At 34.3% G+C, this 265,000-nt stretch overlaps 25 protein-coding genes, 1 long non-coding RNA gene and 2 pseudogenes across 39 annotated transcripts; 14 read left to right on the top strand and 14 right to left on the bottom strand.

The window, feature by feature from the left end:
- Positions 1–25,418: 25,418 nt before the first annotated feature.
- Positions 25,419–28,690, bottom strand: Wsck (tyrosine-protein kinase Wsck). The gene is made up of 9 exons (XM_088048365.1): positions 28,350–28,690; positions 28,108–28,303; positions 27,920–28,062; positions 27,346–27,639; positions 27,072–27,298; positions 26,662–27,021; positions 26,132–26,614; positions 25,873–26,086; positions 25,419–25,822 (listed from the first exon to the last, which is right to left on the bottom strand). Exons 2-9 carry the CDS (start codon positions 28,269–28,271, stop codon positions 25,536–25,538), a joined length of 2,172 nt encoding a protein of 723 aa, XP_087904491.1. The 5' UTR covers positions 28,272–28,303; positions 28,350–28,690; the 3' UTR covers positions 25,419–25,535.
- Positions 28,691–28,907: 217 nt separating this feature from the next.
- Xpac (DNA repair protein complementing XP-A cells homolog Xpac) lies at positions 28,908–29,970 on the top strand. Of its 2 annotated transcripts, none has more exons than XM_088048367.1 (4): positions 28,908–29,121; positions 29,173–29,278; positions 29,325–29,452; positions 29,499–29,970. In XM_088048367.1, exons 1-4 carry the CDS (start codon positions 29,006–29,008, stop codon positions 29,935–29,937), a joined length of 789 nt encoding a protein of 262 aa, XP_087904493.1. In that variant the 5' UTR covers positions 28,908–29,005; the 3' UTR covers positions 29,938–29,970. The 2 variants fall into 2 exon arrangements, with proteins under 2 accessions (XP_087904493.1, XP_087904492.1); XM_088048366.1 differs by having other exon boundaries at positions 29,170–29,278.
- Positions 29,971–30,061: 91 nt separating this feature from the next.
- Positions 30,062–57,700, bottom strand: Hmgcr (HMG coenzyme A reductase). Of its 5 annotated transcripts, none has more exons than XM_088048361.1 (13): positions 57,561–57,700; positions 57,431–57,514; positions 41,441–41,622; positions 38,089–38,203; positions 37,194–37,281; positions 36,957–37,147; positions 36,801–36,907; positions 36,585–36,727; positions 36,260–36,370; positions 35,606–36,206; positions 35,313–35,554; positions 30,806–31,090; positions 30,062–30,757 (listed from the first exon to the last, which is right to left on the bottom strand). In XM_088048361.1, the coding sequence occupies exons 3-13, from the start codon at positions 41,606–41,608 to the stop codon at positions 30,169–30,171; spliced, it is 2,640 nt and encodes an 879-aa protein (XP_087904487.1). In that variant the 5' UTR covers positions 41,609–41,622; positions 57,431–57,514; positions 57,561–57,700; the 3' UTR covers positions 30,062–30,168. The 5 variants fall into 5 exon arrangements, with proteins under 5 accessions (XP_087904487.1, XP_087904490.1, XP_087904488.1 ...); XM_088048364.1 differs by lacking the exons at positions 57,431–57,514; positions 57,561–57,700 and adding an exon at positions 48,410–48,523 and having other exon boundaries at positions 35,606–35,946; positions 35,995–36,206; XM_088048362.1 differs by lacking the exon at positions 57,431–57,514.
- Positions 57,701–69,720: 12,020 nt separating this feature from the next.
- Positions 69,721–73,388, top strand: LOC148167387 (facilitated trehalose transporter Tret1-like). Of its 2 annotated transcripts, XM_088048013.1 has the most exons (4): positions 69,721–69,926; positions 71,110–71,382; positions 71,839–71,952; positions 72,012–73,388. In XM_088048013.1, exons 1-4 carry the CDS (start codon positions 69,819–69,821, stop codon positions 73,275–73,277), a joined length of 1,761 nt encoding a protein of 586 aa, XP_087904139.1. In that variant the 5' UTR covers positions 69,721–69,818; the 3' UTR covers positions 73,278–73,388. The 2 variants fall into 2 exon arrangements, with proteins under 2 accessions (XP_087904139.1, XP_087904140.1); XM_088048014.1 differs by lacking the exons at positions 69,721–69,926; positions 71,110–71,382 and adding an exon at positions 71,617–71,787.
- A 2,150-nt stretch (positions 73,389–75,538) lies between these two features.
- Positions 75,539–77,403, bottom strand: LOC148167386 (proton-coupled zinc antiporter SLC30A2-like). Its single transcript, XM_088047579.1, has 7 exons — positions 77,316–77,403; positions 77,085–77,266; positions 76,842–76,952; positions 76,284–76,584; positions 76,078–76,237; positions 75,787–76,027; positions 75,539–75,739 (listed from the first exon to the last, which is right to left on the bottom strand). The coding sequence occupies exons 1-7, from the start codon at positions 77,348–77,350 to the stop codon at positions 75,597–75,599; spliced, it is 1,173 nt and encodes a 390-aa protein (XP_087903705.1). The 5' UTR covers positions 77,351–77,403; the 3' UTR covers positions 75,539–75,596.
- A 789-nt stretch (positions 77,404–78,192) lies between these two features.
- LOC148167385 (uncharacterized) lies at positions 78,193–79,320 on the top strand. Its single transcript, XM_088046905.1, has 3 exons — positions 78,193–78,258; positions 78,310–78,525; positions 78,572–79,320. Exons 1-3 carry the CDS (start codon positions 78,193–78,195, stop codon positions 79,187–79,189), a joined length of 900 nt encoding a protein of 299 aa, XP_087903031.1. The 3' UTR covers positions 79,190–79,320.
- Positions 79,321–79,707: 387 nt separating this feature from the next.
- NKAIN (Sodium/potassium-transporting ATPase subunit beta-1-interacting protein) lies at positions 79,708–83,470 on the top strand. The gene is made up of 6 exons (XM_088048224.1): positions 79,708–79,932; positions 79,985–80,122; positions 80,174–80,257; positions 80,793–80,960; positions 81,009–81,069; positions 82,281–83,470. The coding sequence occupies exons 1-6, from the start codon at positions 79,879–79,881 to the stop codon at positions 82,997–82,999; spliced, it is 1,224 nt and encodes a 407-aa protein (XP_087904350.1). The 5' UTR covers positions 79,708–79,878; the 3' UTR covers positions 83,000–83,470.
- Positions 83,471–83,964: 494 nt separating this feature from the next.
- Positions 83,965–86,785, top strand: GLS (glutaminase). 2 transcript variants are annotated; one of them, XM_088048222.1, is made up of 13 exons: positions 83,965–84,162; positions 84,216–84,259; positions 84,320–84,361; positions 84,439–84,523; positions 84,569–84,687; positions 84,773–84,902; positions 84,998–85,241; positions 85,300–85,421; positions 85,499–85,657; positions 85,706–85,882; positions 85,985–86,116; positions 86,164–86,318; positions 86,370–86,785. In XM_088048222.1, exons 1-13 carry the CDS (start codon positions 84,052–84,054, stop codon positions 86,650–86,652), a joined length of 1,803 nt encoding a protein of 600 aa, XP_087904348.1. In that variant the 5' UTR covers positions 83,965–84,051; the 3' UTR covers positions 86,653–86,785. The 2 variants fall into 2 exon arrangements, with proteins under 2 accessions (XP_087904348.1, XP_087904349.1); XM_088048223.1 differs by lacking the exon at positions 84,320–84,361.
- A 1,016-nt stretch (positions 86,786–87,801) lies between these two features.
- Positions 87,802–92,442, top strand: LOC148167382 (uncharacterized). The gene is made up of 10 exons (XM_088048221.1): positions 87,802–88,478; positions 88,529–88,630; positions 88,679–88,780; positions 88,829–90,904; positions 90,954–91,046; positions 91,401–91,466; positions 91,549–91,832; positions 91,887–92,015; positions 92,064–92,201; positions 92,248–92,442. Exons 1-10 carry the CDS (start codon positions 88,383–88,385, stop codon positions 92,318–92,320), a joined length of 3,159 nt encoding a protein of 1,052 aa, XP_087904347.1. The 5' UTR covers positions 87,802–88,382; the 3' UTR covers positions 92,321–92,442.
- A 4,685-nt stretch (positions 92,443–97,127) lies between these two features.
- Dscam3 (Down syndrome cell adhesion molecule 3) lies at positions 97,128–167,455 on the top strand. Of its 2 annotated transcripts, XM_088046881.1 has the most exons (28): positions 97,128–97,188; positions 110,737–110,807; positions 126,080–126,251; positions 131,175–131,317; positions 148,837–148,995; positions 150,079–150,228; positions 150,832–150,952; positions 151,154–151,364; positions 151,415–151,655; positions 153,050–153,203; positions 153,308–153,459; positions 153,512–153,930; positions 153,980–154,115; positions 154,388–154,507; positions 154,642–154,818; positions 154,980–155,124; positions 157,275–157,619; positions 157,669–158,261; positions 158,322–158,483; positions 162,238–162,726; positions 164,244–164,432; positions 164,479–164,952; positions 165,468–165,761; positions 165,810–166,010; positions 166,340–166,477; positions 166,529–166,649; positions 167,067–167,225; positions 167,274–167,455. In XM_088046881.1, the coding sequence occupies exons 2-28, from the start codon at positions 110,768–110,770 to the stop codon at positions 167,323–167,325; spliced, it is 5,757 nt and encodes a 1,918-aa protein (XP_087903007.1). In that variant the 5' UTR covers positions 97,128–97,188; positions 110,737–110,767; the 3' UTR covers positions 167,326–167,455. The 2 variants fall into 2 exon arrangements, with proteins under 2 accessions (XP_087903007.1, XP_087903008.1); XM_088046882.1 differs by lacking the exon at positions 167,274–167,455 and having other exon boundaries at positions 166,529–166,658; positions 167,067–167,157.
- A 3,657-nt stretch (positions 167,456–171,112) lies between these two features.
- On the top strand, positions 171,113–192,261 carry Cda5 (Chitin deacetylase-like 5). 5 transcript variants are annotated; one of them, XM_088048339.1, is made up of 16 exons: positions 171,113–171,366; positions 184,801–185,210; positions 185,259–185,420; positions 185,469–185,533; positions 186,890–187,044; positions 187,098–187,309; positions 187,363–187,409; positions 187,458–187,589; positions 188,002–189,144; positions 189,509–189,607; positions 189,761–189,954; positions 190,019–190,244; positions 190,807–190,936; positions 190,981–191,288; positions 191,335–191,533; positions 191,582–192,261. In XM_088048339.1, the coding sequence occupies exons 1-16, from the start codon at positions 171,321–171,323 to the stop codon at positions 191,738–191,740; spliced, it is 3,687 nt and encodes a 1,228-aa protein (XP_087904465.1). In that variant the 5' UTR covers positions 171,113–171,320; the 3' UTR covers positions 191,741–192,261. The 5 variants fall into 5 exon arrangements, with proteins under 5 accessions (XP_087904465.1, XP_087904466.1, XP_087904464.1 ...); XM_088048340.1 differs by lacking the exon at positions 190,019–190,244 and adding an exon at positions 190,374–190,599 and having other exon boundaries at positions 171,114–171,366; positions 188,005–189,144; XM_088048338.1 differs by lacking the exon at positions 190,019–190,244 and adding an exon at positions 190,374–190,599 and having other exon boundaries at positions 171,114–171,366.
- Positions 192,262–193,647: 1,386 nt separating this feature from the next.
- On the bottom strand, positions 193,648–194,728 carry LOC148167379 (uncharacterized). Its single transcript, XM_088048343.1, has 3 exons — positions 194,376–194,728; positions 194,171–194,305; positions 193,648–194,121 (listed from the first exon to the last, which is right to left on the bottom strand). Exons 1-3 carry the CDS (start codon positions 194,440–194,442, stop codon positions 193,847–193,849), a joined length of 477 nt encoding a protein of 158 aa, XP_087904469.1. The 5' UTR covers positions 194,443–194,728; the 3' UTR covers positions 193,648–193,846.
- Positions 194,729–195,001: 273 nt separating this feature from the next.
- LOC148167378 (uncharacterized) lies at positions 195,002–198,794 on the bottom strand. Its single transcript, XM_088047915.1, has 8 exons — positions 198,495–198,794; positions 198,137–198,447; positions 197,938–198,088; positions 197,721–197,880; positions 196,930–197,673; positions 195,754–196,412; positions 195,529–195,705; positions 195,002–195,479 (listed from the first exon to the last, which is right to left on the bottom strand). Exons 1-8 carry the CDS (start codon positions 198,590–198,592, stop codon positions 195,380–195,382), a joined length of 2,400 nt encoding a protein of 799 aa, XP_087904041.1. The 5' UTR covers positions 198,593–198,794; the 3' UTR covers positions 195,002–195,379.
- On the top strand, positions 198,791–199,350 carry LOC148167377 (uncharacterized). Its single transcript, XR_015770890.1, has 2 exons — positions 198,791–199,029; positions 199,083–199,350. It is a non-coding gene; the product is annotated as an uncharacterized LOC148167377 (long non-coding RNA).
- Positions 199,351–199,385: 35 nt separating this feature from the next.
- LOC148167376 (uncharacterized) lies at positions 199,386–202,982 on the bottom strand. Its single transcript, XM_088047919.1, has 6 exons — positions 202,467–202,982; positions 202,254–202,417; positions 201,022–201,136; positions 200,580–200,729; positions 200,415–200,527; positions 199,386–200,366 (listed from the first exon to the last, which is right to left on the bottom strand). The coding sequence occupies exons 1-6, from the start codon at positions 202,849–202,851 to the stop codon at positions 200,142–200,144; spliced, it is 1,152 nt and encodes a 383-aa protein (XP_087904045.1). The 5' UTR covers positions 202,852–202,982; the 3' UTR covers positions 199,386–200,141.
- Positions 202,983–203,063: 81 nt separating this feature from the next.
- alphaSnap (Alpha-soluble NSF attachment protein) lies at positions 203,064–205,853 on the top strand. The gene is made up of 3 exons (XM_088047921.1): positions 203,064–203,426; positions 203,501–203,697; positions 204,120–205,853. Exons 1-3 carry the CDS (start codon positions 203,338–203,340, stop codon positions 204,707–204,709), a joined length of 876 nt encoding a protein of 291 aa, XP_087904047.1. The 5' UTR covers positions 203,064–203,337; the 3' UTR covers positions 204,710–205,853.
- Positions 205,845–207,752, bottom strand: Alg10 (alpha-1,2-glucosyltransferase Alg10). Its single transcript, XM_088047917.1, has 4 exons — positions 207,419–207,752; positions 207,211–207,372; positions 206,858–207,017; positions 205,845–206,809 (listed from the first exon to the last, which is right to left on the bottom strand). The coding sequence occupies exons 1-4, from the start codon at positions 207,584–207,586 to the stop codon at positions 205,935–205,937; spliced, it is 1,365 nt and encodes a 454-aa protein (XP_087904043.1). The 5' UTR covers positions 207,587–207,752; the 3' UTR covers positions 205,845–205,934.
- A 46-nt stretch (positions 207,753–207,798) lies between these two features.
- On the top strand, positions 207,799–210,159 carry LOC148167373 (uncharacterized). Its single transcript, XM_088047916.1, has 6 exons — positions 207,799–208,321; positions 208,366–208,823; positions 208,929–209,092; positions 209,257–209,449; positions 209,501–209,645; positions 209,693–210,159. The coding sequence occupies exons 1-6, from the start codon at positions 208,211–208,213 to the stop codon at positions 210,065–210,067; spliced, it is 1,446 nt and encodes a 481-aa protein (XP_087904042.1). The 5' UTR covers positions 207,799–208,210; the 3' UTR covers positions 210,068–210,159.
- LOC148167372 (serine protease inhibitor 77Ba-like) lies at positions 210,039–212,784 on the bottom strand. The gene is made up of 8 exons (XM_088047918.1): positions 212,543–212,784; positions 212,405–212,490; positions 212,165–212,359; positions 211,061–211,274; positions 210,796–211,013; positions 210,541–210,747; positions 210,355–210,493; positions 210,039–210,309 (listed from the first exon to the last, which is right to left on the bottom strand). The coding sequence occupies exons 1-8, from the start codon at positions 212,556–212,558 to the stop codon at positions 210,173–210,175; spliced, it is 1,212 nt and encodes a 403-aa protein (XP_087904044.1). The 5' UTR covers positions 212,559–212,784; the 3' UTR covers positions 210,039–210,172.
- Positions 212,785–213,018: 234 nt separating this feature from the next.
- LOC148167371 (protein brown-like) lies at positions 213,019–216,176 on the bottom strand. The gene is made up of 11 exons (XM_088046904.1): positions 216,159–216,176; positions 216,013–216,115; positions 215,924–215,972; positions 215,701–215,881; positions 215,512–215,652; positions 215,229–215,467; positions 215,030–215,176; positions 214,874–214,982; positions 214,471–214,828; positions 214,217–214,423; positions 213,019–214,047 (listed from the first exon to the last, which is right to left on the bottom strand). The coding sequence occupies exons 1-11, from the start codon at positions 216,174–216,176 to the stop codon at positions 213,863–213,865; spliced, it is 1,737 nt and encodes a 578-aa protein (XP_087903030.1). The 3' UTR covers positions 213,019–213,862.
- Positions 216,177–216,323: 147 nt separating this feature from the next.
- Rab32 (RAS oncogene family member Rab32) lies at positions 216,324–218,702 on the bottom strand. The gene is made up of 5 exons (XM_088048030.1): positions 217,668–218,702; positions 217,121–217,334; positions 216,893–217,074; positions 216,701–216,844; positions 216,324–216,656 (listed from the first exon to the last, which is right to left on the bottom strand). Exons 1-5 carry the CDS (start codon positions 218,100–218,102, stop codon positions 216,549–216,551), a joined length of 1,083 nt encoding a protein of 360 aa, XP_087904156.1. The 5' UTR covers positions 218,103–218,702; the 3' UTR covers positions 216,324–216,548.
- A 1,890-nt stretch (positions 218,703–220,592) lies between these two features.
- On the bottom strand, positions 220,593–225,004 carry ACOX1 (acyl-CoA oxidase 1). The gene is made up of 10 exons (XM_088047459.1): positions 224,805–225,004; positions 224,449–224,608; positions 222,693–222,861; positions 222,525–222,648; positions 222,231–222,475; positions 222,024–222,184; positions 221,812–221,974; positions 221,434–221,765; positions 221,135–221,387; positions 220,593–221,088 (listed from the first exon to the last, which is right to left on the bottom strand). The coding sequence occupies exons 1-10, from the start codon at positions 224,929–224,931 to the stop codon at positions 220,828–220,830; spliced, it is 1,995 nt and encodes a 664-aa protein (XP_087903585.1). The 5' UTR covers positions 224,932–225,004; the 3' UTR covers positions 220,593–220,827.
- Positions 225,005–225,416: 412 nt separating this feature from the next.
- Positions 225,417–227,821, bottom strand: PIG-Z (phosphatidylinositol glycan anchor biosynthesis class Z). Its single transcript, XM_088047460.1, has 3 exons — positions 227,611–227,821; positions 226,625–227,564; positions 225,417–226,577 (listed from the first exon to the last, which is right to left on the bottom strand). The coding sequence occupies exons 1-3, from the start codon at positions 227,735–227,737 to the stop codon at positions 225,722–225,724; spliced, it is 1,923 nt and encodes a 640-aa protein (XP_087903586.1). The 5' UTR covers positions 227,738–227,821; the 3' UTR covers positions 225,417–225,721.
- A 4,566-nt stretch (positions 227,822–232,387) lies between these two features.
- On the top strand, positions 232,388–252,908 carry dysf (neuronal PAS domain protein dysfusion). Of its 2 annotated transcripts, none has more exons than XM_088047452.1 (8): positions 232,388–232,619; positions 238,705–238,886; positions 241,209–241,270; positions 246,850–246,954; positions 247,705–247,899; positions 248,915–249,099; positions 250,648–250,754; positions 250,810–252,908. In XM_088047452.1, exons 1-8 carry the CDS (start codon positions 232,609–232,611, stop codon positions 251,745–251,747), a joined length of 1,785 nt encoding a protein of 594 aa, XP_087903578.1. In that variant the 5' UTR covers positions 232,388–232,608; the 3' UTR covers positions 251,748–252,908. The 2 variants fall into 2 exon arrangements, with proteins under 2 accessions (XP_087903578.1, XP_087903579.1); XM_088047453.1 differs by having other exon boundaries at positions 246,850–246,939; positions 250,810–252,906.
- On the top strand, positions 249,138–249,726 carry LOC148167367 (uncharacterized; annotated as a pseudogene).
- Positions 252,909–252,937: 29 nt separating the features above from the next.
- On the bottom strand, positions 252,938–254,768 carry Vps16B (Vacuolar protein sorting 16B). Its single transcript, XM_088047455.1, has 9 exons — positions 254,593–254,768; positions 254,448–254,547; positions 254,229–254,401; positions 254,044–254,180; positions 253,973–253,997; positions 253,725–253,869; positions 253,463–253,677; positions 253,132–253,416; positions 252,938–253,087 (listed from the first exon to the last, which is right to left on the bottom strand). Exons 1-9 carry the CDS (start codon positions 254,662–254,664, stop codon positions 253,067–253,069), a joined length of 1,173 nt encoding a protein of 390 aa, XP_087903581.1. The 5' UTR covers positions 254,665–254,768; the 3' UTR covers positions 252,938–253,066.
- Positions 254,769–255,851: 1,083 nt separating this feature from the next.
- Positions 255,852–257,614, bottom strand: LOC148167364 (uncharacterized; annotated as a pseudogene).
- Positions 257,615–259,696: 2,082 nt separating this feature from the next.
- LOC148167363 (uncharacterized) lies at positions 259,697–264,610 on the top strand. The gene is made up of 16 exons (XM_088047851.1): positions 259,697–259,775; positions 259,826–259,869; positions 260,252–260,424; positions 260,471–261,199; positions 261,245–261,347; positions 261,393–261,526; positions 261,570–261,857; positions 261,903–262,071; positions 262,120–262,238; positions 262,284–263,154; positions 263,200–263,546; positions 263,591–263,719; positions 263,767–263,891; positions 263,938–264,287; positions 264,334–264,447; positions 264,495–264,610. The coding sequence occupies exons 1-16, from the start codon at positions 259,723–259,725 to the stop codon at positions 264,560–264,562; spliced, it is 3,816 nt and encodes a 1,271-aa protein (XP_087903977.1). The 5' UTR covers positions 259,697–259,722; the 3' UTR covers positions 264,563–264,610.
- Positions 264,611–265,000: the final 390 nt, after the last annotated feature.

Raw genomic sequence — 265,000 nt, 5'->3', positions numbered from 1 at the left:
ACATACCGTTGAAATTTCGAGCAGAAAATCAAAATTTTACATTTTTTTATTTCAATTTTTTTAATAAGAGTAATAATAATAATAATTCTTTAGAGCACAATCCGCCATTAAAATTTAATTTGAAGGTTCGACAAAGCAGAAAAAAAAATAAAATTCAAGTTCCCATATTATTTCCCTTGTTCAGCAATCCGCGGAACACCCAGTACAAATAGTACTTAAGGGTCCCGCACCGTAAAGCGCAGTAGACCGCTTGGCAATGCAAAACGAAAATCCAAATTGCGGTCACATCCTATGAGTTGGAATGGTGAACGAAATGTGAATAAATTGCTGAGACACTTTTGTTTTAGGGTACGAAGCCGGTTTTTGAAAAAAGTTGTTATTTTTTTTTTATAAAAAATAAAACGTTTAAATTCTAAAATCCATTTTCAGAAGAAGTTATAAGCCGTACCGTTTTAAAAAAGTGCCGAGGTGGTAGCAACTTTTATTTTACATTATGGTACGAAGCCGTTTTTTCTTAAAAGTCGCAACTTTTTTAGTTATTATGAAAAAAGTCCATAACAAAATAGGGCAATTTTTGCGAAGGTAGGCAACTCAACATTCTTCTGGATGCATGATTTACGATATGCAGTTAAGTACTTAATACTCTCCATGGGGTGTCTGTCCCTCTATACCTGCAGTGAAGAGACCCAAATTTTAACCCTGTCATAAAAAAATCGGTGTTCCCAAATACAATTCCTATTTCATGGGTTTCGAGCGAACAAGTTAACTTTACTATTTCAATTAAATTATTGTATAATTCGGTTCGTAATATAAAAATGAATAAAATTGATAATACAGATATTAATCTTTTTTATGTGTCGAATTTATGCCAGTTTTTACACCACATGTTTTTTAATTTTTTTTAAAATAAAATTTTTATTCTCATTTTTACACAATTTCTGTAGTTTACTAATGTTTTGAATGTGGTATTGACAACTTTTACATATATAGATAGCCTTGTAGTTTGGGCAAATTTAAAATATAAATGCATTATAAAAAATGGTCCTATGTTAGTCGACACATTATTATCACATTGAGTCGTTCAGCAAGAACCACGAGAAGGTCTAGAACCACATCTTGCCGGGAAAGGAATGGAAATCGGTAAAATTGTTAGTAGAGAAAAACAGTCAGTAAAGAAAATGTAAATCAATTGTCAGAAACCGCTTAGATTCTATTCTGTTTAACACGCACAATAAAAAAGCAAATGAGTGGGTTACAAATCTTTTTTTAAAATTGTTCGAACTGGTTTATTTCTACACCAACGAGAATCAATTATTTCCGGAAGCATTGCTTGCATGTAAAATTTTTCTAGTATGGGTGCCATATTGTTATTCCAAAATTCAATGTCCCTTTCAATTAAACAATACTCTAAATCTACGTCTGTATATATAACAAAATAGCACCATTTTCTTTGCGTTATATGAAGTTGCCCCTGCACTTGGTACATGTAGTCATGATTACGTTTTAATACAATCATATCATCTTCATTAATAGTACAGTAACTAATTATCTTTTCCCTAATCGCTTCTTTGATATTTTTGTCGCGAGCCGCATAAGCACATTTAATTTCTATTGTTGTATCCGCACTGATTAATCCGTCTGGAGAAGCTCCCAAGAATTTTTGATTGATGTCAATAAATAACCCGCACGACTCTACTTTTAATCCCGTAATACTTTCAAATTTAATTTTAGCCCGTTCTTCGTTATCGATTCCAAATTGCATTGACTTTGGCAGTGTTTTTAATGACGCTCTATCGATACAAACAATATTTTTAACCGTATTCGCAGTATTGGTTAAATCTCTCATTTTGCAAATCTTGCCAAAGTTACTTGCGGTTAATCGGATGGCTCTCTCTTTATTCCACTCATTGCTTTTCCGCTGGCTCCGAGTATTTTTTTCAATAGTAACTGGATCTGATTGTGATAACTTTAACAAAAACCCGTCTTTTACTTTCCGAAACTCATCTGGTGACATATCATCTATGTGAACACTTATACTATTGTTTTTACCGTAGTCAGAGTCTGCGCTGTCGCGTCTATTTTTTTTAGTAAACTTTTTCATTTTAGTTTTATTCATAAGTCTTTTTTGTGCAAAGATGTGTGTATATGTACCAACTTTATGTTCTCCCGACATTGTTTCTAGCAACTGATACAAAAATGTCCCTTTACTATTATAACTTATTGCAGCGGCAAAACACCTACTTTGGTAAGACCCCCGTGAAGAAAAATTAATCCGCTTCCCACCCACAAATTTATTAACAATGGCGTTATAACATTCGACAGCATTATTATCCACGTCAAAAAGCAAACTTGAAGATAAATTGGCAACTCGATTTACAACTTGTTGAAATGGTTCATACAATGGACTATTTTTGAAAAACGAAAATGAAATATCATTTGTCTGACCACTTTTCTGACAAAAATAACCGGCACAGTGTTCGTGATTACCAAATATATGTCGCGGTCCGTTTAAAATATCTTTTCTAAGATTTTCAATTTTTTCATCTAATTGACAATTTTCATTTTTACGAAATTTGATTGCACTTACAATGGCTACTCTGAACTTTAAAAGATTATTTCTTAGAAAATTTCTAAGCGTTACATCTGTTTTGGGAGTTTTTGATATCTCTCTGATTTTGGTACAATAATTGCGAAGTATGTGATTTCGACAATCGATTTTTTCTATGAAATAATGCGGACCATATGGTTTTGCAGCTCGAATTTTTTTTAGAACACTACTATCCCCATCCCCTATAATTCGTTTATACCGTAAATTATGCACTTGCTCTGACTTTTTAAACCCTTCTAAAATTAATGCCGCTTCCATTGACGTACTTGACTGTTCCCAATTTTTAAAACAGTTATGTGCCGGGACTACTTTATCTTTCTTTTTGTAAATATTACAAAAACTACAATATTTATTTTTAACTCCTACAAAAAGAACTTTTTTGGTTCTTGCACCTATGATGCAGCCTACACCGGACAATGCGTTATAGTTTGATTTATATGACCGCTTGCTCCATGCGCCATCCACAATGACTGTTACGAAAGGTACTCCATCACTATCAACTTCCCCTGCTCTAATAGCTAATTCGTATTCTTCTTTTCCGGCCTCAATAGTTTGATCATCGCAAAGATTTCGAATGTGTTCAAAAACTCTACTCTCCGCACGGCCGTATGTTCCTTGAGACATCTGAGGGATATCTAAGGCCGAACAAAATTCTGACAATTGATTATAACCCCCACCTGTAGAGATAACACCACAAACAGCCGCATCATTAATTTTACAAATTCTATCATCAGGTTCGGTGCTAAAATGTCCCACAACCCCACACATCGTACATTTATAAAAAAACGTGCTTTGTAAACCGTAACGCTTTTCACTATTAATTTCAATATTATCAAAAGTGCAATCAAAAATGTTATGCTTTATAGATTTCAGAGTTGAGAAAAAATGACCAATATCAACAATTCTACGACCATCGGGAATAAACGTTTCGGCGTTATTTTTATGCAAAGTTGAATTTTCTTCAATTAGGAAAACTTCATCTGAATAATCACTTTCACTAACATTAAAGTTACCGTTATCTGAGCTATTAATTGATTTCTGATCTGTCGGTTCAGACTTTGAACACTGTCTTCTTTTCTTTAAAATTGATTTAACAAGTTGTTTTTTACTTTTACGTTTGGCGAACACGCTAAGATTGTTTTTTGATGTATGTCCCATTTTAGGTAAATTAAAAACGGAAAAGCTATTTTCTACTAATTAATCAGACCTATATCTACTACAGTCCAGTTTAATACCCAATTATGTTATTAAACTAATTATTATTGGTTCTAATAACCAAAATTATAAATACTTAGCTGTTGATGATAAGCAGTTGAAAAATCACAAAGCCAGGAAAGCACTATGTGACGCACTCAACTATAGTGATTAGTTTAGACCTCTTAGCTCATTTATATTCTTCCCTACCCCAATTTTTGTTTTTGGTCATTTTAGTCCAACATCTGGCATCAATATTTAATGTGAAAAATACTTGCAAACTAAAAGTTTGGGCCTAAGATAATAAAATGCAAATTATTTATTACCAAAACGTGCAGTTTTAAATTATTTTAATTTATTACAAGTAGGTGAATTGGGAACATTTCTGACCAAACTGACGGTTTATAAGAAAAGTAAGAAACCGACCGCCTCGCCCAAGAGATGTTTTACATAAAAAGAATCAACATTGAAAATATGTCATGTATCTACATATTTAACAATTTTTTATTTCAAAAGAAATACCGGGTCTTCAAAATGCTGAATACAATTTTTAGCACTTTGTCTCCAAGCGTTTTCGGAATAAAAAAAAACTTTCCTATTTTATTTACAATTTATTGTTTGGATGATAATAATGTTATTCCGCAAATAAAACTGAATCGCAAATTTTGGGACTTACAACTTTGCTCGGACGGCCATTCATTTTTTTATCTTGTTTGTTTTAAATTTTATTAAAAAAATGTTATTGTGCTCAAAATTATTAGGTGGCTAGCCTTGTACTTTTATTATCATATCGTAATACATTGGGCCTTTTTGATATTAAATAATTCGTAACTATTTTTTAAGAACAATTTCGAACTTAAATGTACACGGCGAGATGAAATGCGTTTGTTGACCAAAAGCAAGTCGGCTTGGTTTATTACTCTCAAGAAGTAGAAAATGTGTAAATTTTAACAGAGGATTTGCACCCTTATTGATGATTGACAGCTGTCAGGTCGACTGCAAGTTGGGTTGCATAGTTACGAAAACTGAAATTTTGCTTTACGGTGTTCCACCCTTAAATACAGAGCGCTTGGATGTCAATCTTTAGCAGAATGTCGTCTTAACATTCAGAATAAAAAAATGCAAATTTAATGTTTATTCGGTGAGCACGTTGTAGACCATAGAGTTATCAAAGGCACGAGAGAAGAAGCCGCTGATTAGAGAACGGTTTTGGTGAACACGAACAGCAAGTGGATTCACACACCCCTCGGACTTCACCATAGATAACATGCATATTGTGTGCCATTTGAGCCACAGGAAAATCGCGATAACCCGTCACGAATAGCAGACAATAATGCTCGGTCTCGGTCGAAAGACGGCAATTAGCAAGAATCTATTAATGTATAGTTATGAAAATCCTTAGTTCTAAAACAAGTAATTTTATAAAATTGGAGATTTGGAGATAATGAATTTATATACTACAATAATGTACGCCTAATGCGCACCTTGAATAATCGAACTCATCCATTGTGTAAAGTTGATTCCACAATCGGACTTGTTGATGTTCCTAAAATTATTAAAATAAATAATGCTATTGTTTCTAAAAGCTACCAAATGGACTATCTTTGGAAGACACACTTGTTCTAAGACGTATTCGACAAAAAACGCAGTGGAATCCATTATGAAGAAGTTACCCAGAGAAAGATAAAAATATTTTAAAGAAATAGAAAAATAACCATGTAATGTCAAAACTGAGGATTTTTGTGCCACTATTTCACGTATTTGTGACATAAAAGACATTGTGTAAAATAACGTGCTGCATAAAAAAAATAAGAAACTTACGAAAACTCCCTAAAAATTGTGAACAAAATTTTTAAATGAACAATGTGCCATCATTTATTTGAAACAATGCAACAACAACACAACCCTATGACTCTAAGTACAAGAAAGGCTAGGTCTGAACTTCCAGGTAGATTTGGGTTATAATTTTTTTTACTTCCAAAGGCTATATAATGACTGTTTATGTAGTCTTACATATATATTAAAAGAAATTTGCATTTTCAACATTACCTTGTGATTTGTACACGGCATCCGCAATACCCAAGATTTATAACTCGAGATCTACTATTTCCGCACTTTAAAAAAAATTAACGAAACCACACATTACTTCGTTTAACTCATACAAAATGGTCCCCTCTTTTAGTTTTCTCGATTTTCAAGCCGATTTGTCGTTTTTGACAGAATAAAATTTTAAACTGTAACTCGAGATCTACTATTTCCGAACCTTAAAATGTTCAAGTAATACCGTTTACTAAAACCATTTAGTCGTACAAAATGGTCCCATCTTTTAGTTTCCTCAATTTTGAACGCAATTTTGCTTTTTGAGCAAAAATTAATTTCGGCTTTAAAACTTGAACAAATGTAAAAAACCGCCAAAAATTGTATATTTATACATAATTAGAAAGAGAAACCTTTATCAAAAGTTGTGACAGATGTAGATTTTAAATAATGTAGCATTTTTATTTTTTTTTGAATTTTATTTGGTGGCGCCGTGCCGCGACGATTAGTCCGTGGGCGCAAGGACGAACTCGAAAATGTCGATTGATGGCCAGTATGCTTTGAAAATCCGAATGTCGGGCTTCAAGACACTGACATTGTCAGTGTCACAGCTTTAAGGACGTTTGTTAAGCGTGCTAATAATACATTGAGGTTTTTGATAACACTTGTAATGTGAAAAGATGGAAATTATTGTTTTTGTGTAGGGACATATTGTAGAAACACCTTTCGAACAGTAAACATTTTGGCGCGAATTTTGAATTTTTAAAATTGATGTCTGTAATCATAATTTGTTACTTTTCTATACGTATAATATTAGGCACAATATATTGTAGAGTTTATCGATAAATTGTTGAAAATGGACACAAAGAATGCTTAAAGTTAATAGGTGACTGGAAGTTAAACAAATACGAATGGTAACTTTTACTAAAAAAATTTGAACTGCATGTTGCTGTTTTTAAGAAGGCGAAAAAATACAGAAATGCATTACCAATAAGAATAATAATTCCAATTTTGCAAATTCTAAATTTTTGTCAAAATCTTAACAGTGTTCAAGTATTTATAGTTCTTGTCTTACAAACATTCTAGTTTGGCAAATTACAGCACAAGAATCAAGAATTTTCAATTTGCCATACCTCATTCAGTTATCAATTTTGGAAATCTAGACATTATCCGCAGTCGATTTTTAATTTTTGTTCTAGTTACGGCTGCACGGGAAAGATTGGTTCTGAACTTTCGTTTAGGTTTGGATAATTATTTCTTACATCAATTTTGTGTACCTTTGCTTAGTAAAGTACCAATAACATCTATAAATCGATATCAGAATTTTTTCTTTACCTTAAATATGGTGGTATAAATGCGCAAAATTTATAACTCGAGATCTAGTATTTCCAGTCCTTAAATTATATAAATAATACTCCCTGACGCTTCATATTCAACATAGAAAATGGTCCTCTTCAATATTTTTGTTGATTTTACAACGGATTAATTTTTTTTGTAAAGTGAGATTTTGGGTATAACTCGAGATCACCTATAAGCAAACTCTAAAACTAAAATATAAACACACATTTATAAAGACAAATCATTTACAAAATGGTCTCCAAAATGCTTTTCTAAAAATTAAGCTCAATTAGCTTTTTTTGAGCACTTTTCGTCGTGCCGTGGGCCAAGCGTTAATCACGTACATCGCGTATCGTGCGACTAATCCAATATGCATGAACGCGCGCTATCGTACGCAACTAGTAACAACGAACTCTTCAAATATTTCATATAAATAAATGGATCCTGCTTTAAAATAAGATTTGTAATAACTTTTCACACCATAATTTAACCGACGCAATCGACTATATAACAAACATTATTTGTTAATTGCAATAGAATAATTAGATAGGCAATAATAACAGCATGCAAGGTAATGCTGTAATTTGTAACAACGTTTTATTCATTGATAGATAAAATACGTTCAGCAAACACAAAAGTGCTTTATAATTTTATGCTTAAAATATGCATTTCAGTGACATATGGCAAATGAAGTTTCGAAAGATTTCAGAGCAAATCGTTTTTTATTTCTACTATTTAACGACTAAAGAAAAATTCTGAAATATTTTTATAAAAACAGTAAAATCTAAAATCCTATAAAGATATTCAAGTATATGTTATAAATATATTATATTTGTTACTAAAAGTAGACTGTTTTACCTGTGAATTACGAGAATTACGAGAATTACGAATAATATTTATGTATTAGCAAACAATTTATTGTGAAAATATAATTGTTTTTTATTTATTTGTTAACATGAAAAAAATAGCAAAGTTGTCTTTCTTACCTGACATTTAATATTGATCATCAGCAAAACGGGAAACTTTAAGCGCCTTTTCATGATTGAATCCCATTATAACCAGACACAATAAATACGTTAAAATGATTCGAAAGAGAGAACAATATAATACCGGATTCTCAGAATGAATATTTTCCAAAATAATCGTATACTGGATGTGTTTTTTTTTGTTAGATTTCACGCAGTTCACCATTTTGCTCGTTATATCGGAGTTAGGCTTTAAAAAAAAGAGTTAAAGTATAACTCTCGCCATTTTTTAGTTCCCTATATCCGGGTTCCATTGTATAACGAAATATCATTTTCTCCTTCTCTTTCAGTGGTATGTATACAACAAAATAACAATTTCCAGAATAAACGACCACGAGTTTAATTACAAAATTTTAAAACTTTTGTTTGCAAAAATATGATCAGCTATTTTTATGTAGAAAATTGTCTTTATCAATAGAGCAAAGGAATTTATCTTCAAAACATCCAGAGAATGCCTTATTTAAAGGTTAAAATTTAAATCACGAATTTACATTGAAAATTGAAAAAAAATTCTTTAGAAAGCCATGTATTGTTTCCAAAGTAATCATTCTTGTTGAATGTGTCTAATAATTTGTCTCTTGCTGATTTTTCGAGAATTTTGAATCGTCTTTGCTTCGTTGTATTGTAGAATTTTCTTATTTGGTTACATTGTTTCGTTTATTGTTGAGTTTCATTTATTTGTTGTTATTATGTCGAATTGGATGTGTTCTCTTTGTTATTCTTTAAAAAAGCCAATTATTAGGAAATATAGAGTTCGGGATGGAAAGTTGCTCAACCAAGTACAAGGTAAGAAAAATTCAAAATATTTCTTTTTTAGTTCACCCATTCAAAAACTGACGTTTTGTTATTTCTTTTAGACTTCCTTTTAAATTCTGGTCTGAATATCACCATTAGTTTAGGTGATCGAATTTGCCCTTCTTGCCACTTGAAAATTATAAAATCAAAATCTGTTAAACATTTAAAAGTAAAGTCAAGAGAAGAGGCATTTTTTGTGAACAGCTCCGCACTTTTACCGGACTGCTCAGCGTCTAGTACGTCAAGTACAAGTGTAGAAGCTACAGATCGTGCTTCAAACATAGACGAGCCTGGAACAAGTGGAGAAGGATCTATTCCAATATCCAACAAGTTGGCATTAGATAGTCCCGCTTTCATTTTACCTGGCAATGATCAAGAATTTTCGAAGGAAGTAAAAATTCCTATTCCGTGCACTATTGCTACAGGTAATAACGCAATTACGAAACGCTTCTTTGATTGACCCTTCTGTTGTAGAATCCTGTTGTTTCATTTGCTTTAACGACATTAGAACCCGTGTGCCTCGACAAGCAATTGAACAAGTTTGGTTCCAAAAAAAAATTATTATTCCATCTGGAAATCGTTGCTGTCCTGAACACTTGAAAGGCAAGCGCTTTATAAAAAGTGTACTTGACAGTATAACGGCACATAAAAATTTTTCTATTATGACTCCTGACCATATTGCTAAATGGATAAACTCACTGTCAACAAAATCATCTAGGCCAAACAAAGGGCAACTTGACTTTGAAAGTCTTGAAGAAAGCAAATATGAATTGTTAACAGGCTTTAGCAAGAACAATTTTGAATCGGTTTTGAAGATATGTGCACCAAAATTGAAAAAAAGCGTGAATCGCAGTCCTTCTAATGCCCTAGGCCTATTTCTCATGAAACTTCGTTTGGACATTTCAAACGAAATATTGCAGTTTTTGTTCGATTTCCAGAGTTACGATTCTGTAAGTTAATTTAAACATATTCTTAAACTAACAATTACCTAAAAGCTAAAACTTACAAAACACATGAACTTTAACATAAAGAAGGTATGCTAAAATTTTCTATTGTTTTATAGGTATGTGACACGATCAAAACGGTTAAAAATATTTTAATAGAACGTTTTGTGCCGTTGCATCTAGGAAGCCAACATATGACTCGAGAAGAATTAATTAACGATTATTCTGTTGTGGAATATAACAAACTATTACAAAATTTTAAAGGTGGACCAATTTTAATATTAGACGGAACGTATTTATACGTCGAAAAGCCGTCCGACTTTAATACTCAGTGGGTTCTGTGGTCAGGCCAAAAAAAACGTCATTTGGTAAAACCCATGATGTTAGTTACAACAACAGGGTATATTTTCGATGTTGCTGGGCCTTTTGGAGCAAATGGTTACAATAATGATGCTAACATATTAAAATACATGGCATCAGGTAACTTAAAAGTATCTCCTCAACTTTTGTTTCAAAATGTTCTTAGGTGAATCTGACCTACTGAAATTAATGGGCAATGAAGGGGCATTTATAGTCGATCGTGGATTTCGGGACGTCGTAGCCTACATTGAAAATAAAAAAATTCAAATATTTATGCCCAATTTATTGGCAAAGGGCCAAAAACAATTCACCACCAACGAGGCCAATGCTTCCAGAATGGTGACGTTTATAAGATATTTGGTGGAGTCAGCAAACGGGCGTGTCAAGAAAAAATTTAAATTCTTTCGAAACGTTATATCTAACAATCATTTGCCGAATTTAATGGATTTTTTCAAAATTGGATGCGCGCTAATTAATGCCTTTTGCCCCCTACTAATAACTGAATCTGAGCGTCTGAAAGACAAAATTGATCTAGCCGTGCACAGGTAGTTTAAACACTATAGATATAAAATAACAACAATATTCTCCACTACACAGATTTGATTGTCCCAATAATTTGCAACAAATGGTTGAATCAGAGCGTCTGGATACCAGATCAACACCCTGGACAAATTCGGACAGAAATACATTAAAATTTCCAGCAATGACAGACGATGACATCAAAATTTTAACTTTGGGGAAGTTTCAAGGGGAAATGGCAGTGCAATATACATGTCACCATCTTCTCGTAGATCCGTTGTTTTGTGTTAAATTACATAAAACCAAACCAATAATTCAAGCACGCATTCAGTCTAAATACGTGAAATCGAAAAAACATCAATGCTTCTTGGAATTTGACCCGAGTAAACAAGGACATAAGGCAATTATTGGCAAGTACTGTTTATTTCTTTTTTTTTATTCTGTACACAAGTGTCTCAGAACTCGCGCCCCAGAGAGCAAGAAAGGGTGCCAATAGTAATACAGATAATAGATAATACATAATATATAATACATAATTTCAAAACAAAAATTGACTAAGTTTAATAGTATTCGAGAACGGATAAAAAATTAACAACCAATCCCGAAAGCTTATTTGAGAAGTGGAGTAAATGGCCATCCCAATTTCCTAGGTAACGAGAGTGTAATGTTCATCTGACCAATGGATGGTAGTATGTGTCCATAGCTACCGATTTTCAAATTCTGTTCAGCTTCGGAATTGACTACTGTTTTTTCGTCTTGTTTTGAGTTAAAAAATTTTAGTTTCAAAATTTTGTTTCAGCATTGCTGCCTCCATAAGCCTTTTCTCTCTGGAGCGCAAGTTCTGAGACACTTGTATTAATTTATTGAATTGAATGTATGCTAAAACTTTTTGTTTTAGGTTATTTTTGTAAATGTAATTCAGGGGCTCGTACGGTCGGTTGCTGTTCGCATGTTGCGACATTAGTGTGGTTTTTTGGTCGTGGGAGAAATTCGCCAGAAATTATTCCTAAAAAGCGTCATTTTATTAAATACATTATTAATGCACGTGAACTCGATACATCTAGTTCGGAATCCGAAAATGATGTACCTACTTAAGAACCAAGTGATCAACTTTTTTAATTATTTGAAACATTCAATAATAATTAATTTTTCAGAATTTTTTTGTAAGGACGCTATCACATATGCTTTCAAATTCGCTTCCCTAAAGACCTCCCTAATAGACTTGCGAGAAATCTCTGCAAGTTGACTCCCTGGAACTCGCGGAAGTTCTCGCGCGAGCGATTTTTTCTCCAGTGTATACAAGCATTTTGGATCTTGCTCAAGTGCTTGCAAGTCTTTTAAATATGTAAGGGGTCAGTGAGAAGTTGCAAAAGCCAGAACTCACCAGTTCTGGCAAGAGAAACTTGTGGTATTTATTGCAAACAGTGTAAACACATAAGCAAGGACTCCCGCGAGAAGTGTCGCAAGTTATCTCCAATCTATTCCAGGCTTAAGGTTTTTAAAATGACTCTTACCTAACCACTTTTTAGCACTAGTTGTGCAGAACAATAATCGCTCTAACATTCTGAGCTAAATAGTGCCACATTTCTATTTTGCTGTGCTTTTTTCTAAATTATTTTGGCTTTTGGCACACGGGTGTGAGGAACAAAAGCGCTAAGTTATGTTAGAAGATGTGTGTTTCATACTACTTCTTCTATTGAGACATAGTCATTGTCAGAAGTAGATATGTTGTAACGTAGAAAATGACTTGTCAATCATTTTCCACGCATTCACTATTTTTCGAGCAGCACACAGAAAAAGGGACATTTTCGTCGACTTTGGCGCTGTGCGTTTTGATCAGAAAGCGGTTTAGACTATCTATAATATAAGCTTCACCTTTCTATCTACTACGAGTACAAGTTTGCATAGATAGGCGACTTCTACAGTGGCGCACCGTTCTCTCACTCATTCTGACTGTGAAAGACCATTGTCGATAATTAATTAAATTACGCAGGAACGTCGGTGGGTGGAGTTACAAAAATTCAACTTCGTGTAGAGTTCAGTTTAACCTGCCAGACACTATACCAACTCACCAAAACTAAACATCTTGAATAATACTTGGTCAAATTATAAATAAAAGTTTCTTTTTAGTTTCAAACTTAAACCACATATTTCTATTAATAAATAGCAAAATATTAATGTCGTTAAACATTCAATTTGAATTAATATTTACTTTCTATAATTCTCGAACTTTAACGTTCAAATATTCAAAATTACTAAAAATTGCAATTCTAACAAGATAGCATTTATCTTTCGAATAATCTGATCCATCCAATAGGTTTAATTATTTAACAATCTTTTAGAAGCATAAATCTATTCCCATCTGTCACCATTTTTTTTTTCATTTTTTGTAGTTGAACATTTTAGTGAGAAAATAAGCAACTCCATGGATAATAAATAATTTAACACAAAAAGGGAAAAGTCCCAAAAATTGTGCCTTGTATGAAATCATAAAATGTTTAAATAATTTTGTTGTTTTTGTTCACCTACGTAGCAATGGACTGTGCAATCTTTTCTGGCCAGGACATGACTTTAACATAGATATGTGTATATTATGAGTTCAGTATCTTTGTCTTCACATAAAATTGTAGGTATTCCGGCAATCACTCAAAAAAGTGAGACCACAACCATAAATTAAAACTCATTTCGTGTTCAGAGTAGGATTCAGTTTAATGCTTCTCGTAACCCAATGAGGGTTTAACCCTGGACTCTACTGCAATGTTATAATTGCAAAAATAGTTTGTTGTGCGCGCGCTTGCATTAGAAGCATTGAATCATATTTTAGCAATTTTAAAATGGCGTAATTATGACACTGATTATTGTCCTCAAGCCACATTAAAATAAAGATTATAAAACTAAATTCAGTTATAATGATAATAATAATTAGGTGTTATATCTAAACATCTTCAAATCACTATTGTATAATTTAAAAAAAAACGATCAAAAAACTCTTAAAACTGAAATTAGTTAGAATATTCTTTTAATTGATGTAGCTATTCAATTTATGGGCAAAATGTTGACCATTCCTGTTAAAAAGTGTGATTTTTCACTTTTAGTTGAGCAGATAAGCCAGCGCGAAATCCAAAAGAGGCTCTGAAACAATGTCATATTTTTAACTTCTCTTATTCCTAAACCATGCATTTTGGAGTAGGTCCATCGCGGACTTTTTTGTAGAGAATTTTATAATCCATAAGAATGTCTTAGATATTTTGCGGTGTTTATGGCCATTTTTGCTACGCAATTAAAATAAACACATCATGTAAAATTTTAAGTCTCTAGTTAAAAACATGTTTTTTAAAAAGATTTTATCACTTTTCTTTTAATTTAAACTTACAAGTATTTACAAAAGTCATTAATTTTGGTGTTTTTATAATATACAACCAATTTATTAAAACATTTCTTTAATTTAAACTGTGATTTCGAGCGCGTGAAACGTAGCTAATGCCACAATGTAATTCTACTAATAATAGTAATAATAATTTTGTTTGGCCCAAAAATCGCCGAAGTTCAGACCCATCCTTTGAAATATTAAGTGCACAGTTCAGCAATGTTGACTGTTTTTCTTATTTTGTTTTGGTTCTACCGCAAAAATAAAGATTTTTCAGGGTGGAGCGCGACATTCTGGATACCTGTATGTACACGTACTCGCAGTTTTTTTTCTAATATTTTGCATTGGAATACATAGATGACATCTATAATCGGAATTTTTGGCTAATCTGACTGGAGGCTAGCAACTTTGGTGTCTGATTATCCGTAGATTACTGAATAATATTTTATTAGCTGGTAGCAAAAATAAGAAAGCATGTTTCGATTTTTGTTAGAAATGTAGTTTGCATGTTTGAGTTGCGGTAAACAAATATCTATGTTATTAAAAATGTTTCTGCCACATCAATTTCAGTGAAATTTAAACGGTGCATCTAATGGAGAAACTTATAATAATATTTTAGCTAAATTAAGAAGATTATTTGACTCCGGAAGCCGTTACTAGTAAAATCTGTTAAAAACTCAAATTGCATTAAAACTTTTTCCATAAAAAAGAGGTATAACTATACATCTCCCACCTGGCCATTACGAATTGAAGGAAAACGTTCGATAATCATCGTCAACGCAACTCTTAACGCTGTTTCGCCGGGTTCATTTAATACATTATTTCTATTGTAGAGAGTAGTTTCGCACACACAAAGTACACAGCCACTGGCAGCTTAATCACATTAAAATTTTATTCTTGTAGGTAAACGTAGATTTTAGTGGCAGTACGCCTTTATTAACATAGAAGAGAAATGTAGGAAATAAAAAAATCAAGAGACGAAGTTTGTTAAGTTCAAAATTTCAAACAGTCATGCGCCCATTTACTTAATTATGCAAATCACATCACAACCCTAAATAAGCGAATTACCTTAGAGGAACAATGATTAGTATTGGATCTGCCCATCATAAAGTTTGTGCATAAGTTTGTACAAAATGAGTCCCCAGACGTTTTAGCCGGAAATGAAGCAGCAGTCACTAGACATCTGTCGTTCCCTTTTGATTCGACATGAACACAGGGTTGACTCAAATTCTATACTCTCGGAACTAGTGTATTAGTTTACAACAAAGTGTCCGCAAACAAATAGAAAAACCCACAAAACATGAATTATAATTTCCACCCTTCATGTAAAACTTCGGAAACTTTCCAATATCCCTCCGTTTCCACATTTACAATAAAATGAGATTTAAATCAAAAAATGACACGTAGGGTGATGGAGAGCGGTCCATACCGCACTGTTTAAAAAAAATTCAGCTTGGTAAGTTATCATGAGTTGAGATTAGCATTCTCGACTTCATTGAAATGCAGTGAACGAAAGGCGCCAAGACGTCCCATGGGTGCGTCCTGATGATCTGTCAACATGCGTCATGTCTCATCTAACGTTCCACACCGCACTGTCAAGTCTTATTTCACAGTTGCTGCTACGTTCAAAACCTTATCACCATATTTCTCTGTCTCCTTCTTTATTTGGCGAGACAATGGACGATACCTTCGGTCGAAGTAATTCGAGAACGTTTTGTGCTTTTGTAATAGTGCCAGATTTAATTTACCTCACATGGAGACGGCGGCATTTTATAAAAGAAAGTTGTAAAGACGACTAATGCCATCCAGCTTATAGCAAAAAATGTGCATATGTGCGGTTGTAAATATCTTTTATACATTTCTTTTTATTAAATGCGATTGCTAATATCCATTGATTTTCAAGCTTGCTAACATAGAAATTTACGGTCTTTCTCGACTTCGTAAATTTCATATTTTTAAGGCATCAAAAGCGTTAATTTTTCGTTTTTGACCTCTGTCCTAAAATACTTACTTATTGATTATAAACCGAAGCGAATTTACCGCGTTTTAGTGTTAAAAATAATTCTTGAAAACTTTGTAATGTAATACAAAATATTTAGCTAAATCAAGCATCGAGCGCGCCGAAAATCCCACTCCAAAGCAAAAAGAAACTTAAAAGTTTAAAGTCCAAAAATGGTGGATGCGCCAAACAACACTAAATATTTAATTGGGCTCAATTAAATTAAACTTAAATATTTTAAACGGAAATTTAAACAAATTCTGAAAACATCCTTGTCCTGTGTTGTAAACAACTTAGCTAGTTTGAACAAAAAATAGTTTGACCAAGAGCTGCCAGATCGATGATTATTTTTTTATCAATCGTAAAGCAAAATCGGCCGTATGTTCAAAAATTCCATCCACGCCTACTAAATACCCCAATAAGAAAACTTTCGTAAGTTTCGGTTTTATTTTACTCTAGAGTTCGTCTGCTAGCGGCTAAATGAGAGCTATCTTCCTCTCTGCACGGTCATCTCGTGGCCAGTTTATAAATCAGGCCAACATTCAGAAAGTTGTCTTAACGAACCTTTGCAAGTAGCGACGATCAAAAGTCAATAGCCAATTTATTTTCACATTCAAAACTCGATTACTTCTTTTGTAGGATCCATATACTCGACTACAGTAATAATTAAGACAAAACATTGAAAAAGGAATCAGTTTAGAAAAATTGATTTGATGGAGTCGTATTGGGATGTAAAATTTTAATTTATTTAAAAAGCGACTCAAACTTTCGACATCAAAGGATCTTGAAATTAAGCACGGAGGTGGAATATTGAACTTATGGAAAACCAAATAAATGTAACTATCTCTAAAACTGTTCTGTGATTAGCGTGCTATTTTTATACTTTTCAGAATTAAATTAAGCGCACTTGTTACTTTTACAGTTTGCGTCTTGTAGTGCTTGGAAAGTTTTTCTTGAAAAGTCTCCGTTTTGTCGAAGAACCCAAATAAAATTTATTGTAGACTTTTTCTATTTTCTATCTAGAGGGCTGCATTTTCCACTTCAGAGTTCTTCCCTGCCGATTATTATTCTACTTCAGATTTGAATTTAACCACCGTACACGAATTTCTACATTGAAATGATTTACCAGAGATTTTCCAGTGCTTCGACAGAGGTTATTTCACTCTACGACGTGAAGTTATCAATGTAAGAGTGAAAAATTTAACTATGTATTTCCATCTTTCTTAAAAGCACTCTAGTTGAAAAATAACCTTAAGAATGTATTTTACTTTACGATATTTTTAATAACCGTGAGACTTTTATTTAGAAAGCAATTAATCCGATGTTAAGAGCTGAAAGCACCGTCTCGACTTCTATTGCGCTTTAAACTTTCCATAAACAGAGGTTTACGTTTTACTATTTGTTGCGTCTGAATCTCGTCGATAGAGTTTTATGGAGATATTCAAAATACTCGTAGATAAATCGATAGTGGTTTAAATAAAATATAATTAGTTTAAAAATATATTTTGGTGGATTGAGCCAACCTGAAGTTTTTCTCTCTTGACATATGAAATCGAACGTCAGCCCCCAAAGCAAGAACTGATTTAGAAAAGTCAAAGTTCGGAATGAGTGAGGCACATCTGTGACCACGCGTGTTCCTTTAGTTCCGAGGGCCAGAAACGGAACATTGTTTGACACGTCTACATCATTTGTTTACTTTTGTTTATGTTAGTACTGTTGATATGATACAATATCGAAGATATTTTCATATCTTTGTAAATAGGATATGTTTTCTTGTTTTAAAAGTCTATTTCGATTTCAATATGGATCCCATATTGTCATTCAAAAAGAATAAAGCCGTATTATAGAAACAAGAAGCAACATCGCCGACCCAAATAAGAAAACAAACAGAGAGAAGGGTCTTCATTTCTTAACATGAGCCGAAATTTATGAGAAAGCACAGTGGCATGCATTTCAAGTAGTATACTATGGGTACACAAAGATTTTTAGTAATTAAGTCGACCTCGGTCGAAAATAATTTTACTAAAATGACAGGGAATTTTGCGAAATTAAACACTGGATGTTTGCTTGTTTTCGTAATTATGGTAATGCGAAGGTATAAAAGAGTTTGTAAATGGTAAGATGAAAGGTCGACGTGATAAGGTCCTCCTCAGGTTAAAAAGGTGTTTATGAAAAGTGCGATAATCTCAAAATTTAATATATTTTCCCAAGCAAGTGGAAAAAATTGGGACATGCTTCCGAATATTTTAAAAATAATTAAATTGGATATTATCCTTTATTTAGTCGCAACATAAATTCGTTTAATCGAATGTTATTTGAGATAATACAGAAGTGTGTTAAAAAGGCAAATATAAACTCGAGCGACCGATATAAATTTAAAAGGAAATAACGTCGTAATGACTGATTCGATTTAGCTGAAACCGTGGATGAAATTAATGTTAAAAGGAAAAAAATATGTTTATTCATTTAATGGCATTATAAAGTTTTGAGATGAAAATATGCTCCGCGTTATGTTTCTTGTCAGAAGATTAAGGATAATATGATTTAGCAATTTTTTTTCCTCCACGCTGAGTCCAAAAGTATTGCATTCTACGGGAATTAATTAAAAAAGTTTAAATTTCTTACATAAATCTCGATGTAATTTATTGTTCTTTATTTACCTGAACTTTAGTTTATTCATCTCTTTCTAGAAACCCACTGATACTTCGTCAAACAATTACTTTATCAGTATAAAGTTAACAATTTTCATTTTACTGGAATTTCGCTTCATTCAAAAGTTAGGGATTTCATTGACATTCCTAAAGAAATCCGGAAAAACAAATATTCCTAAACATTCACAAACATTTTAATTGCTAAACTTGCTTTCTCCTCGAAATTATTGCTCATCCAAACCTCACCCCGACCACTGACAGCGAACGCGGTCATCTTTACTCGACAGAACATAAAGAACGACTTTCTTTAACTTTGTACTGAAATGTTTTGCATCCGACGACTTCAAATCAACACCGTTCCATTAATTACCATTTCACACAAAGCGACGCCAATTTGTCGAATCTCCAACTAGACAAAAAAATAAACAACACAACAACTTAATTACGAATATTTGATAATTAATACGAAATTACAACACTTTGTTACTCTTGACAGAATTTATTTAGAGTTATTTATATAAAAGCAGAAGAAATTAAATTTCAGTAAGGATATTACACATTTTCACATTTACGATCGAAGGATGTTTCCTGCGGAGCTGCGATTATACGATTTCCGTCGTTTTTAAACATGTACTTTGTAAGAATAAATTATAACTGTTCCTGTCAAAATGTTATTTATAAAAAACACTTTCAAACCGCACTGTTATGTTGTAATCTCCACAATTATGTGTAATTTAGTGTAGGTTGTAATTACTGCTAATTCTAATAGTGTATAATTATTTCATGAACACAGGGAACTCCTTTTTTTCTGTGAGCAAAAACAAATTCATTCGTTTTCCGTGCCCCAATTCCATACAATTTGACACTAGTTCAAAAGATAATTATTATTTGTAAGACAATGGAACTTAGCTGATTCTATAATACTTGGAATATATTTTACACAACGGTGGCAGTTAATTACGCGCAATGATAGATTTACCGAGCTCCGTTTCTCTAAAGTTTCAGAAGTTATTTGAAACTAAAGATTATGAAATTACGTTTTTTTTTAATTTACTTTCGAGAGCACACAATTATTTATGTTTAGATAAACGTATTTTAATTACAAATACCTACGTCTTGGTTAATCGTAGGATTTTTTTTCTGTGGGTATACATATGCTCTTGCAATGTAAATTACAACCTCGTTTGTAATTAAAATATTCTGCTTGGACGCTTCTTTGCAGATTCAAAACACGACTGACTCCTTCTGATGTCAAGCTTGCACTTGGTAGTTATTAAATACACAGGACGATGGGTAATATGAAAGAGAATGATTCACTGTCTTGCGACTTACTCACTTTACAACCCTCCCGAAATTTTAAAAGAAAATCCAGTTTCGCTTTAAATACTTGAGGTGAAACAGTGTCTTGTGGGGGTTTTAATACGTCTTAATAAACTAGGGTGCGCACACAGAAGGGTAGGTTCTCTTTGTGGTAATAACTAATTACTTTGAGGGATAGTGAGAACAATTTGAATTTACCACTCAACATTTGAGTATCGATATCCCCACGAGCTACAACTCTATTAATGTCTCCTCAGAGAATCTAAACTTTTTTCAAAGAAAAACCAGAAATGTTCAAAATTTTATAGTTGATTTTGTTATTTAGGTAGTTTTAATGTTAATTTAGAGGTATTATTGCCTTTGCCACTATACATAATTTTAAAATACAAAAAAAAAGTAGAAATCTTTATTTGAAAGCGGAACCAAAAATAACCATTTTCTATTGAATCTTGTAACTCTAATAGTTTTATTGTTACGGCATTCACATTTAGCACTTTTACTGTTTTTAACACTCTGATTAACGTTGCTAAATCATAAAATTTTAGAACAAAAAAAACAATTTGAAAAAAAATATATTTCAAGGCGAATCAAAATTGTGATTCTATTGAATCTCGTAACTTCGATAGTTCTAAACTTACAACATTCAAATTTTAAGTTTTTATTATCTCTTAATAACTGTGACAAATCACAGAATTTTAGAACAAGAAAAAACATTTTAAAAATTTTTAATTCAAATAAGAACCAGAAATATCCATGCTTCTATAAGGTTCTTTTATCGTTTTTACATCTCGTAACTTTGGTAACTTTAACGTTACATCATTCAAATTTTGAGGTTTAACTGTCTCTTACACTCTAATTAGCTGTAAGAAAGAAAAATACTGAAAATTTTTATTTAAGAACGAACTATAAAGATCCAAAATTTCATATTAAATCTCACAACTGTGGAAATTTCAATGTTACAAAACGCGAATTTGGAGGTTTTACTGTTTCTAACACTCTGATGATTGAATTTTAGAACACGAAAGACTAATTTAAAAAAAAAATTACCTCGTGGTAGTTCTAATCTTAGAACATTTAAATTTGTCACGTTTATTAACTCTTTAACTGTTGTAAACGTATAAGTACGATTTGCCATTTTTTTAGAAAATTCTAATTATAAGAATTTGAAATTTCGAGGACAAAAGTAAGCGGATAAGACAAATCGAATAAATAGATTTACATTTACAACTTGCTTATTTTAGAACACCCTATATTTTATTGCATTTTTGAATTTTATATGCAAACTGAAGATCGCTTTCTATATACAGTGCTATACCTAAATTGTATCATTTCTGAAATACCTGGATTTTTCACAAAAAAAAAAATAAATTTGCATTACAAAAAAAACATTTCCACTAACATTTTTGAGAATTTTTTATTTCTAGTAGACCACCAAATATAGAATATATAGACGATCCACATAAAATTGACTTGTCATCTTTCCAAAGCATCTTTAAAAAAATTTGAAACAAAAGAGTAAAATCATTTCTTTTTCGCTTATTTTTGTTTCTAAAATTTCAAATTCTCATCTTTTGTAGTTTATGAGAAAAATGTCAAAACGTATATATATACGTTTTCAACAATTAAAAGGTTAACAATGATAAATTACAAAATTATAGGAAATTTTAAGAATTAATGTTTTATATAGACAAACTAGAACGGCCAAAATGTTGATTACTTTTAGCTTGAAGGTGAGAAGTGAAACTGAAGAAAATTTTAGAGTTTTTAGGGTGGTTAATAACTTTCACTGGTTAAATTTTAATCGCAATTTTGAAGCGCTTAGTTTCATAAATATCAATTACTGACTTGTGTATGAAAAAATATTACTCTAATTTGAATGACGGATTATTTGCTTTATATCTGACTTTCTCAACCCTTTTTTCACCGACCGAATTTTGCCACGTTCATTAAAATTATTAATGATGTACTACACACTTTTACACACACTCTTTTACGTCATTGCCTGACAAATTCGGGCTCAAAAGATAAGCCGACAACTGCAACTGGGGCAAAACGCGTTAAAATAATTTTTTTAACTATTGATTTCTTACTGAATAGAGTAGCGGAAGAGTGTTTTATTTTTGTTAATTAATTAAGCGTTTGAAAAAGGCGAAGACGAGGAATAATTAAGAAAGTGCAAATTATAAATAATGGTTGTTGCGGTTTGTTGATAAACATATTTGAGAGCCATTAGAGGTTGTGAAATGAAAAAGGTATAGATATAACAATAGCGGTAATCAGGAGGAACTCATTATATCATGCGTCCGGTCTGGATAAACAGTGTGGAGGAAGCATTTTCACCCACCGTCATCGGACATTAGATATCTCCATTAATATAAATTAGTGAATATACGTCAGCTTAGCTTCAGACATTTACCGACCATCCCTTCATCAACTTTTTACCTTATTGCTTTGTTTTCACCTTTAACCTAATTTAGGTTTGATGTCGAATGTGGTTAAGCAAACGTATTGCGTTAAATATGCATGCTAGGATGAGATTAATGGCTGACCTGGTTCATTTCCCAATACGCTTTTTACTTGAAATAAATCGTCAGACACATTTCAAACTATCATAGTCAACAAATAAAAACTCTCAAACCTAATTGCTCCTAAAAGTGATGAAGTATTTTATAAACTCTCTTAAAGAGCCGATTTTTGAATTGAGCTAATGATGAAGACTTAAAGAAACTGAAATTCGCCTTTAGGCAATTTGTGAAGTTTTCACCGAAGTATACCGGACTTTCAGAAGTAATAAAACCGTTATATCCTTTAAATACTTTTTAGGTTTATAACATAAAATATTTTTTAATCACTTCATCTTAATTATAGCATCTCCTTAGTAATTATCTTGTAATAATACTAATTATCTGTCACAAATCGTGGAATTTATCTGAGGAGTTAGAACACCGGCTCGTTTACTTAATCAAACCCTTACTCACTGTAAACTTTTAAATTTAAAGACACGTTTAATTTGGCAATGAGAATTATAAGTCTCCGAAACTATCGTCGATTCGCTTAGATTTATTGTGATGAAATCCTGAACAAAATTGAACTCCTCGCTCCTTTTTTCCTATCATTAGTTTCGTTCTTTCGCTCACTCCAAGGTAGACAACGCGCCTGCCTAATGTCCACAAATTCAATTAACAATTAATAAATAAAACTCGCGAATTTAAAAAGAAAAAAACACTTTAAAATAAAGCATGCATATTTAATAATTAAAAAACACATTACATAACTCAACCGTTTGTTAATGACAATTAATGTAAACACAGGCTTCAAAGCTAATTTGTTGAACAATTCCACGTCGACAAAGGTTGCAAAAGATATTTTGCCACTTTGAGGGTTTATCACATAATTGGGTGAGAAATACACCACAAAACAACGCTGTTAGCAATTTCCCAAATAAAATTCTGTTGACTTAATTGTACCATTGGAATCAGAAAACTCATACAAAACATAACGAATTGTGTCCGCTTTGTTTCAATACAACCGAAAAATGATCATTCAAAATTCAAATACGAAAAACTAAAACAAATTATCAATGACACCAGATCAATGTAAATACTGAATTTATTCGCATGGTCAGTCTTTTATTAAAAATACAAAATATCACATCACGCATCATCATTTGGCAACGACTCCGAGTTGTCAGTGTCTGAATCGTCCTGCTGTCGAGTATTATTAGGAACTGGAGGATTTTGTGCGACCTCACGATTGCTGCAACCAACAGCTGGTCCTCGTCGTCTTTCTAAAAGACTTTCAGTGTCAGTCACCGGAGTGCTTCCTCCTGAAGCTCGTGGAAGAAGTTCCAAATCCTCGCTGAGTTCAACATCGACTTCATCTATTGTTCTATCAAAGAAATCAAGCACTTCTTCTGTTTGCATCGACGCATCTTGCGAAACCGCCGTTGATGCTCCTTCAGCGGGTTGTCTTATCCCCAAGGCTTCTTCAAGTAACGCTTCTTCACGCGCAAGTTGCATATTGGCCACGAAAACTCCCAATTCATCACGTGCTCTTAATAACGCAGCTTGTGGCTCTAGCGATGCTAATGTTTGGCACCCAATAGTCCGCTGGTAAATATACCGTTGAGTTGCTACACTCTCTTTAGACACAGACGCAGAAGTGGAAGGCACAGGCTGAGTTGCATGTTTCTCCAACATATTCGCTGCACTTTGTAAGACCATCTCGGTGGGTGATACTGTAGAGTCTACCCGTTCTGGAACGATATTCTGCAGAGATGTTGGTCTTCCACGTTCACTTTCTTCCACTCTGCGAAGAACATTTTGCATGATCCCTTCAGCTTCTTGGAGAACCTCTACGTTTCTAGTGTTATGTTCAATCATTGCAAGCAACAGTTCTCTTTGTAATTGTTGAGTAACTCGCTGAAGAACGTACGTGGAGCTCGGATACAAAATTCCTCGTTCCAGGAAAAAATGAGGGGATGAGAATTCGACGGATTCTTGATCTTCATGCTCAGACGACGGATGTATTTCTCTGATTCGAGCGAAATAAACGTAAGTGCTTACAGCCCCTAAGCTGACCACCACGAAGCCCTGAACCACCCCTAAAAAATATTTTGGCGTCACTTTTAAATTAGTTTGGGGAGAAACTAGCAGCGCGATCTGGCGGCGGGTAAAACTACCCGACAGAAATCTGCAGTTTGATCATTTTATCTTCCCGAAATTTACTTTTAATTGCGCTCATCTGAAAGGGAATTCCAGTTTTTTATAAACAAACCCTTTTTAAGTGCTTTTATGATCTTAAATTGATAAAACAATATGTTTGTGTATTAAATAGGATTAATTTTGATTATTCGAGCAACAAAATTTTATAAACTATTACTCACGCCTGGTCAAGATGTGACGAATAAGAAAATCCCATAAGGGCATCGTGTTCTTCTATACGATTGATTAATTAGGAATTTTTAAAATAAAACTGTTCGTTGTTACGAAGAAACAAAACAAGATGTTATTTTTCAAATCTTTCAGTCAGCGTTATCTCTACACTTTTTGTAGAGACAAAAACTGCAGTACTACATTACCGCCACAAGAAATAGATTTGTGAACTAAATCGATAAAATAAACGTAAAAAAATTTTTTCTTACAATTAATTGAAATGTAGATTTTAATTTTGCATTTCAAAGTGGAAAGCGTGCACTTGCGAAAATATCCAGGAAACTGATTTTACAGCATCCTTTAAGAGCCCAGTTTCAAACCAAGTCATTTTGGTGTGTAAAAAAAATTTATTCATATATAAAAATACACGGTATTTTCAAAATATAATACACTGTAAATTACATAAAATGGAATGCATTTTTACAATAAGTATGCAAAAGCAAATTAGAGTACTGGTCTCACAGCGATTTCCATGTCTGGATAAAATTGCTCATACTGGAAGTTCGAGAATAAGTTAAAACTTAAACAGGGAATTAAAGTATTTTCTTTGAGAGAGTGTAGAGATTCAAGTAGAGTAGTGAAATTTGGTCTTTCGTCCATATCAATTTGCCAACAATCGAGCATGATTTGATACAGTTCGTCGCTAATGTATTGGAGCTGAGGTAATCGCAATCCTTTTATAATCCTCTCTGGTATCTCGTTATTTGAGAAATTACCATAAGGAGTTCCTCCTGAAATAATTTTTTTTTTGAAAAGTTTTCAAACTAGGTAGATAATTTACCAAGAACGCAGATCTCCCAAAGAAGACAAGCAAAGGACCAAACATCACTCTTGGAATTATGAGCTTGTCCTTTGAAAACTTCCATAGCTGTCCAACGAGTATAATCAGGAAACTTGTTATGACTATAATACTGAGCCAAGCCGTATCCACTGATTTTAGGTACAAAGCCGTTAGAAATCATGATATTTCGAGCACACAATTGCGCGTGAATGATCTAGAAGAACCATTAAAAACCAATTAAACAAAAATTTAATTCTACCTTGTTAGCTTCCAAATGAGTCATTCCTTTAGCTACACCAACCGCAATATCTAAAGCTTGAGTCTCAGTCATGTTACTAAATCTACCGGGTAAAGAGTCCCGACTTCCTAATAATAAGTCTTTGAGATTCATAGAAACGTATTCCAAAGCTACCACAACCATCTGAGAAGTCTCACAAGTTCCAATTAAGGCAACCACGTTTTCATGCTTTCCTGTTTTAATCAAAACATCTAAATCTCGAAGCATATTTTTCTTATCCTCCGGAGATAACTTTTTATCTTGAATTGTATAAGCTGCGACGGGTAAAAGAGTATCATTTTCATAAATAGAGCCACTGTTGACTCTTCCGAATCGTCCAACTCCAAGTAAGTTGGTCGGTTCAATTTTAAGCTTATTATACGGTATCGTTCTAACTTTCTGCTTCAAGTCTCTGTAATGATTTACTTTCGGATGCTCCTCTTCATGGATGTATCCGTTATTTTCCTGTATTAAAAGAGTGAAGACTGGTAACGTCACCAAGAAGAACTTACCACTTCAATCATTGGTCCTTGCAGAGTGAGCTCTTGATTTTCGGAGAGACGGTGTCTCCTATTAGTGACACGACTTTTCAAAATAATAAAACCAATTATTCCGGCAATTAACATGAAACTTAATAAACCGATTGCGATTGATAAACCGATGATAAGGGCGGGGGAATCACCATTAACTTCTTCTACTTGTTCATGGGTGTCTTCTGTGCTCTCTAAACTACTGAAGGCTCTTTTGGTTTGTCCATTTAGTCTACTAACAATTCCTGACATTATACTATAAGACACATCTGATTGCAAAGGCGCGTTGTAATATCCGTTATAGCTTCTCCCGTCTCCAACAATGAAGTTTTTATTGATAGCCTGAAATTAGTTATTTGAGTATTAATTAATAGACTGAGCAGAAGAAATACATCTGGTTTTATCTCCGCAGCAATGTAGTAGTTTATACCCTCTCTCTTCGCATCAGCGTACGATTTTAGCGACTCTTCCTGGAAAATCTGTTTGCTATCTGTATTAACCACGACGACTAAATAAGCGCTGATAGGACCATTACTGTTTGAAGTTTCCATGATTTTAATCTCGAGCTTGTCTTTGTATCGCTTAACGATTTTCGGTTGCTCAGGATTATTCTCAGGTTCTAAAAACCACAAAATTAGTACCAATTCGATCAATTTAGAATCGTACCTCCAACTTGTGTTTCTATAATCTTGGAGAAGATAGCTCCAGGTCCATCTGGAGACACCGCACACAATGTTATGTTGTATTTGGTGGCAGGTAAAAGAACGATTTTTGTGCGGAAAGTATCATTTGGGTAAGTCCACTCTAAATTACTAGGAATATAATTCGCGTAGGTGTGATTAACGATGGCTTTTATTAAATAACCGGTGAGTTCTGTGTACGATTTCGGCTGCTCCCAGGATATATCGGCGCTACTGTAGGAGATTTTCGAGAGCTGCACGTTTTCCGGGGGGCCAGGAACTGAAATTTATACATTTTGCTGGAAATTTTGTTAGACAAAAAGGCAGTTTCCTAACCTTGTCAGATTATAATAAAAAAGACCACACGCAATATAAAAAAAAAACATTAAAAGTTTTAATGTGTTTCAATTATACTTTACAACCGTTTTTGTTTATTTATGTTTGTAATTATGTGTTAGTTTTTATATTGTACGTGTGGAACGTTCTGTTCTGTTTTTCATAACAATTTTTTAAATAGTGTAAAACTTTTTAAACTGAATACTTAAAAATCAGCTCAATACCTAAATTTCCTGTGGAATACACGTCTGTGAGATTGGACTTGAAATCGCAGTGTGGACAAAACTCATCACAAAGCATCGTCCCATTAACTTCCTCCCCCAAATAATTCCCACAGTTGCAAAAATTGGTATTAAACATAGAATACCTAAAATAACATTAAAATTGATTTTCAACAACTATAGGACTTTACCTGTAGTGTTTTGAGAAGCATTCTTCCACACATTGTCCAACAGTTGCATACTGGGTTGCAAGGTATGTTTGAGCAGAATACCTCATTTTATAACACCCTAAAAACCGGTCATCTACCCCCAAAACTACCGTTAAAAGTAAAATAAACACTCCAACTCGTATCATTCTGTACGTTTGCTTGCTCTTTCTACGTTTGACTGAAACAATTGATAAAGAAAGTGACTAGCAATTCATCATGTTTACCTGTTTGTTATAAATATCTTCAATCAGCATATTATACGTCTTTGTTGAGCGATATGTTGCGATGTATTCTGATATGTTTGGTCGATGAAATGCAACATACCTGTCACCAATGTAAGGTTACAAACAAGAAATGCTAATGAACACACCCCAGTGACTAATCTTTCGTTTTAGAAATGAATCACTGAAGTGCTCACACAAGTTTAGATTATTTATATTTGACTATTCGGTTGGAACATTATTGCTGGACTATTTATACACTTTTATTTACATTACTACTTAAATTGAAAATACTTTTATTGGATTGAAATGGCAAACACGTCAAGATTGTTAGCTGTCAAATTGACGTCAAAACAAAGCAGTTCAAAAATGCTGCCAACCGAAAAAATAACTCCCTAAGAAACCGACGGAGAGATAACGCCAAGTTCCAATCTCTAGCGACTATTCGCGGGTTCTTAGCCACCGGGCTTTAATTCTGAGTAACAAAAAATTACTGTGATGTTATTATAGTACAATTCTTGGTACAATTAGCACTTTAAGCTTCACCCAAAAACACTTCTTTGAAAGTGGCGCCACTGATCTGTTTTCAAATTTCTGTCAATGTCAATGTCAAACGTCAAACTTAACCTACAAATAAACCAAACATAAACATCTCCAAAATGTCTGAAACCGGAGAAGAATTACCAAAAAGCGTCCAAAACAGAATCGAACGCAATCGTCAGAAAGCTCTAACAATCCGACAAAGCAAACTGGTGTCGCATCCTTATGCCAAAAGGTTCGTGCTAGAATTTACTTTTGCCGATTTTTTTTCTTGTTTTTTTAGCAGTACGGTCATCAACATCGATAAAAGCACGATAAAAATCGGTGCGACCAAGTACAAAGACACCGGAGGTGGGTTTTTGCTGGAAGAAGACCCAGAGGAAGATCAACTGGTAATTTCTTCTTTATTGGTAACAATAATTTCAGTCTTTTGTTTAGGAGACAGTCGCCGCAGCGGCGCCTCCAGTTTTAGAAACAGACCGGCTAAACTGTGTGAAATGTGAAAGACCAATAGGTGCTTCTTGGTTGTTTGATAATTTCGATTACAACTGTTGTGATAGTTGCAAGTAAGAAAATACTGGTGTCTCTTTCACCTCTGATTATTCTTTGTAGAGATCCTGATGATGAACATAAGCTCATTACAAAAACTGAAGCTCTAAATAAGTATTTGTTGAAAGACTATGATCTAGATAAGCGTGAGCCTGCTTTAAAATTCATTACTAGAAAAAATCCACATAATGTGCGATGGGGGGAAATGAAACTCTATTTAGAGCTTCAGGTGAAGAAGCGAGCACTTGAAGTGTGGGAAACTGAGGAGAAGATAGAAGAGGAACGAGAACGTCGTGAGGAAAAGAGAGTTGTTGCTAAATCAAAGAAGTATAACAAGCAATTAAAGGAGTTGAGAATGAATATGAGAAGTAGTTTGTATGATAGAACTTCTGCAGCCGCGCATGTTCATGAATTTGGTCCAGAAACTTACGATGAAGAAGAAGATAATTACACGCGTAAATGTTTGAGTTGTTCTTATGAAGAAACTTTTGAAAAGATGTAATTTTTTTTTAATAAAAGTTTTTATTTACAATAATTACATAGATTTTAAAATAACATTCTACAAAGTTATATAAAAACCATCATTGATGCCAAATCAAACAATCACACATCAAATAAATACGCTCTGACAACCTGAGACTTTTATTCTGACATGTGGCAACATGAACGCTTTTACACAACATTAAATAACTAAATAAGTACAAAAAATATATACTCTTATTACTACATCACTTTAATATTTATCCTTACACGGGGGGGTGAGGTACCTCTGACTAAGTTCTTCAGGTATTGTAGTAGAGGACCTATTGTGTCTAAGATGACTTTTGACTAAATGGCCAGCTGTGAGTGCCGCCATGAGAGATAGTTCTCCAGCTAGAACTGTCCCACAGACCACTCTAGCAAGCTGACTTGCATTCTCCCCTGGGCAGTCTGGATTTGGTCCCTTTACCCCTAACATTTCTAAACACGAAGATTGGGCTGGAAGAACAGTTCCTCCACCAACAGTTCCTATTTCTATAGACGGCATCGTGCACGATATATACAAATCTTCCCCGTCTTCACCCCAACCCTCCATCAAAGTCATACAATTACTACTACCAATATTCTGCGCCGGGTCTTGTCCTGTTGCTATGAAAATCGCCGTCACAATGTTAGCAGCATGGGCGTTGAAACCACCTATACTACCAGCGACAGCAGAACCGATCATATTTTTAGAGTTATTCACATCAACGAGAGCCGGGGTGCTTGTTTTTAATACTTTTGTCACGATTTCTTTTGGAAGAATAGCCTCACACACTACGGATTTCCCTCGACCTTCGATCCTAGAAAAACCACAATAATTTGCAATAGAAAAGTTAAGAGAAGAGTACCAATTAACAGCCGCTGGTTTTTTGTCTGTACAGAAATTACCACTGAGACTTAGGATTTCCATATCTGGAAATTGCTTTTGCACATACTTCAAAGACATTTCTGTTCCTTTTGATAACATGTTCATTCCCATGGCGTCTCCAGTTTGTGCTTCGAAACGGACGAATAAGTGACGACCAGCGATTTTTATAAGAAGTTTGGACAGTCTCGCGAAACGACTACTGGCGTCGAAGTGTTGCTTCATGGCTTCGAAGTTCTGCGCGCATTTCATCCAACACATAGCTTCACTATAACACAAAAAGGATTTGTTATTTAAAGATAATTGAAGATTTTATTAAAAAAAATCAATTGTTATGTAATTCAGATTTTAAACACGAATGAAGGAGGCATAATGATTCCTACATATTCTCATTGTCGGCTTAACAACGACATTAATAAAACTAATGAAAAAATTGACAATGCGTTCTTCTGGAAGCGGAAATTACGTGTCTTAGTCTTAGGAGTCCTATTGTGACGCCGGCGTCCTTTGACTATTTATTTTCTTCTATTTCATAATTATCGGCACCTTTAATTAATTCCCAATTTAGTGTTAATAATTATAATCATATCCTATTAGTAATTTATTAGATTAGATTTTTACAAAAACCAAAGAGAGACACGTGTGCAGTAATTGTACACAGAAAAAATTAACGGCTATTGAAATAAAAACAAAAACTTTACACACTTTATAATATATTTACTCGCCATTTAATAATACCATTTATACTTTTTATAATAAATGCAAAGTTTTTTATAGCAATAAACTCTAAACAAGCTACGCACAATATTTTTATGCATTTATTTAGAAAAATGAGTCAAGAATAATAAAATTCCACTCGGCGTCGTATTCATTATTTGTGAATAATTCCAAATCACGTCTTAATTAGACTCAAACTCGTTTGAAAGGTGATCCTATGAAAGAAAGCGGATATTTTTAGGTAGTCTGCATTCTGTTATTGAGCACTTGATCAATCATATCCTCGGATCAAATTCATCTAAGTTCAATGCATACATAATTAATAAATCTTGAAAAATATACATCACGTAAAATATCACATGACAGCCCTTCACAGCTTCGCTTTTAATTAATTTATAAACTGACAGATGATGAGCTCAAGATTACGCAAAAATATGAACTTAGCACAGTCAGGTACAGTTGTAATCCAATTTGTAGATGTGAATTTATAGTGACGACGTTGATGATAAATAAACTTATATAAGAGACTTATGCTGTAAGCCTCCAGTTGCAGTTGCACTGATTAGCAGAGAGGAATAGATTGAATATTAAACACGTAAACATGGAAATATTCATTAGTGAAAGAGGTAATATGAAAATTTGCAAATTATAAATAACATTATTGGTTGTAACACTATTACTACTAGTAAGGCCCCTTTAGCACACTTTGTTTTTTTTTAATCATTTTGCCCTGTTTTTAAAGGTCTATTTAAAATCTGATATTTTAAGGACTCTGTCCTGTTTTATAAGGTAGAAAGCATGCTATACAAACTCATATAAATGGATCTGTTCAGCACAACAATTCAAATTTAATGATTCTAGAAATCAACCCATTGAAAAAAAAAATCGAGTGAAGTCCTCATGAGCGAAGCAAATAATTTAATTTTTTTTTTTGTCATTTATTACAATAAGAAATCATTAATTACCGTTTAAGTGAATTTTTTCTAGATATTTCTCTCTGGGAAAAATAATTGAAATTACTGACAAATTCCGCTTCACGAAAATTTATTTTTTTTTATTTATAATATATTATATAATATAAATAATTTATAATATATTATATAATATAATAAATTATATAATATAATAATATATTTCTTTTTTATAGCTTTATGTAAATGCAATAACTGTCTATAAAATTTATAAATCAACTTATACAGAGTGTCTCAAAATTAGCAAATTCTTCAAGAAATTGTTTTAGATTATTATTATCCACAATTATCTACACCATAAATAACAATTTTTACTCTGCATTTGAAGAAAATGCAGTTCAAAGAGTGTTCATTCAGATCGATGTATCTTTGTGGGAAAGTCCCGAATCTTTTTTTTTTCATATTTTAACTACTGAAGTGAGTCTCTACAACGCTATGAATTCGGAGTTCGCGAATTTTGAGACACTCTGTATTCTTCAATTCTTTCTGATATTTTTAATCTCTTGGAAGAGCTAACGAAGATAATTCCGATGCACTAAATAATAATTTACTAATAGATAATCCGATTTCAACTTTATAAAAATATATGTAACTTTTTCTGTATACATACAAGCATTTTTTAAATACTCAACTGTCTTCCTGATTAATCTTTGGATTTATGACAAGAGAGTTATTCTAGAAAATTTTGATACAATGCCGTTTGGATAATAATTAGATAAAAAAATAAAATAATGAGGAAGTACCTAATTCGTATGCTAGGTGAAACAGCTAAGTCTATGCAGGTTAATATCCCTTTTATTAGTCGTATTAAAAAATATTTCGGTTCTGTAAATATGAAAGACAACATAATCATAAATTTGAAAAATAAAGATGTTCCCTACAATATGGTTTTGTAGATAAAATTGAATAATAGGAACATTTTGATTTTATGAAATATCAGTCCAAGGGTCTTAAAAAATTCTACATAGGTAGCTGCAACTGACAATACAGTCTTGTAGCGTATTTCGCCACTATCAGCACATGCGCAATGTCTGCGTTTTCCATCGTTCTCGATCTGTGAAGAGAACGATGGCACCTGTTTTTATATTTTTGCCTCTATTTTTGCTGTTTTTTTATGCTGATAATGGCCTTACCGGAGAAATCATTCTCCACAGTAAATCGCACATTTCTGTAAGTAGGTGTATTGAAACAAAGCAGTGCATCGAATTAATACAGTAGACCCTCAACATTCGCCGATTCGAAATTTGCTAATTTAACATTCACGACCCCCCTGAAACGATATATGTATAAAATCCTGGAACGGAAATGCTTCTAAGAACTAACAAAGAATCCAAACTTTACTTCTTCGACACTATAAAAATTAAATAAAACATTACAATTATTTTCATTAAAATCTTATTACTACGGTCATGTCATACGGTTATGTGTTTTCGGAACAATTCGATAAATTGTTAGCCAAAGTGCGCTTTTTTTTTCTGATGATATTATTTTGTACTGTTTTTTTTCAGCTCGTACTCTGGTCACTGGGAGTAATCGTGAATTTATAATTAATATGCTTATGTATTTTTTTTACTATATAACATTAAATTGTAATTAATACTTGTGTAATTTTTTTTATATACCATTAAAAACTGAATTTGGACATACAGTACAACCTTGATTATCCGTGCTTCTTGGGACCGGAGCCTGCACACATAATCGTGTTGTTAAATAAAGATACGTTTTAAGGCAAGAGAATTATTAAAAACATTTTTTTAATTCAAAATATAAAAAAATGTAACAAAATTTGTCAACATCTTAGTAAAACAATTTTTAATATTGAAAGAAATTGAAACAATAAACTCTTATCAGACATATTACATAAAAGTAACTATTTTGTAGTACAAAAATCTAGTACTTTTATTTAATTCTTTTTTGGGCCAAAAATTTTTTAGTTTCCATAATTATGAAGGTTTTAATTGCAAAAGAATTTATTTCAAACATTTTTGTTAATGTTTGCAAACACTACTATTCAAAGACAAAGACCTTTAAAAACAGGGCAAATGATTAAAAAAAAACAAAGTATGCTGAAGGGGAGTTACTAGTAGTAATAACACTAGTTTGCAAGGTTTTATATCCCACTATAAAAAGAGTTGAATCTAGAAGAGTTTTTTAAGGCGAATTCAAAACTGAAAACAGAAAAAAATTATAACGTCTGGTTTTCTGCTTACACAGGATGTCTCTTAATTGACTACAAGTTCATATCTCCGTTCATTTTTGGTGAAAAATTTTGAATTCTGGTACGATCATAGAAGGCCATATGGTGCATCTTTTAAGACCACTACGCTTACTGTAAGTTGCAAATTCAGCCTACTCCGATTTTTTGAATAGAGGGATTTTTCAATATTTTGCTTCGCGTCAAAGTTGGTTATAATCAAATGTGAAGTTTTTACTAACTACTTTTATCGCATCTTGCCCACAAATGAATGCTTTCCTACGCATAAACAAAAAAATCCTGTGAAAAATCCAGACGTGATAAAATTATGCTCAATGGATTTTTGAGATCACAGTGGAATAACCAGAAAATTAAAAAAAAAATTTAAATTTGTAAACTAGTGTAATCGATCGAGCAACGGAAATAAACAGAGTTAATATTTCATTTTTTAAGTGTGGTAATTATTTAAAGTTGGCAATAAATTGGTTTTAGTTAGTCGTAGTTTATTATGCCTGTATTTTCGAAGTCGTGTTAAAATAAACAGCTCTCGATAAAATAGTGTTATTTCAGTAATAATTTGTAAAGTTAAGATAGAGAAATATTCAAACCTGGCTTTGGTGATGGAGGGAAATCGTACAACTGGTCCTCTGGTCATTCCGTCCCCGACAACCCTGCTAGTGATTCCGCATCCCATGAGTGCGCGACAGCCTCTGTTGGTGCTGGCGACTAAGCACCCTTCGGTGGTAGCCATAGGCACATAAATATGTCGTCCATCTAAATTTAAAGGTCCGGCGAAACCGACAGGAACAGGCATATAGCCGATAACATTTTCACAACACGCTCCCATTACCTAATAGATATATAGTACAATAATGTGTGAATTAAAATGCAGAGAACATACTTTGCCGTAATCGTAGTTCCTATATGGTAGATCGGTGAGAGCATCGGCAAGTTTCCCTTCGATCGCCAAAATTTTCCTTCTAATTCCCACTCCTCGTTCGGGATCATCGACAGCCTTCTCGATCTGATAGGGTGGGATGTGTTTGTTTTGAACCAGCAAAATAACTTCATCATCGCTCAAAGCTGAACCGCCCAAATTCGAATCGTTGTATATTTTCAAACATTCTTCGATGCTTCTGCACGGTCTCACGGATGTGTCCTTGTTTTCTGTTAACGATTTTTCAGAGGCTGACTCGAAACGTGCAATATCTGTCTGAACTTCTTTGTCTTCAAATGCTGTGTCTACAACATTCAGTGAGAAGGGTACTTTGACGTGCGGGTATGGCGTACCTTCGTTGCTGTCGTTACTTAAAAAGAATTGTGTTTTTATTAAGGGCATTTTAAATGGCTTCTGCTTTATTTTCGGTTCCGTTTGTTGTGTGCTGATATGCGCTCGTAGTTGCTCCGCTAAATCCTCTTTGTTTTCGAAAAAGACAAACTTTACCACTAACGCCAAAAGGAGGATCAAAATAACTATGTGGTCTGCGCTAACAGTAACCCATCTGGAAGGTGCGTGTTAAAGCTCTCGGAATTTGTAGGCCTAACCGTTACTTACTTCATAATATATTCATGTAAGGTTGTGTCCTCTGTACGATTTAGAGTCATATGTTGCTCGACGACTAGAGGTCTAATATTCTCCACGTCATCCTCTTTAAAAGGCCACCGACTGAAATTGTAACCACAGTGAATGAGAAACTTGTTAAGACCACCGCTTCATTCAAACTGACTGCGAAAAATATTTCTACTACTTATTGTTGTTTAAAATTCTTTTAACAATAAGATAAAAATAACCCAAAAAAAGGTTAAACATCCTGCTAAATATTCAAATGCTTTTAAAAAAGAACCACATTCATTCATATTCCTCCTAAATTTGCATTTACCTGCGAGCATGCACAAGCATCAGCCCTGCCGACATTATAAGTTTAACCCTTTGTAACACAGGGTTGGACTTATGGTCTTCCTCCTTCAAAGCTCGAGCGATCAACGATTGCTTCTTACCATAAATATTCGTTGTACGCGACAACTGAAAGCATGCAAGTTGAGTAGGGTCAAGAATACGCACGCGCATCTGACTTAAGTAAAAGTAGATTAATTACCTCTAATATTAATGATAAGCAGGCCGGATAAAATGTCATGAAAACAATATAATTAACTAAAACTGAAAGGCATGCGAAATACGAAAGCATTTCAAGGCGATGAACACCTGAAACAAGACCTTCATTACCTACGATCATTTCCCATTTCATTCTTACCGGACAACGTCCCAACACCAATGACTAGAGTTTCCACAATCGTATCTAAAGTAATTGTAGGTCCCAACACAGCCATCCCTCGAGCGATGTTGCTTTTAACTTCTTCCTGATTAGAAGCGCTTAAAGCAGACTGAGCTAACATTGCCGCTTTCGATAAATCGATTAGTAGAAGAAAGAAAAACAGTGCATCTCTGCAAAATATTTTTTAAAATTAACTTACCACTCCCCTTTACTTACTTCAAATCTGACACATCGATCCGCAACAGATTCAATACCGTTGAAGTAAAAACAAAACTCGAAAAAACTGTGAATAATCCTGCAATACCTAAAAACAAATTTATTTAAAACACCACAAGAACCGCTGAGGATAATGTCAATCATGTTTTTCACTAAGCTTTGTGCTTCCATTGAAAAATTTATTACAGATAAACGTATCGATAATATGTTATACCTGTCAATTTAATGTGTAAATGCAATTAAAAGTTTTTTAAATGACAAGCAGCAAAATCCCCTAATGGGATTAAACAATTCAATAATGAGATTAATGCTTTCATAAAATTTCCTGAATTATCAGTATTTTTTATAACGTAACAAATACATCGTTTTTGCATTGGCAATCTTATCGGACCCCGACATGTGACGATTTATTAAACTGATGCTCACTTTCAATTATCTACTTTGAAAAAAAACTTTTATTTACTTAATTACACAGTAAAAATTAACATAAAGTGAGTTGTACAATTATCGATTAAATAATTAAATCGTTTTTCTATGAGTATTAAAAAATAGTGTGAACTCAGCAATCCACCACGTCGACTTTATGTTGTCTCAAAACCAAAAATTTTACACTATAAATCAGAATCGTATTTCTACTCATTCTTCATCGTAACGTTTTGACGGTCACATTTATTCAAATTTTCGTGTTTTTTTTCAACAGAGGGAGACGAACAATACTTTCTCCGTGTCTCTCAACATTCTTCAACCTTGAATCATTTTCACTTCACTTTCGCCGGTATTTATTCTAATGTCATGCTTTAATAAACAGAAGGTGATACCGTTTTGCCGTTGCAATATTAAAGAGGTTGGTTGAAATAATTTGAATAATTGTAACTCGTTTCGTAATGTAACATACCTAAAATATATTTCGATCCTAATTTTTCCAAATTACAAAATTGGTAATAACAGTAGAGAACTGCCAAACAGCGAATTAGTGTCATCACAATCACGTCGGCAGCATTATATTCAGCCTACAAAAGACAAAATGAACCTACAAACTGTATTGTTACAATAAACTGATAAAATAAATGTGAATGCAGCGAGATTACCACGGAACTTCTATCAGTTATTATTTTTATTATAAACTGTCAGTTGAGGGTTTGCACAAAGGCTCTGGCTAAAACAAGCATTCAAATTTTATCATTATATTTGTACAGGGTCAAATTAATTTTAGAATCGTGTAAACGCGAATACAGCGTTCAACTAATCCCAATATGTTTGTGCTCACAGGATATTCATTAACTAAAATAACTAAAAACTAAAAGCTGAGGGATTTACACAAATAAATCAGAGGAAGCTCCAACAAAAACAAGCTCTCTGGACGTTCAATTGCTACTTTCTTCAGAAGAAACTAAAGTGCTCTTATCTGAAAGATCTTCACCAAGAAAAACCAACGTGGGGTCAGTCAACTGAAGAAGAAAAGAGCTTTTGTTTAATTGTGCTTTCTACAAGTGTTTGAGAATAAAAAAAACGAAAAATTTCGCACTCTTGAAGCAGCTGCAATTAAGTAGGTTTATCGAAAATGAAAATTCTGAATGCAAATCAAGATTTAATTGCTTGATGACAATAAATAGTTAATTTGATGAATAAAACTGCAGAAAGTTCTTTTTTCTGCGACAATCTTTTGTGTGTTCACTTTCGCGCTGCGCCTTCTTATATATATTTGCTTTGATTGACAGGGAACAGTAGTTACGAATTCAACTGCGCTACAACGTTGAAGTAATAGCATTTACGATCCAGAACAGCGCCATTAAGTAGATTTACATTAATTAATTTCACTCCACTATTATTATTTTATAGAGTCATAAATCACAATTGAATCAAGCTTACATCAAAAATGAAAAATGTTTGTTTTCATCAAACGCAAAATATGATAAACATCTCCTATTGAAGCAAGACATGCATTAAATCTTTTGAATAGAACGATTAGTAGCGTTTACTTAAACAACAACGTCGTTAGTTTTAAGTGTAGAAACTGATTATCCCAATCTAGATTGTGTAGCGCTGTGCGATAAAGCAATATTTTTGTTGATTTAAGTGTGTCAACATAATCCGACTAAATCAACAAATAAACAATATTTAATCTGTTGATAAACTAACAGTAGCACTTACCTCCCAAAATCTGTGTTTCTAAAACAAAAATTATGCCAAGTTCGGTCTTTTTAGCGTCTCGAATTTGATACACCCGTGCGAAAACACGCAATACGCTTCTAATTAAATCACACATAGTAAATATCGCAATCTTCAGTCTTCAGTTGATTAAAACAATCTCAGTTGAATTTGTTTGAAATTTAATGTTATTGTAACTCAAAAAAGATATAATAGAGAGTTACTTCATCAATGTTATAAAAATGTTAATTCGAGCTTTCCCTTTCGACTAGTTATGCAGATGTCGATGTTATAAAATATTTAGCACAGTACTCTCCACCGGAGATAGTAACGTAAAATGTTGAGACGTAAATAGAAGTTGATCGTCGTTTGTTGACATTGGCAGTGAAAGTAAGTTTACAACATAAAAGAAAATAATTCTAGAAAAAGACGTGATCAATTCGACGGGTTTAACTTTACACACCCACAGAACTTGATCTCTTGGCTAAAAAACTAACACATCTTTTAAACTAATCCTATACAACCAGTTAAATAACTTAAATCCTTAGAAAGGGAGTGACGGAGTTTACGACAACGTTAAGGATAATAAGTGTCGTTGGGGATGATCGGTACCCGAATTAGCTGTCAATCCATCAGTAGGTTTATTAAATTTTATTCAAGGAAATTATTCTCGGGGCTCGATGGGAATTTTTCAAAACATCACTGACACTCCATTTAACATACGAGGATATTTAAGTTCAAACCGCAATATTACAATAAATTTTGAGAATGTTATAGAAATAGTTGCCGGCATTCCGTAGTAAAACAATGTAAATTAATTTGTAATACTTTCAAGTGTCAGATTAACAATATTCATTTGCAGAAGAGGAACATGCATGCACAAGTCGTGTAAAACCATTACATAATATAACCTTGCCAGCAACATAACCCACAAATAAGAAGATTGGAAAAAGCATCGTTGACATAATTATAGTATTTCATACGAAATGATTAAGTTTTCTAGTAACAAGGTCATATTGCAAAAACTATTTCGAAAGCACAACTTGTTTAATATTTTGATTTTGGTAACTAGACCAGACCTACTGACAATGAACGTTCAGCTTTCAAGGATTTCATCTCGCGAATTCTCTTCGCAAATTTTGAAAGAATTTAACCGTCCGCCGCGACTTTCTGGATTTCAATAATTAAATTTTTCTGTATGTTGATGTATTTAAGTTTTCCATTAAACTTTCCAGGAGGCGGAAAAACCCGTGACAGCACAAAAAACTTTTAGTTTCATATAAAATTGAAATTCAAGAAAAAACTTTTCAACAAAGTCATGGATCAATTTATTATAATTGCCCAACAAATAACACCTGTCGCAAATTGGATCAATAATCGTGATAAATGGCAGCGTTTCAAAACTAAAGACTTATTAATTCTGAAACATGTTACGAGCGACGAGAGTCTTGTAAAATTTTATTTTTCGTTGTGTTTTCAACGGTAATTGACATTTTACCGACAAACTACGGACGAAGAGTGGACGCCGCACTGCAGCAGATCTTTGGAAAGGTTGGTTCTGTTATAACTTATAACGTAACGCACAATAAAATCCCAAGCTTTTCCAACGACAATAATACAAATTGATTATTAAAATGGAGAGACAAGGTAATACCATTCAGTCTCCTATAATCCAATTAATGCAGGGACACTATTTTTGTAGTTGAGTAGCTGTGATTTTAGGTCACTTGCCGTTGAAATAATAAATAAAATCACAAATTAACGCAGTCGTAAAATACCTTTTGATCCGCAAATGAAAGTGTGCAGATTTTAAGAGTTCAAAGAATTGTTTAAAGAAATAACGAAGAGTTAAGTATTGTAATAAACTCTCATTAAAATGCGAAGTTAATTAGAGATGTGGCAACAAGACATGATAAATTGTACACGTTTATAAATAAATTTGTCCATGAATAAAATAAAATTGTACCCTGTCTATTAGAATGCTTATTTTGAGCAGGTCTTTTGCAAGAAGCCATCAAGCATATGGTAATTTTTGGAGCATCTGTTTGATTTTTATGGTTATGAGGTGTGTGTAAAAATATCGAATGTTTCGGGGTTACCTCATGTAGGCACTCTGCACAGTGTCGAAGGGGTGGTTTGGGGGGTGGTGCCGGATGTTGCTGATCCACCGTCAACATGCACGCTGCAAGGGTAAGTGTGGCGACAATAACTTCCCAGGGATGCGTCGCACAGAACTCCCCATGTGCGCGAAATAAGCGTGTCGTCATCGTTTAACAGTCTCCTGAAAAAGCAAAATTTTAAAATAATAAAAATATAGAAGAAGAAGCAAAAAGCTTTTAAGTTTGCTTATAAATCCCAGCGGAACGCAAATTCCATCTAAAATGCTCGCGAGCGATTACTTTATCTCACGATCGAGCATCAAAACTGCCACCGGAAACAAATATGGAATCACGAATTCCGCTTTTCGTATTGAATTTTTATTGTTTTTGGATGCATTCCACTGTATTGAACTGAAAGTTGGTGGAGACATTCCATGAGATTAAAAATAATATGCGAGTTTTAAATAAGCATAAAAAGAAGGCAGCAGACACAACATGAAGTAAAAATTAAAGTGTGAGACGAATCCGAGCGCTGTTAAGCTGAAGAAGGACCTTGACAGACACATTCAAATGTTGCAAGATTTGTGCAACACGAAATTGACAGTGAAAAAAGTCTGAATTGTGATGTAGGTAATGAGCACAAATTATGAAACAAACGAGGTAAATGTCAAATTGCCGAAATCTAGTCAAAGGTTTGACATTGAGACGGTTTCTCTATCGATTAAACCATTTGTAGCAGCAACACGGTTTTTTAAAATGAAATTAATCTGGTAATTTGATTGATAACGGAGGGTTGAATTGTTGTTGAATTGACTCGGTAATTAATGAACGTCAATAGATTACAACAACAAAATATGTTCATAAATTAATTGATCTTTAGAGAAGTAGATTCCATTAGCTGATGTCAAAATCAATAGCTACAAATTGGCGCAGAGCCTTCTATACAGTCAACTCCATACGTGACACAATTTTACCTAAAAATACGCGACGAAGAGAATTATGTTTTTTTAATGAAGCCGCGACTCTTCATCATCAGATAAATCGAATGTCACTCTCACGACTGTATAAAATTCAAACTTCGGATCAGAAGAATCTCACCAAAATCACTAATTACCATACCGCTTTGTGCAACTCAACCAAGAAGAACAAATTACTGACAGCTCCACAAATGAAACCAAGTGCGCGAAATTACTCACGAATGACATGCCACTAACGTTTCAATAGTTTTCAGCTCCAAAATCCACAATTGGTGAAACTGCTCCCGGCACAACCCGCTCATGCATCTTATCAACTTATCACTCTTTATAATAACAAAATAACTGTTGATGGTCACACTTTCATGTCGCGACATTGGAATCTTCTCATGCATAACCAATATATAATAACTTATAATAATCTTAGTTTCATTATCAAAATCAATGGCTGAAAGATTCGCGTCATGCTGCAAGAATTCGGTCAACAACCTGCGACAAAAATCGACGATTCTTAGCTTTGCTGTTGTGCAACCCGCATTTTATATAAATAAAATAACGTTACGATCCCAACTTTGAAGAAAAATTGCACAGCTCACCCCTGTTAACAAAAGTTTATTTTTAAATTGAGATACTGATAACTTTGTATTGAAATTTTTACTCTCCGAAGCGAGTCTGTGAAATAACCAGAAAATCAATAAAAAATTTACTGTCATTTAGTCATTTCTCATTTCAAGAAAAGCCAAGTATTTATTTACTGTAGGATCGTAAAATTGTAATGACTCTCAACTTGGTATTGAAAGGATTTGAGAATTATCTAAATTTGGTGAAATCTAATGCCATGTTTGGCGATGGGACAAAGTTACTGAACTTGAACTGTCGTAGAGAAAAGAAAGTCGGTAGATAATTCCTCAGATAACGAACGTTTGAGAGCCCGGTCAGTTTTGAAGTGGTTTGAATGTGGCCACTATGGTGGTGATTTTTACCATTACAGATTTCGAAATGAAATCCCAACGTATCTGGGCTTCGACCTTGAAGACAAACGAAAATGCATGCATAATGCAATAGCGTAATTCTGACGAAAATGGTAGATGCCAACATTCACCTTAAGAAATTTCGCAACAAAATCGAAAACAACGAAAGCAGGTATTTTAATAGCGATATTAAATCAATAAATGTGTTGGCAATGTCAATGTCATTATAGAAATCGTGCTTTTTGCTCCTCGAAATGTAATCTAGGAAAAAGGCTTTCTGTGAAATTTCATTGACGCACGTTGGCGATCCTTTCAAGAATTTTAAGGATCTCTCGTCGGACGTCGAACAAGGTTTCGCTTTTGTAATATTTGTCGAATGAATTACGTCTAATAACACTCGAAAAGCTGAAAACAAACGTCTCAGTTGCATAATTTTTCAATGTCTTTGTTATTATGTTGACAAAGTGAGCATCCTGCGGAGTCCTGATGTGTGCACGACCCAAACTTATAGCGCAATAGTGGAATATCAGTCAAGGTTGCCTACTTTCTCTCAGCGGCCAGTGCCCCGACTAACATTTTTAATCACGAATTAAACTGATATGATAATAAAGCATCAGCTATATATCAAATCTCGAATATTTCGTCTAACCGCCGATTAAGCGAAATGGAAAACGTGTTAAAAGTGAAGCGCGACCATTAACTGAAAGTGAAAAATCCACAACGGATCGCAGCGTAAATAAAAATAACTTTCGAATGCCGATGATTAAGAACAATAACACTAAAAAATATCACCGAGCGCTGAAACACTGTTCCGTTGAAAGGGAAATTGAAAACTTTCTTCAGTTTTCCATCGCCGAAAATTAAAAACGGCAAAGGTCACTACTTTCTGCTTCTCTACACCGTTAAATTATTTGTTACATTACAGGATTATATAAAGACTACATTTTTACAATTAACACGAGCTTTATGTAACTTCTACTTGTTACAGTGTAATTTATGTAAAGCCACATCGTATAATTTGCCCACTAGAGACCAACTTTTCGAATCTTGTATATCTTTTCCGGGATTACAAAGATTACAATTTATGAATTATTTTAACATTGGAACACAAACTTCCTTTGTTTGTCTTGTGCAAACACCTGTAGGTATGATAATGACATTCAAGTACAAATTTCGAGAGGATACTAATTTTTGAAACATAAAGGACACTTCCTAATTTACCAAGACACAAAGGTAAAGTTTATTTTGCCCACCTACATCATCTACTGGTTGAGGTCAATCATTTATCGTGACACAGCAAATTTACATAAATTAGACCATTTTTTGGAAATAATCACACTTTCAAACGAAATCAAATATTTATTAGACCTATTGGCCCCTGATTTACAATTTAACAACGAAATTTTGCAAACATTCTGAAAGTAGCTGTTGAAACTCGCAATTTTGAAATTTGAAACCGCAAGTAATATAGCCACAATTGTAGAACCTAGAAAAATGTGCACAAATTTGCAATAAACAGCTTCAGAAGCGGTTTCAGTTCAATTAGTCGCGTTTGGGTTCTTAAAACAACATATTTGTATATGTGGTACGTACGATAAGACGAAAATCGGGCACAGTGGGCTCGTCCATTACCACAAGATTACTGATAAGATTACTGAGACCTCGACCTTGCCCAAAAACAAACTGTCGCAGCAGAAGATTCCTCCAAAGACTACAAGAAGATATTTTCTGTAAAAACTTTGACAAGAAACTTACGCAAGAAAGAACTGTTGCCAAGCGAACCTACAAGGTAAACCAAGAAGAATGACAAAAATTTTGCAAGAGATAATCGCTGGAATCATGAACTTCGAAAAATCTTATCGAAGTGGGAGTAACAGGAAAATATGAATATTAATATGCATTTTCAGCCACAATTATCTCTCTGTCATTATTACATTTATGAGCGGTTAACCTCACCTTATCTCGCTGCGTTTTTTACGCGTGTGCAAGGAAACGCAAATGATAGGTAAAACTACAAACTTGATTACTTCAGGAAATTGATAGAACATCGGTCGTGCAAATTTCAATACCATCAGCGTTTCTTGGAAAAAGTGAATGTCCATGACAGGTAATGTCAGTTATGATTTGTTAATACTAAATCAAAATGCAGATTTTGTCGGCAGTCTTCTGAAGATTTTTTTTCAATAACGTCCACCTTGAAGTAACCACAATGTGTGTTCATTATTTCAGAAGTTTTCCAATGTTTTAGTGATCAGTTTCGTTGATTAAGCGTCTGAGGGATTATTTAGCCACGAAATTAATCGACGCGCCCACTTGGTCCATTCAAGAGTAGAAATTACACAATTATTGGAAATAACGTGAAAATGGATTGGTGATAGCTAATAAATAACAATATTGCATTTTGGGGTCAAAGACCAATTTAATAACGCAACTCGTTCGTAACAGTACGGCAAGGTTATATTAAAATTTATCGTTTCTACACCAGAAAGTTGTAAACGTTTAATTACATAGAGGAATTTGAACAATTTTTAAACTTAACGCGAACTCAGCTTCCACTTAATTAGTCTGCATAAATGTCTGGAGGAAATCTTAATATAACTTGCGAAAAATTCGCAAGAATCTTTAGTCTTAAGTCAGGTCAAGACCTAAACGCATGCGTAAATCGATGTTCCGAATAAACAGTTCTACTGTACAATAAATTCAAAGTTTACATTCCGATGCAGCAGCGACAAATAGGATGTAACTGTAATAATGGCTTACGTTTGCCGGAATTTCGATGCATTGCGAAAGTGTTTCACTTAATTTCATGTTGAACGATGAATCAATTTCTGAACAGTTCCTGGAACGCAAACGACGAGGAAAAAATAGAACAGTTCCCACTGGAACCTATTTTTGTGTAGAAAAACAGATTCATGGAAACTATGATGAAAAATAAATTCTCCTTCAGGAACATCAACAAATAAACACACTCAGATAAACAAATAGAGACTGATTTTTTTCAAAAACTACGAACTTGAGTAATGGACTTAATGGATACATAATCCTAGTGGAAAAGCCCTAATGGCAAGCAAACAATTTAAATTCAATTAATGGCCTGTTCTAAGTTGATAATATACAAGCAAATGGGCTTTGCATTTTTTCTTGGACGATACGCACGTGCTCTTCTTGAATGCACAAGAACACGATTTATACACATAAAAATGCAACTTACACGGTCAACATCGTAATGTTTGTTTATTTCTGTCAAATGAGTTTGTTTACAATTAACACTAAATTAGAACCTTGCATACTGAAATTGATTTAAAAAACTTAACAAGACTGCTGCAATCTTCCAAATAGTGTCTCAATAAATAATTAAATTTTTATCAACTTTTCAGAATTTAGAGCGTTGTCACGAACTGAAAATATTTTACTGATATTAATTAATAAACGTCGTCCATTCCAAATACGCCGCCGCTAATTACAAATTAAAAATGTGATTCAAAAGTATTAAAAAATCCAGTAAAGCCCGCAAAAATGCAACCGATCAATTAAATATTCTATTTAATAGAGATAAGAATCATGAAAAATGTTTTTAATTTAAGGAATCGGTCTTCTCCGAAAGTTATAAATTATAAATTTAAAATTGAAATCTGGAAAAATCTCACCACCAATGTAAATCTTGGCAAATTGTGTTAAAAAAACAAATGCTTGAATTTCACACTTAGCATACATAAATAAAGAAATTATAAATTTTGGGCTGGACGTGATCTATTCTTACATCGGGAAAAGTAAATATTTTTGAAATGTTACATAACAAGTCGCGAAAATTTAATCCCACCTACAGTTTGTTTATTTATAATGTTTATCACACTTAAACTGGCGATCAAAGGCCCTTGTAAGGCTACACCGCTTCCTGCAATCCGATCTAAAAGCTTCAAATTTAATGAACACGATCAAACCGGCTGAAACGTAAAAACCAAACTAAACCAAAGTACATGAACTAATTAAGTTTTTTTGTTGATAATCATGTAATTAATTGTTAAATACACACTAATAAGTAGGTTTATTAATTATAAAAAACGAAAACGAGCGCTCTGGAAACAATTTCAATTTTACACAAGTCGAACCGGCAGAGTGTAAAATGATCAAAAGTGAAAATGGCTCTTTACATGCGATTAAAGTTCAAATTAGTTGCAGCGACCTAGAAAAATTATTACTAACAATAACAAATTTAATAATTGAATTGTGAAAGCAAAGAGAAGGTCCACACTTTTTGAAAATTTCTGGAAAATGCATTTTGTCACGGTGTGATTCGCACGATCTATAAAATGAGTACTTAGAATCCATTGGGAATTCCCTAAAAATCATAATAAATTTCTCTTACGGGATGATGTCACATTTGCTTAGCTATAAATTTTCCGGCGACACAAATCGAACGGATTTGCTAAGAAGACCCATTGTTCTGTTGTATTATCTTTTATGAAGTCGAACTGAAAGGGTTACTGCGTTAAAACGGTGGCCAAAACTCGACGTCAAAGCTGAGGTTGTTAAGAAATAATAAAGTAAATCCAATTAACTTCCGTCATTTTTATCGCCGCTTGAACGGGATGCAAAATTCTTATCGGAAAAATTCGTCCCAATTTTCATTACAAGTTACGTTTGATCTTCCACTCCTTTGTTTTACAGATTTCAATTTTATCTCGGATTGGCAAGTAGTTTTAAATTGATTTTCGTTTTTAGGGGTGAAAAATTGTTAACGACCCGGGTTCAGTTTTCGTTAACAAAGTTCGGATCGAAAAATTTATGCGGTTTGCTTTTAGAATGAATTGTAGATATGCATAGACACGTGCAGTTGAGATGAGCTCCCATTTCACGTCTCCACACTATTAAATAAAAAAAATACGCGAAATTGCGGGTCAACAAACTCGCTTTTACCAAATTATCAATCGGAGAAAAAAAAGTAGGGAAATTTCTTATTAAAAATTCCATTAAATGGAAATTAAAATGCACCGGCAACAATAAAAATTTACGAAGAAACTTACGAATTTACGAAGCACTTATTTCCAAGAGAGCACGAGTTTTCACCGATGGTGAGAGTGACGGCACTAGCACATCCGAGAAGTTGAGGACTGACTGATATCCAAGTTCTCTCTTTCACAAAGCATGGCTTTGGTAAAGGACCTCGTTTAGTTGTTCGGCTTTATTCGGAAATGCAAGTTTCAGGATGAACACAGTCCTTCAGGACACGTGTATCGCATGTATCAAAATTAAAATGAAATTAATGTTCGCTCCTATCCACGGATGTAATTGTCGCGTCTTCGGATCAACACTGTACAATATTCGCGGTCCAACAAAGATGACAGAGCTTTGTCATCACAAAAAAGTAAGATAATACTAGCGGTATATTAAATGTTACTTCTGCAGCAAATCGTGGGGGAGATAAAAAACCGCTAAAACCATCAAAATTATATCAAACCATCTCACAAAAATTAAGAAAAACACATCTCTCAAAAATCGTCGTGTTAGCCAATCATTTACATTAAAATTAAAGAAAAATCATTATAAGATACGCAAATAATATAATAATTTATTTAAAATCGGCCAATATTTATTAATAGTACGATCATCTCCGGAACTCCGGCGGATAGAAAGATGCGGTTTTCTCGTACCCGAATTCGAAAATTCAATTTTTTCAAAAAAATTATGTACGTAAATCTAATTCGGTCGATATCTCGCTTATTTGCGAAGCAAACTTAAGTTATTGGTACTCATTTTACGCAGAATTTCACGGCGAATTCAAAACATATGCTATTCTTTATCGTCTACGTCTAGAAATAACAGAATTAGAAGCGAATTCAATTTCAGATAGTAAATTTTTAGTTCCGAAATGTTTCTAACGCTCCAAAACTAAGACAGATACAAATATGCGGTCTTGGACATAATTTTTCTAGCGCCTTTGTTATTTAAAATCCGCTCTCAAATATCCAAAATTTAATGGTCGATAGTTTTGAAAAGAAATCCGACTTAAACTATGAAAATTTTGATTATTTTTTTTTGCCGCCACTCGTTAGTTTTTTAACCTACCCACGTAATAAGACGGCTTTAGACATCGATTTTCTCGCATTTTTTTGCTAAGAATCCGGTCTTACATATTCAAAATTCAATTTTACTTCTAAATTATAAATATAGTTGTATCATTCGAAAAAAGACAATTTGCACCAATAATACAACAATTTGTTTGCTATTCCAACAAGATTCAAACGTGAAACGTGGCGAAGCTGTTTCGCCATCGTTAACGGGCTTAATGCAACTTGTGTTTTTTTCATGAGACTTTTATTTGGTACAAATTTATAATTTATGTACCCCTCGGTATAAGACTTTAACGGGATTAAACCAAATTATCGATAATATCGACGAAATTCATAGATAATCTCGTTTTTAGAAAATAAAACATTTAAGTTTGGTTCATCCAATCAAAAACAGGTCATTCCGCATTAACAAACTTTCTTAATTCAAGAACATTTATGAAAAGTGAGTGAGACTTCCCTAATTTAAAGCAAACGTACGTACGTAAAAATTAATTGCGCATATTTAATGAGCTGCTCGTTTAATTAGCTTGTATTAATTACAGCTAAAAATTGTTGAGAAATTTCTTTCTAGTTCAAAGTCAAGTTCATGCTAAAATAGCATTAACCTAAAACAAGCTAATGCAACACACGTATGTTACTAATGACAATGACGCAGTATTACAAAAAAATAATGACCAATTAGAAAAACTAAGGTTTGTTAAAACAATTAAAATTTAATTACCATCAAAGGTGCGATTAATCGTATTTTACTGTAATGAGAACGATTCGTTTGAATTGAAATGAAAATACGGGCGATTTATATTGGAATCGATGCTCCTTTAAATAAATTCGAGGGTGTTCTGGTTGTATTCCTGTGCCTATCCTCTCGAACAATGAGGATAATTTATGAAATACGCTCCTTTTTACTGGTTTTAGCATGATTGTATGAAATTAAATAGGCAGCATTAAAATCATTTTTAGGATTTTCAATGAAGTTTCCACGCATGTTTTGAAGACGTTTTTCTTTGGTTTAATGTGTCTGTCGTTATTTTCAGCCATGACGTCAAACACTTTTTCAGTTGATGCAAATTTCAAATTCTGACCATTCTCAACAAACATTTTCCACCAATGGTTAACAAAGAGCCAATTGACCGTGTATGTTTAACATCTTAGTATTGAGCTTTTTTTAGAAAATTCTCAAGGACATTTAATTTCCGCACTTCACAAAAGTTGACGGAATTAGCAACAACCACACAATACCACAAAGTTACATCATAAATATTAAATTTAGTATTGTGGTGTTAACAGTGAACGGAAATCTTCTTCGTTAAGTTTGATCAATGATCACTCTGAACAGTCAATTTGGTTTAGAGAGGAGAATGAGAACGTGATAGTTAACTGTTGCAAAATGCAATTTGCAGAGTAATGTTTCATACATAATAATTGTCAAAACGAGGCCAAAATTTGCAAGCAAAAAGAACAAATCGAGACAACACGAAATATCCGCTTTTCACATTAAAAGATTTTCCAAAGCATTCGGAATTAGTTCGAGATTTTTATTTTAATGAACAATATGTAGCCACAACACCACTTCGTCGACCCAATTTAAAAGCTGTAAAACTGGTATAAAAAAGAGAATAAGAATAAAAATAAACCATAGATAAAATCGAAAGGTGAAGTCGTAATTTACTTATTTTTGTTCTTGTTTACTTAGATATTTCGAACAATAATGTAACATGTATTTGTACCTGTTTTTTGAGTTCAAAGATCTGGCAAAATTAAGTGGAATCTATTCACGACCTGCTTATTTTTATCGTTGGAAACTAAGCGAGTCAAGCAACGAAGCCTTATAAGTTTCCTTTATAGTCAGGTAAAAGTGATATGAGGGAACAAACATAAAATATAATGTTCTATAGCAAGAAACCTTTAAAATTCCACGAATAGTTTTGAATTTGAAAATTACCGACACGTTGAATTCTTCATTGTCTCAACATTTGTTTATTTTAAGCGAAGAGTAAATTTAATGGTTGGGAATTATTTCATAGCAGCGTCCACAACTGTTGGAAAGATTTGGCATAAATCTTGTCAATAAATTCCCCTTTTACGATGTTATTATTTACTATATAAGTTTTAAGTACCGTCGAGAGCTTTCAAGTGTTTGAACTTAATTTTACTAGATGTCTATGAGCAAGTTTAAAAATAAACTAGGAGCTTCTGTTTTATGTGAATGGTCGCTGCTAATAATAAATATAATTATGCTGAATTAAAGAGAATTAAACCATGTTGAAACAATTGATTCGAAAGTGACGAAAACCATATCTCTACAGAATACTGATTCGTGAACGTATTTGGTTTGAAACGTCAAACCTGTAATGAACAGGATATTACCATTAGTTTTAGGAACTTGAGATAATTTTGGAGTAAATAAATATTTAGACTCGGCAAGTAGATTGTAAAGGTTTCAAAGAGAACTCGCAAACCTTGCAACACAATAATTAAACTCATCGTGACTACAGAACTAGTCAAAATTTCATCATAATTACGAAATGTCGCTAATTATTTTATTGTAACCTTTACCGTTGCTGGACTATTTATTACAAAATTTGTCAAGGTGAACAGAAAAAACACAAAAAGTGCAATGATTTTGAATATTGAACTGTCATTAGACCGATCCCTTGACATATAAAGACCCACAATCACTACAATAACTCCTAAGCGCGCTAATTACAGTGTCACAATGACTCTTAAATAATAACAGTTATTAGCGGCGAAGTGCCCCAAAATCTCGCTCTAACTAAACCAAAAAGTGACGAAAACGTGACTGCAAACTTGCCTGGTAATGGATATTTTTTCAAATAGCTAACACGTCGCTTGTTGAGGTGCAATTCCCGAAAACGGCTGTGCTTCGTCAGTTGTATGATAAGAAGATATACTGAGAACTTCCGGCTTGTGATCCAATATGGCTAAAATCATTAACACCCTCCTGCTGTGTTGACTTGGAAATAACGGGTGTTTTGTCAGGCCTTTTCAAAAGTGTAACAGTAGATTTTGTGAGTAATTTGTTTCGCAGCTTGGAATTGGAATACTAAGAAGTAAAACGGACTTTACATACCTCTTGGTGTAAAAACTCCCAGAAGACGTTCTGTTCTGGAGAAAACTAGAAAACTAAGTGCGCCTGGTCGGCGTGAAATAAGTCAACATAAATTTCCATAATGCAACAATAAAAATAATAAAGTATTATCGGGTATTTAGCAAGGTTTTTTGGTCAATTATTTTAAAACTTGAAGGGTTCTGGAGAAAATTAGAAAACTAAGTTCACTAGGTCGGCGTGAAATTCATCAACATAAATTTTCATAATACAACAATAATAATTATAATAATAACAAAGTGTCGACGGGTATTTAGCAAGGTTTTTTGGTCAATAATTTTAAAATTCAAAGGGTAATTACTAGGAAGTACGAAGCTCATTTTTAAATACGTATGTAAAAATAAACAATATTAATACACTATATAAATATTTCTAAAAATTAAATGATGCAAACAAACAACATAAATAATTAAGGTATTCAATTATTGTTATCATGAAGCGATATTTATTCGTTGATCGAAACCAAACCCCAAAGGTTAAAATTTGAAGATAAGAAAAGGGCATGGATTGATGTCTAGGGTTGCGACCTCTCATAATTTCATTCTTAATAGCGAATCGTCGTTTTGGTGAAGTATTTTAATGGAGTGAATAAATACTAAAAGCATCCTCTGGAGGTATTTTAACCCTGTTTGCAAGCTTTCAGCCTTCAGCGTAATGTATAAAGTTAATTGAGTACACTTGAACTATTTCACAACAAAATCAGCGAAACAGTAAGAAAAGAAAAAACCGAAATATAAATGATTGAAAAATATATCTCTGCGGAAGTCAGTCTATCGGATAATTTTGATATCTCGACTCACCCCTAACTGAAGTTATATAAATTATGTCATGGAGGGTCGGTTCTGCTTTATTTCCGTCGGAAACAAGTGGCGATAATGTTAAATGCTACTGATTCAACTTATTATCTTAAAATATGTGTGTAGATAACATAATTATGTAGATTCTGGATTTTCGTTGAAACGTCTTTAAAGAAGAGCCTTAATGAGGATTTCATTCGGACTAATTTACATTCTTTGTAAATTGTAATTAAAGAACCCTAATTTTCTGCGCCCACGGACTTTATTAATAAAATCGGCTTTATTTGCGTAAATGTTTATTTTTGCATACACTTAACCGTGTTTTTATTCATCACTCACCGGTAGAAAAGTGTCATAGCTCTGACTAATTATTCTATGAATGAAATTATTCGGAGGAATTACGTTATTAAAATAATTTAAAATTCTCGTCTCGTGCTTTGCGGCTAAGATTAAAAATGGAATGACGAAGCTTTCAAGACGAGTTTTCAAATTGTTGGCTTTGTGGACATCTGGTAACAGTTATATTAAGACATTTTTCTTGTCAGAACAAATTCTTCCTGCGGAAATAGAAAATCGATTTTGTATCAATGTCACTTAAACATAAAATATTATTTTATCATGGGAAAATTATATTTCGCGACTCGCCACTACACGAAATTTTATCAATAATTAATAATGAAACGGAAACTGCTTCTGGGCTCCCACAAAAACTCGACCCACTTTAATTATTATTCCAACATGTTGGGTAAAAAGTGTTAAAAATCACATTCATTTTCTCGCGCCGACGTCTAATAAATCTTACTTTTAATAACACTTGTATCCAGATAAAAAATTCATAGACACATGAAATCATTTTTCTCTATTCATTCAACAAACGTTGAATTACTACGAATAATGATTTATTCATATAGTGTAAGCCTTGAATGGCTATGCGTTTATTCAATAAAATATTAAACTAACAACAGATAATAATAGACAAATAAGTAATGACTTCCACACATTGATATCATCACTTCAGAAGTTACTGAATCGAAAAGTGCACGAAGTGTAACGGTGTCCCACAAAGCTCAACTTTTGTCCCTTTCCTCCTTTGTAAATAAATATAAAAAACCATTGTACTTATAATTGTAATTTCCGCGTATTGTGATTAAATAAAATGCAATCCTAGAAATTTGGGACACCGGAATTACTCATCGGAACCCAAAACTATCAACACTAAAATATTACTCCACATTGCTTACATTCACGGTAATATTCCTATTACATTGCATATGCTCTTTTTGTTGTTACGTTGCCGAACCAGGAATTGTAATGTTTTTATGTAATGAAGTTACCTACATTCGCTGTAGGAACACATAATAAATTAGACGAAAATCTAATTAGGTATTCTAAAGTCTAGAGTTTGCTCCATTTATTAAATGTTAATGTAATTGTTCATTATTTTATTTATAGCAAATGACGACAGTGAAAAAAACGCGAAAAGAGCAAAAAAAGGTGTATAATTACTAATTAGAAACCGAACAAGAACTTTCGGTGAGGTCAAAATGTAAATATTTGCGCTAGGAGTCAAATCCTCAACTTTCTTTCAGTCTTTAATGGCGTTGATGGTGGTCAAAATATTTGAAGAAACTCTCATTACATTGCGTAACAAAATTTTACACAAGTTATATTTATCCGATTTTTTTTTGTAAATATAGTTGCAATTTTATTTTATTGCCAATTTTTATTTATTATTTTTTGCCTTTTTTCTTTTTATTATCAAATGAGAAACTTCAAACCAAAATCACAGTTAGTGAAATAATCGCAAAGTTCTCCAGATACTGGGAATAATTTAATGTTTTACTTGTTTAATTGCTTCGATAAAGCCAATGATGGCATGTCAAAAAGTACTTTAGGCTCTAACAATAAATATGTCAAAAATTACCTTTTTTCTGTTGTTACACAGTATTATCTGTACAACTTGGTAATTAAACAGTGAAGACTGTAATTAGTACTACGTATTTCCTACGAAAAAACAATTTTGCGCGTCGAGTCTATGTTCCAAAAAACGAAAATTGTTTTGAGCGATTGTAAGCAATTCCGGTCTTTATTAGAGACAATCTACAAATTAATGCGGTCAGTGAAACAAACATTCATATATTGGGAAATAAAGACTAAATCAAGAATTATTGAAAGGCAAACGAATTTTTGAACCAACATATGGACATGCTCAATTTCCCTTGGTAATCGTCATCAGTTTCGTGATTAGAAGATGCAGCTCAGATAAAATGAATGAGTAATAGTGTCACAGGTCAGGATGCAAAAAACCCAGCGTAATTCCTCTCACGAAATGCTTCGAAATCTTATGTTAGAAAATATCTAAATGGGTGTGATATTCTTGACATTGAACTTGTAACAATGCAGCTATCATTTTTTGATCAATAACCTGTCATTCAATTCAATCAAAATGACAAGTCGCTATCCGTAATGACACCCTTAAAAATAAAATATTAGCATAAAACAAGAGAACTCTGTTCGTTCGAATTTGTGTCAGTACGTCCAAGATCTTCTCGATAAATTCATTTAGATTCTGGTTTCCGGGTTTTATGTTTATAACCAGTTACGCATAAGGTATTTAATAACCACGTTATTTAACAATTTTAGATGGAGATATAACGCGACATATAAACGTAAGATACGGTATTAGAAATGTCGAGCCGCCAAATCTAGGGAGCAAGATATAACAATTACATAAAACTATGCGGAATCGGGGATTTCATAATAGGCCCATCCTTAAATTCGTGCTCATTATATAAAACGCACGTGTCACTTGTTAGGAAACTGAATCCGATATTTTCCGGAATGAAAATTACTCCGAGACGTCTCGATTAAAAATTTCAGATCGATTTTTATATTCTTCGCTTGTACGACACGAGTCGTGGGCTCTTACGATTTCACTTTTAATTTCATTTTCTACATGTAAAAGCAATTCTTCGGTTAGCGACAATTAGAATCGATTACTTGTTCTTTTCGGCGCCAATTCCGTTTTTTCTCCTATTCGAAAAGGACACTAAATCGCTTTAAAACCTTTAATCCGGCTACAGCTATTTTCTGAAGATAAATCTTTTAAGTAGGTCATGAAAGTGATATAACGTAATTAAAAGAAATCTTTCCTCTTACGTTTTTGGTTCAAGTTTATAATTATCATGACACGTAATGCACTAACAGATCCAAAAATTCCACACTCTTTATGACACACATTCACTCTGATCAAAACACGGAAAACAATTCATTAATTTGTTTATATTCTTATACTTGATGACTATCTGGACAAAACGATCGTGCAACTGGAGAAATTTCATGGTTACTTTCTTCAGAATGCTCCGGTAAATTTTAGCCTGCAGCACAAACTCGAAAATTCCTAGAAGTTCACTGGATTTTCAAAACAAATATTTTTTTTAGTTGAATGAAATTCCTTTCACTACATGACATCACCAGAAAAGACGAAAAAGTGAGTAATTCGCGCCTGGAAAGTGCGCAAACTGTTTTTACAAGATTCCGGGGTAAATAGATACAAACAATGCGTCATCTTTGCACTGGAAATGTCCCCGGAAGCTAGGAAAAAAGCTTATGTTTGACTCCTTCATTTGAATACAATGGAAAATATTTTGGAAACTGAAAGTTAATCGGTGAAATTGCCCACGTAATCGTTATACTTCATACAACAAAGTGTCTCATTCGGCAGACAGGATTCGCCACCGGCTTCCTTTTTAGGTCTAGGTATGTAGACTGCAATTAATATTACATAAGTTCACGTCTTTTGGGTCACTATATCCACAAAATTATGTAATCTCCATAAAGAAAGTGAGACAAAATTCATATTTCGCAATGTATTCGATTTTTCAGATCTGTACCCGGTGAATTTGAAAGCAGGAAGCCTACTTTCTTTGCACATGGAGGTTTATTTTATTTTTTTCCACTTAACATTTAACCGGTACATTATGGATATTTAAAAACCCTCCTACGAATTCAAGAGAAAATAAACGAAAACTTCTAGGAACATAACCTCACATGTCAGACTTAAGTGACGTCAAGAGCACGTGGAGGCCATTTTTAAGTCACCGACTTAAGTCAATGGGTTGACAATATGACTCACTAAAATAATTGCATAAGTTTTGTAAACAAACCAGAAGTAACTTACCAGGTAGGTTTTATTCGTCCTTTAAAAATAAAAGTCAAAAAAATTAAAAGATAACACACTTTACATGTTGAGTGATAATCAGAAAAATCACAATTTTCACAGAGAACTAATATTAAATTAATTGTGGAAAATAAGTCAGTTTAACACATTTCTCAAAATTTATTGATTTATCGATGGAGCAAAAAATAAACTTTGAACTACGAGAAAGTAAGAAATGAGTAAATTGAGCGGAACTTCGAAGTGATTTTAGCTAAACCTGCCATCTAGTGGGTAACTCTAAAACCAAGCACAGAATATTTTATATTTTATAACTATTCAAAAACGTGCCAATAGAGAGCGATAGTAACAATAAAAAGAAATTATATTTTTATTTAAATAAAATTCATAAAAAAATTTCACGGATAAATAAAATTTTTATTCGGTTTTACCAATGACTTTAACAGTTTATATTAGTTTATTTTACACAGCAATCAAAAATTTTTTAAGTTTCAATTATGTTTAATAACACATTACTAATTTCATCGACATAAAAACAATTTTTCTAAATTTCAATAATTTTATCAAAAATTCTTTACTTAATGTTATCACAAAATTCGTACTTGGCTCTACTAGTTACCGCTCGTTAAAAATTAATTACTAAAAAGATTATTTCGTAATTAGATTAACAAAAGCTCTTAAATGCATCCACCTTTAGTCTGATAGTTTATACAAAATTAAATAAAAGACGCTTAAATCTTGACATAGTTTTATTTTCTGTTTTAATTGATTTTCAATAGTTTGAGTTCCTTGACCGCAGGCGTATCTAATAGAGTTGATAAACAAAAACAGAAATTATGAACAATTATTAATTTATTACTATAAAATATAAAAAAGTGTAGGTTCTTTAGTACCGTCAATTAATCAGCTGAGTGAATAATATAATTTATATCAGCTTGATTAATATTTCACACTAAAACTTTTTTCAAAAAATTGTAGAAAATGTCCTTTTTGTAAAATTTAAAGTATAGTTCATATATTAAAACACCGAGTTTCATAAGGCAAATTTTAAGGCACGAACCCAAGTGTATAAAACGAGCGACGAAGCCGCGAGTTTTATAATAGTTGAGTGCCGTAATGGCCTTATGAACGAGGTTTTTATAGTATTTTTCCTAATTTGTTCTTGTAACTGAGCTATTTTCTCTATTTCCTCATTCGTTTTCAGTGCTATAATATCCCATTTCGATTCCCAATGCTATATAATAGCTTTGTTTCCATAGCAACTTGGGAATCTTTAAAATACAAATTAGGAAAAAAACATTATTTGCATTTGATGAAATTAACATTAGAGAATTTCAGAATTTTTGGAGGTTTATAATCGTCAGTTTATAGATCGCAAACTTCTCTTTTCGATTGATATAAAACACAAATATATTGCACGTTTCGTGCCAAAAAAAAATCGCCAAAATGTCCACAAAATGTTTTTCAACTAGAAATTCGTACAGTTTATTTTTTGAAGTATTATAATTTCTATAGAGCTTCTAGGAATTGCACCTGCATTTTATCACATACTTTAATTGTAATTAAAATAAATTTAACCCGATCATTGTTCTTATTTATGTTTTTCATGAACAACCTTTGGCAATGTGTGTGGCAACTTATTTACTTATTAGTCCTACAGTATACTTGACCACGTGTAAACAAAGTGACCATCATCGTCAATGCAGTTCTTTTGACTTATAAATTCCAGTTATAAATTAGTTTATACTAGATTCAAACGGAATTTGATAAGAAACTGTTGTTAAGCAAATAATTAATGGGTGATGGTCGAAAAAAATAGATTTGGAATTGGCTTTCGGTTTATTAAAATTGCAATCATTGTAAGAATGCTTTTTCAGGTGTTTTGGAGTCGTGACTAATTTAAACTAATTTTGATGAGTGGACTGGGAACGGTAATTGCGCCATGTATTTATTTTTACGGTACTTTTTTATAATTCGATAAGCGAAATATATAGTTCACATATTTCTTATTACAATTTTGTTTACCACGGTTCGACTAGATGTCAATTTCTATCAACAGATATAAAAAATGTATTTTAAAAATATCATGGAAGAAATTAGCTTTTTTAGCCCACATTTTTCACAAAGCTTGCTAAATTGTATCGACACTGGAAACTTAATTTCCACTTAACAGTCTATCAATACGTGATTGATGTGCCTGCAGATAAATAGCAATAGCATTACCATGATAAATATTAAACAGTGGAAAATCTACAGTAAATCAAACATTTAATATCTCGTTTAAAATCAAATGTAGTAATCTTGTAACTCGGAGAAGTCTTGAGCGCACCGATAAAATGTTTGCCATAAACATACTTTTATTACAGTCATAATAGTTGTGTGAAAATGTTAGATAATGATCACCTTGCCAGAGGTCAACGTCTAAATGATCCAGATGGGTGTCCCTGCCCATGAAAATTCGCACTAAAGTCAGTGATTCTCAGAACGTGAACTTGTTTCTCCTCCCGTCATAATAAATAACAGTTTTCACCAAGAATAATAATCAGTCAATGTTAATTACATCCACCAAAAACATAAGGAAATGATCGATTAAAAATATAATATAATCAGGAAATCTCATTTACGCTGACATTGAGATTTGAGAAATTGGTAGCATAGTCAAGGTTGATTTGTGCAAAGTAAAATTCCAGATTTTTTTGTGATTTTGATTCAATTTTCTGGATAATTCCTGTGAAGCTGACTGAGTACAACTTTGATTATCTTCATTTTTTACACATAATCATCATAATTTAGGATTTAATTAAACCGCGAATGACTTGAAGCAATTATATTTTCTCTAATCACTGTACTTACGTCTCATACCACTAATTAATTTTTTTTGCAAACAGGATATTGTAATTACCAGCATTGTGGTTTTATAAATCGTCCCGTGGCTGATATTAGAAAAATTTCCACAAATCTAATCGATCATAAAACGAATTCATCTTTATTGCAAATCAATGATATCATATTTGAGAGCACACTCATCTAGAGCTTTCATGAGCTTTCTTAGTTTACTACAGGTCAGATTTTTAAAACGATTACTGATTATTATCAATAATTACCATACTAGTTATCGTCAATTTTATAATTATTTTAATTAATGTTACATAGTTGTTTGTGCTCGTGTACAAATCTGAGCAAAGCGTAGTTTGCAGTTCATTGATTTTTCAAAAAGATTCGGCCTTCTAAAAGCAATTGGAACGCTTTTTTGATAAATAAAACGAGCTGCCTACACGTGCAAAGTTTTCAATTCAAGTTCGAGTGCACATAACTGTATCAGGTGAATCAACAATTCTTTGGCTCATTTCCCAATAAAAATTTTGGCACGAGACTGATGTTGAAATTTTCTTCACGGCGGGCTATTTTATTACAATACTAATTATGCAAGATTTGTGGGAACGAAAATGATAGCAGTGGGTAATCTCATCTTCGATAAACAAGAAACTACTTTCATGTGATCGTTTTTTGTATATTCATTCATAGTTTTGGTTTTGAAATTGTCGTAATTAAGCGTCCTTTAGAGGTCAAAGCATCATTTTCACGTGCATCAATAATTGCCGCATTTTTGTTTCATTAGAATGATAATCGTGCTCGTTAGATAAAATTTTATTATCCAATTTTATGCAAATACCTACAATAACTTAACACCTATAAAACAACTTTATTTACTGTCATTCCGTTAATCAGTAATATTTGAGTAATTAAAATTGAAGGTTTTTAATAATTTATAGCTTGGTGCTCTGCAGAAATGAAAGTCAAGCTTTTTTTTCCTGGTATCCCATAGTAAAATGTACCCTTGACTTTACCCCTGAAACGAGCAAATTTTGCACTTGAAGAGTAATTAATTATATAGGGAATAGGTCAATAAATTGTTCATCACATGACGCTTGACACTGAGATTTCACAAGCACACATCTAGTTTATCTAGTCGTTAAAACCCTATAATAACCCTCAGTTTTAAATATCAATGTTTCGATATAAAAAATATCAGCATGTGACTCAAACTGCCTTGTTTTCAAACTGCCAGCCATTGAAAAATCAAGTGTTGTTATTTGTATTACCGAATCTCATTTATGGGGATGAGTCAGTAATGAAATTATGTTTTTTTAAATAAAAATAAATTAAAATTCATGAAAAATAGTATTCAGACTTTTTAATTTCTAAAGTAAGTGAATATTTATGGTAATTTTTAAAAATATGGATAAACAAAAAAAGTTATGGTAACTGTTAGTTTTGTGGTCAAAATTTCAATTTTGTTTTAATTTAACACCGAATATTTATTAATTTGTCTACTTTTGTAACATTTTGTATGAAATCCCTTTCCGATATCTCTGTTAAATTGTTTTTGTTTTTACATCCAACACATTAGCAATTAGAACAAGCAAACTTTTTTGATATCATTGAGGTCAAAGCCATAAGAAATAGTAAACGAGATTACAATAACATAAAAATTTAGACTCTTCTTATTTCAATAAATTTTTGTCTTTTGTTCTTGATGAAGATAGGAGAGCTATAAAAATTAAGGAAGCTCCGTAACGACCTAATTTAATAAAGAAAACAAACAGCCATAAGTTGTTTTGTTATTCCAGCTGCAATCTTTTTGTTTCGAACTCAAATTCAAAACCATGAAGAAAGGTCACGATAATGTTTGAACTCAACAAAATTTGGTAACAAAATTTCTAAAATTCAATCTGGTCACAGTTCAGATTGTGCAATAATAAAATAGTTTGTTCCTAGTCTGTTTGACCTTAATTTTGATAGAAAAGTAGAAATTAGCAAAAATTGATGAGGCCCTCGAGTCGCAAAATTTCGTGAACCTTGTCCATGATTGAGTTTTCAACTTCCGAGTTCCGCATCACGGATTGACTAAATGATACTGAATCATCATGACGGGGGTCAAGGAAAGTCCAAATTTCATAATAAATGGAATATCAATGATATCAAGTGGAGCGGACACAGACAGAAAGGTGCTATTGCTATCGGAAAGCAAACACGCGGAAAAAAGATATAAGGTTAAACCAACAACGAGATTTGGAAAAAATGCAAATTTGCATTTATGCAACTTCTAATTAAAATGATTTCTCCAATGACTAACTTACGTCAGGAATGTTTTAGAATTTTTCTAAATCAGAGCGCTGATAAGAGTTCCCACAAAGCTTCAATGAGTTGTAAAAACTTATTCATTGTTATTAACTTTAACTTATTCAAGTTAAAAATGCTAAACGCCAGACTATAATATCAAAAAACAAATATACGAGAATTAGTCCGGAATTAATCGCGTGGAATTTTATGAAATGTCCGGAATAAAACAAAACTTTATCTAAAATGCATTATCATCTTGATAATGACGCCGCATTAATTACGAATCTAGAGAGAAATGCTTATCGTCACTTATATGATACGGCAATTTTAGAAATGCCCATTTTAACTTGGGGTTTTATGTTAACATTTCCTAATTTTGGAAGATTCCTATTTACGTTTTTTTCCGGAACTGTAGTTATTAAACTTTCCAGGCTCTTTTCCCGTGTATTCGCATAATTAACAACAATAATAGAACGAAATATCAAAGATAGATTTTGTCTCATTGTGGTTGTCTTTCAGAAAGTTTTATTGAGATCGTCAATTAAAAATATGATGTATCATTTTTAGAAGATGCATTTTAATGATCCGTTTTTTTTTATGTGGTTATAAATTATACATCTCTGTGGTTAGAACAACTTTAATGAGTGTTTACTATCCAAGTATACGTAACTTTTATCACAAGCGTACCTGTAATTGAGAAGTGTATTATTAAGCCAGTAATTTGCGCTGATAAACATTTTTAAAATAACAATGAATACATGCATGACACGCCGGTTTTTCTGTTTTATTAAATTTTTAATTAATACTTGAAAGTTATGAGTATATAAAAACAACGAAGCTTTTCGGATTTATGTGAAGCTTTTCAGTACTTTTACCGAGGCCAAAATAATATTTAATAAACATATTCTAAATACAATTTATTCATTGTTGTAAAAACATAACACCTTTTATGTCATAGCTGTGTAAATACACAAATCTTTTCATAAATCCTGGAGAGAGATAGCAGTTTCTTGGCACTGAGCCTAATCGAGGGACTAAAAATGGATTAGGTGCACTGTCGCGATAATTTAGCTATAATTAATCTATATCAGCAGATAGGAAAAATTACACGCCGGAGCGTTTAAATCACAGTGATAACTCTAATCCTACGATATTGACACGTGCAATTATCGTAACTTTCGTGCAACATAAAATATTTCGGGCTTTCTACTTTTGTAGAAATATGAATGGTACTTCTAGAAAAATCTGCTAACCACATTATTACGCATTGCGAAATTTATAAACTGGAAGCGTCAACGTCCGCTGACTAAAGTCAGGTCAGCAAAACTGGGATTTTAGGACAGGGAATAGGCAGAAATTCGTTAGTAAAATAAAAACGTTTTTATTGGAACTGTGTTAATCAGCATGGCGCGCATTATCGTCTCGAGTTTAAGGATTTAATTTGTGGGAGCTGTCGAAATTTGCTCATCTTTTCACAACTAAAAATAATCAAGTCGAAAAGTGTAAAATATGAACAAATTTGTGTATCATGGCGCCCAATTATGAGACGTAATTACATCTGCAAACGTTTGTGAATTTAACCAGTTTGTCATGTGTTTATGACATAAAACCTTTTAACACTAAAGTAACAAAAACTGGATTCTATTTTAGTGAAAATACGAGGCATCAACGGTTTTGTGCGAAATCTAAACCACTTCATAGCAGTGGTTATACCACGGACCACTTTCCTCTACCTTCTAATTTATGTTTCCTTAATGAAATTTGCATATTTCCATAAAACTGAAAAGTACACATACTGGAGCGAGATTTGAAGGCTTTAAGACTCTATTACACAACTGATAGGATTCACTAATAAACGACGCTAATTGAAATATTTTGTAAACTGTCTACTTTTTTTAACGGATTTTCATTCCTTCGACTGAGACAAAAATTTGCATTGTAGAACTGGTATTATAAATAATCTTACGTAAATTAAACATTAATTTGTAATTGAGAGTACGTAATTTGGAATGGAAACTTTTAAGGTCGTCTGCTATTCTGCAATATTGAAGGTAATATTTGACAAAATGCACTTATTCCGACAATTCAAACTTTTTCCGGACTCCTAACAGAAATTTGTTTGGCATAATTACGTGCAATTTTATCATAGCGTGATTAAAAATAATTTGAAGCATGACTCTGCCCCTTAAAGTTCATAATCACAAATAAAAACATTTCAAGGAGTATTTTTCCAGTAAGGTTATTCAAACAAAGAACGTGCAACACGTACAAAACACGATAGAAAAAGACAAAAATGATACGTAATTACAATGTGAGAATGGAAATGTTTCTTTCAGTTTAATCCTTTTATTAATGATGGCGCCTGAATACCCGCCACTGACTTCATACTTTCACCATCGCAAAATTAGGTGGCTAGAAATTAAACTTCAAATTATTTAAAATTAGAAAATTATTCCACAGTACTGTTACATTCATGTTTTGTGAGGGCAAAAAGATAATTGATAATAAGCTTAATAGTTTATACGGAGCGCACGTTTGAAGAACAAGAAACTAATTCCAATTTTCTTGCTCTTCAAACCAACATGCAATTACAGAATTGAAATAAGTATACACAAAATTGATCATATAAAACAATAGATAGTTAACAGTATGCACCGAATTTTTTAAATCTCACTGGAGAATGTTAATAAAAAAAGATTATTTGTTAGCAGTGAACTGTTAATATTATTGTCAAAATGTTTATTCACTTGTTCGTAGGTAAATAAACTGACAAAGATGATAAAATGATTTATAAGCAAGTGTTTGGTCAAAAACAACTGATAAGCCAAACTGAATATTAAAAATATTCAAACTTTTGCAGAGATCAATAAATTTTAGTAACACAGGTTTAAAAACAATTATTATTGTGGTTTTGACTAATTGTAACTTCAGTATTTTCCCAAATTGATAAGTGGGTCCTTAAAGTATTTTTTTCTATTTTTGATCTGAATTTCGTGCTCTCTTTTTGTGCCACGGGAAACCCATCTCTATTTTTTGCTTGTAATTATAAAAATTGCCTTGGACTAGACATTTTGTAATGGACCTAGTTTAGATTTAATCGTTTTAAAATGCAGTTTCAGCAAAGTTTTGCAAGGATTAGTTGTATAAACATTTTTAAATAGTTTTATTAAAGTATGAAAATTAATTGTTAATTTTACTTCAATACGAAGTTTACTACAACTCGTAAAATGAGCAATAGGTTGTTTGTTGTAACAAACAACGAAAAGCTAGGAAAGTGGTAAGGAAATTTACAGTACATAGTTAAAAACACGATAAACACTGGCTGATATGGTTGTACGGCGGTCCTTGGAAAAACACTACAAAAATTCTAGATAAAAAAGTGAATTTAAAATACGCACAAAAAAGGCGAAAGGAAGAAGTAAAAATAGAAAATTCAATCAAACACGCCTTTGCATTAGTGAATAATTTAAAATGACGCAACAAGCAACAGAAAACAATCATTTTAAATCATAAGGACTACTAAAACAGTTCAGGCCATTGCAATTCAAGATAGTAGAGCCATAAAAACTCAACTGAATTTAACCTGTCTGTCTAAAAATATCAACGTAGATCAACTAAAACAAACTAAAACTGCAAATAGTTAAAAATAGATTAGAGATTTCGAGTTTAACAGACGCGGATCCCACAAGGAACTATATTGGAACCACAGTTGTTTTATTTTAAAATTACGTAGAGAGGCTCGTCAGTGACGTCAAGTTCTTGATTACCAACACATTATGATTATCTATCTTATCGTTGACATTCTGTATTGTATTGTTTATGGTATTGTTTGCTAATCATATCCTGCTTTTTGCTGATGAAATACTAATGCAATCAAAAAAACAAAAACGCAATGTATTGTAATATTATCAGTCCAAGGTCGCGAAATTTTAGAGGTCACTAGAAGGAGATGGTTACAAATATTACAATTTTAGAAAAAACTGCCATTCGCCTTTTTTAATTAAACACTTTTGATAAATTCAGTCCAAAGTCCTAAAATTTTGTTGTTGCATTGCAAGGTTTCAGCGGGCTCGACTCTGACGTCAGAACACACCCATTTTATTAACGTATAGCAACAAATGGGCTGAAGTAGCGTTGCTGAACGAAGGCGGGAGAAACAATTTTGCAATTATATAATATGCAAAACATGATAAAAAATTATAGATTTAATTTGTAGTCTAAGGCCATTATGGACGAAAGCGCTAAGTCATTTTAAATAAATATGTACTCAAAAAAAACTGTACATTTCCTGTTTTGATCAAAGGTTGAAACAAAAACATTATATTTTTAGTTTGAAAGTATCATTCTTGACATTTGAAGTTTGTTTTTTTATGATAAAAATAGATGATTTCTGGTGAAGTACAAAGTGGAAAAAGGCAATGTTTCAATTAATTAATTAATTAATTAATTAATTAATTAATTACGAGTGTAAGAAATTTAAAAGAAACTTCAATAAATATGGCTACAGGTGTTCAAATGTCAATAAGCGTTAAGCAACTAAAAATAAGTTTGTTAAAATATTTATAATGTTTAAATTATGACTATGAGGTGACTTAAGTTCAAAATTGCACGACCGTGAATCTCCAAATGTTAAAACCAAGCTATTAATTAATTGGATTTTTTTTTCAGATTTGGACATCGCATGCCACTGGTGGAACTGCACAACAAGGTCTAATAAAAGATATTTAAAAATGTGGTCGTTTTTTATTTAAAATTTTCTAAAAATCTTAAAGCAAACAGTTTATTTGCTCAGTTTTTGAAATGACGCAGGTTGCAAAATACGTAATACATACTTCCTTCTATAAAGATAAACAAATAACTTTAATGTAATAAAACTGAATAAAATGTATTTTAAAATTATACATTATATACAACAAAACAAGCTTTTAATCTGAAAAATAGAGATTTTTCAGGTACTTGATATCAGTCCGTATTATTTAACAATGGAAGTTCGTCTGTTATTTTATTGCTTTTAGTTGTATTTCCAACACACCACTGATAACGTTGATATCAGCCTAAGTACGACAAAAGCATGCTAATGCATAAACATTTTCTATTTTACCTTTTAGAATTTTTTTACCCAGTTTTATAATTTCAGACAGTTATGAGAGTTTTTATAAAACCCCATTTTAGTAATTTTTCTGATCCTGCTTAGCAATTTAATGTGAGATTAGATTATTAACTGAGCCCATCCACAAAAATTTATAAAGCAAAGGGCGAAACTGTGATGAATCGTATTAGTTTTAAAGTTAGCGATGATTGCGTAAAATTGCGTAAAAGATGATTGTTTTACTGCGAAATATCTTGATGTTCCGGATGCGGCAAAGTGTGTATTCGGTTTTTAAACATTCGCAAGTTCATAGAAATGTGTAATAAACTTTTACTAGCTCTAGTTGTCATGATTATGAGCGTTTAAAGACGGACATGGAAATTTTGCTGTCCGTCAACATGTACGCAGAATACTGTTTAAAAAATTAGATGGTTTCGCTGAGTGCTTGAAATGACAGAAATGAGATATTTTTCAAATTGCAAACTGAGGTACTAAAATGTTGTATTTTGCCATAAAAGCTTAATTATTCATATGTGTGTTTTACGGTGGTACTAAGTGGTTCAACCGGTTGCTAAGGGTACTACGCCAGTTATTTTCTTATGCAATGTTCATCGTTGTTACACTAGAATCCCCACAGAAAAAAAGGGACGCCACTAGGTAAAGGGAGCGGTTGAACGAACCGTCAAACGCACTTGTGCAGAAATAAAATATACCAAAACCAGCTCTTTCACAATATAAAGCAACTTAGGTCAAGTAAATCGGAGGTGTGTCGTGACGTAGTGTTTGGAACGTTACATTTCCAATTTGCAACAATTATCTCAAGTTACTGTGTAATAAGACAGGGTTAAGGTGCAAAGGGTTTTGTCGTCCGTAAATTATTATTTGACGTAAACTATCAATAAAGAGGCAATTGGCTTAAATACCGAGTAATTGTCAAAGTCACGAGGCAAACGTTCTAAACACGTCTACGTGACGTCCTCGGAGGCTCGACCACCAGGCGACTTCGTATTGGTCGGCCAGACACACCTCCTTGAATTCCACGACGTGACGTATATCGACCCATTGCATCAGAAAACGACCGAAAAAAAATGAAAAAAACTGATTTCATAACTACAGAATAACCGACTCATCCAGGAAAAATGACACGCGAAAATAACAACTTTTGTAAAAAAGTGTGACATTTCCAGAAGGTCGTTCGGTTTTTTTAATAACCGCATTCTAGAGGGTTGGGTGCGAAAAAATAGCAATGAAACGAGTTATCAATGCAGTGAGATAAGACGACAAAGCATCTTCTGAGTTCAACTCCCAGTAGATGTTAAAAATTTCCACGAGATTATTAATGCAAATGTTTCAATCGACAGTCGATTAAGCTTAAAATCGAGGTATCGATCAAGTGCAGCAGTGGAAAATTCCACGACGACTACTAACTAGACTTATGCCTGTATTTGTAGCAACAATAAAAACAGGTTGATTTGCAAAACAAATAAGGCTTTCAAACAACCGTAAAATTCGCATTGAGGTCCAAGAATGACATTTCACTTCTTGGTCTCACCCAAACAAAAATTCTTTGAGAATTCCTTCCAAGACGATGCGTGGACCAAGTCACGTGTGCCCACGGCCCTACATTTACTCACTCTTCCAATTATAGAAATTAATTAACAATAAAATGAATCGTGCAACCAAAGCCAGTATTAATTACTAAAATAATTACCACGGATAAAAGCATATTAAATTGCACATCAGCGCTTTATTACTCGACAATTTTTTATGAGCGTATTTATTTCATTGGAAAAGAAAAGAAACATTTCTTCTAGATTCATAATTTTAAACAAAATAGTTCAATAATGAAAAAGTTAGGCACTCTCTATCCATCCTTGTCTGCCCCCACTTCCAGGTAATTCTCTCTGTGTATATATATAATGTATTGGACACGATGCACCAAGCTTTAAGCGTGTTTTACTCGAATACAAAAGAATCTCAAAATATCTCGAACAATTAAAAGTATCTTTAAATTTTAATGTTTTAATTTCTCAAAATACTGTGTGACAATGCCACGTGACGATATCGATTCCAGTGATTTTTACTCCAGAATTATGGATAGCCAAGACACCTTATCACAGTCTCCGGACTTCTGGAAGAGAATGAAATTAAAATGGGTAAGTCACGATCCCTCCTCGCCAATTTAAATATTTTTTGCCGCCGTCATCTAGCGGTCACTCTGTACAATAATAATTAAAGTGCATAAAAAGCTGTCAGACAACATTATGATGAATTAAACCATAATTTGATTTTTTATGTATTTTCCCATAGATTCTCTATAAAACTGCGATGTAAAACAATCGAAAGCTTAAAAAAATTGTTAAGTAGAGCGGGTTCGGTCCGGTGTTCTGGAATATTCTTCGGTCGGTTCAAATTCGCGCGGTCTATCCGAAAATAGATTTAACTGTATTTCCGTTGATTCGGAGATTTATTACTTTTTGCCATTTGCGAAAATAAAGTAATTATAACAATAAATCCAATAAATCAATTATTGCTACAATAGACGATTAATAACATCCTTCAGACTGAATTTTAAAACCGCCCATACGCTTTTGTTTAAATTTCGGTAAGTTAATTAGATGGAAATACTGTTTTCAACAACAATTCGCTGAATAAAAAATGCAACAATCAACAAACGTGTTACACCATAACTGTTAATATTTCTCAACCATTGCATCGGTGTTAAAACTGAAAAAAATAAACAGCGCCTTGTACGTCAATTATTGTAAGTGAGACCAAACAAGCTGTTTAATCCATTGATTAAAATGTTATGTTCCATTCGTTTAAAGTAATCACCGGAATTTACGACGTCGCGATGATAGATGACCAGTAATACAATGTAACTTGAACAGGTAGTTCCGGACTTTTGAAGGACATAATTTCGCTCTCCAGTATTTGCGTTTGATTAGGCAACCTGTACTGCGTTGTCTTAGAAATTAAATTCCGGATCATTCCAGATGAAATATCAAAGGACTTTTCTCCAGCTTTGTCGTAATTTTAGCCATGAACAATGATTGACGTCGTTGAGGACCAGGACCGGTACTGCACCAAATTATGTGTTTTTCAAACATAAAAAAAAACTCTTCCTAATTTTTAATTGCTATGAATCACACACTCTCACTTTTAAAAACTGGTTCCGATTTACTTATAATGTTGTTCTTGAAGTTTTTTTTTCAATAATTAGAATTTAAACTTGAGTCGGTTCTGCTGCTCACATTCTCTGGAAGTGAGTAGTGACCATGGGTCAGAGGTTACATCTTATCAAAAAATATGAAAAATTTTATATATTTGTCTTGACAGAACGGTGGTCGTCAGTTGCTTCCAACTGCCGACAGTCCAACAATTTCTGCTTGCACCACATCGACGAATCTCTCAAGTTTGGAATTCCAATCAAGTACAACGATCAACAAATTCATCGCAGGAATTAAAGAAGAAAATCTTAGAAGACAATTTCCTGAAATCGAGCCATTACAACGACAAACCAAAATCGATATGAGTATCAACAGCCAGCAAATTTTAGAAGAGGAGATGAAAATAGGAAAAGCTTCCAATCGTAGCGGACTTTTCAACCAAGTGAGTTCAGTGAAATTTTTTTTTCAACAGAAAAGTGCGCGTCCTAGCCTGTTGAAATTAAGATAATTTGGAAAAGGTGTTGTTTGGAAAACACATCCGTGACGTCTTTGCCGTAATTATTGCTCGAACCTAATAAATTAAATTGATAATGGATCAAAACAAATCATGCCACGCACAACAAAACCTCTATTTTTAATGTTGTAACGGAGGGGGTTATTGGGTTCTTATAAATATAAAGACTGTCGATAACACATCACTAAGTGACTTTGATCAGTTGCAACGAGTTTATTTACTGCATGATCTGTTTATCAGTCGGTCGATATGAAAGTTTTAAATCGTGCCGATACTCATGTCGCGTTCAGCATCCCAGAATCTGAACCAAAAGCCAAATGCACCTTTTCACAAGTCTGTAACTTGTAAAAACCAAACAATCAACTAACGCCGGCGCTTTTTCAGGTAATTACCGCAATTGCTGTGTCTTTGGTGTCTATGGTCATCGGCTATGTCTCAGGATACACCTCCCCTGCAGAGCTTTCCTTGAAAAAGGACTTGCAAATTTCTAATTTCCATGTAAGTGTTTTTTTTATCTAACTGTTATTCAGTAGCTAATAGTTTTTTTCCCTTTACAGTTCTCTTGGATTTCTGGTTCCATGCCCTTAGCCGCGGTGTTCGGTGGTTTGATGGGTGGCCCATTGATCGAAAAATTGGGCCGAAAATGGACTATCCTCGTTACCGACATTTTGCTTTGTGTGGGTTGGAGTCTCAACTACTGGGCTACAAGTTACCACTTCTTGTACATCAGTAGAACAGTTTCTGGTTGCGCTGTGGGCATCGCATCTTTGGCTCTCCCTGTATATTTGGGCGAAACAATCCAACCTGAAGTTCGCGGTACCTTGGGACTTTTACCAACCGCTTTTGGCAACGTCGGAATTCTGTTATCATTCCTGATGGGTTTCTTTATGCAATGGCAGGGAATTGCAGGAGTTGGTGTTCTGCTGACTCTTCCCTTTTTACTGCTTATCTGGATTATTCCGGAAACCCCTCGCTGGTTCGTCTCTAAAGGAAAAATCGAAGAATCTCGTCAAGCTCTTGTATGGTTACGTGGAAACAACCCCAATGACGCTTTCGATAAAGAATTTGAAGATCTATTGAAGACACAAAAGGTTTCGGACGAGAAATCTGAGACTATCCGTGACTTATTTACTCGCTCGAACATGAAGTCTTTAAGCATCGTACTTGGTTTGATGTTCTTCCAACAGATGAGTGGAATCAACGCGATTATTTTCTACACCACTCAAATCTTCGAAGATACGGGTTCTGATATCCCATCGGCCATCCAGACCATCATCGTCGGCGCTGTCAATTTCGCATCAACCTTCGTCGCAACAATCCTCATCGACAGATTAGGAAGAAAAATTCTATTATACATTTCAAGCGTGGCGATGATCATCACTTTAGCAGCTTTAGGAGTTTATTTCTACGTCCTGAATGAAACTTCTGTCGATGTTTCGACTTACGGCTGGATTCCATTAGCTAGTTTTGTTGTTTACGTACTTGGATTTTCGTTTGGATTTGGTCCCATTCCATGGTTGATGATGGGTGAAATTCTTCCAGCCAAAATTCGAGGACCTGCTGGGTCCGTATCTACAGGGTTTAACTGGAGTTGCACCTTTGTAGTAACCACAGCATTCCATTTAATCAAAGACATTATTGGAGCACATGGAGTGTTCTGGTTGTTCTGTGCCATTTGTGTCGCCGGATTAGTATTCACGATTCTTGTCGTGCCCGAAACCAAAGGACAAAGTTTAGAAGATATCGAGAGGAAACTTGCAGGTGTTAAAGTGAGACGAATGAGTTCCGTAGCGAACATGAAACCTCTACCCTCTGGAGTATAAAAATAGTGATCTGATTGACTTTATAAGTCACGTACAATAAGTAGATCTGATGTAAATAGTCTAATTTATTATTTAGTATTTTTGTATATTAATAAATTATTTTTATTTTTACGCCTTCTTTAGTTGACGTCAAAAACAGATTACGCAAATCTACAAATAAGTTTAAACTGGAAAAAATCTTGCAAAATTACAAAACTGCTGTCCAATCATTCAAGAAGCCGAACTTCTAAGAAAACATACCTTTTTAAACATTTATGCGATAATATGAACTGCGTCTGTCAAACACATGATTTCTACATTTTTGTCGTATTAGTTATCCGTTTTAAGAAATTATTGACGTCAGTGCGATGTTAAGAAATAAATTATCGTACCGAATGTCTTACATCTGCTTTTTATTAATTATTTCGACGATAAGAAACAACTTGTAATCAGTGCTCAAACACGCCGTTTATATCAATTAACCAATAATAACCCGGACATAATCCAATATCTTCATATAAAATTGACACTGTATTACGTTGATTGACCCGTGTGGCCATGGGACAACAACTAAATTAATGTTTACAACTGTTACATCAGCTTTTTGATAATTGAAAGGTAGAATAGTCTGCAGCTTGAAAAGAAACGAGAAAGTTTTTAAAAAATTCGCAAAAATTTCTGCGGTACCAAGGTTCAGTTACTTTTGCCCAGACCTTGGGAACTAGTAATTCTGGCAGACATGGTGTCTCTTGCAATACGATAATTTTAATGTTTTTGATAATCAACTAATAAAATAATGTTATAGTTACAGTCACGGTTAATTACAAATGTTTGGAAACATTTCCGCGATGATCAAAATTCTGCAGTGCCAAAAATATCTCTATCAGATATGTTTATTTGAATGTTAATTAAAAGTTTGATATTTAAAGAATTAATTATTTAAATCACAGCCAATGGCAATTAAATTCAAATAATGCTAGCATTTTTTTAATAACTGCTATTATTGCTATATAAATTTAAAAATTAAAAATAACAGAGGTCGATAAAAAAATTTTTTTTCTGGGTTTCTATTTAGTGCATACATTTTGATGTTAGGCATCGAAAAACACCAAAATACTTATCCACTTAGCTTTTAAAGTTTGGTTTTATCTGTTTTACGTCGATAAATAAAGTAAGTTTTAAAGATTTTAATTGATTTTACGAGCACGAACAGCAATTAATTTTCCATCTACTTGCCACCCTGAACCGAAGATATCGCAAACGCACGTGGCACCGTTACCATTTTTTTCAGCGACGTTCGTGCAAGAAAGTTGATCATGGATTTTCAGTTGGAGTAATGAGAAGGGTAAATTGAGTCATACCGAATCTAACACATGACGTCGCGTTTTTCTGTGCAAACCTGTACTGGTTGCAACGCTTCTAATTTGTACGTAAAATATTGATGACGTACGTGAAAATATTGCTTAGTTTTGGATTCTGTGTAAAATTCTGCGTAAAATGAGCTCCGAGATTTTAAGATTGCTCCGTAAATAAACGAAATATCGAGATTTATACTTATAGGAACAAAAGCTCTCTAGCCAAAATTTAAAAGCTTCTAATTATTTATTGACGTATAAAAAAATATCGTGCAGTTTTAGTTTCTGCGTAAAATTCTGCGTAAAATGAGTACAAATACTTTAAAATTGCTCAGTAGATATGCGAAATATCGAGATTTATATCTATAGGAAAAAAGCTCACTATAAGAAATTTTAAACATTTCTTATTTGATTATTTATTGACGTCCGTAAAAAATTTTGCTCAGTTTTGGATTTTGCGTGAAATTCTGCGTAAAATGAAGACCAATACTTTAAAATTGCTCCGGTAATAAACGAAATGTCGAGGTTTATTCCTCACAGCACTATAGGCAACTTTAAACGCTTCTCATTCGGTAATTGTAATTTTTCTTAAAAATCGGAAAAATTTCTCTGGTTTCTATAAAAGTAAACTTTAATCAATAAAATATTTCTCCCTTTATTAGTAACGTAGAAGAAATCAAAATTCGACACTCAGGAGTTAGACCCAAAAATCGTGTCCACTGGTGTAATAGATTATGAAATAAATTTAATTAAAACTTAAAACGTGATGGGATTTCTGGCCATTTCAACTTCCCTCTAATTTGTTTTTAAGACTTTATGGTAATTATTCACTTAAAATAATACTCAGAAACGAGTAGCAATTATTTATGGAAACAAGTAAAGAAAATGACGTTTTGATTATTTGGGACAGTTAAAATAATTAAAAAATACAAATTAAATAATAATTAATAACAAAATACTTTATGAATTAACAAAACACATCAAACTAAGCCGGATTTTTGCATTGTTGACAGTCCTCCATAGCGTCTTGAAACTCCTCGATCTGCAAAGTCATCTCGAAGAAATTGTATTTGTCATGTATGTTTTTGGTAGCAACCATCAAAATGTTCTGTGGATTAACGCCACGGTCTGAAATAAGAGTTAGTTTTTGAATTTTTTAGTGTATGAGGTATTACTTATGGCCACATGGGCTGACATGGCAATTTTGTCTAAACTGAGAGCCCAGACTCTTAAATTGTGGACTCGTTCAACACCGTCAATGTTCAATAGAGTTGTCATTACTTCATTAAAGTCGATTCCTTTAGGAGATCCTTCCATTAATACAGTTAGTGTGTCTCTAATTATAGCAAATGTTGTAAACATTACTAATACTGAAAAGATGAAGGTGCAGATGGGATCGATTATCACCCAGTCTTCCTAAAAGAAATCAAACGTAACACTAAATTATTTCGTTTTTTTCAATTTACTTTGAAATAGATAACGACGGCAGCGACAAAAACACCAAAACTTTGCAAAAAGTCTCCAATTACGTGAATAAAAGCAGCTCTCACGTTGATGTTATCATGAGAATGCGAGCTGCCTCCTCCTCCATGCGTGTGACCATGTTGGTGGAGAGTCAGTCCCATGCTACAAGAGTTAAATTAGTCGTTGACAAACGACCAAACTTACTTACATTAAATTTACTATAACTCCAATACCAGACGTTATCAACATGACTACTGAGTCAATTTCAAAAGACTTGTGGATCACTCTTAAAACAGCCATGTAGACCAAAATACCCGTGACCACCCAAATGAGAAGAACTGATGTCAAAGCACCGATGACTTCCGCGCGGTACCACCCAAAATGCATTTTTTTGGTGGATGGACGAGTTGCCATCCAGAGGGAAAATAAGGAAATCATAAAGCTAGCAAAATCAGTTAGGAGGTGAGCGGCGTCGGATGCTATCGCCAAGCTGTTGGACATATAACCACCTAGGAAAAAGAAAGAAATTTAATCGTTTTCACAGTGTCATCTGCTAGACATAAATTTTTATTGGATAAAAGTTCACAGTAAAAACTAACAGTGGTGTTTGATTTGTGAGTTAAGATAACGAGATTATCTTCAAATATCTACCTCAGTGGTGCTGATTGATTGATTGTTATTTTAAAAATTATTTGGAAATATCGTAGAATTAGCCACAGAAAGCTTTTACTCTATTTGGCACCAACTAAATATAATCGGATCTTACCTACAACCTCTGCGATCATGAAAGCGACACATAACGTGCTGGCTATAATTAATTTCCTTTTAGCTTTTCGGTCAATTTCCTTAGACTGCTCTCGATGACAATGTTTATTAACTGAAAAATATCTTTCGTCAAAACAATTTCTTCATATATAAAAAATATGTCACTAATAGATAAGTTGCCGGTAAAAATGTCTCCGCAATTCTGATAACTACGGATGACTCAAGATTTGATTGGGACGCTTACCCAATGCTGTGGCATCTTGATTTTCTTCAGTTGGCGTGTTCACGAAATCTTGTTCAATATCAATTACTTCACCCTGCATAACTTTGCAACAACCAGCGCTTGGTTTGCCATGAACACAATAAATTACTTTTCTAGAAATGTTATCTCTTGAATTAGTGCTGCCATAGTTGCTCCCGGCATTTCTGATAATACAAAATTCAATTTAAAATAAATTGATAACGCACTACTTACAAAAAAATTGATTTGTTTTCGTTTTTGTCTTGCATTTTGTTGGTTGTGAGAAGATTGCAGCCGAGTAAACTGTTCTGATTTTTCTTTCACATTACTTGTTTTGTATCGACTGGGTTCTATACATCTTTGTAGACAGAACTTTGTAATCTATTTAAGTTTAATGAGTGTTTACTCAATGTACAATGTGCGCCCGACCCGACACTGGCTTATCACTCAAGTACTTACTTTTAGGTCCTGACTTTACAAATAAAAACAAATTCTGAGATATAGGTGTATAATGGACTGCCTATACCATTTTTTGTATTCTGCCAGAATTTCTTTGGTAAAGAAAGATAAGTTGAATCGAACGAAACATGGAAATGGAATTTGAAACATTTCTACTATGAGTAAGTGTGGAAGTCTTAAGCATTAATAATACAACGTTTTCTTTTTAGATTAATCAGCAAAAATATATGACTTTGACGAAAACTATTCGTGTTTACTTTTTTTAAATAAATAAAAAGCGGCAATTTGGTAACTGTTATTCCATTGGTTGAACAAACGTGTACGCCCATAGTTTATAACAATGCAAATTATTGATTAATATTGGTGTTGGTTTCTATTAAATTCGATAAAACTTTGTATATATATTTTTTTTACTATTTGTTGCAACAAAATAAATTAAAAAAATTAGTTTGTGTCAGCACCCTCTGACAACTCTGTCCAGAATCACATTCAAAATTACAGATTTCTGTAATTTAACACTAGTTAAAGGGACGAAAATGGCGGGAAGTTGTCACGTGTCACAACAAAAACCATTTAACGTTTTTTTGGAGAGGTGACAGCAAGTTTTATGATTTTTCGTTTTATTTTATTTATTGCTATGCGTTAAGTGAAAATGTCTGAAGAAATTGATGATATTGCAACCCTTAGACAAAAAAACATTGCTGAACGAGATGCTTTTGTAAGTAAAACACTTAAATTCAAATGTTTTTTTAAAGAAGGAATCTTATAGTTGGCTACTTTGAAGAGCGATCCTCTTTTCGACGACGTCTTTGAAGAGTTGAATTCTGCAGTTGAGAGACTAAAAACTACTCCCTCAAAACCGAGGAAACGGCAGCGAAGTGACAATAATTTTAAGTTTTCTGGCCACATTCCATTAGAAAAACGCAAATCGGCTCGTTTAGAGAATAAGAAGCCTGTGTATACTTACCTAGACTTACCAGCTGAAGTAGTATTGCATTATATTAAATCAGAAATTATTTTTTTTTTTGTAGAATAAAATCCCACGTGATTCTGACGATGTAGATAACTTAGAAGAGGTCGTTTTTAGAGTATCTTCAAGAAGAAAATCCACCCGTTCAGTCCCTTCCAAGACGTTATCGGTTGAAGAGGTGACTGAAGAAATGCTTGCCAACGTGCAAACAAGTGGAATCAAAGTTTATGGAGCTGAAGGTTCAAGCTGCCATCAGTGTCGCCAAAAAACTATTGATACAAAGACAGTCTGTCGCAGCGGGGACTGTATAGGTGTCAGAGGTCAATTTTGCGGCATCTGCGTAATTAATCGTTATGGAGAAGACCCCATCAAAGCTTTAAAAGACCCCAACTGGAAATGCTATGTTTGTAGAGGCTGCTGCAATTGCTCGTTTTGCCGGCTGAAACAGGGTAAAAGACCGACAGGGATTCTGACCCCGCTCGCTAAGTCACACGGCTATAAGTCAGTTATGGATTTTTTACATAGTCTTCAAGGATTTGGTGACTACCCTGATCTTAAAACCGATGCCGAAAGCCTTTTGGGCTTCGATGGACACAACGCTTTCATAAGCGGAAAAAAACAAATAGAAGTCAAACCTGCGTACGACGTGGAAGAATTTATACGATTCGCCAAGATGTAATTTTTATTTTTCATGTTATAAATAAATACTTCTGCTATATTCTGTGAATTATTAAGGTAAATGGTCAATAATTGATTTCATAATTTGCCGTCGTCGTGGCGACGGGGTAAACAAACCTTCAGACGCCAGTCTACAGGTGAGTGTGTTAAAAATGAAAGCTATGTGTATGAAAAGGCTTCATGGTTCTTTCTGTGCTCAACTATGCCGCGATTTTTTCGTTTTTGAGCTTCTTACTGTTCCTCGCGTACGTTCTAGTGAGATATTTCAAAAGACGCGCCAATTCGCCCAAACTAGTGCACATCAAGACAGCTGTGATTTTCGCTACAAGTACTGGGATTTATTTACGGAAGCACAAAAGTGAGAATCTGCGTAAAAAGATGGTAAAACCAACACATAAAAACTTAAATGCGATCGATAGTTATTCAATAACTTGTTGTGATGTGCCAGTTCAGAATTATAATATATTTTGAATAATCTAGGGATTTTCGTTTTTGACTTCACCTGTTTAGTGACTTTTCCCACCTTGCGTCCGTTCGTGAAATGTCAAACAAGTGTCCAATTGTGTACTAACGAAATTTTTAATTTAAAATAATGTTTATAAAAGATGGTGGTGAAGTGGGTACTTGGTGTTTTATTTAGGCCGTTTTAGCACCGAATTGGCGACGTAATCGAACAAAAGGCTAAATGACATGGGATTTTGCTCAAGAAGATACTTTTTCTTATCAGTATGTCTCCTACAAATGGTAATACAGTTTTCATTGTTCTGCGAGTTATTAAAACGCAATTATGATGTAGTTAGCCGTTGTGGAGAGACAGATTTTCGATTTCTTGGGATTTCTGTGGATACCCATTCTAGTGAACTTTTTTGAAATTATTTTTATCATCCTGGGATTCTTTGGTGCCTACCAATATCGACCTAAGTACATCATATCAGTGAGTATTACCTAATTTATATCAATTAGCACTAATTTTGTTCATTTTTAGTACATTTTATGGCATCTCTTTTGGTTGGGATGGAACATATTCACCATTTGTTTATATTTAGATGTAGCTAACTTGGACCATAAGGTATAAACAAACTGCACATGTGCCAACAATGCTTGAAATTTGTCTCATTGATTCTAAAATAATAGAATTCCCACTTTATGACAGGTGGAAATTTAGAGATCACAGGTCTGTTTTGCTGTCAATTATTCAAAACAACCTTGATGAAAAATTCATGAGTTTAATGATTGCTTTGTTCTGTTTTAAGAATGACAAGGAGGCAAAGTGCTCGGTATAAGCTGTCATTTCATATGACCTGGCTTTTGGTGATGAAAATTTAAACATCCTGTATACTGTGAACATTCATTTCTTTACTCAATTAAGGTTCTAAAAAAAGATCTTATGTTCCTGATTTTTCTTATTTTTATCACACTTTTTAGCGTTGAATCATTACAATTTTATAGCACCAGTCATACACCCTTGCTATTATAATAAAAAAACATATTGAGTCATTTTTTAGAATGAAAATCAATATCGTGTGGGATTGCATTAAGATATACCCATTATATTATTGATTGTACATTATGATATTTTTAGACACTTCTTGTATGTTTTGTAGACTAACAAAGTGCTCAAATTGGACCCCCAAAGTGAGAGTTGGTGGAGTAACCAGGGACCAGGCTGTAAACGAGTTTTGAATGAGTCTGAGAAGACTGCGAGTGAAAATTGCCTCGTGAATTACGTCCACGTGGAGATTTTCCAAGCAGGCTTACAATGCTTTACAGCTGTATGTTCTTCATACTTTAGTAATATAAAACTAACTTTCATGTTTTAGGTACTTGGAATTATAATCGGAATATGTCTAAGCCGCATCTTTTTAGAGGAAGACGACACTTGTAAGTGTATTTTTAAGACTTAGTTTTAGTCGTAGGGCGTATTTGCACTAACACTTTGTATATAATAAGCTTCACTGTAATTTTGGCTGGACCCAGCCAAAATGTTCATGATTAATCTGCTTGCAGTTGATTTCATTGGTGGATTTGATCCTCAAACTGTTTGGTAAGTTGGTAAATGGGATGCATTGTAATAACTCTTCTTAGGGTGTTAGTAGTTTATCTATTTTCCTTTGCTGTAGTTTAGCTGCTATTTGATATTCTATTTTCAGTTAATTATGAAGATGCTAAAGGGCCTCAATATTTATCCTTACATCCAATGTACGTGAGCTCCAGAGATTGCCTTGATAGTATTTCAAATGCTAACTCGTCTCTAAATGTAAAGTCAAACATTCCACCAAACGCACCATATTATCGAAATAATTTAAGAAAACAAAAAAACAATTTACATGCTGATGCCATTAGATACATTCAGAGAAGCTCTTCTTTTGATGTATTGAACAATAAAAACAACAAAAAGCGTTCTAATCGACCCAAGTCCATGACGCCGTTGTCATATTTTGATTCTGATCAAAACTTTTAAGACTTTACATTTATAGCGCCCCAGCAAGACAAATGTTGTTGTTTTGAATGTGATAATTGTGTTAATTGACACAGAAATATGACGCTTATTTTTAGTTGAGAACAAAAAACAGTCGATTACGTGTGGAGTCACGTTCTTTAATTTGATTATATAATTTTATTTTATACCCTTTGCGTTTCGTTAATTGCATGACTCTGTATTTTCGATTGTTTTTATGTAAATGTGCCATTTGACCAGTAGCATTCTTTATTGCACTTTAAGGAACGAGATAATGCACTTTTTGTTAAAACTCGTTTTATTTTCACTCCGATTATTGTAAATGTAAATAGAATAGACGACGACGTTGTTTAGCTGGGTTGGTTTCGTACTACTTTCGTTTTCTAGTCAGTTTTATATTATGACATGTTCAATTTTGTTTTTTTTTTGTATAAGGCTAATGGGACTAGATTGTGTTCTTTGTATGGACTAATGTATTAAATAGTATTAATTTTGCATTAACATTGGTGTTTCTATTTAGCTTTGCGTAGCGTAGTGCATGACCAGTTGTTATTCGTTTGATTAACAAATAAACAGTTTTTGATGCCGAGGTTTTTTTGTTAACACGTTTTGATAAGAAGGATTTTTTTAACAGCATCACGTAAATCATCGAGAAAAAACACAAAGCGAATGTCTCTCTACTCCATTGAATTTAGTTCTCAGTTGGAAAATCGTCATGGTGATAGCGATAACGATTATGATAACGAACATTTGCCTCAGCCTGTATCCCCGAAGCCTATGACTCCCAGAAGAGTGAAGCGGCGAAGTGTAATGACCAGAGGCTCTTCAGGGAGACACAGTACAAGTAGTAGAAGACATTCAACAGCGCGATCTTCGACAAGAAGTTCACGTAGGATGGCACAAAACCCGGTCACTCGTTTATTGGAACAGCAACAAAAAACCCATGCTTATGATAGCCCAGCTAGTCCTTCCCCTATAGAATCTTTACCAAATTATTATAATAGTGTATCTAACAACAATTTAATGGCACATCAGAATTGGCAGAGTAACGGCCACTCGAATCCAACGTATCAGCAATCTTCCACGCAGTCTTTGAACGATCCAGAAGATTTCGATGATTTGTACAACAATAGACCAGCTTCGGTTAGATCAAGCTATTCGAATTTTCACGGAACACGAGCTATCAACTATACAGCACCTAAACATTATCACAGTCACGCTACACCGCAAGTGCCACAAAAACGCAGCAATCCCAATAGAAATAGCATGCGATCAATGACCTTTCTTAACAATGGTCCACCAGCTTATAGCTCACAGGGCCAAGCCTCCATCGACTCGGAGACTACAATTTAGTTTAGATTATTTATTTTTGAGACTTGTGATAATTAGTTAAGATAATGCTCGAAATTTACTTGCCGACGACTGCCAGAGTGAGTGAAATTACACCATTTAGTCATAATTCAAATTGGAAGAGATACCGATTTTCGATCAATTTACACACATCTTGGAGTGTTAATTTTTAGTACGTGTACATAACGAGGTGCTAAGTGCATAGTTTTATTTATTAAGTTATTGGCAGTAGTACAAAGATCTCTTCGTTGTAAACATATAAAGGAACACTGTTCTGAATTGCCCATGAGCGATTCAGGTCTCAAATACTGGAGGCAATAATCTTGTGTAATATTTTGTGTTCATATGTAATCATATCCATGTACATAACGCTTTTAGACTAGTGTAGCGATATTTTTTACCAAAGTATTAAGTAGATACATATTTTTATCATTATACAACCTTACGTTTTAATAATAAAAAAGTCACTTTAATTGCACGACTGTTATTTAAATCTTTGAACTAAGTTGTTTAGAGTTAAGACATTACAGCGCCTATTACACTAACCACAGATGGGAGGAAAGCACCATTTGTTCCAAACTTTATAAGTTAATTCGGGTCTCTAAGACGATAATAGTCCCAATTCAGATACTTCGCTTCTCTTTTGGGATTAACAAAACTACTCTTAGTCACTGATCAAAGTTTCGAAATCGTAAACGCAAACATCGAATACTTTAGGTGATAATTGTCATCATCGCAAACTAAATTAGCGTTTTTTGTACTCTTCAATAGTTTCATTTACACCCCTGAACTATTTTCATCGATTAATTTTTAACGTGAATTTATTTATAGATTGTCTTCAATTCAGTATTGGGTGAAATAATATTTACTCAGTTACGTAGCTCGCTAATCAAATTCGTATTTTCAAGACTTAATAATGGAGTAATAAAATTTGGTATCAACCAACAGATGGCACGCGATTTCCTCAAAAACTCATGCGCTCTATCAGAGCGCGGATTCATAGTTGAGAGTGCGACGCCGCGTTACGAAATAGCCGAATATCGATCACCACCAATATGAAAAGTCTAACTAAATGTTTATTTCGATTAAGTAAAAAACAGGCGATTGTACCCAACGATGTGGTCAAGAAATTCCTTTCGACTGCTGCGAATACTCCAAAAAAAGATGTAAGTATCTGACTGATATTTTTAAAAATGATTAGTAAACCCATGCGTTTTAGGATCGAGTCCAAAAATTACGAGGTGCAGCAGCTAAAGTGCAAAGGTATGCATTTTTATATATTAATATATTTTTTTTATTTTAATTTTCCGGTTTTCGTTGCAGAAGAAAATATTCTTTAATTCATGACACTAGTTACATGCGTTAGTAAGTGTTTTTTTCTTTTATTTATTTTTTTAATTCTGTTCAAATTTCACATTTATAATAACACAATTAATTTTCAGTAGCGAGAACAGAAGCGAAGATGTTCTTTTCGAGATGTTCAAGAGCGATGACACAGGTCTGCTCTCCATCGGAAAATTTCTCAGCGTAAGTATAATCAGAACGTTAGATTAGTCTTAATTTCATTTCCAGGAGTTACGGGCCACTGGCATCCGTAAAAGCGACCCTCGTCTTAAAGAAATGATGGAAATGTTGAAGAAGGTCCAAAAAGAGACTGACACTCAGAAATTAAATTTGGAATCGTTTCGAAGGTATAGATCATGACACAATATCAAGGTCTTACATAATTTAATAGTGCAAACAATCAGTTTGATTAAAGTGGATCGTGTTTTGCAGCATCGTCTCGCCGAGTATTGGATTAATTTCGCGCGCGTTCCGCCACGAGTTTATAATTCCCGAGTTCCAGGATTTTTGCAAGGAAATTGAGGAGATTTACTGGAAATGCAAGGATAATACTCAGGGAGAAGTAGGTTTTTTTGTTTTTATTCAGGGGTAATTGTATCGTCGTTACTGGGAATCTTGGGGTCGATTGGGTCGTTGAGGGTGTCACTTTTGTTTTAGGTGGCGTCCTATATCCCGCAATTGAAACGAATGAGTCCCAATTATTGGGGCGTTAGTATGTGTACAACAGATGGTCAGCGGTTTTCTATCGGTGATGTCAACATTCCTTTCACGATCCAATCCTGCAGTAAACCTCTTACGTACGGGATTGCTTTAGATCTGTTAGGGGAGGAGCAGGTCCATAAATACGTAGGGGCAGAACCGAGTGGTCGAAATTTCAACGAGCTTATCTTGGACTATAATAGTAAAACTAGAAATCCCATCATTGTTAATGTTGTTTATGTATTGTAGTAACCTTTTAGAGAAACCACATAATCCCATGATCAATGCTGGGGCAATTTTGGTGTGTGCCCTTCTTAAAACAGTCGCGGGGCCGGAAATGACCCTTGCTGAGAAGTTTGACTACACCTTAAACTATTTCGTGGTGAGTTTAAACTATTGTTCATCACAGCTATAATTAAATAATTAAATTATTGTATGTAATTGTATTGAAAACTTCAGCGATTAGCAGGGGGAGAAGACCTAGGCTTTAATAATGCCGTTTTCTTGTCGGAGAGAGAAGCGGCCGATCGGAATTATGCTCTAGGTTTCTACATGAGGGAGCACAAATGCTTTCCTGAGAAGACAAACTTCAAAGAGTGTATGGACTTCTATTTCCAGGTGATTTTTCTAAACCTCCAGATTTTGTGTTAGCACATTTGGTTGCAGTGTTGTTCTTTAGAAATGAACAGCGATTCTCTTTCGATTATGGGTGCAACTTTGGCTAATGGAGGGATTTGTCCTTTGAGCGAAGAAAAAGTTTTAAAATCAGAGAGCGTTCGTGATGTACTTGCTTTAATGCATAGCTGTGGGATGTACGACTACTCTGGGCAATTTGCATTTAAGGTGAATATCGGCGATATAAGTTGCAAAATCCGGAGGCAAATTAGTTCGTAAACTAAATTGAATAGTGTTTAATTATTTGGGAAGGAAGTCAATCGATTTTAGGTCGGTCTGCCTGCAAAGTCCGGAGTGAGCGGGGCTTTGTTAGTTGTGATTCCAAATGTCATGGGAATATGCCTTTGGTCCCCGCCTTTAGATCCATTAGGTAATAGCTGTAGAGGAGTACAATTTTGCGAGGTTGGTGATTAATTACAACGAGACCGTTTCTCACAAATATCTTCCAGGAGTTGGTCAAAAAATTCAATTTCCACAGATACGACAATCTCATTCATGCAAATAACAAGAAAGACCCGAGAAGACACAAGTTCGAGAGCAAGGGAATGAACGTTGTTAACTTGCTATTTTCGGCGGCTGCGGGTGATCTTCCTGGCCTCAGACGGTAATAATCAAGATCTGATTTCATGAGGGATTCATGACCTGGAAATTTCAGACACAAGCTGTCCGGAATGGACATGACTTTAGCTGATTATGATGGACGTACAGCTCTTCATCTCGCAGCCGCAGAGGGTCACCTCCATTGTGTTAATTTTCTTTTACAGCAATGTAATGTTCCGCATGACATCCGCGATAGGTGGGGCAGATTACCTCTAGAGGAAGCTCTCAACTTCAGACACACTGCAGTTATCGAAGTTTTACAAGATTGGGACGAACGCATCCAGAGAACTTCAAAAAATTTGATGAAAGGTGGAAATTCTGTACCCGGGCTTGGTTAAACCCGTCTGTATTAGTAGAAGATATTAGATCATTCCATTAATGACTGATCAATTTTTTTTGCTCATTTGTTAAGTTTGATGTGTACTTTCATTGTAATACTCTTCAATCGTGACAATAAAATTTTTGTTTACATTTTGGTGTTTAACTTTCATTTAAAAATAGCAGCGATTAAGGTCAAAATTGTGTATTTTTAATTTTGGCGAACAGACAAAACTTTGCAAACACGTTTCAGTTAACAAAATTCGCAACAAAGCTAAATAATTAGACATTTTTAATTTGAAACATCTGCTGATGAATTGATTTATGCAAATCTTGTCACAGCTTGGATCTCTTTGTTAGAAGTAATTAACATTGTGGCCCACTTCAAGTTAGATTAAATTTTTGTCAGTGCACACGATTTAGGTTCTACTGTATTTCATTACATCGATTTTATGCCGAGCGCACTGTGTAATCTCAAATGTTAGCGACAAATGTTTTAGAACGGTTGTCTCTCTTTTTCATTACTAATTAGCAGTTTGCAACTAATCCCGTTTCATTGCATAATCAGATAGATGCGTCACGATGAAAATTAAACTGAAATGTAAATAGAAAATATTGATTTTAATTATTTACAAGCGAGCGATGGGCCTAGTAAATTATAACCATCAACTGAGTTATAAAAATAGTTTCTTGTGATTGTAACCGAAAACCGATAAGATTTATACTTCTTTCAGTACATTGTGCTGTTCCGGAAACAATATATGACAGCAGTAAATTTTCGGTATTTCACCCGGAAATAGCCTCCTGTGGCAAAATTGAAACTTAATAGCCGAAACAGACACCACATATTGAGCCACAATATCCCTCACAGTAGCTTTTTGAGAACAATAATAAAAAATTGCCACTTGTGGCACACTTAAAATTGAATAAAACTATTTAAAAAAAAGCGCTATTGAAACGCAATATGATTGGTCGGACCGCAAAAAGAATTTTGATATTAGTGTTAGGCAACCAGTTTTACGACCGCTATAATTTTCCCCAAATTAAATTTAAACAGTGTCAAAATTTGTTTGTTAAACAATTTGCGTAAAACAAAGCTTTTTAGTGTAATAACCCCGAAGATTTGTGGCCCAGAGTCTGTTTCTAAAATTACCAAAACGTCAGACTCGGGGATTTTCGTTCGGCAACGGCTGCGCTCGTTTGATTCAAACTAACGCTTAAATTTGACTGTTGCAAGTTTTAAAGCTGTGCGTTTTGTTCGAACAGTTCTTGTCTTAAAATTGTTAATTTGTGAAGTGTTAAGTTAAGTTTTTTTATTATTTCGTAAGTCTAGTAGGTGTTACACTTTAAATTTACGTAGTGACATATCAGTGAAACGACATTTTTGTGGTACGGTGTCCATGTAACCTAAAATAGTACCCAGGTCTAAAAAACAGGAGAAACCATAAAAACTGTCTTTGGACGATAAATGTGCTTGAAAAACTTATCAATTTCTCTCGCTTTAGGTAATTGTCACTTCTATCCAGCGTAAGTTTTTGTAAATTCGGTACAGAAAATTTCCCAAGTCAGACTAATTATTGCGCCTTGATTGTGTAAAGACATGGTCAATATTAATGCGTAATAGATAATGTGCACATTGTAAAGTAATTTAAAGTAAACTAAAAACACACGAAGGATTTTTATTTTTACGACGCTAAAGTTGGACGTCATCGGAAAATTTTCTCTGGTAGATTAAAAAATATTGTGGACAATGTCTGAAAAACTAATTGAAAAAGAAGTGTCTGAGCTAGCGAATCATGGAGTTGAGAATAAATCTGAAGCACCAAACCCAACCAGAGACACTGAAGTGAGTGTAACTTCTTGTTTAAACAAACTTAATTAATTTAGTTATTAAAGGCTCCATCGCAACATGAACCGCTGAAGACGGAAAACGAAGTTGTTGAAAAAATTCCTTCACCACGTGCTAACTTCAACACTGAGGATGGTGATGTGCATTCAGTGAGTGAATTTTTAATATTTTTTTTAAGTCTTAATTCATGTGTTTAGCCAAATACCACGTTCGAATTTGGAAAGTTGGAAGAAGGAGCATTTTTCTCCTGTTCAAACTCTTTTGTTGTCGATTCCCTTGATGATGAACCACCACCAAAGGTACAAAGAAAATTTACCAACGCTCAAAATTGATTCTTTTTTATTTAGACCAAAGTTATGATGTTGGGTCCCAAGGCACGTAAATCTCTTCAAGGTGAAAAAGTTCCGTTCAGTCCTTCTACATTGATTTCCGCCTTTGAAAAGTTAAAAATTGTTTCAACTGGAAATGACTCCACGTTCGAGTCAGAGATTGACTTTTCCTTTGAAAATGGTGAAGTTTTGGATCTACCTGAAAGTTTGGATGTAGCTCTTCAGAACTTGAAGAATTTGCAGTCTGAGGATGGTAAAGAGGATCAAGAAAACAGCGTTCCAGGCATGGAGAACGTGCACGCTCTTACTCCGACTACACAAGAAGATCAACATCAAGTAAAACAGATCGATGGTTACCAAGCAAAACAGACTTTAGAAGAGGTTGAAAAGGAAACAAAAGAATCTACAGAAAAGGTCGTAAATGGAACTTTCGTTTCGAACGATACTTTTAATGCTGAAAATCAAGAGCTAATTGATACAGAAGAAATTACCGTTCACGCTCTTACTCCGACTGCTGGAGCTACGCGAGAAGATCAAGATCAAGAAAAACAGGTACAAAATGCGGAAAACGTCGACCACCACCAAGCAAAACAGACTCTAGAAGAGCTTGAAAAGGAAACAAAAGAATCTGCAGAAAAGGTCGTGAATGGAACTTTTGTTTCGAACGTTACTTTCAATGCTGAAAATCAAGAGATAATTGATCTGAAAGAAATTACCGTGGACGCTTTTGCTGCGTCTGCTGAAGCTACACAAGATCAAGATCAAGAAAAACAGGTACAAAAAGCGGGAGATGAAGACCACCAAGCAAAACATACATTAGAAGGGGGTGAAAAGGAGATACAAGAATCTGCAGAAAACGTCGCGAACGAAACTTTTAATGCTGAAAATCAAGAGCTAATTGATGCGGAAGAAATTACAGTTCACGCTCTTACTGCGACTGCTGGAGCTACACAAGAAGATCAAGATCAAGAAAAACAGGTACAAAACGCGGAAAACATCGACCACCAAGCAAAACAGACTTTAGAAGAGGGTGAAAAGGAGACAACAAAATTTGCAGGAAACGTCGCAAATGGAACTTTTGTTTCGAACGATACTTTCAATGCTGAAAATCAAGAGCCAATTGATGTGATAAAAATTACCGACCACGCACTTTCTCCGACTGTTGAAGTGGCGAAAGATCTAGAAAAGCAAGTTTCAAAAGCGGAAGATGCAGAGCAGCAACCACAAGAGGTCGATGGTCAAAGTGGTCTTCACACTGAAGATCAAGAAAAGGTGCCAATAAAAGATGCAGATAAAACAGTAAATGGAGAAGTCGAAAACGTTATTTTGGATCAAGACCTGAAAGACTTTGCAGAGCAAAAGACAGGTACTGATTTGTCCAAGCTAATTCCAGAACTGAAAGAGTACATTCAGTCTCAGACTAGTGAAGAAGTTCCAGAAACAAAGGAAACTACAGAAGAGGAAAAGAACTTGTTGGTAGGAGAACTCAAAGAAACTTTTGTGGATATTTTTGTCCAGATTGATCAATCTTCCCAAGAAGTGGTGCGAAGTGAACATAGAGAGCAGAAAGAAAGTTCTGAATTTCCGAATGATCAGAACGAAGGTAATAAATCTAGTCAAATTGAAAGTGAATGTTCTTCCGATATGGAACTTGAGCCAGATTGTGAGTCATCAATTGAAATCAATGTTTCTGTTGAAGCACCAGATTCACCTCATAATAAAGGACCTGCAGAGCAGGTTATAACCGCAGAGGACCAAGTAAAAATAGTTGAAGAACAAGCACAAAAAGAAACCACAAGTGGAGTTTTCAACTTCGTCCAAAAAATTAGTTCGCTCGTGTTTTCTTCCGCTCCTGCGCCGGTGAAAGAGAAGTCTAGTCAAGATTGCTCCGTTAATATGGAGACTGATATTATAGGAATAGATAAGCAGGTTGAGCAGATTTCAATTCAAGAAGTGGCTGCTGAGAACGAAATTGCATCTCAAAACTGCCCTCTTTTAGAAGTTCCTGTTGCACAGACTGAAGAGGACGAGAGCTTGAAGGACAACGTATTCGAAAAACCTGAATTTGAAAAGGTTGGCGAATTTTCGACAAATGTAAGAAAATAATTATGGAGTTTATAAATTATTTATTTGGTGTTCTCAGGAGAGTGAACGTGTCGGAGGCGCCGCAGATGAAAATCTAGATCTCCAGCCACTGCCGCGGAGACGCCTGAGCAGCGGTGTTGTCATGACTTCGGTAAATATTATAATAATCTCTAATTTCCATCGACACAGCGTGAAAATTGCCTTATTTCCGCCTAACTACTTCCGACTACGTTTAATTAAAATTTGCCTTATCATTTTTTGGTCAATGATGCGTTCATTCATGGTTGTTTTTGTATTTTAATAAAAAATGACACCGGCTACGCTACACCCACCAATGTAATTTTGTAACGTAAGGGTGTGACATTTTGATCTAATAATATTTTATTTATGTTGCGATGTGTGCACGAGACAACAAGTCTGATCGTTGGCCGTGATTTAGGGCAGAATAATTAAAACGTTTTTTGCTCTTTTTTTGTAAAGTTGACTGTTCATATCCCATTTTCAGATGGACTATCTTTACTCTTCGCCAAATGCAGAGTTGCGTCACATTGAGGAACAGTATGATAATGATGTGAGTGTATTTTTATACCGACCTCTGATTCATTGCGAAACTAGTGCCAAAAAACAGATTTGTACCGACTTTAATTTTTCAGACGGAATTACCTGGTTATGAACAATATTTGGATTTAAAATTAGATATCAATCGGTTGCAACAAGCCGTTGCCACATTATTTGTGGACATCAAGCACAAGGAGGGGCAAATTTTAGAGCTGTTTCCTGAGAAAGTAAAGGTAAATCCGAGTGGAGAAAAGCTTCAGGAACGGGCCTTAGAAAACAAACCGAGATATGAAGAAGATAAAGTTAAGCTTCTTGAAACTGAGATAAAGAAGCTACGCGAGCAATTAGCCGCCAAAGACGACGATCATGCAAACCTACAGTAAGTGTGCTTTTGTTCAAAATCAAAATTCTTATCAAATGAATTCTCTTTCAGGAAATGTATGGTGGAAGCCGACATAATTTTGGACCAATACATGCACAGGTTGAACGACACCGAATCTAAACTAAAATCCGAAAAACTAATGACCAAACGAATGGGGGATAATCTGAATAAAGTCATGGCGTAAGTTTTTTTTTTTGAAGTTGTTTTTTTTTAATTTTGTTCTTCCAGGAGCTATGAGACATATAAAAACATTGCTGTGACTGTACAGTCTAATGAGATCGTTTATAAGGAAAGTATAGAGAAGTTGAAGGTAGAGAACTATAAACTGCGCGAGAATTACAAAAAATTAATGGACCAGATTTCAGAGTAAGTGCAAAAAATGTTTTTAAAATTCGTAATTTTTCGTTTTTAGGGCCAATAAAGAGAATCAAAGACTGGAGAGCTGTGGGAATGGTACCCAGAAGTTTCCTGCAAAGAGAAACTAGGCTGCTCGGGGTTCGTTCTAATTGTTTTTAACCTTTGAAAATTCTAGTTTTGATATAATATGATCTTAAAATTTTTTTTTTTTGATAACTTATATTTTGTATTCATTAAACTTTTGTACATACATTTTGTCTCATTTAATTGCTCTTTATAGAAGTAAGTTCAAAATTTAAAATTCAATTGAGAAGTAGTGACGTTATACTTGTTCAAGGCCGAAAAGAAAATTGAAATTAAAAATTAATGCGGGTATGGACGGACAAGGATTTATTGGATTCGAGGAGGGCCCGGAACGAAGCATGTATTTAAGGGAATTATAAAAATAAAAACAAACTGGGGCGAAGGGAATAAAACGGATAGGAAGTGATAACGAAAGCGTTGGATCTGAGCGTAATTGCTCGACTGAAACCCCAAGCTGGAATTTACTTTTTACCACTCAATATTATATTAATCGTTTCTGGCATTCCACGGTAATCTCAATTTATCCCCTCACTGCGCTGAAAAATGATTACTTATCATACAGTTTCTGGAGAATATCGATGCAGTTGAAAGTAAACACCAAATAATAAAATGACGGCTTGTGATGAATTATTCAACACGTGAAAGGGTTCTATGCAGCATTTTCGGTATTATCGATAAGTTTCAAACCGTTTAGATATATTGTCTTCCAACCTTAAAATAGCCAATTTATCACACCCAAATGCGTTGCGATCAGGTGATCGAACACATTGGAGATAAAATAAACGTCTCTTTGACATAAGGAATACATTAGATGGCATTTTTTTTGCAACTTTATAATTTTTTATTTATTAATTCATAATTAAGTTAAACAATTCGTAGTATGAATGAATTCCGTCTTTAAATTTCGCTATTTTCGGAGCCTCATCTCCGGAACTAGGACAAATAGAGAGATCAATGGGATTTTCATCATTGTTTTTCTCGCGTCTTATACGCTAAGATGTCAGCCTTATCTCAACTTAGAAAATTTCATGTCCTTACGAAAAATTAATTTTCCAATTTTTGTTTGTATCTCATAAACTACTTGAGCTATTGATATGAGGTTTGTTCAATGAACTTACTGATTTATTTGAAAAGTCCAAAGTGTTAATTTTTTTATAAAGAAGCCAGAAATTTTCTCACATATCCACGTACATATTTTTTTAAATGTATCAAACTGCGAAAACTTTATGATTCATGAAAGTGCGGGTATTTTCTTCTAAACTTTGTTTATTAACTGTACCAAATCATAAGATTATTGAGACAAATTTTAAAAAATTTCATTTTGTAGTTGCAAATGTACATTTTTTTAATCCGGTTCGGTAATTTATAAGTTTTTACAATTTTTCTGTAAGTTTTATGTGTAGCTTAACTTATGTACATTTCATATAAATTTTGTATATGGACCCACTGGTACCTCACGGTAAAATATTCTAGGTCCGCCACTGTCTTAAATCAACTAGTCTTAGTTCTTCTGAGTATTTCTGTTTCAAGGTAAGTAAAACGACGAATTTTGTTAAACTTTATAATTGTTTATGAAAGTTACAATTCATTTTTAGTTTATAAAAATATATTTGCATCATGACTAAACAAAATTTCGTTAGTGAAGAAAAGACTACCTACCGCTAAATTTAATAAGTCTGAGATCTGAATATGATTGCAGCAATAAATTGTAATAAAATACAATATAATCGCGGTGATATAAACAATAAGAAATTTATATAAATTAGAAACTAAATATGTTAATAATATCACATTCACATTACGTTTCTTTCTTGACAAACAAATGGTGGTAAATCTCTTTATAAATGCACTTAGCTCTCCGATTTATCAAACTCATTGCACCTTTGAATTTTTTTCACGCGAAATCAACAAGTATCCTTATTCTTCGCGTACGTCTACAAACAACTGAATTATGGCCAATTAAAATTTTTAGTTGTGGCCACAAGATCAAAATTTTGAAGGTCTGGAAATATTCGTGCTCCATATCTTAGATATTACAACAAAGGGCGGTTTTCGCCATCGGTTTTCTCATATTTTAAAAAATGTTTATTATAAAAAAAATTGTGGCTAAAACTATGTAAATCTATTTTAGTCGATATCAAGCTTATTTGTGGCACAAACGTTAGATATTGGTACTTATTTAACGCAATTCTTTTGATTGATATAGTACACAAAAATATGGGGCGTCCAGTTCGCTAAAGATGGATGCCCAAATACAATCCAGAAAATCTAAAAATGGCAATTTTTATGAAACAAACATTAAGCTAGATCGCATATTTGCAAAACTGTGCTCAAATGTCCTGTAAGTTTAAAAACAACTGAATTAGGGCTCGTGCTCAATTAAATTTCACCACATCGATTCAAGTTCTTTTATTCTGCCACAGTTGCTCTTTGTATATCCCGCATTTGCATATATTTCATAAAAGTTTTGATTAGTTACTTTAACATAATTACGCTCCTTTTTGGCCTCTGAAGGGACGTCCATCTATCTAACGCCTCAATTAAAACAAATTATTTCCTTGCAATTTTAATAACTTGGAACAGTTTTAGAAAAGTACAACAAGGGATTTACTGAAAGTACAATTGGTTTGTTTAGGGCGCAAGTTAATGGCAAATAGGCCTACGCCCCATATAGCACGAAAGCAGCCAATACTAATAGTAGCTTTTTTAGCACCATCCCGAAATTTATCGTCTAAATTTATGTGATTAACTGTAATAAAAAAGTTATTTGCTCTTTTAAATGCAGTACAAGTACTTTTACTGTTTGATTAGTTTCTGTAGATGCCACGACATTATTATTGTTCCGATTTAAGAACAGGCTATAAAAAAGACTGACACGGTGCAAATCGATACTTTTAATTCAGGACTTCTGGTTTAATGGGGGGAAGTACATAAATCACATTTAAACTCTTTTGTCTTTACGTTGTATTGTTTACAAAAAAGTAGGGATGTTCATTCATTTCAACAAAAGACTGATGTAAATTAAACTTAAAAAAAAACTCCACTAGAGTGAATATATTATTACTTCTCCCCCTAAAATATTCGTCTCTTCTCTAAACGAATTTAAAGTGTGCAAACAAACTTTGATGTTGTAAAATATACAATACATTTGCATTCGTTTATTTAACGTCGCCCTATTTTCACAACTATGGTCAATCGCCAGCAGCACCACTGTATTTTCTCCAACACTCCATCTTTGGGACGAGCCAATAGGAACTTTGTAAAAGAATAAACTCCCGCGTTTAACATTAACATTGCAGATATTAGTGTTTCTACACCCTCCCGGGAAGGGTATTTTCACGCCAGCATGTAAAATGTACAGTGTATTTTGTTTTTAAACGACTTCATTAGTCGGCCAGACCGCATGGACACACTTAATTACGTCACAATTGCCGCTGCGGGCGAAAGTTTATGAATAAATTTTGGATTTTCGGAAAGAATTTTCGCACAGTTTGAGCAATTTCAAGGAAGCTAACATAGCAATGTCTCGATTTTTTTATTGTTTTAAAGTACTTCAAGTTTGACTACTTAGTAATGAAGGGATTATTTACACCTCGGCTTTTTTAAGGGATTTTATTGTTCAAGTTCCATATATTTGTTTTATGAAATCGCCATTGTTCGTGTATTCAAATGAATTCCATTGTAAGTGAATATAATCGTTTATTTATATGGCGCCAAAAATTTATTAACCATGACGGGCATTCTAACTTCCGTCATAAAAAGTAGAACAGGAGAGAAAAGTGCGCTTGATGTATTTTCCATACATTTGTCACAATAATAACAATGTAGCTCTTGCATAGTTAGAGTGTTGTGACAATGAAAATGTACACAGGGGTAAAAAAAACACGCTAAAAAGTAAAAAAAAAAAATAGTCAAAGCAATTCATTTGCTTGTCCTCGGATAGATGATATTTTGCGGAGTATTCATCTCTAATTAAGTGTATCGAGTGTCCAGTGTCCTGTCTAGTTTAATTCGAATTAATGAACAGATGATTCTTGACAATGGAGAATTTACGGCGTTTTTTATCAATGCATTTTTTGTCTAACATCCACAGACAGAAAACCAAGTTCCTAATAGGATCAAAAAATGCATTTCTGTTTTAGTGCAACATGAATATTTGAAAAATATCGAGCTTGATAAAAATCAGATTACGCTGTATAAATAAATTACAGAACTTCATTTTAACTGCGGTTGAGATAATGTTCATTGAGTCGTATGATTACTCTCTGAACAAGTTAATCAGTGGAAATATGTGTTTGCGTGTATTATTATTGGTGACATTAAAATTAACAAGATTTGAATGGAATATAAATAAGAGTATGGATAGAAATTTGAAAATGTGAACAAAGAATAAACTTAATGAGCCAAGATCATTTCCGCTGCAGTCAGTCTATTTGTGACTTTTGAGCAAAGTTAAATAAAATATAAAATGAGAGCGATTTCTCGTTAAGTCCGAATGTACCGCATTTGGTCCAAACGGTATATTTGCGATTTTATGTTAGCCAAGTAAAATCTCTCCATCCTGCAGCGTAAACAAACAAAAAAGCTTCGTTCATTAAGCAAATACAAAATGGAAGAATAGAGGATGATAATTAATTAAAAGTGTCGCGTTATGGTGCACTTGAGTAATCAACAGAATTGGTTATTATCTCTTGGAGCCTAATAATTGCAGCGTGATATAGCGGTTTCAATTTTATGTAGGTATATGAAATAGAGAACTGTTTATGTGGTTGGATATCATCCTGACACAAGCGCAACGCAGGATAGATCAGACATCCTGAACAGGATGCGTCCGATGCTTCCTTCAGTAGCAACTCGAGCGTCGCGGGTGAAACACATTGTGTAAACTCTCCTTCACGACGCGATCCACGTGGTAAGTTTTCTCACATAAACCTGAACTTAGCCATCGTAAAAAACAGAAATTTTTCAAGCGTTTTATTAGCGACGAGATATTTCATCAAAAGCTTTTATTGGTGTTTCGCTCCAATAAAAAGCGTTACATGAAAAGAACAAAAGACTTGGTAATTTACGAAAAACGTTTTTATTTTCAATATTTCAGGCCTGAACATGTTTTTAGTAAAAGTTGAATTGGTACGAAAACGTGTTAAAGCCTTTTTCACGGCTGCTAATAAAGTAAACGTTTTCTTCAAAGCTACCAACTTTTACAACAAAAATTTTGTTATTTGATAAACGCACTGTTTATTGTGAGATTTGTGCCCTCCTGTCCATGACCTTTGCAATTTTAGTTTAGTTTTGCTTTGTAGTCACACCACCACACTTTATTAAACAGTGAACTTTTCAAATGTAGCGTCAGTTTAAAATGTGCAGAATGCCAGATATTACCGATTTTTCACATTTCGGTCAAAATAAATATTGAACTTTTGTTTTGCGCTTGGATTTTACCTCTCATTTATTAATTATTTTTGCAGTCAAAATTTGGTTAGTTCTCGTCGAAATTCAAAAATTGTTTTTAAACCAATTGGGGTTTTTTGGTAACTAGACAGCTCATTAATATTTCAGTGAAAGCTATAAAAATGCCCCGATGGAAGTAGAACCTTTAAAATGAACTCCAAATCCGGCGCATCCACCATTTTTAACGACCGATGAAAATTCTGTTCATTTTGTACTGTCTTGGTTGTTGAATAAATGTTTCGAATTGAACGACTTTAGCTTTATACAATTTTCAAACAGAACAGTTTTATAAATACTTACATATTTTATTACCAGTTTTCTCTGTTATAGTTTTACGGTGAGATTCATAAATGAGACTAATAGTGTTGTTCTCTAATAATCAAACCGAATAAATTGAAATAATGACAAAGAAGCAAAGTAATTTACTTTTGTCTTCGCAATACGTCTTTAACGCAAATATCACAGTAAATGCAGGTTGTTTGAAGTATTTCCAATTTCGACGTTTTATTTGCGCTCATCAATCGATCTATTAACACTATACTATCACCTGAAACTTTGTATTGATATTGCGCTTTAATAGTCGTTTTGTTTCGCCGGAAGTGAAGGCAAACTAATACTAATTAATTACAGCGGTGTCAATTTAATTCTCGAATATGGGGACAATAGCGCACGAAGTAATAATGAAGTTATACAGGTGTGTTGAAAGGAAATATTTGAAGCTATTGTACAAATTGTCCCTTTGAAAGTTATATTTCGGATCTTTGATTTTTCCTCGGTTTTAATTACGGTCATATATCAATGCGTAATACGTTGATGTATGATTCTTTCTCTAATATTTCAAGCTTACAGCCTATTGCTGACAACACTGTGTTAAAGTCAAATAAACGGCATAATACAGCGATTGTGATATTGCTATTTTGTGTTTTTGTAGTTCCGTGAATAGGATTAAGTGCTTTCGGAAGCTCGAAGCTATAAACTTTCTATCATCCGAGGAAGAAATCTAGTTTTATGTTCATTATTTGGCGAAGGCGCCGAGCATAATTATTTTATAGCAATGTAACAACTTTTTTCTCAACTATTGTAAGGAGATAAATTCGAAGATAAGCTTTAATAAAGCGCGCGGTTAAGTAAGGAAATAATATTTTATAACATGACCTCTTGCTTTTTTTATACCCGGATAATTGCCATTTTCATTTAACAAGGTCGGTTTAGAGTTGTTAATATCGTACTTATTTTACAAGCAACGGGTTGATAACCATCGTAAAAATTAAACTAAATTTTATCTTGCACATTTTTTTCGCTTCGCTGATGCCGCCCGAGGTGAACATAAAGAAAATTCGTTCATTAAATGAACAGTTTCTCAATATTAGTAACCAGTTTTAAATTGAATACAACTCCAACATGCATGTGAAGTTTATATGTATATACAATTAAGTAAAGAGTTTGCTTTTAATTTTTCGGAAGAATTCTCCAAATAAATAATAAATTTTGATAGGGTGACTTTTAAAAACAAAATCAAGAAGTGTGGGTTTGAGGCAACTAAAAAGCTTCGGCAATAAGCCTGAAATATTATTTAATTTGGCTGGGGAAACTTCCCTAATTAAACATTAATTTCTGTCTCCTATGCGGGTCGATTCAGCAATTTTTAGGGTTACTATTAAACATTCCAACCCCGAAGACTATCAGTATTGTTTTTATCATCCCCACCCTTAAAATATAAATTGGGCACGTCCTACCATAATTTTTGTATGCAGAATGATGTATCGGTTGGTCTACAATTTTCTGCCTAAATAAATAATATCCCTCTGACTCCGAATACCCCGATCGAGTCCTCAGTCATAAAAGCAGACCCAGAGACAAAACGAAATAATTAAAAATAAAAAAAAAGAAATTTTTCGTCATTTATGTCAGATTATATTCACGTGTCATACCCTTGTAATCAGATTATACATATTTATGAGCCTAAATCTGGCAGCCTTTTAGATGATGAAAATCGTAATATAATTCTCTATTTATGATTTTTGCTCATTTCAGATTTTTAAATATGCATGCTGTTTGTGTAGGGTCAAGCGTCAGATTTCACATTTGATTAGAATGAAGAAATTATAAAATGTACAGGAAAAAATTATCTTTTGTATCACACTACGCAGATTTTTAGGATTAAAATTTTCCTAGAAGTAACTGCATCAGAAATTAAATTCCTGATTTTTTGAAGCTCTCGAACTAGAACGTAGAAAGATATTGTTTGCGCCATCGTTTAATAATCTGAAAATTGCGAACGCGCCTGGAAGATTAATTTTTCGGATGATAACTTTTGGCTATTTTTAATTATAAATGTTTAGCGGCGGCACCCGTTGTTGTCCGGAAGTTTATTATGGTAATCTTATAAACGTAATTTGTTTAATTGGAAAGGTAATGATGAAAATTACAGGAGATTAAATTAGAGCTGGTGTTTTTCTACAAAGAGTAAATTTTTTATCCCTCAGAATTCAACTTCCTTCCGACCTGTTGGGCTACATAAAACCATTACACGCTAGCTAGGACAGCACTTAGTGGAATTTCTAGTTATTACCCGAAAAATAAATTCTTAGGAATTTTCTCAATTTTATTGATTTGTTCGCTTTAAAGTGAATGTTTATCGAACTCGGAACTGACAGTGGAATACATTTTCTTGCATCCACTACAATTTACAAGTTGAAAGTATTTTCATAGAGAATTTGTCGATTTCGACGTTGGTAACATGTTTTCATCAATTTTCCGCCACTCTCCCAATTAACAAATATTTCTGAATTAACGAAACGCTTAATTTATGATTTCAACGTTGCCGAGCGATTATTTGAATTGCTAATTTGATTAAAATAATTTAATCATGTTTGCATTTTTCTATTAATTTACGCTACGAAATAAACATAAGCTGTGCGTTCTGTGGGTATTTTTACAACTAATTTATGGTTGGTATGGGATTTACTGTACCGTTCAAAACAGAACAAATTCAAATTTACATCGGCAAAATCAATAAAAGGAAAGGGTGAGCATACTTTAAATATTTAAGTAATTTCAGCCCACTAATTTAGGTTTTATTGCTTTCATAACATTGAATTCGAAATTTTCTGCAATGCTCAATTTTTAATTTGATCCTAAATGAGTTGAGTACATATATTATGAACACAGGACAAAATTAATCTTTTAAGAGAAAATTTCCGTCAAATTTTATTGATCTCGCTGCTATGTTGATTAAACAAATACCTGAAAAGGAAACATTCCTGCCGATAGTTCTGTCCGCGCTTCGGGTGTCGCGAAATTTTATAATTTAGTTTGAAGCAAAACAGCAGCTATGACAGATTTGGTGCATAAATCTCAAGACAGATGCAACTAATTGAATGCAAGTCCCTTGTAAATTAATGTATCCTGATCCTGTTCACCGGGAAGGGATCACCACAAACTAACCAGAACTAGGTTTGTGGCTAATACATTTGCAAAGTGGACTAAATGATGGGCCCTAGAGAAAAGAAGTTTGACAACTTGCCAGAAATAATAAAACAAGTAGCCAAGACAAGTTTTTCGTTCTGTAAAAGATCCGGCTACAAAATTTGAAAAAAAGTAGTAAATTTGGTGGATGCGCCGGGCGAAACTATTTTAGTCATAGCTACTGTGACCTGGTATTGATTTTTTCAATCTAGCTTATAACAGGTATTGAAAAATAAGCGCTTTTTGATTAGTGCTTAAAATTCGAGTAGATCGTGATATAAAATTTCGCCTTGTTCAAATCAGGTTTCATCACGAAAAGATCCATTTCTGTTGTAAGCACTATCTGGATCATTTCTCTTTCGGTTAATTAAGACCAGTGGCAGGTGGACCACCTGTTTTTATTCCCGTTGGCAGACGCAAATCTGTCAAAACGTCAAAGACAGAGTTATTATAAATTTAACCACCTTCGATTATCCCTCTCGAGGTGTTCGTTGAGACCGGTAATTTTATTATCGATCGGAGATTTCATCTCATTAGAATAAAATATTTACAGACTCAGAAGTTATCAGTTAATGAAGTTAGGGTTGAAGTGATTCTTTCCTGTAATAATTAAAGTTTAAACGCCTCGGAGGAAATCTCGCCGTTGCGTGCACTTGTCAACAAGAGATCGCTCCATTGCATATTTCTAGCGTTTTGTCGTTTTTATCACCCAATTTTGCGGCACAACTTAAGATTGTTTCATTAAAGTCATTGGAGTAAATTGGCTATGTCGTCCTCGTATATACGAGCCTAGAGACAGTTGCGTTAGCATCAAATTGTCTTGCGCTACAGCAGATTAAAGAAACGACTGACTTCGGACGTTACGAGAAAATTGCTAATTATCATTTCCGGGAAAATAACAAAAGTTTGCCACGAAAAATCAAGCGAAAGTCAACGTGAAAATACTGTCAAAAATTTTAAATGTCCTCTCGTAAAACTGTCCGTTCCAACTAGCCCATAAAAGCTCAACACTGTTTATTTAAAGCTCGAATAACGTAATTGGGAACACAACAAAATTATTTATTACCACTCATAAAAATATCAAACGGGGGCTATTAAGGTCTCAAATTTCAAGTTTTTTTACCACTTTTGTCGCAAGTTTGCTGGAAATGAATTACTAAATTTAATAGTTTAATTGAAGGGGTTTCGCACCACTGCAGTTGTTCCGCGAAGGGGAGCAAACTGAGATGAATTGGCAATAAAAGTGTCAGCAGGTTAAAAAACGCGGATCTCAGGTTTTGGGTGAGAATTATTATAATGTCGTCCCAAGGCCTCAATGCTTGTCAAAACCGAAGCGGCAATTGCGTCGTTTAAAGAATTTATTGCAACATCTAAAATTAGTTTTTGTTAATTCCCGGGGATGCGCTCTGTTTTTGAATTAATTAACAGTAGGAATAACTTTGTAATTGTTGAAATCTGAAACTGTAACAAAATTTGGAACTGTCGACGTTCTTTCCACGGTATTGAATAACCACACATCCGCGGTAATTAGTGCTTTAAAAGTTGAGTTTTTTGAACCGTGAAATTGACGTTTACTGCAGTCAGCTTAGGAGTATTTTTAAGGTTTCTAAATTTCCTTTGTGAGGATTCATTGCAATTAAGCTTAGCACTTATAGTTTGTTTGTATGGTAACACGATCTGTTTAAATTTTCTCCGAGGGAGCATTATTTACAATCCCAACTGCTCTATTAACACTATTAAAATTAGCATATTAAGTTACCAATTATGAGAGATTATTAAGGGTGATTTTAGAAATTGCAGAGAAAGTCGATGTTGGGAGGCAAGTTTGGATGGATAAATACGAAATACCGAAACCAAAATTAAGTGGGCGTCTGTCTGTTTTTGTTTGTTTTTCAATTTAGAGGGTAATAATCGGGTTAAATATGAATCTAATTCACTTCGGTCGGTTAAATTTAAAAAGCATAGCGTTAATGTAACTGCATTCGTTTAAACCGACCTCATTTAATTTAGATTATTTATAAATAAACTAATTATGTCAACTAATTGCATCGCTGTCATTTTATTTGCTCTGTCGCAATTAGCCAGTCTACCACTGCTAATACCTCGACGACGTCTGTGCTGTAAAGGATTTCCGTCAACTTCCTTGTCTCGATCTTCGATGAACATGCTGAAAACTTGTTCACAGACGCAGTATATATCCAATTGTGCTGCTGTGTATGAGTATAATGGTCGTGTTTGCAGTGTTAACGAGCTGTTTGCTGCAATTATGTCTAAGTAGTTGTTTGTTTTTCATAAACCAATAAAACAAACCGAGTATAATCACATTAAAAATGAAAACACCATTTCGGTGCAATGTAATTGTCGAGCTCAGTTTCCGTTGTACGATGATACAATCTTGCTTTTGCGACATGTACAATTTAACGCGACGATAATTGTTCTAAAAGCTGTAATTAATATTTTTGTCACACACTTCGATAAGCTTAAACAAATATCAAACAAAATAACATAAAATTCGGTTAATTCATTTTCGTAATGACAAAAAAATTCGTAATTACATTGGTACAGTTGGAAGAGTCCATTAATTTATGCAATTGCATATTATATGGTGGATGAAATCTATTGACCCATTCGGAATTAGCCATTCGTGTGTTAATATTTACATTGTTTGGGCTATTGCGTCTTATTTTATATTTAAATTTTCATCCCTCTCCCATTAAATCGTTTAACAATGCGATGCTTTAAAGTTTTATGTGAAAAGAAGAAACTAATCGGAGATGTTTATTTTAATGTTCGTGGCGCAATTATTAGTTTTGTTTTTTTTGCAATTAATGATTTTTTTTAAATAATTTTCAAACAAATTCAGTAATTCCGGAAACTGTTATTGATAAATCCACTTGCTGAAAATTTTTCTATGTTACCGGAAAATCATTATAAAACGTAGTTGTAAACTTGTACCGTGTTTGGAAGTAAATATACGCCCTTCCACTCTCAAACGTTATTGCAGGGTAAAGTCAAAAGCAAATTGATAACGTCTTTTCCCGTCGGTTTTATTTTACTTTGTTGCAATGTATAGTATTAAAATGTAATATAGCTGGTCTGTCAGTTTTTGCTAATGAGTTCGTTTGTTAATGCGAACATTAAAGAAAACGTCAAGCGTTGTAGATAGTCATAAATAATATATAGCGACTTTTAATATTCAAAAGGAGGCATTCATTAACACCTCCATTGACAGGAAGATGATTTACAACTTCAGTTCGACTCTTAACGAGTCCATTATTGGAAAATAGTAAGACCTAAATCCACGGCGCAGGAAGCGACCAGAAAAAAGCGAAATGATTGCATGCTAAACTCTTATTCACTGTTTTATCATGAAAATAAAGCATCGTTAACGATCTTTATAATTAAGTTAATTGAAAAATATTAGACATTTACAATGTTGTCAATGCAAACTGTTAACCTCGCTTGATAAAACGACTGTTGAGGGAATTCTCATCTGTTAATGTCAGACACCTATTTTTACAAAATTGTTCGTGAATAATTGAATATCTAAGTCATAAACAAACGCCACTGATTCTAAATGAAGTCTACCCTGAAATATTAGATTGATAAATCAAACCGTGCTAGTTTTATTACAGAAGAAAACCTTCTGAAAAGCTGGATTAAGTGGGTTACGGATGAATAGCTCTAAATTAAAATAAATTTGTACAAATAAAGATAATCACGATGCGATTTCATCGCAGGAGAATTTTATGTGTCTTGATGTAGAATTTTTGAAATGACAGAATAATCAGAGAAGACAATTTATTGTTGCGCACCGTGCTTGCGATTACAGTATTCGAGTAAATAGAGTTGAATTATGTCCGAGTAGTGTTTATGACTGTCGATATTGATTAAATATTGACAATATTGCAAACATGAACGTATTTATTTCTCGCAAATAAATTTTGGGAAAATCTCGTTAATCGGACAGTGAATTTGATGTTTGTGTTAAGTTTCAATTCGGAAAATAAATATCACGAGTGTAGATGCTTCTGTGAGATAGTAGAGCGCCAAAAGCAAACTTTGCTGTAACGAGCCGAAATTAAATTTTGAACAAGCGATTGTTTCGTGTGTGATACGTACGAGACTTAAGGTAAGGATGTTTGGCGTTTGTGGATAATCTCAATTGGAAAATAATAATGGAGTGTTGGCAACTTGCCTAGCTTGAAAATTCCGCACTTTTATCGGTTGACATTGTTCGCAGCTCCAAGTCGAACATTTATCGCAGCAACTTCCATTTCCTTGGTCGCTAGTTTTTCATGTGGCGAGGGTTTGTAAACCAACTAAATTATTCGAAAGCATCAATCAACGTCTAGAGATCTGAGCTAATAGGATTCAGACTGTTAGTTGCTTCAACTCTCCATCGATCAAAGAAGGATGTAATTAGTTTATAAACTACTCCCATCTTCTTGATCATACATTGACAACACTGTAAGTGCGCCTTATGACGTAATTATTCATAAGGCGATTACAAGCATCGCGACGACGTGAATTTGAGACAAGGACGAAAAGCGTCGAGAATATTCACCCTCCTTGCCTTTGCTTGGGGTTGAAAGCAACAAGTGTTATCTTATTATTATATGAAAGTGAATATAAGGCTCACTAAATCAGGCCTTTGGTAAATGAGTTACCAACTCATAGTCAAGAGTTTTCACTAATTTTATTTGACTTTCAAAACTCTACTTTACAACTCTTATTTCGATAGATACCAACCTCTTTCATTACTCAAATGAGAACGCCAAACTCAAGTTTGATTTTTTTTTATGCACGCATCTTGAAAATTAGGTCAGCTCAAACCGTAATTTTCAAACTGCATTTTTCGAAATCTCTTTTATGGTACTTTCGAACACTTCTTCTAAATCAAAGTGACAGAAATAAGCGGCTTTTATTGTAATGCATATTTCAGTATAAATTTTAAATACATTTTTCTTACTAAAGGCGACAGCTCGACATTAATATCCAGCTCCGCTTCTATCACATAACAACATAACGAACTTCACAACATCAACAGCGACGAAAATTGCACAATTATTATGCAATTTCCGCCATATATTTCAATAATGTAGTAAACGAAACTGTTAATTATAAAGCTCGATAAAAAAACTCGGGATATTACAAAAGCTGCACAGGCCTGGAATTTTCCCACAAGAGCTTTCCGGAAATGCAGCTTGTTTTTAGTCTCTCAGAACGCATTTTAATGACAGATTTGGACACACAACCCCCATTATTAATGATTTGAAAATAAAAGTTTTCAAAGGACGAGTAAGATGGTGGATGCGCCTAGTGTAATATTTCAGTACGATGCTTAAAACTAAACGTTTTTTATGCTGTGCTGGGAAATTGCAGTGAAACTTTTTAACCGTTGGTATTTGACTGATGATTCCGACGCTACTTCTACTAATATTGCAAGGTTGTATTTTGTGGCTTTTTTATGAGAGGCGGCGAAGAAGTGTGTGTTTTATGTGCGACAACTTCTCCCGGGTAAGAGGACGGTCTGGCCTTGTTCCGCAAGTGATAGATCAGACAGCAGGTGTGATCGAGCCATAATTGAAGTAAAGCCGAGTCAACTTAATGAAGTTCCCCTCTTTCGTATTCACGGAAAAGTTAAAGCACAATTAAGCAAACAAGTTAACGATTTCATTGCATTAGGAACATATCGCTTGATTGATTGAGCCGCTAAAGTTAATTTTTAATTTGGGGGTTTCTGTTGCTACGATTTTATTGCCAATATTGATGCTTAATATAGCAGAGAGGAGCTTTGATCTCTTGATAGACTGCTAATCTCTACGCAACGAAGGTTCGGAGAAACTTTTCTTTGGTCAGATAATATATTGGTTTGTGGTTGAAAAGAAAGTGCTAGGAATACCATATGTAAGCATAGCATGTGCAAAGGAAAACAAGCTAGATCGACGTGCGCGAAATAAATACGAGAGAACTTTAAATTTCGGGTTCATTCTGAACGTAACTTTACTAGTTTGCTTAGCAATCGATATCTTCATCTCGTAAAGTGCTAAAGATATGAGGTATGTTTACATATTATGTAGATGCGTTGGATTTCATTAACAAGTTTTTTATAATTAAACGAGAAAAAAGAACAACTAGTTGTTTAGTTGTTTAACTATTCATGTTCCAACCATCCATGCAAAATATTACAAAAAAACTCTAAACTTTGGATACTTGCGTAATGAACAATGTAACAAAAAATTAGATGCAACTGACGTTTTAATCAAACTAAATAATTCAACACGGGAAATTTGTATCATTTACTAAAATATTTCTCATTATTATTTACACAACTAATTACAAGTTGCACTCTTACTTTAAACGGTGTTAATTTATCTTACATTTTTGTGTTTACAAAAACGCAATGTTGGTATAACAAACATGCAAGTGCAATTGTTTGAATTAATGTGAAGTATATTTCTTGCATTATTTATAAGAACAAATACATTAATCACCAGGAGCGCTTCTGGCATAAAACTGTTTTGAAAGTCCTGGATATTTAACTGTAGGATTTCAATTAATTTCATCTTTATATCAACTATTTGACTATTTTCTCTTGATTTTATTGTGTTGCATAGAAGAGAGTAGTCTACGAGACTAAATGTAAATTGCTTGAAATGAAGCACCGCGGGAATAAATCAAAAATTTGCTCTTCGTTTGCTTTGTCGTGTCCATTGAGATAGAAACTCGATTTTTTCTCTTCTTGAAATTGTAATCTTAGTAAAGCAAGCTGAATTTTTGCGGTTTATTTTGACGACTTTATTTTAATTAGAATCGATAATTGTGTTTAGAATTCCACTTCTCCGCTTGATGCGTTTTGCAGCAGATGCAGTAAATGTAAGGTATGTGTATGTCCTGTAATAATGCAAATGCATTAATGGGCCTGCAACGCAATAGATCTAAATGAGGTCTACATCTGCATTCTGTGGCAAACTGTACAAATCTAATGGAGTTACCATGTGCATTAGTGGTTATTGCTAATTTCTGATCTCGGATGTTTCATAAATTTAATATTAATAATGTCTACTTTTTCAGAGCACGTGTTGACATATTAATTAACTCTCTTAAAATATTAACAATGCCTACAAATTGGATTCCAAAATTTCATCATTAATTAGTGTTTACTCTACAGCTCATCGCCCATAAAAGCATCAGTGGTAATAAACCTCTAATTAGTTATGTCGAAATTACAAGGAGAAATTATCAAAGCTTCAGTGGACCCGTTTTGTTTCCGTTCATATAGATATATTTATTTTTTATTTATTACACAAACATTTTTAATCAGCTATTAAAAAATCCAATTTTTGTTCTTTATATTTTTTGTTAATTAATCAAAAGAAACAACAGGTTAACAAAATTATGTAGGTTTCATGGTGTAATTTTGTACTTGCGTAACCGTGCCAGATTTCATTTGAATACATTAAAACATAAAAAAGAATAAAAGGGCGAGCATGGTTTCGTCACCCTATTTAATATCATTAGAATGTAATTTGCATGTAAATTTATTTGTTTAACTTCTTTGTGTGTTCAGTACAAGTTAAAAGTTACAATTTCTAGAATACTAACCGAACTAAAAATCAATTTTATTTAGTAAGTTTTACGTTTATTGTCGACTTTATTTTATCTCTCGCTTGTTTTCATGAGGCATTGCGGTCATTATTTTTTAAATATCCATCATTGCTTAATTTTTGTTGATTTATTAGCATTGCGGCGTGGTAGCCTACTATATTTTATTATAAAGTAATAAAAAGTTTTAATATTGTCTGTTATTTACTACACTGCAGGCGCAATTTATCATTTTGAGCTATTTATTACATTGTACTAAAATCTGTATCGCCTAAGCAATATATTTTATTGCTTTAATAATCTCGAGACGAAGTCGCACCCGTCAAGAAATTATTAGAGTAGAAAAAGTAAGAATCCGTTGTTTAATAAAGCCCGCGTTTCAAAGTGTAGAACAAAAAATCTTTCTTAAAATAGTGCATTTGACAGTGTGAAAAATTCCGCCAATTTATTTACATATTAAATTCTTAATCCATTATGCAGATAGAGACCCATTTTTGTATCAACGTAAACAAAAGATGCATGGATGTAAACTTCCTCATGTAGGCGTCGGATGCGCCGAGACAGAAAAACAAGATACTCAAAGGCTTCAAACAAGAGCCAAAGAGAATAGCGATACATGTGAAAATCTCGGTGAAGGTGCGAATATATGTCTTCAAACGTGGCTTCGTGAATCGTGGTGTTTTAAACAGATGAGCGTATCGTTTCTCTAAATTACAACAAATTAATTGTCTTTAGTGGTGGCTTCTGGGAAATTCAAACTCTCGGTCTGATGCCTCCGTAATTACCACACAAAGAGTTTCATCAAGAGTAATGTATCCAGTCGGAGAGAAAAGTTTGATTTGTGGATGCGATTATTACGCACAAAGAGATTTTATAGATGACTGATATTTTGGTGGATGCGCCAGGTCATTTACGATTCTTTCAAATTTTGGTTCAGACCATCAAGATGATAATGAAAAGTAAATACGGCTGTATGGATGAGCCCCATATTCGAACGTGAAATCAATAGCGTAAACGTATGACCACGTTCTATAACGAGCGTTGACCCGGGCGTTTATTAGTTTATAGAATGACAAAAAGCAGACTATTTGCTTTTATTATCTACCATTCTGTATCTGAAAAGTCGAAACTAAATGAAATCAGCAACGGATGTTAGAGTAGTACAAAAGTTGGGTTCTTCCGTGCAATTTCCATTCTCTACGCACCTTCAACTCAAAGGGATTAAAATAGATGTAATTTAGCAGAATCGACAAACTGACTTTTTCCACCATTGTATCCCACTGTCGCATCGCTGACTGAGTTATAAATTTTCAGATTATTTTTGTAATTAGAATTTTCCACGCCGCAAGTTGCATGAATTTTTAAATTAAAAAGCGTTTTCCTAGTCGATGGAAAACGACTTTTATACTTAACCTAATTTCTGGTTTCAATTTGTCCAAGAACCACAAAAGATAGTTAAGACTTAATAATACAGCAAGCAAAAGCGCGGGAAATAGAAAGTTCCTTTAACCTCTTAAAATTGCTTCTTTCAAATTTTCCGGTGTAAATTTTCTCTTGAAAATTACATATGTGTTTTTATTGTGTTGGTTTCATTAATCGGGGGTTGTTCTACAAGTGGTCCTGTCGTTAATTTCAGCCCCGAGTCATGAAACGAGTCGGTGGTGGCATTTTTGTGCGACATAATCGAGTTAATTTTGCTTGATAGCATTCAGAGGCATTCCAGGCATACGAGTTTTAGCGAATTGTTTAATTTAAGGAAATAAAAAAAAAGTGCATATGGAACAATAGAATGTGATTTATTTTGTTGAAATGTTTGAAGTTTGACTCGATGTAAAAATGTGCCGTTAATTCTGGGAAATAGTAAATGGGACTGACTCGTTCTTGGTAAATTGAGTTTGAGAATGGCGATATTGATGGGATCTGTTGTTTGCAGGTGGCGGCGATGCTAAAGTGAACGTCGCTAAATGTACGTGCAGATGCTGTTCGTCTTTGCCTTTATTTTGGGTAAGTGCTTTCCTAATCTAATTCTTTTCTTATTTGATATGTATACGGATATTGAGCGATTTTGTTCGGCAAATTGGATATCGGAATGTTTTAAAAGCGGCTTTAATTTCTCGATTGAATGCATAAGAGATGATGGCGTTATTGGCAGGAAGGCATAAGCGGTAGCAAACGGAGCCCACACGGCACGTCTAATATTGATGATGAGCCAACAGTGGAAACCATGAATAAAATATTGGCTGTCGACTGTTTGCTCTCTGCGCAATGTTCTTCTGGATAAAGAGAACCGACTGAAAGTTTTGCAGACTCATCCTTTGCTTCACTTAAATTAGATACCGAACAGCCACCGCGTGGAAATGTGCCGAATCTAAATGCACATTTATAACGTGTTGATTGGAGCACAAAGACCGTCTCGTTCCATCTGCTTTGTCCTCTTTCCAATGACCCTTTTCTCCAGCTTCTAACCATCTTTACCAATTGACCTTATGCATTATCACTAGAACATCATGTGAGTATATGTGGATGTTGGTAAACTCTCTGTGTATAGTCCTCTAACTCATCAGTCACTAATTTGCATGTGGTAATCCGGTTAGGTTATGCCTGTGTCGCGAAGCGAGAGAGGCTATGCTGGATTAAACATGTTAATATGAAATTTACACGTCGATATGGCAGTTGCAACCCATAATAGACTCACTTCTCATATCCTACAGGATGAATATATTCTGTACCATTTCCACGGCAATCATAAGATTATAACACATATCGTGCCAAATACACGCGACGACGAAAGCCTCCCCAACTCCTGTTACAAAACGACCAAAACAACCACAGATTAACTATATCTATGCACGAGCTTACAAACACCAAATTGACTATGATCTAATATTCAAATAATAAATCATTCTATTTAACTATCACTGTCTCCTATTATTAACTATTAATCAAACCAGAGCTCTGACATCTCGTTATTTGTAGTTAAATACTTTAAGCATGTACACAAACAAAATTTGAACGGTCTCAGTATTGTAAAACAATTTTGAAAATCAAAGAGCGCACTCACAAACTACAAGTTCAATAATAACGCCATTCAAAGCTCATTGTTTTAAATTAAAATCACAACTTTTGGTGGTTTTATTTTTAATTTTTAGTATACGTGCCAATGTTATTTTTGTATTTATTCCTATTTGCTCAGCCGCTCGTCGTTGACTTTGCATTATTGTCTCATAGTTTCTATTATTTTTCTATTAAAACCTAAAATTGGTTTAGCACGATTTTCCGCGTCTGTGATATTGACTGGCATTTTTTCCATCTCACAGATTCATTGAATATATTCTTTTCAACATCCTATTTTCTAAATATCAGATTGTGCTTTGTGTCAAATCTGCCAGTTCGTTATCAAATGCGATTGCTTATTTCCGATTGAATGCTTATCAATTTTCGAGTATCTTGTTATTAAAACGAAAGTATCCAACCTCCGGCAGCGGTGAACTCAACTTCGATTCAGATTTTCTTATATAGTTTTTCCATGTCATTGATAAACGAATCGGTTCAATTGTTCTAGTTCTCATTGCATGGTCAGCTAAAGCAATACAACGAAAACTTCTTGTTTCTACAAACGAATATTGTGCAAATTTTGAGCGACCAGTATCGGTATAAATTAGATTTAATACCGCATTATCTCAAAGGAATGAATTGGCAAGCGGCCCAAACCAATTCCACACATGACTAGTCTAACTTAATACCTACTAAAATCATGTTACGGTTACATCTTTGTAGAGCGAGCGCTGATGAGATTGAAAAATCAAAATGAAGTTTCAGTTTTCAACTTTACGAGTATGAAACTGGACTTGAGTGTTGAACTAACTTTTGCAGGATAAATCAAACTCACCCAATTATCGTTAAGGTTAATACTCGACGGGAAGATTAACACTCGCCTAGCCAGTTTGCACAGTTGATGGTTTTAATAGCTGAATACACCAGTAAAAGAGCCATCTGGCTACGCCGATTTTCAGGACCGCTAAGACGCAAAAGTTACAATATTAGTTAGATGCAGATTCGGTGAAATATGTATTTCTTAGCAAATTACAAGAGCTAGTTAAATGGTAGTAAATTACGCTACTAAGCTAGATTTTATCTAGGAACGTAATGGAAGTACAAAGCAACAACTACAGCCATATTATTATCCAATTTGGTGTCATTAAAGCTACTTTGCATGTAAATTCCCTTATCTTCGGTTTTTTGTTAGGTCATGTACAAGTTAAATTTACAATCTCTAGATTACTATTTTATGCCGTAATAATCTTCTGTGAAAGTTCGAGTCTCTGTTAATCTTACTCTAAAACCTTTTATCAAATTCCTTTAATTCTGCTAATGCCATTGACATTATGCTGCTCTTGGTAAGATATGCAAATCTGAACTAATTCCCAATCGCAATTTTTAGTAAGATTCCGGCGAACCTCTGTAATAAATGCAGTTTTTGAAAAGCAATTTTTCGAGAGAAATTTGTCTCGAAATTCATACAAAGCGTCGTGATTTAGAGCCACATTCATTTTTAGTCTAACGCTTTACATTGTTTACGGAGCGACATAATAGAAAATAGTTTTGCAGCAGAGATAGCGAATTTAAGCGAGATAAATGTAAAGTACTTGTATGCTCGCACATCCTGTATAAACTTAAACAAAACACTCGTGGAGAATTTTTCAGCCACCATAAGAAAATACTGATGTTTTGCCGTAGTAACCACAGCTGCAGAGGGGAACGAAACAATAAGCCGATTATAAGAGCTTTATTATCTGCGTTCTCCGCTAAATTTGGCGTTTCTATATTTTTGAATTTTCTCTGCCGATGAATTGTTAGTTTACTGGCTTAAAACTACAAATTGTGTGGATTTTAGTCGACGGACAAACTGTTATGGAAAAATTACAAACTGAAATTAGTATTAATGCAGGATAGAGTAACAGCAGGGTCCACACTTTAAGCCAGCTGTCACCTTCTCGACTCACCAATTCATTAATTTTCCTGATTTGGTCGGGTAATTAGTAACCAAGTGATACAACGGGAAAATTGATTCCGCTCATTTTCTAACAAGCGACGGAGAAAAAAACAGATAATAATCCTTTTTTATCTAAATGAAACTCTGATTTTGACGAATCAATTATCTAAAAAATCGTTTACTCTGCTAGGGTACTAAAATATTTATTTACTTAAAGACGCACATGTGGCAAATCATTTAAGAGTGTCGGGATGTAAAGATTTGGTTATCACCAGCGGTGTCGAGGATGTAAAATATTTCATGAAGTTTACGTACACACTGTTTGATTTTTCATATTTTTTATGTAGTTCCATAGATGTGATATTCGGTGTTGTTTATTAAAATGAAAGGCGCGCCGAACAATATCAGCCACACGTTTAATAAAAGGTTTTGTAGAAAATAGAATCAGGGAGCGTCGCCTGTATGTATTTCAACGGTAATAAATCGAAAATTTTACCGTGCATTGAATATTAATAACCCACTCAGCTCTTTAATTATTAATAATTTGTGTTAAACATCAACTTATTTACTCTGAACGAAGACGAGATTTTGTTTTTTTTCTTGAGTTTTCTTTACCTCTTCTGCAGTCATAATTTGCGAAACCATAAGCCAGTGCTTCTAATTTTAGCTTTACACCACTAATAATGTTATCATAAGATAATAGCTTCAACCAACTCTTTGAAGCGTGTATTGCATAACAGTTGAGTTGAGTCTAAATCTGTAATTAATTGATGTATTTCGCAAATGAGCGTGAAATAATACTTTGGTCAAGCATGTCGTAATTTGAAGGAGTAAGTTGTGGCTTGTATTTGTCCAAGAAGAAGAGGGTAGTGCGAGATATTAAACCCGTCGGCGGTAGCAATTAGGGTGAGTGGATCACGTTATCGCCATGTTACGTCCAAAGCGACACACAAGCATCCACATTGGTCTAAGCTCATAAAATTGTCCAATATTAAACTAGATTCGGTCAGTTTTTAATAAAAGACGAAAATAATTAAAATTATGTACAAAAAATATAAGAATTGTGAATGCGCCGGGTTTGTTTTATTTTTTTAACTACACTAACTCTTATGTTAACCGGTGGAACGTCCATGTTTCATGACACATCGAAGGGATTCGAGCATCATCAACAAAAGATATTAAAAAAAGCAATAAAAATGTTTACGTTGCTCGTCCAATAATAACATGCAAAAAGCAATTATTATATTAATAATTGCGTTTTTGTGAGACATATTGTTTTGCTATAACAAAAAAAAATAGTTTTTTATTACAACGAATTGTGTTTTTGTCCTGTTTTTTTCATTACATCTCCATTGGAAATTCAAGATTAAAAACAAAACATTTTGTTGGCTTAAACATTTGTTTGAAAACCAAACCTAAACAAATAGTTACTTGGAAATAAATGAAGGGAATCCTGCTTCTTCACAATAGCATTCCCGAGGGAGGCGAGAATATGGGAATTAGAAATACCTTTTGAGTTGGCGATTTATTGAAAAGGATTTGAGAAAAAATCGCACGAGACGTCGACACTGCGTGAAAAATATCCCCTGCTATCAGTTCTACGAAACCATTCCTATTCAAACTCCCATTTTAGTTTATTTGTATGTATTACTGATCGAATACCATTCGTTATGATGTTGCAGCAACATCCAATGCCACTCACGCAACAAATAAAATAATAAAAGAATTCCTTCATTTCTTGTATGGGTAGTCACAACAAGCGTCAATTGTTCCGGTTTTGGAAATAGCTCCCGCATTCCATTTGTCGAAGTGGAAACGCAATACGAGAAGATCAATATTCATTTTTGGTCAGTTTTAAGAATGTAGATTATACTTTGTTCGTTCTACTCTATCGGCAATACTTTCCTTTTATTTTCTGTTTTCCAATCCGTGATTCGAACACTTCAAAGGTGCGTTTTTATAGACCCAACGTCGACATGTGTGATTAAAACACGTTGATTCCGTAGGGGGAAAAACACTTCAATGTGAAAAGACCACTCGTGTTACTTTATTTTCTACTTTTCCTATTATTAATATCGTTCTCATGTTCCATTGTCTCGTCAATTCTCATTTTTTTAATTAAGAACACTTTATTTAGTCTACTTGAGCACGGTGCATGGAAACCATCATTACACGACATTGCAGCACCTAAAAAGTTTATCATAAAAACGTTCAGATTATGCAGATTTTTATGAATGTTTTCGCTTCCAGGCCTTGTGTTTTAATATAAGAGCGACCGAATTTATGAAATTTAGATAGCAGATAATTTATAAATGCTTATAATTGATAGTGAAAAGCTTTCCAACTTAATGAAATTTGCATGTGAAATAATTTTAATTCGTGATAAGTGAATGTTTGATTTTTCACTAAAAACTAAATTTTCATTAAATTATATTTAATAACATTTCTAGTGCAAACATTGGGTGTAACTACAAGCTGTGTTGTTATTTTAATTGCTGGTGTTTTTGTGTCAGTCGTACATTTCTTTTAAACACCCTGTAATGCTGTCAGTTGAGCCGGCTTCCGGCATCACAAAGAGTTATAATTTGCCATTTTAGTTGACGCTTTATATTTGTTGTACAACTCGTAATGGTCTTTGTTTAATTGAAATTTCTGTCCTGATGAGGCTCGATCCACAACATTTACCATGGTTGCCTGGTTTTAAGACCAGTCAACCAGCTTTATCATGATTTTGATTTAATAATACTTAAAACCAGGTCGCTTTAAAAAACACAACCTGTTTACATTTTCAGACTTCGAGATTTTGATATTGATCAACTTTTGTGACAGTTCGACTGTGACTTTTTCTATCGGTAGACAAAAAAGTTTGGAGCGACGGTTAGTTTAGAATTGAATGATTAATATTAGTTCCAAATATTTACAGTTTAAAGGAAATCAATGTCGTATCCACAATTTAGCTAAAATTACTTCCCAGTTGGCGGCATCAATGTTCCAGGAACTGTCTCATGGAATAGAATATGTACGGACGTTTGATTTGGGCACTAATGAATTCTAAACCTAACTAGATTGAACTCTGACCACAGAAACAATGACAGGGGTTCAATTTGTTCCGATGTATAAAAATTTCACCAAACAAATCATTTCACGAGAGCATTGAACTGCGGTATGACCAACTTTTATTTGCATACTGAATTTCTGAAACACAAAAATGTCTGATCTCTTTCGGTACTTTGATAAATTTCTTTTTAATTCCCGGCTTTGTTTTAGCTTACAAATCGACAACACGGTTAATTAATGGAATTTAATTTAAAGAAAATAAGAGGGTTTGACCGATTAAATTTCATTCCCGGTCGCGATAAAAATATAATTTAGAGAGATCTCATTGAAAATAAAGAAGTAACATTTTGATATAGCGCGTTTTCTACACACGTAAATAATTTTAAATCCGTTATCAGATTTCGATTTACTCCAACAGGTCTTTTAAAAGCATTTCTGTGGAATCGCGTTGCATAATCAATATTTCTAAACGTTTACCATCGGCGGAAAATGAAAAGTCTTGCGAAAAGTCAAGTGTTTTGTCCAACAAATTAAAGATTTAAACAAACACTTTTTCATCGGTAAACTAGTACTCATCCGACAAATCAAAAGGCAGCAAAGTTTCGCTCATAAACCGACTTTATAGCGCTGCAAAGATGAAAATTCACTTATTTAAAAGAGTACGGGTTTTCACCGGTTTATTAAGTAGAAAATGGCAAAAATTTACATTATTTCGCGGAGTGCTGGTAATAAATTTTTGAAACGAAGAAACACATTGGAGAAAAATAAACGTTTAGATAAATATTTACAGTTTTTTTCTTTCTACGTTTTGTTTAAATAATAATTCCACTTGAGTTTCATTTTTTTCGTCTTTGTGCAAATTTCAGAAAAGAAGTAATTAAAAAATACAGCTCATAGACGATGAAAACAGATTCTAATAAAATCTATCAAATTGCACAAATAATATTGAGCTTAGTTCTTTGAACTAGAGAACTGCAATATCCTCAAAGATGGTTTGGTGGCGAGAATTTTATATGTATTGCGACTTTTATTGACTCGGCAGTCTACGAATTTGAAATATCAAGATTTATAACATGTAGATATTTTTTGCATGTTACCTTTAATGAAAAAGTGGGAATGCGAACATTATGAATAAATAACACAAACATGGATGGTTATGAAACGATTATGGGTGAATTATGGATGTTTCGTGGCGAAATAAAATGGAAATTGTATATATTATTTTATGGTAACTAGGCGAAAATTATGATAAGGTAAAATAACGTTTACTGCCTCCACGCAATTTCCAATGTAATGGGAAATTTTGTGCTTTTTTATCGCCGACAACTTATAGTTATTTCCCCACAAATAACCTCCCTTGCGGTTTTGGTCGATTTAGAAGCCATCCGATAATATAATTGAAATTACCATCAATGTATCTTTATTTATATTGTCTGTAAATCCGATTAAAGATTGTCCTTTTCCTTTAGACAGGTATTGAAAGAGCTGATTCTAGGAAATCGAATTGTTGCGAGCTCAAATACAAGTGAAAACAAAAAGCGGACAACTAAACAGGATATTTTCTATTGAATCGTATTTTTAGAGCTGAAAAGCGTGAGACTTATCCGCGGTACCTCCAATTTAACAGGCATTCAGCACGGGAATGGCGAATATAATTGTCTTTAATTAGTGCGAATTTATTTGCTTCGTAACAAAGACTTCTTTGGAGGCTGTTTTGATGAGGCTTTTTCCACGATTTGGTTTGTTCCAGTAATTTAAGATAATAAGCTTTTGCTGCGTGTTTGTATTTATGCGTTTGAGTCAATTAAAAATTAATAAGGGAAAACGCTGAGGTGATTGTGAATTTTCCTTTGCTTAAAACGGAAAAGTTTTTCTATTTTGATGTGACTATTAAACTAATGTTAATCTCATTAACTTTTCGAGTAATCTCCAAACATTGGTTTAGTGTTCAGCAGTCGCACCAGATTCAAAATTTCTCGGGACAAACATCTGTTTGCGTAGTAAGTTACATTCCGAATCAATTTGTGATATTTACTCTAGGAAATTAAATTTGAAGCAGCGTCAATTTGAATTCTTGATTTATTTTAATTACCTTGGATATGTTATGGAGATCTTTGTACGAGTGAAACTTGTGGTTCATCAACGATTTGAAAATTTCTAAACTTCCATACATAAATTTGTTGGAAATTATATGATAAACCCATTTGTCAAGTCGTGTTTTAAAATGCATAGAATTTTTTCAGTGGCGTGTTTGCATCTTTAATGAAACGGTGTTCTTTCGCTGGAGGCTACTTATGAAAATCCGTTTCTCATTCTCATCGTAATTATCATTACCCGGCATGTACAATGTACAATCCGGAGTTTGTAACATGATTCATAGGTGATATACAAGATGAATGGTTTCAAACCCTCTATCGTTATCGGTGAATGCGTTTGCGCTCTGTTATCACAATAACGGTAACAACCGCTTATTAAGCCAACAACATTCAGCTCTATCCGCATCACCGACCAATCACAATTATCTGTTTGGTGTTAGATAACTCAAAAATATCACTCGCAAAATATCGCGCACAATAACGAATCTTCCGGTCAAAGTACTACACTTGACCCTATTGTTAAAAGCATCCACGTAGTTCGATCCTGGACCCTTCATTCTTCAACAATGTTGCTTTGTATACGGAGTTGACACTTTTTTATTCGAGTGCAGAGGACACAATCGAATCTGCAGCATCCTTTCCTCGACAGACACGGGTTTATTTTTCTCGAGCAAGACAGATTTTATTGTGCAAGTATCAAACGTAAATAACTCCAGCCACACAAAACACGAGATTTGCAACTCATTTCTCAGCGTTCAAAACACGAAATTGATGGTACCTTTTTCCACAAACACCACAGTAATATGAATAAATCAGGCAATTCTCCTCCAAAAGTTAATTTGTCCTAGAAAACGCTGTTGTCAAAAAACAATCAAAACGAGCGTGGAATCTAAAATTAGAATGAGAGTTCTCGATTAACGCTCTTCCAATTTTGTCTTTATTTTCGTGATTCGTCGGTAAAACTTATTACTTTCCAGATAATTAAGAAGGCGAATAATGAAAACGAGTTACTTTATAAATAAGTGGACTTTGTGCTGGCCTTTTCATAAAAATCATTAAGACAATTTGTATTATTGAACTTTTAGTCTAATCGATGGAGGTGATTAACCAGACACTTCAGCATTCTTCAAGCTTATTTTAGATGTAATTTCGTCGCTGCATAAAATACAGGTATTGATCTGAGAAGACAGTAAAGTTTTCATTTCCTTCATATTGATACTTTGACAACTTTGTGCTTTTGTCGTCGAATTTTACCACCATAAATTTTATAATTATGTATTTATGGAGGAATTTTATTCCATAGCAATAAAAGTCGATCTTCGACAAAATGCCGCTGACAAGCTGCAAAGAGAAACGTAATTAAAATTTTTCACCCAACTCTTCAAGCTAAATGTGAATAACTCAAAATTGAGTAAATAAACATATAAACAAGCAAACATAACTTTCAGAAAGCTCTTAAGCTTTGCCAACAGGTGAGCTTCGGGCACGTCTTTCTCCTCTAAGTTGTTAAATAAATAAGGAGAATAGATTTACCTCATTATCTGTGCAGGCATTTGATTTAAGATTGTCTTGATGTATCAATAACGTTTTTGTGTTATTGTCGCCGCGTTTAAATTTTTAGAAAACACAAAGGCTAATAATTGTGACAGCTTATTCGTGCTACTAATGGATTTTTCGAAGGAGTGATAAATTACATTGTCCGTAATCATCATTGACAGCTCCTTTAGAAAATTTTACCAACTTCGTTAAAAACTTTACTGTGAAAAATGTAAAGAATCACACAATTCAAATTTCTGATTCTCGGGTCTCTAGTGTGACTTTGATTAAGTGACTTTAGGTTAACACATTTATTTTTTTACACTTTCATTACATTAAGTGAATTGCAAACCGAATTGAAAATGGAACTAAGAGAGTTTGTTGTGGAAATTTGCCGTACATTTATATTTATGAGAAGTTTTGAGTGCTGACAAGATGAGGGGTTAATGCACGAGATGTTTTAATTAGACTCTAATATTTTATGCAAGGTTAAAATAAAAAAATCGGGATGGACATTGGAGTTACTACAAAAAAGCGGCGTCCAAACTTATAACCGGGGAAAAATACATATGCAACGATAAAAAAGTTGTAAACTCGGAGAGAGATTAATGCAAAAATGGAACTTAAGAGGTATGTTCTCTTTACAATTTGCGACTCAATTCGGAACATGATAGAAGAAAAATATTAAATTTAATGTTCTGGAAATTTGAGACGATATAGAACAGCAGGGGAGTTACAAAAAGACTTATGAACATAATAATAGTAGCCAGAAATTTAATACAAAATCTGCGAATAAATATTTCATGATATGAACCAAACACTAAACACATTAGTGAATCACATTTTGGATTTTGAAAACAAATATATTATGCAGAGATGAAATTCATTTAACGCTACTATAGGCGCTGATGAGCATATTTTAAGATTATTTTGAATGTCTTTATTGAGGAAGTTAAAATTATAAATCACTTCGTTTCATTTTGTCGAAAATCCCTTTCCGACGTTCCTTTTTTTGTGAAGGTTGTTGATAAAAGCCTTTTGTGAATTTTGTCGTTGTGTAGGTGAGGGAATGAAAAGTAAGGTTTGAAGGGGTGCGAGATTCAACGTTTGTAAAAATTAGAACGTCTTTGAAACGCTGAGCCGACTGCAGCATAGTACAGACCCACTTCATCATTGAGTAGATCACGTAGTAAATGAGATAAAACTGTTATCGATTTCCTGTTCCTTACAATACATTTCAAGAGAGTTCCCGATATTCGCTAGAGGTGATAAACCGCCGGAAGCGTGCGGCCTCACCTTGCACATTCATTGACTTGCGCAAGCAGATATCTTTCCTTAGGGTTCTCCGACAATTTAACCATCGTACTTATCGAGTCAACACTTAAATACACTCTAAAACTTTAAATTAGATAGAAGCCCGGACCTTAAATTTGGCCTCGTTCTACATGTTTACTGTTCACACCGGACATATGCTTTAGTTATACAAAGAGGTTTGCTCAATACGCTTGAAAGGCTTCCGCACTCGACGTCTCGATGTTTACAAGAACCCAACTTGTCGCTTTTAAACATAAATAATAGTCTGCACTTCTTTGTTTTCACCGATACGAATTAAACTAATATTTACCTTTTAACCGCGCAATAACACCTGCACAACGGGATCAAAATCAACAAACGATTTAAAATGTAATCTTTAGACAATTTTCTTTCTACTTGTCTAGGCTCTGTAGTGAAGATTGGAGATAACAGTCTTTTATTTTTTCTTTTCTTTGTTCTTTGTGATATCGATCACACTTCAATCAAACTCTACTGTTATCAATTTTAATAAGATTCGGCGCATCCACCATTTTTAGCATAAATTATTTGGTTTACATTTTGTCAGATGCGTCAAGTTTGAGCATCATATATTGCAATAGAAGTTTAAATTACGTGCTGATTTGTGCTGTAATTCCTAAATTCTGTGCTCTTTTCGCTTTCGAGTTATTTGAAAAACAAAAATGATGCTTAAACTTGACGTTGAGCATCATATGTCGTAAAAATTAATCAAACTAGTCTTGTGCTTTTTCGTTTTTGAGTTATTTGAGTTAGGTAGTTTAAGCCATCATGGATCACAAAATAGATTCCTTTTTTACCCTCGATAATAAGTCAGAATTAAGAATTTAGAATTAAGATTTAATTTAAGTACGAATTAACAGAATTATACCTACTGGTTATTTTAAATATTTGGCGGTTGTCTACATCCTCAAAAACATAAATAATACAAATACAGTCGAATGTCGGTACATCGTTTAATTGTTTGATCTAAACAAAATAAAGAAATAATTAAACGAATGTATATTAATTATGGTTGAAGTTTACTCTATTTATTATTCGATACCAATAGATGCAAAATAATTATATTTGATTACATATTTCATGCACGTACCAAATGTAGTTTAATTCTGAAGCTGCAATTTTAAATTTTAAAACCATAATTTTTATGCACTTAATGCACCCTAAAACCACTCAATAATGCTTAGAAATTGTTGATCAAAGAACTTCATAAAGTATTACAAATGGTTCCAAACTCCAAGTGTTGCGATCTAAATAGTACGATAATTTGTAAATAAGATTTAATTAATAATTTTACGTAGTGTGAAAATTTTCGATTACCTGTCGTCGAAAGTAATCTGAGTTCGAAGAACTACTAACTACAGTCAAACTTTCATAACTCAAATTTTCCCTTAAGAATTCGAGTTATAGAAGTTTGACTTAAAGAAATTTCAAATTAAAGAAAAATTGAAAAACCAAAAGTACAATTATCCATAAGAAACTTAACTAATTAAACAAAATTAAACTTCTTAATTTTGATTTATTCCATGATGGAAACAATTTTCAAAAATATCGCTGGTCATCCAGGCTTTTTTATTATGGCAATAATCTATGGGATACCACCAATTTTTAGTTCTTCAGTTTACTGAAGCATTTTAAAACAACTGTCAGTTTTTCGTTTTTTTTTTAATTGGGTAACCTTGCCCATTTCAAAAAAATTTTCAATACAAATTTTGTCTTTGAAGACGGCAAATATTATTCTTGCTCAGTAGTTTTACACCAACTTTTTTCAAATTTTCAAGCTTCTGCTTAATACATAGTGAGTCTTTTTAGCTTACGTTGTTTTGGAGTATTGATTTTTGCATGTTTTTGCAATAAACGAGAAACGAATATAAGATTCATAAATTCATTAAAAAATAGCACCTGCAAATAATTTCATAAATTCCAGAAATTTACCACAATATTAGTTTTTACAGACTAATTCTGAGAACATTTTCAGGTTATGGAAGTTTACCCATCTTTTGGTGGCAGAATTTAATTTGTTTATAGAAATTTTCGAGTTATAGAATTTTGAGTTATTGAGATGAAATTACATATAAGTTTTAGGGAAAGCGCAAAGAACTAAAATTAATTTCGAGTTGTAGAAAAATTTAAGTAATCAAATTTCAACTGTATTACTAGTGACCTATCAGCAAAACGAAAAACTTTATGAATTATTTCAATATACAGATTTAATGGATTCTGGATTCCAATACATATTTTTTAAAATGCTTTCAATCCAAGTTTGTTTAAAAAAAAATAATGACAAATTTTGCCGCTGCTGTCATGAAATTTTGCTAACTAAATAAATTAGGTATCGTGTGTTCGGCGGATTGCTGAACATGGGAATTCAAATTTAATTTTTTTCCTACTCTCTCGAACCTCCAAATAAAATTAGGGTACTGGTGGATTGTGCTTTCAAAAGTTTTTAATACGAGAGCCATTTTTAGGATCTAATGTCCAATTTCATTATTGAAAAAAAAACAAATTAAAAGTGATAGTGATTTCAATTTCGAAGTTAGTATTACTAAAAATTGGAGACCTGTCATAGCATTGCCTAAACTAACTTCACTTTTTAAATTAACTTGTGCTTTGGAATGGAATATTTGCAGTATAAGGCTTAGTGACAGATCTTCTTTCACAATCACACAGCCTTTGAAATTTTGAGCGGAAAATTTTATAATTCCACATTTTTTTACTAATGCCGTAATAACGTAGCTTTCTAAAAGTTGCTCTCAGATTAAGAAATCTCTAGAGCACAATCCGCCATTAACCAAATTAAATTTGAAGGTTTGGGCGTGCAGGAAAAAAATAAAATTCTAATTCCCATGTTATTTCTCTTTGTTCAGCAATCCGCGGAACACCCGGTACGTAAACACTAATCAGTTGGTGACATAGAACCTAAAAACTCGTTATCAAAATGCGTAAACCCCTGGAGGTAGTTAAAAAAAAATAGAATTACTGCCTTTCTAATTATCATCAACGAGAGTTCAGATTTAGATTTTTTGAATCTGGCACACGTAGATAAAGTTTAACATGATAATATTATTTAGAATTTAGAATTCGTTGAAATTTGTATTTTGGGTTGCCTTGTGTTAGAACGCAGGTGGGTCATCTTAGATGAATAAAAAAACTCAAGAACAAAATGAACACAGAATTTGGAATTTGCAGCACAGAATTAACACAAAAGTAGCATAAAATTATGGCATATTACGCAATGTTTTGTGATGCTCAAACTTGACGCTCCTTCATATATGTTTTTTGAAATAACTCCAAAACTAAAAGAGCACAGATTAATAAAAATTGTAGCACAAATTAGCACAGGATTAAAACAAAATTATAAGACCAGTTCGATTAATTTTTATGACACGTAATAATGGTCAGCGTCAAGTTTGAGCATCATTTTTAATTTTTAAATAACTCGACAACGAGAAAAGCACAAAATTTAGGAATTAGCACCGAATTAGCACAAATTTATGACATTTATTTAAACTTTTTTTGAGACGCAGGTCTCTTAAAAAGTTCGGACAAAGGATAATGCATCTATTTTCTTTTTTATTAGTTTCGGTTCGCGGTTTAGTCCAAATTTATTTGGAAGTTTTATTAAGTTGTATTTAGTTGTAGCCACCGAGAAGCAATATCCTTTTCCGTCGTGGTGAATTTGGTGTCGACACACAGATAACAGCAAAGTTTGTTTTAGCGGGTTTTTTGTTTATCAGACTAAAAGTTTGAGAGTGAATAAAAATTCTTGGTACAATTTAAAATCTGTTGGCGTGAAGCGAAACGAAATAAATATATAATGAAAGAATTAGCGAGCAAAAACCGTCGGAACGAGGAAATCATATTCCAAACTCGTATAGCTTTCAGGATGGGTATTACGAAATGTGTAAACACAAATATTTTACATGCAAGAAGGTCTTCTGTACGAAACACATGTTTATATTCTCTGGGGTGCGAACTAGTGGAATAATAAGTGAGAAAATCAAATAAATAAATCGGATTTCATGCAAGAAGTTGGACGAAATCGAAATCCTGGTGTTTCGGTCAATAAATAAAAATAAACGGAACGTAAATAAATTTTAAAGGTTGGTAAGAATTAGTGGCGTTAGTCACGTTCTCTACCTGACAGTGATCAAGATTACGTTTTTCTCTACAAGATAATTTCGTAGGTCGTGCTGTTTGGAGGTAGAGAAAGATGTGCAACGTATATGAAAGATAGCTTATGACGTATTGCGGTCACGTTTCAGGGGCGGCAAGCCAAAGCCATGGACCGGTGTTCCTTCTGGAGCCTCCTGCTCACCTCACATTTTCCAATACTAGCGGCTCGCAGGTCAGCTGCTCCGCACATGGATCTCCGACTCCCCAAGTAGACTGGTTGTTGCAGGATGGCCAAACTGTCACCGCTGTGCCTGGGCTTAGGTATGTCATTCCTTTTATACACCCGCAGGGCTTTGCAACCTTACAAAATAAATCCTCTCATCTATGACGTTTACGACAGGAAAGCGAATGATGCCACAAACTTATATATCCGACTAACACTACCAGATAAATAAAACAAAACATAAAATGAATCGCATTCCAATTGAAACCGTTTTCAAAATAATAAGCTTTGCTAAACCTTCCTTTGTCTTACACAAACTCGAGGAAATTTCCCTAGAAAATCATTTGAATTCAAACCATTTTAAAACCACTAAACTGTCATTTTATAATTTTTGTATACACGACGTCAAGGAGCTAAACCGATATTTTACAAACAGAAAAAGTCAGTCTGACCTGAATGTTTTTGAAGCTGGAAATTACATAGCTGTCAAATGCAATATTCTGCAAGAACCTATAAATGATTTACCTAACATTGTAAAGGCGTGTCAGTGTTAAGAGAACGATTTCCTGATATTTCAAGATTTATTGATTGATTGATTATTACCGAAAATTTGATGAAATGAACGCTGTTTTCCCCCAGTAAAATTAAATAAACTTTCTAACTGAATTCTTTAGAATAAATTCTCTAAATCTCGCATTAATTAACCAAAGTAACTTGAAATCTGTGAAAAGCCAAGTTGCTTGATAGACTCACGGATCCACCATTTTTATTATATTCAACCACTAATTAATACGTTTGTGGATATGTTTATTCTAAACATTTACTTTGAAGTGTCTTTAATAGCGCCTTTGTTGTGTTAATTGGAAAGCTATTAAAACGTTTTTTGTACACTTCTCGATCCTGTCAAAACCGTTAATTAATATACAAAAACTCTTGGTAACAAAACTCCTCAGAGACAATTGAAATTTAATATCATCATCGCTGAAAGACAGTAAATTGAGAAGTAAAATTCTGTTTTGTTATCCAATTAATTTCTATTCGCAGTTTTTCATATTTTTACACAATTACTTTATGGATGCACCGTAATCCAACCGCACGTTTTTGAAATAGGAAACAATTTCCAGTTATCATTGTTTTCATGCGTTTTCATCAGCTATAATTGTCATTTTTAGTAGACTTTAATAATAGATCTCTGCGCATGATCAATTGCATTACAAATTTTATTGGCACTTTGAACCAATATTTTAAGTTACTGCATTAAAATTTTCGTTACAAATGATGAAATATTCAAGCGCTTTAGGATGTAGAAAGTGCGGTTAGCGTATGACCCCATGTTAATCACAAAATTAATATTTAACTTTGACAGTGACTTTTAAATCATCAGCACACTCATTTAAAAGTTATAATGAATTCGGAGGACAGGTGGTTTTAAAATTGTTAGTTTTTGGATGGGGAGCCCGAATAGAACGATGTCTTCAGCTTTCTGTAACAGGATTTTCTTTCATCAGACAATAAAAGCTGAACAATACAACAGAATCTCCATAATGTCAGCATTTCGAACCGATATCTCGTTATCTCTAAAAGACTAAAACGAATGACACGTGATACAATGAAAGTCTTAAATTATGCATTTTGTGTCTTGTATACAGAATTTTATTGATAAAAAAATTGAAACATACAACCGGAGCGGCGTATGCTGTGCAATTGCTTCGAGAGAAACCATGAATAAGTAAAACTACGAAGACATTGTTCAAGTAAATTGTTAATGTGAGCAGTATCCAATGGCTTGTTTACATCTCAAAGTTTAAGAATCAATGTCGTTTGTTGGAATAAAAAATTCCTCCGCGGTATTTGTGCTAATGCGTAATTGATGAGAGTGGATGGTGTCTAAGGGCAACGGTGTAAGAGTTGAATTGAGCGAAGACAGTGTCTCCAGAGGCTCCGAAGTAAATCGAGCCCCGCTAGAGTATCGAACTTGAAAGGCCTCATCGTCTTAGCGAATTAAGGTCTTATGTTAATTGGTGTCGAAGGGACAAGGAATGGAAGAGAAGGCTCTTATCGTCAGCTATCATGTCACTTTTCATATCCGATATTCTATTCGACTTTTCCAAGAGGGATTTGTATCGTGTCTCATATCTTTTAGCACTTTACCCGAAGCTGAACACATTCATTATTCCGGTTTGTAAAGAAGTGAAAAAGAGTGAATAACAATATGCATGAAAATTTATGGTTTGTTATGACGAGATTAAGAGTCGGATCTGAAATCACAAAGTAACTCGCATTGTTTTCTAGTGAAAGAAAAAGAATCCACAAAATTTCAACCAGTTAAATCGTTCATTCAATCATAGATACTTTATGATAATATGATTATGATGAATGCTTTCGTTTAGGGTTGAAATATAATATTTATTGATGTAAATTCCGTTGTGTATCCTCTCTAATCTTTCAAACGAAATTTGTTTTATGTAGTATCATATCTTTTAGTGGTATCCCCGTCGCTGAACTCATTCATTATTCCATTTTCTAAAGAGTTAAAAAAGGCTCCATCCAACGGAGAAAATGTGATTAAAACTGAACCACCGCAAACACGACATAATAAACAGAAAAATTCCTCTCTCGTCCAACTAAAATTCTTTAAAATTTTCACACTCGACGTCATCTCGTTCCCATTTAAAGGATCATTAAATCGTGTTGGAAAGAATCTTGAGCTTGATTTGGTCTCGAGCATGATTGACAGTAGATATAATGGATTTCGTTACGGACAAAACTTAATTAGAGTATGAGTCGAACGAGTTGCAGCTAGCCTTCAATTACTTGAAACAGCCGCTGTGAATTTGCGTGACCTGCCCGAATGCAAATGTCAACTCTGTGCTGAATTCGTTTCTATCTTTGTAATGATCGATACTGGATACATGTGACACAACGAGCCGTATAAATAATGGACTCTGGCAGGTCTATTATAAATGTATGGGACCGACCCGGAAACCGGAATAAGCTCCAGTAGACAGATCGAGAATTCAAAGATTGATGTTTCTAACGGATCAGCTAAATCTAGTTTTATTTCGTCTTTTCCATTCCGTTAAACAACCTTATGTATAAATAAATTCCATCAGACAAATATTCAAACCACTAACCTATTTCGATTACCTGTTGAATTGTGCAGATTATCATTGATGATACTTATTAACTATTCAATACGCCCTCAATTTCCTCCACAGCTATGCGCACTGGGAAAATATCCGTACCGTCAAAATCTCAGAATTTTAAGTGACGAGAATTATGTGTCATGCTACGATATCTCCAAAGATAATAAGGACGTCGCGAGTAATCAAGACGACAATGAATTCTTCGATGCTAGAACACGAGAAGATTGCAACTTAGTTTAACATTCTCTTTTGAGAGGCATTCATTTCTTATTAGTCGCAAAAAATATTTAATGATTTGATGATTTTCGTCTATTTTAAAATAGCATTAATTTTTTGCTTTTATTTAGCTGGCAACATATCCAATTCCCTAGTCACGTCTTTTACCAAAGAATTTGTTGAATGGAGCAAACCAATCATCAAACTCAAAGGGTTTAAAAATTGCACAGAAATAAGTCGAATCTCATAGATCTTTCGTGGTAGAACGAGTGCGCACACGATAAAATTGCACTGACCATTGATTACTTAACAGCGAAAAGCTTTCTGCCCAGTTTAAATATAGAAATGTAAAGTAAAAAATCAATAAAAGTCATAAAATATGCACGTCGAGTTATAAAAAACTTAGAACGAGACATACAGTCATTAAATAAATAATAATATTACTCTAAAATCGTAGCAGCTCGCTTTGAAACTGTGTTTCAGGAACGTGTGATTGACATTATGCCACTTTCAGGATCACAACTCTGCTCGATCATGCATTCAAATAGAAAAGGACATAACACATATTGCCACGAAACAAGTCCTGGTTTTCCTACGATAATTCGTTTTTCCAATTTCATTTTTCTTTTCCGCTACTGTCTCATGCGTCAATGTGCATTTTCGGATTTTCTCCAATGACTTGCCACACAAATTACATGATTTGATCAAAAATTTCATGTTTATCTGATATGCTGGAAGTAATTGAATTGGAGCAGCTTCCAATATTTTTGTTTTTACACGAGGAGGAAATTGAAACCTGAAAAGGATAATACGATACACATTTGACGGGGGATAACGTGGATAAAAAAAGTGTCATAATAATTTTAAGCGGTTGATTTACATCGACACAATCAATTGCAAGCAAAAGTTTTAGTTTAAATGAAATTGTTTATAATTAATGTTAAATTAGACAGTCGTTCGCATGTAAATATGTAGAGAGAACATATGTTGACAGTTGCATGGTAATACGAAATATATGTGCGTATTTGTCGGAATTTATAGTTATAATATTCTGTTGATTGCAATTAGGGGAGTTGCTCCCAGCACGTCATCTCTGGATCTATTAATGCCAATTTAATGGATTCTTGGAACAATGCAAATAAGAATGAGTAATGAAAATTGAGTTAAATATTAATATAATGATAGAAGCTTTATCTCTCCGGAGTGTGAGTTTTGTAGCCGTAAAGTGGCATCAATTACTTCGTAACAATGCATCGATTCCCGCATCGCATAAATTCTAAATAAAAGAACCCATAGATCAATGTCGGATCTGTAAACTCAGTCTACGCTAGGAAGAACGTTTTCCGTTCCGTTATTCAAATAAGTTCCTAAACGACCACTATGTCGGGCTATGCGAGCTGCAAAATGAATGCAAGAGCTTATCAGTGTGAAACGGGGGTGATCCTGGGTACACATCCATTGTGTCGTCGCTTATGTAACATGGTACCACATTACAAACCCGCCGATAAGTTTCATCCATCAAAAAATCTAAACACATCTTAAAAGCTCGAGAAGGTTGGCTAACACATTGTAATTAAAGAATTCAAAGTCTATCTAACACTGTGGCAATCCAATTTAACTTTGGCATTGTGTAACCGTATTTTTCTGTTGTCCTTTCAGACAATCACTCGGTAATGGAACTTTATACTTTCCACCCTTTAGAGCCGAAGATTATCGAAAGGACGTCCACTCGACCGTCTATCGCTGCAGAGCTTCAAACTTAGCTGGCACTATTCTCAGCAGGGACGTCAATGTGAGAGCTGGTAAGAGCACCTTTTTGACACTACCTCTGTTTACAACTCTCTTGTAAGTACTTGACTCTGATAGGACATCTATTGATTGTCAGGATTAGTAAAATATTGACCAAGACAATACTCCCCAACAAAGAAAAATGAACTTCGTACAAAATAATTTAACTCAAAGTAGATTCTTGTTCTTTTTATCTAAACAGCTTACCTCATTGCAATAAACAAGGCTTTATCTCTACCGTGATGAGTTTAGGTTGTATCGACAGAATTCAATGTTTTTGAAGCGTAGAAAAGCTTTTCATCTTTTATTTGTGTGCATTTGGAAAGCTGTTGCGCCGAACATAATTAAATCACAAATAGCAAAGGTTTTAACCTACATGGAATTATTGTCAAATTCGAATTATCTTCTATAAAATTTTACACTGGCTGGCACAGGAAAATGTTAAAACAGACGAGCATGAAAAAATTTCTACTTGCGTGAATTACGCCGCCAAATCACAATGTCACTACTGATTTTTTAAATAATAGCTATGTAGCAACAATGAATTTATTAGTTCAACAAGTGGGGTAGAAAGGTTAACTTGATTTGGCGCATCCACCATTTTTATCGCACTACAAATTAATTTGTGTCACAATATTCCAGTAGAATAAGTTTTTTTTTGTTGTGAGCTAACTAGTTAGTTTTGGTATTTGGAGAATTTTCAGTGCGGTCGTAAAATTGTAAAACAGTTTAGGGAGTGTTATTATAAAGGTAATGAGTTCATCTTTTTGTTTATTAATGAACAGACAGGAATTGGAACGGAAGCAACTGTTATATGGACGAGAAAAGTCAGTAATTACACGTGGACCTGGCAGCCTTAGGATCAACGTAGGTCGTAGCTGGCAAGCCCCATTTCTGCTGAATAATAGAACGTGTGGCGGTTGTGATTTCCCTAGACGGTAGTACATAGTGCGAGACACATTTATGAGAAAATAAAACGGAAACATCGAAGTTTAATAACTATTCAAAGTGTTGTTAAGTGTTGCGCTTTTATTAAATATGTCTGTGTCGTATTTACAGTAATTACATCACGCAAATTGTTGTTTATCTCGTATCTGAAACACTGCCATGCAAATTGACAAACGAAACATGTTTTCACGTTTAACGTAAATATTTAGCTCGGATCGCTCGGTGAACAATCTCGACAAAAACTATGTTTACTGGTTATTATGACGAAAAAGTGAACGAAAACGATTCTTATAGTCAAAATATTTGCCTTCAATTATAACTTTTACCTTATCCGAGGTAATGTAATGTGAATATAATGCAACGAGCTCTCTATTTCTCCAAGGATGTTAACAATTACCCGCTCAACGGTTTACTTTAAAATAATTGCCGTTACGTGAACTAAATTACAATAATGTACACACCTTTAATCCGAACTTAAAGAATGAAGAATTCGTAAGCTTCATCGGCCACATTAAAAGCCTTTCAGTCGCAGCCATTCATTACTTAATACAAACCTATCTACACCTACACTTTTTCCTCGCAACAACAGGCCAAAGACTTTTCCGAAGATTAAATGCACTCTAAAAGGTGACGCCCTCTTGAAAAGGTCATATTCGTGCTCCTACATAAATGGTAAAGTGTTGTTCAATCGAAAACTGCGCATTTATTCAGAACGACAATAATTGCGAAAATACGAAAAAGAATGTTTTGGGTATTCATAAAATAAATCTATAAACTAGTAAATGGCAGTTTTACCTCAATCTACGGATTAATCGCAAATTTAATGTCACTGGCTAGTGAACATATGCGCTAATTAGTTGTCAACTATTGTATATCAAATTGCAGCAATAAAAAAAATGTTTTTCAATTTGTAACATGTCTGTGTTCTGGCAGTACTATAAACTGAATCCTCCCATGTACATATGAAATCGTTTATCACTTTCGACAGTCTACAATTCCATGTAAGAAGAGAAATTCTAAACCTAGACGACTGTCTCCGAATTTGAATGAGTCACTAGTTGCGCTTACTTGCTTGATTACACCTCGCTTAATCAAGTTTCCACCACCATTAAGTGAATTATACAAACTAACAAAAACGATTAAGTTGTTCGATGTCGGAGTAAACAATTCTGACTACATACTAAAAATTCATTACACGTAACCAGAGTTATACTTGTCTCAAACAAAAATACATTTATTTTACTTAACGTGAAAGAATATAGAAGAATGCGACTGGAACACAACACGTGTTCACGGAAGAGACGAATGGGTTAGAACTCCGATAAGAACTTCACAAAACAGAATTTAGTTACTCGACAATGTGGTAAACTAAGTTTTCGTGTCTGGAGACCAACACTGGTGTACACATTGTGTTATTTATAAAAAAGTTCGGAAAGCGACGAAAAGGTGTCATTACATGTGTTCAAAATCCGGCTCGAGTGACCATTTTAAGATCAAGCAGTGTAGATGTGGTTTATACAGCCAATAACCGTTGATGTTCGATTGCATATGAAATTGTCGCAATTCTGTTAAAAACTCAATTTAGCTAGTTTTCAAGCATTCCACGATTGAAGCTTAATAGTTTGAATGATTACGGGATATCCCTAAGGGCGCGTCCTATATTCGATTTTGAGAATCTGCTATTGGGAAAGCCAATTTTAAATAACACGGCTTATTTCCAAAATTTTTAATACTTTGATTATCTGTGCTACGAGGGGGCGATTCTGACGCTTTGGTATACTTCACTTACTCCAGAAGGAATTTTGTACTTTTCAGTCGAGATCGAGTTGGCCATGCATAGGCGAGGGATGAGTTTCGAGAAGCGCTTTGCATAACGACATCACAGGTATTTTTTCTCGTTCGATAGACAAAGTTTCCTCTCTCAAATCGTGAAAATTGAATTTTTGAGTCAGACACCAAACAACAAGAATTCTACCGAAAATCCAACATTTCACACTTCTTTTGTAGACTCTAAATCAACTGCCCGATACAAATTTAATGAATTTTTTGTGAGGTCTATTTCAAGACTTGTAGCGTTCTAGCGAGGCAATTTCATTGTACGCCAGCGTATTAACATAAACCGTAGGGAAGATTTGAATTTTTTGTTTGCTGTTTAAATTTGCATCAAGTAAACAGTAAGAGAGCGAGGAGTGTCTGTCTGGACAGTGTGGATAAATGCACTTTTATAACGCTGAAAGAATGGAAATTGCCGGACATTCAAAGACCTATTCATCTTACAATAACCCCCTCAGAGTCCTTCACGTCTGCAGTTTCAGATTTATCTAAGCATCTACCGTTTAAAATTCATTAAAGTTCACTCATTCATATTTAAATATCAAACAAATCCCAGAAATTGGGTTATAATTATAACGGGAACTGTAATTCAAGCTGCATGATCAATAAACTCTATTCATGACGTTTCCATTGCTAATATTAATTCATCAGCGGTATTATCATCGTTTTTAGATCGTTTGTCATGAAGCAAATCGCGCCCGTGTATGAACAGAAAACGAGGAAATTCAACGAAACAAAATTGAGCACGACGTGTTCAAAAAGTAGCTTTCATTAATTAGAAACATGTGAGTTTTACATCATTAAAAATAATGAAGCCATACGTTTCACTTGATCAATTTTTTTTAAAGTCAAATATTTGCTTATACAAACTGCATAATTGCAATAAAAACGAATAAATAATAATGTCACACGAAAAAGTCACAATTTCTCTACTATGCGCTCATTTTAATAACTGAAAATTGTGCTAATACCGAACCCATTATTTCATTTACGTATTTAGTATTTGTGCTGTTGTTATATTTTATCTACAAATAACAAGCTTATTATTTCTGATGTACAAATATTTATGGCAAAGCGACTAGTTTCATTTGTAATAAAAGCTAAAATTTAGCTAATTATCTGTTCAAATACATATTTTGTTTGCTTTTTATTGAAATTAAATTAATATTAGCGCTAATTCAGACTTTCGAATTAACAACCAAAGGAAATCTACTGCTAAAACCACAACCCGTCTGTTACATTTGTTTCACGTATTTTTGGCATTGAAAAAAAATCTATTAAGAAATGTTGTTAATGCCTCCACTTATTTTTTGCAGTCATTTCAATAACGCCCTGTATATCGTGAACTTAAAGATAATTGTTAATTTGAATGCAAACGAGTTAAACGCTTTTCATTAAAGTCAACTTATATTTAATATCGCAAGAAAATTTGCTTCGTCTTTGAGAAAAAGTGTAACAAGGTTACCAAGAGAACGCAGAACAATTAAGTTTCTTATTTTTTCCGTACAATTTATCAGGTCTCTTTCAATGTACGTCTACAGGTGTTCTTCCGAAACTTTATTCTCCTCCACTTCCTAAACTCGCAAACTTTTTGCTCAGAAAGAACTACATGAGTAAAAGAAAGAAGTTGAATAGTAAACAAATGAAGTGCCCGTCATTTCTACTTTCCTCGAAAACTGCTTAAATTTTCACACAAATTAAGTAAAGGTTTTGTTTTTTTGTGTAAATAATGGCGACTGGCTTTTACTACAAAAGACTGATTATAACAGCGTTAAAGGAGAGTGATTAACAACGCTGTTCCTCGCTTCCAATTAATACCTCCAATAAGATTAATTAGGTAAATATGTTTGTCTAAAAGGTAAACGAAGGAAGAAGCTCAATTTATTTTTAATTTAAAACAGTTGTAATGAAAATTTTTAAAGGAAATGTAGAGCGCATTCGGTTATCGTGCAAGTGCTTATTCCGAGACAGTAATGGAAGTAGAACATATAATGAAGTATGAGGACAACGGAGACAAAATAAAAGAAATGATTACGCTCATTACGTAGGAAATACTGGAGAGTTCGTTCAGGACGTGCGATTTGCTGGATCAACGCATCGCCAGCTGAGCCACTGATTGAGCTATTGATCTAGTAAATCATATATCCCAGATTTGAGCGTTGATGAAGTTCAATTTTTGTTTGGATTGTTCGCGTAACTGGTTAATATTTTTTTAGGAAGCCTTTTGTTGTGGGATAGTGAAGAAATAAAAACTTTCTTTATATCTAAAGTGATATTTTGAGGAAAATCCCGGCTTTCCTAGTCCATAATATAAAACAATGAATACTCGTTCCGACATCCACGTGTGCGTCAGCATGCATAAAATATTGAGTTACGAGTGTTTATTGCCGCCGCGACGTGAGACATCCTTTCCTAAGCAATTGCCTACCCCACACAACAGCTATTTATAATTTAATAGAATCTTTACGTCTTTTAGGCTTGATAAAAAAAAGCTTACATTCATCAAGCGGCTTTAATTATTTAGCTTCACGGGGTGACTGAAGAATCCTCGAATTTATCTGGGTTTGATTTACACTTACGCCTATTATTTGAAAATGGATTGGTATCGATTTACAGAGGCTACGCCACAACTGGAGAGCGGAATAGGTATACAAAGCTGGAAGCTGTAATTGTTCACCAATACACGAACCAAACGATTTTGCATAATAACAATGGGAATTTTACCATGCCTTTGTCCTCGAACGAACCCTTTAGTCCTGTCAGGAGGATCTCTCAACGCTTGGATTTGCCGGGGGAAAGCAGGGACACCTGCCACCCCCATACGTTGGTTCAAAATCAAAAAACGCCATTCAAAATCAAATTGACAATTGTGCAGCCAAATCCAAGGTCTGAAGTGGACCGATATCCATTCAAAACCTTAAAAATTGTAGATGCGTCTATTTTTTCCACACAGTTGAAATACACCGACTCTGTCAGGATGTTTTCCTCGAATGATCGATCAATAAGAAAATTGCAGTGGACTTTCAAAGGCCTTGGATGCATTCCTCGTTTTTTATTATTATTATAATCAAGCGGAATTGGTGTTCGGTTGGTTCCTTTGAAGTCGGCCAGCGAGCTAGCATGGTTGTCTGCTGGAAGGATCAACCCACGGCTGCACCGAGACAAATGTGCGAAATTCATGTTTGAATGGGTTCGAATGAATGCCCTTCCCGGGCGCTAGATCGCCAAAGAGATTGATGAAGCTCCGATTGAAACAGACGGCTCGTGTGTACGTATTTCTCCATGCCATCGATCCGGTAATTTGACGGGAGGATGTACCATGCTGCCGATTTTACGACCCTTGTTGAGTAATTTTTGCCCGCCAGGCGGAATCTTCACGCCATCAAATATTTATTTAAATAAAACAGCAATAGCACAAAACACCGCCAAGGAATTGAGACACCTTCTTTAGTTGTCGGTGTGGAAATTATCAAATGAAACATCTTCAGGAGTTATGAGGGTATTGTCAACGATACTGGTGGGACCGAGACAGATAATCGAGAGTTATTAAAAGTGGGGTGAATTATATCTCACCCCTGTTTCCACCCACTTTTCGGTTGACAAAGATCCGATAAACACGGAATATGAAAAAATGTAAATAGAAAGTCGAAGAGAACCGGCATAAATATGCATGTAGCTTCCGCTATAGCTCGCTGCACAAATTGTCTAGCGTGTCAATATACATTATGGATAAACACCCTTTCCCTACTTTTAATCACACCCCAAATTCTTACGATTCCTAAAAAATATTACTCCCAAACTCACTCATTTTTCATTTATAGCATCTACATTGTTTACAAGAACACTAAATCAAAATTATAAATTAGTGCCCTATCTGTTTAAAATATTACCTCACTGCTGTGAGGGTAAGACGTCAATGTTAATACAGTGTAAGTGCTGTTTCGTGAGAGATACTAAATTACGCTGTCATCAGCTGATGTATATGGAATTACATACTTTGGCATTTGTGACGGCTATGTAAATTATGTCCTATACATGTAACTTACATTAATCTTTGTAAGTTTACATTGTATCTTCACTGTTTATATGGGACACTACAGTAACATGTTCACCAAAGTAAACTCCAATTTGTGCCTTCCATTAAGATGTGATTAACACAAATTTCTGATCAATAAAAGATCTTCATTTACAATCTACCACCATAATATACTGTGCCCCTTAAAACAGATTGTTGGATTGCTAAATAAATATTCTTTTGATGTAGTAGACAAAGGAATACTTAAAAATGAACGCACGTTTGATGCGGGCGTAATTAACTTTTTCCAACATTAAGCTTGAAAAATATAACAGTTTATCTTGGTAGATGAACAGTTTTCCACCTTCAAAATTTTGGTTCTGATCTTTAACATCTAATAAAATTCACGAAAATATGGACGCATTTGAGCAAAGTTGTTAAAAATCTTTGAGTTTGTTTTCTTGAACTATTTAAAAGAAAGTTCCAACGGGATTCTTAGATTCTAAAACTACTAAAGGAATAAAACTCATTTTCCTTAGATGTTTCTAGATCGTTCAGTTTTGCAATTTTTATTTTGAATTTAGATTTTCTTCGTTTTTGAAATAAAATTAATCGAGTATTTGGTCAAAATTGACAGTTCGCCACTGGATTAAAGATTACAATTTTGATTGCTTAACAACAATCCAAGGTTTGTTGTTTTAGGTGGATACTTTCATCAGTGGTGTTAAAAGTAAGTGGTAAAATGTGGTTTTTTATATCGTTAGAAAAAACTAAAAAAAAGTCAATTCGATTCCTTAAGCCTGCCAAGAACCGTGTTTAATTTTTGGTGGTGTATTTCAAAAATACCCTGTATATATAAATTATAGGAACACATTTGATACGCAAAATAATCACATGTACCAAAATTCGATGGTCGATTTTTCGGTGAAAAATTTTCTACTAAACGACGAATTTTTTTGAATATTTATTTTTTTAACAGTTTTAAAAGTTCTTGAAAATCACCCCAAAAAGACCGTCTGTAAACCGATTTCATCAATATTTCGTTGCTTTGTAAAGCAAAGTTATTGTTGCTCACTTAACACAGAATTTCGCGCAAAATCCAAAACTGGACTAATTTTTCACATACGCCAACAAATGACTGAGTTGTAACTAATTGAAATTTCAAGTTGCCGCCAGAGGTCCAAAATTTTAACGGTCCGGAAATATCTAAACACAAAATCTTGGAAACTACGGCAGATACAGATATGCGTTCTTCGCCATAGCTTTTTGTTTGTAAAAAAACGCTCTCACATTTTCCTGAATTCCTGAATGGTTTTTTCGAAAATAAATTTTTCCTGGTAAAACTATGTAAATCTGGTCAATATCTCACTTATTTGTGGAACAAATTTCATAAAAACAGAAATAAACAATTTTAGCGTATGTTATGGGACCTTCTTGGGACTTGTCGTCGTCAAAAAGGGAAATCAGTGATGGGCACTCACAGAGACACTCAATGTACTTAATTAAAATGTATATTCGACAAAAATACGTTTACAGGGTAACCGCAACGTACGATGGTAAAAACGGAATTAAATTATAACAGGGTGGTGGTGGTTTTATATAAGTTCTAACAGATAAAAATGGGTTAAAGACCAAATGTCTAATGGGGGTCGCATCCGGATCAAAGATCAAATACATAATTTCTATTAGAAATACAAATTAAGAATATCTACCCGGATCAAAGGGCAGACGTCTATATTAGGGTAGTATCAGGAGCAAAGGTTAAGCTTAGTTATCAGAGATAAACCTACCACCCACTATACTTTAAGTAATATGAATAAAAATTAATTACAAATACATGAAATATTATTAGTGATTATAACACTCTTCCTCCCTAAGAGTTTTGATATACCTACAAAATTTACAATTTAGATAAACTACTATTTCTTGATCGCAAATTATAAGGATTACTAATAACAGGAGTTTGTTCATTGTTTTCTTCCATTGGAACCGCTGGACTTGTAGTTGTTTCGAAACGTTCTCCAGTGTGGACAGACAGTGCAATGGAGTCACGTCTATTTCGAGGTACCCAAAAGTTGGACAGAAGTTTTCCAGAACATTTCTTTGGGAGAAACCGTCCGACACAAGGAATCCAGGTGCAATCGCAGCAGTATCTCGATATGCAGCAGCAGATAGAGAATACGACAACGAGAACGAAAAGCACTGCGATCGAGAATCCGAAAAAGTTGAAGTACTGATGACTGCCAAAGGAGTTGTTCATCTCGGTTTCCAGGGCGTCATCGAACTTTTGAAGTTTGAGGTTCGCATGCCGAAGTTCGTCCAAATTATTGCTGTCGATGTGAATAGGATCCATTTGCGAAGCTACCAAAATCTTCTGATTTTCTACACAGCAATCGTCGGAATTGATGTCGACATGTGGAATGTAGTTCGTGAAGTTGTGGGAAATATTGGATGAAGCAACCAAGTTTGTAGTCATCGTGTAGCAGTGACAGTGAGGTGCCAATTCCAAAATTCCAACATCTTTGAACGTAATTTCGATGGCGTTTTCGAAATCAGAGTCGCATGAGATCGTAGCTGGTGTTGCATGGCTCATAGCATATAACCATTGATTACTAGATAATTGATGCCAAACTTCGATGTTTGCCTTGATGGTTCTTGTCATACAATCTTCAGGTATGGACTGGACATCTTCAACTCTAAGTTTCACTTCGCAGATTGGTTGTTGTGACGTTAGACGTATGACAGGTCTTGGACAAAGATATTCGGAATTCGGCAGTTCCAAGCAAACAGAGAGATCTTCCAACTGTCCGTAGTGCGTCCTTGTAATGCTCATCATTAGAAAGGAAAAACTAGGATTGATATAGGAATAGACAGTCGAATGATTTGATGGTGAAGGGAGAGGAATTAATTTATATAAAAAGTATCTAATGTTATCTACTAAAGGAATTCTGATAACATAAATTAGAATATCATTATCATAAATTACTGAAATTTTACTTAATGCAAAATAATTGTGAATTTTAAATTCTTGATCTAGAGGAATTGGAAGTTGAGTATTCGATTTAAGTTTGATGTTACTTAGTTCATTCTTAAAATCGGTCGGAGTGACAATGAATGGATGTAGAATATTTTGCTTTGCAAATAATATTGAAGATATTATTGTGTCGCATTCTTCATTTAGCTCGACAATTAGTTCTTCCAATAAAGTTAGATGATTAAGAACAGCTTGAGCTGATACGATATTGTTAATATTTTCCGATACTGATTTACTAAACGAGTTGAATTTATTAATGTTATCATTGAGCTTATTTTCATTTGATTTAAGAGACTGAACAGAGCTGTTATAATTTACTATGGCAGAAGTCAAAACATGAACCTGTTGTCGCATTAAATTTATTGTTTCGCGATGCTTGTCTTGTAAAGCCGTAATGGATTCTGAATAGAATTTTGCATCATTTGCGTCTGGTGTGCCAAACAGCCATTTCATACCGGTAGATATACCGTCAATGACACCTCGACGCTTACGTGTGACTTTAAGTGTGTGGTCAGTTAAATGCAAAATAGTTTCGAATTTCTTGTAAACCTGGGAAATTTGAATTTTTAAAAAGGCTAAAGATTTTCTACATGTAATCCTTTGTCCATTATGGTTTTCGCACCGGTCGCATAAATCTAGACTATCAACATAAACTTTTTCAATTAAAGTAAGCTTTTCATGTGAAAATGTGAGATTTGTATAAGACAATAACGATAGAAAGCTGTTATATGTTTTGACATGTCCCAAGTTTTGGTAATATATTCCGGCATTTTTAGGAAGCTGCGTGACTTTATGGGAATTAAGACAAAAAATAGATATTGGAAAATGGTTAAAAAGGATAATGATGATGAGATATTTGAGCATATTAGTACTGGTTGTTTTGTTCCTAATCTGAAACAAATGGTTTCAATAGATTTTTGTGATATGTTTTCCGTTGTTTCTTAATAATTACGACGACTGTTTGGTTTGGATTAATTTTTTCTATTTTATAGGGACCTTTATAAGTCGGTGATAGTTTTTTACTATATCCTGGCTTATTTGCTCTATCTTGGATAAGTACCAAATCATCTTTCTTAAAATTATAGTCGTGCGAATTTCTGTCATATCTAATTTTGGATTTTTCTTTGCTTTTTCCTGAATTTTCGCGGGCAATTTCGAATGTTTTGTTTAGTCGGAGTTTTAATTGTTGATGGTAGTCATCATAACTATATCTGAATTCTGGTGAAGAAGTTACTGTTTGTGGTAAAATAGCTTTATTTCCGAAAACTAGCTCAAATGGAGTAAATTTAGTTGTTGTGTGAATTGATGTGTTATACGAAAACATGGCACTTGATACAAACTTATCCCAATCGGTTTGTGTTTTGTTAATAAAGTGTTTGAGGTAATCTTTAAGTGTGGAATGTGAACGTTCTAGAGCTCCATTGCTTTGTGGATGATATGGTGAAGTAGTAATGTGACGGATCTTGAAAAGTTTATTAACTTCTTTAATCAAATTAGAGGTAAAATCAGTGGAGTTATCGGTTACAATCGATTTAGGTATGCCGAAAATCATGATGAATTCGCATAATTTTTCAGCAATCTGCTGAGCTTCATGATTTGGAATTGGATATGCGTATGAAAATTTTGTTAAATCGTCTTGAAGAGTTAGGATGAATCGATTATTACTTTCGGTGATAGGTAATGGACCTACGATATCGAGAAATAATTTTTCAAATGGTTGAGTTGCGGTGGAAGTTATTTCCATCGGTGCTTTAAGAGGGTGACGATTTGTTTTGTTTAACTGACAATCTTTACAACTTTTTATAAATTTTCGTATGTCCTTTTTCATGTTTTTCCATTTGTATATTTCTTTGATTATCTGATACGTTTTGAAAAATCCCCGATGTCCTGCGATGGCAGTACAATGATTTTCTTTCAAAATGTTGTTAATTTCTTCTTCGTCTTTTGGCTCTAATTTGCAACGGTCAGTTATGGAAACTTCAACATCAGTCTGATTGAAAATATAATGAATCATTTCGTGTATTAAATCTATTTTAAATTTCTTATTTAGTAATCGTGGATTTTCAATGAAAATTTTTCTTAAGTTAGCTTCCCGAATTTTCTTTCTCAAATTGAGCAAACTATAAAAGACATCTTTATAGGATGGTACGTCAAAGTGGTTAAGATGTGATATCATTAAAAATGTAGTTTGTTGCGTCTGATCATTCTTCAAAGTTATTGTATCATAACTGTCGATTTCGTGAGGAATTAAGTTTAAATCATAACGTTCAGAGATTGAATTAAAATATTTGTTATTTTGATTAAGGTCTTTTGAAATGAAGAAAGCGTTTGGAAATTTGGAAAATGGTTTTTCGCGAATGTGATTGATTTCGATTAAATCTTGATTTTGATAATGAAAACGAATAAAATCATCATATGATTCGTTGTTTATCATCATTATGGGGTTTCTTGAAAGAGCGTCAGCATTTGAATTTATACGACCCGGTTTGTAATGAATTTCGTAGTCGTATTCCTCTAATTTTAAGCGCCAACGTATGAGTCGCGAAGACGGATCTCTACAATTGAATAACCAAGTTAATGGTCGATGATCAGTGATGATTACAAATTTTTGGCCATAGAGGTATGGTCGAAAGTGTTTTGTAGCCCAAACAATCGCAAGTAATTCTTTTTCTGTTGTACTGTAGTTAGTTTCAGCCTTATTGAGTGTACGAGACGCGAATGAGATTGGTAAGTCTTTACCTAGCTCACCTTGTGATAAAACAGCGCCTATCGCGTAATTTGAAGCGTCCGTAGTTAAAATAAAAGGTTTCGTGTAATCAGGATATTGCAAAATTGGTTCATTTATTAAGGCATTTTTGAAATGCTGGAAAGCGTTTTCTTGTTCTGTATTCCAAACAAATTTTACACCCTTTTTTAACAAAGTTGTTAATGGTTTTGCAATAGACGAAAAGTCTTTAACAAATTTTCTATAATATCCCATTAAACCGAGAAATTGTTTAGTCGATTTTTGATCGACAGGTGTAGGATAGTCGACAATTGCACGAATCTTTTCAGGATTTGGTTTTACGCCATTATCAGTAATAACATGACCCAAATATGAGATTTCCTTATGTAAAAATTCGCATTTGTCGGGTTGTAATTTTAAATTGTTTGTTCTTAACCGTTCGAAAACGTTTTGCAATTTGTCGTTATGTTCCTGTAATGAAGAGGCATATATTATGATGTCGTCTAAATATGTGAAGCATTGACTTCCTTCAAGACCAGTTAATACTGATTTCATTAATCTACTAAAAGTTGCAGGTGCATTTTTTAGTCCGAAAGGCATGCGAAGATATTCGTAATGCCCATTAGGTGTTGAAAAAGCTGTTTTATTGACGTCTTCAGGTCTTACTAATATTTGATTAAATCCCATTGCTAAGTCTAGAGTAGTGAAATATTTACTATGTCCCAACTGATCCAAAATATGGTCTATATTTGGAATTGGAAAGGAATCGCCTACTGTGAAATTATTAAGTTGACGATAATCTGTTACAATGCGCCATTTACGTTTACCTGAAGTGTCTGTTCTAGTTTTAGGCACAACCCAAAGTGGGCTGTTGTATGGACTCTTTGATGGTCTGATTATATTGTCTTTTAGCATTTGATTTATCTGATTTTCAACTTCGATTTCGTGAACTTTTGGATAACGATAGATTTTGGATGAAATCGGTTTTACATTTGTTGTTATTATTTCGTGTTGAACCGTTTCCGTATGCGTTAAATTATCACCCGGAAGATAAAAGATATCGTCATATGATTTACAGAGATCCATGAGTGTAAATTTCTCTTCTGGATTTAAATGTTCCAATCGTAAATTGGTTTGTAATAGATCCGATCTATTTTTTAAATTTTGGCTTTTGTTTACAGAGTCTTTGTTTATCGTGAAACATGCATGACTGTCGAATTCCTCTAATACTAAGTCGATTTTCTCGATTTTGATTATTTTATTAGAAGAATTAAGAATTGTGGTTAATGCTTTTCCGTTTTCATTAACTTTCAGAATTGCCTTAGCAAGATAGACATCGTCAAGAATTTTGATTTCAGGAGTTAGACCTTCTGAAATATTTTTATTTAGAATGTTAGCTTCAACTATTGTCTCAGAACGAGGTGGAAGATAATAGCAGTTATTGTTGACATTTGAATTAAAACTGAGTTTTAAAGGAAATGGCAGATCTTTAAGTTTTAATTCAGATTTTTCGTAATTGATTTCGGCTTTTTGTTGAGTTAGTAGAAAATCGTTGCCAATTAAACCGTCGAATGGAATATTCGTATTGTCTTTAACAATGTAAAATTTAATCGTTATCTTGCGATTAAAGAAATTTAAATCTAAAGATACGCTACCGACTGTGTCAACTAAACCGTTTGCACTCAAACCGTTCAGCGAAACTTTATCTTGAGGATTATAAAAAACACCTTTTAGTTTTCGTAATTTATCCACCTTAATTAGACTTACACTTGCCCCTGTGTCTACAAGAAATTTGAAATCCAAATTTTGGTGATTAACCGATAAATAACAGGCACTATCATTATGAGATAAAAAGACGTTTTCTATTTTTAGTTTATGATTATTGGGGTTCTCGACTCGATTATTTTTAGACTCATGATGATTATTATTATTATTAATAATGCATTTACAAACATTTAGATTTTCGTTTTGACTTCTTGCCGATTTAAGATTTAGAGTAAGTCCACAGGTACGGCAGTTACCTGGGACTGTACGGAGTTTAAATGTACATCGGCTTGGGAAGTTGTAGTTTGATTTTGTCGTTTTTTGTTATTGTTATATTCGCGTTTTCGACATTCGTGAATCAAATGTCCAGATTTTTTGCAATAATTACATGTTTTATTTTGATTTGAATTTTGATTGCTCGCGCTGGATGCGTTTTGATTATTGAAATTCACGTTATTATCGTTGCCCTTTTTTCTCGTTCGACAATCTTTAAGTAAATGACCAGGTTTTTTGCAGAAGTTACAAATTTTTACAGAGTTAAAATTGTTAATTTTTCGAACTTGCAAATGTTTTTCTTCTAATAAAGCTTCCGAAAGTGCAGATGCTAATGTAGATGGTTTACTACGACGAAGAGCTGTAGAGATTTCGTCTGATGAATGAAGAATGAATCGTTGTAAAGCCATCTCGCGAATTGAATCTAATCTACCTTGTAAATTTATATCACCTCTATGTTTAAGAGAAATTGCATTTAAAACACGAGTTCGAATCTGGTCTAACCTAGTGTGAAATGAATGTACTGATTCCGTTCTGTTTTGTCTAATATTATTTAAATCTTCAAGCAACTGAGTTAAGTCTCTATTATCAGAAAAAGCTTCGGTTAAAACATTTTTTAAGTCATCCCAATTAGTAAATTCTTTTTCCTGAATTTGAGCTCTAGCTGATCCCTTTAGTTTTGACACAATATAAACAAGCATTAAACTTTTTTGTGTACCTTCACACAACTTATAAGCGTTCTCACAGTTTTGAAGAAACTCATAAAAATCTCGTCGATCTCCCGAAAATGAATCAGGTATTAAAGACCTTATATCAGAGAAATTATGGACTGGAATTGCTGGAGTTGTTGGAGTTTCAGGCATGATTATAACAAGCAATAACAAGTAGCACAAAAAACAGCAAGAAAAATAAATCTCTGCTTACCGCGAAAGAATCCTGCGTTTTCTTTGGAATGTTGATCCCGATGGTTTCAATCTTCCAATGCTCCCAATCGAATGCTTCTAATCTTCCAATTAAATGTTCCCAATCCCACTTCTGACACCAATTTTTTTGTTATGGGACCTTCTTGGGACTTGTCGTCGTCAAAAAGGGAAATCAGTGATGGGCACTCACAGAGACACTCAATGTACTTAATTAAAATGTATATTCGACAAAAATACGTTTACAGGGTAACCGCAACGTACGATGGTAAAAACGGAATTGAATTATAACAGGGTGGTGGTGGTTTTATATAAGTTCTAACAGATAAAAATGGGTTAAAGACCAAATGTCTAATGGGGGTCGCATCCGGATCAAAGATCAAATACATAATTTCTATTAGAAATACAAATTAAGAATATCTACCCGGATCAAAGGGCAGACGTCTATATTAGGGTAGTATCAGGAGCAAAGGTTAAGCTTAGTTATCAGAGATAAACCTACCACCCACTATACTTTAAGTAATATGAATAAAAATTAATTACAAATACATGAAATATTATTAGTGATTATAACACGTATAACATTCGATGTGATATCTATGAGCAAAGTTGCTAAAAGTATCAATTATCATTGTAATAAATTTGTCATATTTAAATGAACTTCCTCTGTGAAAGAGAATTTAAATTCACTTCGTCTTCCGAAGTGAATCTTAATTTTAAATCTAGTTCTGGATTGCCAATTTATGCCTTATATAACATCTCATTATTAATCGAAATACGTAGCTCGTATTTGAATCAAATTTGTAAGTTGAACTAGTGTACAAAGCAACAGTTTCAATTCAATAAAGAACTTCCATTTTATGTAAAAATAATTCCGAACAGTTTTGTTGTAATTATAGAAGTAGATTACGATGTATTGTAATTGTAGCAATGCTATAAATCTAAAATGAAACATCATTTTAAAAATTGAACTGAATTTAATAAACGACTGCAGCAGATGCACCTCTTTTTCGGGGAAAGTTTTTATGGGTGCAGGTGGTTGGGCTGGTGATAATGAATTGATGACATTGTCTCTTGATCTTTTTCACCTGCTCCCGGTGATTGATGCCATCTGAGCCTGATATTAAAATTTGCAGTTTTTGTTGAAAAAAATCATTACTAATCATCACTGCAGTGAGCGAACTGAAAATAAATTGTGAAGAGGCTGTTCCAGTTTAATCCATGCATTTTTAAGCCCCTGAAATTGGAAAATTCTCCGAGTGGGAATTTTCATGACAAAAACAACAATCTATGCTAGTGCTAATTCTACGTTTTTACGTTGACGACTTCTGTTCTGTTCACGTGATGCGATTTAGAAGGAATCAGCTTTCATATTTCAGCCTAACCTCGCTGTACAATGAAAACTCTTAAGCTATCATGACAGGTTTGAAATCTCGTTCGGAGAGAAAGAGGAAATGGAAAATCCAGTGCGACAATCTGCATAGGGGTAACAAACAAAACGATAAAAAAATTATTGATTTTTGTCCGAGTCGAGTCTAATAATTAAAAAAGCACCTCCATTTGAAAGATAACATGGTGTAATTAATCGTTTTGATTCGCTCTTAAAATCGTGACCTAAAAAAATAACAGGCTCGTATAACGCTCGAATATGCCAGTAATTCTGTTTTATTGGCATCATATGGAGTTATATTTCATTTAATTTGAAATAGACACGTCCAACTGTAATTTCGCAATATCAAATTTTACAAAGTATAAATTTTCTCGTGAAATTTGAATGGACGTTTCGTATTTCGATAATTTCAAATTAACTTTGTTTTTCAGGTTTTATTTGCACTTTAATGTCAACATTTTGTACGCCGGCGAAATTTGTGTGGTAAATTTTACAAAAGCTGTACTTATTCAGTTGATTTTTCTATGTCTGTTTTAATATTGGAAACGCACGGGAATAAATATACAATAATTTCTAGGGGAAATAAAACACTGACTACGTTTTCAAGCTGATTTTATTTTTGCTTTTTCAGTGGTGAACCAGCACTATGAGGTCCAGGTGTACCATACTCACGTGTTGGCAGGAAATACGGCAGTTTTGGGTTGCGTGATTCCTGCATTTGTTAAAGAACATGTGAGTGTAACATCGTGGTCAAGAGACGAATCAATCCTTTTACCCGGTTCAAACATGGGTGAGTATGTAATTAACTAATTAATGATTCTCGATAGGGTTTCGCGTAGATTAGGTTTCTGCAACACGTTGGGGTTAGGGCCGAAGTTTATTGATGCGGGACGTTTAACACAACGGTAAATAGATCTGTTTCAGATGAGTTGAGAGGCTTATCCAGGAGGGGTAGCCCCTCCTTCGTAATGTTTTCTAGATATCGCCAAAGTTCCTGCTTGAATTATGACTGATCTTTTGAAAGAGACTTTCTAATAAAGGATCAGAAGTTAGCGAGTTAATTGTCAAAAGACGCCATCAAAAGCAGTTGATAAATATTCGTGTGAAGGTTCTCCAGACACAATGCTCGCAAGATTTGACTCAGAACCACACAATAGTCCGATCATTTTTATTCCAACATCGTTTTTAAGATCCGCTATTCTACAAGGTCCATAAATAAACGCGTTGATCAAATTATGACAGTGTTTAGGATTTCATCTTTGACTTGCATTCGCACTTTCTCTTTTGACAATATCCGCACGAAAACTTAGTTATATTGTGTTGCCACTCGGGAGAAAGCCCTGGATCCGACTTTCGAGAAAGAAACTTAAATTGAATACGAAGTCGTGGCGGTCTCGGCGTTATGCAATAAAACAAAAAGGATCGGATGGGATGTGCTAAAATGACTTAAATTTCTCAGCGGGATACTGTAACTTACATTTTTGTTCAATAATGAAGTTCTCCCCATATAGAACTCTGTTTTCTTCCCTTGTTTATCCGCCGACACGCACCATTTGCACAGCGATTACTCAACTGGACGGTTTCATACGCTGTCGACGGACCCATCAAAATAACACTTACACCAGTAAATAACACAAGGCGTCTCACAATGAATGCATTAAAGCGTTTTCAATCAAATTAATAAAACAACTATTTTATCGGCGATGTAAATTTCGTCTTCTTTTTTAATTAAAAGCGACATAAAACTTTTCTTAACTCTTTAATTGAACCATCCATTTATCATCGTTGCTTAATATCCCTGACGTATTTTGCCATAACAACATCCAACTATTTTCAAACTTCTAAATTAAAAGTGTTTTATCTTCACGTCTAGGTGGTCGGATTATTGTTACCTATGGAACCGGAGAACTCCACATTCGCTCAGCAAGAGCAGAAGACGGTCTTGCTAGATATTCATGTGTAACACTCCATATTCTGACGCAAGAACGAAAAAGAAGTGCCCCAGCAATTTTAACGGTTACAGGTAATACATTTGTATAAATTTGTGTTTTCGCTGTCTGATTCTATTTATACTTTTTTCTGACAAAGGTTTTCTTTATTGTACTTGACACATCTCTGTTATTACCTTTAGTAAATGGCTATATTCAGAAAATATCATATAGCAGAAGAAACTTTTGTGACTAATTGATATTAAATTCTTTATCAAATTTGGTACTGCAACGTAAAAAATAAAAATTCTTATTATAAATTAAACACATTAGTTTTTGTATTTACATGTTGGAAACACAGGTAAATACATAATTGTGTTAACATTAAAGAAAATCCCGGCGCATCCACCATTGTTACAGATTTTATAATAAAGATTTAAAATGCGCGTTTTTTCCTCGGCTTCATTAAATTTTTAAAAACATTTTAAACACGGATTATTGATTCAACAACTTGCTTTTAATTTTTATTTTATTTCATATCAGTATCAATATTGACTAAGCTGGCGTGTTAATTTAATTAAAATAATGTTGGAGTCGGGTTCCGCGCATTAAACTAATCAGTAAATTGCAGCCATTATTAATTTAGATAATGCTTTGTACTGTCACAAGAAGGAGTTTTTAAACTAAGTAAATTTCAGAACCGACCCGGAATATGTCCCCCCGACTTGCCCCCACCGTCCAAACAGTAGTTTCATCGGATCGTGAGACTGATATTCATTTAACATGTTCGGCGCAGGGAAACCCACCACCAACATTCAAGTAAGATTCCCCTGTAAACATTCTATTAAGCCCCTAAATCAATTTCATTATGGATGTGTTCTTAAGTAAACACGTATAGGATTCATCTCCTAGGTATTCAATTACTAGGGCTTTAGTGAGTGTGCGAAGTGTATTAATGGTATGAGTTTCACATTAATGTCAATATCACGTCAAAATATGTCATAAATCCTTTTCCTTCAGTTGGTTTCGAGAGATTGAAGGCCATCTACAACCCGTGCACTCATCTGCGAGGTTTGAACCTTCGCAAGACATCCTTCATATCCGACGTCTTAAAACGGAAGATGCCGGAAGATGGACATGCAAAGTTTCTAATAATTTAGGCGAACAAAGATTAGATATTCATCTTACTGTTACTGCTCATTTGAGTGTGCACGTGCTACCACAACTACAGGTATTTCAGTGAATTTCATTAAATTGGAATAAGCATAAGGAAATTCTCAGGTAATCAACTCCGGTGAGAGTGCAATTTTCAATTGTACAGTTTCCGGATCTCCTGTGGGACGAATTCAGTGGTTTAGAAACGGAGAACCGCTCTTAACCGATGGAAATAGAAAAGTTAAGCTATTAAGTCCACTGGTTTTAGCCGTTTACGGAGTAACACGACATGACAGAGGAATGTATCAATGTGTTGTCCGGAATGATCGAGAGAGTTTTCAAGGCAGCGCCGAACTTCGACTAGGAGGTAGACATTAAATAATGTGCATTAGCTTTAAAACATTTACCACAGTTTATTCGCCAACTGACAAATGAGACGCACACGTCCAATAAATTTCGCTCACATTTTTCTCCACACTGGATTTACACGATGAAAAAACTCGACTCAACTCTTATTTTAGTATAGTAACTTTTAAAACCCATTTCATCACCTTCATCGTTGACCATCGTAATCACTCATTCACGTTTCGGTTTTCATCCTTTGCAGCTATATATGTGGATTTGGCTTCAGTTTTCAATTTCCGGCCCTTTCAATCTCTTTGTTACTGATTATGATGCAAACATAAAAACGAAATAATTTTCAATCTTTTGTTCGGTGACATAAAAGATATGTTCTGAGTTTCACTAACACATTCAGGCTAAAACGAAAAAGACAAAAGCTGAAGAAAATTGCTGCCGTACATTTTATTATTTCCGAGCTGCTTCAAGATTGATTGTTGCTTTCACACATGTATTTGCAAGAAATTACAGCGCTGTCGGATATCTATTTAAAGGTCGAAGTCTAGAATTGATGGGAGCGTATTTGCGCTTCCATTACAAAATATATTTACACAATTTGTGGGAACTAAAGGATTTTATATTGATAGTAAAAACACTTTCATATTTCAACGTCATGGTTGATCATTTTATTTGTCAAGTCAGAGATTCTGAAGTAATAAAATAATTTTTACTAGGGAGAATGAAAACAGTACAGTCATTAATTCAGTCCATTGAGCGATTTGCCAGCCCACTTGCTGGTCTAACCGCCATAACCCTTTGACCAAATTTAATACAAATTGATCGCCTGTATTTTTTGATGGCTTAAACAGATTTTCGGTTTTAGCTTGTTATTTTACATTGAGCTTTCCGATTCTAAAGTTTCACCTTACAATTCTAGTTATTTGCGATAAGAACGGCGAGAGTTGCAGCCACAACATTGAGAGGACTTTAAACTGATTTAAATCTTTTAATTGTATTCCGAAAATAATAAACAGAATGTGAAGGCGTGAAATAATGAAGCGCTAAAACTCGGCAACTTATTTAATCGAGATAAAGTTAGTTAATGAGATAATTTATCATTTTTACGTAATGTAGTCCTCAATTCTGTGTACCACAAAGAAGAAAAAAAGTAGTTTCAGTGACCCGTGTACCGCCTTTTACTCAAGTATGAAATTATTTTATGAGAAAGAAGAGGAAGTATGTTTTTAAATGATATATTGTTGACGGAAGTTAAAACTCATTTCCTGTCAGTTTTTCATGAACTGAAAGCGCGGCTGTTGGTTGAAATCGTTGAGGCAGCGCAACATTCCCGAAGGCAGCGCTATATTAATAACAATTATCACCACAATGAAAAAAATGTAACGAACAAATTTTCCGTGATAGATACCATTCCGGAACTCCAATACACTTTCATCGAACAGGCAATGCGACCTGGACCTCAAGTATCATTGAGATGTTCCGCTACTGGATCGCCGCCCCCACAGTTTCGGTGGCTGCTTGACGGAGAACCACTGACAGATATCACCGCAGGACATCGGTAAATAAATAAGGAAGCAGTGGTGGTTCGGAAAATTCGCAAATTCGAGCTGCCACTGTGAGTTTAACTTGTTGAAGGAGTGAATGAAATTAATGATTTGTTAGATACGCGATCAGTCAGTACGTTGATCAAAACGGAGATGTGATTAGCCACCTTAACATCTCAAACGTAAGAGTGGAAGATGGCGGTCTTTACAGCTGCCGAGCGTTAAATTCGCTAGGATCAACAGAGCACTCAGCTCGACTCAATATATACGGTATGTTTTATTCATCGCCGTAGAAGACTAGCATTTAATACATTTAGTGCAGGTCCTCCATTCATACGATCTATTGGTCCCGTAAAAGCAGTGGCTGGAGCGGATATAACTTTGCACTGTCCATATTCCGGCTATCCAATTGGATCTGTCCGTTGGGAGCGGCACGGCCAAGAATTACCGCTTGATCTGAGACATCGCCTCGGAGAAGGCGGCTCTTTAACCATATCGCGTCTAGATCCTTCTGCAGATTCCGGATTTTATGCTTGTTTTGTCACCAGCAGAGACGGTGAAGTCGCCAGAAGAGAAATTCAGCTCATTGTAAATAGTCCGCCTATCTTAGAGCCGTTCCGCTTTCCAGCTAGTCTTCAAGAAGGTGGCCGAGCACAGGTCACTTGCTCTGTTACTTCCGGAGATATGCCTATACATTTTGCTTGGTATAAAGATGGAGAACACATATCGGCGGCGCTTCAGGTAACCATTACGCAAATTTTCACAAATCGATTACTGTTGCTCTGGATAGGTCGAGGAACGAGCGGCTGAGTTCTACAGCATTTTAATTTTTAAAGAAGTATCTTCACGCCATAGTGGCGCATACACTTGCGTGGCCAGCAACGCTGCAGCCAGAGCCAATTACACGGCCCAGTTGATGGTTAAAGGTATTTCTACTCACATTGTAAACATTAGATTATCTATTCATTTGAGAGGATACCTCTTGCTCCAAACAAAATATTTTACAAAAAATGTACACTCCCATTTCAATTAGACGTTTCTACATTTTAGTTTTTGCGAAGGAAATCTGATCCCTCAGGTAACGATGTTGCTGTTAATGCAGTGGCAGCTCCTTTTCATGCATCCCTCTCAAATAAATAGTCTTTGTAACAGTTTTAAATCCTCTTGACTATTGAATCTTCTATTTTCATTTCAATAGTTACTCCCCAGTGGGTCACTGAGCCACAAGACATATCTGTTCTACTCGGAAACGCAGTCCTAGTCGGTTGCTCCGCAAAAGGGTTTCCTGAACCCCAAATAACATGGCTCAAAGGTCAAGGTAATTACACTCGACACTAAGCTTTTTATTAAAAGACGGGAAATCGATGAGATGAGTTTTGCAACTGGTGATGAGTCTTAGCTCATTTCCTCGAAATCTAACACGTACATTAACACTTTTTATAACCTGTTTAGGAAAGACTTCAGCGGATTATCAGCCGCTTTTAAATATACATAGTCGAGCCACGTTGCTTGCGAACGGTTCGATGTGGATTGAGTCCGCTAGCCCTCAAGACGAAGGATATTATTTATGCAGAGCAACTAACGGAATAGGATCAGGACTCACAAAGGTCATCTATATCGGAGTCAACGGTAAAATATTCATCTTTTTCTCTAATCGTATAGACAAGGCGAGCGCTTGATCTATTGCCTTATTGGAAATCTCTGAATAGCAATAGACTTGCAAACTTCTCAAAAATCAATTGCTTACGGACGAAGTTTTCTGTGGTCACTATTGTATTCCGAATTTGCAGAGCCAGCGAGATTTGATCTTCCAGCGAAAAATGTCTCGGTGAAGCGAGGTAACGCGGCGAATTTGCTTTGTCATGTTTATGGTGACATTCCTATAGAAGTGATGTGGACTCTAAACGGAAATCGCTTAGACACGAACAATTACAGGTAATAAAAAACTTTGACGATGAAAAAACTGTCAATATCGAATTCCTTGCTGACAATGCATAATAAAATTTATCAGCTTGGAGTTGAGCGTTCTAAAAAGCGCCATTGCAGTCAAAAAACAAAAGCCTTTGTAACACTACTCGATTTAAATAAAACTGATGTAAAATCCTTTAAGTGACGTTTTAACAAGTTACTAAACCGCCCCTATAAACTTGTTACGATCAAGCATTTATAACGCAATAATCCGTTCGTAGAAGCGAAAAAATGTACTAATTTTTTATGTTCGTATACGATTCTTATCTGATAATTGATGATTTTTGTGCGAGTTAGAAAGAAATCTTCCCTGTGGTGTTTTTTTGGGTTATAGAACCTTATAGAGAAATCCTTGAGTCCATTTACTTTTCTCAAATAACCAACATTCCCTTAGTTGTAATTGGAGGGCGAAATATAATCCTATAAACGATCCCTGACTTTTCACCTGTTTGGGGTTTGGGATTTCCGCATATCCTTGAAGACAAACGATCCCGGTTACTTCGGAGCTCTCTGAAAAGTACGCACGCACTTTGGGGGGCGACATTTTTAAGATCATTTTACTTACGAAATTCTGACCATTTCGCAGTGATCTCAGTCGCAAATCAAGCTGGACAAAAATCATTTCTTCACCCCTTGTGAGTGAATTAATGTTACACTTGCTATTTTAGCACTAACACGAAGACATAAAAGCGTTATACCCAATTTACATATCTAACCACATTTATTAAACTTCTTTAGGCGAATTTATTAGGGTTAGTTGCAACATGGTAAATTATAAGTACAGCTTGCTGTGATTTTTTTAATTGGGCCATTTCCCTATATTTTGCTTCGCGTTAAAAATATCAATACATATTATTAGGAAAAGTTCCGTAAAATCAAATTTTAGGTCGTTACAACAAATTTTATACCAAAATTTACATTTCGTTTCTTTTTTAATTTCCAAAATTTTAAATTCTATCAGTATTTTTCATTATTTTAATTGCAACCGATTTTTTATGATTGTATATGGCTGAGATTTTTTGAATGCGTAACTTTTAATTATTATTTAATAAACCTGAACTAGTTCCAGACTGAAATAATTTAAAACAAATTTTAAAATTCTATTTAAAGTCTACGTTTATTTCAATTTGGCTAAAATAGCAATGCAAGGGAGTGAAGTAGTTTTACTGGCTGTAGATGCAATTCTGATAAAAACGAAGCGGATATACGCACAGTAATGGAAACTTTGAAGATTTTAGAATAATATACAGGGTGATGAAAATAGGCGACCATGCTACCTACAATGTTGCAGCCAATTCTTTTCTGAGAACAAAATTGAAAACTAAAACGAAACATGTGCTTTATTAACTATGATAGAAACTTTTCTTTTTTTATTTGGTTAAAAATTTTATGACAATTTCATTGTTAGAAATTAGATTTTTTAAAGTTGATGTTAAGTTTCTTAAAGTTTTAAAAGTAGCATTTCTAGGATTTGTTGACAATTTTTTAATGTTGCAACATTGTAAAACTCTTTTATTAGAAAGCGTTAAATAGCATTGCCATTTTTTTTCTGTAAGAAAAATCGTATTACAGAAAAGAATAGATTAACATTAATTTTGCTTTGATTTCTGAGATGGTTTAAAAGAAAAGGACATAAAAGGCCTTTTATTTATCACAAATAAGAAAACTTGATTTTTGATGTTTGTCCGGCTAGATTTGCCATCGGGACCACTGTGCATTTTTGGGAAAATAGTAAAACAAACAGTGCTGTGTAAATTGTCCCTGAAATCTTGTAACGCGTTATATTCACACTTTGACAAACTGAAGCAATCAATCATTTTCACATGAAAGGCTGTTTTGTTCCCTCCGTAAATTAAATAAACTTTTTTGGTAAAATCTTCCATCTGAAGATCTCGACGGAAACTCTAAATAATTTAGATTGATTCGAGTTGTAAATAAAGGCAATTTCTAGATGGCAACCGCGTAGAAAAGAACGTGTCTAGACCGTATTATTTAAACGAGCACTAATACTATATGATACGTTTCAGTTTTTGAAACTTTTTATCATAAGTAATGTTGAATTTGTATGTGATTGTCGCAACTGTGCAGCATAGATTCCAATTTTGTGGCTTTAACAGATACACAGTAAGCAGTACTAACACGGAGAATGGGGTAAAATCGCAAGTCACTATAGGACGAACGGATAGAGAAGATTCAGGAGTTTATAAATGCGTGGCTGAAAACACCTTCGGCCGTAGCGAACACATCATTAATCTTGCTGTTCAAGAAAGACCCGATCCTCCCAGCATGTTAGAAGTAATAGAGGTAGCCAGCCGTTCCGTGCGTTTATCTTGGAGGCGGCCTTTCGACGGGAATAGTCCGGTCATCGGTTACTTGGTCCAATACCAAATCCTCGGTCCAAACCAAGACTGGGAGCAACCAACAGCTTTAAATTTAACACTGCCAGCTAACTCTCTGCCAGAGTAATACGACCCCCGCGAAAAAGAAGTTGTTTTAATTTATTGTTTGCAGTTCCGATGTTAACCCTCAAGAAACTGCCGTGATAGGTGGGCTTCTTCCTGCTAGAGTTTACACAATGCGCTTGCTTGCAGTAAACAGCATAGATCAGAGCGCATTTACTGAAGCTGTTATTGTTAAAACGCAAGAAGAGGAACCGTCGGAGGCGCCTAAAGATGTACGAGTGGACTCTGTCGGACCTGGAGAACTTTTCTTGACGTGGGCCGTTCCACCGAGGGAAAGTTGGAACGGGGAGCTGTTAGGTTATATCGTTTCTTGGAATGAGCACGGAGGACTACCGAACCAAACTAAGAGCTTGACAGTTAAAGGCTGGGCAACCACAAAGTTGCAATTAACAGGATTGAGAAAGTTTACTCGTTACGACATTAACGTCCGCGCCTTTAACAGTATCTCAACAGGACCCGCCTCTTCGACGATTATAGGAACTACAAAAGAAGGGGTTCCAGAAGCGCCCCCACAGGATATTTTGTGCTCCCAAATTACCTCACAGAGCATGAAAATATCATGGACGCCGCCCCCGCAGACTCTCCACGGAGGGCTCATCCAAGGGTATAAAGTTTATTACAGACCGCTTCCGAACGAAAATGGTAAAACACTTTATTGTTAGTCGATAAAGAAATTTTCATCGGCTTTTCCATTTATTGCAGTTGACATCCCGACCACCGGGGAAGTTAAAAGAACCTCGAGCAGCGACACATATTTACATACCCTCTTCAAATATACCAACTATTCGATTAAGGTTTTGGCTTTCACCGGAGCAGGCGATGGCATGATGAGCCCTCCTTTATATTGTGTCACAGAAGAAGATCGTAAGTGCACATTTATTCCTCTGATCCTTTCTTTCCGAATTTTCGATTTGGCTTGATAGCTCCCGGCTATTTAACTTACCAGCATCACAACCCTGCTTAAAATAAAATAAAAAAATCAATAAGATACAATTCAATAAATTGGCGCCCGGATAAATTCGAACGCTCACTATACAATTGTTACTTTTGTTCTTTTCCTGAAAAGCAATCTAAGTATAATCGACTCGATTAAAACCACAGCCGACATCTAACGGAAGGTAGATGTAACTGGTAAATTCTTCGTCTCACAGCACGCAGAGATCAATACAATTACCGTCGAGCACGCAAAGAGATCAAATAGGAAGGCGCTAGTCTTGAGGTTTCAAAGGATAAAAAAGCGTCTAGCAGTATTTCAAAACTTTTCCCACAACATTTTACTCATTCCGGAAGATTAATTTTTAACAGTTTGCAACTGGAAAATTTAATCATGAAAACCTGGTCAGTTTCCAAGTTTTGCGGAATTTCAAGTAAGCTCAAAAATTTGTTGCGTGCAAATAAACCGTTCAACTGGAACTTCTGTTTTGAACTTTTAAACAAGACGAATGCGCTAATCCAAGGTTAATACATGCTTGATATTGCTTTTACTAATAATATAAAGTCTAGTTGTTAGATGTAATGCTAACTAGAAGCAGCCACTCCTCAAGTTTTAATAGTTTGATTTTATAGCGCTGAAACGGAACTTGCCACTTTTTTATTTCGAATTTAAATTCTCTGGTGTAGAAAATTTACAAACTGTGGCGGAATTTAGTGCAGATGGTACTCAGAGCTTTCATTTTATGTTAACGTTACACTTTGAGAGAAACTAGTGATGATCATGCACATAAATTCTACATCATTAATAAACTATTCGGCTATATTTTCCAAAATTATTACTCGCAGATTGCATGCATTTTATTATTTGATAACAAGCCGGTAAAATTTAATTCTTCGGGTTTCGCCTAGAGTTACGACTGCATCAAATTTTGATCTAAATACATGAGATGCTAAAAGCTGCACAGATTTGCATACCAACTTGTTTTAATTCGAAATGATGACATCAAACTTCATCCATATAGTAAAATAACGGAATTAATAAACAGTGATATGACACGTGCGTTGCTAATGAAAGCTACATTAATTATGGAATTTCATTTTCGCTTAAAGACCTACCCAACATGTTACGGCCATAAAAAATTTCCCGACAACGGTGTAATCTTCGGATGTATTCCACACCACGCTCGTGCAAAAATCATTAATGTGCGCCAATCGGAAACTGGTGCACTGTACTAACACGTATTTATAACTTTGTTTGGGAATGTAGACCAATGGCGGAGATTCAAAAAAAAATCAAAGCAAGAAAGTAATGTTTTTAATGAAATTATCGGTGATTTTATTACAAGCACTGGGCATACTAAACACGGATTTTAGGGGTTGTTTGATTTATTTACAGAGGTGAATTTTTACCGAACCCTTTTTTATTAACAGAGGGTTGGGTAATGAAGTCGAGGTGATTAAATACATTTTTGTGAAATAAAATTATATAACTGTAGTTTGGTTCAAATTGTTTTATAACTTTTTCGCCTTGTTAAAAAAATTAATTTACATCGTCGGCACACTTAAACAGCACAGATAACGTTGAAAGTGTCTCCCATTTTGCGCATTTTTGAACGGAAATGACACCAATATCCGAAAAAATCTTAAGCCTCTAGAACCACAAACCACTGAAATTTCCGCGCAAAATTGTGCAACGAAAACGTACTAATTTGACTATCATTTTGCTTTGTCACCTTTCTATCGAAAATGATAAATGAAAGTAATTCTGTTACTTTCGTCCACTAATGATCAGTGCTACTGGTGCAAAATCCTACATAACTGTTTTTAGAAAAAAAGTGAAACACTGAGAATGTGTGCCGAAAAGCGAAAACAGTAAAATGTGTGTCATTGACACTTGTTTTTTCGAGCAGCACGTAACATGTACCAGTTCTAGATTCTTTTGAACAATACGCATCTTGGCAAAATCGCGTTTTGTCGGGGTGGAATCCACGAGCAGCCGCTGGAATTCAATCAAGATAGTTTCTGTGATTTATAATGCATTCAAAAAGCCATAAAGAAATTTTCCGTTGATTAGATGCATCTACAGAATAATGAATCAGACGAATTAAAATTGAATTATGGATATTGGTCTTGGATGCAATCATCATAACCATTACGGGATTTGAAGTCTTGTAAAGAAAAATTGTTTTCCAGTCGTGTTTACTCCCTCTCATTTCCATTAATAAATCTTTACCTGTCGAGATCGCCCCTCTTTTCCGCCCTTATTTACGCAACGCGCAGACAATAACAGAAATGGACTGTCAATGTTGGCTGTTAGGTGAGAGATACTTTACGCCTGATTTGAGGCGAATGTATAAATGAAATACGAATTGGACTGATTTAAATTATTATTTTTGCATATTTGGTTGTCCTACATAACATACGCCGTAGACACTAACCACACGATTTCTTATAATGCAAGAATTATCAGAACAAAACCTGCTGACATTTTTATTACGGGTTTGCGTTAAGTAACGGACACAAGTAAACGAAAGTAAGCGTGTTCTAGTTTTGAACATTACGTGAACTTGATATGAATTAGTAAAATTTCATTTAAGTACACCTAGTTCACAGTACTTTTGTTTTCCGTAATGAGAACAACCTCGATGCGCGATTCACACTGAACATCTTTCCTTTTCACTATTTCAAAGTTATGTTGTAATAGTACGCAAGATTGATTCTTTGATCCATGACCCTGCACAAAGGATTTTCTCATATGCAGGATTTTCTCTATTTGGTAGATTTCTAACTACAGTCGGTGCAACCATTATAATCCTAAATTAATTAGATAGCGCTTAGTTACTGCGGTAAATTATTCACTGCCGGACCAGATAACGAAAGGCAACCCACCGAATAAATTTATACAAATCCACTTAATATGACACCTTTGCATTTTATATTAGCTCGGCGAAAACACTAAAATATCATTGCTGCCCCTAAACAGCAACATTTAAATCAATTACACCTCATTAAAACATATGCATGGAAAGCTCTAATTAAACCAAAACTGAGGATTTACCTCTCTATTCCCATCCCGATCAGTTTCCACACAGATCAATACATTTGTGCTCTATAGAAAGCAAATAGTACTCGACTATGATTATTAAAAATGCATTTTATTACCAGTAATCAAAACACTGAACCGACGCTTCATTTACATTTGGAATTCTAATATCATAAAATAACTTAATCTTATTGCGATATCCAACTCGTGATTTAGAAACTCTTGTTTATTTCGTTCCTTAATTCGGTTATTGGGAAATAGTCGAAGACGCGACCACGATTTTAAATGACATTATAGAAAAAAGTAGACTATCGGTTTGGTCATGTTGGAGGTCGTCAGCAACTTAATCAGCCTTGGAAACGGCGATGAATTCGTAAAAGATGAACGACACCTGAGAACTAACAAAAAATAAAAATAGGTGTAGACATCTAACACGATATAATTTACATAAATCTATTCGAAAATCCGAACTATTCTTTTCCGTGTGACGGATTTCAATATCTCGTGTTTCAATAGCATTAAAACAGGATTTATTGGAGGAGTATTTTGGTCGTCTTTTGAACAATGTGGCACTATGTTAGCTTGTGTTTCAGTACGCCACTGGCCGGCCGCTGTATGTCTGTGTAATGAAATCCGATGCAGTTCCAGGTCCACCAGCAGACATAAAAGCTGCAGCTTTGACAAGCGAATCAATTCTTGTCTCCTGGTTACCACCTAGCAAACCGAACGGTCGCATAAGTCATTACACAGTTTATGGGCGTGAAGCTGGCCGCGTGGGAAAACACACAAGCTACAATGTCCGATTGGAAGATCTGCTCCACTTGAATGGTTTAATGTACGAAGTCCGAAATCTGGTCGAACACCAATTATATGAATTCTGGGTTTCTGCGACAACTAGCATCGGAGAGGGTGAACCTACTGCCATTGTCGCCCAAGCGACAAATTCAAGAGCTCCTTCGAGAATAGCATCTTTCAGTCAATTAATTAGAAAACCTGTCAAATCGAAAATTCTACTGCCTTGTATGGCAGTAGGAAACCCGACGCCGAGGACCAGATGGATCCATAGGGACAGACCAATCACGTTTAGTTCTTTCTATGAAATCACATCTGATGGACATTTAAATATTCACAGTAAGTTTATACGTGTTGCATAAAATAAATTTTTCACTTTATAGCAACATCATGCTATAAAAGCGAAAACTCAGAGGTGACAAATTTCATTTGCAAACGACTAATTTTATGAGCGTCGTTTCTTCAGGTCATGACATAAAATTTATAGACACGAAGACACACACCACAAAAGTTTCTTAATTATTTTGATTGGAACCAATTTTCAAACTTAAAGCACTTTTAATAATTGCAAATTTCACTCTGACACATTTTTTTTCAACCTGTTCCGTAAATACACGAATTAAAAATGCTTTTAAATTGCAGAAGGAAATTAGTTTTATTGGGACGCCGCAAACTTTACATTTCGAAATTAAATGGCTCTCATTTGTAAGTGATTAGAATGATTAACTTTCATTACTTCGAAGTGTTAATATAATTGATAGTCGCAAGTAGCGGCTATAATTAACTTCCCGAAACCATATTACAAATCTAATTAAGTTATATAATAATGAATATCGTCTAAAAATCGAGAGATAATGTAAAGCGACAAAAACATTGATTACTGGTTATTAAAGAGAGCAATAAAAATGTTTATTCAAGCGAAGCACAGTTGCAGCTCTTTGATTTTCGAGTACATCAAACAGGAAACGTATCATCATGTAATTATAGGAACGTATTGGAACGTAATTCCAAGAGATATTGATATTTCCCAAATAAATAACATTTAATTAGACCACGTTTCTCATACAAACGTACACAAAAAAAACAAATTCCTTGCAATCATTTTGATCAATTGATATTTGTGTGATTGGACAAAAATGGACACCATAAAATTTTCTTATATTTTATTGACACGTTTTAGATTAATGACACCGCTTTTAAATTATCAGCCGTTAAAACCGTGTACAAAAGAAAAGGGTTTAAAAAAAATTATTACAGCACCAAGCGTGCTTGTAGGAAAACTATAAGGAAATAAAACAACAGTTTCAAGACATGAAATTAATTTAAACCTATTTATAACATAAAATAAGAAATCATTCATTACGCTCAAATTACAGTGTTAAACAATTGTCAGTTGTCAACTAACGCGGAAAAAATGTAACAGATTTTTTAATTGCTGCAAGTTTCACAGTTTCTCGCTTTTACTTCAATTTCCACTGATTTAACAGTCTATAAAGCCTCATTTAGACTCTCGTGATTTACGCTTCGTGACTTGAGTAGTGCGAACTAAACAAGTTTTATAATGGTCCGAAATTTGAAACAAAAGCCATTTAACGAATCTCCACTAACCAAACAATTTAAATGCGAAATTTTGTTGATGTCTTGTATTTTCTTTCTTTGGAGTATAATAAATTCAAACAAACATGGTGTCTGAATCTATAAATGGCTCTCTCGCAGCCTTTTCCAGAATTCAAGAGCCGTGGAGAGTACTAGACAAATTCAATGTCGCAGTTTTGCAATTTCTACTTAGCAATGCGTTTTAAAATTCATATAAATCGGTGAATGTATAAATTTGACTTGATTTATGTTTGTAAAAGGTGCAGACCAATCGCTGTCGGGCAATTACACCTGTTCTGCGAAGAATCTTTTTGGTGATGATAACATCACTTACACATTGTTTGTGATAATGCCCCCGAGCGCTCCTCTTCTAGAGGTCCAATTTAGCACTGCCAGAAGCATCCGTTTGCATTGGACGCAACCAGAAGACGGAGGTTCCATGATTCAAGGTTTGTTAATGAAATAGCAATAATAAATATTTACAGAAGATTCTAGGTTACGTATTGAACACCAAACACGAAACAGATGACTGGACGACGTTAGAACTTTCTCCGGAACAGACTGTATATACTTTGGACAACCTTCGATGCGGTTCCAGTTATCATATATATTTACTGGCGCACAACAGAGTCGGAAACGGAAGTCCAAGTCCGATTTTAACAATAAACACCAAAGGAGGTCCTCCGCATCTTCCGAAAGACACGGAACTCATATCGATAAATGCTACAACGCTACAATTGAACCTTTACAATTGGCCTGACGGTGGATGTCCAATTTTAGAATTTTCAATACAATACAGGGTGTATGGTGCGAAGAAATGGAATCTGATTTCCAACTCCATATTGGAGGAGAAAATCATTATACATAATCTGACACCAGCCACGTGGTACCAACTGAAGATCAGTGCGGAAAACGACGCTGGAAAAATTACAGGACATTTCAATTGCGCAACCACAACCTTAGGCGGAGGTAAATAATTTTAATTGATCGGAAATAAAGTGGAATGATTACACAAACAGACATTGCACCTTTTATCGCAATTTACAACAACGGCGAAAGGATAACGGCCACAGAAAAAAAATCGGTTTACAATTACAATATCTATGGAAAATAATACGTGGCAATGCTGCTTTCCAATAAATTACCAGTTCTATTTATATTGCCACTGGCGGGGCCGTGTGGGCGGAAAAAAACAAAGCGATTTTGGAAATTTGTACCAAAAAATTAAGATCATGGCAATTGTGAAATAAACAGATAATTACTACTTTGCCACCTTTGAACTATAATTTTTCCTTTGTAAGCTTTCTTGTCTGTGCCGCCCAGTCAATTACCATAATGGTAGCAACCATATGAGAGTACTGTTAAGGTCATTTCCAAGCAACGTTCGGCAAGGACGTTATTTGGAGTGACTTGGTCCAATGCAAACTACTTTGAAACCGCCCACATTTTTTCTCTCTCTAATAGGTCATTCATTTTTCCTCCAGGTAAAATACCGCTGCCACCGAATTATTCCGAAGGAACAATATCGTCCGATAAATTCGATTACAAAGAAGCTTATATTCTTGCACCGAGTATTTGCGTCGTTATTTTACTAATTTGCGGAAGTCTGATATGGCTAGTCTTTGTCAAAATGAAACGTCAGACCACTGAAAATGTCGACGAGGACGAGGTGGTAAGTGACGAAAAAGCTGCAGAAAGAGATAATACGAGGAATTGCCAACAAGTATACACATCGTCACCTGTTAAATCAACAGAAAAATTACAAGATAATGTTTCTGGTATAATGACGTCAAACATGAGTTCTTTTGTATAATGGAATTTTGCAGGAATGTATGAGATAAGTCCATACGCCACATTTAGTGTTCCTGGAAATAACAGTCGGTCTGTTACAACATCGACATTAGATTATACAATGCAGTTTAAGACTTTTGGGCATATTGAAGATGAAGATCACAATGCCATTATTTATCCGAAGAATCCAAACCCCAAGCACAGTTGGCACAAACACCGTTTTTATAGCAACGAAGGTTAGTGTTTAATGTCAATTTAAGTTGAAAATTCTTCCCGTTCCAAATAATACAATTCAATGCAATCCATTATTGCTCACTGCGTACAACTAGTTACAAGTACGTGATGGAAATTGGAAACTTACATGATGCGAATAGTTTCATCAAAGCAGATTCTCATTTGAGGATTCAGCTTTGTATTATTGGCGCCTAACTTACTTCGAAAAGTTTCAAACAAAAGCAGCAAGCTACTATCCCCTCTTCATTCAAACAAGAAACTCATTTCCATTTTTTTTAATAAATTGGCATTCTTCAGCGTTCACCGATCTAATTAGGCAAATTTTGCGTAGGTGAGCCCCCGAAATCTCGCATTCGTTCGAATCGCGCTCCTGCAAGAGGCGATTCCGAATCAGACGACACCAGTGGAAGTCCTTGCGGTGATTGTCCTAGCGGTCCCAGTTACCGCGTTCCGGTGAAGTCCTCAAGAGGTGAGCGTCAAATGGCAAGATACAGTGGATATGAAACCTTGCTGGTTGCAGATTTGTTTCGTCCTGATTCTAGTACAGAATCTAACGACGTTTCTCCCTTAGCTGAACGCCGACATACTCCTCGACATGTAGGGGTTCAACGGCGACAGCACCGTCCTTCAAGTTCCAGCAGGTAGCCAAGGTACCTTAACCTTTCACTGCTTATGTGGCTGAAAATATCATGCTTTGTGTGTGCATAAGTGTTCTAACCTGAAGAAACCCGACACTAAATCATGAATATCAGTCGTGTTGTTTTTGTAACGAGATTAATTTTTTCCAGGGAATTAAACGGTTTTTATTACGTTATGCTTAAATACTAAACGCCAGCCTTGTAAACTTTATACCTAATAAAATGAATTTTTCCAAGAATACGAAAGTTACAACCCTAATTAAATAAACAAATAATTGAGGCAGTAAAATAATACTTAAAATAGTTTGTAGTATCAGGAAAACTAGTTTTAAATTAATTTTGATACATTCTCAACACTTGGTGATTTAGTGTAAATTATCTTTGATCGTCAACGAAATTCAAAGTAATTTTTTGTTTTAGTTTTGAAGATTGCGTTAGTGAAGATGCCTCACCGGAAGATATGAGATTGCAGCCACCAACCGGATTTTCTGATAGTCGCGAACTTAGTGAAGCTGAATGTGACAGAGACATCATCATGACCACGAAACTTTCAAATGATTTAGCAACTTTATTAGCAAGGTATTGTTTAATTGAAAACATGTAGAGAATTAATGCGTGTGCTTTCAGGTATCAAGAAAGGAAAGAACAGGAAAGGAAGGAATTCACCATACATGTATAACATCTTCGACTTTGAGCACTACTAGATGATTTTAGTTTATTAAGGTGAAATCGATGGGAATCATTTTTTTAAAACCGAATTATACATGTTCATGTAAATATGAGAGATTAATAAACAGTTTTAAACGTGTTGCAGTTGTCAAATTAAACTCGTTTGAGAATAGTCTCATTGCAAACAACTTTCTTCTAGCTTTTTTGATTCGGTATTATTTTCTGTACTGTTAATTTTCAAGGCTGCCTGACCGTGAGGAGATCCGTTTCCCGGGCTTCTTAAACGGACGTTGCGATTTCTTATCTGAAGATCCAGTGTTTTATACGAGTATCTGTTAACGAGGTCATAGGTGATTGCTACATCTTTCGAAATGCTGCATCCAACTTATAAAGACATCAGTTAAGATAACCAACGAGATTATCACTACATCGACGTGCTGCTCAACGATTATTTATTTCTAAATGTCTATCAACATGATCTGGCATTAGCTAATTATTCAAAATCAAGATCGACAATCTTCTCTACTAAAGACATCCGTTCTTTCTGGTTCCATTATTATCGAATGTGATGTAACAACGACACTGACAATCAGATAATAAGTTACATCATATTCAAAATTTTACAGTTAATACTTAGGCATTCATGAAAATATCAACACAAATATGAATGAACTTTCCCTTTTATTTCCATAAATTGAAGCCTCGCGCTCTGTATAAAGAAACGCGAGAACAATACTAATGAATCATTATGAATATTATTTAAGTTTATAGCTTGATATTTTAATAATAGCAACGGATTTTTAATGACTTCCTACAAACGTAAAATTTCAGGTGGGCGGTTACGCAATCACAACATTGTTTACGGATCTAAACTATAATTGCAATAAGCGACACAATTTTTCTCCGGAGCCAAATTTCTGGAAAAAAACAAGAACTGGAAATTTTACATTAAAAACACATTCACAAAAAATAAGATAAGCCTGGTAATGAGATTTAAAAACGACACTTTCCCTTTCACCCATTTTAAACGACATTGTAAAGTATTTTTATTGTGAGCTGAGGAATGCAGTTAAATACTTTAATCAAATAAACCACGTGCTCATTAACGCTCATTTAAGTAATAACCTTTTCATTAAAATTTCATTGACACATCTTTAGAATATAATTAATTATCACAATTATATGTAAAATATCCTAGCCCACTTCCATATTATATAAGTATATTATTATGACCATGACGTGTTATCATATCATTAAATAACTGTTAAAATATTTCGCTTCATTTCCGCTACCTGCTCCAACATTTGAACGTGATTTTTCCAATTGTTAGTATTCGCATTTAGCGTATTTGAAGTAGAATCTTCGCTACTAAAATTGAAATTTGTTATTAGCACGGAATACAATGGTGAAAGATATCCTATCTGCATTCTTAAGAGAGTCATTACAATATTAACAATTTAGGAATTTTAATTCTGAGAACCACTCATATGTATATTTCATCGCTTGCACACACCACTAATTAATAAAATATGTTTTGATTGAGAGGTTACATAATCCATTGTCGCGAAATTCGTGTCGTTTTTTAAATTATTAAAACGTGCGATTTTTTTTAACAAGTAAAAGAGCTTTCGTAGATACAAGAAAAAATTGTGAAATAAGTTTATTTTTGTCCTAAGTGAAAGTGTTAGGACTAAAGCTCGTGACTTACTGTTTATACAATTGTATAATTTTTTAACAGCTTCCGAATGCTGTCTATCTTTTCTTTTGTTTGAGAATTTCGTTTAAACCGTCTGATAATTTTTTGTGACCTGCTTCCCTTGAACTATCGTTGATATTTCTCTCATCCTGTGATATTATCGCGCCTAAAATAATTCCATTGTTAATACACTTTCATTCCTTTTTGCTATCTATCACTCAATCACATCCTGGTCTCTTCATTTACAAAAAAACTCTCATAGCTCTCAATACACGTATTAGTAATTGAGGTGTTCATGACCCATATTATGGCTTTTTGTTACCATTTCGATCTCAAATATTACCACGAAAGCATGTAATTTAGCGTTTTTATTTCTATGGCCTCCATGAAATTATAGACAAGACCTGATCAGTAGTTCAGACGAAAATCTAATTATACAGTCATAATTCGCACAAAAGAGAGATCTTTTTCTGTTATGTAAAAACGTATCAATTCTCAAAATCATGTAATGGATTTTTTATCCACTTCGATTAAAGTTCTTAATGATGCTTTTATTGAAGCTTCGACATCCAAGAAATCATGTGAGAAAAAATTAAATGCTTCAAATAAATATACCATGATCATGCAACAAACCATTAAATCGCTCGATGTGTGTGTTCCTATCAATAACAACACAAGTTTCTTATCAATTTATCTTGTTCGGTTTCATCGTCTTGCTGACTTAACATTGATTATAAAGAGTATGATAATCTTTCAAATGTCAACGTGTACTGAGAATTTACTAAATAAAAAATTAGTAAGCGATTAACTTTTGTGGTCAACTTTTCAAATACCAAAAAAACAAAAAAGCGACAGGATTTTCCTGTTTTCAAACAATCGCAGCAAATCATGTCGTAAATATATTGCTAATTAAGACCTAATTATTATGTAACTTCATTTTAAGCATCTTTGGTCTGAAGATTCCGCAACTTTGTTGATAATATTATCGGCGTTCTCATGACTTGTTTCCATCATTAAAGTTTAGTAAGTGTGTCAATATAATTAAAAAACCAGTTCGAATTAATATTTTATAATTATAATAATTTTCTTAAAATTACAAGTTTCTTGATTCAAGTGCGTGGTTTTTCACTTGAGAAAAAACGAGTTTTAAGAAAGAATTATGCAAAAATGCCTGAAAATAAATTGTTTTAATCCGCCGGTTTCGACCAGCTACAAATCAACTAAAACAATACCGTCAATGTCAAAGAACGATCATTATCGATCCAGTTTGGTAAAATCACAGTGGAAAGTTTCAAAAAAGGACGCCAAGTTTGAGGAATCGAAGTTATTCTCTGAAAGTGTCAAAAACTTTTAAGTAACGCCAAGAGAAAAACAAACTAGAATTAATAAGCAAAGAAAAAGCTGAAAGTAAAAGTGTCAACAGTAAAACGCTCACTTCTAGGTTGTTAAGAACAAAAAAACCTTCAATTTACTGGAAATGGTCAATCGGCGCCGGTTTCGTGTGATGATATAGATTTTGCTGCCAAACCAGAGCAAATTACAGAATCATTTAGATACCACGGAAGGAAAAGTTTGACTTCCTAAAATCGATAAATTGGTTTTTAAAACGTGGTAATTTCCAGGTCGCTAGGGCAAATTTTATCCACATTATCGTCCCAAATGTTAAACGACATTCTTAAGTATGTTTAGTGCATTTTTAATTGTATGGAATGTTTTTAAAAGTAGCCAGGAAATCAACGATTCAACCACATCAACAAAAAAAACGAGTGAAATGGTGCATCAACTCTGAGATTCTGCTCCAGTTATGCTTAAATTTTAATTTTAACAAGACACTTCTGGAAATAGACTTTGAGTCGGTTTAATATTTTCGCAAATCGTAACAGGGGCAGAATGGTGGATGCGCCCAAAAAGAGAGTTTTGGCTTGCCGTCGAAGTGAGTTGGTTGCCGGAACTTGGGTCCGGGAGAGTCCGGGCCCTCGCACGGATATCAGTTGTGAAGTGGTTTGGCGAGGGCGGTTTGCAAGGTCTTCGGCATTTTGCGAAGTGAATGCTCTATTGTGAAGGGAAAATACAATCCGGTGGGGAATTAGTTTTCTCTCCGGGCCCCCACTGAAACGTTTCACTTAAGAACAACTTTTTGATTCAATACCGACCCAGTCAGTTCGAGCACGTGTTGCGATAAGTTCGCTTGTTGCGCGTTCTCGCCGTCACATTTGGGGAGAATTTTCGTTCCGGTATATACATGGGGAAGTGTTTTTAGCTCCTGCGTGTGACTTTGTATCTGGATTACTTTAAGTGCCTTTGTGGAAATGGTTACACTGTTTACCACCGTTGTGCTTCTGCTAGCCTCCTTTGGTGAGTCCTGTCAAAAATTCTGGTCCAATGTATGAGTATTTGATTCTTCTGTGCACACATACATTGTGGCACGCCAAGATCGCTCATTCACCACTCTCTTCTCTGAATGAGGTTTCTGGGGAATCTAAAACAGCTGATGCTATATTGTCCGCACATGCTATGGACAACGAAAACGCTCGCGGCTACTCAACCTTATTTAGTGTGAAGTGAAACTAAACGCATCTAACCTTTCCAACTCATTAACTCGAATTTTTTTAATGAACCAACCCTTATTGAACACGTCTTTGTACGCTAGAAAGCAAGGTCTCTCTAATATGTCAAGGATTGAAGCAAATCTGTTCAAAATCAAAGTGATAACTAAATTATCAAAATTGGCGGTAACAATAAACTGGGTGTGAAATGTGACGAAAGATTTTTGCTAACCGGACGACCGTGAAGACTCCCAAAGTCCCTGACATTTCAAAGTGGGAAATTTCGGGAAATCAAACAGTACTCACCTCAAATATTATAAATGTGAAAGTCGCTTTAATTAGAAACGGATAAGAAATAAAAGGGAAAAAAGTATCACAGTTGACAAGTTTGCATAAACGGGTTTTCATAATTACGGCGCTACTCCAGTTATATAAGTTCTTGTTAATTCACTTAAACCGACCACAAGTAGGCCAGTAGTTAAAAGATTCATGTATCATCCGATGAACTTGAATAAAGAAAGGGAAAGGTCGCTAATGAAAGTATTTTGATCTAGATAAAGAATCATGAATTTGGATTAGCAAAATGAGAAAGTGTTTTGAATTTTTAAGGAATATTGTAACCATTCGAGTGTCAAAATTTCATGCTTTGCCAAATGTCAGTAAACGCACTTTGACCATTAATTGATTAAAACGTGTTTAGTGCGTTGAATATGTGACATACTGCAACATGTTACATGCCTGACCTTTCGCATAACTATACATCTTGGTTAGGTAATAGCACGCCTCGAGCGCAAAACGATGCTTAAAATCATTGTTTATGTTCCTATTTAATCACGATGATGATATCGCCCACTTTAATTTATTAAACTCGAATTCAGACCGCGTGAGCTGAAATCTATCCTCTTACTTCAAGATCATAAATCCATCCTAATTTGTGACCCTCCAATTGCAAAAAGTACATAAAATCATTGCATAATGATGATATTTATTGAAGATGATTTCCCATTACTCCACAGTATTCTCACGACATATTATCTAATATTACACTTTCTATTAATTGTTTGACTCATCCCAAAATGATAAAAATTTGCAGACTAGACATGTTATGACGCTATGAGCAATTTCCATGATTCTCCTACCTGATTTACATAATGAGAAGACCTGGAAAGTGAAGAACGAGACACGAACAACAGTGCTCATTAGACAGAAGTAATTACAACGATGTGTACTACTGTGATTGAGTAGCCAAGTTTGCAAAATACAATTTCATAACACCAAAAAAACTAACGAGCTCATCACCAAAGTGGAACAGTAAAATTTAAACGACAATAAACGAAGACGCATCCACCATTTTACCACAGATTTGTGGGTCTCAGCTAGATCCATATAAAGAGTAAACAAACAACACTTAACAATTAAGTAACAGTTATGTACGTTAGCAATTAGCTTAATCCCAATTTAGAAACACGGCGATTATAAATATTTGTCTTACTTTTTCTACCAAATTCGCTCGAGACCTTTGGGTCATTTCACCATCACTTTCTTCAGAACAATGTTTTCACATAAGAAAAAAAAAACGTGCAATGTATAATTTGTCCCGAGTAATAAAGAGTAGACAAAATAAAGCTTTCCACATAACATTGTTTGAGAAAGGAACTATACATAAAACCACAACATTAAAAATTACAAATTCCCTCCTTTCAACTGTGACATAGTTCAGCTCAATATCTTGCAATGTATACTTTCTACCATTTAGCAAACGGTCTGATATAAATAGAGTAAATGTATCAAATAATTATACTTCCTTTCCAGTCAACAGAGTGTTGTTTTGCATTGAAATCTCCAGAAACTCGGATACAGATTGGCCATTCCCAGTTTCTCTTTTGCATAACTGTCCACAACTTACCTCTTTCCAAAATAAAAATGTAAATAGCGCAAAGAGAAAGCCATTGATTTTGTGCAACATTGCAACTCCCCCACAGGAGTTTGGAAACCTTTGAAATAATTGAACCACCGGACTTATGAAATCAATTTTTTAGCTTTCTCCCATATTTACTAACCTTTACCCTTACATTCCGGTGCAGTTTCTACTGTTATCCGGTTGGAAAACTCACGTTCATGTGTCGCATTTTAATCCTTTACGCGTGAATCTGCGTGACGAGCATAATAAAACAAATCAGAGGATACAATCGCAAAAAATGGGTTAATGGCGACATCATTTTCACACAAACTCCTTAAAATTACACACTAATGACAACTAAGAAAGTGCGTTCTTAAAAACGGCTAATTAATTTAATTGTATTTAAAGTATTTTGTTTTTAATTTGTTTTAAATGCCTTGATGAGGCGCCGTAAAGTTCAAGTTTCTTAATGAGAAAGCCAAACAATGTACAACCTTAAAATATAGTAATTACCTAATATAATAATAATAAGAATATAATTGACAATGGTTGTGTAAGCTTTTTGTATAATCGTGCCCATTGTGCAAGGCGTTTTTCACGCTCATTACTAATTAATTTTTCGAAAAATTCCAAATTTGACTAATACTTTCACCTTTTCAAGTATGTACGCACATTTTTCCGGGCGCCAAGCAATGAATACCAAAGTAGTCAAAACAGTGAAAGTAAATTATTGCAATGTGACTCTAATTCAATTTGACAAAATCAAAATGTAGCTTGATAAAGGAACCGGTTCAATAATTGGCTAATTCGGTCCTTTAATTTATTATTATTACACTTTTATACTTATGTCCTAACAAAAATTTATGCCGTCGTTCAAACAGTCATAATTCTCAATGGGACAAGGTGCGGACAAGCCTATTTTACTGGTTGGAAAATTGCAACACTTGTTTTTATTTGAAAAGTGATTATAGCCTTCAATGAAACGCACTGATTAATCTCAGATTATTCTTAAGTGTCTAACTTCTCTAGACAGATTAAACTGTTATTAATGGGAGCTGTAATTTACAGTCTCACTTTCACTGCAAGTGGTTAGAATTAGCAAAAACTCCAAAAAGCAAAATTCCACGTAGTGATGAAGAATTTTTTCCATAAAAGTAAATCACCTTGTCTTATCCATTCTTGGGAATTCTGTGCACCCGGTGCGTATAAACGTGCTGTGTTTCGCTGGAAATCAGCTGTGTTTATTCAAAGAATTTGCAAAGTTATTCTTGCAAATATTTGTGGTGTGCGAGATTGCGAGTGCATTTGTTGCATCATTATCTCTCTTGTGTTTGATATTTATTACTTACTCATAATCGCCGTATTTTTCTGCTCAATTTGACAAAGAGAAAGTAAAAAATGTTACATAAATACAAAATGAACGTACTCAGGCCTGAGTTTATCTACGAGTATGATAATCTCAATTTCTCCCCTCGGTGTATTTATTGTATTTTTCTGCTCTAGTTATTTTAAAGATTTACTATCTATTACGTGTAATTCACACGAACGCAACGCATGATTTGAATACTAGAGAACAACTCCAAGAACTTCGTCCAACTGATAACGTTTCTCAACTTCCTCTGGTCTATAATAACTGTAGAAATTTGTTGCAATTTCTCTTTAGAACACGTCTTGCTTAACTAAATCCCCAGCACAAGCACGATTTTCTGTTGAAATCCGCCGTTATTAAGAGCGAGTCATTTTTAAATGTTAAGGTAATTCCGAGCAGCCAATTGTAATCACCATCAATATGTAAATTCGATCGGTGTTCATTAATTAAATTGACACTTCCGGGAGTCACAAAAATGCAAGAAGGACGTGCGTTTGATTCCGGTTCAATTTAGTTTCTGTGTTAATATCAATACCATCTGTCGGCAAAAAGATTCCAATAAAAAAAATTATTATTCCGTCTGGTAAAGCGAACTTTCTCCAAATGTTTAGTTGAACATGTGCTGAAATAAAATCAAAAGTGATAAAGATTGTAACACTTAAAACCAAAATGCTGAAAGAAATTCTGTGTCAATGTTGATTTGCGAAACTGAACCTGTTTGCGGTTAAATGCCGAAAACTACTGGGAATTTAGTACATTTACTCATTTTTCTTCTAATTGGTGAAAATAGTGAAGAATCTCTTTTCGTTTTCGTTCGCAATTAGCACTCGTTTTGACAATTATCGTGACTGGTAATTTAGCCTGTCAATTATTTATAATTGACACTTTTTCAATTTTGGATGACTGTGCGAGTGTACATTTATACATAATTCAAGAGCGTCAATTATAGCACTTTTCAATTACGGTCAAGTGATTTTAATCGTTGCGTGTCATTTTTTCGGCTTTTGAACTAACAATTACACGATGACATTTTTTATGTTAATATTGTGCTTTCACGCTATACTTCAATAAATTTGCGGACACGTGCCGGAACAAAATTGCACAACAAATGGAGGAGGGAATAGGAAGAGAGTGAAATGGTTTCGTGAATTTTACTCTCAAAATTATTATAATTCGTCAAATAACGTCTGTCTCAGTTAGTTAACAATGGCATTGTAAAAAGAGGTTAATTATCCAACAGCACGATTTATGAGAACACCCGCGCCTAGAATGGATTATATGTAACAGTGAAAGTAGATATGCGTAACTACCAATACTAAAAATTTTATGTAAAACGACCTCGACTCGTTTCACTTTAAATTTAAGAAAATTTATTAAGGTCGTACGCACTGATTTTAAGGTACTAAGTATCGTCAAAAAGCAAACAGAGAAAGTTGCAAATTTATGCAAAAACTGACCTCTGCAGAATTTTAGAGGAAATTAAAAAATGTTAGGTCCCCTGTTGTGAAGTCAGACTAATAACCATGAATTTGCTAATGATCTAGTTAATAACACTCCTGAATCACGATTCTTTCGCCTTTCGTGCTTTTTTCTAATTTGCTTACACGTGCGATCTTCAGTGGCACGACAAAGTGATTGACTTGAAGGTATTTCATTTAAGCTCCATTCTCCTTATAATTAGCACCATAAGAGTTTAAAGGAAATGTACAAATTGATCTGTAAACATAAAGAGCGCCTCAAATGTCAGTGCTATTACAAACTAACACTAAAAGATGAACTTTACTTTAAATAATTTGATCGCTTACTGTTTTCTTTGTTGGTGTTTGATTGAATTTAAGATTATACTTCCATAGATAATTTGCAAAATTTAATGTCATTAACTCCACGAAAGGAAAGGTTAGTGTTGGGCGTAAAACGGTTGATTTTTGATTCATAAATAACTGTTACCTAACGTAAAAGTCATTACAGTGCCGTAATAAGCATAACTTTGTGGAACTGTAATTGATCACTTTGGACCAAATTTAGTTCCGGTTTTGACCACAATATTTCATTTTTCCGCCGACTTGTGATTAGGCGAGACATCGAAAAACAAAAAACACGAAAAAACTGCTTTGCATACGTATTTGCCTTGCCTATCTTTTATTTTCATAGAATTAACACCATAGTTTTTTGTATTTGGTATTTTTCCAATATTTTTTTTAGTTCTGATGTATTGAAAAAATGTGGAAAATAACCTTTTTTAAGTTCGTTTAGACCGAATGTTTTGGGGAAGTTTTTTAAGGTCCTTGAACAAAATTACTATCAATAATTCTTAAATTAATTGATTTTATTTCCATTAACATTATTTTAGATCCATTATATATGCAGAAAGGTTTAATACCGTTTTCAACGCAATATTTTAGAATAAAGTACGAATCGTAACCTTTTCCATAATGTGCAATAGCTGTGTATCCTTTATGATCTCTAGAAACTAACCATTTACAGAAATCTTTGTTAGTCGAACAGGGGATGCAACCCCAATCGGCAGTCTCTATAACAGACCACCGACTTGTACAGATTACTGAAATAAACAAGTTACTACTACCACTGTGTTTTTACTATAAAACACCACAAAAAGTTACCTTGAAAAACATGACAAAATGATTAAAAAAAAAAACAAAGTGTTCTGAAGAGCATGTGGCTCAATAAATTTTTGTTCTGAAGTAGCCTAAGAGAAAAACAGTTTGTACGAAACCGTATTCACGTTTGATAAAACAGGATATATTTCTTAAAATTTTGACTTTTTTAAAAAAGGGTGACTTCGAAAACTCGGGCATTTTCTTTAAAAATTTTAACTTTTCGAAACTTATTTTGAAAAACAGGCTAAAAGCATTAAAAATGTGTTGTGTTCTGAGGGGGCCTACTAGTACAAAATTCAAAACAGGGTAAAATCTTTAAAAACAAGGTAAAATTCCTAATTTTAAATGTTTTTAAAAGGGAAATTTGTTTGTACGAAACCGAATTCACGTTTGATAAAGCAGGATATATTTTTTAAAATTTTGACTTTTTTAAAAAAGGGTGACTTCGAAAAACCGAGCAAATTCTTTAAAAATTTTAACTTTTTAAAAGTTACTTTGAAAACCAGGCTAAAAGCATTAAAAATGTGTTGTGTTCTGACGGGGCCTTCCTAGTAGTTCATTTAAAGGTTGGTTTGTCGTGACTAAATTTTTATTTTCATTACATTTTTAAACAATGAAGTAACCGATGAATGACGATGAAGTTTTTTGTTTATTTGATAGATTCCCTTTCAGTGCAAATGTAGATTTCGCAATTTCAATACAAAATGTCTCATTGAAGAAACCTTGATACGGTGTAGCAACTACATGCATAGCAATTAGCTCAAAGTAACTGTTCTTACATTTAAAGCAAAAATTTTGAAACACGAGAAAATGTCATGAATTTTATACTAATCAGTTTTTTTCTTAATCAAAAATGGCATCATCTCTTGCGCCACAAAAATGCGTATTAAAAATGTCAACAGGAAAAATACAGACGTGCATTAAAGTTGTGGCTTTTCAAGAAAATTATATAACTTATAAAGAAAAAACAGTAGCGATTAGAGAAACAGCTTGTGTATTTAAGGTCGCTTCATTAATTAACTCGTGGCGTAAGGATTTACCAAATAAGCATCTGCCTACAGGAAGATACATTGATGATGCAAACGAAAGTACATTCATTTGTAACGAATCCTTCTAATAAGGTTTTGGTGTCAATCGTTTTACGATTGAAACTAAAACTCGACTAAAATGTGATACGCTCTTATTAAAGCAATTGAGTTGTCAAGGACGTAAATTTTTGTATTTGGAATCTAACGAAAGTATTGTTTTCTGAGTAAATAAAATCATGCATATTTTAGCGTTACGCAATTCAATAAAAATATTGTTGTTTACTAGTAAAAGTGTCGAAATAAACGACATTAGGTGCGGTTTACGAATTTGAGAAAAATTTTAGTGTAGGCAAATCGAAAGTCGAAATGACCCTACACAGATGCCCAAATCATCATTTTTGATTGGAAATGATCCCACTGGTAGTAATACGAGCTATTAACAGGTTACAATAGTTTCCCAACGGCCGAGTTATTACAAGGTGTCAGAATCAGGTCGATTGCAATTGGATCTATTGTCTTAATCGCTGCATTTCTGACCCTAATTTAAATTTACGAACAATGCGAATAAATGCATCTAGAGGGTGTGGTCCGTCATGAAAGTCCTTGGGATTATTCGATTCCTGAAAGTAGATAACGAAATTAGTACCCGGAGAAATTCAGTTTCGAAAACCGCTTGTCAAAATTTTTGCGCGAGTAGATCAAATCGTGAAGTCGGCGTCGGAGTTTCACACGATAGGTCATTTTGTAATGGTCAGGGAACCTTCAACCTTTGAATGTTACAACAACAAATGCCACAGAGTTTAATTGTAGGCAAATGAAAGTAAATATAAAGTCCGGGCTCTTCGCGCAACTGTGAATGTCAAGGTTTCCGGAGGCCTTGTCAAATATTTAGGCAGACGAAAATGAAGCCAACAATTCATTTTCGTTGCGAAATTGGACTGATACGAGAAAAAAGCGACAGTCATAAGGATATAGCGAATGGAAGGTCGTTGGGCCACACCTGAACAATTGCCACGAACCGACCTCGCACGTTTTCTTCCAAGACAACTATCACGAATTGGTCCATATAACTAATATTCATCTAGAAAATGTAATAAAGTGTTGTACATAATGCAAAATTCTTGGCAAACTCTGTTCCCAGGATTTGTTCAGGTCGAGCATGACTTGCAGGTTTCTTTTTTTTCCTATTTCCTACAGAATGGTACAACTTGTAATGAAATTAAACGCTACAACGGAACAATTAGATTCTTGAGAGAAAAAATACATCAATCTACTGGAAAATTTTAAATTACTGCAACCAAAACAGGCTATTTTGTTGCCTCAAAAAAATCACAACAATGGACCAGCAAATTAAACTAGAACTGAAAGGGAACTACCAAGAAGAACATAACGTAACAATGCAGATTCACGGAAGCCAAAATTAAATTAATACAATCTTAGGAATTTTTTTCCTTCCATCCGGGAATTACATGTCCACCCATTTAAGGTGCTAATCTAATTGGATTTTAGAAGTAATAAGCGATACAATTTACTTGTCTAATAGAGTGTAAATAATCACCTCGTTTAACAGGAGCCAATAAACAAATCTTACGACCAAATAAATATATCACTGAAGCAGACCAGCCCATATACACCCAGCAAGACATTTTTGCTGACTAAAGAAAGGCCGCATTTGTTATTAACTTTATTAATATTAATAGAGTTCCAAGCTGAAACAAAGCACGTGTTATAAAAATGAAATTCGAGCTTACATTGTCATAAAAACAAAACAAGGAAACCGGATCTTCATCGTGCAAAACGATCCAGTAAATAAAGACACCGTTTAGTTAACATTTCTTGAATTTCGAAGCGAGCAATTAAAGGTTTCGTATTGATGATCATGACGAAATCAACGTTTAAATGCCAAAGATCTCATCTGTCATCGTCACATTTTCTTATTCACATTAGTTTCCTTTTATCAAGCGCTTACATAAATTTTCAGTACTTTGTTTCTTTGTTATAACCTTTGACACGAACCTTTAAAACTGATTGAAAAGAGAAAGGATCAAGTCTAAAACAACGAAATTTTGTCCGAAAGAATCTCTTAATGTCAAAATTAATTCCGTCAATAGTGTTTACAAATATTTTGCAATTTATTGTGATTCTGTTACACAATTCACGCTCACGAGTTTTCATTAATGAAGCCGTGGACCTTACACTTTGTGGCCATCCAGAAGCAGTTCTAACAGAAATCGTGCCTTGATATTGCAACAGTTCGTGTCTAGAAAGATCATTTTACTCAGCAATTTCTCTCAGAACAAACAGAGTAAAAAACATTCGCATATCTACATGATATTAATATAAGACGTCAAAAATTCTTATGCCTCTGTGATTTAAATATGTATTAATCAAAAACCTTGAATACCACACTCGTTATTTTAATAATTAAAAGTACGATGTAAAAAAATGATAAAATATGCAATCAAATGAGCTTAAAATACGTGAGCTAGGTGGGGTCGAAAAATCCAATTTTTTACTTCCCATCCGAAAATTTAAATAAATAGAAAACCTTGACATATGCAAAACGGACGCAAATATATCTTTTATTAAAATAAGTTATTACCACATAATGCGGTTTCCATGGTAAACAAAAAACCTCAAGTTGCGAGGTAATAATGCAATATGCTGAAGAATTTAAGAAAACAAACAATCCGCGTATTTCTACGTATTTTTGAAAGCCTTGGAACTCTTACAAAAGACCTGAAATTTTTTCGGCTCCAGAAAATATTTTAATTACATTTTCAGCAACTGTAACAACCTTGACAACTTACAACATCACGTATTTTCGGAAAAATAAAACGAGTAATTAAACAGTTAATGGTCAATGCACAGCTAATTGTTCACGAAACAATGATATTTTTAATTCAATTTGAATTACATTTATGAATTTCGAAAGCTTGACACGCAAAAACAACAACAATTACTGAAGTGATTAAAATTAGATTCCAGGAAAAAGTTATTGCTTATTGAAGAAAGTGTTTCTGATTGATTTTATTTTTGTAGAGTTATTGACCACTTTGAGTTTTTTAATAATATCAGTGGTATATTTGTTTTCAACGTCATCGAACTGTTGTTAAATCTCACTTCCTTTATGGTAATGTTGTTCCACATTGGTGGATTTTTAGGAAATGGATAAGAACTTAATTTAACTGTTTTTTAATGGAAGCTAAGCAAACTGCGGCTTCTAATGTGAGCAAAATTGAAGGGTTTTATTGAGTTATTCCTATGCAAATATTTGTTTATTTTTGTTATGTAATAGTTAATTCAAAATGTAGTTAAACGAAACTCCGTCAGCATAACCTTCACTTGTAACCCAACAATGAGCATAATTAAACAAGCTACTTAACTCTTAACTGGTTATAAATAAAGATAATATCAGCTTAAAAGAAATGTCGAAACATCTTGATCATTTAATCAAAACACAATGTGAGAATAATGTAATTTTGTAAATTCCCGCAGTAATGTGGGTCATTTGCGAAAACATCTGTTGCGTTCTGCTCCCTATGTAAAGTAGAAAATGATCACTGTTTTCACTTGTTATGGTCTAGAAATCTATTATACATGACTTGAAATTCCTGATCCGCACTTAAACAAACGCATTTTAAAAAACCAAGAAAGTTCACACCTACGACACCTTAATTAACTCCGGTCCATTATTATACAACCAAATTTGCGCCTCGTTGAACCAACCTTTTCAAAAGCCGGTTTTGCCCTTATCACCACTATTGCAACAGTGATCTCCTTGTTAAGCCGGTATGCAGAGGCAAACAAATGTCAATTTTATTTTCATTTTTATGGTGTGCGACTTTTAACCGATTTTTATTCGCGTCGTTTATCTTCTTGCAACGTGCACGCTTTATTTGATTTATCGCTGCACCTGCAGATCATTGCAGTGACAAATGGCATCGTTTAAAAAAAATCTCTTCCTTTTATGTTTACATTGTCTTCATCTATGCTATATTAGCACAAAAAACAACTCATAACTGCTTTTATTGTGTTCAATCGAACTTGAAGGTGCGTCTTTCACTACACTGAACAAAATTATGAAACAAAAACCATAAACTTGCTCTATTTGCATTAATTCTGCTCGCAATACTATTTTTAATAGATGATATTCCACATGATGTTAATAATTTTAAATAAAATTATAAAACAAGGCAGAGAAAGTGTACTAGAAAATGTTTTCACTGCGTAAACCAGAATTTGCTTTGGATTAAACGTGGAAAAAGACGATTTTCAAGTCTTTATCTCAAACTATATCGTACTTGTTCCTTCACCTAATTCTTTTTATTTTCATGTTCCGAAAATTACTTAATAATATTCAAATTGCGTTAAGTCATAAAATGCAAATGCGACGTTATGAAAGTTTAAAATATAAGTTTTAAAAAAAACGATACAAATCTTAGCGTTGCTATAAAAATGTGGAAACTTTATGACTGTATTGTAATATAAGTAAGTGTACTTTAAATTATAATCATTTCTAAGTGTCCCAAATGCGAAACAGGAAAGGTCTAATCTTCACCCCTTGCGGAAACGGATCTACAAGGTGAAAATTGTACCTTAATTTCTGCTTAATTTCCCAAAATGTCAATGATAAACAACACTGGCATTTTCATGGTGTTCTGCCGCATAGCAAATCGTGTGGTCATTTTTCGTCACGATTGTCGCCTCGGTACTTCCTTTATTTTGTAATCGTCCTTAAATTGTCATCTCATTATTCTCGTGGTGTTGAAATTCCGTCCATTTCCCAGCAGAAAGTTTGCAACAATTTCATGTTATCGAAAAATAAAGATTAAAGTAAGACGAGACATTTTGTAAACTTTCTAACTCTCACTTAGATTAAAATTTGGATTTATTAGACGATTTTTTTTTAATAAAACCAAACTAGATGAGTAATTAAGGAAACGCTAATGAAAGTTTGTAAAAACTAGATTTATTACAAGCTGGGCAATGCCTTTATTTCAGCGAACGTGGGACGAGTAATGCGAGTTTTTAAATTGATTTTATCTGTAAGCAGCGCGCATTTAAGTGTCACGTGTTGAGAATTATGTGTCAATTTGTCAAAACGATTTTGCGAAATTTACATTAACATATTCTTTGATCGTACAGATACGAGTTATTCAAACGTCGGTTTTTTTTCTCAAAAGAAAGACGATGAAAGAAACATTACCTGCTTGCATTTGCGTAGAAAAATAACCACAAGAAAGTATGAAAAATGGGTATAATTGGGTCGCAACTTACTTTCTATTATGTAAACTCTTGGCAAGCAATATTTAACTGTTTAAAATAACCAGACCAATTTGTTATGTAAGTGTATCAAGCCGAGAAGCTGGGAAAAAGATCAATTATGATTTGTTCAGATTCGTTTTAACAATGATGGGACACTATGTCACAACTTAATTACAATGTGGTGAGAAAGAAACGAAAATTTGCCGTGAAGGCAGGATTTTATTGTCGCTTACATACAAATTCTAATCAGCCGCATATTACAAAATTCAATTATTCGATCGTTTACCTTGCAGTCACTTGAAAATTGAGCAATAATTAATAACCGTTGGGAATTCTGTGTCAACAGTAAACAGTGCATTTGTGGTGGTAACCAAAAAACCTTCTAACTAGAAACTTTGGCAAATTTCAATCAATCTGATGTTAAAAACTACAAAATTTCACTTTCCGCAGCGCTAGTGCGAATCTACTAAAATAAACGGTTTTGGTAAAATGATTTTCAAGTTGAAAGTAATCTCGCTGCAATTAGGTAATTTCACTTGATCTTGACCCTTAAACGTAACCTTATAAGAAAAGCAAATTACCAGGATGTCATTTTTTATGTAATATCTGATCTTGGGTACAATGACAGATCAGATTAGCAGGTCATTTATGGATCGCCCACTTTATCTACGTGGAATAAATCGGCGACAACCGCAAAGAACAAGATAAAAAAAGGCGAATGTTATCGGTGCTAAATCTGACTCCAAATATGAATATTTATACGTTAACCTTTACAATAAATTATTGCCCAGACTGGGATTTGTAGCGCTTGATTCGCAAAATAGGAGCGTCTTGCACTAGGAGTGATACACATTTAGATTATACTCTTGTAGGCGTTTTTTGTTTCACGTAAATTATGATCCAAAGTAGGCGCCATAAATTCGAAAAGGTCAAGGATATTGTACTAATAAAAGACACGCAAATTTTTTTGTAACTGTAACGAATTAAAGTCTTCCTGCTCCCATTGTAAGACTTTTTCTCGGTTCCTCTTCAGTCTTCAAAACTCTTTTTTTTCTTCCAGATATTTCGCTATGTCAACGGAAGGTGAGCAGAAATGTCTCCGTCGGAAGTGAAGTAAAAACTGTAGCGAATTTCAACTGTCCCGAAGAGTTCGGTTACTACCCTCATCCAAGTGACTGCACCCAATATTATGTCTGTGTTTTCGGCGGAGCATTGCTAGAATCATGCACTGGAGGCCTCATGTACAGTCACGAACTCCAAACTTGTGATTGGCCAAGGAACGTAGGATGTGACGGTGCTGAAATATCCGGAACAGTAACAGCAACATCAGCGAGTCCACCAAGCAGAACCAGAGAAGAACCTAGAACGAGATATACGCCCCCAACGCCGCCTCCGCCTCAACCAGCGGCGATCGTTACGTCAAGAGGGCAGCCGAGACAACTTCATCACAACCAACAGGAGATAATAAAGGTAGGTGGCGATAAAAAGTGAGAAATGTAACGAACGAGTGGGTTACAGCAACGCCAACAGCAGCAACTCTATGCGGATGCAGAGGAGACGCTGCCACCCGCAGAAGAGATCGAAAATGATCGACAACAAAGGGTTTATAGAGGACAACCCTCCACTCTCGGCCAAGTGCAGAAAGACAGGGATGGACTTAGACATTCTAACGCTATTCCAGTAAGTTTGTTGTTTATCTTGTTGATTTTAATCTCACTTTCGGCACAGACTTACAGCGGACGCGGAGAAAGAATTGGGGTCATATCATTTGGAACGCAGCAACAACAATACAGGTGAGTAGAATTGACCCGATGACATGACAACTAACTAATCTACCATCAGACAAAGTGACGACTTATTGACTAATAACTTGACAGTGAAGAGGAGACGAAAACGACAGACGCAGAGAAGGTAGTTGATATGCGACATTAACGATCAATCAATCATTTATTTGTAGTCGAATCCGATCTGTTGAAACATCCTGGCGCGGTTCTCAACAAAATTTTAAGACGTCACGTTTAAATTCAAATCCTTTTACTTTACAACCTCCGCCGATACAAACCACTCATTACTCTTCCTCTTTTATACCCCAACTAAACGATGATGACTTCAAACCCTTCGTACCAAGTTATCACCAAATTCCAACACATACTATCGCGAAACAAGAACCGTTTCGCCCTTCGACTGTTAGTAATTTTCTTACAAGTATTACGACGTTTCGACCACCAATGCCGCACAAACTCAAACACAGTTTAAATTATTACAAACACGATAATACAGTCATGGTGCCTCAACACACCCACGTAATTAACCACAACACTTCGGCTGTACAGATCACCAATCCTAGCATAAAATTGACCACTGCGAGTCCCCTTGAATCTAAAGAACAAGATGACTATCCAGAGTTCAACGAGTTCTTCGGTCCTCCGTCTTCCTACTTCAACACGAAAAACAAGTACGAGAATATCGAGAATCCTTTTGCGAATCCGGAGTTCAATTTCGATACGTTTTTGGCTAACTTACAAGATGACCCTTTTCAACCAAAACCGAAAGCGGTGAAAGTCGAATCTGTCCAAAAAATCGAAAAAGTAATCACTCCCAAACCAAAGACAACAGTACTACCAAAAAATCCCGCTGAAAATGAGTACTACTACTACGAAGATGACGAAGAGGAAGAGGATGGTAGGTATGAGACCAATCAAACACCGAAGAAAATATATTCTAGTCAAATTAAACCAACGATGAAAGTAATAACGCAATCACCAGAAGATGAGTATTATTATGACGACGAGTATGATTACCCCCAAAAGTCGACTAATAAACCAGTAAATGTTAGTAAGAACGGTGAGTTGAAGTACTCGGCTAAGTACCAAGGAAAACCAGTGAAAACGTTGAAAACTTCACCTCCGACAACTCCAATTTTTACGACCACTACAGTACGACCCACTACTAAAAAAATCCTGGCGAGCGAGTCTTTCACTTACAGTACCACGCAAAAACCAAAGTTTACAACCCGACAAAGAATTAGACTGACAATACCAACGACCCGACCATCGAAAAGCAAACAGCGACAAAAACTTGACGATGACGCGAGGTAAAGACTAACGACTACATTTATTGACGCGATTTTTATCGAAATTTTGATGCAGGGTTGAGCAAAGCAGTGCTGCTCCGGCACAACCTGCGATTTCTCCAGCTACAGCAACAGCGAGGGCGCTCTACAACAGCAGTCAATACAACAGTAATAATTATGATCCTTATTATACTCTGTACGATGATGACGTGGAATTGTATAGAGATGTTGGTTAGTTTGGTAATAAGAAGTTTGTGGGCACAACATTGACGGGTGGTTTTTAGATTATTCGCAACAGTACAATAATAATAACAACGCTCAGAGTCAGTCGCAACAGCAGACATACAGAAGGACTCCATCTCCGGTTGTTCAGACGACCCAAGAAGAAGCTCCAAAACGTGGAAACGCTGCGTATATTCCAAACCATTATAATTCTCAAGATATTTATCAACCATCTACTAGTTCGGACTACAACGAAGACAACAGTTACAGTCAGGTAAGAATTGGGAATGAAATAATAAAGTTGAGAGTTCGAGAGTTTTTTTCTAGGTCGATGATCAGAATGCTTATAGACAAATAAACAGACAACCATCTAGGTAAGTGTTGACAATAACACATTGAACCTTGTACAAATATAATCTTAGGGGAGACAGGAATGATTTGAATTATTTTGAAGAAGCGGCCACTAAAAGAACTACTAGCGCTACTACAAGAAAAACTACTACTAGAACAACAACTTCACGAACATACCCCTCTAAAAAGAGTACTGCGGCAAGGTACTACAAAAGCGAAACCAAGCTTGCACGTCATTCATAACCATTTTAGTACTGTAGAATCATTAGCGAGAGCTTCGCCATTTTTTGTAGTATCTTCAATGCCTTAAAAGACAGTCACAAACAAGAAACGTAGTAGTTCTAACAAAATAGTACTAATAGTAGTCGCAGTCAGATGTAGGCTTGTTGTGCTTTAGATGTGATTAATGACTAACGGTACGATTTAGATCAGTGTTTCCCAAATATATTTTCCCTGTGCTTTGATAATGAGTATATTTTGATTAGAATGGGTTCAGGTTTTGTATTTTTATGAGTTTTATAAGAAGTAGAAACGCCATGAGTGTTGACGGGGATTGGGAAACGCTGTTTGGCCAGTTGTTTTTATAGTATTTTGATGCTAGCTCGTTTATTTTAGCAGTCCAGTCACAGCCAATGAGAACAAAACACAAGCACAGTCTATCATTAATACATTACAGGAAGACCCGGGACCATATCCTCCTCTAACTCCTCACACCATTGACCCCCAAAATAACTCTAGCCTTCGACTAGACAAAACCACCACTCCTAGACCCGACACTCCAAAAGCAGTATCCGAAGCAATTGTTCATAAACCAGCTCCATTTACTCTACCAGAGCATTTAACAACAGAGAAACCCATTGTCTTTCATTACATTACTAAATCATCCAGGTCAACTACTCTAGTCTCTACGGAATCACCTAGCAAACCATCAACAGAAAGTTCTTATTATAACAAAAATATCGTACCCACGACTTACTCGCCTCCGAAATTTTTCCTCAAATCTCTCTTACCCAAATCTGCTATTCATAGCACGACTTTTCCTAACTTACCTGATACTACTAAACCTGAGCATAAGCCAGTAAAGTCTTTAAAATCTGTACGAAAGTTGATTACTCCAATTAATATTAATTATGGATTGTCCAGTGTCACTGGATCCAGTTTCGAATCTGCAGAGAGATTAGTACCTGAAGTAGAAAACGTTCGAAATATTTTGCCTTATCGCCGCTCTCAAACTGTTGAAACAAAACTGGACGACTACAGCGACGAATCTACTACTAAAACCACTAAATCTTCCACTGCTGAAAGTCTAACATCTTCTTCCGAGCCAATAACTCAGATCGTTCCTGGAGTGAAAAAACCAATCGATTATTACGTAGATGATGATTATTCTCGTGATGACAGTAACGTGCATTATGTCGAATATACTAACGATTTTAATGCCACTGCGGAGACTAAGCGTTTTCGAACAACTATCGAAGTTCCTCCACCTCCCGAGTATGAGGATAGTTATGAGCAAAAACCTGAGCCTGATCAGTCTCCGGATTACAAATTGCAGCCTTTCCCTAAACCTACGACAACGACGACGACTCGAACGACAACTCGAACGACAGACTTTCCTGTAAATACCTCTATTCCTGCCAGAGTATCCCGGGTTAACAATGCAATCAAATCACAAATTGCATTCGGGGGAACGCGAAGGCAAAACGTAAAATGTCATGAAAGTGCTGATTCGAAATGCAACGACCCAAAGCATCTGAGGTATTTATTCCTCGTAAAGTTTTGTTGCAAGTTAGGTAATTGCATGATCACCGACTTTCTTTTTTAATCTCTTGCACCTTTTCTCTTTAACCTTGTATCACGCTTTATTTAAGACCAGTCACTATTAATTCGAAACCTCATGAGACTGGAAGTTGACTTGGACCCTTTATCCCGACATGTAACACCACCAGCACACTTTAACACACACAGGTATCATATACATAAAATATTACTCATCGGATCTGGTAGAAATAACCAGTTAATCAGCAGTGTTGACAGAAATAATGACAGTGCATGAATGGTGGACAGACTTATGCACTCGACTTTGTTACTTGTAGAGACTCATGTTTGAATTTTATTTAAGAACCAATACTAGAGGCAGAGGATCCACTCACTACGCTGGTGGAGGCAACATTGTTAACAACGAAGTTACCGTCACCGTCAACCGTGGGACCCCAGCTTCGTAAGTGATAAGCTTCTTCTATTCTAAAAAGGAGTGTCAAAGGTGGAATTTTTTCAAAAAATCACAGTACAGTTAACAAAGGCGAATAATATTATCGACGCCTATAAATAACAAATGCCATTAATGGAGGTATGATAAGTTATGTAATTGCAGGCGGCCTCGCCCCACCTTGAAACCATCAACTTCTATCGTGTCCAAGGCATCTGAGTTCATCGACATCTACAGATTTCCTCCAATAAGACCTGAGCCGATTTACCCCCAGCCTCAGCCTGACAAAACCGCAGCTAAATGCAGAAAGGATGTTTGTCTTCTCCCTGATTGTTACTGCGGTGGAAAGGAAATTCCTGGTAGGTGTTGTTCCTAGCACATAAACACTACAACAAAAACACAATGAATTTATATGACAAATAGGAAATCTTCCGGTCGAGGAGGTCCCACAGATCGTACTCCTTACATTTGACGATGCAGTTAATGACTTAAATAAACAGTATTACATAGACTTATTCGAGAATGGTCGTCGGAATCCCAATGGTTGTCCTATAACAGCCACCTTTTATGTATCTCACGAATGGACCGATTATAGCCAAGTCCAAAATCTTTATGCCGACGGCCATGAAATGGCGTCTCACACAGTGTCGTAAGTGGGCCAGTTTTATCAAGGGCTCTCATTACTGTCTCGCACTTTTGTCATTTCTTTACAGAAAACATTGCTCAAATAATTTTCTAACTATTTTCTTTTCTCTCTGTTGCTGCCTACTAACAAAAGGCGACCTACCAGTTGAACAAGTACCGCAACTTGTCCTTCTTACCTTCGACGATTCCGTGAACGATTTGAACAAAGGCTTGTATAGCGATCTCTTTGAGAAGGGTAGAACCAATCCCAATGGATGCCCGATCAGTGCAACCTTCTACGTTTCTCATGAATGGACTGACTACAGTCAAGTCCAAAATTTGTATTCTGATGGTCACGAAATTGCCTCCCATACAGTATCGTAAGTCCAACGAAAAAATGCACACACAGTATCATCAATGCACGCACTATAACCAGTTGAAGATTTGAAGTAGATACGTACTTACCTAGGCTTTAACACGGCGCTTTTACTAACCTTTCGATTATCGATATTAACACCACGGAAAAGTCGCTCGACTTTTTCTAATCACACCTAAAAGAAAACATTTTAACTTTTATTTCCATGTAGGCACAGTTTTGGAGAACAATTCTCCCAGAAGAAATGGACTCGAGAAGTCGCTGGACAAAGAGAGATCTTATCTGCTTATGGAGGCGTCCATCTAGAGGACGTCCGAGGAATGAGAGCGCCTTTCTTATCGGTACGACCAAATTATTTTACTCTCTTCCTAAAAACTCGTTTCAGGTCGGAGGTAACAAAATGTTCAAGATGTTGTACGACTCGAACTTCACCTATGATTCTTCCATGCCTATTTATGAAAACAAACCCCCAAGTTGGCCATATACTCTTGATTATAAGCTTTTCCACGATTGTATGATTCCTCCTTGTCCCACTCGTTCGTATCCAGGAGTTTGGGAAGTTCCTATGGTTATGTGGCAAGATTTGAACGGTGGAAGATGTTCCATGGGAGATGCTTGCAGCAACCCTTCAGATCCCGACGGTGTCTTTAAAATGTTGACCAAAAACTTCCAAAGACATTATACTACTAACAGGTGAGGATCATGAAAACATAACAACGAAATTACTGTTTATTTTTAGAGCACCATTTGGTCTGTTCTACCACGCCGCTTGGTTCACGCAACCTCACCACAAAGAAGGTTTCATCAACTTCCTTGACAGCATCCTGCAGATGAAGGATGTCTGGTTGGTAACAAACTGGCAGGCTATCCAATGGGTCCGCGATCCCACTCCCAATTCCAGACTCGGCTCGTTCCAGCCGTTCCAATGTGACTATGCGGTCAGTATTCTAATTCTTCTCGAACAATTTTTGAAGTTACTATTGTAGGACCGGCCGAAGAGATGCAACAACCCTAAAGTGTGCAATCTCTGGCACAAATCTGGAGTGCGCTACATGAGGACTTGTCAGCCATGTCCGGATATCTACCCCTGGACTGGAAACACCGGAATTCGTAGCAGTCGCATCGACAACGACATTGAAGATTAAGTTCAAGCCAAATGAGGACGCGATTTTTAAATTATTACACTAAGCAACGGCAACATTATTTTAAATGTTGCTATGATAATTTTACATTAGTAGAGGAGAAATGTACAAAACAATGTGCCAGACCTCGACCGTTAATTTTATTCCAAAAGATCTGTTTTGAATTTCTCCTCTACTTAGAGTGTTGCAATCATTTTGCACATGTTCGGATGTTGTGGAGGTGTCAGGTTTCATCGCAAAAAAAGTGATGCGCTTCATACCTCATCAACATTATACCTAATAGTAAATTGTAAATATCGTAGTGGTTTAAAATATTATTTAAAATTTTATTACAATACTGCCACAAAGTATACTCCTAAAATACTCCCTTAGATAGTCGCCAGAAATGGATCCTTGAACTTGTGTAGTTTATTATTATCTAATATACACTTAAAGTACTTAATTTATTGCGTAATCTGAATACTGTGGAAGAATCAGAATTTTCGATGTGAACCAGTGAGTGATAATAAAGTATTTTGTCTAAATTACAATGCTTTTTATTTCAAATACAAACCATTACATCACGTGTCAAAAGACAAGAAGACGTTATTACATAAACCGCAAGGAATGTAAGATAAAAGAAAAAACAAATAACTAGTAATCGTGTCAGTTAACCTCATTAAAGTGTGTATTTATAGACTGCATTAAAATTGCAATATCTGATTTGTAAACAGTTTTCTACAAGGCTAATAAACCGCGAATTTCGTCAAGTCTATAATCCTTCAAAAGTAAATAAATTTTGTTAGTTGCAAACGCGCAACAGCGGAAAATATTTTACGTAAAACTAGCTGTGCGAAACGGATTTTCCTGAAAATTCTATTCTTGTACTGAATATTGTCGATAAAATAAAGAGGTCAGTTTGGTTTAGCATGCATTAAGTAATGAGTATATCGAGGTGTTAGAAAAAAAGTTAGTTAGATGATAAGAGAAGCACTTAAGGAGTCTGATTAGTATAACATTGTTTAAAAATGCAACGCACCTGTTCCATTCACGTCAGTGTGGCTAATGGCAATTTATTTCCTCTATTCTATTAAGTGCATTATATAATTCTATTAGTAACAGTTTTCCAAGGTTTAAAAAACCCTCTATAAATAAAAAACTTAATCGGTTAGTATCGCTCGAATATCTGCATCTGTTGTTGCCATAAATTAACCCTTTTGGTTTTTATTGCATGTTGTGACATATAGGAAGCAAACAAAACGACTAAAATTTACGAGTCTCAACATGTGCTATTTCCCAGTTCATATGGTAGATTAAAATAACGAGAGTTTTTTTATTTAGTTTATTGAGCAGTTCTGTTTTTGGTTTTCATTGACATTTCGTTTCAGAGGATTACATGTAGATTTAAAATTGACTAGGCTACAGACAGTGTATTAAAAAATACAAAGTATTGTACTCTGGGATTTATAGGTATAAATACTTAACACTTATATAATATGGAATTACAAAATTACAATTCGCGGTCATAGAAAAGCGAAATAGCTGACGGAAGCAAGTCGGAAATCCACTTTTTTTTATAAAATATCCGTACCCAAAATACTCTTCCTTATCTAATCTTAATTATAAAATTAAAAATCACATTTTCGCAATTTCAAATTGACAAGATTCGGCATTATTAAACACAAAAATCACAGAAAAGGTAAATATCATGTCATTTATACTATGTATACATCTCAATTCCCGTTGAAGCAAGATTATTTAGAATAAATGTCCAATGCATGCACAAGAAGCTTTGACTTTGGCACAATGTCGACAAATTATAAGCGATATTGCACATATTGCTTCCTGGAATAATACTTTGGTTAAATTAAAACCCAACACCTTCATGCAGATGAGCGTGGATGGTGCGAGATAATTGACTAAATAGTTCCTGATAAACGTACAATTACAATTGCAAGAGACTATTCGTGCCGTTAAAAAAATGGGAATTAGCTGCAGCTCTTGCAATCCTTAGGACTAGCTTATCAAAAAAAACAATAAATAAATATAAAAATATCAAATTGAAGTGTAAAAAAATTTGATCTTTGGTGGAAGACAAATTAATACTGATAAACTAATACGAACACTGTCTTAGTTGCATACTAATAGAAGAACCGGAATTGATATACTAAAGAAATAAAACTGAACTTGACTGGATACGTTTGTCACATTGAATTTTTTCTGTTCATGTATGGTGTTAGTTATCACAGTCGTACCACTTCCTTCTTCAGTCAGATCCTCGTCGTCTGAAATGATGATAGTTTTGCCATTACACAAACTTTTTGAACAATAACAATACTGAACGCTATTCGCAATTTGACAGTCGCGGAGTTCCATGTCTTCACACGCTCGTTCAACAAAATTCCCTGTAATAAAAACAAGTTCACACGGCTAATAACTGTAATTTAATAGTACCATGTGTCTGGATGCTGCAGCCTTTAGCTGAAGGACACTCTTTGATGAAAAATTTATTTGTTGGATCAAACTTATCACAGCTGACGTTTGTTTTGGGCCCACAAACGTAGCACTGATGTGCCATGATAAAATCAACTAAAATTTAGTGTTTTAGTTAACAATTCTAACCACAATTTTTTTAAGTGATAATGGGAATGACACTCACCCTTGTTACAAATTCCTAGTAGCACTAATAAAATGATACTCGAATTAACACGGCTTGAATGAAACATTTTAAGAGAAACTGGTTAATTTTCAAAACAGCACATTGAATTGTTAAACAAATTTTTGCACATTAAAATGAATGTATGCACCCAACAGACATGAACACAATTAATGAGGTTAACTAGGGGACAGAATTCACTGAACTGGTTATTCTGTCCTCTTCTTCGTTGAATTTATTCAGATTAATTAAAAATAGTTTTAATAACGACTGACTGCGTTCGACGTATATTTTTGTTTGACATATTTCACTGCTTGTAGCGACATTTGAACTATCTGGCGCTGTGCCTACTAATGATTTATGCGCCGACACCTACGGGACCAAAATACTACCAGTGAATTAACATTTTTTTTAATTAAAATAAATTTACTCGCTATTTAACTTGTTTACGCACGTGTTGATGTGATGTGTAACTAAACAGTTTCATTAGCATAAATCTATTATTTTTAACGCGGATTTTATTGTTTTATGAAGTAGACGCGATGAAATTTTAATTCACTTTCAATTGTAGGCATAATTTGAAAAACGACAGGACCGGTTTCGGATTTTTTTTATTTCAGAAAAATATCAACAATGGAATAATTTATTGGTTGTTTAATTTTGACAATGGTTACAAATATATCAGTCTGTAACATTAATTAAAAATTACATGAGTGACCTACGGAAGAAATTTTTTAGTCCAATTAAAGAATACTGAAATTAATTGGGGTTGCTTCCGTAAGGCACTTTACAGCAACAAGATTAGATGCCAACATATAAATCTTAGCAACAATATCGCAAAATAATACTCGCAATAGTGTAATTATTATAAAACCAACCAACTCAACGAAACGAACAGAACTTACAGATTAAAATTTAAAAATAGTAACTGCTTTATAAACTTCAATTAAAAAAAATAGAACATTTCATTCTGTACATTTTATACAACTTACTTTATTATCACAAATCTAATTTTCCATTGAATAGAAAAAAGCACAAGCCTTGATTTTAACTGTTTCGTCGTTGATATTGATTGGTCTGACTGTCTCATCGTTGAATTCATACCAACTGAAATAAATTGAAATTATCGGGGGTTAACCCAACTGGAGATGCTTACCCTTTAGGAGTTAATGCAGCCGCTGTGTAATGACCGAAGTTCATATCACCTGAGTGCATTGCTATTGCGTTAAGATGATAAGAGCTTCTTCCTAATCGGAAGTTTTGCTTTCTGAATTCTGCTTTAGATTCTACTTTACGCAACGTTACTGAGCCATTCGTTGTAAATTGTCGGTACCTACAAAAAAGTGATAAAAAGTTTTTGAAGATAAGTTAAATATAATACCTCTTCAACACTATGACCATGACTTTCGGCTCATAACAAATTTCTTTCTGGTTATTGACCGGCTTCTTGCACTTCGCGCAACAATATTCCGGTATGATATAATCCGCCATGTATTCATCCATGAGGTCATCTAAACTAAAATCGTGCTCTGGCACCGACAACATGAACGTACTTTCTATCTCGAATTTGTAAGTCTTCTTTTCACATTGAACGCAGTTCTGTTTTATCCGAATTTGGTGGTAAAACAAGTCTGTAAAAACTGAGTTCTTTCCTTCAAACTGATTGTACCAAGCCTTCTGTTTCGGCGTCATAGTAGTCGGTAAATTAACATCATAACAGCAATCCTCACACAAATGATTCAAAAGAAACAGAAAGAATTCCATGCAGTCTTCATGATTTCCTAATTTGTATGTTGTTTCCAACTGGCACATTTTATTGTAAAATTCGTACGGGTCAAGATACTTTGTATTTTTTGACCACAACTGCCGGACTAAATTAGCAGTCTCGTGAATAATCGCGGCAGGACTCCGAATGTTGTTTTTTGCATAAGTGCCGTTACAGAACAATTCTGTTAAATAGGGGACGTTTCGTAAACATTGGATTACAGTGCTCATGTAGCAAGTATTACGAATGTTACGCATACCCACCAAGCCGTAAGTCTAAAATGAACAAAAAACAAATAAATCAGTGAAAACGAAACGCGACGGTTCATCATTGTGCTTAATTAAACAATTAGAGTGGAGTTGACACCATAAATTAGAACGATTCGTTCCTTCCTTGTGCGTAGTCATTAGAGAAAAAATCCATCGCGAATTTAAATGAAAACCGGGAAAAACCGCCAATTCTCTGAATGAGGAGGTCACCACATACGTTACAGATGAATGGCATCAACCTTGAATTTTTGTGTTATAACAAGCGCTTATCAATTACTCAATCACACATGATAAAACAATTAAAAAATTCTCGACCTTTTATGTGATTCAAAAAAAAGTAATGTGTGACAATTAATTAATTATTAACGCAATCCACGGCTTCATACAAATGAAATCACGCTCAATTTCCAAAACACAATTTAAATTTTATTTTTTTCCCCGTAACCTTGACATTTGAATGGAGATTTCGCATCATAATAACCACACGAATTTACAATTTGGGAAATTTTGCAAAATATCTCACCATGTTCTCCAATTTTTTGACAAAAGCGACCAGTCCCGGTTTCGTGGCCCTGTTTATAACGGGTGTCTGGGGCTCCGTCCCTTCGTTATTGTTTGTAAGTTCGTGTTTCTTAGGCTTCAAAGCTCGAGCTTTCTGCAACTCTCTGCTCCTCTCTTCATCAATAATATCCTTCCACTTCTCAGAATCACCATCTTCCATTTTATCGGGTTCTTTGATGTCATCGCGTATTGGTTCATCTTCAAGCTCGTCTTGAAAAGAAGTCTCATACTTTTTCTTGACATCATCTCGCTGTTGGTCAAGATCATCAAGAACGTTCTTTAGTCGTATAATCTCATCGTCTTTCTCAGAGACCGTTTTCTTCATATTCGCAATGTTGTTGATGTTGATTTCGGTATTACATTGTTCGTTGATTTTGTCCTTTTCGCGTTCTTCATATTGAATTTTATTGATGACGGTCTTTCGTTGAAGACCCAATTCTTTGAGTTCTTCAACGAAAGATTCTTTCGTCGCTTCTTCGTTTTCTTCACTGATTGATTCTTCAGGTATCCCCATGACAAGCGATTTATTGTTGGTTTCAGTAGGATACTTTATGTTATCCAACTCCAATAACTCATCAAGTTCATTGTTTTTCTGGAAGAGGTAAACTTGAGGGTTTGTACAAATTGTTGGATACATGTGAAGGATCTCCAGATAGCCCCCGTTTAAAATAACGGGTGGTTCGTTGTAATTACGGTTGATATCCCACTAAAAAAAAATTGTAAAAACTGATAAGAAAAGATTTAATTAGTTACATCAACAAGAGCCTCGCGCAACTTATTCAACTTTGTAAGGGGAAAATTATCAGAAGAGGTGTTCCAGTCAAAAAGAACTATTACATCAAAGGTTTCTCGTTTTTCCCAAGCTTCGCGAGATATTACAGGAAGTTTCTTACCAAGGGCGTTGGCAGACAACCTGTTGAAAAAACATATAAAAGTAAAAAAATAAAGAAGTCATTGTTGAGGGGCCTACCCAGGGCTAATGCAATGATCTGGCACATTCACACAAAATGGCTTATCAATTCTGGATGTAGCAAAATCATTTTCTGGACGGGCGTCAACTAACAGTATATTATAACCCTTCTGTAAGGCACTAAATAATTGTTCACACGTAATAAATTCATCTGGAAACTAAAACTAAACGATTTTTTTCCAAAAAACTATTTTCTTACCATGAAAAACTCTTTGCGACTTCACCTCCATATCTTTAGCGGAATCGTCACTGATAGGTTTGACATGGACAACTTCAGTTCGCATTTTTGCCGCGTACCTCTCTTCAAGACTCCTCTTGATTTCTTCATATTGCATAAAAACTTTTTCATATTCAGATCCAAAACGAATGTCAACAAACTTCTTGTCAGTTGAAGTGTTTTTCATATGATTATACAAATTCACGTATCTGACAAGGTAAATATAAGTAGTCTCTTGGTCAAGCACATTTAGCTGACTTCTTTTGTACAGTTTGTTTAGAAAGTTACAAATCCTAAGAAAATGGTTTGAATTATGTAGTTCCCGACTAACTCTACTTACTGAGTAAATTTAATTTTCTTAAAATCACAGTCTTTCTTTGCAAGAAGGTCCAAAGCATCCACATTATTAGCTAAGTGCAGTTTTTCATAGGTCCCCATCTTTACTACAAAATTACAATATTCTCAAAGCGAAATTACAACAAAATATTATTCATGTTCTTAATTAAAGCGCATACTAAAACAAGGCGATTTTAGCACAGCGAGGGTTATTTTAACGAGTAAACATGATTATTTACGATTTTAGGTTAGAATGATTCCAAATTACACAACAAATGACAAGTGACAAGTGACAGCTGGCTGGTAACATAAAAAAACAAAAACACTAACTGGAAAAAATGTCACCGTAAACATTTCCCGTTCAATTCGACAAAAGAACGTTTTTTTGAAAGAAAAGCGAAATTCTAGCTTCAATTTCCTAGTTATAGATGAGTTTCTGTTCCACTCTCCCTGCAACTAGTCGTAACACAGCTGTCAATTTGTAAGGTTATGTTGCGATGTCAAAATGAGTGAGCCCCCGAAAGAACCGCCGAAAAAAAGTGATTTTGCTGTTTTTTTTTATAATAAGCGATGTTAATTTAGTCTGTTTTAGTGGATCCCGGTTGGAACGACCCGCCTATGTTGAATTACACTGCCTCCAATCCTCCACCAAAATCACGAATTACTAATAAACGAGTCCCGTTTCCAATGACTGGGGCTCCTGCAGCGGCTACCTCCGCTACACCAACCAGTGATGCAACTCCCTCAAATCCACCACAAGGTCCTCCAAAAAATTAAATTAATTTGTAAATTATTGTCTTATTAAAATGTGAAGTTTTTAGAGTTGTATTTTTCCAATTGGAATAAAAAATTAAAATAAATTCACTTATTTCTACTGGGAAAAAAACAGATTGAAGTAAATAAAGTAGTTTTATTCAGTTTGCAAACAAGGACATCTACTATGACATATGAAAAGTGTTAAAAAGATCGGTTTTCACTTCAAATCGTTTATTCCTATATTTATCACGTATTTACTTCTATCTCATAACAAAGAAACGTGAACTAAAATCTTGAGTAACATTAGTTTAACACATTAGCCTAAGTGCATTTCCTGTTAACACTTGTTGTGCCCTTAAATCTTTTTACATTGATATGCGCACTCTTAAACAGCGAACTCAAGCTGAAGAAACTTTTGCAATACTCATAAAATATATCAAATAAATGTAACAATTTGATTAGAGCCATCCAAAGTATCACAAAAAATGATTACGATGCTGAACTTGCAAATGAATAGAAAGTTACGGTCCTAGAATGAATACAGTTTTCAAACTTATAGTTACAACGATTTTATGAGATTCGGTATTATAAAATGATATGATCTTATCAAGAATCCCTGAAAGTACCACATTCTAGGACTGAGTAACAAATGTGGTTCTATTGTTATCAATTATAAATTTTAAATATCACATAGATTTTAGAATTTTATTTTGGGAAGGTGCACTTGTGTAAAAATGCTAATTGTTTGATCATTTTACAGAATCACAATTTCAATTTTGTACAAGAAGAAGCACCACTACTACCGATAACTCTACAAGAACGACAAATTGTAAAAATGTAAAATGACTAATCGTGCACGGTGGCATTACTAATAATAATCTATCAAAAATCGTAATCATACAATAACACTACGTCTGTTGGTTTTTTGATCAGGTGCGTACTGTTCCAAGTCTTCAGGTTGAGTATTCAGTGCAGAGTAGTCTACAGGGAACATTGCTGATGACAATGCACTCGGTGGAGCACCTAGAATATATTGTCCTGGTCCGTTGGGGTAACGCCCCAATAAGTAATTTGCAAAGCATAATCGGTACGCTTTATACATCAACGGATGATCCCCGTTCTAAAAAAAATCAATGAATTTAAAGTTGAAATTAAGTTAAAACCGTACTGAAGTCATCGCTTGATACGCAATGTCTAAAATCTCCCCAACTTTCACCGCGTCGAGTCCGAGAACTGATGAATAAAACGCGCTCAACTCATCTCTTGTAATAATTCCAGAACCTTGAAAAAATATTCAGTACATTGAAAATTCAATGAATCGATAAGTACTCACCGCAACGATTGATAACTTGAAATAGAACTTTAACAAAAAACTGGAGCCAAATCGGAAAGTCGCACAAGTTTTTTGAGCCAAAAATCAATTGAGACCATTTGTATAGCCATCCATCTTTCGTTAAATATACTTCACCGTTAAGTGTAAAACCTAAATAAACGAAAATCAATATAAATGCGACAGCATATTATATTTAGATTGAAGTTACCAGATCGTGTAATCGCAGATTTTAGATTACACGGGTAACAAACTACAAGTGGCGAATGAATTTAACGAAAATAAAACACCAACTGTGCTCAAAAGTGCATTGCATTCACGTAATGAAGCGGCCGACTCTAACAGGCTACATAATCTGTGTAATTTTGTTCTGGAATTCGAGCAAACTCAATTGTAAAAATCAAATATGCAATAAAAAAACTATTCTAAATCAAAAATACTGTACCCAATTTCTCATCAGATATGTCACATAAAAAAGTTTCTATGAAACCACGCTCCACTTCCCGAAGAATATTAAATTCCGTAGAATTTATCGACCAGTCAGCAAAATGTCGCAATCTCTATACATCCAGAAAGCATGCAAAAATTTTTGATAAATAAGGACATTTTGCTTTACACCAATTTTCTGCATGCATATGTTCGGTAAATATTTTTTTCATTGAGTTACAATGAGTATTTTTAGAATATTCGTGACCAAGAGGCTATAAATCAGGCGTAATCCCAAAGGAGACAATTTCAGAGTAAGTTCAAACTCGTTATTAAGCTCATTATCATTTTTCTACGAACTCAGGGCAACTTTATTGATTTTTAATCACTCAAGATTTAACTACGGGTCTGTGGTCTTTCGTGTTTTTAAACTAATTCAATTATTTCATGTGGATCGTACAAAAAAACAACCAGAGATTGTTAAGTCTGACATAAATCGTTAACCACATACAAACATGAATATTTTAACAGCAAACTTACGTATACACGATACTATTTTTACAATTTCAATTATCGTTAGTTTCCGTTGAGCAAAAACCTGTCAGTTACCCTCTTAGCTTTTATCAACAATCTTTTGTGTAATTCAAACTTCGAAATCAATACGTATAGAAAAGAATGTTAACGTATCGAGTTAAAAGAGGTGCGTGTCTAATTGCGAATGCACATACATTAATAATCAGCCATTTGGTAAATTATTTACTTTATGAAAAACACGAAGTGCTTGGATATTTGCAGTAAATGAACAAAATATTTACAGTCAATCAAAATATAGTGGAATTTTCCACTTGAATCGATCTATAAATTGAGAAAATTACGGTTACATTTTACAACACAATCACTTAAAAATGGTGGATGCGCCAGATTAAAATCTGTATTCGATTTCAATAACTTTTCTTCAGTGTTTATCGATTAGATACTTTACGCAATCAGTTTTTTTTTTGCCTAATTTTCCAATATCTTTGTGGTCGTGACGCATCAGTATTGTAACATAGCCCCTTTTAGGAGAATTGGAAAAAATCCAATTTAAAAATGGTGGATGCGCCGGACAAAAAATTCCCGTCCTATACTTTTAATCAGTTATTTATATCCGCTAAAAATACTCATTTCCCGTAAAAACCTCTTTTCTTTTGTACTTCAATTAAATTCTTTAAGCGACACATCGTGTAATGAGAAAACATGTAAAATTAGTACCTCTATTAACGTCTCAAAGTCCTGTTCGCTGATTAAATTGTCTTGGTCGTGGTCAAGCAAGCAAGAAAAAAAGTGCGAAAATTTATTGTTCTGTGTTGGTGTTAGAGGACAATCTTCTTTATGGTCCGCTTCTGATTCTATACTAAACCTGTCCACCCAAGTTGCTAGAATATAAACTTTCTAGGAAAAAAATGAGAATGACTTTATACTAACTCCAAACGTGGACGCTCCATCCACAACTCTCAATCTGACTGTCTTCTTTATCTTCACCATCTTCAGCTTTCTTCACATTATCGGTTTCAATCTCTGGTAAAGTCCTCCATCTCTTCAGTAAGTCTTTGGTTTTGTCTTTAGTTCTGTCGCATGCCTGTCTCCAGTTTGCTATAAATTTATGAGGCACTTTTAACGAAGCATCGGTATTAACTTTTTGATTGTCAGGTTCATGATTTTCTTCTTTGAAATGTATTTTCTCGTTTTTGAACGAGCCACTGGTACTGCTTTTATCCAAGCTTTTTGTACTTTTGAGACTTGTTTGGGACGTACCCAAATCTTTCACGTTGTCTTTATTACATTTACCATCCTCGAGTGAGTTTTCCATTGTAAGACACCACAGCGGGATCACGAATTCAAATTATACACTCCCAACATAGTCGCTTAATTGGTCGCACCATAACCTCAAAGTCATAACAAAAAATCCATTACGAAATGACAGCTAGTGACGTAACAATTACGTAACAAAGCAGTCAAAACTGGCAGCGACACCTTGCGGCGAAAACGTTAGTTTCGTTATTACCAAATTTATAGACTATCAAGTTTTTATTGCGTAAAATTCCTTTGAAAAACGTGTGCACGATCTAATTTTGTAAACTGTGTTAAGAATCCAGTTGTTAATCGTCTAAACAAATTAGAGAGAAAATAATCTACTTGTGATTTAGTCTGTGTTCATCTCTCTACACTTGTGTCGCTCGGTGGATCCGTAGAAAAAATCGCGACTGCAGCGTCAGCTGTTGTGTAAACAGCGAACTGATTTGTCAATAGCTTGTCAGAAATATTTGTTGGGTTTCGCGTAAAAAATTGTGTTGCAATGGCATCAAATGAACAAAAAGCTCAGCAATTAATTGCGGAAGCTGAAAAGAAAGTATCATCAAAAGGTTTTTTCGGATCGTTGTTCGGGTAAGTTCCACTTGATTGAAAATCTTAGTGTGTCCTGTCATGTCACTTTGATTTCTATTTATTTACTTTTGTAGAGGAAACAGTAGAATTGAAGATGCAGTCGAGTGCTATCAGAGAGCCGCTAATCTCTTTAAAATGGCTAAAAATTGGGCTCAGGCCGGAAGTGCATTTTGTGAAGCTGCTAACTTGAACTCTCGTAGTGGAGCCAGACATGATGCTGCCACCAACTATGTAGACGCTGCCAATTGCTATAAGAAATCAGACATTAATGGTAAGGGGGCTACACATTCCTACATTCCTTTGTTCTGAGTCAGGACACTTCCATTCAAATGAGTCATAAGAGTAGGTCAGCTGATCTTAACTGTGCTATAAACTGGCAATGTTAGGCCTTGATTTGTTATCTGGAAACTATTTTTACATATTTCTCACTATATCAATCCCTCTTTCATCAAAATGTCAGCGACTAATGTTGATAATTATATTATATATCAACAATTCCATTCGCCCCAATAAGTTTTGTTGCACATCCTGAGTTTGACAATTTGATGCACCCATAAATGTAAAAATGCATCAATTTTCCCGACTGCAAATAACAAAGACACCCGTCTATAGTTGGGTATTGTTTCTGATGTTGAGCGAAAATCAATGCGCGAAATTTGCCCGTTTTTGCCTAACCCATCGTTGGTTTTTCAGAGGCCGTCAACTGCTTGTTGAAGGCGATAGAAATCTACACAGACATGGGTCGCTTCACAATGGCCGCTAAACATCACCAAAGCATTGCAGAAATGTACGAAACTGACGCTGTAGATTTGGAACGAGCCGTGCAACATTACGAACAAGCCGCCGATTATTTTAGAGGCGAAGAAAGTAATTCTTCCGCGAATCGATGTCTTTTGAAGGTGGCTCAATATGCAGCTCAGTTGGAAAACTACGAAAAAGCAATACAAATTTATCAACAAGTAGCGTCTTCAGCTTTAGAAAGTTCTCTATTAAAATATAGTGCAAAGGAATATCTATTTCGTGCTGCCTTGTGTCATCTTTGTGTCGATGTTTTGAATGCCCAACATGCTATGGAGCGTTATGTACAAATGTATCCAGCTTTCCAAGATTCCAGAGAGTATAAGTTACTGAAGACGTTGGTTGAACATGTAGAGGAGCAAAACGTAGAAGGTTTTACTGATGCTGTCAAAGAATATGATTCGATTTCACGTTTGGATCAATGGTATACTACTATTTTATTGCGTATCAAGAAACAGTTGAATGAGAATCCTGACTTGTGCTAAGTTTTTTATTATTTGTTGTTAAGAAAATATATTTATTTTTCTGTTTTGTTGAAAGCTGGAACCGATTAGTTGTAGTTACAACATAAATAAACTTACTTTCAAGTTACTTGTTATCCTATGTAATTATATATTTTATACTGAGTTTGTGTACTGGGATGTATATATTAATTTATTTTTGTGATGTCAACGTAGTATAGGGTGCTAAATTTAACATATATTATAGGACCTACACAAAACGAATATAAAAATTGCATCTTTTTACATATTCTCTATTATAATCTATAGCGCCATGTCAAATATGGCACCCTGTACTCAGGGTATAAGTTCACCTCAAGTAGCTTTTGTCAAGCTCTAATTTCACGCACTCAGTAATACATTCCTATCAAAATCCGTATATTTAGATAACAATAATTTCAAATAAAATTACGCTCTTGTATACAGTGTCTTAAATTAACCAACATTGGGGTTGTTAAGTGTTCATGCCATCATTTTATTTAAAATTTTTGCTTATCTAAGTATACATGTGATAAAAATATGTGTTGTTCTAGAATATGAAACATTGTTACTATTAAATCTCTGTTTAATTTATAGTATCTTGACAAACTAAAGTTATGTGAGGTCACAAACATAACACCCTGTGTACATAATTATTCCAAAAAGCATTTTAAACATTGCGTAGACGCCAATTCAAATTACATCCAACATTTTTTTTTAATAAAATGAATTTTGGAATATGACATACAGTCAATTCTCAATAATAAATTAACCAACGATAATAATACACTCTCTCATCCACACGAGTTGACTGTGTATTGTATTTTTTTTCTGGGAAAGTGGATTGTTAGTGTGCATTTTTAATACTTATGCCATTTTTATATTGTCAATGTTATACTATAAACGACAGTAGGTACTATGTGTGGTCATTGTAGCACTTTTAATAGATCGTTTCTGTTAGAATGACAGGAAAATTTAATCTTATTCAGATTGGGTGATTTTTAATAATATTGTAATCTCTTTTCATAGCGGAATGTAAATTGATTTCTCGCTAAATAGAGTATCATTTGAACATTAGTGCTCATCCATTCCTGTATACATTGTATGTGACATAATAGATTTCACAAATAAAGAGACTACATAAGTTGAACACTCATAATGCTTTTATTTCTTAACATTTACACTCAAAAAATAGCTCAGATAAATGCAACGAAATCACAGAGTATCACAATTACCAGATAAGTCTTTGAGGGTAGTCGAAATTTTCCCATTCTATAGTCTTCGTGAAAAATACATAAAAAGTCAGTACGTTAATTACACAATACGTTAGAAATTCACACAGTAAGGAGGTCGCCGAAACATTTCTCAAATGCAATCGAAATAAAACAAAAGGAATGAAGAAGTAGCGGAATTCCAAGAGTTTTTGTGTTACCAATACAACTGAGGTACAAGGTATGAAAAACAACAGAATTATTACATTTCGCTTATGTAATAACTTCTTTATAATAACAAACCACGAAAACAAATAAATTGGAGCTATTAAGTAACGAAATAGAGCGAACCTACCATAAAATCTATTCCAAATATAAAAAACATAGTGTCTATTATCAGCCAACATGTAAGAATGCACTAACGTGTTGTAATGAATAATGACTAGACTTAACAACAAAACACAGATTGTAAAAACCTTGTACTTTAGTACAAAAGTAAGAAAGTTAGATACTTCAGTTATAAAGTGAGGCCACGCGAAGAAAAAACAAAACAATGAGAAATAAAACAGTTGGGGGATATGAATTGTCGCTTGATGCGCTGATTTATCACCCACAACTATACTCCCGTTGATAACAACAAACAATGCGAAAAATATCAATAAAGAGCAGTATGATATGGTATTCAACCAAAAATTCAAACTTGTTTTAGTTAAAATGGTCCAACAGTCATGGTACAAATTTTTAAAGAAGTGGAGAAGCTCATTTCCCCCTATTTCCTGAGAGGATCTCCGCGACTTCTTTTGATGAATTGTGATAAGTTCTTGTAAGACATAACCGGCGAACACCATTCCGACCCATATTATGTTAGTTTGGCGGAAGAGGACTGAGAACATGCCTGAAATTCAGTTCAAAATGAAGTTGTTCTTATGGTGATTAAACCTACCAAATATGGAAGCAAAATAGTGGTTGCCTCTTTGTGCAAGCAAAATCATGCTTAAGATGGTTGTCAGCGAGCCAACGTCGGTGTAATAAAGGTGGCTAAAGAAGTACAAAGGGGGAAGTAGTGCCAGGTTGAATGCAGATATCATGTTGTGCCACTTTGGCTGGAAAACAATAACTGGCTATAATCTGAATAACATACAAAATTTTATCTTCTAGCACAAAACACCATAACAACTTTTATTACTCCTAAATCCATTATAGCCCTATAAGAACTATAAAAACATTCATATGGTATCAAAATGTTTTGATAGACCAGAAGATAAAATAATTTTAGAGACTTGTCAATAATCTCACTTCATTGTTTCCACTTAGAATGGAGCTAAATAGAAGTACGTTGATAACTGAGAACAGTAGAGATGTAAATCTTAGCCAGTAAGTTGAACACAGATTGAAAGCCCCCAAGAGAAGACTACTTGCTAAATATAATCCAGGAAATGTCGTTACTTTTGAATGCCACTAAAATTTAAATTTATGTAAACAGCTTTTAAAAACAGAATGTTACCTTATCGAATTCATAATTACAATAAGCTTCTCCGAGCTGTAAATGAAATTCTTCGTCCACGACAATTTTGGAGGTTATGTAAACTTTATCGAAGACAAACTTAGACACTAGTGCAAATGTTCCTAAGGCGCCCCATAATAATAAGCTTGAAAAGTGTATTCTGAACATTTTCACCTCAGTACTTTAGGAAAACGTGGATTTAATTATGTGTACATTTTTGACATGTTGACAAGCGCTCTATTGTTTTAATGTTGTTGGTTTAGTGAAATCGCAATGGCTGGAAAGTACATGGGCGGAGCTACGTTTAATAGGAATTACAATAGTGACGTGAAGTTTCTATGTACTTCTTATCGTTTCCATGGACATAAAATTGAAATGCGTGCGCAATGATCGTGAAGTCAAAATTTTTGAAATAAAAACTGAACAAAGTTTTTAACGTCTGAAACAACCGTTGTGTTTTTAAAAGTTGGTGCTAATTGAAACAACGTGCTTTTGATCGAAGTCCCAACCACCTGTTTGCGAAAGTATGTTGCAATTGTTTTATGTCATAATCAACTGTCACTTCGCTGTCATTTGTGTCTAACCTCCGAATAAGTAATTAGGAAATACATATTGTTTTATGGGAATTCTGTACAAAATTGTTATTGTGTGGCCTTTAAGAAGAATCCAAAACTAAACCGCCCAAGATGTGGATTATGGTCTATTTCACATATACTTGATAAGCAATATGATTTCACTTTCTAATTGCTTAAAGTACCTAAATTACTTCAACTAATTAATGAAGTTACTAAAATGGCATCACAAAATGCAAATCAAGTTCGCAGCCAATTTGGGAACATAATGTTCCGCGAAATTCACAAAAACGCATGGCTAAAAAAAGTCAACTCCTCAACAATCAAAAAGGTAACCACTTAGTCTTATTGTCTCATCTAACAAATTATTTCCAGAAACGCGAAAAGCTCTGGGTTGTATTTTGCGTCCATGACGACACTGATGCATTCCTTGAATTGTACTCTGATAACAAAATTGCTGTCTTACACAAACCTGAATGGTTTGTTCATTTGAATGAAGTACAGCACGTTTCTCCTACAATTTGTCCTCAAGAACAAGAGTATGAATTCGTCTTAACATTGAAATCCGACGTTGTGAGATTGACAGCCCCTAGTTGGGAGCAGATGCTTGATTGGGTAGCTAGTCTTCAGGCAAAGTTACATGAGCTTAGAATATTAAGTCCCAAAGATAACGTTTATTCTAAGTTACCAGAAGTTCCTCGTGGGCAGGCGTTCTCTACGCGAGACCCCAATTCACCGTTACCGCCGCCTCCAGCTCATGCACCTGAATTGTTACCTGGGATTGAAATCCCACCCACCAGCGCCGAGCCCAGGAGAGAAGACACGCGGCAGTGGTAAGTTACACATTTTTTTAATTAAATCTAATCTTTGCTTATAACCACTTGGAATCTTATCAGAATTTGTGTTGTCTAGTTCCTCTAGTTTTGACCGTTTTGCAGGAGCCGGTCTCACTCGCAAACCTCTTCAAGTGAAGAAGTACCAGACAGAGAGAACGTAGAGCCTGAAGTATTCAGATTTGATGAAATATCTAGTTCAGTTCAGCAAATCACGGCAGAATCGTCCATTAATTGTCATTATGAACGCTTATTTCAAGGTGATCCAGGTATGTCGTAACCACTTAACTAATTTGTAACACTTGCGGTTTCGTAAAACCCCGTCAAAAACATTGGAATGTGATTACATGCTGTTTTGACTGTTTTTACGTTTGGGATTAAGTGTGTGGTGAAATGTGTTCGTTTCTTTATTACCAAGAATGTTTGATTGAAGGTCCGTCCAATAGGCAACTGGAGAGGTCCGCTAGCACCCTCCAACAACCTCCATTACCATACAAAACCTTCAGGGAGCAACAAGTCCTACAATTACAAAAAGAAATGAATCATTCCGGTGGTGTAAAACTACAGTTACGAAAAAAAGACTGTATAAGCTCGATTGCATTAGTGGATGCTTTTGAATCCGTTTGGTGAGTCTTTAAAGTCGCCGTACGCTTTAAAATACCGCTCATTACCCTTAGGGTGTGTGGCTGGAAGCAAAAGGAACATCCCATGTTGTATAACGTTCTTCATATCGGTGATAAAATTTTAAATATAGCAGGAATACCAGTGAAGTCAGCAGCTGAAGCGTATAGAATACTGGGATCGCACTATTGTGGATTATACGTAAGAAAAACGAATGTTATTTAATAAAATCATAATTGTGTATTTAGGTCGACATTATAATCAAGAGGATACCTCACAGTCAGGTGTTTTTAATACATCGAGAAACAGAAGGTCAGTCATTAGGAATAGTTCAGGAAAATAATACGGCAGTTATTGAGGCAGTGGAAGTAGACAGTTTGGCAGCAAGACAAGGCTTATCAGCGAAAACAAAAACCTGTGATGGGTTATCAATCACTAATTGGGTTCTAACGGAAATCAACGGAAGACCCTTGAATTTATTCTTTAAAAAGAATCAAATTCGAGACCGACTTAACTCAGTGGGACGCGACATATCAATTTTAGTGCAGCCTCTAGATTTAATAAAGCAACTAAAGAAAGAATTAAAGTCCTTAAAAAATTATAAGGAATATATTTTACAATAAATCACATGTTTCTGTTTTGTGTTAGAGAACATGGTCTGAATTCTATTCTGTGATTTATATTTTATACACTAATAAAATATTTTACTTAGTAATACATTGTTTTTTTTAACCACGATATGATGGCGGGACTGTAATTTTCCCCCCGAAAACAATACTTTTGGTAGGTTTATTGACTATAAAATACAGGAACGGCTTGTTGGCCACAAACTTTGGTGGAGGAATTTTATTCACAATGCCAGCACCTGAAAATTTAATTGAGTGGTCGTAAACACCGCCGTCTTTCTTACCTGATGCTGCACTTGCTTCAGTTCCCTTTTCATTCACATCGATTTCAGCTTTCTGAATTACTCGATTAATATATAAATAATGAGGGAACATACCGAGAAGATCAGCTTTACTTTCGTCAAAAACATCAGTTATTCCCATCTAAAAAAAACACGTTGATTATACAATCGATTTTCAAAAAAGATTACCTTTTGTAGAACACTGTTCAAGGCTAAATCTGATTGCACTTTGAACCTTGGTAAATAAACCTGCACATCTTCGCCTTCGTAATCAACTGCAGCTCTACCTAACTTATCGACAATCTGACTGAAAGGAGTCTGAGACATTAAATCCAGCATTCCTTGCAAATTCTGGTCTTTGTACGGTAAAATTAAAATCATAGAAGTTTTATCACCCTGAAAAAGTTTTGTTAGAACAAAATCGGAACGAACCAACTGTATTACATTTCCGTAAGGTAACTCCACGGAATATCCTTTAATCCAGTCGAGTCTAGAGTACGGAAAAGCGTTCATCTGATACATCATCTCAACGTCTCCCAGTTTATTCATTTTCTCATCATAGAAAGTATCCGAGCGAGTTTTAGAAGGATCAAACGGCATTTTCCATACCCCTTTAAAATACAACGCGCTCACAATAAAGAGCTGAGCGTAATCCAAATCGGCTGAAAAGTCAAGTTAATACCATGGAAAAACTACGAATAAAAGTTACCAGGTTTGACTAAATCCGTTATTCGATTTTTTGTAGCTTGACCTATGTATTTGTTGATTTTATCACTTGCAGCGACTTGGTTTTTAAAATCGATTGGTTGGACATTAACGCCATAATTTGTACGAACTAGGTTTTGATAACTTAGATTTAATTTTTGTTCGATCGTACTGAAAATTGCGTTGTAGACGTCCAAGTTGCTACCTTGATCTTTTGCCTGAAAGAAATTTGTCGTGAATATGCAGCTTGGTTTAGTGCGGCAATTTGTTTTGTAAACGTGGTAATTTAAACTGTTACATAAACATCGGTGTGGTTGAAATAATGACGCTAATTTGAGAGCCGCTCATTTAGTTTAATTGTATTTTTATAAGTTCAAGCAAAACAAAACTTTTGTTATATCACACGGCTATCGGTTTTATCAAAGTTTGTCGGTTACTTCTATGTGATACAATTATCAAATTCAACACCGTTGATCGTGGTTGAGCAAGTATAACAGGATGGAGATTATTTTCGTAATTTTATTTTAATTTCAACTTCGTTTTATCGAATTTAAATAGTGCAGAAACAAAACGTGTTGTAATAATGAATGTGGAAGCCAAATGACCGGTTTTTCCGGTTTTTTATTTGCAATAAAATCTCTTATCTGTTATCAATACGTGTAATTAACAACTTTGTTTGGGTGGTCAAAAAAATCAATTTAATTGATTCGAGCGTTGTGTCTGCATCTTTCGTAAAGATAACAAAAAATCAATAAATTCTGTCACAAACTAAATCAGTAGCTTGAACAAACAAGGAAATAAAATCGTTTGTAGATAAATAAACAGGAAAACGACAAGCAATAAAAAAGTAATAAAAACTCCACATTGATTAGGGCTAAAGAAAAATATCAGCGATGTGATGAATGGATTATGATTAGTTGATTAGTTTGACGGGAATGTTGCACACGTTATCAATCTACTAAGCCACTTTGGATTTTTTAAAGATAAGTTTAGTGTCGTGAGTCATTCTACTATGTTAATTTAATGATTAACGGGACCGTAAATTTATCACGTTTTGTCGGTATAATGTCCGTTTTTTTAAAACACTGAACCTAGAATTTTGACTTACGGCGAAAATGTTCGATAAGTTTTTGAACTGGTTTCTGAACTCATCCTTATTAGGTCCTCCTGGAATTTTGAGCACAGCTTCAAGTTGTTCCGCTGTAGCTCCTTTAGCTCCTTCATCGATAATCGATAATAAAGTCCACACTGTATATGGTGATAATGCTAAATTCTTGGGGCTCCCAGCTTCTCTGCTCGTTGCCTGCAAGTTAAAATGAACAACTTTCAGGCAAGGTTATTAACTTACCGCTAACAAGTCAATGGTAAATGCATTTATCGACTCGCTTACATCAGGGGCCCCATGAACCAGTGGTAATAATAAAAGAAAATATACTGAAAGTGATTTGAAAGTGTGATAAATTTGTTTTGAGTGAGACGAACTTACTGTTTCTTAATTTCATCGTGTTGGTGTTGTCCCCACTGATGTATACAAATCACTGCTCACGAACACTGCGACGCGATAATTTGCGTTGAAGTTAAAAAAAATTAGATGTCTTCGGCGCTGTTGACCTTATCTGTTAAACAATTCACTGCCAAGAGAACTTTCTTGTCTTTATAGCTTCAAATTTTATTAGAGTTTTATGCTGCCGCACGCACGCGGTACGACATTATGTTCTTGGAAAAACCCGTCTTGAAACTTGAATTGTTCGCGTTTTTTTCAATCAAAACGGATTTACTTAATTAGTGTTGCACTGATACATCTATACTTTATTGGATACTGTTATATAATGAGACAGGCGATGTTAATATATGGTGTTTGGGTATGGTAGACGTGAGCGTCACAGGATTTTTATCCATTTATCGCAACCATACCCAAATTCCCATTACGGAATAATGACATGATTTACTTTGCATTTTTAAAGGTCATTAAATCGCTCATAAAAAGGAAACAATAAGAAAATTTAACACCTTCGCTTTTGATCGGAAATAAATAAGTTTTCGGTTTGTTTTGGCGCAGTTCTATTACCCCAAAAATCACACATCCGATCACAAATGACTCATAATATCCTTAACAATTCAATTACGAATCGGTAATTCAATTGACTTCAGCGATTGTTACAACGAATTCTCGAACAACATGATCATTGTTGTGAGAAGCGTACAGTCATACAATAAACAAAGTAGTTTACATGTTGGTAAAAACTCATGCCCAGTAGACACTTTGAGCTATCATCGTTCAAACATTCCACAATTTCTTATCAACCCTAATGATATTTACATTTCGTAATTAAAGAAATTCCAAAATCGAAATCTTAGCAGAATCCAGCGTCACTGGGAACTTGCCAAAATGTGGGTGCTGTGACAAAAACCTCGACGGGCAAGTTTTAAGAGACAGCTGGAGGCAAAACCATCCAGGATGTCAATTATCATTTTTTTGAATTGGTCTTAGATTGGATTCTTCGCTAGTTGCATTAAATTAATTTTTTCTCACATTCCAGAACCACGAAATAAATAGTTTCTTTTTTGCGAGTTACGCTACGCTGGTGACAATAATGAGGCCCTGATTTCAGTTAGTACGAACCTGAGAGATGGAATTATCCCCATGACATCCGTCTAGCATCATCCAATTCTTTGAAAATATTTTTATGATTTGTTGAGAGACATTTAGAAACTGCAACGGATTCAGAGAAACTGTAATTTTCCAGGGTATTGCCAATAAATCACGCGTTTTAAGTTTTTATGTTTATTATCGAACAAGAGATTTTTATATGGTGTGAACATTTTTTTTTCGTACGAGTCCGACAAAACCAATTACAATAAATATTACGGTTAAAATGTGTAAATACAAAACGTTGTAAACTCCAGAATACGTTCTATAAACACCATAACTTTGTAAAACTTCAGTGCCATTACTATAACACGGGAGAGTTTCCCTTTCTGTGCAATTACCTAAAAATAAAACCTTGAATTAATCAGCAATATTTACAATAGATTCAACCCAAGGCTGTTTAATTAACCAATTTTCGATCTGTTCACCCAATTTGTGATGTTATCTCGTACTTCATTAGTTTTTAATGTTGAGTCGTTAATTTTATTTCTAATAAAATGGAATATTTACCAATATTTGAAACTTTTTCCCATAACAAATTCGAGGATGACTCAAAGGCGTAATAGAATGGAGACAAGTATTTCAACCAAGATAAACCAACCGGTATTTTATCCAGTTTCACCATCAAACCCGAAAGCAAAAGAAGTAAAAATTCGATTGGTCCTAAATATAAATCAATGTGTTCAACCGTTGAAAAAGAACCAGAAAAAGCTAGTCCTGGAAAACAATTGTGTTTTTTTTTTCATCTTTAAGTGAATATTTACCTAAAGCACACGCTGCGATGCTCACTGTAAACATCCAATAAGTCATTTGAAGCCACAGATAAACTCCGTTTAAAAATTTCAACAATGCAAATATTATTGACATGTACAGAGTTGTGGATATTAAAACTATGGGTACTGTGGATAACAGCTTCGAAATGTAGTATGCATGACCAGAGTATAAAGTTTTTTCTCTTACAAACACGTCAATTTCTCTTGGAAACACGCTAACGACGGCGTACATGTTGGTAAAAATCAATTCTGATGTAAACAAACCTAAAAACCCTTCAATGTCCTGCGGACTTTGAAGAGTAGAAAGAGAAATGTCCGAATAGAACGCGGTTATTAAAAACAGTTCGATCTAAAAACGAGATCTAGAATTTCAAATTTTAGTGTCTGTAGTTACCAGAACGAGAAGATAACCACCTAAATACATGGCTGTGTTTCTTTTAGTTGAGAGGAAACTTCTCCAAAGCAACCACTTTAACTCATTGCAGAACGTGCTTTTGTATTTTCTAGAACACATTTTTTAATTTTCAAAATACTAATAATTTAGTCGTACTTTTCCAAAACTATCGCATCATTGTACGATGTCGGCCGAGTCTTTTGCCTTTTGAAAATCTCACACATTTCAGAGACATCTTCAAATGTGAGACATTTAATGTAAAAATCGGCGGGATTGTAATTCAGTGGGCACTTTAAATTCATACTGAAAACAATTGGGGTATAAATAGAATTTCATGATCAATTAATTCAGTTACCTTGCAAAAAAAGAATTAGCTTCCTCTCTCGTACCTTGAAAAACCAGTTTCCCTTCAGCTAGAAGCGTAATGTTATCAAAATAATGAAAGATTTGAGATGATGGTTGGTGGATTGTTGCTAGTACTATTTTTCCTCCAAGTGCTCGTTTTTGCAACTTTTCTATAACGAGGAGAGAATTGTAGCTGTCTAATCCTGTCGTGGGTTCATCACAAAATAGAATAAAAGGATCACTAATTAGCTAGAAGGTCAGATGTTATCGGGAGATTAAGACACTTTTTTTACCTCGCCGGCTAATGTTAATCTTCGTTTCTCTCCAGTTGAGAGGTTTTTGATCCAAGAGGAGTTGTGACCATCTAGACAGACTTCGGACAGAAGCTCCTTAATCTGCGATTTATTATTTTTAGAGTTAAGTTGGAGGGCTGTCTACGGAAAAACAGATTCACTCAAAACTCAACTTTTTGTTGAAATTACCATAAATTGCATGTACTCAGAGACTGTCAAATATTCGGTGAAAATGTCCTGCTGAGGGACATATCCAGAGATATCTCTAATATCAGCATCAGTAAAAACTCTTTTATTTATTTGAAGAACTCCACTTTTTAGTCTACATCGTCCGGAAATCGCACGTAATAACGAGGTTTTTCCAGAGCCGCTATAAATAGAGTTAATTTTGGTCAACTCGTGAAAAAATTACCTGCTCCCCACGATCGCATATAAAGAGTTACTTGTAGCAAATCCAGAGACTAAAAAAACGTTATTGTTTCTCACGCGTGAAAAACTTACCATTGTCTAGAATAACTTTGAGTCTTGAGGTGGTTTTCCAAAATGTTTCTGATTTTTCAACAATCGTTACGTTTATGTTGTGCCAGGTAAAACAGAATTGTGACTAAAATATCAAAGATGAACTTATGTCTGTTTTAAAAGTTTACGTACCATCTTTGTTGCATTACTGAGATTTAGTTCTTACAGTGTCGTTATCAAGGATTATTTCAATGTTTAGTTAGACTGGAGATTTTGGGTTGAGTCAACAAGAAATAGATAATACCGTTTCAATGTTTTGTGGCACTTTTTGTCCATTCAAGAAATAAAAGAGGTTTTAACAAAACAGTAGTGTATTTAAAATATGAACTTTGTAGGTATTATTACAGAAAATTGTATACAAATGACAAATACTGGTGTTTCATTACATTACGCTATTATCTCAAGAAGATACGTATGACAAAAAAAAGTGTAATTTTCACAATAGCGGGACATGTCGTGATCTAAAATGTACTTATCTGAATATAAACTACAATAAAGGAACAATAGAGAAAAAAGAATCAACAAGAACACATTTTTCCTTCTTTTTGAGCATTCGCCTCCTTTGTTATTGAAAATTTTTCTATGTCTTTGGACTCTGCATTCAGTAGTGTATCATTTTCAAGAATCTAAAAACGAGAATTAGTACTCGAATTAGTACACTTTGTGGTACCTTGGTAACTAAAGCTCTTGCAGCTTCATCAATGTTGATGTTGTCTTTCGCAGACGTTTCAAACCAAGCCGTGAAATTGTTTTCTTTGCAGTAATCGTCCATTTTATGGGAGTTGTTTACTAAACCCTCTTTGGGCTGATCGCACTGGAAAAAAATGAAAAGTTACCACATCAAGCGGAGATTCGTTCGAACCTTATTAGCTAATAAAACGCAAGGAATTGGAGAGCCATCAGCTAACTGCACTTTGGAGTCTAAATCCGACTTCCATTTTGCTACAGATTCAAACGTGTTCACTCTAGTAACATCAAATACGATAAATGCTCCCACGGCTTCTTTGTAGTAGACTCGAGTCATATTCCCATAGCGTTCTTGTCCTAAAAATGAAATTCTAGACGAAGGAGATTGTGGGGTGTCCCTCACCTGCTATGTCCCATAATTGTAGTCTTATAAGAGTATTTTCATCCCAGTTGAGTACTTTAAGTGCAAAATCTACTCCAATTGTGGCTCTGTAATGTTGCGTGAAAAAACGATGGACATATCGTTTGATTATCGAAGTTTTCCCCGCTCCCAAATCTCCAATCACCAAAATTTTGTACAAATGGTCTTTTCTTTCTGTATTTTTATTTGCATAGGACTGAAAAGAGAATCAAACGTTATCTTAGAGCTAAAAATAAGTGTTTGGAATAACTATCAGTTTTTTCTTGCAAGAATTATTTTCTGGTTTTATGACTATTTATTCATTGCATATCAATGTCCTTGTTATGTGGTATCGGATTCCCTATCAATATTAATTACGACACGGTCTATTTGGTTCAATAAAAACTGTCGATTTGTGTGAATTTCGTTGTAAACAACAATTTATTTTGTTCACACGACCGTCTCACGGCGCCGAAAACGTATTAACAACGAACTACTCTTATCTGATTCTATTGTAAATAATCCCGTTTAATTATATTAATACAATTACCATTCCCGGATCTTCTTCCGTTAACGGATCAATGATAAGATCCCCATAAGCTGGCATATCCGTCAAACTCTCTAAAGACTGTGGCCGTTTCAATGTTTCACCTTCCACTTGTTTCTGACTCTCGATCGTATCGCTTTTTTCCGCACTTTGCCACAGATTAGATTCCGACACTGATTTTGGAAACGTGAAGTTATCGTGACCTTCCGGAGTCTCTCGCCCTATAACCGGAGGCGTGGAAGTACTAGGCAAAGAACAACTAATTTGCCCTCCCGTGTTTCTACTCGGCGATCGCGATTTCAATTTCAACTTCTTCATCAAAAAATTTGATTTCTTCACTTTTAATAATTTTGGCGATTTCGGAGGGACAACGATCTTCTTTGTTCGTTTTTGTGTCACTTCGATTATTGTTTTTTGATCAGTGTCGTCGTTTTTCATTTTTATACTTTAAAAGACATATCGAGGTAAAAAGCTGATGTTGGACTGATAATAAAGTGGAGGTGAAGGTAAATAAAGGAGTGGTGTGAGCGGATCTTGACTTCAGGGGAAACTTTATAGTTTAACGAGAGATTTTAATTTGATTAAAGTGGCGGAATTAATTCACGAGTTAGTTAGGGATACTCTTGAAGGGCGAAAGTTCGAAAAATAACCAAATTTGTTAGTTCCGCGTCACTTTTACTTCGGTTTTATGGCTTCAGACGCCCTACGTTTCAAATATGGGTGATATTCTTTCATTGGCTTCTAAAGGATTAACAGAAGAAACTCTACACAAAATCGATAAATCGATTTTTAATTGACTCACTTTTTCTTCCAAGAACGTAATTATTTGGACCAAAAAACGAAAGAGAAAGGGTAATTCGGGATACAATAATTAATAAAACATTTTCACTTTCACATTTTGAAAAAAATCGCTCTTTATCATCCTCGTCTAGACACACAAAGGCGCCGTGGAGAAATAACAATTGAATAATTTTTGTTTTTATCACAACAAACAAATAATTACTTCTTCAATTTCCTCAATCAATTTACTCTTATCATCACCTACTACTAATTTACAATTTACTAAACAATTCGGTTGATAAGAACAATTAAAAATATTTACTTTTATAAGTATAATACCACCCAGCCGTATCACAAATTATACAATCAAATTTGTTCTTTTTTATTAAATTTATTGCAAGCGAAAATTACTCACCATTCTATGGTGTCTTTTGTGATTTTGTTTAAAATTGTTGTTATCGGTCGAGGGAGGTGTGGGGGGTGGCGATACCTCGTCAGTCAGAACATCGCTTTCAGTTTCATAATTATAAGAATCCGTAAAAATAAAATATCGTTCGCGTCGTTTATTTCTCTCACCCCGCGTTCTTCGATTTAAACGTCTCCCTTGGACCTCTTCAATCATGTCAAAATGCGAAGTAATTAAAAGGACACATCACACTGTCAATTAAACGTTTAGCATACTCAGATAAAACGAGGGACAGTGACCTATACTTATCAAATTTGACATTAACTTTACGATTAAAATGGCGGAATTGTATTGAAAATATGTTAAAAAAAGTTGATTGATTTTAATTAGGAAATTCCATTTTCATTTCGATTCGCGAAGTTTGAAGAAATCTTATCGGTATCTTATCGGTTTTGCAGGTAGGAGTTGCACAAGTTTGTACATAAATAATCTTTAATTTATGTGAACTGATGTTGTGTTTCTTGTTAATAATTTGGTTATTTTACCATGTGGCGAGATGACTTGTTGGAATTTTTGGTGAAAAGTAAGGAAACCACAGATACTTTTATCACGTGTCTAAACTTACAAGCAACCAGATATTTCCACATAGATATATTTCAGATTGATTACATCGAAATCTTAGATCATTCTAATTTTTTTACATGATTGCAATAAAAATTTGGAGATAACTCATTATTCGTGTTATCCGAAATATTTACTCCATTTTACGACAAATTTGAAAACTCCTGCCGCTATAAATATATCAACTCACCATTTCAAACTTCTTGGGTTTCCCCTTCGATCTTTTCCAAGTTCATTGGTTTTGGCGCCAGACCGAATAAACTCTTTCTTTTTTTCCAATTAGTTTATTACAATGTTCACTATAATGGCTGCTTCCATATGATTATCACAATACTGAATGTATTGTCAACAATCCAGGATCATCACTTTTAAGTAACTTCACACTGACCGCCGATAGCGATAAGGATGAGACAGAATAAATATTGATAACGTGTTATTTGATATTACAGAAACCTGCACATTGATTGATTTGTTACAAACGTTACTGGAACGAATGAAACAAAAGTTCTAGCGTTGTTATCTGAACTAAACGTGTCGTAAGAAATGCGACAACCCGACATACGACTATGATAAGGATAATAAAGTTTTGACACAATTTTGATTTTACTTTCAGTTCAGCCGTGGCAATGGAATTTTGATAAACTCTAGTTAGAACTCTTACGAGTGTTTACCAAACTGATTCGTACAGTTTGATGGAGTGATAACACCTCATTGTACTTTTCAGAAAGTAATAAAATGACAATAACTTTCAATAGTTTGTTTGTTTTCTTACAATGAACTGATGGAGTAGACAAATGTAAATACAGTAACACTTACATGGTTTCATTAATGATTCATCAAAAACCAAAGAACGGTTTAATTGTTTTTTTTTATGTAGGTTTTGTTTCTTTATAATAAAGTTTGAAAGTTGTTATTTCGCGCCACAACGCTACCTTTCGGTAAATCAACGAACTTTTGATGTTAATTCCGTTTATTCAGGCAACCAACATTGCAAGGAGCGAACTCGAAGTGTTGCCTACGTTTATTTGTGTTTTCAACGAATCAAAAATAATTTAATATCAATCGATTATAAATTGCCCGTTGACCTCCAATTATGTAAATATCCGTACCCAAAAAACTCATTATTACTTTACACTTTTATTTCTCCAACAACAAATACTTAAAACGTCTATGGAATGCATAACAAAATAAAAATATATATAACAAAGTCGACAAAAATAGCGTAAAACGATTACTAACTTAATACTACTTTGTAGTAGAGCGAAGGATAAGAAAAATTTTAAAAATTACGAGTTTTGTATACATAACCCTGATGGTCCCTCGTTCCGTCTTAATAAAAATATAAAAAATAAAAAGTTACAAATTGGATTTTAAAAACGGTTTCAAATACAGTTTAAACGATTTGTTGACTGGCTCGGAATTTAGCGGACTCTTTGAAGCTTCTTCAAACAACCTCTCGTAAACTTTTCCATCGGAAGCTCCCAGAGTTGAACCGAGAACTTCGTCGCGAATGTCAAAACTGTCCACAAGGCCGATGGCGTTTGGACGAATGAGTGACAGAGATTCTTCTAGCCATTGTTGTAGAGCATCGATATCATTTCCGGTGATACTTGTGAACTGTAAAAAGAAATTAGAAGAAGTCGTAGAAATGACTGAATATTACTCTCAATAAATCTCCTGTTAATCTGAGGGCAATGTAGACAGCGTACAAATTCAACAAGTGTACAAGAACAGTTTTTAACTCGCTTGAAACGTTAAGAGTTTTGACGGTGTTATAGAAAGTTTCAACGATGAAACTCCTACAGTGTGCTTCAGCAGCTGCGACTAACTCAATTGATGATTCGTTCCAAGCGTCTTCGTAGGCTTTTCCTTTCTGGACTCTTTCATTGATGTGACGATTAGCCAATTCAATTTTCCTGAATAGTCACATTAAATTTTGTTTAAAACAAATCGATAATTTACCTTGCAGCTGTTTGTTGCAGAGCGTATATAATCCATTCCACGGATTTTTCAAACGGTTTGTTTCTCACATCGTTGGCAAGATACCTGACTGTAGTACGATTCGCCAATTTCTCACGATTTTGGAACGATTTGATAAGAAAACGTGCTGTTTGTAACAACAAAACTGTGTTTTCACCTTCATAAGTGCACATTGCTGTTACCAAACCATAAGTTGATGGTAAATTTGAAGATGTCATGTAACCATGACCTCCACAAGCTAATCTGCAAGTTTCAACTCCCTGAGCGGCATCCGCGCTACTTACAGCTTTCAAACAGCAAGCGATAGCGTGTAGCTGTAAAATCATATTGTAAAATTGATTGAGTTGAATTGTTGCTTACTTCAGGCAAACTTTCAAGTTGTCCTGCTTCTAACTCTGAAGTTACGTTGTTGTAAACGTCCCATAACCAAGTCGCGCTGTATTGAAAAGCGAAGTAGGTGGCAATTTGAGGGAAGAGTTTATACTGTTGCGTAACAAAATCAATGATCTGGGGTTCACCAGTACTAAAATTATTGATCAGTTTAATGGTACTTTGAATCGGTTGGAACCTACCCAGCTTTAATCTCTGATTGATGTCGTACAGCGCTGTATCTTGTAGCTATAGTTACTGCTTTGCGTAGGTAGTGGGCAGCGTCTTGTACTATAACTACACGAACGAAAATCATAGTACCATATGTTAATTTACTACTGGGTGACTTAACATAAGTGCCGTCCTAGAAACAATAATAAAATACTGATTAACTAAGATAACAAACCTACTTTTAGAACTTGATTATTTTTCATGAGAAGGTTAGTCCTAGGGATTCTAACATGGTCAAAACCGAGGTACCCATTATTGGTACTGTTCATCCCAAGTTTACACCCAATTTCACCTATTTTAATCCCACGCATGGGTTCATGGGTTTCCTCGTCGCGCAATTGGACTATGAAAGGATGTATACCATGACACTTCCCTTTGGTATACAATTGCGCAAGAACCACCGCATAATTCGCGGAATGACCCACTGAAAAAACTCATGAAGACTTTTTAAGGGTAAGACAAATCTTACTAACATCCCCCTGGCCACCATTTGTACGCCGTCAAAGTTGGGCTGTGTAAAACAAACTCTTCTTTTTCTACATCATAAGTCGCTGTGGTTTCAAGACCTCTGATAAATGTACCATGACCTAATTCGGTCTAGAAAACAAAGTCAAGCAAAAAATTACGATAATCCGACCTACTTGTGCGTATGTTCCTATGATATCACAGTTCCAAGCTTTCTGAATCCATTCGCTTTGTTGTTCCAAAGTACCTTGCCCCATTAGAGTAGGGATGAACATGACATAGTGGAGGGTCAAGGGGTTACCGTCTTTCAAGATCGCGGAACCTAGTTGACCGCCCAGGATCTCTCTAAAGAGCAAATTTTACGCATGATAATGGATGAATCACCACAGAGGTCAGAACCGTGACCTTTCAGAGATAATTTTGAAATTCACATCTTTATTTCCAAAAAACAAAAACTCCGTAATCAATTGTGAAGAAAAAATAATTTTAAATTTCCCGCACTAAAATTTTGAAATTTTCAGGCGCGAAACAAGGGATTTTAATTAATTGAAACTTAACAATTATTGATTGTACAGTACAACCTCGATTATCCGGGTGCGGATTACAAGACTGCATCAGTGTTGCCAGAAAATTTCAATGATGCCTAGATTTTAATCTAATAAATCCCTAGAAAATCCTCAGACACCATGAATCTCAGTCAAATCATTCTGGAAATTACAAACAAAGAAAACGTTTCTTGAGCATTTTTGAGCAAATAGAATGTATCATTGTGTAGAATAATACCGATTTCGTCAAAAGTCTCATTATTTTTTTGCAGAGAATTTTTTATAGCCGCCAAATTTAAAATGCAGATCTGTGGTTGGTCGTTCCGACACAATGCTAATTTTTTAAAACCGCATGAATTCCTGCAAAACTTATATTAACCTTATCCCTTTCAAATCATGTTGAATTTTGAATTTGCTTTTATAAATCCGAAAATTCTCTACATGAAAAATGACGAAAGCAGGATTTTTAATAAAACCAAAGATTACGGAATTCTTTCGGAATTAATAAATATTTTTATAAATCATCCCTTCGAAATTTAAGTTTATAGTTAAACACAAAATTCCCCTAAATTCGCCCAAAAATCGTTTCCCCTATGATACATCAAAAATCCTTAAATTTGGAAAAATCCTTAAACCTGGTAACACTGACACAAATTGAAAATTTACTACTACATATTTTTGCTTTCATATAAGAAAACGGTAGTGTAGTGCTATTTAAGTCAGTGCAGATAGAAAAATTGTGAATTTAAATTTTTGTATTTAATGAATAGTAGTGTTATTTACAAAAACTAACAAAAATGCTTGAAACCAATTCTTTTATAATGAAGACAATGATAAATAAAAAAACTGGAAAATTAAGTAGGAAAGAAAATTTTAAGACTAAAAAAGAAACAAAACAAAAACAAATAAAAGCATCAGAATTTTTACTACAAAATATTACTTCAATGTCAGATAGTGTTGATTATTTAATTTTTTTGTCAATACTTACAATTGATATTGTTAAAGTGAATTGTGTTAAAGTTTAATATATTTTTTATTTATAATGTAACTAATTCCAATATGGTCACCAAAGCAAGTTCCATATTCCTTTACATAATTGTGTAGTTTTTAGAATCACAAAGATCAATTAAAATATTAGCGTCATGATTACGTCAGTTTGTACTCAAATATAATACTGAGTAATGATGAGTGGGAATAATTAAATTATCGCAAAAAAATATTTAAATATCAGAAACAATGTGAATTAAAACCAAATTAGAATACATCAGCCGTGTCAACAATTGGCGATAAAAACATCTCAGCTCGTGTCTATCAATTGCCCAATTGATATTAAAAATGAGACAAGTCATGGGACAAGGAGCATTAATACAAAGTTCAATCAATATACCTGAAATTATCCATTCCTCCTTTGCCTTGATTCTGCAGTTCTTGTACTTTTTGGAAAATAATACAAGATTTCCGTACAGCCTCTTCATATTTCTCTTTGTGACTCAAATATTCAAGTGGAACTTTCGACTGCAGCTGAGGGTCTTCCAAGAAAAATTTTTCTACAGAACGAAAAAGTGTTAACCCCAATTAGTATAATTACTTTTTGAAAGTAGAAAGTCGACACAGAAATTAGGTTTCACTGTCAAGTATTGACTTCTTTCTTTCATAAATTATGTAATTTTAAATCGATCAGAACATGACAGAAACTAATTGATAAATAAACACTAGGCCACGTTATTAGGGCAAAGTACATACCTCTGCTACGTCTCTCTTCAGTTCTTTTAGCACCACCATCCAACAAATGAGTCAATTCCAAAGTGTTAAATGTGCACTTCTTCCGTTCTGCCACTAAATCAGGATTCACTGAGTTTTCCAATTTCATTTTGTTTTGTATTTTGACACAACAGCTGTCACTTTGACGGATGAATAACACAGGGCAGAGGGCGCAGGTGCATTTATAGGTTAAGTTGATGGAGGGAGGGGATACACCAGAGGCGGAGGTGGAATCTTTGAGGAAAAGTTTCAACTGGTTTTGAACACATAAATTGAAATAAAAGCAAAAACTGATACTATTAATGAGAAAAATAGTTAAAAAAATGTAATATATAATTTGCTGCGTATAAAAACTTGTAATTTTTTTATACTAATCAGAAATATTTGCGCCCACTTTATTTATCCAAATCCACTATATCAAGATTAAATCTGATCATACGAGTTACAAATTTCAAGTGCCACAAGTCCAAAAGTCCATAATAAATCTCACTTGACTAGGCATTGTAAAAATAGTGATTTAATCTAATCTAATCAATTTTTGTAAACGTAAAAATAACGCAGATGATTGTTAAGTCAAAATAAACACTCTATATACTTTCTATGCTTTAATAAAATCTCATTTCAAAAAGTGTATACTACAATATAATTTCAACGAGAATTACATTCCTCCCAATTACAATCACGTGTGCTATCAATTAGGTAATAAAAGTTAAGCACTTTCATTTGAAAATAGTAAAAAATCACGGTCATCCCGCTTAATTATGAATTTTTGCCTTACAAAAAGCAGTAAATCATTCGATAGGAAAGTAGTTGAGTCATTTGCGTGGTGGAACTGATAAAACTCCATCTTAGTAAACAAAAAACAATAAAATCTCTTACGCAATTGATAAAACTTCGCGCTAAATTTTAGCGACCTCGTACATGCTAAGCCCAAATGAGTATATCAGCTTGTTTAAACAAAACAATACAACATTATAAAACTCGTTAAACTCAAAATTCGAGTACAAAGAAGTAATATCGTGACCAAAATCAGGGAAAGCTTCCGTGCTAATATGAGGATAAAAAGTATGAATTTTTTTCAACCGAATCTGATCTCTGGTTAGATGAACCAACTCGTCGTCTAAACTGCTGGGGATAATCAGAATGAATTTCACTTTCTTCGTCTTATGCAAAACTTTATACTCGTCGCTACGTTTGGTGATTTGCTGCAAGTCTCTAGTGAGTGTTTTTAAGTCTGCTGAACCTTCCTCATAGAGGAAATATCTCTTATTCACAGTGTATTTCGTACGTCTACTGTAATGTAATTTTTCACTCGATGTTTGTAGTAATAGACTCTCAGGAAGTGTATAAATATGACTAGTGAGAATATAAAACTCAGTGCGAAGGGACTCAGCTCGCATGTCTTTAGACAACTGACTAACCGCACGGTAAACTCCCCCTTGATGTAAAAACCCGAAAAATATCACAAGAATCACGTTAACGACAATCCAGAGTTGTAAATATACGGTACTTTGCTTCGTTGTACCTTGTGGTTTTCTACGAACGGAATGCTCTAATTTAATGAGAATATTATCCTGTTCTGGTAAAATACTAGAACTGTGAAGATAAACTAATGGAATAACAAGCGGAATCAAAAATCTCGGTTCTTGATGAGGGAAAACCGAAAGAAGAGCTAATGGAGCGATGTACGACAACATCATCAACCCTTTTATACTTCGTACAGTCGGAAGCAATTGGTGGCGTCCTCTCATCAAACTGCAACACGCAAATTAGTTCAAGTACAACAAACTAGTCTAACATACTTATAAACAGCTTGGGAAAAATCGACTAGTGTGAATATCGCAAGAATATTGAACAACAGAGGCATGTTTACAAGGATATGTAGAAACCTTGGATGCAGTCCATGTTGAGCTAAGTTACTCGAATCTATGTTGTACTTCACGAAATTGAAAGGTGTAAAAACAAAGTTGTTAATTGTGAGGTGGAGAACCCCAATTTCACCCCAAGTCAAGTAACCATAATACAAAGAATCAATCAAGACGTTGAGCAATAAACTGGGGATGGAACAAACAATCAGAGCTAGTATTCTCAAGTGGTAGTTCATTGGCGCTATTAGTTTATTGCCCATGCCTCTGTACAACCAAAAGAAGACTGGAAACAAAGCAAACGCCAGAAACGTCGGTCGATTGAAAAAACCCATCACAGTAATAGTGCTGATTTGGAAACAATTCCGTAATGAGTCTGAAGCTAGAAACAATCTCAATTTGTGGAACTTTACTTTATCAACAATTGAGCGACTCGTTTCATACCTATAATTTAAATATTCGCGTTTTTTGATAAGAGTGTTAGAAAAAGTCAAACTTTCACACACAAAATATAGTAACAGTGCAAACAATACTAATTCAATCGTATTAGAAAACGTTCTAGTACCATACACTATCATAACATAAGAACTTGCTAGTATAACAAGCTTGTTTTTACACTTCTCATTATTATTTGTACAAATCTTATACAACGTGGCATCAACAAGAAATGATAGCGCACACATAACTAACCGAGAACCCACCACTAAAACATACGGACTAATCAAAGAAACCGCATAATACCCCCTCAAAAAATAATCGACAGTTTTTGTTAACCTAAACAGCAAGCCGATACTAAAATACGGAATTGCCACGCTCCGAATTGGAAAAGTTGAATTAAATTCCCATGGAGTGTTATGTTCGACTTCAAAAACTTGTCCTAAAAACCAAACTTAGCGATTGGGGGGCCCAAACACACACGTTACCTGCTTGAACTTCAATTGATTGAAAAAATTCGTCGGGGTGGATATAACCATGTTGGGGGATTAAAACTGAGATTATACGAGCTAAGGCCAAGAACCAATATACTTTTGGAAGTTCAGGTAAAGCCATTTTGAGATTCGGCCTGAGATTCGAGTTGTTTACATTTTAATGTAACCTTAAAAAGTGACACTGACAAAGTGACGTTTCGAAGGAAGATGGCGCCACGTTGCGGAAAAGCGAAATAAGCAGTGGCGTATCATGCGATAACCTTACGAAATGGAATAAAAAAACATTTCCGAGTTGGGACCGAAAGTTGCCACTATATTATTACTTCCTAAGATTTTGGTATTTCGATAAAAATCTTTTGGTACCAAAATTTAGTATGATTTATTAATTAAGGGTGTATAACTGGTTACATATATTGCGAACAATAAATATGTAGTAATTAAGTAAATTAAAATTGAGGGGACTAAAGTAATTAGGGGACAATAAACATTAATAAAAAACACATAGTTTAGTAATAATTTTATTATGGTCGAATTATAATTTAGACAGTCGGCTATCTTAACTGGTGGTTAATTTGTGCTCTCCGTTCTGTGGAATCCCAGCATTAAGATAATTCCCTGCTCGATTTTTAATGTGGGCATTTATTTTTAGCTTATCATGTATAGCTAGCGGCTCTTATTTGTTTTATGTCTTCAGCAACGACAATAGAAGATCCAGGTGGCTCATTAAGTGTGCTAATTGTGGCATTAAATTGGCCTATAAAGTTTCGCTGAGGCTTAAGTGGCACTTGTCAAAACGTCAATAAAAAAATAATAAAATAATGGTGTTATCTTCCCGACGTTAAATGAGTGGATCTCTGAAAAGGCTTTGTGATCTCTAGTTTGGGTGTGCTCCAGTTAGGTCGCAAGAGCAAGTAAAGTCCGCGGACAATGACCAAGCGTTGTAATAACAGGTTTCGTCTAGTGCGGGTGGATGTAGCTTGGACCATGTTGAAATGCGGTTACAACGGCCGAGATATTATTACACTCATCCCTCCGCCTACACCGCTCTACACTTTACAGAGTTGTATACTTTCTATGATGAAAAGTTTACTGAAATTTTTCAAATACATTGTAAGCTCTAGTTCTGTGTGGTAATTTTTGTAAATATAATCGAGCGTGCTTGAAAGCTTATAAAGATTAGAAATGCATTATGCAATTTATTACGAGCACTTAACTAGATTTGCAATGCTATTATACTAGTTATACTGCTCAGGATAGAAAATGTTACATTGCATTTGTTACATATTTGACAAATACTTTTTTGAATTAATTTCTTTAGTTTAAGTGAACAATAAGTTACAAGATAAAAACGAATAATAGCGAGTTTTGCGTTTATTATTGTAGCGATACCAATTTATCTACATCCATAAAATTATGTTAAACAATGGAACACTTTAATTGTAACACTCATCGTGCGTTTGATAAGATTTTACAAATGTTTACTGTAATTTTATTTATATTACACCGAAATGTTTCAAAGATATAAAAAAGCTCCATTATGGCTGAGCTTCGTTTACTATAGTAGAGATATTATTCTATGATTAGACATACTACACGTAATGTAATTTGTAGGCATTACTTCAGAGAAGGTTAGACGACTTCCAGGACATTCAATGTAGAGGTAATAAATTGTGTCGTGCTACTGGCAATAAATAGCAAATTTTTCATTTGTAGTCATTTGTAGTTGTGTTGAGAAATAGCAACAAATTTAAGTGTGTAAATTTTCTAATTAAATAAATATCAGAAGCATAACAATATAATGTAATAAAACAGCCATACCGATTGTAACGCAAGAAATTCATTAGTTTATTTATGACTATATTATCCTTTGGTGCCAAAGAAACCGACCTGTCGTTACAACAGTGTGTAGGATCACTAAAATAACTTACGGACACTTTTTACATTTCCTATTTGAACTCCAACCTTTATCAATTCATCTTTTATATTAACGGTGATAATAATTAGTATAAAATTTTTAGTAGATGATTTCGTAATTAACAAACATTTCCGTATTAAAATCGTACCATTTTGATTGATGTTACTAATATAAGTTACGTCAGGATTAAAAATCCTGCTGTCTGACTATATGAAATCTACTTGTCACTTTACACCTTAAAAATAAAGTTTTAATCGTTAGTTCTGTCGTCGCAACATTTGTTTTAGACAGATTTTTACGTGCCAATCAATAATTTTCTTATAAAGAAATGTTAGTGTGATATCTAATTATGTTAGTGTTGTAATGATGATTCATTTGAAGTCTAAAGTTGATTTCTGTATTCGTTTAATTTGTTTTTCTATTTTTTGCTTTGAGCGCGGTCTGCATTTTTAATTCCTATTGAGATGTTTCTTTAAATTGGATAATCTCAAAGTCTGAAGTTCATTTAATACGCAATAATAGTATTCTGAAGAATCTGAGATTTCTAAAAATTCAAGAAATTTAAGAAAATGCGTTTGGGTAGTTTTTAGATATTAGAATTTATAAACTAAAATGTTGTGATAAATGATTAATGTGATTATAAAACTAGGAGCTAAATTTTTTTGCATACGCTTAAGGAAATATTGCTGCATTTTTCTTAACCGTACATAAAGAAATATCGTAAATGAATATTTAAATTGTAGCTTTGAAAGTTTTAGGTTTAACTTTTAGACGTCGGGATTTGGGTGATTTTGATTATGACAATAAAATTTGGTAAATTTATTATTTATGACTTGCTTACTAATTGTGCTGAATTACAAAATTCTAGAGCATAAGACACAAATTTTAGAAATTATTATTTTTAGAAGGAACAATTATTTTAAAATTTTTCGTTTAGACATTAGAACTCGGGTGATTTTATGGTTATGACAATAACATTTAGTCAGTTTATTATTTATAAGTTGCTTCCTAATTGTACTGAATTAAAAAATTCTAAAGCAAAATACACAAATTTTAGAATTTTTTTAATTATGAAAGGAACGCTTTTTTTATTTTTATTTTAGAGTCTGAGACTTGGATGGTTTAAAAGATATGGCAATAAAATTTGGGAAGATTATTGCCAATGTTTTGCTTACTCATTGTGCAAAATTACAACATTTTAGAGTGAAAGGCACACATTTTAGAAATTATTATTTTTAGGAGAAACGAAATTCAAAAAATGAAATAATTTATATTTAGGAACTTGGATGATTTTATGGCTATGACAATGAAATTTAGTGTCAGTTTTTTTATGAATTACTAACTAATTGTGTTGAAATAAAAATTCTCAAGCGAAATACACAAATTTTAGAAATTTGTATTTATGGGAGGAACAAAATTTTTAGTTCAGACTCTGGAACTTGGGTGATTTTATATTTATTGCAATATAATTTGGCTAGTTTATTTTTTATAAATTGCTTACTAATTGTGCAAAATAACAAAGTCCTAGAGTAAAAGACAGAAAATTTAGAAATTATTAACTTTAGGAGGAACAAAATTAAAAAAAGTAATAGTTTAGGCTCTGGGATTCAAGTGGTTTTATGGATATGTCAATAAAATTTGGTCAGTTTTTTATGACTTGCTAACTAATTGTGTTGAATTAAAAAATTCTAAAGTAAAATACACAAATTTTAGAAATTTTTATTTATTAGAGGAATAAATTTTTTATCATTTTTATTGTAGACTCTAGAACTTGGGTAATTTTATAATTATGAGTTATGACCATAAGATTGGACTTGTTTATTATCTAAATGTGCTATATTAAAAAATTCTAGAGCTAAAAACAGAAATTTTAGAAATTATTTTTTGGAAGAACACAATTAAAAAAAATAATTTAGACTCTGGGACTCTAGTGATGATAATAAAATTTGGTAAGTTTTTTTATGACTTGCTAACTAACGGTGCTCAATTAAAAAATTCCTCAGCAAAATACACAAATTTTAGAAATTTTTATTTATATGAGAAACAATTTTTTTGTAATTTTTAGTGTAAACTCTGGAACTTGGTAATCTTATAATTATAACAATAATATTTGGCCAGTTTATTATTTATGACTTGTTTACTAATTGTATTAAATTAACACATTCTAGAACCAAAAACAGCAATTTTACAAATTATTATATATTTAGTACGAACAAATTAAAAAAAAAATAGTTTAGACTCTCTGACTCGGGTAATTTTATGGTTATTTATATTTAAAATTCAGTCAGTTTATTATTTATGAGTTACTTACTAATTGTGCTAAATTAAAAAATTCTAAAGCGAAGTACACAAATTTTAGAAATTTTTAATTGCGAAAGAAACAATTTTTTAAATTTTTATTGTAGAGCCTGGAAAATTTGATTACCTTATTTTTTATGACTTGGTTCTTAATTGTGCTAAATTATAGAGCAAGAGCCTAAAGGTTAATAAGGATTAAAACTAAATTATTATTTTAGTGAATTTCGAAAGCAGAAATAAAAAAAGATTATTCCAGTCTGACCAAAAAATAAATAAATACTTTGCATTGTTTCCCCGTTTAGTCTTTCTATTACAAAATCATAAAATTAATTGATTAAAAACTTCGCGCGCTCTCTTCATATTACAGCATTTTTGGATTCGGTTTTATGCCGCGGTTTGTGGGTGTCAGTTGCCAATTAAAGTCAAATGTGTATTTATTTCCATGTGTCAATTTACGCATTGTAAATTGATTGTTGTAGCGCAAGTTTAGTAAAGAGCATATTTACAAAACAGCGTGAGGCAAGTGATGGTATGGCACATGAAAATCCAGTAACATTGCAGCATATCTATGGATAGAAGGGGCCCGCGTTCTCGACTTGGAAGGGCGCTGAAACGTTAGTTCTCGGGGTTCCACTGGTACCACTCAAAGTCTCGGTGTACTTCAACTACGCGAACGTATCTCAGTGCTAAAACAACTCACGTGTTTCTTCATTCGCGCGGTTTTTGATATTACAATGTGTGTGAATGTGTAACTTGTACAATTTCATTAACTGATAATCATGTTTACAAGGTAAATCTGATCCTAATTGCTTCCACTTTTTCAGTTTGTCTTCTGCGCTCCGACACAACATAAATTTGCAAATACATAAATATCCGTGTCCCGTGTCTTTTAATTTGTTAACACGGTCGTTTGTCAAACGCTACATTAACATCGCTTTATTGTTGCGCCGGTATTTATTTAAATCCCGCCTACAGAAGGTACCAAAAATTGATTAGTCTTCAGGTTACAACATCACTTTTATTGCTATTACAAATCAATCATTATTTACGATGCAAAACTGGGTTATTTATCGTGAAATGGAATTTAATCGGAGATGAGTGCGGAGAATTCAATGCGACGGTAAGTCACAAACTCGCTGGCTGCACAAGACGGAAAACATTCTCGATATATCTGTTATTACACCAATTACAATATCATGGTTATAATTATAGCCACAAGTGCAATTATGCAAATTTTTATCTATAATTTCCTTGCGGACATTTGAAAAGAATTAGAGATTATACTACAAAATAATTCCCGCCAAAATCACTTATCAAGATGAGACCATTTTCAACGGGATTTAATTTATATAAGTATAATTAACTCAAGTGCTGTGTCATCAAATTTAAACAGCATGTTAACAAGATTTGTGGTTATACTTTCAATTAAGTATACACAAATTTCCATAGATTTTAATAGGATGTATACTTGTAATTGTAAATTAGTCACTGTTTGGGCTACGCTAGTTAGCGTCGTGTGTTAAAATAATGCGCTGATCCGGCTCGAAGGACCAATGTTTGGGCTACGCGACTGGTGCACGTGACCACGTAGTTAGCGTCGTGTGTTAAAATAATGCGCTGATTCGGAAATTCTTTCTACCGTTTATTGGACTACTGATACAGATTCTTGGTTCCTTTCTGACGGTTGTGAACCGACTCCCTTTACAATAATAGCAACCCTCCCAAGTAAACTGGGATGGTTGAGTAGGAGGTGCGTAAGCGCACTCTAAAGAGTGATGTACAAATATTGCGGCAAACGCCCTCTACAGCCTTAACCTAACAGTCACAAAGGAAATCACTTAGAAATGAATCCTGATAACATTTTTTTTCTGCACTCGGCAGATCCTGATCAAATATCCTTATAATTATTCACCAGAAAAATTTTAAATTTCGTTCTAGTCTGGTCTCTCACGAAACGAAATTCTCATCGTAAATTCGTAACTTACATTGAAACAGTTTCTTATCGCAGAGATCTTATAGTACTTATCTTAAATTATTATATATGTGTATGTATATACATTATGGTCCTGGCGCTCGGAAGATTTACGAGCAGAGCTTTTTTATTTGTCTTACGAAATTTTGTGTATTTTGACTGAAAATTTTGTACGGACTTAAGAGCCGTGAAATAATTTTATTTATGATGACGGCAAACGAGAGTCTTTTTATTAGCTATTATGAAAGATGAAGATGTCAGTGGTGTTGTAAAATACAATGAATTTTTGTTTCAATGCTGTTTTGGCTACCGTGAATTAAAAGCAACAATATTATTAGCGAAACCCGAAAAATGATAACAATGAATAATGTAATAATGGAATGCGCGAACGTCAACAATTCCTTCCTCTTTAACTAGTCATGCTCCATAATGCACACACTCACAGTTACACAAATAAAACATCTCGAAATTTCTGATAATTCCCATTGGTTCATCGTATTAAACGAAAAACCCAGTTTGTATTTTCATTGGAAAACATGTTCTATTGTTCAATTGTCGGCAAGTTTGAATGTTGCTTGTTATTAATTATTGTTCACAAGGTCTTTGAAAGAATTCAAGACGTTGTCAATGCTTAGTGAAATTAAATTTAATTTAGACCACCCATCGATTCAATGTCTGTGTTTCAGCAAAATAGCACTAGAAACACTTCAACTTTGATATTATTTTATTGCTTATTCGCGACTATTAACAGCAACTATAAATCAACCAGACTGATTTATTGTAAATTTCTATTAAACGTACTGCAACAAAATTTGCATACATAATATCTGCTAAACAAGCGAAGGTTGCTAAATTATTCAGAGCTTTCGTCTTATCAAATGTTACAAATTTCAGACGCAACGTTTTTGTGAGCGGACGCAAAAGTGGGCTTTTTCTACTTTCGTTGCTACTACCACGTCTATATTGGGAAGAGAAAGGAGAGTTCTTTCTAAATTTTATATTTTGTCAAACTTATATAATTAAGCTCAAGTCTGTATAAGTAATGTCAAACCACAAATTGCTTTAATCGTTGATTGTGGTTCTTCACAAAGTCGTAGATTGATTCTCATTAAAAATGGTGATGGATAGGGCAAAAACAATAAACTATTAACTGTTTAGCGATGCCGACTTAGAATTTTAAAAGACCATATAGGTAAGAAAGATGCATATAAGTAAACAGTACTACCGTTAGTCAATGTAAATTTATTGTTAGATATAGCTTTTAAGAGGAGCGTTTAAATTAAAATGCCAGTAGAAGTAGTTTTCAGAAAACCATGAATTATTACACGTTCGTGTAAGAGACTCAATTAAAAAGATATACGATAATAATCCATAAGAATTCTATAAACAAAGGCTGGAAAAAAATTCAATAGCATACCATCAGTGCTAATAAATTTCTAAGGCCTCCACTACTCGTTAACGTAAACCTTCGTTACATCATTTTAACTTCAAATTCATCCATTTAGCCATTGTCATAATTTACTCTGTATCTGAACAATGAAAAATGGTTTAGTGTCATAAAGTGATGGCGGTCCTATCTATTACTCTACGCCATGCTGTGCAAATCTCTAAGTATACATCATTTTTATAATAGCTGTTGAGCTTTATGATCTCCCCATTAGTTCAGGAGAAAGTCAATACAGTATAGACGAAATAGAAAAGACCCTGTGGTCGTCATTTGGGGTACGCTCAACCTCCAAGCTCTTGGGAGGTAGTGGGCCGCCCAGAAGGTCGTGTTTAACCGGAAACGTGCAGTTGCAGCCTAAATGCAACAGAAGTAGAAATCAGCTGAGTCCGTGTAAAGTCAGACCTGCTGGGTCCCGGAGTGGAATACAAAACAAAGCCGGAGTAGATGGGCGCGTGTGGTGACCTAGTGTGCGCAGTGCGTTATGCGCTGTTACGGATCTTTAGCGGGGGAGGAACAAAGAGAGGCGACAACGATGCATAATCGGGCATGTGCTAAACCATCGCTGGCTCCGGTATGGCTCGCCGGGTTCCACTGGTTCCAGAGGTATAGGCTAGGCCCCCTGTCTTGCAACCGCACCGGTGAGTGCGATCTACGCTATTTCCTTACCTATTTTGCATTCAAGATACGAGCTGATATTTATATCAACAGTCGACTATACATGAATTCGCAAACCCACCAGCGACGGTGCGGTGGTACCGGATTTTTCTTCCCTCGCTGCCACCACAATAAAAACAAAGCTATATTTATTGCCCTGAAACTATTCCAACACTGAAGCGGTAACGCACACACTAAATGCAATTTTTGGAAACACAACCACACCACCATCATCGCTAGAATTTCTAATTTGAAAAAACAAACAATTTTAGCATATTTAAAAAATCCAAAGCTAGGTAGAAGAGATTATAACTTTGCCTATCTAGCAGGAACCCCTTGAAAGTACCGAGCGAATTTGTGACTTAATCTGAGCGAAGAGCTAAAAAAATTGCCTGGAATTTTATCGAGATCGTAATGTCATAAAACCGTAGAAATGTATTTAGGCACGGTTTGAGCCTCTCCAACGCGGATTCTCTCAGATCAAACTTCTTTTAAATCTTTCTTGAACAATAACAGGTAATATTTTCGAAGCCGATGATTAAACAATGCTTCCCAAATTCTCTATTCGTGTTTGAATTGTGTAAGGCAACGGATAAATTGAATGAGACAAATAAATTATTTAATAATGTTTTCAATGCGCAATATTTCACTAATACAATAGAAGAATATGAATTATGAATGTATTATCTATTTATCGATGAGTCGAAGTCATTTTTAACTTGAGGCTAAAACAAATCGAGATCATTTCGCTGAGGATTGGAGATATCTGTTGAATTCTTCAAATTGTTTTTGTGCATATAAAGTCATGTAATTTGATTTATGACCGGCATTATGATTTGACAGATTCTAAATAAATCACTACAACCCATAGATAGCCTACAATTTAGAAAAAGAGCGTTGTTATAATTTATAACATGCATGTAATTGAGCCGTTAGTACTGCAGCTGATCTGTTATTTATTAGATAACATAATCATAGCAACAATATTTCGAACGGAACGATTTTTTCATTCAAGAAAATCACAACAAATTGATCATGAGTTTGTCTTACATTCAAATTTAATTAGAGAAAATACAAATGAAGACATCTTTTTTGTGCGCATCATCACCTAATGAAGATATATGGATTAAGAATTGTGAATTCAAAAGATTATTTGAATACGTCCATATCATACGCTACATGGATTTTCCATTTGAAATCTCCTAATGAATGTAAAAGAGTAGATGACTGACGATTCACGAATATTCGATTTCTGGTCGAGTTTATTTAAATGAGTGGGATACCACATTAATATAAGACAGCTTAAATTTCTTGTTGTTCTGAAATTAAGTCCAAGAAGCTAGAAAGTCGGAGCTCACTTTTCGCACGATCAATTTTATTCAATTTATATTATTTAATTAAAAGAGCCTTCTCTAGCAAACGCTAACTTTGTCGCGTAAAACTCCTGCCGTAATTAAAATCTCGGTAAAGAAGACATAAACAGCCACAAAAAAGAAAAAGTCAGTATCCGCGGCACTCAGCTGGTTAATTTATAATCTAAAGTAAATTTATAGGTCACTTAGAGCCTTGGTTGCGATAGCTTCAGAAAAACGTGTTCAGCTTTTTTTTTTCTTTGGTGAGAACGGTATCGCCCGTAAGCTGAAAGCAAGGGATGTCAGAAGGAACACAGGTACTAACATGTGAACTTGAGATACCTACTCGGTTCCAGTAATTAACAAGCAGATTTATTTAGGATTGGCCACATGTTCGCTGTGGCTAACATAGCCTACCGTTACAAATACGAACACTTAGCCTAACTTGCTTCCAAGTCACGAAGATTCCTCACAACAATCCGTTTAGATGCTGCAAATAAATATCAGCCTATTATATTTAATTATTGAACACTTACACCTAGTTCACAGGAACTGAACTCTCAACTTTGCTGTTGCAGGTTCATTATTATTATGCCTGTCAACAGATTTTTCAGGACTAGCGTTTCCTGATAGATAACTAAATTTTAACATCCTCAAGTGGTGCAAATGAGGAATGTAAATCCCGATCGACAATTCCAGCGCAACAATATAAGCATTCTTGGCATTGCATTGAGAGTCTCACAATTTCTTGTTGAACATATCGTATTTACGTCTGAGGTTGTTTTGAGATTGTTTTAACGGTCCGTTGAAAATCGATTTGTTGAATTCTATTTGTCTACATACATTGGACTATTTATTGTATTTGTTTACAAGTGATTCAATCCTTTTATCGAGCTCTCTGTATTATAAACCGCGAATGTAAGTTTTTTCAGTTCCCCGAAATTTCTGGGGTTTCACGCTTTGAAGTGTGTAAGTAAATAGAATGGGAATATATTAATAAAGAAATTAATCTTATTAAAACATGGAAATCGACGAAAAATTCATTATAAAGACACGTCTCTAGTATCTGTATGTATAATTTAGATCCACTTACTAAAGGTGTCACTTCGTGCGCAACTAAAGCGTACCGTGATTTTTTGTCAGAGACTAAGATATTAACGAACACACTGCCGTGAAAACGATTATTTCGTACAAGAAGTGCGATGTATTAACAATTAGGTAAAAACAGCAAAAAGGATAATCAATTAAATGCTTTCTTTATATTTATTGGAAATCAAATGAAGCGCGGCTAATTTTATTTTAGTTATTTATTAAATTAGTCCCGTTTACAAAAAGTACAAATTGAATTAAAGCCTGAAATTAAAAATTTTTGTCACGATGCCAATCATGAAGACACGTCATTTAACCTCTTTTATCAATTTATTAATGAAGTACCCCTTTTGGTTTAAAGGTTTGATGCTAACAAATCGACCAAAGGAGCCAGCAAGCTACGAAGGGACCTAATAAATGCAGAAATAGCAAATTTGCGCGAGTTGTTACCTTTACCACCATCAACCAGGCAGAGACTTTCGCAACTTCAGCTTATGGCACTAGTCTGTGTATATGTCAGAAAAGCTAATTATTTTCAACAAGGTATGTATTTTACGTTTTTATATTGTTAAATATTGTTATATAACTTCATTTTCACCATTTGTGTAAAACAATAGTATCGGATTATGCAATGGTTTATTATGAATAATAAACACTTGGGGCCACTTTTCTAACTAATTCTATTCCTCATTCATAGCGCAGCTTTTGTGATTTTTAGTACCTAAATGGATTTCCAGTAAAACTCATCCTGCGTTGATTATTGATTTTGCCACACCGCTCTTTTTCCTTTCCTTCGTAGCTTTTTCTTACTTTCGCTCTTTTTTTGAAATTTTCAAGCTTCACAACTTTTCAAATATGTAAAAAAACGCATATAAATCAAAAGTATATGTATTGATCGCAACAAATTCGTGCGAACTTGTTGATTTGTATATAATGTAGGTTGTACACATAAGTAAGACCGCCTTTCACATAACAAACGACCACCAGCAACTCATCAACATTCAAAATGTTAGGAAAATAATAAATGCCTTCGTAAGCAAATATGATGAATGATTCTGAAGGTAAATTTATTTCAGCTTAGTTTGTAATAAGAAACGATTTCTCACGGTGCGTGTGCTCAAAAGCAGCTTCTCGAATTTTTGCTTTGAGTGAAAAAAATTATCTATTTTTCCACTCAACAAGTTCTTGTTTGTTTAGAAGAAACGTGAAAACAATTGTTTAATAACTGTGAACGCGGCTTCCTGAAGATGATTAATTATTGCTCGGATGCAATTAAGTATTCAAACTAGCAGGGAATAATGTTTGTAGAATTTAAAATCCGCCATCGGTGAAAAAGTGTATGTGGGACGTAGGGAAAGCGTGAATAGTTATTATCTTGGCTTTTCATTTAAAAACACATATATCAGTTTGGTTTCTTATTGGAAAGAGAGAGAATGGACAAATCTCACGTTGACAAAACGCACCCTTCGGTTTCTTCGAATAAGATTAGAAAAGGCGAGTGAATAATACATCGAATCTGACATTAAATTTTAATGGTAGACAGTTAAAAAAAGTGCAATAGCGAATTGCAAGTAGATGACGCCACTTAGACATATTCTTCAGTATTCCATAAACATTTCAGAGTCTTTAAAGTGACATACGGATCAGATAAGAAGCGTTCGCAGGCACGTATACATGTCTGCTAGAGAGTTAATTGACAGGCCAATCAATGGAGGATTTTGTCACCAGACTTGAAACGGACATTGATTGACTTAATATTCCACAGTTCAATTTCAATAAACAATGGATTTACCAGCACCTCTTGAGCTTTTCAGCCAAAATACGTGATTTAATGCTACTTATTCCACATTGTTTTATGCTCTGTTAAAAGAACGCGACAAGAATTTTTACACCAATGAGCGGTTTTAATTGTTTTTTTAACTGACTTTGAGTCGCCGACAGAACTCTGTTACAAATTAAGCTGAAACACACAAAAAATTATTTTTTCTGTTTACTTACAATACAAACCAACAGTAGTAACGTTTACAGTTTATTTACTTTCAACGCATAATACCCATTTTGGTGTTAATTTCACTTATTTCGTAACAATTTATTTTAATTTTGAGACCATTTGAAATGTTCTATACAACAATCTGTGCTAATAGGAAATGATTGCGAGGGAACTTACGCTTATTGTTTAGCGATCAAGTGTAAATCACTTCTGTACTCATTGGCGTATTAACCTTAAAGACTCAAACAAAAGCTTTCGCTGCTGCTTTAATAAAAATAAACATTCTTACTGAAATAATAAAATAAAAAATATTAATTAACCCGTTTGTACCACAATCGAACTGTGTAATTCGTGTTAAGTATGAAACATCAGAATTTGTTTCAGGTATTTCAGTTAACTGAAACACAGTGGTTGCTTTATGAGCGTATATAAATACTTTAAATGACATAAACAAACAGAATTACCAGAAGCGGCTAATTATACTACGAGTTTTAAATAACAAATGTGCATATAATAAAACAGTTAGAATTTAAAATGGATGGGTTAGTGACACTATTTAGATGAGGCAGCATTGTATTAAAGTATTTATAATTATACACGTCCATTATTCGGCTAATTAGATACTCAGCGCATAATATTCATTGTCCAAGAGATTCCAAATCGTTTCCAGGCACGAATCAAAAAGTGTTAGTTCCGTAAAATTCGCCGGAGCAGTTCATAGAATGATTACTTTTTTTGTTTGAGCTTAGAAATTGTGTAACTTTAATGGCTATAGATTAATGTTCCGTTTACGTGTGCACCAATAATTTTGTGTTTCAGCTCTTAAATATCATTATCATACGATTTTAACATTCATTTTGCTGTATTTGTTGCAGCTTTCAAATGCCACGATGTGGGATTGCACCAGCCACCAACGCCCAACATTGGATTTTCAAAGGTGAGTTTCTCACTGAATAATTGTTTACGAGAATTGAAATGATATAGAAAATGGTTGTTTGAATTGCCATCATAAGAACGCTATTAAGGTTGTAATTAGAAAAAGTGAATATTGGTAATGAAGAGCCGCGCAAGAAATGGACAAATCACTCTAAAACAAGGCTGTTATTTGATCGATCGATAGTAATCGATTTCCGGAAGTTGTAAAAGTGGAATGCTAAACATGTCGTGATTGCTAAAAAACGTTGAGAGGCACCGATTAAACGGCATCGCTGATCTTGTTGCCATTTTTAAAGTAATTTCTCAAAGCATGTTATGTATATAATATTGTGTAGTGTCTATTGCAAATCGTTATTGCCTCCTTCTACTTGAATTATGTATTCAGCGGTTAGAGTAATTGCTATTTGGCCGATGCGTCCAAAGCCCATCGTGGGAATTCTTGTGTTCGCTTCTTAAATGAAACAATTACCCACTTGCGTGTTTGCATCATATTATTGAACCATTCTCGAAAGGTATTTGTTTTTATTTTTCTCCTTGATAAATTCATATTTTACTTAACCCGGGCCCAGTTTACTTTCACACGCTTCAAATAAGGATAATTCTAGTTCATTTTGACAAATCTGATGTTTTAAACGTTCGTTCTTGCCAAATTATGGCGGGGGAGCTCGGATGTACATAAATACCACGTCTGAAAACTGGAAAATAAACCCCACTTTTGGCTTTAAAAGCCAACCCCAACAAGAACTGATTGGCGCCAAAGAAATTTTAAAAAACGCCGTTTGCCCCTTGAGCCAGACTGGTATTAAAATTCTCAAGAAATCCCATAAATTCAGTAAAATATTGACGAGTAAAAGAGTTACATTATCGCGTATTCAAAAAAAAATTCTTCTCAAATCCCCCGTGAGCCAGAACTGGTATTTACATATCTTCAAGACCTGGCGCTAATTTTATAAACTACTTGCTCTTTTCCTACACCAATCACAACAGCGAAAACACATTATGCGAATATAATTATTAGTATTTATTATCGAACAAACAATGATTTATTCTTGGACTTAATTATACGTCAAGATAGTGTTATTTTACGTATGAGTGTACATACATATTTATAAATCTTCTAATCCGGTGAGACCTTATACTCTTACACAATTTCAGCTCACATCATTTGCGTCAGAAATGAAAAATCGAGATGCTTAAGATTTCAGATATTGCAAACAATTTGCACATTATTTATTTAGCCGGAATCGTTTACGTCGAAAGAAGAAAGAAATAAAATCGCAGAGATTGACAAGAAAAATGCCTTTTTTCCAGACGAAAAAACTGTAAAAGTAGTACCGTAAATGTGCATTCTGTTTCGCGATCACGATATTTACTTTACTTCCACATTTCAAGTTTAACGAAAAAACTAGAAAAAGGAGAAATTTTCGACAAGAGCTTTTTTTCAACTTTTGTGTTGTTATTGCTGTATCATTCTCGTGTTAACGAACAATTGTATAAGAAAATAAGTGATTTCTAGGCAATAGCGGATCGTTCAAAATGCTTTAAATTGAAATGTCAAAATATTTCAGAGCATCACTGCTTCCCAAAAAAGGAAAAAATTTATTATGAGTAGAAGGATATTAATCAAGGCGTGTTAAAGCAAAAAATACTTCTTTATTGTTAACAATTTTTAGTGCATTGCAGTGGAGTGCAGTTCTCTCTTTCAACAATTAAGAGATATAAAAAATAATGAAACAGAAAGCAGTTGATAAAACAATTTTGCAGTTTTTGGTCAGGATTAGTAACCCAGATTTCAACTTGTTAAATGTTTTGTTTTATTTGGGGTTTTAAAGAGCACAACAAATTGTTTTTCTTTAATATTAAGTTATGAAAGTTTAATGTGTCCGATTTTGGGCAATGCATTAATGTTTTACATCCTGATGGTACTTATAGATTTCATCCCGTTTAGGAGAATTTAACAAAACTATCTAAATTGTTGGTTTGCAACACTTTGATCTCCTTTACAATTCTAAGTAGGTAGTTGCTCTCTTTTGAAAAGGACAGATTCAATTTATTTCCACAGTAGATCAGTATATTTCTCCAGAACAAATTCCTCGAAGTTTCCTAGAATGAATAAATGTGAGTGAAAATGTTTTTTTCGTAAAATTTTTTACACGTGTTAACAAACATATTATGTAATGGTTTTAGTATGTTATTGGTAATATGGTAAAAGAAAAGTGTTGATGGTTATCATGGTATGAAAATTTGATAGAAGCTGTGAGAAAATCCGAAGTGGGCTAAGAGTGAGTGGACCTTTAACCGGGGTGATCTGATTTCAGGTTCAATAAACTCAGTAATAGTTGCTCTTGCAAATTCGAATCCTGCGATAGTGTAGGATGAAGGCGCGCTTCGAGTTGGACCCAAATGGTCGATCGTCCGAATGAAAGTATAACAAGGAGTAGATAGATATAAACGTATGCGAAAGACTAGATTGAATGTAGTAACATCCGAGTCGAGAAATAAAACAGAGGTCATAGAATTACTCGGACCATCTTTATCGGAGAGCGCATTCGAACAGGGCTAGTTCAGGGCACTTGGGCGGATCTGTATCGAAGAAACGCGGGGTACGGGGACATGCCGGGGTCAGCTCGTGACCTCAAGCCGAGGGGTACACGGCTACTTTCCCACGGACCCGCCCGCAATATCTACCGCTCTTCATCTGGCTCTAGTCTGTCATTAAATATGGCAATATGTGCTGAGGCAATCCAGATACATGCACAACCGTATCGATTAAGACACGGATTAAGCAATGTAGTGTAAACACATACGTATATTTACACAACGCATGCATCTTCCTAACTCAAACCGACATAAAATATTAGTACCGATCAACAACGACCGTTGCAGTCCGGTTAATCACCGGCTAATGTGACGCGGAAGATCCACCACTTAACATAATCACATCTACCCGAAATGACCACACCACATTACGCGAATTTCACTTTGTTCATTTTGAAATTTTCGTGGCTCAAGTCAAAATCGTCCGCCCTGCGCCTCCGCTCTCGTTTAAAACTTCAACCCTGACTTTTTGTTCTTATTTCGAATTTTGGCGAGCAACAATGATATGTAAAATCTTCGCAAGAGCAATGGGCGGATCTGAAATAGACGCCCACAGACTTTTAAGATAACAGTTCTTCTCAGTTTTTAGCAAAGCATTCCATTAAAGCCCATCGAGAAATCCGCCTCTTAACTTATAGGTAGACCGACGGTTATAAAAAGTCAACAAGAAGTAGCAGTAATTAAAAGGTAAAAATGTTTTTAGAAATAATTCGGAAAATATGAGGTATCCGAAACTCCGTCCCAGATGTCAGGAGATTTAACAAGTCATTGGTTAAAATTACACTCAATAAGCACATACACGTATTTGTTATTGGATAAGATAAATATGAATGCAATGCTGTTATTATAATAAAAGAATATAATTGAGTGATTCTTTTTCTTAACATCATTATATCGTTAAATGTTTTGAAACCTATTAAGCTTTTAGAAAAAACAACCTACATTTTACAATTTACGATTGTTTTTTTTACGTTGCTTTAAAAAGTTGCCCACTGCTGTTATAATGAGGTGTGATTTCGATCGAGTTTTGAAAGCACTTTACTGTTTTAGATTAATTAGAAGACGAGCTAACGAAGTAAATGGTCAAGTCAAAATCGGTACGCCCAAATGGAAAATTCATTTTGGAACAAGCGTACTTTTTAATTTATTATTGATCTTATAAAAATTGAAAAGTTCGCTTTACTCTTAAGATCTTTCAGCCTGATAGAGGATCATTAAAGAATATATTACATGCTGGGAGCATTACATTACTGTTCTCTCGCTTGCTTCGAGTGAACTGCTTCACATTAAACCAAGGTAACTTTCATAGCTAATACTAAATTAAGATTTCTAATCAGTTTTCGGAATTTTATATTGTGTTTATTTTGTACTTTATTGGTTCGGATCGATATTTATTGTTTTTTGCAAGCCTTGCAAACTGAGTCGATTAAAAAAAACAGTTATTTGTCAATTTATTTTAAATACCAACTCAAGGACAGTAGTTGGGGTGAATCACTATTAAATGTTATTGCATCCACATGTGTATCTTTTATTAGTATTGCTCCATCATTATATTTTTTTTTGCATATTTCAAAAAGTCTACATATTAACCTTGCATTAAACGATGACGTACTTCATATTTATAATTGCTTTCATAGACAAAAATCACAATCACTCAATTAAAATATTTAAAAGTCTTCGTAATCACGCTGTTTAAATACCTAAAGACGTACGTATCGATGTAATTTCATCTCATGAGCGCAAAAATGTAATTAAATAACATTCTCGTACATTTTCACCTGCGTAAAATCGGATTTTTATACCTTGTCTTGCTATTTATGGAGCGTTGGCAAAATTAACGCCGTTTCAATAATTAAAAAGTTGCTCGTAAATATTAGAAAAAATATTTCGAGTTTTATTTTAGACAAACCGATTCAGACGTGGATTTGACATTTACGTTGTATAATCCTTTATATTATATTTGGATTAGCCATAATGAGATACGATCTGACGGAACGCTGTGCAGACATAGATAAAAATACATCACAAACAACAATACAAAACTCTGTTGACATATTCCCGTTAAGTGTCTGGTAGATTAAAATGAAGCAACGAGTTTTTAAAATGTAAAGCACCGCAGTAAGTATTTTATCTAATGACAAGCAACTGATGGGTCCATTTCGTAAATGGATAGCGAAAAAGTTGTTTAAAAAGATACTTTTATGATAATTTCTCTTAATATAAAGTCATTAAAAACCACTATAGCTTACTATTATTATCGCCACGGATGTGAATTATATTATACAACATTTAATGAGGTCTTAAATCGGTCATTTTAGGGCTTTGAACAGAACGACTTTCTTGACACGTTAGATGTGATAAATTTGACGATTAATTATGTACTAATTACGTGCAATAGTTATATTTACAAGCTTTCAGTGATAAAAGCTCCATCAAACAGAAATCGACAAAATGTCTGTAAGGTAATTTAGCTGCATACTTCAGCTACAATACCTTTGTGAGACGATTACGAAAGCATAACATTGTTATGCCAGCTAGTTTTGCTCATTAACTTGTAACTTACGAACACTAGTGTATAACATAACTCGCCTATGCAATATATTTGTTTGACAAATAATATAACATCATTATACTAAAGCTCTACACCATCATAATTATTATATGTTACCACAATAACAAAACGTTTCATTTCACCAATTAACTCACTTTTTATAAGTGAAGAGAAATCCAGCTTTTTGAAATATTTCAAGGCGTTTATTTCAAATCTAGAGTACGATTATATCGATATTTTATGACAATGAAATATATTTGCTACGAAATACTTAACTTTATCCTATAATCTCTTCCGCGGTAGGCGTTTGAACATTAACATGTTCAACTTATAGCTGGTATAAACCATCGGCTTTTTACTTCTTCGTTTCATTAATTTGTATCGCTGCACGGAATACTTTGTCAAAAACTATCATTTTTTTTTTGTTTCAGGCTTTGAGTGGTTTTCTCATGATGATGACTCAAAATGGTAAGCTGTTGTATATATCGGACAATGCTGCAGAGTACCTGGGACATTCCATGGTGAGTGTTTTACAGGTGAGCGAACTTTTTGAGCTTTAAGCTTAAGAGTGAGCTTGAAATACCTCACAGATAAATTTTATTCTACCGAAGCGCTCATTCAAAGAAACTCTTAATTAATAATTCATTTATTAAAAAAATTAGATGGTAAAAATGGCGGACAATATGTAAGGCTAAAAAAGCTTCTGACGTTCGTTCAGGATTTAGTGGTTTAGTAAAGCAAGACGACCGACTAACTCCATGTCATCAACGTCAATGACGTAGCAATTTTTGGCCTTATTAATATGTTAGCTACTCCACCCACCGCCACTGCCTTTATGTGTAACAGTAATGTAAAGAAGACAAGAAAAATGTGAAATATTCGGAATTTTATTCGAGATTTTTTTGAACAAATCACTGACTTGTCTGGGTGAATTATATTGAAATCCTCCGGCTATTTTTAACATTTAAACTTAGTTATTATCTTTTAGAATGACAGTTTGCAAATTTACAAATATCACTTTAAGTTAATTAAAATCTCTAATTAAGTGAGCACATAAATCTTTAGAATTCTTATTTCAAAAACTAGTAGAATGTTTCATTATGTGTTTGACCGCAACAAGCACAACTCAACAGATTAATACAATCAAATTAATGAGAGATAGATAAAATCAACTCAAAAAAATAAGCGCTGGTGGCGAAGTTGTGAATCAGATCGGAGGAGCTTTTGCAAGACTGCGCGCCTTGAAATGTTTCTAAAATTTCTAACAAATTCTTATCTTCTTCTAGGAGGATCTTCTGATCCATGGAGATAGTGTATACGATATTATAGATAAACAAGATCACCAAGCAATTCAGTGTGAATTGGGACGGCCAGTAAATTCAGGATCAAATAGTAACCCTAGTGAAGAAATTCGTTTATTTTTATGTCGAATGAATGTTTCTAGGAATGCACGACGACAAATGCGATTTGGAGACCAAAAGGTACCACTAAAATACGAAACGCAAAAATTTTTATTACTTCGACCTGATTATGAAAGCTTTCATATCACACACACAGTATTAGGACGTGAGAAAATTTTTGGAAGTTTTTTTACAAAAATGAAAGTCCGACTTTTTTCTTCGACTATTAAAGTTAAAGGTTACCTTGAAGTAACATTCAAATTGGATGAAATATGTTAAATTTTTTCATCGATTTGTTTATAAAGTATAGAAATTGACTTTGCTTCGATTGTATAAAAGATAACTGGCGGACAGTTTGCATTGCTGAATATACCAATGCCGGATCTGCCTTTCACTATGCAGTAACCTCAGCGGGTCGAGTCCCCCTTCCCGACCTCTAACAGCAGCAATGATTCCACCCACACCTAGAATAGTTGCCACAGATACCAAAGGAATCTATCTGAGTACAAGCTTTAGGTACATCTACATTGCAACGCTTATTACGATTTATTGTACTGAAACATTGTGTCGATGCGCTCCCCAAACAATTCAAAGAACTTGCAAGTTTTTTCCTTCCTCAAAGGAGTATAGTACTTAATTATTATAATTGATGCTTGTGTGTCATCGATAATACTAAACAGAAATTTGTTTCTCATGCATGTGACCTACACTCACGACTGGTGTCAGTTTTGTCACCATTATCACATCACGGTTGCGAAAAAATTTAAGGACGAACAAAAATTAGAAATACTAGCGGAACTCAAATTATGTCCTTAGAGACGATAAATAACAAAATTAATGACTGATTTTATGGAGCCAAGACCGATAAATCCACAAGTGGTTTTGATAAATGGTCAATTTATCTATTTTCTTCAGTTCCACTTCAGAAAATTTAATATGTGTAAAGGTGCAAGCTGGTAGCACACTGCTGCGTGTGTGATATGTTACGACGCCTACTCTTTGACTAAACATAACATGCTTTCTGTAACGAGTCAGATCGAAGTAAATCTTATCAAAATTCAAAACAATGAGCTATTATTATTGTATTTGCTCTTAGGTAGTATTAGTGCAGGGCCGATACTTGTCCTTTTTGCCACTGTGTAGCCGAAATGAACCAGTTTTCTTGGCCACCTGTACACCAGTTGCAATGCCAGAAACCAGGGAGTGTGTCGTGCAGGGCGCCACCAACGTCTTCACCTCCATACACTCGATGGACATGCGATTTATACACATCGATAATAAGTAAGTTACAACCAAAAAATTCAACGGTAGATGTAAGAATGTATGACATACAGGTGTCCGGAAAGTCGCGCATCGGACAATGCCATAGACCGGAAAAATGTAAAAAAAATTTTCGAGATATGATGGATTGAAGAGTAAAAGTTTAATGCCGAAATTAACGATTTCTGTGCAGACGATTTGAAAATTGTTAGTTTATCTATTGGTTCTTACTTTGACAATTAATCGGCTCTAGACTTTGTTGCTAAGTGGTGCGATGACTGGCAGCTTCCTTTAAATCTATAAAAATGTTCGATTTTGTACATAGGTCATCAAAATCCAAAAAACAAATATTTTATTAATAATAGTTCAATCTCCGAAGTTTCTTGCCAGGAAGACCTTGGAATTTATGTTGACAAAAACTTGTGCCCTGTTGATAAAAGCAACTTTTTGACTTTGGCTAACGACTCGAGACTTCATGGGCACTCGCTAAAACTAAAAAAAATAAATTTAAAACCTCCTATCGGCAATATTTTCTAACTTACCGGGTTTTTGATATATGGAATTTTTTAAGTAACTCCACGGTTGAATCTGGGACCATAAGTCAATTTAAAAAAGCAATAGACCATTTTTTAGAAAAGCAATAAGTCACTTGTAATTTTTATAACAATCTTTATCGCGACAGTTTATCATAATTCCTTAAAATTGCACAATAGGCTTGCCTCGCAATTTAAATCTTATATTATTAATAATAATAATAATTACGTTCAAATAAATTTGTTACCTAAAGGACATTTTGCGCAAAGGCATGATGCAAAAAAAATCGGAAAAATCCTGTAAGAAATGCCTGAAAACTGTTAACAAGATTTTTGAATCAACAATCTCGATCAGTGTGGCATCGTTCACTTGAAACCATAGTTACATTACTCGTTCATGAACAGACCTGACAATACAACAGCAACGTTACTATGGCTTTGAATACTAGATATTTAAATTATTGGAGTAACAGTTCAGCAATGTTGCCATTTTCCTAATTTTTTTGGTACTCCTGCGAAAACAGAAAGTCTGGATTTTTATTAACATTTTTTGGTACTCTGGGGGACCACCTAATTACCCCCTTTCAAGGTGGTGCGCCACTTTCCGGACACCTGTATTTAGACAAAAAAAAATCTTAGGACCTTGGAGTTCGTGATGTCTAGAATCTACGACATCATTTGCAACTTCCAAAAAGACAATTTCTTACGCTTACGCTTGCGTGGTCGTAATAATTATTGACTACCTTTACATAGCAGGAATAAAGACTTTGATGACTCAATAATTAATTTAAAGCCAATAGAGTTAGATTATTGCGATCATCGCCTTATTGGTTTAGTGTTTTTTGGTGGAAGCGATGTCGTGGGCCTAGTGCGCCCGCCACCCCGGCATCTATGAGAGTTGTTTGGAGGCTTTGTTCACTCGTGCGATAAATCTACGATTGCTCGTGATGCCGGGGCGGCCCAGGTCAGCGGGTCGCGGGAGAGCCGGTGACATCGAATACCATAAATCACGACGAATGTTACACTTGTGTTGCAGCGGCGAATTCTACTTGGGCTTTCCGCGCGCCGATCTGCAGGGGGTGTCCTGGTACCGGCTGCTGCATTGGGAATGCACGCGTGAGGCCCAGACAAAACACCGACTCAGTAACTTTACCATAACCACAAACAACTCCAACCTGACCTTTCTTACTTTTTGCAGTCACCCAATCAGAACAGGAACGCTCGTGCATCCTCCTGGCTCAATTTCAACGACGCTCTGGAGATTGGTTGTGGATGCACTGTGTGCTTCAGGTTAAGGAAAGCTCTGAAAGCAATCAACAGCCTGTCATCGTTTGCACAAACCAAGTGCTTAGTGAAGCCGAGGCGGCAGTCATGCGAACCAACAACTGGTTGTATCACTATTATTCCGTCCAGAATAAGCTCCAGTATGGGCTTGCGTATGACGTGGGTCCTTCTTCCAGACTCTTGTATTATCCGGAACATCCTTCAGGACCGGATTTTTTGGCGGCTCACGATACAGGAGGATATCCGCATTTGAGTGCAATGCCGGCATCTTTACAGACACATCTAACTCATCATTCTACTCCCACGCATCCTCATCATAGTCAACACCATCATCACCATCGACGCGCAGATTCAGAGCCGGTAGACTACTCATATAGCAAGAGAAAGCCCAAAGAACTTCAAAACCTCGAATTAGACGTAAGAGATGTCGAATCTTCAGACGCGGAAGGTGGAAGTACCGGACTGTTAATAGTTTCTCACTTAACTGAACGACCAAGAACTCTTCTTAAAGTAGACCCCAGTGAACTCATGGATCAATGGAATCCAAGTCCACCGTGGTCTGACACGTTACAAAAAGTTCCAGATTTATGTCACCAAGAACTAAGTCCTTATATTGGCAGCGCACCGCCAACTCCTACAGCCACCCCCAGTACTCAAACCGGAAGTGCCTTCTCTTTTGATTGGATGCCAGAGCAATACGTTCCGTCAATGACGGCGGTGCCTTCCACTGATGATGTCGATAGACAAATCTACTGGCCTTCTGAACATAGATTATTTCCATTACAACCTCCACCTAAAAGAAACCACCCTCCATCGGGCCGATCTGAGTCTGCAGACCGCGATACACCTTAGCAAATCGTGTATAGTGCTCTGCCATGTGCAATATTTTCGGACAATTAACTTATTTATTCTGTTTTAAAATAGTCTCTATATTGTGCACTAATCGTTACACTATTCTGTTCCTACAAACGCACAGATGTCTAAAATTGTCTTACTAGTCATCTAAAACAAGCCTTTGGTGGTGTGGTCTAAATTAAGTCTTCACTGACTCGTTACCGTTTTACAAGCCTTAGATCTCTTGAAAATGTGATTCCAGGCGATAAAACCCCAAGTTTGGAAAATGGTACAGAATAGAAACGAACTGAGAGGGTGTGCAATTTAGATGCCCAATTACAATCTACCAATGATTCCTACACATGTGTTCATTTAAGCGGCCAATATTATGGGTATTTACAAAATTATAATTGTTCCTTCAGTGGTACGTAATGCCGAGTAACTTAGTTAACAGAACACTTGCAAGAATGTAAAATCGCTTCGATGCAGCCGTGAAACGTGCAATTTAGTTAAATTAGAATAACAGATACTGCGAATTTGTGCCACGAGCTGGTAAATCGAAGAGATTCACTTTAGGGGCATTGTAGGTATCTAAGAAAACACAAGTATTTACATAAAAGTATTAAAAATCGCTTATGTGATTCCAGTTGCAATAACATTTCTCTGTACATTAACAAGAAAATTAGGTAAACACCAAAAATTAGGTAACATAAAAAACGGAAAAGTGATCAGTTTTTCGATACATGTGGTATGTATTACAACTAGTCCAGTCGAAACATACGTATGTATCAAAAACAGTACTTTGTGAAAACAAACAACAACTCACATTAGCTTCTGAACACATTTTCTGATTATTCCTTTTCACATGTGATAACTTTGTCACCATAATCAATTGAGAATAGTTGGTAAAGTACAAATAAGAATTATTCTCCCTGTATCCCGAATATGAACTACAAGCATCGTTCTGTGTTATTGTGTCAGCGTGACAGTATTATGTGTAAAATAAGACAGTTTCAATTATCTTGTGTAGGTTTAAAACTGAATTATCGTGCATACAAAACGGTGATGTTTAGTTCCTGAAACGTATTTTAAGTGAAATTAGTGACTAAACTAAATTCAAAAAACGCAGTACTTCTAGTATTTGATTTCCACTGTGTAGCCAAGTTAATTTATTGACTTTGTTAATAGCTATGTAACGTTTTGAATAGGATATTAATAATTTACACAAAGCATGTAAATGTATCAGTATTATTTCTTCCTATTACATATAGAGAAATAAATTGCATTTATTTATGTAAATAAGAATATATTAAAATAAAATCAATTTGTTTCAATACTTAATTCTTCCATTTGTTGTCCTGAAAGAGAGTTTTAATTCAAGCATCATCACAATCAAACTTACCGAATTGTTAAGACTACTTTGAATTGCAAACATTGCAGGGCTCCCCAGTTCAACCTTCTCCATGTATTTGAGAAGAGCAGTTTTGTCTTTTTGTTCAATGTGGTAGTTTATAACATACATGTGGATTTTTAGCTTTTCAGCTAAGTAGAGGACTTTAGAAACGTCTCCAACACACGATAAGAACTGTTCTGTTATACTTTCAGGTGGGTTATGACGAGCCATTCCCAAAATAAACAGATCCGCTCTGATAACTGACTTGAGAGCTCGTTTTTTGATTACCCAAACCTATAAGACGAGATTACGTTTTTTTCACCCCCATGTAACAACTTACACTTTTTATGAACGTCGACAATAATTTGTCCCAGTTTTTCATCTTACATAACACACTCATTAGAGTCCAGTCATATTGGAAATCATCTATTTTAAACTGTTTTTTAAAGTTCATAATAACGTCGTCTCCACTACCTTTGCCCCACTCAGATGTACACACATTTATTAGTTGTTCGATTACAGAGTTTGATTGTAAATTATGTGCAGTCTGAAACTCTAAAACTTGTTGTTGTAATTTCATAAAAAAAAAATAACTGGACTACCTAAAAGTGATAAGTTGTCCTGAATCTCTGACTTGTCTTCACTACTGTACAGGTGTTGAGAATGGTGTATATTAAATTGTTTCAGTCTTTTCAACAACGTGCTACCATTTGAAACGTCTTTGTTCAATAAACAATAAATGTCTTTCTGGAAGTTATAAAGCAATAAATCAAAAGATTCTACATTGAAATGAACAGTACAAGTAGGCAACCACCTGTACACATCGCACAAATCAAAAGTAATACTTTACCATGTTAGTAACATTTCCTGTCGCCCTAGAAAACAGTATTAAAATAAACTTCAATTCCCTCACAAACTTACATATATAAATCTGCAACTTCTTGTAAATTGTTCTTCTCAATTAAATAATTTGCATAATGTTTCACTGCTACTTTTCTCTTGGACAGTTGTGTAAAAAATATATTATTGTTTAAAGTTCTGTTTAAAAAAAGTATCACCTAAAACTCAGTTCTGCACGGACTGTGAAAAAACATTGATAAACTCACAGTAATGATAATATTTCCATCACCCACATCAAGAGCAGCATCTAACAATAGCAATTTATGTGCTAAAGCTTGATACATACTAAGCACACAATACTGCCCATGGAACATCCGTTGAATTGTATCTTCAGCGGGAATAACAACATGTTCAACAGCTGAATCAGTCTCATCCAATACTAAAATTTACATGAAATCAACAAGTCTCAACTTTTAATTTCTTACTTATTTTAAGGCACTTGTTGGAAATAATAGAATGGATGGGCAAAGTTATGTTTTCCTGAACATTTGTAGCAAAAGAGTCACTTTCAATAAACGAGGTATCCTAAAATATATTTTTTAAAATGACATAACCTCAAAAAAATCATACTTCATCGTCGTCGAAGAAATTTAGCCTGCTGGATGAACTGTCGTTCCAGAAGTCATCTTCAGCCGTTGACATATTTCAGTTCGGATTGCATCTAATTAGGAATTCAAAATTATAATAAAATTGTGTTTTTCAAATCTGTTGACACAACTGACGTTAGCCAGTGAACTAAGAAAAAAGTAGATAGATTTCACTTCAGGATTTTAAACAGAAAGTAACTGTAATTGTCAATCAAAAAATTAAATGTTTAAATCCTAAAATAAGTATTTAGATTTTATTGTAATAACACATTTTTTATTTTTATTTTACTTTAAATTATTTAAAATACAAACCTCTATTTTATTTCTGTTGTGGGAAATTAGTGCAAACTTAGGCAACTTAATATACATATTTAAAATAAAAGTCCAAATTTTTATTTTTTGATTATTCCTCGCTAATTACTTGACCTACCGAGCTCAAACTTCACTGTAAATCTTAAGCTGTTCTTTAATCTGATAAATAATACAAAGTTATTAATCGTTTTTTTCGCGCCGAAAAAGCTCATAAACTACCCAGAAATAGTCTCTGAAAATATATTTTTGTCAATAATAGTTAATAAACTTATTTGTAAAGCATAACTTAAATTATTCATATTCATTTAACGTATTTCGATTTCAAAAATTTTTAAGAAAGCATGGCGGTGAAACGATGGAAAAAAAAAACGAATTTTTGTTTTTTATGTGCTACTGATCTGAGCTTTAGGTAGGTGACCAACTTTGAGTTATTCTTTCAATTGATGTGTAACTCAAAGATATTAAACGTCGTCTTTGCTCTAAAAAAATAAATTTCTTAACTACCTAGAAACAGCCTTTGGAAACTAGCTTATTTGTGAAGCAAAACTTTAGTTATTTCTGCCTTATTTAACGCAGAATTTTATGCAGAATCCAAAACTGTACTAATTTTTCTCGTATGTTAACAAATAATTGAGCTAGAGACGATTTAAATTTGGATTGTCGCCAAAAAAAACAAAATTTTAAAGATTCGGAAAATCGGTGCTTCCTATCTCCAAAATTGCGGTTTGCACCATCGTATATTTGTTGTTATGATTTTAGAATTACATATACTGAATTCAAAAATTCCATTTTTTTTTATTTTGGATTCAAACTATCTCGTCTATTTTTTGGGCAAAAAAAAACTTTATTTACTCTGAATTCAAAACTATACCTATTTTCCCTCCACGTCTAAAGATAACTGAGTTAAATGCGACTGAAATTAATAAATCTCGAGCTGGTTTTTCCAATGATATTGAAAGGGATTGGAGGTGAATGTAAATTAATTTAGATTTCTATGAGTAAAAATAATTTAATACAAGTGTACTTTTTGTATCTCAAATAGTTATATTTATTATTATTATTGTAAAAATAAAGGTTTTAAAAGAAAATTGTAAATATTGTAAAATCTATCTTATGGAGAGAAAACGTGAAAATGAATCCTCTTCCACATTTGCTTCCTTCTGTTTTTCAGCTCCAAAAAAATTCCAGATGAATAGATTTTCATCTGCGCTTACAGAAGCTGAAAAATAATGAATAAAGTTGATTGTTAATTAATTCAAACTTACCCAAAACTTTTCCTTCGTCCCCCCACAACAAATACAAAATTGGGCCACTATGAGCATGCAATTCCTCCACAACTTTATCAATAGAACTCAAGACAGATATTATACCATTTCCTGAATGGCGCGTATTTTCACACGGTACAAAGTAACTCACCTAGAAATCAATAGAAAAATGATGTTTCTTTTATTTTTTTTTAAATACCACGAGTTCTCCACTTATGGGATTAAAAGCTAAGGCATTGATTTCGCTGTTTACGTAATAAGTTTTTTCACTAGCAATTTCTTTGCAAGTACTGACTTTCCAGAGAGACACTAAGTTTTTTCCTTGACCATGTCCGATAGCTAGAATTGAACCTGACCAGGGATGCCATGCTAGAGCCTGTGAGCAATGTTCATAAAAATCTTTTTTTAGTTTAGACTTACTCGAACGATAGATGAGCATTTGATCTTGTGATGGACTTCAAATGCTGGTATTGTGCAAATCGAAACGATTTTATTTGTAGCACTTACTGCAAGCCTTTTTTTGTCGCTTGATCTAACGATGTTGATTATAGAATGCTTATGAGTAATCCAAAGTTTTTTTTGTTTTTTTAGTTGAAAGTTGAATAACCTAAGTTTGCCGTGGTCGCAACCAGAAACTAAAAAAGTGTCATCTATCCATTCCAGAACGTGCACTTTGCAGATAACACAACAAGACGCTTCCTCACATGCAAACTTCAAGCAAACTTCAAATAGTATTCGTTATTGTCAATATCTTACCTTGTTATACTTAACATTCCAAATACCGATTTTGTTCGGACATAAAGAAACGGCAAATCGTTCACCATCTTGCGCCCACTTTACACAACATTGTACTCTTCTCTGCGTATTTGTAACAATTCGATTAAACTGATTATCTGAGTACCACATATGGACTTCATTCTCAAAAATTGTAGCCAGACAATTTTTACTACTCCAGTCAGCAACATGATGACCTACAACCAACCTGAAATCTCCCCAAATAAAAATTTCTACTCACATAAATCCGAATCAAACTCAGGCATATCTAAAATCATTTCTGGTTGATCGATCATCGGTTTTTTTCTTGGTTTGACCGGCCATGTTTGAGACAATAGTGAAAAAGGCCGAGGAGTAAATTGTTTCGGTGGAAAAAAATTTAAAACTCTTGTTTCTAAAGGAAATAAAACTTCCCGGAGGGCGTTTTGATAGTTCACTCGGTTGTAACGAATTTTAGCACAGTTTATGATTTTTTCGCCATGATATGTAAGGAGCTCTGAAGTCCCTGATTCTGTTTTTGGGTATAAATCAACATGCATATTCACTCGAAGGGGGATAAATCTATCACGAAGGCAATTTTCTGACTTTGCCTTGCAAAAAATTAAAGTTAAAAACGTACAAATAAAGATGAACAATACTTACAACGGAAAACATGTTGCTGCTAAAATGTGGCTCAATTGAAGGAAAGCAAATCCAAGATAACTTTTTGTATACGTAAAAACGAGGGACTGCTGGTAGCCAGTGAAAATTCAACTTAGTGATGCGCGGTTTTGTGAAAAATGCATCATCGCAATTATCACAAATTTTAGTTTAAAAGAACAAAAAAAATCAAAAAATATCCAAACGACAATAATTAAATTTCAGTTGAACAGCGAACAGAATCGGGAGAATTTCAACAATCGAAATTGTCCGGTCATTTTCCCAGGTTTTATGTTTTCTCATTTTTAAAATTGCTTCCAAGTTTGTATATTTTTAATAGCAGAGTACACTAATTCAAAAAATGTAAGATCTTTACGATATTAAGTCTAAAATCGCTTTTGTAAAAACATTTTTTAAAAATTAAAATTGTGTAATTCATTATTTATAAACATACAGTTCAGTAATGATAAAAAAAACAGATTACCTGACAATAATGCAACAAATTTTTATGATATAAATGTCGTGAACTTAAAAATCGGCTCGATAAATTAATAAGTATTCAAAGTTATTCACATAATAAGATGTATTGACAAAGATTCTACTACATCCTGACTAGAATCTTACATCATTGTATTACGTTTGTGGGGGTGTTCTTAAATAAAACGCATTTTAAAATCCTTCAGCACATGTATTGTCAAAAAAAAAAACATATAACAATGATTTATCCAGACAGCTGCTTAAAATGTATTTTGGATTGCATTCCAGTCTCGTCAGGCTTGTCATCTTATGTGAACAACCTGTATAATTATTAGTGGTTTTCTTACTTATCTACAAACCTCTTCTATTTTACATGCGGTGAAGAGGTGATGTTTTTTTTTTCTTCAAAAAGGATGTTTTTATTCGTCCTAATTTATATTCAAATTATTTAAAATTATCTAATCTTATAAAGTGGCAATAATGACGTGTGTTCACTGAAAATCAACCGTCTACCAGGTCCAGTTTTCAAGAAAAGGAGCAAAAACTCAGCCAAGAAGAAATCAAGAGCAATTTTGGACATCCCTGTTTCTATCTGTTGTTTTTGACGATTGTCATTTGAGGTCATTGTCTGATTCTGGATTGATTTAAATCAAAAACTTATTTCGGCTCTCTTATAGTTTGTTATTTCGATGTTTTTGAAATTATTGCAATGCGTTGACACAGAAACCGTCAAAATATGTACAAATTTAAACTTGTCAAAAAGCAAGATCAGCAGGGGTGCACAAAATCGCATTTATTTGTTATTTCAAAGATATCATTACTAAACCGTTTTAAGAAAATAACAATATATTTTTGATGACAAAATTCTAATTTAGATTATAAGGCGCCTCGAAAATAAAACGCACCTTTAATTTCGCGATGCAAAAACGGGAAAAATGTGATTCGGTTATGAATTTCATTTTCAATTTTTCCTGTTAAAAGATATTTTATCTGTTTAACTTCTGATATGTTTTCCTTTTCCTTATCTCTATTGAATTGTCATCTTGCGTCAATGCTAGTACATATTTTGGTTTTGCTCAAATTTATTTTCTGGTTGTTTTTCTTAAATGTGTCACTCCACTACTCAGTTTATGTTGCAGCTGGTTTATATTTCTTGCAAAAAAATTTAAAAAGACAATAATTCTCTTTAAAAAAAACATTTTTAGAATTTTAACAATCAAAAGGATCCGATCATTTTCTCAGATTTCAAGTTTTGATATTTTTAAAATAGCTTAAAAGTTTGTATTTTCTAATCCCAGAGTAAAATAGTTCAAAAGAACAATCTATCTACCATGTAAAGTCTAAAATCGCCTCCCTTAAAACGTTTTTTAAAAATTAAAATTGGGTAACTTATGTTGATTTAAAACCAAAAGTTCAAAATTGTTTAGATATAAATGTCGTGAACTTGAAAATCGGCTCGATAATTCAAGTAAGTGTATAATTATACGTTTATTGCAAACCGGCGGAAATATCAAATTTGTGTTTTCGAGGTCACGAAACTAATTACGTACACGTCATTCAGCTGTAAAATTATCTCGAAATTTTTAAATAATTTGTTGCATGCATTTTAGTAACGGCATTCGATTCATTGCCACGAAACAAAACAGATGGGGGCGGTTGAATCTTCCATGTTTTCAGATAACTTATCTGATATTAAAAAGTAAGAAGTAAAATTCTTGTTGGTGTAAATAATAAATTTTGTTTCTGCAGAGTGAAGAAAATTAATTTTCATTTAGACGATGTGCAGCATGTGGGTAAGTCAATATTGAAATGAATGAATGAAAATTGTTGCTCAATTATATGCTATAAAATGTGTTCTTAGAATTAATTTTTCAACACTAAACAGTAAAAAGATAATTACTTTAAACACATATTAAACTGCATTAGTGTTAACTTACGTAAAAATATCAGGTGAGCATTTAAAAAAAATAGTCATGGCAAGATTTTCAATGAGATTCTAATTCATGATAGATGTTTACACTCATTTGAAGTTATTTGAAAACTTCGTAAAAAATATCATTTTATTTTTGTTACTGTTTTTTTATTAATCAATTATTTTTTAATAATCTTACGGTATTTACAAAACATTTGATAACCCCAATTAAAGAAATTGCTGCCATAATCTTCTCTTTTTAGCGAATTGTGACAACATCACTCCAAATATGACTCTGAATCATTACCTTCGAAATGTTTTAAATTTGACAGGAACTAAAGCCATGTGCTATGAAGGAGGTTGTGGTGCTTGCGTTGTCGTTCTCCAGAGTAAAGATCCCATTACCTCAAAAGACGTCTACTTGTCTGTTAACTCAGTAATTTTCTTACATTTTTTTGATTTTCATAATTATGTCTTTGAAGTGCTTAATCCCTCTTTTGACATGCAATGGTTGGAAGATCTACACTGTTGAAGGGATAGGTAATGCAGTGGTGGGTTACCACCCGATCCAACAAATCTTAGCAAAGTTCAACGGTACCCAATGTGGTTTTTGCTCCCCTGGAATGGTCATGAATATGTTAGCTCTATATCAATCCAATAAATTAACAATGGCAGAAGTGGAAAAATCCTTCAGTGGAAATCTTTGTCGATGTACTGGTTACCGCTCAATTCTCACAGCTTTTAAGTCACTTTGCAGCGATGCCACTACTGAAATTTTAGGCGAATGTCCAGACATCGAAGATTTCTTAGGTTGTCCAAAAGAACAATGTTCCGAAAAGTGTGATGATTGTCCAAAAGAAGCTTTTCATTTAACTCTTTCAGACACCAAATGGATTAAAGTTCACACTATAAAAGATCTCCTACGTGCTTTAAATGTCTACTCCCATTTGAGTAGCAAATTAGTTGCTGGAAACACCGCTCAAGGAGTTTTCGACTCTTATAATAAACATTTTGAACTTTATATCGATATAATTGATGTTGCGGAGCTCACAGAACACTCTGTACAAGGAAATTCTTGTGTACTTGGTGCTAACATCACTCTTACCAACGTTATAGAGTTTTTCAAACAGACCGCACAAACCGAATCTTTTGGATATCTACAAGCAATGGCGGATCATATCGAACTGATTGCTAACGTGCCTGTTCGAAATGTAAAACTCACACTTGTCATTCCTGTTCAAAATTTTCTTTTTCAGCGAGGAACTATAGCGGGAAATTTAATCATGAAGCATGATCACCATGAATTTCCTTCGGATATTTTTCTGATTCTAGAAACCGTCAACGCCCAACTTACAATCGGTAAGCATAATATCATCAGAAGTTTGACACGATGACTTTTTTTAGTAAACTTGGCCGGAGAAGAGACCACTGTAACTCCGCTGGAGTTTATCAATTTTAATATGAGCACAAATAAAGTTATTCTTAAGACTATAACATTACCATCGTACCCAAAAACTGTCAAATTTGTTAGCTACAAGGTGAGAAAAACTCTGTCTTTCGTTCTCTAACTGTTGGTTTTAGATTATGGCACGTGCTCAAAACGTCCACGCAATTGTCAACGCAGGATTTTTGTTCAGTTTTGATAGCAACAGTTTGATTCAAAATGCAAGAATAATTTACGGAAATATCAGTTCTAACTTTGTACATGCCAGCGCATCTGAAAAACTACTGAAAGAGAAGAACTTGTTTGATAACTCTGTTTTGAAACAAGTGTATAGTTGTTTGGATCAGGAGCTAAACCCCGTTGATATGCCACCAGATCCGAGTGCAAAGTGTCGAAAGCAGTTGGCTGTCTCTCTATTTTACAAGGTATATACAGGATGTGGTGAAACATTACATACAAGTTGATTTTAGGCTGTACTTAGTCTTGCTCCTGTTGATAAACTCTCAGATAAAAATAAATCCGGAGCTGAATTATTGACACGACCGATATCCACCGGAGTACAAGATTATGAAACCAACCAGTCTATGTATCCAGTGACGCAGGCAATGCCAAAACTTGAAGCTCTCGCCCAAACTAGCGGTAATTAACTTATATAAACAAGCTCAGAATTTTTAGTTTAAACCACAGGCATTGCCGAATTCATCGTGGACCTTCCTGATCTACATAACCAGTTATATGGTGCTCTGGTACTAGTTAAAGCTCCTCCAAACTCCACTATAACTGAAATTGACCCAACTAACGCTTTGGTAATACTTCTCTTAATTTGTAACTCCAAATAAAACCAATTTTAGAAACGTCCTAACATTGTCGCGTTTTACTCTAAAGACGACATACCAGGTGACAATATGTTCACTCCAATAACATCTCTTACAACTTCCGAAGAAGAAATTTTCTGTACTGGACGAGTGAAATTCTACGAACAACCAGTTGGGATTCTTGTGGGATATAGCCAAGAAGCTGTTGACGCCGCTGTTGATTTAGTTTCCATATCTTTCGATCGTCCCAACGTTGAGCCTTTGATTACTGTTCGTCAAGTTCTTGAACAGGGAAAAACAGACCGCGTCAATGAATACAAGACTTATCAAGCAACAAGAAAAGGCAACAATGTTAGTCAGGTGGTTACAGGAACTTTTGATATCTACCACCAGTATCACTTCCATATGGAAAATCAGTGTTGTCAAGCTGTCCCAACAGAAAATGGTCTTGATGTGTATTCATCATCACAATGGATGGATATTTGTCAAAATGCGATTGGTAGAGTTCTTAACATACCACAGGGTAAAATTAATGTGATTGTTCGACGCTGCGGTGGAGCTTTTGGTGCTAAAATTAGCAGAGCTTCACTTATAGCGTGTGCGGCATCTTTAGCTGCGTGGAAATTACGAAGACCTGTAAAATTATGGCTGCCTTTGACTACGAATATGGCGGCGATAGGAAAACGCTTCCCTCTGTCAGCAAATTACGAAGTCGGCGTCGACAACAAAGGTGTTATTCAATATTTAAACACCGATCTCTACACAGATGTTGGTTACCAATACAACGAAGATCCTTCAGAATGGATGGAGAAGATCTTCATGACAATATACACTTCAGATACGTTCAATGTACATCTAAAGCGAGTTATTACAGATACTCATTGTAATACTTGGATGAGGGCTCCAGGTGATAATCAGAAATTTTGATTCTCTAAACCAAGTTTTATTGTAGGCTCAACTGAAGGCTTAGCTGCTCTCGAATCAATAGTTGAGCACATTTGTTCAGCACTAAATTTAGACCAGTTAGATGTACGAATGGCCAACTTATCAGACCAAACTCCCGTGGCAAAATACATCACTGATGTTAAATCCTGGGCTAACATCGATCAACGAAGAAGTGAGATTCAAACTTTCAACACGAATAATCGTTGGAAGAAAAAAGGTTTATCTGTAGTCCCAATGGCTTTTGACATGATTTTAATAGGGCCGTATTTAGTCACCATTGCTATCTTTAATAGTGATGGCTCAGTACAAATTTCTCATGGCGGTACTGAAGTTGGTCAAGGAATCAACACGAAGGTGAGATTCTAAATTGGGGTTCAATAACTTTTTCGTGTTTTTAGGCGGCTCAAGTTTGTGCTTACAAATTGGGGATACCGATAGAAACCGTAACGGTTTTACCAAGTCATACTTTTAGTTCTGCTAACAGTACTGCAACTGGTAGTAGTATCACTTCAGACGGTGTTTGCTATGTAAGAAATTTCAAACTGTTGATGGAACTTTCAAAGTGTTGTTCTAGGGTGTGATTCAGGCTTGCGATGAACTGCTCGCTCGCATTAAACCGTACCGAGGCGAAGGTGTAACGTGGAAAGATGCCATCAACAAATGCCAAGAAAACTTTGTGAATTTAATAGCAACGGGCTTGTAGGTTTTTACTGACGTCTATCTTTCTTTATATTCGATCTTTTAGATACTCTCCAGAAGCTCCAGATATACACCCATATTCTGTTTATGGTGTTTGCGCAGCTGAAGTTTTAGTAGATATTTTGACTGGGCAGCATTTAGTTTCCAGAATTGATTTGATTGAAGATACTGGAAACAGTTTAAATCCGGTTGTGGATATTGGACAAGCTGAAGGCGCCTTTGTTATGGGACTCGGGTACTACACTACCGAGAAAATTGTTTTTAATTATGAAGGGAAAATTCTGACAAACAATACTTGGACTTATCATGTTCCTGGAGCCAACGATATTCCTGTGAATTTTAATGTCAAGTTCCCAAAAAATAACCCCAATCCTGTGGGGGTACTTAAGTCAAAAGGTAGGTCTAGAATTGTAACATTTTTGGTATAATCGCGTTGTTGCAGGAACTGGAGAGCCGGCTATGAGTTTAGGGATCACAATACCGTTTGCAATTCGGAATGCTTTAGCATCTGCAAGGAGAGACGCGTCCCAAGCTTGTACAAAATGGTTTCCTATAGGTAAGAAAAAAAACAAATATTTGTAGGTAACCTTCGTATTTTTACAGATGGAACTACAGACGTGGAGAACGTGCTGCTTAACACCATGAATGATCCCTCCCAATACGTTTTATAGAGTTGTCTCGTTTTTTTTGTACCATATAAATATACAATATATATTTTATTTCTTCTCGTTTCTTCAGCTCCTGAGATTCGCTAATGTTGACGTTGTCTTATCCGTAATAATCAATATCAATGTTTCCGTATATTTCCAATTTCTGTAGCGTTTTCATTTGGTGGCTGGTTGCGCCGCTTTCCGGTAGATGCCGCTGGCGGTAAATTGTTTCCTGCATCGAAATCTCGTAAAATTCGATCGAGATATGTCCGTCGATATCAAATCAAAGCTAAACAAATTTGGTGAATAAACGGGTTTATGGTCCAAACGAAATTTCATTCGTCGTCATTAAATTTTTTTTATGATCTATGATAGAGGTTTATGTCATTTAATTAAGTTTGACAAAAATAGGAAAGAGAAAAGTCAAAAAACAGAATAATTAGGTTCTTTGAGGGTTGG

Source organism: Gnatocerus cornutus, chromosome 10 (assembly GCF_029298725.1).
Source record: "Gnatocerus cornutus isolate USDA-ARS CGAHR chromosome 10, icGnaCorn1.1, whole genome shotgun sequence".
NCBI classification, from domain to species: Eukaryota; Metazoa; Arthropoda; class Insecta; order Coleoptera; family Tenebrionidae; genus Gnatocerus; species Gnatocerus cornutus.
The sequence above is the reverse complement of the archived record's forward strand: the minus strand, read 5'-3'. Positions and strand labels throughout refer to the sequence as shown.

What these genes read in the sequence shown, in the direction of transcription:
- dysf (XM_088047452.1), top strand. An exon ending in TGCGATTTGGAGACCAAAAG is followed by an intron (nt 247,900 to 248,914) that starts GTACCACTAAAA and finishes ATTTGCTCTTAG; the next exon opens with GTAGTATTAGTGCAGGGCCG. An exon ending in CCAGACAAAACACCGACTCA is followed by an intron (nt 250,755 to 250,809) that starts GTAACTTTACCA and finishes TACTTTTTGCAG; the next exon opens with TCACCCAATCAGAACAGGAA.
- LOC148167379 (XM_088048343.1), bottom strand. Translation starts at nt 194,442, where the DNA reads ATGTTTCATTCAAGCCGTGTTAATTCGAGTATCATTTTATTAGTGCTA. An exon ending in ACTAGGAATTTGTAACAAGG is followed by an intron (nt 194,306 to 194,375) that starts GTGAGTGTCATT and finishes ACTAAATTTTAG; the next exon opens with TTGATTTTATCATGGCACAT. An exon ending in CTGCAGCATCCAGACACATG is followed by an intron (nt 194,122 to 194,170) that starts GTACTATTAAAT and finishes TTTTTATTACAG; the next exon opens with GGAATTTTGTTGAACGAGCG.
- LOC148167373 (XM_088047916.1), top strand. Translation starts at nt 208,211, where the DNA reads ATGGCATCACAAAATGCAAATCAAGTTCGCAGCCAATTTGGGAACATA. An exon ending in ACTCCTCAACAATCAAAAAG is followed by an intron (nt 208,322 to 208,365) that starts GTAACCACTTAG and finishes AATTATTTCCAG; the next exon opens with AAACGCGAAAAGCTCTGGGT. An exon ending in CTTATTTCAAGGTGATCCAG is followed by an intron (nt 209,093 to 209,256) that starts GTATGTCGTAAC and finishes GTTTGATTGAAG; the next exon opens with GTCCGTCCAATAGGCAACTG.
- NKAIN (XM_088048224.1), top strand. Translation starts at nt 79,879, where the DNA reads ATGGGATTTTGCTCAAGAAGATACTTTTTCTTATCAGTATGTCTCCTA. An exon ending in CAGTATGTCTCCTACAAATG is followed by an intron (nt 79,933 to 79,984) that starts GTAATACAGTTT and finishes ATTATGATGTAG; the next exon opens with TTAGCCGTTGTGGAGAGACA. An exon ending in TTTAGAGGAAGACGACACTT is followed by an intron (nt 81,070 to 82,280) that starts GTAAGTGTATTT and finishes TTTTTTTAACAG; the next exon opens with CATCACGTAAATCATCGAGA.
- LOC148167378 (XM_088047915.1), bottom strand. Translation starts at nt 198,592, where the DNA reads ATGGGGACCTATGAAAAACTGCACTTAGCTAATAATGTGGATGCTTTG. An exon ending in TGCGCGAGGCTCTTGTTGAT is followed by an intron (nt 197,674 to 197,720) that starts GTAACTAATTAA and finishes ATTTTTTTTTAG; the next exon opens with TGGGATATCAACCGTAATTA. An exon ending in ATGGTCATAGTGTTGAAGAG is followed by an intron (nt 195,706 to 195,753) that starts GTATTATATTTA and finishes ACTTTTTTGTAG; the next exon opens with GTACCGACAATTTACAACGA.
- Vps16B (XM_088047455.1), bottom strand. Translation starts at nt 254,664, where the DNA reads ATGTCAACGGCTGAAGATGACTTCTGGAACGACAGTTCATCCAGCAGG. An exon ending in ATTTCTTCGACGACGATGAA is followed by an intron (nt 254,548 to 254,592) that starts GTATGATTTTTT and finishes AATATATTTTAG; the next exon opens with GATACCTCGTTTATTGAAAG. An exon ending in ATGGAAATATTATCATTACT is followed by an intron (nt 254,181 to 254,228) that starts GTGAGTTTATCA and finishes ACTGAGTTTTAG; the next exon opens with GTGATACTTTTTTTAAACAG.
- ACOX1 (XM_088047459.1), bottom strand. Translation starts at nt 224,931, where the DNA reads ATGAAATTGGAAAACTCAGTGAATCCTGATTTAGTGGCAGAACGGAAG. An exon ending in GGAGGAATGGATAATTTCAG is followed by an intron (nt 222,862 to 224,448) that starts GTATATTGATTG and finishes TTTGCTCTTTAG; the next exon opens with AGAGATCCTGGGCGGTCAAC. An exon ending in CAATCAGAGATTAAAGCTGG is followed by an intron (nt 221,975 to 222,023) that starts GTAGGTTCCAAC and finishes CAATAATTTTAG; the next exon opens with TACTGGTGAACCCCAGATCA.
- Alg10 (XM_088047917.1), bottom strand. Translation starts at nt 207,586, where the DNA reads ATGTTCAGAATACACTTTTCAAGCTTATTATTATGGGGCGCCTTAGGA. An exon ending in TTCTAAGTGGAAACAATGAA is followed by an intron (nt 207,018 to 207,210) that starts GTGAGATTATTG and finishes ATTGTTTTCCAG; the next exon opens with CCAAAGTGGCACAACATGAT. An exon ending in CTATTTTGCTTCCATATTTG is followed by an intron (nt 206,810 to 206,857) that starts GTAGGTTTAATC and finishes ACTGAATTTCAG; the next exon opens with GCATGTTCTCAGTCCTCTTC.
- LOC148167382 (XM_088048221.1), top strand. Translation starts at nt 88,383, where the DNA reads ATGTCTGAAAAACTAATTGAAAAAGAAGTGTCTGAGCTAGCGAATCAT. An exon ending in TTGGCGAATTTTCGACAAAT is followed by an intron (nt 90,905 to 90,953) that starts GTAAGAAAATAA and finishes TGGTGTTCTCAG; the next exon opens with GAGAGTGAACGTGTCGGAGG. An exon ending in TTAATGGACCAGATTTCAGA is followed by an intron (nt 92,202 to 92,247) that starts GTAAGTGCAAAA and finishes TTTCGTTTTTAG; the next exon opens with GGCCAATAAAGAGAATCAAA.
- LOC148167386 (XM_088047579.1), bottom strand. Translation starts at nt 77,350, where the DNA reads ATGCAAGACAAAAACGAAAACAAATCAATTTTTTT. An exon ending in GAAAACAAATCAATTTTTTT is followed by an intron (nt 77,267 to 77,315) that starts GTAAGTAGTGCG and finishes TTGTATTATCAG; the next exon opens with AAATGCCGGGAGCAACTATG. An exon ending in CATGATCGCAGAGGTTGTAG is followed by an intron (nt 76,585 to 76,841) that starts GTAAGATCCGAT and finishes TCTTTTTCCTAG; the next exon opens with GTGGTTATATGTCCAACAGC.
- Xpac (XM_088048366.1), top strand. Translation starts at nt 29,006, where the DNA reads ATGTCTGAAACCGGAGAAGAATTACCAAAAAGCGTCCAAAACAGAATC. An exon ending in ACCCAGAGGAAGATCAACTG is followed by an intron (nt 29,279 to 29,324) that starts GTAATTTCTTCT and finishes TCTTTTGTTTAG; the next exon opens with GAGACAGTCGCCGCAGCGGC. An exon ending in AACTGTTGTGATAGTTGCAA is followed by an intron (nt 29,453 to 29,498) that starts GTAAGAAAATAC and finishes TATTCTTTGTAG; the next exon opens with AGATCCTGATGATGAACATA.
- LOC148167385 (XM_088046905.1), top strand. Translation starts at nt 78,193, where the DNA reads ATGTCTGAAGAAATTGATGATATTGCAACCCTTAGACAAAAAAACATT. An exon ending in TTGCTGAACGAGATGCTTTT is followed by an intron (nt 78,259 to 78,309) that starts GTAAGTAAAACA and finishes GGAATCTTATAG; the next exon opens with TTGGCTACTTTGAAGAGCGA. An exon ending in ACCTAGACTTACCAGCTGAA is followed by an intron (nt 78,526 to 78,571) that starts GTAGTATTGCAT and finishes TTTTTTTTGTAG; the next exon opens with AATAAAATCCCACGTGATTC.
- Rab32 (XM_088048030.1), bottom strand. Translation starts at nt 218,102, where the DNA reads ATGAAAAACGACGACACTGATCAAAAAACAATAATCGAAGTGACACAA. An exon ending in ACAATTATGGGACATAGCAG is followed by an intron (nt 217,075 to 217,120) that starts GTGAGGGACACC and finishes TTTCATTTTTAG; the next exon opens with GACAAGAACGCTATGGGAAT. An exon ending in GCGTTTTATTAGCTAATAAG is followed by an intron (nt 216,845 to 216,892) that starts GTTCGAACGAAT and finishes ATTTTTTTCCAG; the next exon opens with TGCGATCAGCCCAAAGAGGG.
- alphaSnap (XM_088047921.1), top strand. Translation starts at nt 203,338, where the DNA reads ATGGCATCAAATGAACAAAAAGCTCAGCAATTAATTGCGGAAGCTGAA. An exon ending in TTTTTCGGATCGTTGTTCGG is followed by an intron (nt 203,427 to 203,500) that starts GTAAGTTCCACT and finishes TTACTTTTGTAG; the next exon opens with AGGAAACAGTAGAATTGAAG. An exon ending in TAAGAAATCAGACATTAATG is followed by an intron (nt 203,698 to 204,119) that starts GTAAGGGGGCTA and finishes TTGGTTTTTCAG; the next exon opens with AGGCCGTCAACTGCTTGTTG.
- Wsck (XM_088048365.1), bottom strand. Translation starts at nt 28,271, where the DNA reads ATGATACGAGTTGGAGTGTTTATTTTACTTTTAACGGTAGTTTTGGGG. An exon ending in CTGCGGAGATAAAACCAGAT is followed by an intron (nt 27,022 to 27,071) that starts GTATTTCTTCTG and finishes AACTAATTTCAG; the next exon opens with GCTATCAATAAAAACTTCAT. An exon ending in TTGGGAGATCTGCGTTCTTG is followed by an intron (nt 25,823 to 25,872) that starts GTAAATTATCTA and finishes AAATTATTTCAG; the next exon opens with GAGGAACTCCTTATGGTAAT.
- Cda5 (XM_088048339.1), top strand. Translation starts at nt 171,321, where the DNA reads ATGGTTACACTGTTTACCACCGTTGTGCTTCTGCTAGCCTCCTTTG. An exon ending in TGAGAGCGCCTTTCTTATCG is followed by an intron (nt 190,937 to 190,980) that starts GTACGACCAAAT and finishes AACTCGTTTCAG; the next exon opens with GTCGGAGGTAACAAAATGTT. An exon ending in AGACATTATACTACTAACAG is followed by an intron (nt 191,289 to 191,334) that starts GTGAGGATCATG and finishes GTTTATTTTTAG; the next exon opens with AGCACCATTTGGTCTGTTCT.
- LOC148167372 (XM_088047918.1), bottom strand. An exon ending in ACTTATCGAACATTTTCGCC is followed by an intron (nt 211,275 to 212,164) that starts GTAAGTCAAAAT and finishes AATTTCTTTCAG; the next exon opens with GCAAAAGATCAAGGTAGCAA. An exon ending in TGGAGTTACCTTACGGAAAT is followed by an intron (nt 210,748 to 210,795) that starts GTAATACAGTTG and finishes AAACTTTTTCAG; the next exon opens with GGTGATAAAACTTCTATGAT.
- Dscam3 (XM_088046881.1), top strand. Translation starts at nt 110,768, where the DNA reads ATGTACGTGCAGATGCTGTTCGTCTTTGCCTTTATTTTGG. An exon ending in TTTACCCGGTTCAAACATGG is followed by an intron (nt 148,996 to 150,078) that starts GTGAGTATGTAA and finishes CTTCACGTCTAG; the next exon opens with GTGGTCGGATTATTGTTACC. An exon ending in ACCGCTTCCGAACGAAAATG is followed by an intron (nt 158,262 to 158,321) that starts GTAAAACACTTT and finishes CATTTATTGCAG; the next exon opens with TTGACATCCCGACCACCGGG.
- LOC148167371 (XM_088046904.1), bottom strand. An exon ending in CAAAGTTATTCTAGACAATG is followed by an intron (nt 215,973 to 216,012) that starts GTAAGTTTTTCA and finishes ACGTTTTTTTAG; the next exon opens with TCTCTGGATTTGCTACAAGT. An exon ending in GTGGTTATCTTCTCGTTCTG is followed by an intron (nt 214,829 to 214,873) that starts GTAACTACAGAC and finishes TCTCGTTTTTAG; the next exon opens with ATCGAACTGTTTTTAATAAC.
- GLS (XM_088048222.1), top strand. Translation starts at nt 84,052, where the DNA reads ATGAAAAGTCTAACTAAATGTTTATTTCGATTAAGTAAAAAACAGGCG. An exon ending in CGAATACTCCAAAAAAAGAT is followed by an intron (nt 84,163 to 84,215) that starts GTAAGTATCTGA and finishes CATGCGTTTTAG; the next exon opens with GATCGAGTCCAAAAATTACG. An exon ending in AGGATAATACTCAGGGAGAA is followed by an intron (nt 84,903 to 84,997) that starts GTAGGTTTTTTT and finishes CTTTTGTTTTAG; the next exon opens with GTGGCGTCCTATATCCCGCA.
- Hmgcr (XM_088048361.1), bottom strand. Translation starts at nt 41,608, where the DNA reads ATGACGACACGCTTATTTCGCGCACATGGGGAGTTCTGTGCGACGCAT. An exon ending in GTGCAGAGTGCCTACATGAG is followed by an intron (nt 38,204 to 41,440) that starts GTAACCCCGAAA and finishes TGTCTTTTGTAG; the next exon opens with GCTGAATATAATGCTGCCGA. An exon ending in AGGATCGAAATATATTTTAG is followed by an intron (nt 37,282 to 38,088) that starts GTATGTTACATT and finishes ATTTGTTTTTAG; the next exon opens with GTATTGCAGGATTATTCACA.
- LOC148167387 (XM_088048013.1), top strand. Translation starts at nt 69,819, where the DNA reads ATGCCACGTGACGATATCGATTCCAGTGATTTTTACTCCAGAATTATG. An exon ending in AGAGAATGAAATTAAAATGG is followed by an intron (nt 69,927 to 71,109) that starts GTAAGTCACGAT and finishes TTGTCTTGACAG; the next exon opens with AACGGTGGTCGTCAGTTGCT. An exon ending in TGCAAATTTCTAATTTCCAT is followed by an intron (nt 71,953 to 72,011) that starts GTAAGTGTTTTT and finishes TTCCCTTTACAG; the next exon opens with TTCTCTTGGATTTCTGGTTC.
- PIG-Z (XM_088047460.1), bottom strand. Translation starts at nt 227,737, where the DNA reads ATGGCTTTACCTGAACTTCCAAAAGTATATTGGTTCTTGGCCTTAGCT. An exon ending in ATCAATTGAAGTTCAAGCAG is followed by an intron (nt 227,565 to 227,610) that starts GTAACGTGTGTG and finishes TTTGGTTTTTAG; the next exon opens with GACAAGTTTTTGAAGTCGAA. An exon ending in TTTTCCCAAGCTGTTTATAA is followed by an intron (nt 226,578 to 226,624) that starts GTATGTTAGACT and finishes TGCGTGTTGCAG; the next exon opens with TTTGATGAGAGGACGCCACC.
- LOC148167376 (XM_088047919.1), bottom strand. Translation starts at nt 202,851, where the DNA reads ATGGAAAACTCACTCGAGGATGGTAAATGTAATAAAGACAACGTGAAA. An exon ending in ACTTTGAGACGTTAATAGAG is followed by an intron (nt 201,137 to 202,253) that starts GTACTAATTTTA and finishes CTGGATGTATAG; the next exon opens with AGATTGCGACATTTTGCTGA. An exon ending in TCAAGTTATCAATCGTTGCG is followed by an intron (nt 200,528 to 200,579) that starts GTGAGTACTTAT and finishes TATTTTTTCAAG; the next exon opens with GTTCTGGAATTATTACAAGA.
- LOC148167363 (XM_088047851.1), top strand. Translation starts at nt 259,723, where the DNA reads ATGGGGGCGGTTGAATCTTCCATGTTTTCAGATAACTTATCTGATATT. An exon ending in AGACGATGTGCAGCATGTGG is followed by an intron (nt 259,870 to 260,251) that starts GTAAGTCAATAT and finishes TTCTCTTTTTAG; the next exon opens with CGAATTGTGACAACATCACT. An exon ending in TTGACCCAACTAACGCTTTG is followed by an intron (nt 262,239 to 262,283) that starts GTAATACTTCTC and finishes AACCAATTTTAG; the next exon opens with AAACGTCCTAACATTGTCGC.